The sequence below is a fragment of the Hemiscyllium ocellatum genome, chromosome 39, assembly GCF_020745735.1.
Source record: "Hemiscyllium ocellatum isolate sHemOce1 chromosome 39, sHemOce1.pat.X.cur, whole genome shotgun sequence".
Classification (NCBI taxonomy): Eukaryota; Metazoa; Chordata; class Chondrichthyes; order Orectolobiformes; family Hemiscylliidae; genus Hemiscyllium; species Hemiscyllium ocellatum.
The window spans coordinates 31,492,554-31,780,911 of NC_083439.1; the positions used below are offsets into that span (position 1 = coordinate 31,492,554).

The window sequence follows — 288,358 nt, forward strand, 5'->3', positions numbered from 1 at the left end:
TCGCCACTTCCTCTGGCAGGTCATTCCATACACGTACCACCCTCTGCATGAAAAAGTTGCCCCGTAGGTCTCTTTTATATCTTTCCCCTCTCACCCTAAACCTATGCCCTCTAGTTCTGGACTCCCTGAAACCAGGGAAAAGACTTTGCCTATTTACCCTATCCATGTCCCTCATAATTTTATAAACCTCTATAAGGTCACCGCTCAGCCTCCGATGCTCCAGGGAAAACAGCTCCAGCCTATTTCAGCCTCTCTCCTTCTGGAAGGAGACCAGAATTGCACGCAATACTCCAACAGTGGCCTAACCAATGTCCTGTACAGCTGCAACATGACCTCCCAACTCCTGTACTCAATACTCTGACCAATAAAGGAAAGCATATCAAATGCCTTCTTCACTATCCTATCTACCCGTGACTCCACTTTCAAGGAGCTATGAACCTGCACTCCAAGGTCTCCTTGTTCAGCAACACTTCCTAGGACCTTACCATTAAGTGTATAAGTCCTGCTAAGATTTGCTTTCCCAAAATGCAGCACCTCGTATTTATCTGAATTAAACTCCCATGGGGAACCTTGTTGAACGCCTTACTGAAGTCCATATAGATCACATCTATGACTCTGCCCTCATCAATCCTCTTTGTTACTTCCTCAAAAAACTCAATCAAGTTTGTAAGACATGATTTCCCATGCACAAAGCCGTGTTGACTATTCCTAATCAGTCCTTGCCTTTCCAAATACATGCACATCCTGTCCCTCAGGATTCCCTTCAACAATTTGCCCACCACCGAGGTCAGGCTCACTAATCTATAATTCCCCGGCTTATCCTTCCCACCCTTCTTAAACAGTGGCACCACGTTAGCCAACCTCCAGTCTTCCGGCACCTCACCTGTGACTATAGATGATACAAATATCTCAGCAAGAGGCCTAGCAATCACTTCTCTAGCTTCCCTCACAATTTTAGGGTACACCTGATCAGGTCCTGGGGATATATCCACTTTTATTATTTCAAGACATCCAGCACTTCCTCCTCTGTAATATGGACATTTTGCAAGATGTCACCATCTATTTCCCTACAGTCTATATCTTCCATATCCTATTCTACAGCAAATATTGATGCAAAATACTCATTTAATATCTCACCCATCTCTTGTGGCTCCACACAAAGGCAGCCTTACTGATCTTTGAGCGACCCTATTCTCTCCCTGTTTACCCTTTTGTCCTTAATGTATTTGTAAAAACTCTTTGGATTCTCCTTAATTCTATTTGCCAGAGTTATTTCATGTCCCCTTTTTGCCCTCCTGATTTCCCTCTTAAGTATACTTCTTTATACTCTTCTAAGGATTTACTCGATCTATTCCTGACATATGCTTCCTTCTTTTTCTTAACCAAACACTCAATTTCTTCAGTCATTCCCTATACCTACCAGCCTTCCCATTCACCCTGACAGGAATATACTTTCTCTGGATTCTTGTTATCTCATTTCTGATAGCTTCCCATTTTCCAGTAGTCCCTTTACCTGCGAACACCTGCCCCCATTCAGCTTTCAAAAGTTCTTGCCTAATACTGTCAAAATTGGCCTTTCTCCAATTTAGAACTTCAACTTTTAGATCTGGCCTATCCTTTTCCATCACTATTTTAAATCTAATAGAATTATGGTTGCTGGCCCCAAAGTGCTCCCCAACTGACACCTCAGTCACCTGCCCTGCCTTATTTCCCAAGAGTAGGTCAAGTTTTGCACCTTCTCTAATAGGTACATCCACATACTGAATCAGAAAATTGTCTTGTACACGCTTAACAAATTCCTCTCCATCTAAACCCTTAACACTGCAGCAGTCCCAGTCTACGTTTGGAAAGTTAAAATTCCCTACCATAACCATCTTATTATTCTTACAGATAGCTGAGATCTCCTTACAAGTTTGTTTCTCAATTTCCTCTGACTATTATGGGGTCTATAATACAATCCCAATAAGGTTATCATCTCTTCCTTATTTCTCAGTTCCACCCAAATAACTCCCCTGGATGTATTTCCGGGAATATCCTCCTTCAGCACAGCTGTAATGCTATCCCTTATCAAAAATGCCACCCACCCCCCCTCCTCTTTTGCCTCCCTTTCTATCCTTCCTGAAGCATTTGTACCCTGGAACATTAAGCTGCCAGTCCTGTCCATTCCTGAGCCATGTTTCTGTAATTGCTGTGATATCGCAGTCCCATGTTCCTCACCATGCCCTGAGTTCATCTGCCTTCCCCGTTAGGCCCCTTGTATTTAATTTATTAGTCCTACCTTGCCCCTTCCTGCCCTGACTGTTTGACTTGCTTCTGATCTCAACTGTACCCATCTCAGATCGTTCTCTTTCCTCACTACCTCCCTGGGTCCCACTCCCCATCTTACTTGTTCAAATCCTCCAGAGCAGCTCTAGTAAATTTCCCTGCCAGTATATTAGTCCCCTTCCGATTTAAGTGCAATCCGTCCTTCTTGTACAGGACACTTCTACCCCAAAAGAGATTCCAATGATCCAAAAATGTGAAAGCTTCTCTCATACACCAGCTCCTCAGCCATGAATTCATCTGCTCTATTCTCCTATTCCTGCCCTCACTAGCTCGTAGCGCTGGGAGTAATCCAGATATTACTACTCTCGAGGACCTCCTTTTTAAAATTTCTGCCTAGCTCTCTGTAATCTCCCTTTACAAGGAGATTTACAAGGATGTTGCCAGGGTTGGAGAGTTTCAGCAATAGGGAAAGACTGAATAGGCTGGGGTTATTTTCCCTGGAGCATCGGAGATTGAGGGGTGACCATATACAGGTTTACAAAATCATAAGGGGCATGAATAGGACAAGTAGACAAAGTATTTTCCATTAGGAGAAAGTGAGGACTGCAGATGCTGGGGATCAGAGCTTAAAAATGTGTTGCTGGAAAAGCTCAGCAGGTCAGGCAGCATTAAGTGAAAAGGAGCATTGACGTTTCGGGCATAAGCCCTTCTTCAGGAATGAGGAGGGTGTGCCAAGCAGGCTAAGATAAAAGGTAGGGAGGAGGGACTTGGGGGAGGGGCGTTGGGAATGAGATAGGTGGAGGGAGGTTAAGGTGAGGGTGATAGGCCAGAGTGGGGGTGGGGGCGGAGAGGTCGGGAAGAAGATTGCAGGTCAAGAAGGTGGTGCTGAGTTCGAGGGTTGGGATTGAGAAAAGGTGGGGGGAGGGGAAATGAGGAAGCTGGAGAAATCTGCATTCATCCCTTGTGGTTGGAGGGTTCCTAGGTGGAAGATGAGTTGCTCTTCCTCCAGGCGTCGTGTTGCCATCGTCTGGCGATGGAGGAGGCCAAGGATCTACACGTCCTTGACAGAGTGGGAGGAGGAGTTCAAGTGTTCAGCCACGGGGCGGTTGGATTGGTTGGTGCGGGTGTCCTAGAGGTGTTCTCTGAAACGTTCCGCAAGTAGGCAGCCTGTCTCCCCAATGTATAGGAGACCACATCGGGTGCAACGGATGCAGTAAATGATGTGTGTGGAGGTGCAGATGAATTTCTGATGGATATTGAAGGATCCCTTGGAGCCTTGGAGGGAAGTGAGGGGGGAGGTGTGGGCGCAAGTTTTGCATTTTTTCCGGTTGCAGGGGAAGATGCCGGGAGTGGAGGTTGGGTTGGTGGGGGGTGTGGATCTGACGAGGGAGTAGTGGAGGGAGTGGTCTTTCCGGAACCTGATAGGGGTGGGGAGGGAAATATATCCTTGGTGGTGGGGTCCGTTTGGAGATGGCGGAGATGACGAAGGATGATCTGATGTATCTGGAGGTTGGTGGGGTGGTAGGTAAGGAATAGTGGGGTTCTGTCCTGGTGGCGATTGGAGGGGCGGGGTTCAAGGACAGAGGAGCGGGAAATGGAGGAGATGCGGTGGAGAACATCGTCGATCACATCTGGGGGGAAATTGCGGTCTTTGAAGAAGGAGGCCATCTGGCTTGTTCAGTATTGGAATTGGTCCTCCTGGGAGCAGATGCGGCAAAGGCGAAGGAATTGGGAATATGGGATGGCATTTTTACAGGGGGCAGGGTGGGAGGAGGTGTAGTCCAGGTAGCTGTGGGAGTCAGTCGGTTTATAATAAACGTCCGTGTTGAGTCGGTCATCCGAGATAGAAATGGAGAGGTCTGGGAAGGGGAGGGAGGAGTCTGAGATGGTCCAGGTAAATTTGAGGTTGGGTTGGAAGGTGTTAATAAAGTGAATGAACTGTTCAACCTCCTCATGGGAGCACGAGGTAGTGCCGATACAGTCATCAATGTAGCGGAGGAAAAGGTGGGGGGTGGTGCCAGTGTAGCTGCGGAAGATGGACATATCTAACGAAGTGGCAGGCATAGCTGGGGCCCATGTGGGTACTCGTGGCTATTCCTTTGGTTTGGAGGAAGTGGGAGGATTGGAAGGAGAAGTTGTTAAGAGTGAGGACCAGTTCAGTCAGTCGAAAGAGAGTGTCAGTGGAAGGGTACTGGTTGGTTTGGCAGGAAAGGAAGAAGCGGAGGGCTTTGAGTCCTTCGTGATGGGGGATGGAGGTGTACAGGGACTGGATGTCCATCGTGAAGAAAAGTCATTGGGGGCTGGGGAAGCAAAAATCCTGGAGGAGGTGGAGGGCGTGGGTGGTGTCCCGAATGTAGGTGGGAGTTCTTGGACTAAGGGGAACAGGACAGTGTCAAGGTATGCAGAAACGAGTTTGGTACGGCAGGAGCAGGCTGAGACAATAGGTCGGCCGGGGCAGTCAGGTTTGTGGATTTTGGGCAGGAGGTAGAAATGGGCGGTGGGGGGTTGTGGGACTATGAGGTTGGAGGTGGTGGATGGGAGCTCCCCTGAGGTGAAGAGGTTATGGATGGTCTGGGAGATGATGGTTTTGGTGGTGGGAGGTGGGGTCATGGTCAAGGGGCAGTAGGAGGAGGTGGCCACGAGCTGGCATTAAGCCTCAGCAATATAAAGATCGGTGTGCAAAACTACCACCGTGCCTCCCTTGTCTGCCGGTTTGATGGTAAGGCTACAGGCGCCCCACCAATCGCCTGCAACTGCAGAAAATGCAAAACTTGCACCCACACCTCCCCCCTCACTTCCCTCCAAGGCCCCAAGGGATCCTTCAATATCCTTCAGAAATTCACCTGCACCTCCACACACATTATTTACTGCATCTGCTGCACCCAATGTGGCATCCTATACATTGGGCAGACAGGCTGCCTATTTGCGGAATGTTTCAGAGAACACCTCTGGGACACCCGCACCAACCAACCCAACCACCTGAACACTTTAACTCCCCCTCCCTCTCCGCCAAGGACATGCAGGTCCTTGGCCTCCTCCATCACCAGACGATGGCAACACGATGCCTGGAAGAAGAGCGACTCATCTTCCGCCTAGGAACCCTCCAACCACAAGGGATGAATGCAGATTTCTCCAGCTTCCTCATTTCCCCTCCCCCCACCTTTTCTCAGTCCCAACCCTCAGATTCAGCACTGCCTTCTTGACCTGCAATCTTCTTTCCGACCTCTCCGCCCCCACCCCCTCTCTGGCTTATCAACCTCACCTTAACCTCCTTCCACCTATCGCATTCCCAACGCCCCTCCCTCCTCCCTACCTTTTATCTTAGCCTACTTGGCACACCCTCCTCATTCCTGAAGAAGGGCTTATGCCCGAAACGTCGATTCTCCTTCTCCTTTGATGCTGCCTGACCTGCTGCGCTTTTCCAGCAACACATTTTAAAATGTTTTCCATGTGTTGTAGGAGTCCAGAAGTAGAGGGCGTGGGTTTAAGGTGAGGTGGGAAAGATATAAAAGGTACCTAAGGGGCAACTTTTACATGCAGAGGATGGGGCTTGTATGAAATGAGCTGCCAGAGGAAGTGGTGGAGGCTGGTACAATTACAACATTTAAAAGGCATCTGGATGGGTATATGAATAGGAAAGGTTGAGAGGGATATGGGCTAAGTGCTGGCAAATGGGACTAAATTAATTTGGGATATTTGGTTGGCATGGATAAGTTGGACTGAAGAGTCTGTTTCTGTGCTGGACATCTCTATGACTCTACGACTCAAAATTGCATTAGCTGTTGACATTTCCTGTGGCCATTTGATTGAACACCATGTACATTTACAATGAAATAAATAAATTAAACGCTATAATAATTGGACAGTAAATTTCATGGCACTCGAGGTATATATTTTTTTTGCCGATTTATCAAGAATAGCAGTTCATAAGGTGCCTGTTAAAACTAAGTTTGTTGTAATTGCTTTAAATAAAACTAGGCTGAGTCTTAAATGACAAATTAAAAGCCCCACTTATGATCCTAAAAACCATGTCACAATGCTCTGTTGCAGTTAACAGCTCACTTATCATTATGAGTAGGTGAAGAGGGATTGGCCTCTCTGTTTAATCTCCTGGGTGAGACGTTACAAATGTATTTTATTCTTTATTCCTGCAGCTGTATCACACTTCAATTAAAATGGGGTACTAGCCAAAATTAATTTATTAATTATAAGGAGCTAATTACATGGTTTTCTTGAATGAAAGAGAAAGGAATTTTATTGCTAACTAACCCCAAGAAAAGTAATAAAATGTATCAAATGCACACAAAAAGGGAACAGTTTCCAGTACAATAGGACCATAAAGATCTGCCATTTAATTAAGTCCTTAAAGAATGATTGAGTTGTTCGAGATGGAAGATAGTAAAGGGTTTTGCTGCAGTGGTTTATAGGTCTCCTGACAGCAACTAAACTGTAGGATGTAGTAAATGGACAGAAATAATAGACACTTGTTGGAAAAGTGTGGCAATAATTGAAGGTGATTTTAATCCATATTTAGATTGAATGAATCAGATTGGCAACCTTTTAGTATTTGTTCATGGGACATGGGCATCATTGGCCAACTAACCTTTCCTACCCGTCCCTCATTCCCCTCGAGAAGGTGGTGGTGAGCTGCCTTCTTGAACCACTGCAGACCAGATAAAGAATTAATGAAGTGTTTCTGGAAGGTTTATTAGAGTAGCACATTCTACAGCAAGCCAGAGCTCTATACTAGAGCTCATAATGTAGAATGAGACTGGATTAAGAAATGGCTTCATACTCAAGGTGCCCTGAGGTAGCAGAGACTGTAACATGACTAAATATCACATTCGGAGTGAGGGAGAGAAACATGGTTCTAAGACAGTATTTTAAACTTAAATAAGGGCAATAATGAGGCAGAACTTGGAAGAACAGAGGGGTCTGGTGGTCTTGGAATTTGAATCATAAAGTTAAAAAGGAGGAACATCAAGTGATTAGGAAGGCAAATGAAATGTTGCAAGGTGAATGGAATAAAGCAGGAGGTTTGTTTTGTTGCCTTGTAACATGGATGATTTTGGGATAGTGTAAGGGGACGAGCTGAGAATAGTTCACAGGTTGGTGCAACATCAAGGGCCGAAGGGCCTGTTCTGCGCTGTATTGTTCAATGTTCTATGTTCTAAAAGATATTAGGAATACAACACCTGGGAAGCCATGTACAGTTTTGGTTTTCTTGTTTTAAAAAAGTGTATTTTATTATATATATATATATTAGAATCAGTTCAGAGAAGGATTACTCGGTTGATTCCTGGAATGGGAAGGTTATGTTATGAAGAAAGTTTGCACACTATATCCATTGGAATTCAGAACGTGATCTAATGGAAACACATATGATTCTGAGGATAAAGGTTTGACAGGGTAAATGCTGAAAGAGCGATCCCTTGTGGAAGAACTGGAACTAGCAGACAAAGTTTAGAATAAGGGGCCACCTATTTAAGATGACTAAAGCCATAGGGCCATAGAGGTCTCCAGTACAGAGAAAGACCCTTCAGCCCATCAAGTCTGCACCAATCAAAAACAACTGACTAACTATTCTAATCCCATTTTCCAATACTTGGTGCATACCTTTCTATGCTTTGGCTTCAAAAGTGCACATCTAAATACTTCAATATTATGGAGGTTTCTGCAACATCCTTCCAAGCAGTGAGTTCCAGATTCTGGGACTTTGGGTGAGAATTATTTTCCTCACATACTCTTATAAACCTTCTGACTTAAATCTATGCCCCATGACCATTGAGCCTGGCCACCAAGGGGAAATATTTCTTCCTGTCTACTTTATCTATGCCCCTCATAATCTTACACATCTCAATCATGTTTCCCTCTCAATCTCCTCTGCTCTAAAGAAAACAACCCTAGTCTGTACAATCTCTCTTCATAACTAAACTCTCCGGTTCAGGCAACATCCTGGTAAATCTCCTTTACACCCTGTCCTGAGCTATCACATCTCTCGGCATGGTGGTACAGTGGTTAGCACTGCTGCCTCACAGTGCCAGAGACTCGAGTTCAATTCCCACCTCAGGCAACTGTCTGTGTGGAGTTTGCACATTCTCCCCGTGTCTGCATGGCTTTCCTCCGGGTGCTCCAGTTTCCTCCTACAGTCCAAAAATATGCAGGTTAGGTGAATTGGCCATGCTAAGTTGCACGTAGTGTTAGGTGAAGGGGTAAATGTAAGGGGGTGGGTTGCTCTTCGGAGGGTCGGTGTGGACTTGTTGGGCCGAAGGGCCTGTTTCCACACTGTAAGTAATCTATAATCTAATGTCTCCTATAATGTGGATTCCAGAACTGCACTCGCTGTGTCCTACCCAACATTTTATAGATTATCAGCATCACCTCCCTGCTCTTAAAACTCTATGCCTTGACAAATAAAGGCAAAAATATCACCCTCCTTCTCAATGGCTATGAGGAGAGTTTTATTTCTCTCAAAGGAAGGTGAGCCCTTGGAATTCTCTTCCCTAAAGACTGGTTGAGACAGGGCCACTGAATATTTTTATGTCAGAGGTAAATAGTTTCTTGATGAACAAGCGAATGAAATGTTAATGGGAGTGGGCAGAAAGAAAAGTTAAGGCCACAATCAGCTTAGCCATCAATGGTGCAGCATGGTTGAGGGGCTGAATGGTCTACATATAGAATGATAGGGATGTACAGCATGGAAGCAGACCCTTCGGTCCAACTCATCCGTGCCAACCAGATATCCTCACCTGATCTAGTCCCATTTGCCAGCATTTGGCCCATATCCCTCTAAACCCTTCCTATTCATATACCCATCCAGATGCCAATTAAATGTAATTGTATCAGCCTCCACCAATTCCTCTGGCAGCTCATTCCATTCATGTACCACTCTCTATATCAAAATGTTACCCCTTAGATCCCATTTAAATCTTTCCCCTCTCACCCTAAACTTATGCCCTCAAATTCTGGACTCCCCCAACCCAGGGAAAAGACCTTGTCTATTTATCCTATCCATGCCCCTTATGATTTCATAAACCTCTATAAGGAAATCCCTCAACCTCTGATGCTACACGGTAAACAGCCATCTGTTCAGCCTCTCCCTGTAGCTCAAATCTTCCACCCTGGCAACATCCTTGCAAATCTTTTCTGAACCCTTTCAAGTTTCACAACATCCTTCCAATAGGAGGGAGACCAGACTTGCACACTATATTCCAAAAGTGGCCTGGCCAATGTCCTGTTCAGGCACAACATGACCTCTGAACTCCTGTACTCAATGCTCTGAACAATAAAGGAAAGCATACCATGGAAAAGCTCCTTCACTATCTTACCTACCTGTGACTCCACTTTCTTCAATGATAGTAATGAAACTAGAATAAGGAACCAATGAAGATGGAGTAACCAACATAACCCTCCCCCCCAACTAATCAAAACCTACAAAAGTAACTTAACTAAATTGCTTGAAAAATAACATTTCATCTTTTTTTAAAATACATTGACTCACTCAATCATGTCTTAAATACTGCTATCTAATTAGTGTTAAATAAACACATGAAAAAGAAAGAGTTTACAAAGAAAAGTAACCATAAAACTATGTAAAGTTGGTTGTAAAACATCTTCAATTGTCCATTAAATTGTGAAAGGTATATTTTGAAAAATTCTGATAGAGATTTTTTTTTAAGTCGACACCACCAGGAGAGGTCAGTAGATCCTTATTTATTGCTGGATTGTCAATCTGAAATGTGGGAAGTTATTAAGTCGCCTGAGTTGACTAAACCTGAACTCAATATGATTTGTGTAACCAGCACATTTTATCATAGTTGCAAACTATAATATGTATTTTTAACATCTATATACTAAGCAAATCTGTCATAGGAACAAGAAATATTGAAAGCATTTTTAATTTATTCAGACAAAAAGCCAAGTATTATCCATTATTTCCCAAAATATTGGTGGAGAAGGAAAGGGAGGTTGTTGAGGACCTCTGTTCAATTCTAGGTGTTTAAGTCTAAGTTCCGTGCACTTGGTTAACAATCCATATTCACAAACCCATCAGCATCTTTCTTCCAAATACAAGATATCAAGCAGCTTCAGACTCACTTGCCGTGCCAACCTCAGTGAATGGTATGTGTGTTCCTGTCTTTCACTCTGATTATTGTCAATGTTACTACTTCAAACAATCTACGGTGATGGATATCAGGGGTTAGGTAACACCTACATTGCCAGAATGGTTCACTTCAAAACCTTGACAAACACTGGGCTATGGATTCAGGGACATGTTCCTTGTGCATCTTCCAAAAACTGTGGGGCCATTTGATATGTTAGAAGTGCTACATGAATGCAAGGCATTTTTGTTGGAGGTTTTTGACAGTAAAAATTGGAGGGAATGGTGTTTCTGGGCCAGGTGTCTTTGATCTGGATTTCTTCCCTGGTGCATTAGCTTGGCTAGCAGGCAATTGCATGACTTTATATTGTAGAAAAGAGTCTGCTCTGAACCTTCTGTTGAAATAAGGGTTGTTCTGAGTTATTGTTCACTAGTTCCACAACCAGGCTGATATGGAAGAACACCAGAAGCATCCTATATCCGCCAGTGCGTGGGTTGGCAACTGTTCTAATTATAAGGCCTGGTGCATTGGGTAGAGCTTCTTCCTATGCTTCTTTAGGGGCTTTCCATTGGTTTATAGGGAAGGATCAACCATAAATGAGTCTTAGCAGAAAAAAACACTTACTTTATGTAATAAGATACACTTTATTGGATCTTAGGAGCCATGTACAGGTAACATCACACTGAAGGTTAGATGATTAGAATGGACTCTCTGTAGTGTGGAAACAGGCCCTTCAGCCCAACAAGTCCACACTGACCCATCCCCCTCTGACTAATGCACCTGATGACTATGGACAATTCACTATTGGAATGTGGGAGGAAACCCAGACAGACACAGGGAGAATGTGCAGTCTCCACACAGCCAATCACCCACAGCTAGAATTGAACCTGGGACCCTGGTGCTGTGAGGTAGTAATGCTAACTCCTGAGCCACTGTGATTAATAGAAGAAACGTCTGTCTCCGACTTCAACTGCACAGAAGCCTAAAACTGCCCAGTGCTCCACCTAGTGGCTCTGTTATATATCAGAGTGGGTGAAGCTTCTGCACAACTCTGAGATGAACCCTCTCACGTCTATTAACATTGCTAACATCCCAGAAAGCTGAACAACTCATTAGAGAGAGAAGTGTTAGTGGTGTTTTAATCTGAAGGTTGGGGAGGTGGGACATTCAGGCTGACTTCAACTAGTACAATCATTGAACTGATACTATTGCTGGCCCCCTGCATTGCAAACCAATGACCTGAGCTAACCGAACCTTGTATTGTGTACCTTATATGAGGCTTACCAGAGGATACACATTTATGACAATTGGCATGGCAGCACTGAACTGAGGGTGAGGAAGATATTTTCTTTGCGCAGCAGGTCATTATGATTTGACTGAAAAGAGTCGGAAACAGTTTCAATTGTAATGTGGAAGGAGGCATAGATTTGAAAAGGAAACTTTGCAGAGCTGTGCGGAAGGAACATCAGAAATCAGTTTAATTCGATAACTGTGACAGAGCCAGCGCAGGTACAGTAGACTGAATGGCCTCCTGTGATGTAAATCGAGGTAGATCACACCGTCAGTAATCCATACACAAGACAATGAGCAAAGTTAAGATGAAATTGCAGTGTCTATGTGACAGGCTGTTATGATACACTAGGGACAATGTTTACATTCTTTCACAGTCTCATTACATTACCACACATCGGCATTTTGGCTTCTCTTCCAGACAAAAATAACATCCATTTTGATGCAGGGAAGAAGAGCTGTTTATTCCTTTTGTGGTTTGACAAACAATGACATGGTCAGAAAAATCAAATACAACTGTTCAGGAATGTAACACAAGCACTGTTAGAGAACCAAGGCAGTTAGTTAAGTTCCTGTTCACATCGTTAGCAACATGCATCTATGTTTCACCATTTTGTGCTCAAATCAATGTGATGGTAGGATAGCTATAAGAGCTGATTTCCCCAGCCACTGACAGCAGGGCAGAGCCTCACCAGTAGTGGGAGCAGATAGGAAAATTCTTGGGCACCTAATTTATCATATGCCCAGTTCTCCAGGGGCATGTTAAGGGGTATAGATCTCATGTTGAAGTTCATAATAAAAGAAGCTCCACACTCCAAAGGGCAGGACATCATCTCCAACCTCTTCCTCCATGCCCCCACTATGGATGCTCCCAGTGTCTTGAACATCCCTGACAGATCACCGAGTGTTGCATGGGCTCAGCCCTCTCCATCATTGACCCAATGCTCGAGGCTGGTCCCTTTCTCTCCTAACCTCAGCAATAATTCAAGCTCACCAATTTAGCCCTAAGAGTTGCTATTCTGGGTTAACACAAATAATCCCTTTAGAGATTTCAAAAGAAGGGAAAGTGAGCAAACTGGCTCTTTGATCAAAGTACTCTTCTCAGTGATGAAGATCCTACTCTGACATTTAATGTTGTTTATTCAGAAAGCACATTGTATTAGTGCCAGGCAGACTCTCAATAGAACTTTCGAAGCCTGCCTTGTGGATCTTTAGTATGGCCAGAGGTACCTCTGAAAATTCCCATTCCCTACACTGAATTTCCAGCCTAGAATTGGGTTTGTAAACAGAAAAGTGAATGCTTCATGTTGGTGATTTATTGTCAGTGCAACATAGCTCCCCCTTGGCTGTTCACATTCAGCTGTTGTGAATTTGCGCGGTAATTGTCTTCTGCAGTGTAAATGCTGCATTCTCAAATTGGAGAGTTCTAACAGATTGTGAGATTCCAATCAAGGGAATACATTGATGACCTAGTTTGAATAGATATATATCCCTAGCCCCCTCAGACAGATTTCTTCTGCTCAGTTTTCCAATCGTTGCCTGGAGAGCAATAATTTTTTAAGATCAGCTTGAAGATCAGCTTAGATCGGCGCAACATCGGGGGCCAAAGGACCTGTACTGCGCTGTATTTTTCTATGTTCTATGTTCTATCAAAGATTTTTAAGAAAGTAAATGTAGAAATATCTGGTCAGAACAACTCTTCCCTCTGTTAGGGAACAGTTGAAACATTCTCATTGATGATGATGTTTATCTGCCTTAACTTGCCAAAGCCATCAAGGCTATGGACTTTCCAAAGCAAATTGTTAATGGTAGAACTGATTTCCCAAAAAATTGTCAATATGTGTAAAGAGTTGTCTTGTGATCTAATGGCTGAGAAAGTTGATTGTGAGGGGTTTGTTTCTTAGACTTTGTTTTCTTCAAAATGTCAGATAGGAAATTTCCACCATTACAACCCAGATGTGTTAATGTGTTACAGTGGGGAAAGATAATAAGGTAGCTTAGAGTGAGATGTGTGTATGCCTTGGTGCATGTACATTAGTGGCTTAGCATCTATTTGAAGCCTTTGCTGTAACTTTGGTTGCTCTATAGTTTGTGGTGCCTATACATTGGGAAACAGGACTTAAATATGACCTGGTTGGGGCTCTCTGAAAGGAGCCATTGCAGGTTGCTACCCACAAGTGTAAGTGATTATAGTATAATTACATGAATAAGGAGCTGGAGGGCTACACTCAAAGAGCAGTGAACACTGCCAACTATTCCTTAACCTTCCAATCACCATCCCCTCATTTATGGCTGTGATTTCCTAATCACAGTATCCCTTCTCCCCTTCCAGACTGACACCCTCCCCCCCTCCCCCCCCACGATCATTATTTATGAATTGCACCCACCCCCCTCCAGCTGATTGCACTGCCCTTTATGGATTATATTGTTACACTGCCATATCAAAACACTTCATAACCAATTGATTATTTTCTGAAATGCAGTCATTGCTGTTCCGTCAGCAAACACAGCAGTCAATGCGTACTCAGCATGCGTCCCACAGACAGTGAATGGATGAATAACCAGGAAATCTGTTCTCCTTGATTTTGGTTTTGGCAAGGAAGAAAATTGAAGAAGAAATTGTACAGAAAATAGGCAGATAATGGAAAATGGCAAAAAGTAGGGCAAAATAATTAAGAATAAAATGAGTAAGTTTACAGGAAACAAACTACTGAGAGCTGACAAAAAAGGAAAACTCAACCAGATGGACTGTTGCAGCATGTTTAGTTTCTTTGAAGTGTACCTGGAAGGAGAAAGCTGTTGCCACAACTTTCTCTTTTAAAAGAAGTGGATTAAAGCTGTAATTTAAATAACCCACAGAGAATTTCACATGAATGCATCAATGGCCACTACTTGCTTTTTCTGCAGCACTGATTTCAAAGCACTTGTTAAAAACTTCATTGATTCCAAGAAGGTTTTTGATAGTGTCCATTGGCAGTCACTCCAGTTTATCACAAGACAGCATGGCATCCTGTAGCGGGATGCTTCAAAGCTTTATGCTAGAACTCCAACTGCTGTGTCCCGACCAGCACAAGTAGCAACAAACTTCTTCAATGTCAACACAGGAATACTATTGTGAAGGTTTTTCCTTTCATGATTTTTGTTTTGAGGAATCACATCTAAAGGATTTTGGAAATTGAGACATTTTGATTACTGAGAAGACAACTAGACCTGTTTCTTCTTCAAGTCACTAAATAGGTATTGTGCAACACTTGTCTTAAAAAAAGAGTCAAGTCTTCAGCTGACTGCTTGGGTTTACTGGAAGTCACATGTCTGCATTTACAGCCATCAGGAGAGTGGCATTTTGAAATTGTTCATTTAGGGAGTAGGGTGTAAATCCTTAAGGTACCTTTGCCACTTTCCTGAGAAATCTTTTTCCAGGAACCCAGGCAAGAGCTGATAAACCAAAGCTTCTGTACTTCTTGGAAGCCCTCTAGAAGCTGTCCTCTTAATCTGCTGAATGAACTGCATCTGAAGACATTCTAGAGGCACACTAACATGCAACTAGTGACAACTGTCTGTGTTCAGTGGTCCTGTCTACATTAACAAGGCCACAAGACTGAAAGCGATTGGAAACAATTGATATATTATCCATTTATTCTTTGATAATTGACAATTGTTTTAGTTAAAATAACATTTTCAAAGTTAATATTTGCAAAGAAAATAGGAGCGTTTGTATGTGTTTATGTATGGGTTTGAGTGTGTATGTTTGAGAGAGTGAGTGTGTGTGGGGGTGTGTGTGTATGTTTTTGAGTATTATGTTTTTATATGTGCTTTTTGTGTGTGAGTTTGAGTGTGTTTATGTATGTGTGCTGTATATGTGTTTGAGTGTACTTGTTTGTATGTGTGTGAGAGAGTATGTGTTTGGATGTGTTGATGTGTGTGTATGTGTACATATAAGTGTTTTTGTGTGTGTGCATACATTGAGGTTATTTAGAAAAGTAAATTCTCATGCCTTCATATTCCAAGCTATGTGTTAGTCAGTCTTGTTTCTTTGTTGAGTAAGTCTTGCTATAATAAATCAACAATTTTATTGCTTTTCAAAGAAATATGGTTAATGGATCATTTTATTCTGAATCTAATATATAGAACATATACAATTGGACACATTGATAACTGGGTAAATGGTTTACGTATATGTTGTGACCAATGGAGTGGTGCGACTAGATCAGTAGAGTACCTTGCTCCAATCTCAGTTGTAATAGCCTAGCAAGAGTACATACTCTACCAATTTCTTTTCCTCTTCATTACTGATTTTATGTTGAGGAAGGTGACGGTGGTGCAGACTTTGGCATCCCATGGCACTACCACCAGTCGACAGAGCTGGAATTTAGAGATGACATTGTCTTGCTGGCCAAAGAAGTTGCACCAAGACACGGTCAACAGCAGTGGCACCAAGGCTGGTCTCCACATTGGCTTCAAGAGGACCAAGATGATGATGGCTTGATGGCAACAAGGACCCCCCCCCCGACCCATCATGATTGGACATCAGAGCATTGAGCACCTCAATCACTTCCCTTGTGCAGGAAGCAACATCTCGAGTGATTTGGAGAATGGCATCTGTAAAAGAGGTAGCATCATTGCCAATGAAGGAACGCTACAGAGGACTAGCGAGGCATCTTTGGGACATCATGACAGAGTGATGACTGAGACAGGCAGGGCACACAGTTCTCCTCCCAATCCATACCTTGCCAATGTGGCAGTTGAATGGACACCACCAGATTCAACAAGAAGGTGAGACCTGAATAAAAGGGAGATCTTACATAGTGCAGTTAAGAAGCAAACCAGCAGCTGGCCTGGAGTGAAGGAGATTGTGAAAGACCAGTAGTAGAGTCTTGTTGTCCATTGGCCTGAACAAGGCCAGAGAAAGCAGATTGAAATATGACTGAGCCTCTCCTCCTGTTACACCCTGGATTAACTTCAGCTTAACCAAAATTCTGTTGTTCAAATCTCAACCTTGACCATCAACCTTGAACAATTGCTGACTTACATTGGCTTCTGGTTCATCAGATCTTGGTTTTGTCCATCCAAAGTTTGTGAGAAGATTCGTAGCTCAGGTGCTTGTTGTTGTGGTTCTGTTCGCCAAGCTGGGAATTTGTGTTGCAGACGTTTCGTCCCCTGTCTAGGTGACATCCTCAGTGCTTGGGAGCCTCCTGTACAGCGCTTCTGTGATCTTTCCTCCGGCATTTGTAGTGGTTTGAATCTGTGCGATTTCCCTCAGCACCTCAATCCTTGAAGATATTTGAGATTCTCCAATTCTGCACTAATGAGCATCCCTGATATAGCCTTTATAGAGACATATCTGAATAGTAAAGGTACAGGATATTTATGACAGACGGGATACCACCATGTGGCAGGGTTGGGTATAAAGGCAAAACTAATGATAGCTCTTCAGTAAGGCATGGCAATAATAATGGGAAATTTTGGGTGGCATGGTGGCACAGTGGTTAGCACTGTTGCCTCGCAGTGCCAGGAGCCCATGTTTGATTCTAGCACAGAGACTGAATAAATCAGATTGGCAAAGGTAGTCTAGATAAGGGGGTGCTTTTGGGATCGTTGCTAAGAGTAGCATGTTGTGGAGATGACCAGGGAACAGGCTATACTTGACCTGATATTGTGCAATGAACCAGGCTTAATTTTTGATGATCACATAATTATGATTAGATTCTTCTACACTGTGGAAACAGGCCCTTCGGCCCAACCCATTACCCTCTCACTAATGCACTTAACACTATGGGAAATTTAGCATAGCCAATTCACCTGACCTGCACATCTTTGTATTGTGGGAGGAAACTGGAGCAACCAGAGGAAACCCACACAGACACTGGGAGAATGTGCAAACTCCACACAGACAGTCACTTGAGGCAGGAATTGAACCCAGGCCCCTGGCACTGTGAGGCAGCAGTGCTAACCTCTGTGCCATCCTTACAAGCACTTGTACTTAGGGAAGCAATTCCATACAAAGATTTAAAATTTTAAGACTCGAGTTCTGAACATTTTCTGTACTTACAAGCTGCTTTCCATTCTCCTGAACTGTGCTTCAACCTGCCAATGGACTCCAGAATTGAACCAATTCATGACCCAGGAACTGCCTGTACAGCAGCTTTCTTTCCCTGAAGGATATTAGTAAACTAAATGGGTTTTTACAGCCATCGATGATGGTTTCATGGTAACCATTACTGAGACAAGCTTTCGATTCCAGATTTTATTAATTGAATTCTCATTCTACCAGCTGGAGTCACTTATAAGCTAAAACAGTTAAGATCAGAGGGCCCTTTCCTTCTAGGACATTTGTGAATCAGATGCCCTTTGCAATAATCTGGTAACTGTATGGTCACTACTTTTTAGATTCAGGTTTTCATTAGTGAAATAGTCCAAACTTCCCCGGTTGCTACTTGAACCCCTGACTCCAGATTAGTAGCTACTGGATTACTAACTCAGCGCTGTATCACTGCTACCATCCACCCTCAAAAAGGAAGCTTCTTAACTTCTCATAATAAAATGTTAGAATCCCAAGACATCATAAGCTATAATCCTCCTCACATTGGCCTTCACCTGTTGGGGAAAAGCTGTTATAGAGTCATAGAGCCAGACAGTATGGAAACAGACCCTTCAATCCAACCAGTCCGTGCTGACGATTATCCCAAACTAAACTGGTTCCAGCTGCCTGCACTTGGCCCATATCCCTCCAGACCTTTCCTATCTCTGTACTTATCCAAATGTCTTTTAAATGTTGTAACTGTATCCACATCCACCACTTCCTCAAGGAGTTCATTCCAGACGCTAACTACCCTCTGTGTAAAAATATTCGCCCCTCATGTCTTCTTTAAATCCCTCTCCTCTCACTTCAAAAATATGTCCCCTAGTTTTGAACTCCCCCACCTTAGGAAAAATATCTTAGCTTTTCACCTTATCTAGGTCTCCCATGATTTTATAAGGTCACCCCTCAGCCTCCTAAGGTCGGGTGAAAAAACGTTCCAACCTATGCCTTTCTTTATAACTCAATCCCTCCATACCCGGCAACATCCTGGTGAATCTCTTCTGAACCTTCTCCAGCATAATAATATCCTTTCCATAGCAGGGTGACCACAACTGGACACAGCATTCAGAAGAAGCCTCACCAATAACCTTAACATGACTTCCCAACCTCTATACTCAAAGGACTGAGCAATGAAAGCAAGTGCACTAAACACCTTTTTTAATCACCCTGCCTGCATATGACATAAACTTCAAAGAGTTATATACCTGAATCCTTAGGTCCCTCTATTCTAGACTTTTGTAGTCAGTCAAAATTGAAATTGTCATCAAAGTACAGTGGCATCATCAGATCCTGCCCCATCAGCATTTATAATTTAAGAGGATCTTAGCTTTGGGGGTGCAGGTTAAGAGAGCTTGAGGAGGAGAGCATTTTTAAATCAGAAAGAGAGGAAATGGGCAGCTTTCCATTGATTAATTAGCGTGAAGCATTTTAATTGCTTATCTGGTTGGTGTTTGCTGGGTCATTTGGGGCTAAAGTCCCATTTCTGAAGATTACTGCTGTTTGCAATGTGGCCACAGAAGTTACTTTCATTGGCAACAGTACAATTCCAGAGATGTGTCAGAATATTGAATAACATTTGTGGCTGCTTGGCCATTAGCATTTCCCTATGGTTAATATCAATGATTCAAAACATACTGAAAAAGTTTCACCATCCCACACTGCTAGTTCACACTCTGTGGAAGACGTTCGATACATTATCATTCATTCAAATCAAATGCAGAGCTATGTCTTTATTATCCTGACACTGATTTTCTATAGCTCAGCATATTATAAACAGCAGTGTGACCTGTCGATCTGGGTGTGTTGAGTTCTTATTTGAGACGAGGCAAGTTTTGCAACATCTCAAAGACCCAAAGGCACCACTGTAGGTTTGGGTTTTCTGATGAACTTGGTCTGGTTTGACTCCACGGAATCTATCTTTCCAACCCGTTGTAGGAATACTCAGTCTTCCTAATGCCAGCAAGCTATCAATTCTGTTCCATTGGGACAATTCCTGAATAGAGTCCTTCTAAGCCTGCTGAAGGTCATTATAACATTTCGGTCAATAAATATCATGGCCACAGCTTTCCTATTCAGTGCAAACTGGAGGTTATAAGCATGCTTCTTGCTGACCTCACTGGAGGTACTGGGGGTGGGAAAGTTGAAGGGCCGACCAGATGTCTGAAATTTGATCATTACATTAGATTAGATTAGACTCCCTACAGTGTGGAAACAGGCCCTTCGGCCCACCAAACCCACACCGACCCTCCGAAGAGCAACCTACCCAGACCCATTCCCCTACACCTAAAACTACGGCCAATTTAGCATGGCCAATTCACCCTAACCTGCACATCTTTAGACTGTGGGAGGAAACCGGAGCACCCGGAGGAAACCCACGCAGACACGGGGAGAACGTGCAAACTCCACACAGACAGTTGCCCGAGGCAGGAATTGAACCCGGGTCCCTAGCGCTGTGAGGCAGCAGTGCTAATCACTGAGCCACCATGCCGCCCATCATCATTCCTTTGTTCGGAGCTTTTGTGGAATTATTAATCACTTCAGCAAAGAAGAAACTGAAAAGACTCAAGTATAAAAAAGACTGCACAACCTGACCTCCATATAACATGTTAAATGGTTTGGAAAGGTTATCACCTGACACACTCTCCACAGCATACCATCAACTAGCTTCGTAGACTTTTCCAGTTATCCAAAGGAGAACTGAAATCCTCCCATCCCAGTCAAACAATTGTTCAGCTGATGAAGGCTTCAATTGGGTCTATCGAAAATCGCAATATTTGGAATTGTTTTTTAATGACTATGTTGGAAAACTCTGAGAAAGTGAGCACTGCAGGTGCTGGAGATCAGAGTCGAGAGCGTGGTGCTGGAAAAGCACAGCAGGTCAGGCAGCATCCTAGGGACAGGAGAATCGGCGTTTTGGGCAAAAGCCCTTCATCAGGAATGAAGCTGTGAGCCAAGGGATGGTGAGATGAATGGGAGAGGGTGGGGGGAAGGTAGCTTACAGTGTAATAGATGGATGGAGGTGGGGGTAAAGGTGATAGGTTGGAGAGGAGGGTGAAGCAGATAGGTGGGAAAGAAGATGGACAAGTAGGACAGGTCTTCAGCAGTGTGGAGGTCAGTGCGCCAAACTACCACAGTATTCCAAAGCCGGGACATTGACCACCTCAACCTGTCCACCCCTCATACCCATTCCAATCTCTCACCCTCACAACACACAGCCCTATACTCCCCTTGCTCCAAACCCAACCTTACTATCAAACTGGTGGACAAGGGGTGGAAGGGGAGCAGTGGTAGTCTGGCATACTGATGTCTACAGCACTGAACCCAGGCACTAACTCAAAGACACATCTTCCTCCTTGACCATGACCTCAACCCCCATCCCCAAACCATCATCTCCCAGACTGTACACAACCTCATCATCTTGGGGGATCTCCCACAAACAGCCTCCAACTTCGTTGTCCGGGAACCCCGCACCACCCGATTCTACCTCCTTCCCAAGACTCACAAGCCTGGCTACCCCGACCGACCCATCATCACAGCCTGCTCTTGCCCCACCGATCTCATCTCCGCCTACCTCGATACTGTCCTATCCCCTGGTCCAGGAGCTCCTCACAAACTTTCGGGACATCACCCACATCCTCTACCTCCTCCAAGAATTTCATTTCCCTGGCCATCAACACCTCAACCAGTCCCTATATACCTCTATCCATCATGACAAGGGCCTTCAAGCCCTCCGTGGTTTCCTCTACAGCACCGCCACCAGTACCCCTCCACTGACACTCTCATTCGTTTGGCTGAACTGGCCCTCACCCTCAACAATTTCTCCTTTAAATATTCCCATTTCCTCCAGACAAAAAGGGGTCGCCATGGGCACCCATATGGGCCCTAGCTATGCGTGTCTCTTTGTCAGCTACGTAGAGCAGTCCATCTTCCTTAGTTACACCGATACCACTCCCCACCAGTACCACTCTGTTACATCGATGACTGTATTGATGCCACCTTGTATTCCCATGAGGAGGTTGAACAGTTCATCTACTTCATAAACACATTCCATGCCAACCTTAAGTTCACCTGGACCATCTCAGATACCTCCCTCCCCATCCTGGACCTCTCCATCTTCATCAACGGTGACCAACTCAACATGGGCATCTTCTACAAACTCACCAACCCCCACAGCTATCTGGACTACACTCCCTCCCACCCTACCTCCTGTAAAAATGCTATCCCTTATTCCCAATTCCTCCGTCTCCGCTGCATCTGCTCCCTGGAAGAGCAATTCCACCACAGAACACACTAAGTGGCCTCCATCTGCAAAGACCCCAAATTCTCCTCCCACGTGGTTGATGATGACCTCCAGTGCATTTCATTCACTTCCCGCACCTTTGCCCCTGAACCCCACCCTCCCAACCACAACAAGGACAGAACCCCCAACCCTGCCCCTCCAGTCCTCATCTTCCACCCCACCAACCTCCAAATACATTGCATTGTCTTCCACCATTTCCGCCACCTACAAACGGACCCCACACCAGAGATATATTTCCCTCCCCATCCCTATCTGCTTTCCGTAAAGACCATTCCCTCCATGACTCTCTTGTCAGGTCCGTGCCCCCCAACAACCCACCCTCCCCTCCCAGACTTTCCCCTACCATCTCAGTAATTGCAAAACCTGCACCTACACCTCCCTCCAAGACCCCAAAGAAGCCTTCCACATCCATCAGAGTTTTATCTGCACTTTCACATATGTTATTTATTGTATCCATTGCTCCGATGCGGTCTCCTCTACATTGGGAAGACAGGATACCTACTTGCAGAACGTTTCAGGGAACATCTCCAGGACACCCACATCAATCAACCCCATTGCCCCATGGCTGAACACTTCAACTCCCCCTCCCACTCCACCAAGGACATGCAGGTCCAGGGTCCCCTCTAATGCTACACCCTAACCAAACGACACCTGGAGGAAGAACACCTCATCTTCCACCTTCCAACTCCAGAGCATCAATGTGGACTTCACCAATTTCCTCATTTCCCCTCCTCCCACGTTATCCCAGTTCCAACCTTCCAACTCAGCACCACCCTCTTGACCTGTCCTACCTGTTTATCTTCCTTCCTGCCTCTCTGACCTATCACCATTACCCCCACCTCCATCTCCCTATCACACTCTCAGCTACCTTCCCCCCAGCACCACCCTCCTCCCATTTATCTCTCCACCCCCTCGGCTCACACGCCTAATTTCTAATGATGGGCTCATGCCCTAAAAGTTAATTTTCCTGCTCCTCGGATGCTGCCTACCTGCTGTGCTTTGCCAGCACCACACTCTCAATTTGGAAAATACAATGCATAGCCAATCAAGGGTTAATCAACTTAAGTGTTCTGAGCAGGCATTTCAAAGTGATCAATGCTTCAAAGGGCTCAGCTCTCTTGTCTTAATTTAAATTAATAAGCCAACATCCCTTGAAAAGAAATGATTTGTTCTCAACACCGTGAAACCTGGAATTGTCTTAATAGTTCGCAAACGGATATGCCTGAAATTAAGTTTAAGAAACGTATTGTCTATTAATGTGTTAAATGTTGTGATAATCTAAGTTAATCTGGACAGAATTTTATTAAACTCTAAAATATTACCCAGAGTTCATTTGATTCTTAGATGAGAAAAGCAAGGTCCCAAGATCATGGATTTTTAACTCCACATGAACTGGTGAACATGAACATGAACGTGAACGTGAACATGAACATGAATGTGAACTTGAGCATGAACTGGTAAACATGAGCATGTACGTGACCATTAGGATGAACTGGTGAACATGAGCATGAACATGAACATGAACATGAACGTGAACATGAGTATGAACGTGATCATGCATTTATAAAGTGCCAGGAATGTAGTAAACAACACTAATCACTTCGCAAGGGTGTCATGAAATGCACTGGTGAATTGAGGTGGATGGTGCAAGTTACTCTCATGCTACTCATAGGGACATTTAAGCAACTCATAGCTGGGCACATGGAAGTTAGTACACTGAAGGATATGTAGGTTAACCTGATTTCAGAGTAGGATAAAAGGCCGGCACAACATCCAGGGCCAAAGGGCCTGTTCTGTGCTGTGCTGTTCTATGGTCTCTGTACTCTAAAGGACTCCATGGTAACTGATGTATTGGTCCAGTGTATTCCAAGTATCTGCATAGTGACAGCACGTACAGTCAGAAAAATTGCTTTGAAAAACAATCCCTCCCCTGGACATGTCCCTCACTCCTCAGTGTAAATGGTCAAAACCATCATAGCATAACTGAAGATGCTCTTTCCTCTATGCTTCTCCAGCTTGTCTTTCAGAGCCACATCGTGGGTTGATTCCCCCATTGGGAAAGAGAGAATCTAAGGCTAAAGTCCTTTTTAATTGCTTGCTCACTGACTACAATTGCCTTCCCACCTCGTGTCTAACCTAAGATGGAAGGACTTGGGATCCTGGCCTGCTGGCTGATAACTTTCCCCAGCCATCACACCTCCAAATCTCCCACCAGCGACCTCAGAAAATTATTATCCAAAAATGTTTTGTGCTGTCTGATGATGGTTCCACAGGTTCGTCGACAGGTGCTACGCCGAATGACAGAGACCTCAGCATTTTGGAGATATTGAAGCTAAAACAGGAAACTGCCATTCATTGCAGAAACCAAGCATTTTCAGAAAATAAAATACTGTTCTCTGTTCTCAACTGAAGATGAACAGAATATCTAATTATTGCCTTTATTGAGTTATTAGTGATGAGTAAGTTTGGATAGTTGGTTCAAATCAGAACTCACTTGAACTAAACAAGTTTCGGGCCATTAAACGTACATTCTGTCCAATGCAACACTTTCGGCTTTCTGAATGTATACCATTCCAAAATTGTTTGAAGATGTTTATCAGTTTTCTGAACCTTGCCAACAAAACAGCAATGAGCTCAACCAGATTGTGACTCCCTCAGAGATTGCAGTGAGCTTAGAGTTTGAGTGTACAATACTCCTCAGTCTGAAGCTTCAGGCTGCTGATTGTTGGAAAATAACACAAGAGTTCGCTGTAACTATTCCAAACATGTGCCATTGTTCTGTCACTGGGGCCAGCTTTCAGAAGTGGAGATAACATCACTAACTGTCAACATCAGGAAAAGAGAGGCACACTCACCTCTTTGATGTTCGCTGTCCTTGCCTTCAACTCCGGTGCTTCCCAGACATTTTCCAGCCCCTGAGGTAAGGGGTTGCGAGATTGATGTCCTCATTGGTGTCAACTGTTCCTCTCACATCAAAATGCCTGCACTGCCATTTTAATCTGTGCATTTATCTGACGTAACTTTCTCCACAGCTGCAGCCACTCATCCTAGTCTGTGATGTGCAATGTCGCTTTTGGGACATTCTCCTTCTGTGAGTTTCATTGTGTTATTTTGCGAAGTGGCATTTGAGTTCATTACTTATGGCACACTGCCCGAGAAATTCCCTTAGGTGTGCTTCCTTGTTGATTCTTGTTTTGTTCCATTTATCTATGAAGTTCTGACTGTGGTATTTATGAGTAGAAAGATGCTGACCCCAGCCCTCTGCCCCTTGTCTGGGTCTAGGGGCCCACTTGGTTCACGGTGGTACAGGAACAGTCTCACAGGGCGACATGGTGGCTCAGTGGTCAGCATGGCTGCCTCACGGCATCAGAGACCCAAGCCCAATCCTCAGGCTACTCTTTGTGTGGAGTTTACACATTCTCCCCATGTCAGTATGGGTTTACTTTGTGTGCTCAGGTTCCCTCCCACAGTCCAAAGATCTGCAAGTTAGGTGGATTGGCCATGCTAATTTACTCATAGTGTCCAGGCTAGGTAGGTTAGCCATGAGAAATGCAGGGGTAGGGTAAGGGGGTGGGATGTTCTTTGGAGAGGTGGTGTAGACTCAATGGGCTGAATGGCCTGCTCCACCCTGTGAGGATTCTATGAACCTCTCTGAGGAAAGGCTATTTTCTAAACAAGATGGAGCTCATTGTATGACAGCAATTGGGTACGATTTTGATACTAAGACAATGGGGAGAGTATTATAGTCATAGAGTCATAGAGATGTACAGATTGGAAACAGACCGTTCGGTCCAACCTGTCCATGCTAACCAGATATCCCAACCCAATCTAGTCCCACCTGCCAGCACCCGGCCCATATCCCTCCAAACCCTTCCTATTCGTATACCCATCCAAATGCCTCTTAAATGTTGCAATTGTACCAGCTTTCACCACTTCCTCTGGCAGCTCATTCCATACACGTACCACCCTCTGTGTGAAAACGTTGCCCCTTATATCTCTTTTATATCTTTCCCCTCTCACCCTGAACCTATGCCCTCTAGTTCTGGACTCCCCAACCTCAGGGAAAAGACTTCGTCTATTTATCCTATCCATGCCCCCTCATAATTTTGTATACCTCTATAAGGTCACCCCTCAGCCTCCGACGCTCCAGGGAAAACAGCCCCAGCCTGTTGAGCCTTTTCCCATAGCTCAAATCCTGCAACCCTGGCAACATCTTAGTGAATCTTTTCTGGATCCTTTCAAGTTTCACAACATCTTTCCAATAGGAAGGAGACCAGAATTGCATGCAATATTCCAACAGTGGCCTAACCAATGTCCTGTACAGCCGCAACATGACCTCCAAACTCCTGTACTCTATATTCTGACCAATAAAGGAAAGCATACCAAACGCCTTCTTCACTATCCTATCTACCTGCGACTCCACTTTCAAGGAGCTATGAACCCGCACTCCAAGGTCTCTTTGTTCAGCAACACTCCCTAGGGCCTTACTTTTCTGTGCTTCACTCAATTCTGATGCTAAGACAATGGGGAGAGTATTCTGTGCTTCACTCAATCTTAAGATTGTCCCTCTTACACTTACCCAGCAGTTATCAGATTGCAGTCATCAGAATTTAATGCAGTCTCCAACATGAACCCTTTCAGGACAATTACAGATGGAGACCCACCTGTAAAGGGTCCTTTATAATGCCTCATCCAAAGAATGGCACATCTGCTAGTGCAGTGCTCATTTAGTGCAATCTCCGTGCAAAACCTGCTACATGCTTCCTTAGAAGGAACTCTGGGATATGCTGTGCTTAAGAAAGGTGCTCTCTTATTTTCATTATTGCCAATATTTTGAAAACATTTTTATTGCATTATTAGGCACTTGGTACAATGTCAGTCCTTCCTTAGTAAACTCTTGCAATTGGTTTTTATTATTCAGCTCATGACCCAGACTCTTGTGTGCCCTGCCTGTGCTGTGTACCGTGTTCAGAGCTGTATTGAGAATGTGGTAGCTATTTGCTGTAGTAAGCACGGATCATTCTGTAATCTCAGCTCTGCACTGTCTGCAGGTGCAACTTCATCCTTCTTTCATTTGGCTCAACACGCTCTGAGGGTTTGATCCACCTCCTTTGCCTCTCCTCAGTGCTTTACCGTTTGCCAATTTGGCCTTTGAATAGAGAATTAAACGGCACCAATTGACAGGATGTGTAATCTCTGTTCATTCATGGGATCAGTACACTTCCATTCCTTTTCATTGCCATATGTGCTGCAATTAGTGTGACCCATCAATTTACATTTGTAAACACTTCAATATCTTACCCTCCATGAATGGCATATTGCAGCAAACTGGATTTACAGAGAGATTCAACACATAGACGTGTGGATACAGGTTCTGTATTTTAACTGATGTGGTAGCTTCCTCAGAACAATGTGCACTACCCTGTGCTACATTTCTCAAATTGTTAGAAACTCTTTCTTAAATCCCTCTCAAATCCACCCTCGTCCTCTCATTGGGCTTGAACCTGATTTATGTGGTTGTTGAACTGACTTTTTGTTTAATCAGTTTACCACCATCCTTCCTCCCTCCCTCTCCTACTTCTTCCCATGCCTACCCTCAAACCCTCCCCCCCAGTAACAATGCTTCTTTCTTTCTTTTCACAATCAACACTGGCTGAGACGATGAAATATGGGCTGCTTTACTGGGACATCCAGTGAGATCGCTGAGTCTCCTCAGTTTTAACACAAATGAGCAACTCAATCGTTGCTTCAGAACCACAAACATAAAGATCATTGCATCTGCCATTGTCACTGAGCATGACTGCATAAGTCAAACTACAAGTCGCAAGAGTTGAGAAGAGATACGATAGATTCATTTGAAAATGCAGAAAAATAACATATTCCCAACCAGAAGACACAAAGCTATCATGGATTGCCATGCTCATTTGTCTATTCCCTGGCATGTAGTGACCAGTTTTCTAGATATCATTCATTACCACTCAGCAACATCAGCATAGCTCCATCTTACAATTCACAATCAGAAACAAATTACAAATCAAAAACAATATTTTCGTTATACGGATGAAAGTGAAAACATATTTGTATCTCAATCTTTCGCTCCTTTAGTGGCAAGTTAATTCGTACTAGAAATTACAACAGAAACTGGCTTTCTTGCAAACTTGGTTCCTGAAGACATGGGCACAAGTTTAGTTTTTTGCTAAGCTGTGAGTGGGTAAGTCATTTTATCGTATGTCATTTCCAGAATTCCATGTATCAGTTGTAACGAGTTAGCTGAAAAGGTGGTACGTTGCCTTTTCCAAAGTCCCGCTTGAATTCGAATCTCTATGCTGTTGTCAATCAAAGGGCTGGCAGGTTATGAGGACAATCTGCCTCAGTGGGGACCTTAAGGTTCAGTCAATGCTGAAGAATGCAAAAATAGAAGCAAACATCTTCAATTCAGGCGGTCTGGCTCAGGGAACTTGAAAACATGAACACAAACTGCCCACGCAGTCTTTAGATCGAGCACTGTCTCACAGGTATTCAGTATGAAATCACACCTCACAATAAAGAATTCTGGGTAATCCAAGATGGAGGATGGCAACAATTTCTGGCTGTAACAGGCTGCTCCTTTTTTGAAGTATTTTAGGAGTTGGAAGTGATTTCCTCAAATTCCAGGAGCAGCAATTACTGTTTTATATGGTGTGGCATTGTTTTGGAACTTTGGAGAAAAAAAAGTGAAAAGAACATCACTTTTAAAAGGGAGAGGAACAGACAAAGGAAGCACATGGTCAGTTCGTGCAAGAGAGAGAGAGAGAGAGAGAGAAAGAAACCCACACTGCTCCCTGACACAGCAGGTTTTGCTGTTTGAATTCATGTATCGCTGAACATTGGAATATGCCTGGGAAAATTAACAAACAGTGAAATTCACAACTAATCTTGGAGGAACCTGTTTGGGAGAGGTCACAGCCCAGAAACAGATAAGTGAATATTTTTTAGTGTGGCCTGACAGTAAGTCTGCTATAGTGAGTAGAGTGGGTTCTTTCTTGATTATATGTTTAATTGAGATATTTCTCTTGATTAAACTTAAAAACATAAGCAAAAAGTATTACATTAGCCTGGAGCAGTGTTTTGTAGAGGAATAAGACTGTTATTTTCTGGGTCTGTAGATTGAAAGAAGCAAAAAATGGCCTTTAGTAGAGTGATATGCTCTTTTTGTTGGATGTGGGAGTTTAGGGAGAGTTTAAGGATTACTGAGGATTATATCTGCAATTAATGCCATTGGTTACAAATCCTATCAGATCGAATGGATCGGTTGGAGAGACAGTTGGAAGCAATGAGGAATTTACAAGACCTAGGAGGTGTGATGGATGGCAGTTACAGGAAGGGGGAAAAGTTGCAGATACAGTCACAAGGATGGGTTAACTCCAGGAAAGGTAAGAGAGATAGGCAGGTGGTACAGGAGTCTTCTGTGGCTATCCCTATTTCAAATAAGTGTGCACTTTTGGAAAGTGCAGGGGGTGATGGATTCTTAGGGGAATGTAGCACGAACAACCATGTTTCTGGTATTGAGACTGGCTCTAATGTAATGAAAAGTATTTTGGGTTCCAAGAGATCGATTGTGTTAGTGGACTCTCTAGTCTGAGGCACAGACAGATGTTTCTGTGGCCAGCAGCAAAAAAATCAGAATGGTGTGTTGCCTCCCTGGTTCCAGAGTCAAGGATGTCTCAGAGAGGGTGCAGAATGTTCTCAAGGGAGAGAGGGGACAGCAAAAGGTCATTGGACATGTTGGAACCAATGACATAGGAAGGGAAAAGGATGAGATTCTAAAGGGAAAATATAGAGAGTTAGGCAGGAATTTAAAAAGTTGGCCTGCAAGAGTAGTAATATCTGGATTACTCCCAGTGCTGCGAGCTAGTGAGAGTAGGAATAGGAGGATAAAGCAGGTGAATGCATGTCTGAGGAACTGGTGTATGGGCGAAGGATTCACATTTTTGGATCATTGGAATCTCTTCTGGGGTAGAAGTGACTTGTACAAGAAGGACAGATTGTACCTAAATTGGAACGGGACTAATATACTGGCAGGGAGATTTGCTAGAGCTGCTCGGTAGGATTTCATGAAACGTTGATTCTCCTGTTCCTTAGATGCTGCTTGGCCTGCTGCGCTTTTCCAGCAACATATTTTCAGCTCTGATCTCCAGCATCTGCAGTCCTCACTTTCCCTTCAAAGATCAGCAAGGTGGCCTTTGTCTGGAGCCGCAGGAGATGGGGGAGATACTCAACAAATATTTTGCATCAGTGATTACTGTGAAAAAAGATGTGGATGATATAGACTGTAAGGAAATAGATAGTGACATGTTGAAAAATGTCCATATTACAGAGGAGGAAGTGCTGGATGTCTTGAAATGCATAAAAGTGGATAAATCCCCAGAACGTGATCAGGTGTACCTTAGAACTCTGTACAAAGCTAGTGAAGTGATTGCTGGGCCTCTTGCTGAGATATTTGTATCATCGATAGTCACAGGTGAGGTGCTGGAAGACTGGAGGTTGGCTAATGTGGTGCCACTGTTTAAGAAGGGTGGTAAGGACAAGCCAGGGAACTATAGATCAGTGAGGCTGATGTTGGTGGTGGGCACGTTGTCGGAGGGAATCCTGAGGGACAAGATGTACATGTATTTGGAAAGGCAAGGACTGATTAGGGATTGTCAACATAGCTTTGTGCGTGGGAAATCATGTATCACAAACTTCATTGAGTTTTTTTTGAAGAAATAATAAAGAAGATTGATGAGGGCAGAGTGGTAGATGTGATCTATATGGACTTCAGTAAAGCGTTCGATAAGGTTCCCCATGGGAGACTGGTTAGCAAGGTTAGATGTCATGGAATACAGGAAGAACTAGCCATTTAGATAAAGAACTGGCTCAAAAGTAGAAGACAGAGGTGGTGGTGGAGGGTTGTTTTTCAGACTGGAGTCCTGTGACCAGTGGAATGCCACAAGGATCAGTGCTGAGTCCTCTACTTTTCATAATTTATATAAATGATTTAGATGTGAGCATAACAGGTATAGTTAGTAAGTTTGCAGATGACACCAAAATTGGAGGTGTAGTGGACAGTGAAGAGAGTTTCCTCAGATTACAACAGGATGGACCAGATGGGCCAATGGGCTGAGAAGTGGCAGATGGAGTTTAATTCAGATAAATGTGAGGTTCTGCATTTTGAGAATGCAGATCTTATATACTTAATGGTAAGGTCCTGGGGAGTGTTGCTGAACAAAGAGACCTTGGAGTGCAGGGTCATAGCTCCTTGAAAGTAGATAGGATAGTGAAGAGGGCATTTGGTATGCTTTCATTTATTAGTCAGTGTATTGAGTATAGGAGTTCGGAGGTCATGTTGCATCTGTACAGGATGTTGCTTAGGCCATTGTTGGAATATTGCATGCAATTCTGGTCTCCTTACTATCGGAAGGATGTTGTGAAACATGGAAGGGTTCAGAAAAGATTTACAAGGATGTTGCCAGGGTTGGAGGATTTGAGCTATAGGAGAAGGCTGAACAGGCTGGGGCTGTTTTCCCTGGAGCGTTGGAGGGTGAGGGGTGACCTTATAGAGGTTTATAAAATCATGAGGGGCATGGATAGGATAAATAGAAAAAGTCTCTTCCCTGCGGTGGGGGTGTCCAGAACTAGAGGGCATAGATTTAGGGCGAGAGGGGAAACATATAAAAAAGACCTAAGGAGCAACTTTTTCTCACAGAGGGTGGTACATGTATGGAATGAGCTGCCAGAGGAAGTGATGGAGGTTAGTACAATTGCAACATTTAAAAGGCATGTGGTTGGGTACATGAATAGGAAGGGTTTGAAGGGGATATGGGCCAGGTGCTGGCAGGTGGGACGAGGTTAGGATATCTGATTGACGTGGACGAGTTGGACCAAAGGGTGTGTTTCCGTGCTGCCCATCTCTATGACTCTAAAAATATTATCATTACAAAAAACTTGACTGCCCTGTATTCCACCATGACAGCATTGGCACTTCAGAACATATTTCATTGGCTTTTAAAGGATGCCCCAAGATTCTGAAAGGCACTATACAAATTTAGGCTTTTAACTGATAAGGTTTAAATTTTTATCCAGTGAGATTTTAATCCATTGGGACTTTTTCACTGTTACCATGATTTTTCCTATTCCCCATTTTGACTTCAAAGGGGAATTTTAAAAAGGATTGATGGGGCAAGTGAAATATTTTGCTTTGAATTTGGCCAGAATCCAATAAGGAACAGAAATATTTCATTGGTCTTTATATAGGATAACAAATGATTTCTGTAAACCAAATGAATGTTAAAACAAGGGGCAAAGCCTTCAAATCTAATTACAGCTTTAAAATGAACATATTCCAATTAGCTACTGTTATTTGATTTTCCTTTCAAACATGTTAATTTTTTAAAACAATGTTTCTTCATCACAGAGTGGTTAAGGATCTGAAGGGCAAATTTTAAAGTGTGGGTGTTTGGAACTCAAACCTAACTGTACCTCAAAATATTTGGAAATATTCAGCTATTTCCTCTCAGCTGCCTCAAGTTGTGCACTAAATGCAGCACAGTCACAGCAAACCAATCATAATCACAGTTTGGCACCTTAAAAATATGGATCTGTGCCAGTAGACCCCTTGTAGGGAACCAGATGGTCATTGACATAAATGAGTCAATTGGATGTTTCACAACCATGGATTGGAAGTCCAGGAAGAATGTGGTTTAATAGTGCTAAAGTCAAATTGTTTGCAGAAAAGATTCTAGCCAGTGGTGTAATAATTTTTACTTAAGGACAATTGGAGTTTAGCACAAATGCTGGCTCTGTCATTTATGCTTAAATTAATTAAAATAACTCCGCATTATCAGGTAGGGAGTCAAATAAAGTATTCAATTTCTATAAACTCAATGCTAAGTGATCATGCACAGTAAAAGAAAACCTCCACCAGGCAACAGAGAAAGATTGGGGAGCTGGACTAATGGCATATATTTGAAAGAAGGCATGCTGGGCTGAATGACCTCCCATCGCATCATGTGACTCTATATCACAGGACATCAATTTGCAAAGACCAGAAGAAGAATGTTTGGCCTAAAAGTTTGGAGCAGTCCCATGTTTGGCTTCATGAGTGGCAAGTAACACCCACATAATGAAGTGCCAGGCAATGACCATCTGTGACAAGATAGGAGGTAAAAACAATGACTGAAGATGCTGGAAACCAGATTCTGGATCAGTGGTGCTGGAGGAGCACAGCAGTTCAGGCAGCATCCAATAAGCAGCGAAATCACTGGGAGTTGCAGTGGGAGAGGGACTCACTGAGATCCTTGTAGAGAGAGGAGGAATCTGTACCACGAGACAACCTAACCTTGCTATTCAATAGCATTAACATCAATGTTTTCTCACTCTCACCATCCTGAGGGTTACCATTAATCAGAAACTAAACTGAATCCATCATCTTAATACTATGGCTACAACAGGGATGGTATGGTGGCTCAGTGGTTAGCACTTCTGCCTCACTGCGCCAGGGACCTGGGTTTGATTCCACCCTCAGGATTTCACTTTCATTGTCTGTGGGGAGTTTTGCACATTCCCTGTGGGGGTTTCCTCCGAGTGCTCTGGTTTCCTCCCACAGTCCAAAGATGTACAGGTTAGGTAAATTGGCTGTGCTAAATTGCCCATAGGGTCCAGGGGTATGTGGGTTAGCCACGAGTTATTGGGTGGGGGAATGGGTCTGGGTGGGATGCTCTTTGGATGATCAGTGATGGTTCAATGGGCCAAATGGCCGGTTTCCACATTGTAGGGATACTATTATTCTATAAAGAGCAGATCAGTGTCAGGGAATTCTGTGGTGAGTAAGTCACCTCCATTTACCCAATCTGTGTCCACCATCTACAAGGCACAAATCAGAAGTGTGTTGGAATGCTCTTCACTTGTCTGGATGAGAGCAGCGCCAACAACACTCAAGAAGCTTGATACCATTCTGCATAAAGCATCCAGTTTAATTGGCACCACATCTACCACCTATAACACTCCTTTCGCTACCAACCCACAGTAACGGTACTGTGTACCATCTACAAGATGTACTGCAGTAACTCCAAAGGCTCCTCTGACAGCACCTTCCAAATCCACAAATTCTACCAATCAGAAGGACAAGGGCAGAAGATATTTGGGAACACCACCACTGCATGTCCTTCTCCAAACCACACACCATACTAACTTGCAACTACATCACTATTCCTTCAGTGATGCTCTGTTAGAATTCTGCAACTGTTTCAAACAGCATTGTGGGTGTATATAGACCCTAAGGTCTGCAATGGTTCAAGAAGGCAGCTGACCACCATCTTCCCTAGAGCAATTAGCAATGGGCAAAAATTGTTAGTTTAGCCAGCAACACTCACATCTCATGAGTTAAGAATCAAAAACAGATTTTGTCTATCCAATACTTTGCTTGTAATGCATCATATTTAATATAAGGCCTTTAATAAAACCAGCTTGCTTTATCTAGCTTCCTTTACTAAAGTATCAGAAAGTCAACCATCTCAATTGCAACCTTAGAGGAAACAGTCCTTGTTGTTTTTTTTTCTGCAGAACTTGCCTGCATGATTTACTAGAGAGCAAGAAAGAGCTAGCCCACACTCTTACAAATTAGTCACGGACTCTGGAAGGCATGAAAATTCCAATGACTGAGACTGGTTTCTAGGAATTACATGCTAGCTAAGCCCAAAACAGAGGACAGCTTCAATAGAAACTTCAGTGAAAGAAGAAGGAGTAACAAGTCACAAGGTTTTGATTGTTGCACCCATTGTGGAAGAGTGGGTGGGGGTGGAGCTATCCATCTGAGAGATGAATACAATACCCTCTTTAGTTCCTGCTGGCTTTCAGTTGAACTGATCATTTAGGTGCTGGGCTTTAATGTCAACATTATGGTGCAATGAATGCTGTATTTTGACATCTCCTGCTGAAGTCTTGTACCAGTCAATTCAAAATTGGAGTCTGAAATGTTGATTAACCCTGAAGCTTAAAAGGTTTGACTTGCCTTACTGCTCAACCATCTAAAGCATGTCAATTACTCCATTACAACCTGGAATTCTCTTCAGACTGACATTATCTCTGTGCTGTTCTTTAGGACTGACTGACAGCAATTGCTTTGGAATTGGGGTAACCAACAGTTTTGGCTGGATTGATACAAGTGGACAGTAGCTGCCATGGAGCTTGGAAGACCTTAGCCACAATCATGCTCATTTTCACAATCATTGTTTTGGGGATGGTTCAAATGACTTTGGCTGTTGTGTTCGCTTAGTTATGGCATTGATTTTGGTTATTTGTCATTCAATGGCTTAATAATTGATTGTATTGCATGTCTATCTCATTATCCACTGTATGTTGGATCAATGGTTGGGTTGACTTCAGTGCAGCTTGGTACAATCCCAGTTGCTTATTGACCAAATCCCAGTTGTTGGTCGATTGAAGAATATGGTGCAGCTTTCCAGAATGTTCCATCTGCTGCTATGGTGGACAGGGTGAAATGAAGCTGGGAAGAATGCAATAAACTAGAAGAGATGGCATTACTAATCTCACTGATAATATGGCCATCTATCCTCAGAACAATGGGAGTCAAACCCAGGTACACAGAACATTACTTCTTTTTTATAGTCTGGGAACAAAGCTTTGTCAATCACATCTTCACCCTGAATCATTGAGAAGCTTATGTTAAAACAGGAATTATTACACTAAGCCAAAAATCTTAACTGAAAGTAACAAGTCCTCCAAATTCAATCAGTGGGAGTGGAAATGAAGTCAATCCATCCTTATGTACGGTGATACCATGATATTGCTATGAAAATACTAATTCTTCATCATCTCTTCAATTGTGGGTTTGCTGACACTTTCACCAACTTGGATCCAACAACAGAAATGGGCATCAATATAATGTGGCTTCCATCCAAACCAGCTAGTCAAGCACTGCTCTGATTATATTCCACTTGCAAAAAAAAGTATCAGTACGTGGGATTGATTTTTTTTTGTTTGTTTTCTCCTTTCAGTGCATAAGGAACTAAATTCAAAACAGTATTATATTGACATGTATTTCAATTCAGATCAAAAGGACTCTAGATAAAACTAGCAAAGCCCAGGCTGGTTGAAAATGGTGAAGACATCTTTTTCAAAAATAATTTACAAAGTAAATATTGCTCACTGCTCTCATAAAATACATTATCAAAGATATGCCTGTTTAGACACAAAAACAACAAAAAGGTATCTACCCTCCACATGGTATATCCATGAGTGACCCTTGCTAGCAAGCCAACTCGTAGAAATATGTAACAGATTGAGCTTCAAATAGTCAGGGAGAAAGAAGAGTTTTTTCAAGAGTTCAAACTGCTTTTAGATTCCTGATAATGTTTTTGGCCTTTTTTTTATATAAACCTGTTGGATACTTCTAATTGGAATATCATCACTGATCCAGATGAATAATTTTTCCTATAATTTGCAGGGACTATTGCTTTATGTCAGTGTGCGGACATTGTTAAGTCAAAATTTCTGCCAGGACATTCTATAATGTTTCAACTCTGTTGGTTTCCAAAGTTACGGATTTGATTAATTTTCTGTGACTACAATAGTTTGATTGCGTACCGTTTAATAATTCAGATTTCCTGTGAAGAGCAAAGGAATTCTTTCCGGATTTACCTCATGTATAGTTTCCCACAAGCATTTTGCTGAGCCATTAGCAGAGGTCGCAACCTCCCTAGTATCGTTTGAAAGCAGCATCTCCACGGGGCTCTGTCACTTCACCCGAAGAAGGAGCAGCGCTCCACAGGCTTGTGATTTCGAATAAACCTGTTGGACTATAATTTGGTGTCATCAGACTTCTAAATAAGTCGATTTCAGTCCAACACTGGCACCTCCACATAATGAGTACATGATTCTTCATTTATGACAGATATACAATTGTCAAGCTATCACTCTATTATTCCTGAGTAAAAAGGGAAATAACCTCAATTAAAAGACACTTAGATAAGTAAATGAATAAGAAAGTTTGGAGGGATAAGGGGCAGGACAGGTGGCACTAGTTTAATTTGGGATTATGATTGGCATGAACTGGTTGGACTGAATGGTTTGTTTCTGTGCTTTATGACTCAAGCATCATCAGCACCTACACAGCAAACCTCCCTAACTCTGAACAATCAATTTTACACAGGGAAAAACAAAGTTGTAGATTTAGTCTTAATGTAGTTTTTAATCATCCATATTTTACCTGAACACAATGTGCATATCCCAACGTTTATTTTGCTTTCTGTACAATATTTTACACTTGTTGGTTTTACTTTGTCCTTTGCAGATTGTGTGCCTCAATAAAGATTCTGCAACCTGATCAGCTGAGATGCCTCCCCGCTGCTCAAGGATATCACAGATGCTTGTGGAGATGTTACATTCCAACAGACACCAGCAGAGTAGAGATCTCTTATTGACAAACCTGTAGAAGGTCTGTGAGAAATTGCATATTAGCTCAATGGCCAAACTCAATCCTGAGCGAAATATAGCAAAGTCAATCCATTAAAATATTGTAGAATCATTATAGAATCCGTATAGTGTGGAAGCAGGCCATTGAGTCCACACCAACCCTCTGAACAGCATTGCTCCCAGACCCACCACCCCATCCTATCTGTATTCCCCATGGCTAATCCACTTAGCCTGCACATGTTTGGACCCTGAGAGGAAATCAGAGTACCCGGAGGAAACCCACACAGACACATGGAGAATGTGCAGACTCCTTGGACAGTTGCCTGAGGGTGGACTCAAATCCAGATCACTGGCCCTGAGCACTGAGCCACTGTGCCTCCCTCATTGTTGGACTCACAAAATGTTCAACAAATCCACAATTTTGGAACAAGCAGAGTTGGGACAGTGTGAAAAGTGTTCGAACAGAAATTATTTTGTGTTGACTGTGCCTGCATTTTGGCATAAGGAAGCAAGACCTATTTATTATAGAGTGTGTTATTCATTAGTATCATTGCTCATGCAGCAGGCATGCATCCAGTTAAAAATCTTACACGACAATTGATTAACTTTTAGACGGAATTCAGAGAACACTGTTAAACATATAGCATAGGGAGCTATTTTGCGTTGGTTGTAGAAATATCCCAGAGAAATACATTTTGGAAAGAGATGAATAATAACGATAGCGGTTACATCAGTTTCCCCAATGACCAATGACTTAACATGCTGAATTAACAACTCGATCCCAAAATATTACAAGTATTTTTATATCAGATCTTGTGCAAAGTTATTAATTCCAAAAGTTTAGAAAATTCACAAACCTGTTACATATCACAAGTGTCAAACTTTATTTTATTAATTAATAACATAAAACATTTGACTTTCAAAAGCCAAATTACACAGAATTAAACAGGAGCCACTTTCCACTGCTTCCCATATGTTTACAGCATCATGTGGCTGACAAAGAGATCAACTGGGAGAAATGAGGACTGCAGATGCTCGAGATCAGAGTCAAAAAATGTGGTGCTGGAAAAGCACAGCTGGTCAGGCAGCATCTGAGGAACAGGAGCAGCATTCCTGATGAAGAGCTTATGCTTGAAATGTCAACTTTCCTGCTCCTCGGATGTTGCCTGACTGGCTGTGCTTTTCCAGCGCCACACTTTTTGGCAAAGAGATCAGGAAAGTCCTTACTCTGTGCAACTACTTGGATATCCAATTTCTCTCAATTATTCAAAGATTCTGATGTTCAGTAGCTTCCCTGTCCCTTTCTGTACTCTGTCTCTGCCAATCCCTGAAAGCTGGAAGCTATGGTGCACATCCCATGGCAATCATTCATTGGCGGTCACTCACAGATGAGGATGACTCTCTCCCACTCTCAGGGCGAGTTGGTAGGTGGCTGTACAGATCAATGCGGCTTCCACTGGCTCTGGTACACTTGGAGCAGGTGGTGGTCATGGGAAGGGGGTGGGTGGGGCGTTGGTGTGGCAGCATGCTACTTTCCGCCAGCTTTCACTTTTTCCCAATGGCAAGTCTTAAGGTCCTTGATACCTTCCCGGATACTCCTTCTCCACTTTGGACAGACTTGGGCTGGTGATTCCCAGGTGTCTGTGGGAATGTTGCTCTTCACCAGTGAGGCCCTGAGGGTCTCTGTCCATCTGCTGTTTTGGAGCTGGGAATACTTCTTGGGGAGTCTTGTGTCAGTCATGCGGACGATGTGCTCAGTCAATTGCAGCTAATTGAGGATGGTCAGTGCCTCGATGCTGGGCATATTGGCCTGGTCAAGGACCCTGCTGGCAAGGCAATAACATACAAGTGGAGTCTTTTAATGTGCTCTGTTGTGCTGCAGCTACCCAAAGGCTCTGGCTGACCAGGAGACTCGGGGCTTACTGCCTGTCACAGGCATATTGGAGGATTTGCAGATTGATACCCTGTTTGGCCACATCCCGAATGCACCTTCAGTTTTTATCAGGTCCTGGAATGGGACTTGAACTTGAAGCTGCTAGCTCAATCCTGAAGAAGGGTTACATCCGAAATGTTGACCTCCTGATGCTGCCTGGTTTGCTGTGTTCTTCCAGCCTCCTGCCTGTCTACTTTGGATTCCAGCATCTGCCATTTCTTTTTGACTCAAGCTCAAAGGCAGGACTGATATCCACTGCATCTCGTGAACACCCTCTCCCTTTTTATTAAGTGTCTGGCAGTTGACAATGACAGAGAACATCACTCGTGATTTTTACTTGCTCCTGAATTATTTCTGTGGGAGGAATGGAAATCTAAGTGAGGCAACTCAGTTAAATGTTTTCCGGTAATTGTGGAAATCACAATGTGTTCAAGTACACTGGACAGGAAAGGAAAGCAGGAGATGGGTCTGTGGCTCATGAACAGAGGAGCTAAGAATAAGTAAGATTTTTGTTAGGAATTAATCACAATGTTCTCGGGTAGAACAGGTAGTCGCTGTCGAGAGACAAATCACTACCAATACAGCTGTGCAATGTATAAAACATTGACCCTTTGTTTCAGTGTCTGTAATACTCCATCTGAAGCTTGCTTTTGTTACTTTAGGCTGAAAGTTTCCAGTTCAGACTCAGGAGAAAGTGGCCCCGTCAGATCTTTGATTCAAGTAAAAAGTGAGGTCTGCAGATGCTGGAGATCAGAGCTGAAAATGTGCTGCTGGTTAAAGCGCAGCAGGTCAGGCAGCATCCAAGGAACAGGAAATTCGATGTTTCAGGTGAAACGTCGAATTTTCTGTTCCTTGGATGCTGCCTGACCTGCTGCGCTTTAACCAGCAACACATTTTCAGATCTTTGATTCAGCAGTGTGTCGTCATGGAGTGGATTTTAATGGGAGTGTGGCCCAATGCCCTGTGAAAGGATATGGAGACTGCCACAGTATCTGCTGGTGGCTGTTTAAAAGCTCTAGTCCGGTGTTCTGGGACATCATCCCAGCTGTCAACAAAATGTCCCACCAAAACCTCAAATAATTCGAGTCATAGAGTCATAAAGATGTACAGCACAGAATCAGACCCTTCGGTCCAATTCATCCATGCCAATCAGATATCCTAAATTAGTCCCATTAGCGAGCATACAGCAATGCCCTTCAAACCCTTCCTATTCATATACACACCCAGATGCCTTTTAAATGTTGTAATTGTACCTGCCTCCACCACTTCCTCTGGCAGCTCATTCCATTCCCTCTCTACGTGAAAGATTTGCTCCTTTGGCCCCTTTTGTATCTCTCCCCTCTCACCTTAAACCGATGCCCTCTAGTTTTGGACTCACTACTCTATGGAAAAGACCTTGACTATTCACCCTATCAATGGTCTTCATGTTGTTGTGGTTCTGTTCACCGAGCTGGGAACCACAACAACGAGCACCCGAGCTACAAATCTTCTCACAAACTTTGAATGATCCTCATGATTTTATAAACCCCTCAGCCTCCGATGCTCCAGGGAAAACAGCCCCAGCCTGTTCAGCCTCTCCCTATAGCTCAAACCTTCCAACACTGGTAACATCCTAGTAAATCTTTACTGAATCCTTTCAAGTTTCACAACATCTTCCTACAGCAGGGAGACCACAATTGATTAGTATTTGTGACTGATTCCATAACCTGGCATTATTGCAGTGTGAGGCCTGTACTTTCCAGTTTGACTGACAACTGTGAGCAGTTATAAAACTTTTTCTGTTTGTTCTGTATATAAATGTTTATCTTAAGAAGTATATAAATTGGCTGAGATTTTTAAATCAACTTGATCACTTCTTTTTAAAAAAATAGTGAATCCCTGCCATTCTAGTTTAAACCTTGCCCAGTAACATTAGCAAACAGTTTCCCAAGGACATTGATTCAGCCTTGACCAGGTGCAATCCCATCCTGTGTACACAGTGAGCCAACCTGCAACTCCAGCTCTGAGATATAGTCAATAACTGCAGCTGGACACATCTCCTGCACACACGGTCACTGGAGACACTGGAAGTGTCCATGACTTCCTACATAGAGCAGGAGGAATACATCATACTTACGAGGTCTGCTGTCCAGGTTTTTCCTTTGGCTAAGCTTTTTATTTACACCCTTTAAAGAATAATAAATATGCTAGTGACCTTGTCCCACTCCAGACATTCCCACTACCAGTCCAAAATCCCTCCCTTACTTTACAAAGCTAATGGACTGCAGGAGTTTAATCAGTACAAAACGTAGAAGCATTCACCTAACCATTCTCTGGATGCTTTTTAATGTAGAGCTATTTAAAGATGCACCCTACCAGCACTCTCTCTCCCTCTTCCCCACAGCACTCTCTCCCCCCCCCACAGCACTCTCTTCCCCTCCCCCCCGCAGCACTCTCTCCCCCCCCACAGCACTCTCTTCCCCTCCCCCCCGCAGCACTCTCTCCCTCTCCCCCCACAGCATTCTCTCCCCCTCCCCCCCACAGCAATCTCTCCTCTCTCTCCCCACAGCACTCTCTCCCCCCTCCCCAAAGCACTCTCTCCCACCTCCCCAACAGCACTCTCTCCCTCCCTCACTCCCACAGCACTCTCTCCTCCCTCCCCCCCTCACAGCTCTATCTCCCCCCCTCACCCCCCAGCTCTATCTCCTCCCTCCCCCCCACAGCAGCACTATCTCATCGTATTCACCACTCTCCATTTGCAATGCTTTTTACCAACTTCACTGCTCTACTCACATACTGGTTGATACGGAGCTCCTCCTGTCCACTTGACTGGAATATTAACTTGCTGCACACTCCTCCTCGTCTATTTCACAGCAATTTTGACTGTTATACAATCCTCCCTGGATTGCTGAATGATCAATCCAGAGATCCAGTCACGTTCTGGTGACCCAGGTTCGAATCCTACCATGGCAGATTTTTAAAAAAAATCTGGAATTACTAGTCTCATGATGACCATTTTCGATTATCAGGCAAAACCCATCTGGTTCCCCTAATCTCCTTCAGGGATGGAAACAGCCATTCTTACCTGGTTTGGCCTACAGGTGACTCCCGACCTGCAGCAATGAAGACTTGACTCTTAACAGAAGTTAGCGATGGGCAATAAATACTGACCTAGCCAGCAATGCCCTCATCCCATAAATAAATGGAATTAAAAACAAGTGCAGAGTGGCTACAAGGTAATTGACTTGAGAGATTGCATGGTCTCCTTCTTATCTGCCGTTGCTCTTTTGTATTTTCCACACCTTTAGACGGCAAGCATGATTACAAATCTCTGGGATTACAAACCCCTAGATCCCATTGAGTGTGCATTGACAATTGATTGCCAGTTATCCAGATAAACCACTATCAAGAGAGAGATTTTTGGTCTCACCATACTCCACAGCTCTTGCAACACAGTAGTGGTGCCTCTACTTCTAGGCTGGAAGGTCTACCAACCCTAACTGTGTGTCATACTGTACATTTCTGACTGCTTTTCAGTATTCATGGGTTTGTTCTGTCCGAAGATCTAAACCTCATTTAATGCAAACTATCCAAGCTCTGATGTACAAATTGTATTGAAACGGGTAACTTTTTCACAGAAAGAGGTACCTTTTTCATGCAGAGGGTAGTACGTGTATGGAATGTGCTGCCAGAGGAAGTGGTGGAGGCTGGTACAATTGTAACATTTGGATGGGAATATGAATTGGAAGGGTTTAAAAGGATATGGGCCAAGTGCTGGCAGGTGGTACTAGTTTGGGTTGAGATATCTGTTCAGCAGGGAAGGGTTGGACCGAAGGGTCTGTTTCTGTGCTGTACATCTCTATGTAGAGAGTTTTAGATGTATCTTTTTAACCTATTAGTTCATATCACACTATGAATGAGCTTGTTAAGCATATATTATTTTATTTTTGGCCTGCTGGAAATGTTGGTAGAACAGTCGAATGCACTAAGTTTGCTGACTTAATAAAATGTTATCCTTGTGTTGTGTCACAACAGCTTTCATATCTAAATGCAGTGCACAATATGCAATATTATTTTCTGCCAAGAGATCTGGACGTTTGTTCAGATCCTAAGTCAATTTGAATTTTCCTAACTCTGGTCAGTCAGTGAGGCTGAGATGTCTCAAAGTAGATTCTTGCAATATCCCTCTTAAACCTTGCTGATGTGTCCAAGTTATACTATTTAAACGTATATTCTGCAGTAATCATGTTCACAGACTTCAACCTGACAAACATTTAAATTTATGAAGGGAATAGATAAGACCGAAGCAGGGAGGCTGTTTAGACTGGCGTGTGAAACTAGATCTAGGGGGCATAGCCTTAAAGTAAGACTCAGGACTGGGCTGAGAAGGAACTTCTTCACCCAAAGGGCTGTGGATCTCTGGAATTCCCTGCCCAGTGATGCAATTGAGGCTACCTCATTGAATGTGCTTAAGGCAAAGCCACTTGGAGTTTTGAACAGTAAAAACATGGCGAGCGGATGGGTAAATGGAACTGAGTCCACAAAAAGATCAGCCATGTTCTTATTGAAAGGTGGAGCAGACTGAAGGGGCCAGATGGCCTACTCCGACTCCTGTTTTCTACGTACTTATGTTCTTATGTAAACTGCAAATGATTGAACAACTCTGTATCCAGTGCAGATTGAGTGTTCAACCAATCCAACCCAGTCTGACAATTGTGAAGCAAACCATTGACATAGACTGCAGGATATTCAACTTGAAACTTGGGCAATGAATAGAGTGAAATTGTGTTAACTGATGAACAATTAAAAGGTTTTAAATATTAACATGCAGAATTGTGCAAAATTTATGTGAAATAAGATGTGGTTGCTCAACAGCTTTTGTAACTTTCGTTTGTAAGAGGATTTCTGGTTTAGTAGCTGTACTACAGAACAAATTCTGCCCAGTGTTTTTATCTGAATGTTCTTAACTCAGGGGCAGAACACTACTTTCCCCAGCGACTGAGAAATTGATGTTCATTAACTGGAAGGACTGTCAGTTGAGGAATGTATGTATAGTTTATACAGGTGGTCTGCATTTATGGTAAAATGTTAATTGGGAACATTGCTTTGCGGGATTTTTCCATATGTATATCTGCAAGCCTATCACAAACATGAAAACCTTTTTACAGCTTTATTCCTCATGGGGAGTCAAGGTCAAGCCATTCACTGAAGCTATGCATAGTGTGTTCCATGGTTACTGGTGTCAGATGATGAGTGTACAAATAACATACACACGAGCCACATGTGTTATTTCTGGTCAGATACATGAGCTGTAAAAATATACCAGACTGGCCTATCGGTACTGAGATGCATCAATACTTACATTGTATAAAAAGTTTTCTTTTTCCTTAATTAATTCATCTGAGTGGTCCAGTTACTGATGTGATTATATTTGTGGTATCCAAGGGTAGTATTGCCACCATGATGCTATACTGTAAGATTCAATACATTTTATTAAGCAGGACAATTATGTTTATGTATAGTGCAATGTATTTTGCTAAGACATGGCTTTTGGGGTGAAGCAAAGACATCATGGAAGAAATAATATGATCTGTACACAAAAAATTCTTTAACAAAAAACAAATTCTAATATGCAATCACTTACAATTTGCTTATTAACTTATGTGCAAAAATGATATGTATAATCTTGGATAAAAAAAATGAAAGAACTACAGATGCTGTAAATCAGAAACAAGAACCAAAATTGCTGGAAAAGCTCAGTAGGTCTGGCAGAATCTGTGGAGAGAAAGCAAGGGTAGTGTTCTAGATCCAGTGACCCTTCCTCAGTTAAGCTGCAATGACTTTGACCATTTACACAGAGGAGTGAGAGACATGCCCAGGTGAGGGACTGCTTTGAAAAGCAATTTTTCTGTCTGTGCGTGCTGTCACTACGTGACTGATTTGCCAGATGCTTGGAATTCACTGGACCAACACTTCACCGAGCTATGGAGCCCTTCCCTGTTACTGGCCTTCAGAGTAGCATGAGAGTAACTTGCACCATCCACCTCAATGTAAGGTTGGTATTTAGCAGAAGATAGGATGGAGGGAGGGGATAAGGAGTAAATGATGGGTGGGGATAGAGCCTAAAGAGAGAGAAGAATAGTTGGACAGACAAAGGAATAGATAATGGTCAGTCAGCAGAATGAATAGTTACTAATGGGGACTATTAGTGGCTAACAATGGGTTGTGTATAATAGCAGACCATGTGATAACAAAGCCTGGTGCCCGGGGGTTGGGGTAGGAAGGAAAATGAGGAGTCAGAATTGGACCAGGTGATGGTGTGAGCAAGGTGGAAATTGGAAGCAAAATTGATAAACCTTTCCAATTTTGGATGAGAGGGGGAAGCAGCACCAATATATCATTTATATACTGGAGAAAGAGTAAAAGACTCAACAGCCTTCTGGACTCAATAGGAAGTTCAACAATTTTAGTGCTTTAGGTACATTGTTTGAAGATTGAGGATATTTGTTTGCTCAGGGGGAAATCTTATAACTTAAAAAGATTTTTGTTGCTGTTTAGACAAGTCCTGGTTGTAGTTAGGATTAAGAAACACTTTCTCCTGGAGAAAGAAATTTATTTAGAACAGTTAGGAAATAGGTTATCTGATGTAGGTGTTTAGGTTGAATGTTCAAGACCAAAGGTTTTTGGGTAGAACCATGAAGGGGCTATTTGAAGCTAAGAAAGTTTGAACTCAGTTGGGTAACTAATCAAGAAAAACGCAATCAAACACTCAAGAACAGGAACTTAGAGAAGCAGATAAGTTAAACCTATAGATGTGAGACAGAAAAGAATTCTCTCTAGTAGCACTTCTAAAGTGATGGTGTTGAAACAGATACAATTGTATTTTTATCGTCAAAAATCTTTCAAATTGTGTTATGTATAAATAGTTTGGTTTATTTTATTTTATCTCTTTTTCTTTTGTATAATAAACTTCTATTTCATTGTTAAAGCCAAATCTGCAGCATTATGTGCTTCTGTTTCAGTGAAAGACCACCTCTTAAATAAAAACAGGAACAAAATACAATCTATTAACAAGATTTCAGTCTGGGATCCAATTTGTCCAGTAGGAACATCACTCTGGGTCAGAAACTTGTGAGTTCAAGTCACCCTCTGCAGAGATGAGGACACAATTTCGTTTGAGATTTACACAGTGCATTACTAAGTGAATTCATCAGGACATCCCATAAGTTGTGCCTCTACCTGGTCTCTCAGGTAGATATAGAAGATCTCTGGCCAATATTCAATGTTCAACTGACGCATAAAACAGATAATTTGCTAATTTAGTTCAGTGTTGTTTTTGGGACCTGCCCTGTGCAAATTCCTTAATTATTTCATTATTTTGATGAGTTTAATATTTGACGAGATTTTATATTATCAAAAGTGTCAATGCAATCAATATATGCTGGATATTTGACCACTGACAATCATCTTCCATTCCTTCACTGCTACGTTAAAAAGATTTCAGATTATGTCTCCTTCAGAAATGCAGAGAATGATTTAATTCTGACAAATCGCTCATGGTGCAAGATACTCAGGAGGAAGACAAATCACATCCTCCTTTTCACAGCAGTCAGTTGCCATATTCTGTGAATTAAATGCCCAGAATCATAGCCACCTCCTGTGAAAGGGAAAGCATATTTAAAGTTTGTGAGAAGATTTGTAGCTCGGATGCTCGTTGTTGTGGTTCTGTTCGCCGAGCTGGGAATTTGTGTTGCAGACGTTTTGACCCTGTCTAGGTGACATCCTCAGTGCTGGGAGCCTCTTGTGAAACGCTTCTGTGATGTTTCCTCCGGCATTTATAGTGGTTTGAATTTGTCACTTCCGGTTGTCAGTTCCAGCTGTCCGTTGCAGTGGTCGGTATATTGGGCCCAGGTCGAGGTGTTTATTGATTGAATCTGTGGACACACGCAGATGTCAAGCAACATGAATTCGACTGGGACAACACTACTATTATAGGACAAGCCAAACAGAGAACAGCAAGGGAATTCCTAGAGACATGGCACTCATCCACAGATTCTATCAACAAACACATCAACCTGGACTCAATATACCGACCACTGCAGCGGACAGCTGGAACTGACAACCGGAAGCGGCAGATTCAAACCACTACAAATGCCGGAGGAAAGATCACAGAAGCGCTTCACAGGAGGCTCCCAAGCACTGAGGGTGTCACCTAGACAGGGGACGAAACGTCTGCAACACAAATTCCCAGCTCGGCGAACAGAACCACAACAACGGGAAAGCATATAAGAGGTTAGGGGGTTAGGAGAGTAGGCAACTAGGCTGGGGTGCCAGAGGCCATGAAAATAGCTTGCCAGGTGGATATGGTGCCAGGAGTGGAAAGTGGCAAGGTCAACGTTAGGTAAATGATAGGGTCTTTCTCATAGATCAGAGAAGGTAGGCTGTGAGGATGTTTTGGGGGATGGTGACTATTGGACGCTGTGGGACAAGGGCAGTGGGAGGTTGTCCGGTCTGAGGGGCACAGATTGTCATGTTTCAGGTGGGGTGGGGGTGGGATTGGAGTGGAGGCGTGTGTCAGGTCTCAGGGGAAACGGGGTTTAGGTTCTGGGTGAGTTAGGATCTGTGTTGGGTCCAGTGGTCCGTGGCAGTGGGGGGGTTGGTGGGAGAGGGTGGGGATTGTTCGATCCTGGGTTGAGGGGGAGAGGAGGGTTTTGAGTCCTGGGGAGATGAAGGGGATGTTGTGTTCTGGGCAGAGGGTAGGGACTTTGAATCTAGAGTGGGGGGGGGGTGTCAAGTCTTCAGGGAAGAGGGGTAGAGTCAGATCCAGTGAAGGGGGCTATGGCTTTGAGTCTTGGAGTTAGAAGAAGGTTTTGGATCAAGATCTGGAGGAGGGGCAGATGGTAGAAATGAGTCTGAAGGAAATGTAGTTGAAGGGCTGTGAAGTAATTTGGAATTCAGTTTAAAATTTTCCCAGTAATTAGACTAGGTTTATAACAGTCTAACTTTTCCTGAGTAACTACTTACTTAACTTTAATGAAACCATCCAATCCTCCAGTTAAAATGGAGACTTCCTTCAGCAACTCCTCTGCTGTTGGAATTATCTGAAAGTCTCCATTTTAACTGGAGAATTGGATGATTTCATTGAAGTTAAGTAGGTAGTTTCTGGGATAATTCCCTCAGATAATACCATTACGGAGATTCCTCAGGGTCCACATGCACATCTCTCATCCACATTGCAGAAATGATTGTCTGGACATTGGAAAATCAAGGCCTGTATTTGTTTCCCTGAAACCTTTGTAACTATTAGAATTATTCTGCCTTTTTGTAAGTCTGTAGTTGACCAGCCACTGTTTAATAAACGCTAAAGTACAGAATTTTGAGCTGAAGAGAAGGAAGGACAGGAAACTCCATCGAGGCCAAAGAGCCTGACTATCATTAATGCTCCTCCCCAATATTGATGGACCTCCCCTCTGAAAAGACAAAAAGCCAGAGAGGGAAAAACAAAATTAATACCAAATTTTTCACAAATTCCCAAAGGCAATCAGGCAAACGTCAGGAGTTTACAATAATTCATGTTAATAATCCTGGCTGTATCTCATCACCTAATATAACACAGGATGTCCACCACTCCCAACGATTGGTCCCAGCTTGCCATTTAAAGGCAAAACACAGGTTTTAATAATCTCTTCTGCAGAAGGTTGATTTTGCCAAGCAAAACACTTGATTGATTAGGACAAAAGGAAGAGGAGGTCCTTCAATCCCACACTACCATTCAGTAAGCTCATGGTTGTTCTGGTTCTGATCCCAGCTCCTCTTTTCCCTATGTGCCTTCCTCACCCCTCCGCCCCAAGCCCATAGCCCTCAACTCCCATGTCTATCAGAATGTATCGAAATCAACCTTCAATCAATTTGAAGACCCAAACACTACCAACATCTGGAGAAGATAATTCCACACTCTGAAGATCCTCTCTGAGAAGACGTTCTCACCTTTATCTTAAAAAAGATCTTGCTTGTTCTTGAACTATGCCCCATAGTTATAACTCCCCCACAAAAGGAAGTATAATTTATGCGTACACCTTTTCGTCAAGATGTTATATGTTTCAGTAAGGTTGCTTCTCATTCTTTTGAGCTCCACCAAGTATGGCTTCAATCTGTTCAATGTTTCTTTGTCAAATAAGCCATTCATCTTCGGAATGGTTCGAGTGAATCTTCTCTGAATTATTTCTACAACAATTATATCTTTTTTTTAAATTGAGAGACCAAAGCTCTATACAGTACTCCAGATGTGGTCTTACCAGTGATCGTACAGATACTGGAGAGGTGGTGATTCAATGAGATACTTTTACCTGTTAGGATACAGTGTCACACAACAACCGAAGATCTGAATCTGGCTGTGCACACGTCTTTCTCATACACAGCCAAACAAAAGATTATCAAAGGGTCCTTAAAAAAAATTACCTGTACATGCAACATAAAATCAAGGCTCTGATGCTTTTCTCCCATGTTTAGGCTAAACATATTGTTTGAATGTTTCATCATATGGAGACAGGGTGGTGAAGAAAGCATTTAGCACATTTGCCTTCATTGTTCAATCCTTTGAGTATAGGAGGTGGGGCATGATGTTAAGGTTGTATAAGACTTTGGTGAGGCCTCTTCTGGAGTACTGTGTCCAGTTCTGGTCGCCCTGTTATACAACAGATGTTATTAAACTGGAGCAGGTTCAGAAAAGATTTACCAGGGTGTTGCCTGGAATGGAGGATTTAAGTTATAAAGGTAGGCTGGGATGTTTTTCACTGGAGCACAGTAGGTTAAGGGGTGACCTTATTGAGGTTTATAAGATCATGAGGGACATGGATAAGGTGAATGACAAGGGTCTTTTCCCAAGGGTGGAGGAGTTCAAAAAGAGGGGGCATATTTTTAAGGCTAGAAGAGAAAGATTTAAAAAGGATATGAGGGGCAATGTTTTTACACACAGAGTGGTTCATGTGTGAAATGAATTCCCAAAGAAAATGGTGGATATATTTGGATAAGTTCATGAATAGGAATGGTTTTGAGGGATATGGTGGAAGTGGGTACTGCAGATGCTGGAGATTGGAGTCAAAATTAGAGTGGTGCTGGAAAAGCACAGCAGGTCAGGCAGCATCCAAGGAGTAGGAAAATCAACATTTCGGGCAAAAGCTCTTCATCAGGAATCCTGATGGAGGGATATGGGCCAAATTCAGGAAGGTGGGACTAGTTTAATATGGGAACATGGTCAATGTGGACTAGTTGGACCAAAGGGTCTGTTTCCATGCTGTATGACTCTATGACTCGATGCACCATACCTCTATGACACTACCCTTGTGCTATCTGAGATTTATCAACGGTAGAACTACTACAAATATTGACAGGTAGATGCAGAAAGATTGCTTTCCCTTGTGGGGCATCATCTCAGAGTTAGTGGCACTTTATTTATGAGGAGGAATTTCTTCTCTTGGAGAATAGTGAATCTGTGGAACTCTTTGTCAAAGCAGGCTGTTGAGGGTGGGCCATTATGTATATTCAAGGTTGAGATAGGTAGATTTTAATTAGTAAAGAATTCAAGGATTATGGGGAAAGGGCAGGAAAGTAGAGTTGAGGATCAGCCAAGATCTCATTGAATGGTAGAGCAGACTTGATGGGCTGAATGGAGGAGAAGAAGTCAACATTTCAGGTATAACCTTTTTTCAGGACTCTGAAACATTGACTTTTCCACCTCCTGAAGCTGCCTGGCTTGTTGTGTTCTTCCAGCCTCTTATTTGTCTACTTTGGATTCCAGCATCTGCTGTTTTTTTTGGATCTAACTTTGATGGGCTGAATGGTCTACTTCTACTCCAATGTCTTAGCGTCATGATTTATAACCTTACTTGCTAATGCCAGAATTGTTCAGATTCCTGCCACTGGGGCCAAATTTAAACAGCAGATGTGACCAGCTTGTTGGGGTGATTACACTACTAGGGTGTTTAATGTAGGGCTAGGGAGGGTAATACTATTACTGCAACAGACACTTCTAGTTCCAGCCCTGAAACGGTTAATAACAGCCATGCGGGCTGAAGCTGGCAACTGCATGACTACCTGTCTGGAGCTCGCAATTGATATACATTTTGTTAATTAAATCATGGAGCCTGTAACTGCCAGCCAGTGTCAATTGTTCCATCGAAACTCATGATTGATAAAGGAACCTGTAACTGTCAGACAGTGTGAATTGCTCTATCGGAACTCATAGTTGATAAAAGTACCTGTTAATTTACTTGCTGAAACTATTGATTAAATCACGGAAAACGACTAGCCTGTCAGACACATAGTAATGAGAGTTGATTCTCTAAACAATGAACTATTGATTACGGGATCGGAACCGCTGGCCCCAGGACGTCTGTGCCATTGTCAAGCACAGCAGGAGCTGGACAGGCACCTCGATGCGGCCAATGGGAAGACGGATCCCATCGCGTGCAGATGAACGGACCAATGAGGAAAGCGGACAAGGAAAATCTGACCGGGGACTCCAGGCAGCGCGAAGTATAACTGTGCCAAGTCTGAACGGGGGGGGTGCAGAATGCCTTCTCCAACGAATGCATGCTTGATAATTCGTTGTATCGTTTCCCAGTTAAGATTCTGTGAATAAACGACAGTCTGCGCCAAACTAAAGATGCCAGTGTGGGTCTCTCCTTCCAAAAGAACACGCAAAGACGGGACCTCGTGGGTCCGTCATAACAAGCTCAATGCATACAAACCAGGACCAGTTGCGATGTGGAAAGAATTGTCCTGAGAGTGGCCAACAGAGGCAAGTTGGCACTTTTTAAAATTCATACCTCTTTTTCAAGATGGCGGTGGCAGGAAAATAGAAGGTGTTTCGGCTCCTGACCCATCTGCTCCCTTTTGCATCACTTACCACATCCTTTTCTAAATTTTATTTTTCTTCGATTAACTTTTGAATCCAATTAATCTTTTCTTCTTCCTGCGGCTGTGGTGGTGGGGAGAGGATGTGGGGAGCTGTTGAGTGATGGATCTGGTCTATTCCTCATGGCGATTAAGGTCGCGGCTTGAACAACTGCTCCAGCGTCGATGGATTGGGGATCAGTTTCTTTTCCTGGTGTTTTGGCGACATCCGAAACCACGGCAGAGTGAATGATCCCTCGGGAGTTCATTTGGATGGCCCCTTTATCCTTGGAAGTTGAGAATGGACTCCAGTCCTCGAGAGTTGGGACACAGTCCAGGCTGTGTTGGGAGTTTGGACAATTGGGCAGCGCTGAGGCAGCTTTGGCAGAGGCGGTGCTCTGGGTCCAGTCAGCAGCAGTGGGGGGTTGCTTCAGCGTGCTTCCTCTTTGGTGTTACATCTTTGGCGGCTGCAGAGTAAGGAAGAGTCCTGCAGCTACTGAGGAAATCAAGGAGCCTTGGATGGACCAAAAAAATGAAATTTGTCTTAACATTGTTCTGCATTATTTCTTATTTATCACTCATGTAATTAGAATGGCGCTGGATTAATTACGCTGACTTCTATCCATTTTACTGTATTTAATAAATAAATTGCTAAACTAAATTGTTTGGGGTGGAATGGAAAGGGGTGATGGAGAGGAAGGTCACCTTATTTCCTGAAGATTATGGGAGGAGATCTGTTGGTCTGAAATTGGCAGCTGGGTAAGTGCAGGGCCCACACGCTGGAGGAATGCCCAGTCACTGCGGGAAGAAGCTAATTGCGCTCCTTACAGTAAGTGCATCATCTTCAATCTGCTGCCTCACCCTCACTCAATATCTGCTGTTGCACTTACTGCTCACCAAGGCTCAACATCTAACACTCCCACTATAACATGCAATGTCTTCCATCACTCACTCTCACCCACTTTAATCCCTAGACTGCTAGTCCTGAGTGTCATCTATGCACTCACACGGGGCACCTCAACACCTTTGTTCCATTTTTAGCAACACTGCGCCAGCCACTTCTGTCCCACTCAATCCTTCCCTTTATCTCATTCCAGCAGAAATAGGAGTGTGGGTAATATATATTCATCTCCTGACCTCCTACAAGGAGAAGACCCTTGCCTTAGCAGGAGAGATCGTGACTGCTCATCTGGTGATGGCAAAACCACCATGACCCAGCAGTGAAGTAAGCATCATTGTCCATTTCTGAGCTGCCTTCAAATTGCCTCCACTGTAAAGGTAGGCTCAACATGACCAAACCTCTACCTCGACTTTGTAGCCCATTCTCTTCTTCTCCAGCAGACACCAACAGCTGAAGACACAAGCCCCTCAAGACATCATCACCTCTGAGGAAGAAGCCACAGATTCTTCCCAGGATGCATCAGCATGGCTATCTCATCCGTCATTCACCCAGAGGATGTGTACACTGATTAGAATCAGGAGCATGTTTTGATGAACAGATCACTGCCATGTCTCCACAGCTGGTACAGGAGAAAATGCCTGAGTCGCTGGCACTTCAAGGTCTGCCAGAAACAGGCCCCATGGGGTTAGCCATTAATAATTTCATTCAAGTAGACCAGGAGCAGCAGGCAGGTTTGTCGAAGCACTGGACAAACTGAATTGAACGTTGGAAGAGTTCACTGTAGCTATCTGTACCATGCTGCCTCCAGCATATAAGTGTCTGATGTAGATAGGTTGGCATCTGACATGGAGAGCCAAGTTCAGCATCCTCATGATCTGCTCAATGTAAAGTGCACTGACCTGCACTCCATTCTTCCAGGCTTCACGGTTCAGAAAAGGTTTACAAGGATGTTGCCAGGTTTGAACTACAGGGAGAGGCTGGTTGGAGCTATTTTCCTTGGAGTGTTGGAAGTTGAGGGGCAACCTTATAGAAGTTTACATGATTGTGAGGGGCATGGATAGGGTGAATAGCCAAGCGTTTTCTCTCCAGGGTACAGGAGTCTAAAAGTAGAGGGCATAGGTTTAAGGTGAGAGAAGAAAGATTTAAAAAGGACCTAAGAGGTAACCTTTTCTGCTATAGAGGGTGGTGCATGCTTGGAAAGAGCTACCCGAGAAGATGGCAGAGGCTGTTACAATTGTTACATTTAAAAGGCATCTGGATTGGTATATGAATAGGACAAGTTGAGAGGGATATGGGCCAAGTGCTGGCAAATGGGATTACATTAATTTATAATATCTGGTCGGCATGGACAAGCTGGACTGAAGAGACTGCTTCTGTGTTGTAAAACTCTATGACTCTATGGCAAAGAGACAAGGGGCCGAGACCTCTTGACTTCACTTCAGCTGCTCCTTCCTCACAAGGAGACAGAACAATGCCAATGGGCATCCAGCCAGAGAAGGAACTACATTAAGCCCCCCCCCAAAGCCTCCTCTCAATACACTTCAGTGATGCTTGACTCCTCTACTTGCACCCTACCTGCCACACTCAACCCTGAGAGAGTTCAAGGCAAGGAGCATGAACCTACATCTGGGTAAGACCCTCTCAACTTGTCTTGACCCTTTGGCTACAAATGCCCCTGGGAATGTCCAGCAGAACTCCAAGGTTAACAGAAGGGTTAGTAATCAGGAGCAGATTGCTTTTTTTCCCTCTGTGATCTATCATGGTCTGGAATGTGAACCCCAAAAAGAATAGTGGAAGCAGATGTGATGGATAATTTCAAGGAGGAATTGAATATAGGGGAACTAAAGGTCATGGGAAAAAGGGCAGAAAAGTGGATATGTGGAATGTCAGAATAACCGTGATCCTATTGAATGGTGGAGTGGACTTCAGGGGCTGAAAGGCTTTCTCAAGCTCCTAATTTTTTTTATGGCAGTGTCATCAAGAGGTAACGGGACTAAATGTTTGGGTCTTCCATTGGCAGACATTGGCATGATGGGCCAAATGGTCTCTTTTGCTGACTGCTTGGATGTTGCCAATTTTGACCTTTGTGTTTTCTGATAAAATTTTACTCATTGATAGATTCCAGTGCAGATGTGAAAGTTAGAATTTACTCCGTCAATGTTCCAAATTCAATGGCAAATAATCATCAAACAAAAGTAGGTTGTCATTCAAGTAAGAAAAGAACAACTTACTTCCTCAATTCAAATGTTTGAGCTATATTTAATAAAATATTCCACAGCTGGATTGAACTTTTGCAGTTGTTCATTGACCTGAAAAACAAATCAAAAATGTTCATTCAGCAGGAACCTTATGTTTTAAAATTCATTTTTAACAGCTGAGAAGTATTGCAAGTTGATTGATCCAGCAAAAACACCACAACATGTCTTATGACCAACAAGCAGGAAAATCAGTCCCTCTAGTCAAGCTGTGCAATTGTGAGGAACATAAGAAAACGAAAATGGGATAATTGTTAGTAATTCCAGATTTTCTAATACACAGTATTTTCCACTCATGTCTACCTAGTTTTGCAGAAATCTCATAGAAAAATATCTTAATTTCTATACTCCTCTGTCAGTCTCCCTGCCTATGGGTTGCCTCCATAAGGAGAACAAAAGCCCACTAATTACATTTTTCTTTCGCCTTGTATGAGTGACGTCTCATTAGCCACAGGGCAGTGGGTTTTCTATCTGTAGCATTGCAGAGGTAGAAAGAGACAGAAATCTTTCCAACAGCTCCTCTCACTCCAGGCTATGTCTCATTCCATGCTTGACAACATTATTCAAGGCAAGTTTCCTGCTAATCTAACTTAACTGGATACGAATCTTGAAAGGTTGAGATATCTTCGAGACAGGATAATGAGTTGGGCATATGTTCATCGATTGGTTCTGTGATTACTGGATACCATATCCTTTTAGAGGGAAATTATGGAAATTATCTGACTATATGACTCTTTTACATATTTTATAGACTGTACTTGCCTAGATTCTAAATTTTATGATAAAATATTGGAGCTACATTATATTATTAATTTGTTAACTGCCGTTACAATACAACATAGTCGTAAATCCTGCAAGGAATTTGGGAGAAACCTCTTAATGCGGGATTGATTGGAAAGTTGATCTCAGTAGTGGTGAGAGGTTGAGGTGAATTGCATTTAAACGGAGGCCAGATAATCACACACGGATGAAATAAATAAGACGTTGTGATGCTAACGTGAGGTGAGGAAGTGTTGGACTAGGCTCCTGAATAACATTGACAGTAGCATCACTTGTTTGAGCCAATGGACTATTTGTAAATTTAATGGATGAAGGATATGCTGCCTCCTCAGCATTCCATGTGCTCTCTTTGAAAGCAGCTCCTTGGTTCAGTGCGATATTTCCATGTCTGAGCTTTCCTTTCATTTGCCACTAACTTAACATCAATTTTCAAGTTATCCAGCATTAACACTATCTCCTTCATCTTCCATGTTTTCCCTCAAATCTCCACTTCAGATTGTCTCTTACATATCCATTTTCTCTTAAAATGTGCCCTACCCAATTGGTCTGCCTTAGTGAGTTTTGAGAAGATTTGTAGCTCAGGTTCGAGGTTTTGGATGTAGGCTTGCTCGCTGAGCTGAAAGGTTCATTTCTAGATGTTTCGTTACCTTACTAGGTAACATCTTCAGTGGACCTCAGACGAAAGAATGCTGAAAATTCCTGCTTTCTATTTGTATGTTTGGGTTTCTGTGGGTTGGTGATGTTATTTCCTGTGGTGAAGTCACTTCCTGTTCCTCTTCTCAGAGGGTGGTAGATGGGGTCTAACTCGATGTGTTTGTTGATAGAGTTCTGGTTGGAATGCTCTTGGTCTGGCTTCCCCATATCAACAAATTTCCCGTGGCACTTTGTCATATTTGATTTGTTCAATTGATCCTTTTCAATCTCCTACAAATGCACATTTCAAAGCTCTTTAACAAGAGCTTTGAAATGGGCGGCACGGTGGCACAGTGGTTAGCACTGCTGCCTCACAGCGCCAGAGACCCGGGTTCAATTCCCGCCTCAGGCGACTGACTGTGTGGAGTTTGTTCTCCCCATGTCTGCTCAGGGGTGCTCCAGTTTCCTCCCACAGTCCAAAGATGTGCAGGTCAGGTGAATTGGCCATACTAAAATTGCCCGTAGTCTTAGGTTAGGGGTATGAGTGGGTTGCGGGTTGGTGTGGACTTGTCTCCACAGACCCAAAGGGCCTGTTTCCACACTGTAAGTAATCTAATCTAAAAGTGGGTCATCCCTTCCATAAGGACCAGGTACAAGCCACTATTCCAAATCAAAACTCCCTTTTTTGAGCTATTCCTTCAACTTATAGCTTTCCCCGCTGCTTTCTTCGTTCTATTGCTTTGCCACATCTTCAGCTATGCTTCCTAAGTATTTGAACTTTTGCACTTGATCTACTTCTCCTTCTTCTATGGATGTATGAATATTTCATGGTAATTTTGAAGTGTGCACGCTCTCATCAGATGCAGGATGTTTATCTTCCTGAACCTCCTTCTCCAGGATCCCCACTCCTGCATTCAGGGTCTAGTCCACATTCTTCCTCATTCAACAAGCTGCATTGAAATATTCCATTGTGTTTCATTCAATGCCTTCAGTAGAAGTGGCCATGTAGATGATGCATTGGGATGAAAACAGCTTCTAATCAACGCTCAGATGATAAAGTAGAACTGTTTGTTTGAGCACCTCCAGGCACGTTCAAATCATGGCAATGGTTTGAACCAGACTTATAAATGGGTGAATATTATTCACGCATCATCTATTGTCATTGTCATGCTGAAATAGACCCCGTTATCTGACACCAGCAGAAAGTGCTATCAGGCTCCCTGACCTGGTATGACCAGCCAATGCATCAGGTCTAGCCTTTTGAAAATAACTACTGCACTATCACATGAACTTATTTCATTTAAACTCCATCACTGCAGTCCCCTTTCTCTGTGCCTACCCAGAGATAACCAATGAACAGTGTAATGGAGAAAAACCTCAGTTTCTGTCTGACTCACTCCCTAGCTGCTGATTTTGTATTGTTTATGTAGTGTAACCATAAATCGATTTTTTGAAGAAGTCGCAAATTCTGGCCGACGTGAATTATTAACAAGGGACACTGACGCACAGCGAGAGGATAAAGAAGCAGTCTGTAATGGTCTGCCTGATGAATACTCTCGTGGCTTCATTAGGATTTGCTCCAAGGTATTTTTTTTTTACCTTTTTGTACATTAAGGAAAAGTAAAATTCACTTTAATATTTACTTTTCAGGGTTCAGCTGCCTCTTATAATGAAGGCCCAATCCATCAACACTGCATGCCTCACATATTGTTTCCCTTTCCCTTTCTGTATTATTGAACCTTTTTAACAATTAATAAGACTCACTGTATCACTTGGATTAAAAAGTAATCATTGCAGAATAGAACACCTTTGAAAGTAGTGGTTCAAAATTCATGAAGAAAGCTACAGGACTCCCAGTATAAATAATTTGTACTTACTGAGACTGTTAATTTTATTCCAACTTTTGCAAATTGACAATTAGGCCAGCAGTCAGAAAGGAATATCAAACATAAAACGTTGCACACCAAACCAAATGTTTTAAAGTTTTGTTACTTTAAGCTATTGTTGTTTTACTCACCAATGTTAAAACAAAATTGAAAGATGTGGACTCCATTGTCAAAGACAATGCTGATTTCTAGTTGCTCTTCAGAACGTGATAGCAGGTTTCATTTTCCATACCTTTCCAGTTCTCAATGTTCTGTTACTTTGGGGGTTCTGAGACTTTGATGAAGAGATGATGAGAACAATGTTAATGTGTGTGTAAATTGGGCTGTTGTAATAACTCGGAGAGGCTCGGAGTTGGTAGTGATGGTCGTCCCATGTACTCGACGTACTTGATGGTAGCTTGGGGTTCTGCTGTCAAAGGAGCATCGTTGCAGTTCCTCAGACAGCACTTTCCAAACCCAAAACCATGTTCATGTAGAAGGACAAGGGCAGCAGATATATGGGAACAACATCACCTTCAAATTCCCCTCCAAGCCACTCACCATCCTGACTTGTAAATATATCACCGCTTCTTCACTGTTGCTGAGTTAAAATCCTGGAATTTCTTTCCTGATGACATTGTGGGCAAACCCACAGCAGGTGCACTGCAGCAGTTCAAGAAGGCAGCTCACTGTCACCTTCTCAAGGGCAACACCTGCATCCCATAAATGAATATATAAAAAATGATATCAGCTGTGGGTAGTGCATGTACCTGTGTGGCTGGGGCTGAGTTACTTCACAGGCACCAGCCACCCTCTGATATTTCACTCAATGACCTATATTCATTATATGATATTGTACAGTGGGGATACTTGGCTGTGGAGACATTAAGGATCATGTCCTCATTTGAGATCTACATGTGTATGTTTCGATGTTTATCTGTTTCTGCATTTCTCTGTTTCATGTACAATTTCACCTGGATTGTTAGGATGGTGGACACTGATCTAACTAACTGTTGCATTCCTACTTTTGAACCTGTTTTCTTCAATCCACATTGAGGTTTCATTTTTCACTTGCTGCTGCTGCTGGCTTGAGTAGGACTTGAGGCACCTTTCGATACCATCTAAGACTTCACCAACTCTCTATTAACTCTCATCTAGAAACTAAAGTTTAAATTTTCTAGAGCCTGCCTATAAATACATGACACATTTTGAACAATCCCCAGCAGGCAAGACCCTTACATGACAAAGTTAAAAATCACACAACATCTAGTTATTTGGAAGCACTAGTTTTCAGAGTGCTGCTCCTTCATCAGGTGGTTGTGGAGTGTAAGATCATAAGACGCAGAAATTGTAGCAAAAGATGACAGTGTGATGTAACTGAATGATATATTGAACAAACTTGGATTGTTGTTAAGTTTGAATGGGTTGTTTAGAATCGGTTATAGGTTTTTGTTCATTAATATGTAAATCCCAGAACTTCTTTTAAGTCACCTTCTGGAGATAATTTAAGGTTTTCTAACAAAAGGTGACATCTCAGCTCAGACAATGCATTAAAGGTGTGAGGTTAGAGTCTGTCTGTGTCCCAATCTTGAGTTAGACTGGCTTTATTTCCAAAGTGAAATTTACAAAATATTACATGCATTGACTGCCTGCAGATTGTGCATTTATTGAGCAAAATAGAACATATCTGCAAATATAATTCTGCAAATACAACTTCACCCCATAGTCTATATGTGTGTGCATATGCATGAGAGAGAGAGAGAGTGAGTGTGTGCATGTGAGTATGAGTGCACGTGACAGAGAGTGTGTTTACATTTGTGAAAGCTGTGTGTGTGTGTGTGTGTGTGTGTGTGTGTGTGTGTGTGTGTGTGTGTGTGTGAGAAAGATGGAGTATAAGCCTGTGAGAAGGTGTGTGTGGGTGTGAGTGTGAGTGTGGGGGTTTATGTGGGTGTGTATGAGAGAGAGCATGTGTATGAGAGTGGATCTGCGTGAGTGTGTGAGCATGTAAGACTGTGTGTGTGTGTGCTTGTATGTACGTGTGTGAGACAGTGTATGGTGTATTGAGGATCACCTGTCGTGTGACATGAACCCAAGGTCCCGGTTGAGGCCATCCTCATGGGTACTGAACTTGGTTATCAGCCTCTGCTTGACCACTTTGCATTGTTACGCATTCCAAAGTCTGCCTTGGAGGATGGTCACCCAAAGATCCAAGGCCACTTGTCCTTGACCGCTGAAGTGTTCCCCAACTGGGAGGGAGCACCCCTGTCTGGTGATTTTTGTGCGGTGTCCGTTATAATGTTTGCTTGCTCTCGCCAGTATACCATGTCTCAGGTCTGAGCTGAGATGTCACCTTTTGGTATAAAACCTTATTTCAGGAAGGTGACTTAAAAAGAAGTTCTGAGATTTACATATTAATGAACCGAAACCCACAACGCATTCTAAAAGATGAAAGGCTTAACAACAACCCAAGTTTGTTCAATATATTATTTCAGTGTTGTGCCTTCAGTGAGACAGTTATTTGTATGTATTGTACAGTAAAAAAAAGTCACAGTCTAATAAGTCTGTGATATTCTAGAAATGTAAATAATTAGTGTTGGTCATAAACTTCAAGACATGTCTCACCAAGAACCTAGTCTCCATGCATTTTTTTTCATCTAATCACAGGATGAGGGCAGCACTGGCTGGGCCAGCATTTATTGCCCATCCTTAATTACCCAGAGGGCAGTTAAATGTCAAACACATTGGCTGTGGGTATGAAATCATTTGTAGACCAGATCAGGTTCAAGATGGCAGTTTCCTTCCCAGAAGACATTAGTAAACCAGATGAGTCCTTTTCCTGACAATCAGCAATGGCTTCATGGTCATCATTCAACTCTTAATTCCAGACTTTTATTGGATTCAAATTCTATCATCTGCTGTTGTGGAATTTGAACCCAGGTCCCCAGATTATTATCTGGGTGTCTGGATTAAGAGTCCACCAATAATACCGCTAGGCCATCGTGGTATTTATATGGACCAATTCATTACCATTTAGTGGCTCACATCATGTTGGCAGCAAATGCCCACTAAAAGCTAATGGTGAGAGCTAGTTGGTGGCAGCTAGCCATTACTAGGAGCTGAAAAGGTGATGGTAGCTGTGGTACTTTAACAATATCCCTCATCATCGACCATATAACTCCTGCACCAACAAGAGCAGGTTGGAACATCTCCTGACTCCCAAAAGCCTGTCTGCCATATACAAACCACAAGTCAGGACTGCAATTGAATACTGCCCACTTGCAGTAGCTCCAACAACAGCCAAGAAGCTTGGCACCATCCAGGACGAAGAAGCCTTGAACTTTTCACTTTTACTGTAGGGGCACATTCATAAAACACACTGCAGCAACTTGCCCTCCAAATCTGTGAACTCCACCACCTTGAAAGACAAGGGCAGTAGGAGCACAGCAACACGACCACTTGCAAGCTCCCCTCCAAGTCACATGGGATTCATCCAGCAATATCCCGAACTCAGGAACAAATGAAGAGAAAAATTATTTAGGATGTAAAGTTAGCATTCCATTCAATCCTACCAATTTCCTGATGAGTGTGTAATTAAAATTCCCTCCAACAAAACCTGCATAGGATAAGGCACCTAATGACATTGGACACTCCTCTTTAGAATCAGATGCTCTTCACTCTATCTCCTTACTTAAGTACAGCATATTTTTCACTGTCTCCACTAAAGAGGAGAAAATATATTAGAGCCCGTTGAATGTCTTTAATTTTTGGTGATTCCTTTAATCAGTGATTCCTGTGCATGGACTTTGTTGTATCAAGAACGGGCACAATTGAAGACATGGTGGCTCACTGGTTAGCATTGCTGCCTCACAGCACCAGGGACTCAGGTTCAATTCCAGCCTCGGGTGACTGTCTGTGTGGAGTTTGCGCATTTGCCCTGTGTCCACGTGGGTTTGCTCCGGTTTTGTCTCACAATCCAAAGATGGCAAGTTAGGTGAATTGACCATAGTGTTCAGGGATGTGTAGGTTATGTGTATTAGTCAGGAGTAAATGTAGTGGGAATGGATCTAAGTGGGTTACTTTTTGAAGGGTTGATGTGGACTTGTTGGGCTGAAGGGCTTGTTTCCACATTGTAGGGATTCTATTCCACAAGGAGAAGAACAATTAGTCCCTCAGAAAAGCAGGCAGAGGGAATTGCAAAATAAGGGAATAAGACAGTTTTGTCTGGTTCTGCCTGTGAAGCAAAGGTATATACAAGAAAATAAAGACTAAAATAGAATAAAATGCAAAATGACCTATCTTAAGACCATAAGGAATAGGATCGGGAATATGCTGTTCAGCCTCTTGACTCCACCATTCAATAGGATCATGGCTGATCCTATATTCCTCATGTCCACTTTCCTACCTTCTGCAAAGACAAAAAAAAGACTAGATTTAGGCTTTAAAAATTTGCAAAAAGGTGTAACTTGCCCCATCTGATGAATATGTGTGTCAACATCGATAAAATGATAATGTGTAAGTATGAAACTTTAAAATTAATGATACCAGAAGCAAGCCCAATGGTGGGCTGCAAGCCCAAAATGTGCAAATTAAAGTCGAGTTAAATCACTCGAGTTTATTTTATCCTGCAGCTTCGAGAGGTTACCTGGGCTTCAGCACATTGCCTGGATATACGTTTGTGAATCCTGCCAGGCACAGACAGTGCAATTTTGTTCGGGGCAGTTCCATAATCAGAAACAGCTTTTCGGTTACATTTTCACATGAAGTGAAATGTAAACTTTTCCATTGTATTTATCTGTTGAAAAGAAAATGGGGACTTTGAAGTGATTTTGACTGGTGGAAGTAAGCCACCTATGAGTAACTACCAGTTGTGGTCATGATTGCTTATAACTTTTCTATGTTACATAGCTACAGGCCAAGTTACGTTTCAAGATGTAAGTAATTGATTCTTCATGAAAATCAACTATCCTGGTTACAAGGCCAACCTTCTACATTTATGATGTAGCCTCCAGTGCTTAACCCCTAACCTTTGACTATCAATGTTCAACACTCATTACTACACAAGGAATGTTCAAAGTCTTTACTTGAGTATGATAGAATTGTACATTTCTTTTCCAGACAAAAGGGAGACCATTCAGTCATTGTACTTGGCAAGTCTAATGTCATTTAATCTCTTTCCAACAACAGCCCCCACCACACCCGCCCTACCTTAATGCATGTTATCTTCCCCTTTATTCATTCACGGGATGAGGTGGCGCTGGCTAGGCAGCAGTTTTTGCCCATCCCCAATCTGCCCAAAAGGCAGCTCAGAGTCAACCACGTTGCTGTGGGTCTGCAGTCACATGAAGGCTGGACCAGGTAAGAATGGAAGTTTCCTTCCACAAAGGACGTTAGTGAACCAGATGGGATTTTCTCAACAATTGATTCACAGTCAGCATTCGACCCCTAATTTCAGAATTATTTTTTATAGAATGTAGTGGGGTGGCACAATGGCTTAGTGGTTAGCACTACTGCCTCACAGCACCAGGGACCAAGGTTCGATTCCAGCCTTGGGTGACTGTCTGTGTGGATTTGCACATTCTCCCCGTGTCTGTGTGGGTTCCCACCGGGTGCTCTGGTTTCCTCCCACAGTCCAAAAATGTGCAGGTTAGGTAAATTGGCCATATTAAATCGCCAATAGCGTTAAGTGCATTAGTGAGGGGTAAATGGGTCTGGGTGGGTTACTCTTCGGAGGGTCGGTGTGGACTTGTTGGGCTGAAGGGCCTGTTTCCACAATCTAATCTAATCTAACCTAATTCAAATTCTACCACCTGCCATGGCAGGATTTCAAGCCAGGTTCTCCAGAACATTATCCGGGTCTCTGGATTAACAGTCTGGTGATAATACACTCGGCCATTGCCTCCCTCCGTGTATGCAACAGCCAGAGTTTAATAGAGCACCAGGTCCAATTGGACTGAAGTACATAACCAACATGACAAAGTGACCAGTGGGTTCCTGCCTGGTATACTCCCAGTTCATCGCCCTTTCCCAGGGTTTTTAGAAATGTACCGTCTATGAGGGGTGCACAATCAAACTACACTGGAATGAGATGAGTATTTGGAGAATTTGAATCAAACTGGGCATTCAGCATATAAAGTGAAAGTGTTTTAAATAAGGTTTATCACAAGAAGTTAAACTTGTTGAATGGGGACTGAAAACAAAAAGTGCTCGAGATCACAGAGGGTCCAGCTAACGTTTCGAGTCTAGACGATTCTTCATCAGAGCTGAGGTGAAGTGCGGAGGTGACAGCGTTTGTGCAATACAGTAGTGGGTTGGAGTGCTGGGGGAGAAAGGATGTTGACAGTTCAGATTAAGTGATTGAAATGTGAGAATGAAAGAACAAAAGTGTGTCTAACTGCCAGACCTGAATGGACAGACAGTCCCACTGGTGTGGGGGGAGGGGGAAGAGCAGGTGTTCCTTTTTGACTGCCGCTGTTCTGCACTGCCAAAACGTTTTAAAACAACCTAGCATAAGAAAGATAAATTTCTAGTGAACAGCACCCAAGTAAGATGCATAGAATAGAATAGTAATTTATTATCTCCTGTGCTTTTACATGAAATGTATCGTGGAAAATTTTATAATTCGCCCCACCATGGTGCCAACATCAATACAGAGAGGGTAGAAGGATCTCTGTTGAGGGCCCAGCTATGGTAGGGCAACCCGGTCAGGTGAAAGTCCCATCCTGCGGTATGTGGGGAGTTGTGGATCATTCATACAAATTACGCAAACAGATGTGTAGGAAGTGGTGCTGGCTGCACAAGCATAAAGCTATGGGTTTCAGAGTTACAGTGGCTGCTGGTGCATGCATGAGGCAGACAGCTACATGGATTGCACGTCCAGAGAGGTGTTTACACTGTGGGGTAGGGGCTTGCAGCCAGCTGGGTGACTAGCAGGCAAAGACAATCAGGCAGGTAATGCAGGAACCCCCTGAGGTCTGCACTCAGGATAGGGCAATAAATGCTGACCCAGCCAGCGATGCCCACATCCCATGAATGAATTAAAAAAAGGTTCCTTGGAGGAATGCAGCAAGACCCATGCCTCCACATGTGGCCCAGTTTCTCTAGAGGAAAGGAATATAAGTGACAGAGCAGTAATGAGAGGGATTATTCGATTAGGAGGATAGACATACAATTGTGTGACCAAAGATGTGACTCCAGGATAGTATGTTGACTCCCTACACAAGAGTCAAGGATGTCACAGAACAGTTGCAGGATGTTCTTCCAGGGGAAGGATAACCAGCCAGAGGTCTTGGCTCACATTGGTACCAACAGCACGGGTAAAAAGGGATCATGACCTTGTGTCAGAAATTAGGAGGTTTGGTCGAAAGTTAACAAGCAGGACCTCAAAAGTAGCACTCGCTGAAAGAGTCAAACAAGGAATAGTTAGTGCCACATGCAAGTGAGTATAAAAATAGAAGGACAAGACAGGTGGAATTTGGTGCAAGGAGGAGACCTTTTAATCGCTGAGACTGGCACTGGGGGAAATAACCCCCTTTAAGAGTGACACCTGAACAGAGCTGGGACTGAGTTCCTTGTGAGTGTTTCACTTATCCTGTTGGAGAGCTTTAAACTTAGAGACATAGAGTTGTAAGCACGGAAACAGAGCCTTTGGGCCAACTCATTTTTGTCAACCAGATATTCTAAATTAATCTAGTCCCATTTGCCAACATTTGGCCCTCTCAACCATTCCTATTTGTGTACATCTAGATGCCTTTTAAATGTTGCAATTGTACTAGTCTCCACTACTTCCTCTGGCAGCTTGTTCCATACACGCACCACCCTCCAAAAAATGTGTCCCTTAGATCCCTTTTAATTTTTTCCCCTCTCACCTTAAACCCTCTACTTTTGGACTCCCCTACCCCATGTGAAAAAGACCTTGGCTATTCACCCTATCCATAGCCCTCATGATTTTGTAAACCTCTATAAGGTCACCCCTCAGCCTCCAATGCTCCAGGGAAAACAGCCTCAACCTATTCAGCCTCTTCCTGTAGCTCAAACCCTCCAACCCCGGCAACATCATTGTAAATCATTTCTGCACCCTTTCAAATTTAACAACACCTTTTCTATAGTAGGGAGTCCAGAAACCAATGGAGTATTTTAGAGAGTAATACCAAGATGCACAAAATATTTGGAGAGAGAGAGAGAGAGAGAGAGAGAGAGAGAGAGAGAGAGACAGCATTGGAGAAAGAGAAGTGTAAATTAATGGGTAAAATTGAAGAAAAGAAGAAAGAAATTGAGTTTAAGTTAACATTACCATGCATGTATGTGAATACATAGGCTGTAGTCAATAAGACTGGTGAGCTACAGGTGCAGACGTCTGTGAGGAATTATGATGTTGTGTCAATAACAGTGACATAACTCAAGTGCAGATCTGGCTGTTAAATATTCCTGGTTGTAAGCTGCTCAGAAAAGATATGGAAGGACGAAATGAGGAGGAAATACCTGTCAGGAACAGGTTGAATCTCTTGGAAACTGTAGAGACAGACGTCACTGCCAGTCCGAGAGGCGGTCAGATCTGCCAATCAGACATTAGCGTGGAGGCAGAGCTGAGGAGTCAGACATCACACAGAGCCGTGGCTATAGGGGACTCCATAGTGAGAGGGACTGAAAGGGGTTTCTGCAGCAACAGGCGGGATTTGAGGATGTCAGGATTAAGGACATCACAGACAGAATGCAGGAAATCCTCAAGGCCAAAGGTGAAGAGCCAGACATGGTGGTGCATGTCGGCATGTTGGGAAGAAGAGGAGGGACATTCTACAGCGGGACTTTAGAGAACTAGGAAGAAGGCTGAAAAGCAGGACATCCAGGGTGGTTATCTCTGGTTTGCTTCCAGTTCCTCAGGCTGGAGAGGACAGGAACAGGGAGATAATGGACTTGAATGTGTGGCTGGGGAACTGGTGCAGGAAGCAAGGATTTAAATTCTTGGATCACTGGGGTATGTTTAGCGATAAGGATAAATTATACAAGAGGGACGGGTTGCACCTTAATAGGTGGGGGAACCAGCATTCTGGCAAGTAGGTTTGCCACTGCAACACAGCTGCGTTTAAACTAAATAGCTGGGGGGGGGGAGGGGGGGGACAAACTGGAAGTTTAAGAAGGAAGTTAAAGGGAAAGTTAGAACAAGAGAAGTCAAGAAAGACAACGGAATCAATGGAGCAGAAAACTCAAAAAAAGATCATGCCGTAAGGTCAAGTGAAATAGGGATTGATAGGAAGGGTGAGGGAAGTAGCAAATTAAAAATATTATATATGAATGCACGAAGCATCAGAAATAAGGTGGATGAGCTTGAGACTCATTGGAAATTGGCAGTAACGATGTGGGGATAACTGAGATGTGGCTTCAAGTGGACAGGGCCTGGGAAATGAATATTCAAGGCTATACGTGCTGTCGTAAGGACAGACTGACTGGCAGAGGGGGTGGGGTGGCCCTGTAGGTAAGGAATGATATTCAGTCCCTTGCACAGGGGGACCTAGAATCAGGGGATGTACAGTCAGTATGGATAGAGCTGAGAAATTCTAAGGGTAGAAGGACCCTAATGGGATTTATCTACAGGCCCCCAAACAGTAGCCTGGATGTAGTGTGTAAGTTGAATAAGGAGCTGAAATTGGCCTGTCGCGAAGATATTACTACAGTTGTTATGGGGGATTTCAATATGCAGGTAGACTGGGAGAATCAGGATGGTACTGGACCCCAAGAAAGGGAGTTTGTGGAGTGCATCCAAGATGGATTCTTAGAACAGCTGGTGCTGGAGCCAACCAGGGAGAAGGCAATTCTGGATCTGGTGTTGTGCAACGAATCGGATTTGAACAGGGACCTTGAAGAAAATGAGCCATTAGGAGGGAGTGACCACAATACAATAAGCTTTAATCTGCAGTTTGAAAGGGAGAGGGTTGAATCGGAAGTGACAATATTTCAGTTGAGTAAGAGGAACTATGGAGCTATGAGGGAGGAGCTGGCCAAAGTTCAATGGTGTAATACCTTAGCAGGGGTGACAGTGGAGGAACAATGGCAGATATTTCTAGGTATAATGCAGAAGATGCAGAATCAGTTCATTCCAAAAAGGAAGAAAGATCCTAAGGGGAGGCAGGGGTGGCCGTGGCTGACGAGGGAAGTTAAGGACCATATAAAGACAAAAGGGAAAAAATATAACGTAGCAAAGATGAGTGGGAAATCAAAGGACTGGGAAGCTTTTAAAGAACATCAGAGGACAACTAAAAAGGAAATACACAAAGGAAAAATAAGGTACGAATTGTAATCTGGCCAAAAATATAAAGGAGGGTAGTAAAGGCTCTGTTTAGGTATGTGAAAAGAAAAAACAATGGGTAAGACGAAAATTGGGCCCTTGAAGACAGAAACGGGTGAATTTATTGTGGGGAACAAAGAAATAACAGAAGAGTTGAATTGGTACTTTAGATCTGTCTTCACTGGGAAAGACACGAACAATCTCCCAGATGTAATAGTGGCTAAAGGACCTGAACTGAAGGGAATTTATATTAGGCAGGAAATGGTGTTTGAGAGACTGTTAGGTCTGAAGACTGATAAGTTCCCGGGACCTGATGGTCTGCATCCCAGGATACTGAAGGAGGTGGCTCTAGAAATCGTGGATGCATTGGTGTTCATTTTCCAATGTTCTATAGATTCAGGATCAGTTCCTGTAGATTGGAGGGTGACTAATGTTGTCCCACTTTTTAAGAAAGGAGAGAGAGAGAAAACAGAGAATTATAGACCAGTTAGTCTGACCTCAGTGGTGGGAAAAATGCTGGAGTCAATTATAAAGGATGAAATTACAACACATCTGGATAGTAGTAACAGGATAGGTCAGAGTCAGCATGGATTTATGAAGGGGAAATCACGCTTGACTAATCTTCTGGAATTTTTTGAGGATGCAACTCTGAAGATGGACAAGGGAGATCCAGTGGATGTAGTATACCTGGACTTTCAGAAAGTCATTGATAAAGTCCCACATAGGAAATTAGTGTGCAAAGTTAGGGCACATGGTATTGGGGCAAAACACTGACTTGGATTGAAAGTTGGTTGGCTGATAGGAAACAAAGTGTAGTGATAAATGGCTCCCTTTCGGAATGGCAGGCAGTGACCAGTGGGGTACCGCAGGGATCAGTGCTGAGACCACAGCTTTTTACAATATACATTAATGATATAGATGAAGGTATTAAAAGTAATATCAGCAAATTTGCTGATGACACAAAGCTGGGTGGCAGGGTGAAATGTGAGGAGGATGTTAGGAGATTACAGGGTGACCTGGACAGGCTAGGTGAGTGGACAGATACATGGCAGATGCAGTTTAATGTGGATAAATGTGTGGTTATTCACTTTGGTGGCAAGAACAGGAAGGCAGATTACTACCTCAATGGGGTCAAATTAAGTAAAGGGGCAGTACAACGAGATCTAGGTGTTCTTGTACACCAGTCAATGAAAGCAAGCATGCAGGTTCAGCAGGTAGTGAAGAAAGCTAATAGCATGCTGGCCTTCATAACAAGAGGAATTGAGTACAGAAGCAAAGAGGTTCTTCTGCAGCTGTACAGGGCCCTGGTGAGACCGTATCTGGAATATTGTGCGTAGTTTTGGTCGCCAAATTTGAGGAAAGACATTAAAGCTATTGAGGGAATGCAGCGTAGGTTCACGAGGTCAATTCCTGGAATGGCGGACTATCTTATGCTGAAAGATTGGAGTGACTGGGCTTATATACACTTGAGTTTAGAAGGCTGAGAGAGGATCTGATTGAGACATATAAGATTATTAAAGGATTGAACACAATGGAGGCAGGAAACATGTTTCTGCTGATGGGTGAATCCCGAACCAGATGACACAGCTTAAAAATAAGGAGTAAGTCAATGAGAACAGAGTTGAGGAGAAACTTCTTCATTCAGAGAGTGGTGGGTGTATGGAATGCTCTGCCCCAGAAGGCTGTGGAGGCCAAGTCTCTGGATACTTTCAAGAAAGAGTTGGATGGAGCACTTAAGGATAGTGGAATCAAAGGTTATGGGGATAAGGCAGGAACAGGATGCTGATTGAGGATGATCAGCCATGATCATAATAAATGATGGTGCTGGCTCAAAGGGCAGAATGGCCTACTCCTGCACCTATTGTCTATTGAGTTGCAGTATTGGTTAAGAAGTGTTGCAGAAAGAAGCTACCCCAAGTGGTTCAAGGACAAATTTGGTTTGGTTAGAATTAATGAACAAAAGTTGTGTAATTACCTTGTCTGGTGTCATCTGTAGACTGCCAGCAAATGGGAATAAGAGTAATGAGGACGAAATATGAGTAAAGCGAGAAGCTAGTTAAAAAGGTGAATGTCATGTGTAGGGATATGCATAGGGCCACAAACAGTGAATGTGTTATAAATGGGTGGTAAAAGGAAGAGTAGGGCCGAATGGAAACCAACAATGTAAATTACACTTGGAGGTATTGGCCTGGCTGATGTAGTAAATGAATACATTCTATCTGTCTTTATTAAGGAAGGAGATGCTTCCCAGTGTGTAGTGACAGAGGAGGAAACGGATAAAATTGTAGTGGAACTAGCAATAAATTTTCAGTCTTCCCCACACTCAGGGATAGTGCCAGAGAAATGAAGCATTGCAAGTGTAGCACCCTTGTTCAAAACAGCTTATAGGGATAAACCAAGCACACCAGTCAGTTTAACTTCAGTGGTGTACAAACTTCTTGGAGTAATGTTTTGGGTTAGAATTAATAGCCACATGGAAAAAGGTGGGTTGATTTGTAAGAGAGTGGATTTTTTAAGGGAAAGTTGTGACTAACTAACTAGGTGAAGCTTTTTGTATGATAACAATGAGAGTCGACAAAGGCAATGTAAATGGACTTCCAAATGTCACACAACAGATTTGAGATGGATTGCAGCTCATGGAATAAGTGGGACAGCAGAAATATACTTACAACATTGGCCGAGTGACAGGAGATGGGGGACACTGATTAATGGATATTTTTAGGGCTGAAGAAATGCTTGTAGTGGATTATACAGGGATCAGGATTGAGACCCTCGCTTTCCCAGATATATAATAATGATCTTGATCTTGGCATGCAGGAAATAATTTCCAAGCTTATATAGGTTCAAAGCTATGAGCATTTCAAACTACAGAAAGGATGTTATTAAACTATAGACGGTGCAGAAAAGATTTACTAAGATGCTACCTGGATTGGAAGGTTTGAGTCATAAGGAGACATTGGATAGGCCGGAACTTTTCTCCCCGGAGCATAGGAGTCCGAGGGGTGACCTTATAGAGTTATATAAATTCATGAGATACATACATAAGGTAGATAGCAGACAGCTTTTCCCCATGGAAGGGGAGTCTAAAACTCGAGGGTATAGGGTTTAAGGTGAGAAGGGAGAGGTACAAAAGGGTCCATAGGGACAATATTTTCACAGGGAGGGTGGTGAATGGTAGAGGTAGCGGTGGAAGCAAGTACAATTTTGGCATTTAAGAAACATTGAGATAGATACATGACTAGGATAGGTTTGGAAGGTTATGGACCAAACACAGGCAAATGAGACTAGTTTAATTGTGAAAACTGGGCAGCATGTTCAGGTTGGGCTGAAGGGTCTGTTTCCATGCTGTAGAACGCTATGATTCTATAACTCTAGGAAGACAGTATAAAACTGCATCAAAATACAATTTGGTGGAGTAGGCAAAGAGGTGACAAATGAAGTTCAGTGCAGGAAAGTGTGAAGTGATACAATTTGGTAGAAAGAACATGGGGGTACAATATTAAACACTAAGCTCAGGTTGTGCAGGCACAGAGGGGCCTGATTGTTTATGTGCATTCGTCACGAAATGTGGCGAGACAATTAAGGAGAGCAATTAATAAAACTGGCAGATTTAATTAGAATCTCTACAGCGAGAAAGCAGGCTGTTCAGCCCATCAGGTCCATACTTACCCTCTAAAGGGCATCCTTCCCGAACCCAACCCCCAACTCCCCACCATATCCCTGCATTTCCCATGGCCAATCCACCTAACCTGCACATAGATTAGATTCAATTACTTACAGTGTGGAAACAGGCCCTTTGGCCCAACAAGTCCACACCGACCCGCCGAAGTGCAACCCACCCATTCCTCTACATTTACCCTTTTTACCTAACACTACAGGCAATTAAGCATGGCCAATTCACCTAACCTGCACATTCTTGGACTGTGGGAGGAAACCGGAGCACCTGGAGGAAACCCACGCAGACACAGGGAGAATGTGCAAACTCCACACAGTCAGCCGCCTGAGTCAGGAATTGAACCCAGGTCTCTAGCACTGTGAGGCAGCAGTGCTAACCACTGTGCCACCGTGCCGCCCACATCTTTGGATTGTGGGAGGAAATCCACACAGACATGGGAGAATGTGCAAACTCCACACAGCCTGAGGCTGGGATTGAACCCACTTCCCTGACACTGTGAGGCAGCAGTGCTAACCATTGAACTGCCATACCACTGTAAAATTTGCCTCACTCCAGATTGGATTGTGAATCAACAGTCCCTGGCTCAGGAAGCCAGTGACTTATCCATTAGGCCACTGGGGCTGAATGAACAGGGGCAAGGGATTTATGCTGAAGTTGTTGAAGACTTGACTTTGGAGCATTATGTACAGTTCTGGATACCACACTATAGAAAGGTAATGCATACGTTGAAGAGGGAACAATGAGAATGATAAGAATGATACCAGGAAAGAGAAGCTTCAGTTATGAAGACAGCTTGAAGAAGTTGGGACTGTTACCTTGGAGAAAAGAAGGCTAAGAGGAGGAAGTTTTCAGCATCATGGGGAGTGGAGGTGGGGTACAATGCTAGACAGAGTAGATAGGGAGAAACTGTTCCGAATCGAAAGGATTAAGAACAATTTTGATCAGTTTCATTGATCCTGCAAACCCTAGTGAGGTTTCTCATGCTTTCTTCCCAAATGGCCTCATTACTTTTGTACTCTTCCCCCTTGCCAAGGCTGCTGCTCGGTTCTCCCAGGATTCCTGCAGTTGTGCCAGTCTTAAAGCCCTGTAGTGCACTGGGTACAAGTGCTGCCAGTTTGCAGCTATCTCATATGATTCCTGTCAATTGCCCCAAACACATTGGACAGAGGGAAACTGGAAGCCTGCGCTGCTGATGAGGACTTGTAAGGTTTGACAGATGTACAATGCATGTATTGGAACAAGCCAGGAACACAGCCTGGAACATGTGAGGAGATAGTGGAGCTGGTGTCCAAGATAGAAAGCCAGAGGAGCAAATGATGGGCTAGAGTCACCAGGAACTTGCTTAACTTTCAGGTTGGGAACTGTCAGTCCCATTCCTTTCCGATGGGTGGGAAAGTGGGAGCCTGTGGATCAACGGAGCAAGATAACTGAATAATGAGATGTTAATGCATGCTGATAGGTTTCTCACTGCTCACTAGCAAACATTTTATTTAGCCATTCACCACTTGATTGGAAAATCGGATGTTTTGCTCTTGAATCAGGCATCACCTTCTGTTGATCTCGTGCGACTTTCTACACAACATCCATGTTGCTTATTGGCTGAGAAGATTCTACCCTAAACGTAATGTGCAAAAGAAGCAAACATGACATGGAGAAAAACCTCTGTCATACAATTGCTGATTCGTGTTCGGAATGCTGTGCCTGGAAGTCAGGTTCATCTGAGGCTTTCTGGAAGGTGTTGGATGATTATTTAATAAGAAACAACACTCATGGCTATGGGGAAAATGCAGTAGAATGACACAAATTGATAATGCTCCTTAAGAACTGGTGCAGACAAGATGGGCTGAATGGCTGTTTTCTGCGACATAACATTTCTGTGATTCTTTTACCGAGAATAGTGAGGCCGGTGTTCAGAGAATGTGTTTGTTCAGCCCAGTAAACATTAGTAATATAAAGAAATAGCAAAGCACATGTTCAGCTCCTACATAGTGGAGAATTAATTAGAGTCGTAGAGTCATAGAGATGTACAACACGGAAACAGACCCTTTGGTCCAACTCACCCATGCCGACCAGATATCCCAACCCAATCTAGTCCCACCTGCCAGCACCCGGCCCATATCCCTCCAAACCCTTCCTATTCATATACCCATCCAAATGCCTCTTAAATGTTGCAATTGTACAATGTTGCAATTGTTGCAACAGTCTCCATCACTTCCTCAGGCAGCTCATTTTATACACGTACCACCCTCTGCATGAAAAAGTTGCCCTGTAGGTCTCTTTTATATCTTTCCTCTCTCCCCCTAAACCTATGCCCTGGAGTTCTGGACTCCCCCACCCCAGGGAAAAGACCTTGTCTATTTACCTTATCCACACCCCTTATGATTTTATAAACCTCTATAAGGTCACCCCTTAGCCTCCGGTGCTCCAGGGAAAACAGCCCCAGCCTATTCAACCTCTCCTGATAATCCTCCAACCCTGGCAATATCCTTGTAAATCCTTTCTGAACCCTTTCAAGTTTCACAACATCTTTTCAATAAGAAGGAGACCAGAACTGCACGCAATATTCCAACAGTGGCCTAACCAATGTCCTGTACGGCCGCAACATGACCTCCCAACTCCTGTACTCAATTCTCTGACCAATAAAGGAAAGCATACCAAATGCCTTCTTCACGATCCTATCTACCTGCGACTCCACTTTCAAGGAGCTATGGACCTGCACTCCAAGGTCTCTTTGTTCAGCACCACTCCCTAGGACCTTACCATTAAGTGTATAAGTCCTGCTAAGATTTGCTTTCTCAAAACATAGCACCTTGCATTTGTCTAAATTAAACTCCATCTGCCACTTCTCAACCCATTGGCTCATCTGGTCCAGATCCTGTTGTAATCTGAGATAACCCTCTTCGCTGTCCACTACATCTCCAATTTTGGTGTCATCAACAAACTTACTAACTATACCTCTTTTGCTCACATCCAAATCATTTATGTAAATGATGAAAAGTAGTGGACTCAGCACTGATCCTTGTGGCACTCCACTAGTCACAGGCCTCCAGTCTGAAAACAACCTTCCACCACTACCCTCTGTCTGCTACCTTTAAGCCAGTTCTGTATATAAATGGCTAGTTCTCCCTATATTCCGTGAGATCTAATCTTGCTCACAAGTTTGTCATGAGGAGCCTTACTGAAGTCCATATAGGTCTAGGATCTTCTTCACAACCCATCTCTCTGATCATCCTAATATTCCCACAATGTCTTGGCCAATTGTACTTTTTCTTAATTGTCTTTTACATTATAAACATTGTATCCAGCGACTTGCATCTCTGAAATAGTTCCATTCCACCTTTTCACTTCATTCACAGTTGAAGCCCTCCAGGCTTGACCATTTCAACTCATTCTTGGCTGTCTACCCATCTTCTACCCTCCAGCAATCTAAGCTCATCCAAAATCCTGCTGTCCATGTGCTAACATGTACCAAATCCCATTCACCCATTATGTGCTCACTCATCTATGGTGGCTCCCAGTTGAGTGATGCTTCAATCTGCAAACTTCTCAAGCATCTTTTCAATCTCTGCCATGGCTCACCCTCTGCGACATTTTCCAACACTATGAGATCTTTTCTCATGTTCACTCCCAATTCTTATCATTCCGCTATTGGTGATGTTTTTAGTTAAAGGTACCATGTTGGTACAACACACTATAGTTGTTGTAAATAACTGTTTTTCAAATAACTATACCAGCTTACCTTTGAACCATTAACCATTCTGGTTAAAAATCACACAACACCAGGTTATAGTCCAATAGGTTTAATTGGAAGCACTAGCATTCGGAGCGACGCTCCTTCATCAAGTGATTGTGGGACAACTACCTGATGAAGGAGCAATGCTCTGAAAGCTAGTACTTCCAATTAAACCTGTTGGACTATAACCTGGTGTTGTGTGATTTTTAACTTTGTACACCCCAGTCTAACACCAGCATCACCAAACCATTCTGGTTATATTGACATGGCATAAATCAAACCATCACCTCCTGCTTCAAATTCAATAAAATAGAAACCGAAAAACTGTGGATGCTGCAAATCAGAGACAAAAAAATGTTAACTTTCGCATTGTTGGCATATTCCAGTTATCCCTTCAATGTCCCCCAGGTTTGGCTTTTGTTTGCCTGCATGAGAACATTGACTGCAGGACATTTACAGGAGTTAGTCACAATCAAATCCTCATGAGGAAGCCTGAAACAGATGTTGGGCTTCGGATTTCCAATCACAGAAGTGACACATGGAGTACACCTGTCACAGACTGAGGACAAAAATGCTGTACCTCCATGTTGGACCCTCTGCATCCATTGTCAACTCGTGTTAAAGGCACTGCGCCATCAGTCTCTGAGCTATTGTGTGTTGAAGCCTCTGTTTCCTTCTGGCTGTGAGCAGTGATTAGCAACAGCACCAAAGATACAGGCGCATGGTCAGCTCCAGTCAAGCCTACAAAGTCAAGTCAGCCTTTCAAAAGAAAGTAACAAAGCACTCAAATAAAAGCAAAGTACGTGCAAATGCTTCAGATCTGAAATAAAAACACGAAAAATGGAGAAATGCAGCATCAGCAGAGAGAGAAACACCAGTTAAAAGTTTTGAGTCCCATGATTCTTCGGAATTTTTAGAAAGGGCATACAGGACTCAAAACATCAACTTTGTTTCTCTCTCCACGGACGGTGCCTGATCTGCTGAATTCTCCAGCATTTTCTGTTTGTATTTTTGAGTAAGCAGCTGACCAGTATTGTTAGATTAGTACGCAGAATGGGAGTTAGATGTTATTTTACTCAAAACGAATAAGATGATTCCCTAGTCTGTCAAAGTGCAGCATGTTGATTATTTTGTCTTGGTAGGCAAAACTGTCGTATGTTGTTTGAACAAAATGACTCTGATCCTATCTGTTGCTTTACATGCACCAGCTGTGAATAACTTCAAAATCTGGCGATGGCTCCCCAGCTGTTTGCTGGAGTTGAGAGTGAAGGAACAAACATGGGAAAATGTTCAGTTCAGATCACAAGGGAATATGACCCCGAGCTACATAATCAAACTGTTAAACGTTGGCAATTACATAAACACCCCTCACTGTGAGATGTTCAGGCTATGGCCATTTCCCAACTCACAGCTGCAGGGGAGAGGGTGCAGGATGTCAACAGCACTGTGTAGTTGCCTGTCGGACATGGGGAGATGAGGAAGCTATTTGGTGAAAGAATTATATGGCATGCAACTATTACTCATGTTGCAGCAAGTGAGGATAATCATTGCTTAATACAGTTTTGTCCTGATGGTTACAATTCATGTCTTTAATCTCCTGTGCGGCCATCAAAGGAGGGGTCTGAGAGGACAATAACGTATCCTCAAAGGAACTCACACACTCTGAATGCACCATATAAAAAACTGAAAGAAACTGAGGATGCTTTAAATCAGAGACAAACTAGTTCTGAGGAAGGGTCGCTCAGTCTGAAACGTTAACATTGATTTCTCTCCACTCATGCTGCCAGACCTATTGAGCTTTTTGTTTTAGCAATTATTGTTTTTGTTTCTGGATGCCCCACCTCATTTATTATTTCTTTCCTGCAAATAGCCTTTTCATGAAGAGGATGGTAAGAGAAGAATTGATGCCAAGCAGTGCAGGGGGTTGGTGGGAGGGGGGAGGGGGAGGCTGAAAGAGTTGCTTGGTTATTTGCAGGAGCGCTACACATTCAGAATGGGAATGAGTATGCTGGAAGAGATGACTTTTCATGTGTGGCTTCACTGGTGGAACCTAACTTCTTAACCTTTCATGGGATATGGGCATCACTGATGAGATGAGTGCTGCTGTCCATCCCTAATGGCCATTAAATGAAATGGGTTTTCACTCCATTCCAGTGGGAAGCCAAGAGTCAACAACATTGCTGTGGCCTTGAATGAGATGTAGGCCAGGCCGGATAAGGACAACAGATTTTCCTTCTCAGAAAAGACATTAGGGGACCAAATGTTTGTCTCCCTCCAATGAACGATAATGGGGTTATTTTGACGACAGGAACTAGCTTTTAATGACTGATTTTATTAAATGGATTCAAATTACATCTGCTGCGACAGGATTCAGAGCATTACCCCAGGCTTCTGGATTACTCATCCAGTGACAACGCCACAATACCATCTTTGCCCTTTATGAAACTCACTATAAAGGGGATATCTGGACCTTTGTAGAATTGGGTCTTGGATCTCTCTGCCAGTGTCTCGGCCATGTCATGCTCCATTTCCTTCTCCTATTAAGAGATTCTGTGCCCTTCATCTTGTTCCTCCTGTAGGTTTAAATGTCAGGATGATGTTGCGTGGAAGACTACACATTACAGTGATTCTGGAGACCCTCATCGGTGCATATTGAAAGACACGTCCAAGTCTACCAAGCATCTCACAGGCCTGTACACTGACATTGTTAGTTGTATATAGCTTTTCATCAGACCTCACTTATTGCAATCATCCCAGGGTGTCATCAGCCATGCTTAGAATAACTAGCTGGTAAACCTACTACAAGTTGTGAAGAGACTGAGGCTGATGAACTGCCACAGGATGAAAGCTTTCAAGGTATTTTGAGCATATTGTTCTCACTGAGACTGAAGAAGTGCACTATTGATCTAGTTCCACTTCTCCATTGGTCACAATATCATATAAACATCGGCTGTCCAGTTACTCAGAAGGTCCATTAAAGATACTAATTATATCAAATTCTAATTAAATACCTAACAACCAAATTTCTTAATGACTCAATTATTAGTTTATTGCTAAAACAAAACTTATTCATTGAGAAAGAAATCAGTTAACATACAGAATTGGCCATAAAGAAATATAAATGTTTATCCATTAAGTAACCCAAAGCTCACAGACATATGCTTCAGCAAAAAAAAAACGAAAATGGATTTCTCTGCAATGATTGGCTTTATGAAAAGGTTCTGAGACAACTTGGCCAATGGGTTATTCTGGAAGATAAAAGGATAAATGCTTCGAGAGCTGTTGCTACAATGTGGTACCACATGTGGTCAAGTCACTGATCACACACAGTTGTTCGTGGAGTCTTTCTCACACAGTCTGTACAGGAAACACAATATTGAAATGTTCCTTCAATCACTCTTCAAGAAGAATGGATTAGGTTTCACTTCGAACACAACACAAGAGTTTTCTTTATGGGAATGGGAGAGATCAGCTGGGCACCTCTTCCTTTCAGGCTTCATGGAACCCAGCTGACACCAGATAAAGTAATCCCAAGCAGGGAGTTGACAGCAGAACAAGTAGTCATAGAGTCATAGGGATGTACAATATGGAAACAGACTCTTCGGTCCAACTCATCCATGCCGACCAGATATCCCAACCCAATCTAGTCCCACCTGCCAGCGCCCAGCCCATATCTCTCCAAACCCTTCCTAATCATATACCCTTCCAGGTGCCTTTTAAATGTTACAATTGCACTAGCCTCCATCACTTCCTTTGGCAGCCCATTCCACACATGCACCATCCTCTGCGTGAAAACGTTGCCCCTTAGGTCTCTTTTATATCTTTCCCCTCTCACCCTAAACCGATGACCTCAAGTTCTGGACTCCCCCACCCAGGGAAAATACCTTGTCTATTTAGCCTATCCATGCCCCTCATGATTTTATAAACCACTATAAGGCCACCCCTCAGCCTCCAAACCTTCAGGGAAAACAGGCCTAGTGTATTCAACCTTTCCCTATAGCTTAAAACCTCCAGCCCTGGCAACGTTCTTGTAAATCTTTTCTGAACCCTTTCATGTTTCACAACACCCTTCCAATAGTAAGAAGACCAGAATTGCACACAGTATTCCAATCGGCCTAACCAACGTCATGTACAGCATAACATGACCTCCCAACTCTGAACCGCAATACTCTGACCAATAAAGGAAAGTGTACCAAATGCCGTCTTCACTATCCTATCTATCTGTGACTCTACTTTCAAGGAGCTATGAACCTGCACTCCAAGGTCTCTTTGTTCAGCAACACCCCTTAGCCCATTGGCTCATCTGATCAAGATCCCATTGTAATCTGAGGCAACCTTCTTTGCTGTCCACTATACCTTCAATTTTGGAGTCAACTGCAAACTTGTTAACCATTCCTCTTAAGCTCCCATCCATATCATTTATATAAATGATGAAAAGTAGTGGACCCAGCATCAATCCTTGAGGCACTCCACTTGTCACAAGCCTCCAGTCTGAAAAACAGCCCTACACCACCACTCTCTGTCTTCTACATTTGAGCCAGTCCTATATCCAAATGGCTAGTTCTCCCTGTATTCCATGAGATCTAACCTTGCTAACCAATCTCCCATGGGGAACCTTGTTGAACGCCTTACTGAAGTCCATATAGATCACACCTACCGCTCTCGCCTCATCAATCCTCTTTGTTACTTCTCCAAATAACTCAATCAAGTTTGTGAGACATGATTTCCCACACACAAAGCCATGTTGACTATCCCTAATTAGCCTTTGCCTTTCCAAATATATGTACATCCTGTCCCTCAGGATTCCCTCCAACAACTTACCCACCACTGAGATCAGGCTCACTGTTCTATAGTTCCCTGGCTTGTTCCTACCACCTTTCTTAAATAGTGGCACCACGTTAGCCAACCTCCAGTCTTCCAGCACATCATCTGTGACTATCGATGATACAAATATCTCAGCAAGAGACCCAGCAATCACTTCCCTAGCTTCCCACAGAGTTCTCGGGTACACCTGATCAGGTCCTGGGGATTTATTCACTTTTATGCGTTTCAAGACATCCAACACTTCCTCCTCTGTAATATGGACATTTTTCAAGATATCACCATCGATTTCCCAATTCTATATTTTCCATGTCCTTCTCCTCAGTAAACACTGATGCAAAATGCTTGTTTAGTAACGCTTCCAGCCCCTGCGGCTCCACACAAAGGCCACCTTGTTGATCTTTGAGGGGTCCCATTCTCTCCCTAGTTATCTTTTTGTCCTTAATGTATTTGTAAAAATCCTTTCCTTAACTTATTTGCCAAAAGTTCCTTATGTCCCATTTTTGCCCTCCTGATTTCCTCTTAAGTATACTCCTACTTCCTTTATACTCTTCTAACGATTCATTGATCTATCCTGTCTGTACCTAACATATGCTTCCTCCTGTTTCTTAACCAAACCCTCAATTTCTTTAGTCATCCAGCATTCCCTATACCTGCCAGCCTTCCCTTTCACCCTAAGAGGAATATACTGTCTTTGGATTCTGCTAACTCATTTCTGAAGGCTTCCTATTTTCCAGCCGTTCCTTTACCTGTGAACATCTGTCCCCAATCAGCTTTTGAAAGTTCTTGCCTAATACTGACAAAATTGGCCTTTCTCCAATTTAGAACTTCAACTTTTTGATCTGGTCTATCCTTTTCCATCACTGTTTTAAAACTAATAGAGTTTTGGTCACTGGCTTCAAAGTGCTCCCCCACTCCCCCACCTCAGCCACCTGCCTTGCCTTATTTCCTAAGAGTAGTCATGTGATTTCTTCATAACATTATTAAAAAGAGACCAATTCACAGTGAACTTACAATAAACTTTGCTTTCAAATAAACAATGTCAGACATTTCCACAAAACTTAAAATAAAACTATGATTCAAAACTTGAGTTCTTCAAAAAATGTTAGATCTGAAGTGTTGATGTAACAAATCTTCAGCAACCTTGCTTTGTGGTTGCACTCTCATTGCACGTTGATGAAGTAGAAGTCATTAAGGTTGGCAAATACTCCAAGGTGATCCGGGGATGCCTTAAGTGTAGCATTCAGCCAAATGATGACACCGTGGACCTATGGGAAACTATCAAACTACAGTGCTCTCTCATTCTGCCGGACATCAGCGCAGGCAACATTCACATAATTGCTGGTCTTGGCAAAACAAAAATCCCCACCTATCTTACAGACTTGTTGATAGTTGACTAGGGCACCCTCCCAGTGTCTCCAGAACATCCCTGGAAGGATCTAGTGACAAAGACATTGATGATAAGTTGTGACTTTGATGGGCATGATGTAGATGCCATTCTCATCAGCTGACTGAAAATGTCTACCACCACTTGACGTGAAACCCTGAGGTTCCTGATGAGGGAAGTTAGCTTTCTGTCTCTGTTCTTTCACATGTATGTATTGTATCCATATTTTCTATATATGAATTATGTATAAATTGGAAAATTAAAGTTTGTAATGCCTTGTTACAGGGAATGAACTATTTGTATGCTTTATTATACTATGAAGGAAAAGGGTAACTGTTGTCATTCATTGGTGATGCAAGGGCATGTATTTTTTAAAAAAGAAACTGGACTTGATAATTTTGTGAGGCTGACTTGCACCAGGTGCTTTGATTTAAAAAGAAAACAGGCCAGAAACAGCTTGTGGATTGGTTATAAATAGTAGTTTTGTCACAGAACTAAAAGTAGAGTTGGGCTCTCAGACCTCCAAAAGCCTACAAACAAGGGGATTCCTCTCCCTCCTTTGGTTAGTGGAAAAGACATAACACTCAAAGGTTTTGCAAAAAAATTTTCTAACTCAAGCCAAGATCTAGGTCTAACTGACCAGCTGTCAATTGAGAACTGCTGTGATTGACAACAATACAATCTCATTGCCAAAACCCAAAAGAATGGAGAAAGTCATCGCATTTACACTTCTTTTTTGGATTCACAGCTTTGGCTCCATTTTGTCTATATTTCTACCCACGATATTCATGTAAAACCATCAGTCTCATCTGTCTTGTCCATCCTATTTGCGAATGAATGTGCCCTTAAAAGGTGTATAGTTTCAGTTTGCATGATAGTAATTAATAATCAATTTTGTCACATTTAAAAGATGAGCTTGTTTTCATAAATAAATGTTTGTTTTCTTCTTCATTGATGGTAAGTACCGTGAGTTTATTTTCTCTTAGGTACTGGTCTCAGCAGATAATAACTATCCTTAAGGTTAAATTGGTCATCTCTCACATCTGTGATGATACATTGAATAATGGGTCTTGATTTCCAACACACCTTTCCCATCAGAGTCATGACACGTGGAACATGGGTGTCATGATTAAGGCCAGCACTTGTTGTTAACACAGCATTATCCTTCAGGAGAATGGCTTGCTGGGTAATTTCACAAGATAGTTAACGAACAATTGCACTATCAAGTCTGGAGCCACACATAGACCAGATAAAAATGGCAGATTTCTTCTTCTAATATGGAGGTGCCAGTGGTGGACTGGGGTGGACAAAGTTAAAAATCACACAACACCAGGTTATAGTCCAACAGGTTTAATTGGAAATACAATACTAGCTTTCAGCGCAATGCTACTTTATCAGGTAGCTAGTGGGGCAGAATCTTAAATTCTGTGTCTTATGATCCTGCCCTACTAGTTATCTGCCAGATGAGCAGCGCTCTGAAAGCTAGTACCTCCAAAGAAACCTCTTGGACTATAACCTGGTGTTGTGTGATTTTTAACTTTGTCTTCTCTATCGGCAATGTGAATCATGTGCTTGTTTTAATGATTAATAATCATTGTCTCAGTCCCTGTCATTAACTTTACATCCAGATTTATTCATTGAATTCAAAACCGCCAAGTACACATGGTGAGATTTGAACCCATGTGCCCAGAATATTAGTCTGGGCTTCTAAATTGCTAGTTTAGTAATATTAATATTATGGCATTGCTTCCACAAGTTTTATATCTTGTGTTGTGCTTATCAGTTTCTGTGAGTTCCACCTCTCTGTTGATCACCTCCCCCCCATACAGATGTGGATGAATGAGGAGCAGACTATGGCTGTTCCTGTGAATGCCCTGCTTGATAATTGACATTGTTGCTGATGACCATTCTTGGTGTCCATCTGAGGTCCCAAGCAATGCTGCGTCACTAACTCCCATGGATGGTCTGATTGAGCAGAGCTACAAAGTACAGATCAGATGTACAATGTCTCCAAAGTTGTAAAATAACCTCTCAGCAGAAGTACTGTGAAGTGTGCATACAAGCAAGCAAGAAAACAGCTTGAAGGTTTCTGTATTTATTGGTGTAGTTCCATGTCAGGTCTTTGGCTGTCTCAACTTGCCGCTGTGTTCTCGCCTTGTTTTACCTGGCCTTTTCCAGTAAACCCACGGACCCACAGTTAAAATGCAAAAGTCATGTTAATGTCAGTGCATCTGAACCACTTGATGTATTCACATTGACAATCTGGCCCTCTTGAGTGGGTTGGTCATGCACCATCCAGTCTGTTACGATTCATTGCTGAAATTGACATACTGGCTGTCAGTTTCTCTGGCTTTAGCCTCCCATCTACTGACAAACCCATGTGCTCCTGCAGGTTAGCATTCAGAGCTTAGTTAACCCAACTGGGTGATTTATGTTCCTCAGTCAAAATACCATCTGGCCAGTCAAAGAACATTGAACTCAATAGAATTTGATTTTGATGGAGGAGTGATTTGTCTTCTGGCTTGCTCACAACTGTGTCTGAGAGACTGATCACCAGTTCCTAGAGACTCCAGGAAGTCTTGGAAGGTAAAATACCCTCTACTGCACAAGGCACCAGGTACAGGAGGCAGAAAACAGCAACTTCCATTAGGAATGTAGAGGAGCTTTAGTTAATTTGTACTCCACTCAATGAATAATTCAATTTTATAAGGAGCACAGCAAGCAGGTCTTAAATTTCACATTTGAGTAGAGTAACCTCAGGGATGTTATAAATCACCTCAACATTTTCTCAGCCCACCCAAGTACCTGTAGTCCACTTAAATGTTAACAAAAGTAAAACTAATAGTTTTCACTTAAAGCTATGATTTAATGTCTAGTCCAAGCCACTTGACTCAGATGGTGAAACGAGATAGTTTGCTTGATTGTAGCCTGACCATACAGCAGATTTCAGTTCCCACCTAACAATAATCAGATGAGATTAGAAGAATGATTAGTTAATGAGGAGGACTGTTTCTCATTTCCCCCAGAGCTTTCTCTTCCCCTCTGGCAGTTGCTTGGTATTGCTGGCGCTGCCATTCCCGGGTATCTCCATGCTTGAGTCAAGTAAATGAATATTAGCATACAGCACCTTCCACAACTCAGGATCGTCCATCATGTTTTACAGCCTGTTGTGATGTAGTAAGCATGCTAGCCACTCCATGCACAGCAGGATCCCACAAACTCTGGTGCAGCCGCACTTAGAGTAATGCTTATAGTTCTGCACTGCATTATGGGAAGGACATGGAAGTATAGAAAGGGTGCAGAGGAGATTTACCAGGATGTTGCCTGGTGTGGATGGAGGGTCTTTTGAGGAAACATTGGGGGACTTGAGGCTGTTTTCATTAGAAAGAAAAGGTTAAGAGGTTACTTACTAGAGACATATAAGATGATTAGTGGATTAGATAGGGTGGACACTGAGAGCCTTTTTCCTTGGATGGTGATAGCTAGCACCAGGGGACATAGCTTTAAATAGAAGGGAGATAGATGTAGGACAGATGTCAGAGTAGGTTCTTTACTCAGAGAATAGTAAGGACACAGAAAGCCCTGATTGAAACAGTAGTGGACTTGCCAATTTTAAGGGCATTTAGGTGGTCATTGGATAAATGTGTGGATGATAATGAATTACTGTTAGATGGTTAGATGGGCTTTAGATTGGTTTCACAGGTCAGTGAAACATCGAGGGCCAGAGGGCCTGCACTGCACTGGATTGTTCTATGTTCTACGTTGTATATGCTATTTTTTAAGTGTGTACAAGAAAATGTTCTTATTCAGTATGTGAATGTACTTACTGGAGAAAGAGCAAAATTTGATCTTCTCTTGGGAAATAAGGCAGAGCAAGTGACTGAGATGTCAGTGGGGGAGCACTTTGGGGCCCGTGATCATAATTCTGTTAGTTCTAAATAGTTATGGAAAAAGATAGACCTGATCTAAAAGTTAAAGTTCTATCTTGGGGTAAGGTCAATTTTGATACTATTAGGCAAGAACTTTCAGAAGTTGATTGGGAAAGGTCATTCACAGGAAACGTTGGAAAGTGGGAGGCCTTTAAAAATGAGATAATGAGCATTCAGAGACAGTATGTGTATTAGTGGGAAGGGTAAGGCTGGTAAGGTGTAGGAAATGCTAGAGGCTCGAGAGAAAGGAAACATAAGTCAGGATATAGACAGCTAGGATTGAGTGAATCCCTTGAGGACTATAAGGGCAGTAGAAGTATCCTGAAGAGGGAAATAAGGAGGGCAAAAAGTGGACATGAGATATTTTTGGCAAATAGGATGAAGGAGAATCCAAAAAAAAATCTACATATACATTAAGGGAAAAAGAGTAACTAGGTAGAGAATAGGGCTCATTAAAGTTCAACAAGACGATCTATGTGTGGAACCACAGGAGATGGGTGACTAGTATTTTGCATCGGTATTTACTGTAGAGAAAGGTATGGAGACTAACAAACTTGGCAAAATAGACATATCTTGAAAAGTGTCAACATTACACAAGAGGAAGTGCTGAAGGTGGATAAATGCCCAGGCCCTGATCAGGTGTATCCCAGAACTTTGTGGGAAGTTAGGGAAGAGATTTGCAGGGCCCCTCCCTGAGATATTTGTATCATCCATAGCCATAGGTGAGGAAAATCGGAGGTTGGTTAATGTGGTGTCATTACTTAAGAAAGGTGGTGAGGAAAAGCTAGGGAACTATGGATTGGTGAGCCTGACATTGGTGGTAGGTAAGTTGTTGGGGGGGATTCTGATAGATAGAGTCTACGTGCATTCGGAAAGGCAAGGACCGATTAAGGGCATTCAACATGGCTTTGTGCATGGGAAATCATGCCTCACTAACTTGATTGAGTTTTTTGAAGAAGTGATAAACAAAATTGATGAGGGCAAAGCCATGGATGTTGTCTGTATGGATTTGACAAAGTTCCATATATTAGACTGGTTAACAAGGTTAAATCATATGGAATCCAAGGGAGCTATCAATTGGATACAAAATTAGTTTGAAGGTACAAGACAGAGGGTGGTGGTGGAGTGTTGTTTTGAACTGGAGGCCTGTGACCAGTGGTGTACTGCAAGGATCAGTGCTGAGTTCACTGCTTTTTGTCATTCATATAAATGATTTGAATGTTAATATAGGAGATATGGTTAGTAAGTTTATAGGTGACACCAAAATTGGTGGTGAGTGGACAACAAAGCAGGTTACCTCAGAATACAATGAGACCTTGATCAGATGAGCCAGTGGGCTGAGGAATGACAGACGGAGTTTAATTTTGATAAATGTGAGGTACTGCATTTTGGAAAGGCATATCAGAGCAGGACTTATACACTTAATGGTAGGGTCCTGAGGAGTGTTGCTGAACAAAGGGACCTAGAGATGAAGGTGCATTGTTCTTTGTGAGTGGAGTCATAGGTAGACAGGGTGGTGAAAAAGGTGTTTGGGACACATGCTTTCATTGGTCAGTGCAGTGAGTATATAAGTTGGGATGTCATGTTGTGGCTGTACAGGAACTTGGTTAGGCCACTTTTGGAATACTGCTTTCAATTCTGGTCTCCTGCTACAAGATAGATGTTGTTAAGCTTGAAAATGTGCAGAAGAAATTTACAGGGATGTTGGAGGGAGGGGCTGAACAGGCTGGGGCTATTTTCCTCGAATGTTGGAGACTGTGGGGTGACCCTATAGAGGCTTATAAAATCATGAGTGGCATGAATAGGGTGAATAGCCAAGGTCTTTTTCCCAGCTTCAGGGAATCTAAAACTAAAGGACATAGGTTTAGAGTGAGAGGGGAAAAATTTCAAAGGTACTAAGGAGCAACCTTTTCCCATAGAGGGTAGTGCATGTATGGAATGAGCTGCCAGAGGAAGTGGTGGAGGCTGGTATAATTACAGCATTTAAAAGGCATCTGGATGGGTATATGAATAGGAAGGATTTAGAGGGATATGGGCTAAGTGCTGGCAAACAGGACTAGATTAATTTAGGATATCTGATTGGTATGGACAAGTTGGACTGAAAAGTCTGTTTCCACATTGTATAACTCAATAACTCTCTGGGTCCAAGCAAATTTGCCCTACTCATTGAAATCGAGCTGTGGGATCTTTTACACCCACCCAAAAAGCCAGAAGAGGCCTTATTTTAAAGCGTCATCAGAAAAATGGCACCTCCCACAGCGTGGCCCTCTTTTGGCAATGCCAGAGTGCCAGTCTAATTATCATTCTCATGACTCTTGCCTGGAGCCAGAACTTTCTTTCATGGGAAGCGAGTGACACCGGAAAAGCTAACCCTTGTTGTCCAACCCAATCGGTCCTTGAGCTGGTGTTGATTTGCCTTCTCAAACTGCTGCAGCCCATCTCTCCAGCCCACAACTTTCTGGATCAGAGTCCAACCCCTTGTGTTGGAGTTGCTCAGAGAGACTAGAACAATGGAGCCAAGTCATTTCCTGAAGAAGGCCTCATGCCCGAAACGTCGACTCTCCTGCTCCTTGGATGCTGCCTGACCTGCTGCGCTTTTCCAGCAACACATTTTCAGCTCTGATCTCCAGCATCTGCAGTCCTCACTTTCTCCTATTTCGCTGACTCCCCCCTACACCCCCAATACATACACACTTATATGTAACAATCTTTACATACTGTTCAGGAGCAGGGAGCCAGACTGATTCTTCTCCTTCTGACAGCTCTGAAGAAAAATGGCACCACTCTGACCAGTAATCCAAACTAGGGCCTCTGACCCTGTATTATGCCAGTGCACTGTGTTTCAATCTCCATGCAACAAAATAACAATCACCACCAACGAGCCCACTATCCATTGTGTAAATCCCATCAAAGACAACAATGCAAACCTGCAATGGCTGAATTGAAACATCATTTTACACAATCCGTAGGTTAAGGATATTAAAAAAATCTACATGCTATAAGTCAGAAGGTGCTTTTAAAAGAGCAATGATTTTGCAAAGACAGTATCACTGTTGTGCATGATCTCACTTGAATACTTTTGCCTGGAGAGTTTTCTATGTACAATTCAAATCAGAGTCTAAATCACGCTGGTAATACATTTGTGCTGATTACATATTTGACCTGAAATGTGGGGGAGCAAAGGAACAAAGAAATCTTTGTTACTCAGCAAATTATATCCTCATATCTCAATCTATCTTCTGCAATCATGAGTTCTGTTAGCAATATATATTTGGATGACACATTGTGTGTTTAAAAAAAACGAACAGCTACTGTGGATAGACAGTTCACACGAACACAGGGCACAGAGTGAGTCTCTCCATTCCCTCAATGTGGAATGCTTGCTGTGCAGGTGGTTATAATTACAATCAGTTCTTGAAGCCACTCGAAAAGATTCATTTGGTTATTTTCATGCATTTCATTTCCACATTTATGTGCACTTTCTTGGCTGCAACACAGACTGTGGAATGCTAGTTCGATTTAACATGCCAGCACATTGGTGTTTGATGTCTTCATAAGAGGGTTTTGCGCGACTCCCTCCTCCCAGTATCTAGATGCTTTGGTTTGAGGGTTCCAATGCTTGCAGAGTTGAAACAAACCTCACTGGGAGAGGGACACATCAAAAGATGTCAAAAATGAATGGGCAGCTAATCACTTACAGGTATCACAGCTCTTATAAGACTGCTGCACTGATAACAGGAACAGGGGGCTCAAATCTTCACTTTTCACATAATCACACATCTTTTGAATTCTCCAAGTTTATGGCTTACTGCAAAACAGTGACCATGCTGTAACTAACCCTAAAAACAGCCTTTGCTATGGTAACCATGCAATTAAACTAGTAAACGTAAAGTTGTACAGACGGAAACAGTTGTAGAATAAGAATAGTTTGATAGTGTGCACTTAATGGCTTAATATAACAAAATATTTGGGAGACAAACTCAAAGACAATAATAACTTGAAATGCCAAATACTGTAGAGGTTGGGAGTCTGAACTAATACCAGAAAATGCTAAAATAAACCCAGCAGTTTAGACAGTATCTGTGGAGAGTGAGAATCCTTTAAAACAATAATAACTTGCTTTTATAAAGTACCTTTAGTGTGATGTCCAGGATGCTTCACAGGATCACAGTCAGTTAAAGACTGCCTACAAACCAAAACAAAAGGAGAAATTAAGAAAGGTGGCCAATGCTTGGGCTGTAGTGGTTGATTTTAAGGAATACCTCAAAGGAGATGAGGCAGAAAAGTTTGCAAAGGGAATTCCAGAATTCAGGCATTAGACTGCTTAAAGAATAGCTGCTAATAGTAGAATGAAGTAAGTAATGCATAAGAGACCAGAATTAGAAGACAAAGTGTTTTTGAAAGGGTTAGAGTTGAAAGAGGTTACAGAGCTAAAACTGTACAAAGCATTAATCGGATCACAGCTGGAATATATTGAACAATTGGGCCCCTTAACTAAGGAAAGATAGACTGACATTGGAGGCAGTCCAGAGAAGGTTCACTAGGCTAATACCAAGTACAAGGGGACTATCTTGTGAGGAGAGGTCGAGTAGATTGGACATGTACTTAGTGGAATACAGGTCATTCTCCTATGATGCATGTTTTGTCAACACGATTTGGCTGTAATGTGATTGGTGAATTGGGGAATGATTTTTTAAAACACTAACTCCCATTGGCTATTAAGCGATTCTATCCCCGGTTACCTTCAGTCCACTCTTGGTGTTTACTTCAGGTCAAGCAGGACAGGTTGGATGACGGGGCAATTTTTTTTCTGACCATATTGTTGATGTTTTCAAGAATGTTTTTAGAAATTATTGCAGAAGAAAAGATTTGGATTTCAAGATTCTCCTCATTCTGGACAATGTACCAAGCCAACCTCCCACCATTGGTGAGCTTTCAGAAAACATCAAACTGCCATTTCTACTTCTGAACACAACTTCGTCCATTCAACCCACGGACCAGGGTACAATAGCAGCTTTTAAAGCTTATTATTTAAGGCACACATTCAGGAAGCTGATTGCAGCTACTGACAGGGATAATGAGGACAGTGTTCTTCAATTTTGGAGGAGCTTTAACACTAAGAATCCTACTGACGTCATTGTAGAGGTCTGGGCGGATGTCAGTATGGATTGCTTGCATGCAGTTTAGCGGAAGCTGCTCTGAGATTTTCTTCATGATTCTAAAGGCATTGAACCATCAAAGGAGCTCCCAGCAATCAATGAACATTGTGTCGCTCTTGCAAAGCAAGTTGGATTTGAATAAGTAGAGACTGATCTACAACAACTTGTTACCGCGAGGGAAATTGATGCGCAAGATGAAGATGATGAAGACCTTGATGCAGCACCATGAGAGCTTTCCACTTGCCTTTTGTCTTCTATCCTGAGGGAAGCTGAGAAGCAGTTGCAGCTCTTAGAAGGCAATGACTACAATGCAGAAAGCTTCAGGACAGCAGTTTGTGGCATAAAGTCTTATCTGGCCCCCTCTGAGCAACTTCTTCATGAAAGAAGAAAGATGGCAAAGCAGCGAAAACAAGATGCCTTTTGTAAGCCAACCCTCAAGAAACAGTCTGACGACAATGAACGACAGCCATCCACTTCTGGACTAAATACTTTCTTTTGCACTAACCCTGCATCTGAAAGGAATGATGATGCTGATGATGACCCTCAGCCCCTGTCTTAATACAGTACTGTCACTCAGCAAACTCAGAAACCCCTTAAAGTGTTACATTTATTATACTATTTCATTAAAATATATGATTTTAACATTTACCTAGACTGTTCTATCATTTGTATTAAGCTAACTACTATTTTTGATTTGATATTTACTGATATTTTTGGTGGTTTGCCCCTAACCCTGATATATCCATAGACCCTGTTATTTTGATACTGCACTTTTCTCTAACAAAAGGCTGCAGAAGAACACAACTACCATGTTATAGCAGAACAGGCTGCGTAGAAAAGTCTTCGAGTAAAAAATGAGGTCTGCAGATGCTGGAGATCACAGCTGCAAATGTGTTGCTGGTCAAAGCACAGCAGGTTAGGCAGCATCTCAGGAATAGAGAATTCGACGTTTCGAGCATAAGCCCTTCATCAGGAATAAGAGAGAGAGAGCCAAGCCGGCTGAGATAAAAGGTAGGGAGCCTACCTTTTATCTCAGCCGGCTTGGCTCTCTCTCTCTTATTCCTGATGAAGGGCTTATGCTCGAAACGTCGAATTCTCTATTCCTGAGATGCTGCCTAACCTGCTGTGCTTTGACCAGCAACACATTTGCAGCTGCGTAGAAAAGTCGACTATATTGAAACATTAGGAGCCACACCTTATCAACAGATAAGCAAATCTTGCCATATATACATATGTCCTTTGTATTTGGGGTGCGGTATGCAGAAAGGCAGTCCAACCCTTCACTCTCACCATATTCCTCATTTGCCTGGATGTTCCCTGACTAACCTCAGCAATTCTGCCTCCCACTCCCCCCACCCCTCTCCTGTATTCCAATGCAACATTCCTCATCCTTCGACTTACTGCAGTACCACCTGTGGCCACTCACACTCAATGGCGCTGTTAGTAGTAGAGAGCTACCGGCCTCAAGTTGAATCTCAATTCTCAGAGGCAGACATCACCTCACAGGGAAGACTCATTCTGGGAGATGTCCCTTGGCAGGAGCCAAGAACCTCAACAGCAGCGCAGCGAGTTTCAGGATTGGGATTTAAGCCCAAAGAGACTCCTTGAATTGACAGCAATAGGATTGTCACCAACTCCACAGCTAGTGGACAGGCCAAGCGATTAACTATCAAACCTTGACTATACCTTAACTAATCCTCCTCACACCCTGCTTTCTGTAAGGACTCAATTCTATTTTCCCAGTTCATCCATCTCCACCTCATCTGTTCTGACTATGCCAATTTCGAAAAGGCGGTCTGAGACATGGAGACTCTCTTTCTCACCTGAGGGTTCCCCAGCTCCATAATTGACAGGGCCCTCAGTTAGGTATGACCCATCTCCTGCATTTCAACCCTCACCTCCTCTCATCCCTCCCACAACAGTGATGGGTAACCCCTTAACCTTACTATTCCACCAGCATCCACATTCAGAAGATTATTAGCTACCATTTCTACCACCTCCAGCAGTGTATTCCCCTCCCCTCCATTGTCAGCATTCCTCAGGGACTGTTCCCTCTGGGACACCCTGGTCTATTCTTCATTCACTCCCAACACCCCACCACAGCCCCACAGCATTTCCCCCCGCAATTGCTGAAGGTGTAATACCTGCCCATTTACCTCCTCTCTCCTCAGTATCCAAGGGCCCAAACATACCTTCCAGGTGAAGCAGCACTTTACCTGCACTTCTCACAATCCAGTCTACTGCACTCGCTGCTCACAATGTGGTCTCCTCTACATTGGGGAAACAAAGCAAAGACTGGTAACCACTTCATGGAACATCTACGTTCTGATTGCAAATAAAGACCCTGAGTTTCCAGTTGCCTGCAATTTCAACACCCCACCCTGTTGCCTGGCCAACATCTTTGTCTCAGGCTTGCTGCAGTGCTCCAGTGAAGCTCAGCACACGCTGGAAGAACAGTCCCTCGTTTTTTGCTTTGGAACTTTACAATCTTCAGGACTCAATACAGAATTCAACAAACTTAGGGTTTGAGGCACCTTCTCTCATGTCCTTATCTCAACACTCACACACCAGGCCTTATCATCACATGGTCTGTTATTATACACACCCCATTGTTAGCCCCTAATAGTCCCCATTAGCAGCCATTCATTTTCCTGGACAGACCATTATCCATTCCTTTCTCTGTCTAACTATTCTCTCTCCTTGGACTCTATGTCCATCTATCGTTTACTCCTTATCCTTTCCCCTTCTGCATAAATATCAACATTTTCCTAGCTATCATCAGTTCTGAGGAAGGGTTATTGGACCCAAAACATTAAGTCTGATTTCTCTCCACAGATCTGTCGAGCTTTTCCAGCAATTTCTGTTTTTGTTTCTGATTTCCAGCATCCACAGTTCTTTCAGTGTTTGTTTGGATTGGCTATTAATTTCGCTAACTATTTTTGTCTGGTTGGAGGGAGGAGGGGAGGTGGGTTAAACATAACTCCAAGTGCATAGCTACAGTAACATGTGCATTTCTGGAATCCACATTATAGGAGGGATGTGATTGCATTGGAGAGTGTGCAGAGGTGATTTACCAGAACATTGCCTCGGCTAGATCATTTCAGCTATGAAGGAAGAGTTGACAGGCTAGGGTTGTTTTCCATAGAGCAGAGGAGATTGAAAGGGGGCATAATGGAGGTGCATAAAATTATAATGTGCGTAGACAAAGCAGACAGGAAGAATCTTTTCCCATTGATGGAGGGATCGATGACCAGCGGCATAGATTTAAAGTGAGAAGCAAAAGGATTTGAGGAAAAACATTTTGACTCAGAGGGTGGTGGAATTATGGAACTCACTACCTCATATCATTGAAGAAGTATTTAGATGTGCACTTGTGAAGCCAAAGCATGCAAGTATATGGGCCAAGTGCTGGAAAATGGGACTTGAATAGTTAGGTGGTTGTTTTGGACTGTCACAGATGCAATGGACCAGTCTTTTTCTGTGCTCTTGATCTCTATGATTCTATGTGCAGAAACATTTGACTTTATGTTAAAAAGGGAAAGTTTGGGCTAAGTTTATTTTAATTACAACTGACTGAAAAAAAAGACTGGCTATTAAATTTCTGGTAATTGAAATTTACAGTTTCAATCAGGGCTCTAAAGCAACTTTAACTTAATTATTTTGAAATAAGATAGTCACAGTCAGGTTTTAATATTCCTCAGTAAAATATGGACTAAGTACTATTTTGCAGAAGTAATTTCATTTATGACTAGAGAAACATGGAAACACAGAAGGTAGGAGCAGGAGCATTGTCATATTAAGCTCGCTCCACCATTCAACATGATCATGGTTGATTGTCTATCTCAATGCCATACTCCCACTCTCTCCCAATACCCTTCAACACCTTTAACTTCTGGAAATCAATGTATTTCTTTCTTAAACATATTTGATATTTAGACCTTCCATGTCTTCACTAGCAGCCAATTCCTCAGGTTCACCACCCTCTCAATGAAGACATCTCAGTCCATATGGCTTAAGATTTATTCTGAGACCATGACACCTTGTTCTAAACAGAGGAGACATCATCCCAGCTCACTCTGTCCAATCCTGACAGAACTTGATACATTTCAATGAAATCAGCTTGTTCAAACACATTGGGAGTTCATGATCAATATGATTTGCACAATATGTTTGAAGCTTAATTCCAAAGGCTGTCCTGCTGTCTGTGGTTTAACTATGTTTAATTATTAATAACAGTATATTTTAAAATGACAAGGATTTAGAAATTCTTCACGTGAAATATATTTCCTGCCAATGTAAACAAATTAATTTAATCACGGTCAACCTAACTTATGGATGTAATGATGATGTAATGTGACTTTAAACAACCACAAGCAGCTTTATAGATCATTCCTTTAATTAAAAACAGCTAATTTCCGAAGAAAGGCTTGTTTTTCTTTCGGATTTAAAGTATCATTTTCTTTCTCCACTCCTTCTGCCAAACTGCATGATTGTAATCCTGAAGTGAGAGAAAAAAAAAACTGGAGCACTCAAATTCAATGTGAATGTTTAGAATTGGAGTACGACAGTGGATACAAAATAGTGAGGAACAAATGTTAGCAAGAATGATGTCTGGGGGTCTCACACCACTGTGAAAATTTTATTCAACTATTATAGTTCTTTGATTCGCTTGCTTTCATCAACCAGAACATCAAACCCAAACGTTGGCAAGTTATGTTACAACTGTACAAAACTTCAGTTAGGCCACATGTGGAATATTGTTTGCAGTTCTGGTCGCCACACTACCAGAAGGATGTTGTTGCATTAGAGAAAGTTTACCAGGATGTTGCCTGGTCTGGAGGGTTTCAGCTATGAGGAGAGGATGGGTAACCTCAGATTGCTTTCACTGGAAAGATGGAGGTTATGGGGGGGACCTGACAGAGGTCTACAAAATTATGAGAGGCATAAAGTTAAAAATCACACAACACCAGGTTATAGTCCAACAGGCTTATTTGGAAGCACTAGCTTTCAAAACACTGCTCCTTCACCAGGTGATTGGAAAAGGAGCAGCACTCCGAAAGCTAGTGCTTCCAAATAAACCTGTTTGTCTATAACCTAGTGTTGTGTGGTTTTTAACTTTGTCCACCCCAGTCCAACACCGGCATCTCCAAATCATGAGAGGCATAGATATGGTGGATATTTAGAGGTTTCTTTTCAGGGTGGTAAGTTCAACTACAAGAGGGACAGGCTCAAGGTGAGAGGGGCAAAGTCTAGGGGAGAAGTGAGGGGAAACCTTTTCAGACAGAGGGTAGTGGGTGCCTGTAGCATGCTGCCAGTGGAAGTGGTGGAAGCAGGCACATTAACAACATTTAAGGAGTATCTCGATAGACACATGAGTGGGAGATGAACATAGGAATAGAAATCACATATGGCAATAAGTAGCGGGTCTAAATAAGGATTAACAATTGGTGCAGGCTTGGTGGGCTGAAGGGCCTCTTCCTGTGCTGTAGTGTATTGTATTCCATTATTAACAAAATGGAAGCAGTGAGCTCCAACAAAGATGGCAGCTTAATTATAACTCTATGTATGTTTGAGAGAGCACTGAGGAATTTCTAGTTACGCTTACTTATCTAGAAGCTTGTGGTATTTAGAGTATACAGTCTGGTGACGCAATTGTCACATTTCTTGGCAACCTTTTCTAAACAGTAACAATAAGAAACGGTTTTTGTAATCTACCACAAACAGAAATGTGATCATGATTTAGATAATTTGTACCTAAAATGAGATTGTGTGGGGTTAAATATTGTCGAGGATGTCAGGAAAAGCTCCCCTGCTCTACTTGGAACAGTGCCGTGAAATCTTTCATCACCACCAGCAAGGTGAGCAGAAGGGGCCTTGGTAGTCTGAAAGATTACACCTCTGACAATGCAGCACTCCATCAATACTACACTGGAATGTTAGCCTGCACTTTTCTGCTTGTCTCTGAGCAGGACTTGAACTCATGACCTGCAGTCCCAGAATACTCTTGTGCATTGTGGTATTCATGCAATCTTTAATGCTAGAAACATGTAGAGCCAGAAACAAACTGTCAAGAGAAAGTGACTTTTCAACTCAGCTGTTATAATTAAGATTAGATTTTCCTTTTTTAAATAACTGGGTGCAACACATTTACATACATTAAATAGAAACACAGCACATTTTTAAATCATACATTGTTTAATCTCACAAAGTAATATTTGGAATTAACAAAAAAATGTTCATTGTCTTAAACAGAATTTGTTGCCAATACTATTTGTCAATGTATTTATTTACAGATTAGCACACTGGATACATCTTTGGCAAGCTGTGATTTTTTTTTAAGAGTCTTGTGAGCAGTAGGATACCCTAATTCCAAACCTATCTTTCCATATCATAAAAGCAAAAAGTTAAACATTTAGTGTATGGAATAAGTTAAAAGCCATTAAAAAAACCAGCATAACACACTACATTCTTAATTTCAGCATACCTCACAAAGCCTTACCACAACCTGGGGAAAAAGTTCCAATTCAGTTCTTCTGAAACTTTCAATTCTCATAAACACAACTGATTCAGATGGAGAAAACATCATTCGATAAAAAGAGCTTAATTAAATTACTTTTTTTTGGAATTACATTTACAGCAACAAAGTTGATGATATCACTGTGGAAGTAACTCTGAATCAGAGTTGCTGAAGACTCAAGGTATTAAAGAAGTAAAATACAAGGGTTGCATCTGGTCATGTTTTTTCTGCTTCACTTGCCAATCCATAAGTAAAGGTACTTTTTTAGTCAGGAAGCTGGAATTTGTAAAAGGTGGCATAAGTGCACATGAAAAGGCATCTTTAATCAAACAGAACGAGAGCCAAAAGCAAGTATTGAAAGTGCCTTTTGATCCAGATAATCAAAGAATTGCAACAAAGAGTCTTTCATGCTATAAAAAAACTCATAAAAATGAAGTTTTCGGGGACTATGAGGTCCTCTTGATTCCTATCTTCATCATCCATAAAACAGGAATGTTGGAAATATTTGGCTGCATTCCTTTATATTTGAGGACTGCAGAAGGTAGTAAAATGTGTCGCTATCACCACATAATAGAAAAGGTCCTGGCTGTTTCTCAGAGAGGGTCTGAAATCCTCCATCTGTCAGGACAACGGATTGACAAATCTGTAAGAAATTCGACATCCATCTTCTGAAGAGGCGTGCGAGACGTTTAGTGGCTTTCTTTGGAGCTGCAGAACGTGTCTTTGTGCAAGTTGGGGTTCTGACTATGCCTGTTTCGGCTACGAACAGAGGAGAACATGGTACTGCAACCAGGCACCTTGCATTTGTGCAACTGACGAAGGTGTACAGTTTTGTAATGAGCCCTAAACGTCCCTTTATTACTGTACATCTTCTGGCAGATGTTGCACATAATTGGTGAATGAGCAGAAGGGATTTGCATTAAGTGATCACTAGGTTCCTCGACCACAGCAGCTAGCTGGTATATTTTATCTTTCACCATTAAATCGGAATGCTCAAAAACATCCTCATCATTCACAGGAACTGCTTCATCACTCCCAGCATCTGAATCCCACGAATGGATACTGCTTCCTGACTTGACACTGGATGTAGTACTAAGATCCAGCACACTCCCATCATAAAGACCATCACCTCCTTGAGCATCGTTAGTCTGCTCCTGACCATTGCCGTGACAAACCACAAAATGTTCATTTTGGCTCTTTCCTTTCAGTATTACTGGAGTCTGTCCAATGTGAGTTCTTACCAAAACGTCTTTGTAAAGTTCCTTTGTTAGAGGGGGGCTGTTGTTGATGTTTTGGGTCTCACATGAACCTTTGGTCAGAAGTTTGTGATGAAGATTGATGTTCGCACTGTGTCTGCAGATGAGGAAAAGGAAACATCAAATAGATTAGTCCATTTGCTGGCAATGGGTGAAAATGCAATTGATATATCAAAAGGTGCAAATGTATTGGAAGCACAACATTCATTAATATTCTTCCGATGTGCAGTTCTCCACAGTATAATTAGAAAGGTGTTGCTAGGGTTGGAGGGTTTGAGCTGTCGGGAGAGGCTGAATAGGTTGGGGCTATTTTTCCTGGAGTGTTGGAAGCTAAAGGGAAGTTTATAAACTCATGAGGGGCATGGATTCAGTGAATAGTCAAGATCTTTTCCCCTGGGTAGTGAGGTCCAAAACTAGAGGGCATAAGTTTACGGTGAGAGGGGAAACATTTAAAAGGGATGTAAGAAGCGACTTTTTCACACAGAGGGTGGTGCATGTATGGAATGAGCTGCCAGAGGAAGTGGTGGAGGCTGGTACAACTATACCATTTAAAAGGCATCTGGATGGGTGTATGAATAGGAAAGGTTCAGAGCAATATGGGCCAAACGTTGGCAAATGAGACTCGATTAATTAAGGATATTTAGTCAGCATGGACGAGTTGAACCAAAGGATCTGTTTCAATTCTATGACTACAAGAAATTAATTATTGAATGGATCTCCTGTGTACTTCTCACTGATTGGAGAATGTGTTCTTGAAAAATACAGTACATTATGCAGTACTGTGTGCAATTTGGCCGTCATTTTTGACAAAAATGAATGTTAGCTATTTGTACGTGGAACCTCCCTGGCAGTGTACTTGGAAAACTGTATCAGGGATGCTATGATTGTAATGTATTCATCCATTGAAATGGTAATATGAATTTAATCGAAAGTGCTGCTGCTTAAACAGAGACTCAGGTTTATCAAAGGTTAATTGGTTTGTTCAGGGAACTTTGCAGAATGGAGTGTGATGCCCAATTTCAGGTTGTAGGTTAGCAGCCAACATCAAACATATTTTGTATTAAACAGTAAACAGTGATTTTTTAAACGATGTATTGGGAACTCCATTCTGTGAATGACCATTTTTTTCCATGGAATATTATAAACGGCCTTAATGAATTACTGTCAGTTCCTTTGGATTTAACTTTATTTTTTATCTTCCCTTTTGTTTTAAACTTCATGGTAGTAGACTGTGATTTACTGGAGCTGCACACATTAAAACACGGTCAAGAAAGGTAAAAAGCTTGCATTTGTATAGCAGCATATCAGATCCTCAGAGTTCTAAAGGGCTTTTCAACTAAACGATTGGCCTATCACAATGTAGGTAAATAGGGTTTATTGGAATTCTGGGAGAGCTCTTACTAAGTGTTATTAATAGGGAATGACTATTGCAGAAAAAGAAGATTATACAAGATGTTGGTGAGGTCTCTTAGAGACATAGAGATGTACAGCATGGTAACAGACCCTTCGGTCCAACCTGTCCATGCCAACCAGATATCCCAACCCAATCTAGTCCCACCTGCCAGCACCCGGCCCATATCCCTCCAAACCCTTCCTATTCATATACCCATCCAAATGTCTTTTAAATGTTGCAATTGCACCAGCCTCCATCACTTCCTTTGGCAGCTCATTCCATACACGTACCACCCTCCGTGTGAAAATGTTGCCCCTTATGTCTCTTTTATATCTTTCCCCTCTCATCCTAAACCTATGTCGTCTAGTTCGGGACTCCCCGACCCCAACTTTGTCTATTTATACTATTCATGCCCCTCATAATTTTGTAAACCTCTATAAGGTCACCCCTCAGCCTCCAGTACTCCAGGGAAAACAGCCCCAGCTTTTTCAGTCTCTCCCTATAGCTCAAATCCTCCAACCCTGGCAACATCTTTGTAAATTTTTTCTGAACCCTTTCAAGTTTAACAACATCTTTCTGATAGGAAGGAGACGAGAATTGCACACAATATTCCAACAGTGGCCTAACCAAAGTCCTGTACAGCCGCAACATGACCTCCCAACTCCTGTACTCAATACTCTGACCAATAAAGGAAAGCATACCAAACACCTTCTTCACTATCCTATCTACCTGCGACTCCACTTTCAAGGAGCTATGAACCTGTACTCCAAGGTCTCTTTAGATTAGATTACTTACAGTGTGGAAACAGGCCCTTCGGCCCAACAAGTCCACACTGACCCACTGAAGCGCAACCCTCCCATACATTTACCCTTTTACCTAACACTATGGGCAATTTAGCATGACCAATTGACCTGACCTGCACATCTTTGGACTGTGGGAGGAAACCGGAGCACCCGGAGGAAACCCACGCAGACACGGGGAGAATGTGCAAACTCCACACAGTCAGATGCCTGAGTCGGGAATTGAACCCAGGTCTCTGGCGCTGTGAGGCAGCAGTGCTAACCACTGTGCCACCGTGCCGCTCTTTGTTCAGCAACACTCCCTAGGACCTTACCATTAAGTGAATAAGTCCTGCTAAGATTTACTTTCTCTGGAGTACTGTTTCCAGTTCTAGTTGTCCTGTCATAGGAAGGATATTATTCAGCTAAAGAAGGTTCAGAAGAGATTTACCAGGATGTTGCTGGGAATGGAGGGTTTGCATTATAGGCTAGGATTTTTTTCACTGGACCATAGGAGGTTGGAGGGTGACCTTGTAGAGATTTATAAAATCATGAGGGGCATAGATAAGGTTCATGGCAAGTGTCTTTTCCTGAGGCTGGGGAATTTCAAGACTAGGGGGCATATTTTTAAGGAGAGAGAAGAAAGATTTTAAAAAGATATGAGGGGTAACTTTTTTACACAGTGTGTGGAATGAGCTGCCAGAGGAAGTGATGGATGCAGGTACAGTTACTTCTGGATACTTTTAAAAGATATTTGGATAAGTATATGAATAACAAATGTTTAGAGGGATGTGGGACAGGAGCAGGCAGGTGCAACGAGTTTAGTTTCGGATTATGGATGGCATGGACTGGTTGGACCAAAGGGTCTTTTTCTGTGCTGTAGGACTCTATGACTCTGAGAACCTGGAGTCTGATGGTGCTTGAAGATAGAACTTGAGATTTGATTTACTTGAGCCATGGAATTTGCTGGCACTGGGAAAGACGCTATGATTTTGCAAGGAGGCGGCATAATAAGGGATTCATGGGGTACGGAAATGCTGTGGGGTGCATTATCTTAGTGTCAGAGACCATTCTGGGGAAGTAGGGGACTGGCAGCTCTTAGGATGCTGTTAATGTCTTGAGCATTGAGGAAATATTTGTTTGTTCAGGAGTCAGAAGTGGGAACCTGGGTGAAGTGACTTTCTGAACTCGGTGAGGGAGAACCTTGTCCTCTTGCAACACTGAGGAGAGGGATTATAGCTTATGGCTTACTGGTGTCAGAAATATAGGGGAAGAGCAGTCCTGTGATTGGTTTTCATAGAATCATCTAATTTTACAGTATAGGAGGCAATTCAACCCATCATGTCTATACTGACTCCTGAAAGAGCTTCCCAGCTAATCCCATTCTCCAGCCCTATCTCCGTAGCCCTCGAACTTCATGACTTTTAAATATGTCTCCAGCTCTCTTTTGTAACCTCCTATGGAATCCACCTCCCCCACTCTCCCAGGAAGCACATTCCAAATCCAAACAACTCCCTCAGTCAGAAGTCTCTCCCATCTCACTCATCGTTATCTTGCTCACAAAATTGAAATTATACTCTATGCCTCTATTTATAAACCCAAGGATCCTATTAGCCTTCTTCACCCCATTCTCCCAGGAAGCACATTCCAAATCCAAACAACTCTCTTAGTAAGAAGTCTCTCCCATCTCACTCCTCACTATCTTGCTGACAAACTTGAAATTGTGACCCCTAGTTGCTGACATACCAACTAGTTGAAACTAAATATCCTTCTTTACGCTGTCAAAAGTGTTCTTCATTTTGAAAATCTCAGTAAAGTCACCTCTTAATCTTCTGTGCTCCTCAGAGAATAAGACCAATTTCTCTAATCTTTCCTTGTATCTAAAATCCCTCATTCCTGGTATTTTCTACTAAATCTCCTTTAATTCTGTCCTGGCATGAACAGCCTTTCTTAAATAGGAACTGAACACAATACTCCAAATTTAGTCTGACCAATAATTTGTAGTCATAGCATCACTTCCCCGCTTTTATACTCTATGCCTCTATTTATAAACCCAAGGATCCTATTAGCCTTCTTCACAACAGTTTCACCTTGTTGGCTCACCTTCAGAGTATCATGCACGTGAACCCCACGGTCCCTCTGCTCTGGTACTTCCCTCAATCCTGTGCCATTGGGCCTGTATTGTTTCTCTGTGTTTCTTCTGCCAAAATACATTACCTCACACTTCTCTACATTGAAATTCACCTGCAAGGTATTTTCCCATTTGGCCGACTTGTCAAAGTCCCTCTGAAATCACTCAGCATCATCCTCATAATTCACTATTCTCTCTAGCTTAGTATCATCCGTAAATTTAGAGAAATTGCCCTCAACACCCACCGCTAAACCATTTACATTAGTCAGAAAAAAGCAAGGGTTCCAACACTGATCTCTGGGGAATCACCATTTCCAACTCGTCTCAATTCTGAGAAATGTCCATCTATACTTATCTTCTGTTTCCTAACTTTCAGCCAACCTCTAATTCATGCTGCCAAAGGCCAATCAATTCCACAAATTCTAATTCAAACTGTTACGTAGCACCATAAAAGGCCAAAACTACAACATTCAGAGCACTACCCTCATCTGCTGCCTGTGTCACCTTGTCAAATAAATCAATTTAGATGCAAAGAGTGGGACGGTGGATTTACTTGGAGATTAATATATTTTGAAAAGATTGGTTTGATGGGGTTGCTTTGGAGATTGACAAACATTGAAGAGAGTGGGGCATTGGGATTGGTGTGGGGACTGATGAACGTTGAAGAGAGTGGCACATTGGGATTCGTTTGGGGATTGGTGCATATTGATGAAAGTGGGACATTGTTTTGGTTTGGGGACCAATACAAATTGAAGAGAATGGGACATTGGGGTTGGTTTGCGGACTGATACACATTGAAGAGAGTGGGGCAGAGTTTTGGTTGCATGTAGCAGGCTCCTTGTTTCAGGTTTCATGAGTTGGGGGTTCTGGGGAAGAGATAGCCTGACTAACCATGTCCTATCAATCTCCAGGCTTTATCCAAACTCATAAAGATAGGCTTCTTCTGTCCAGTCTTTGATTTATGATTCATGGTTTATATTTGGTCTTGACTCAGCCTGCAGTCCTTGTGTAACCTCTCTCTTCCTGTAAATTCTCCCATTTATATTCACTGTCATCCCATAGACTGTGTCAAAGCCTCACTACTCACGTGGTCTTGATTACTGGCTGCACTAATTCACGTATCTGTCATTACTGATGTCCCCCTATCTCCTTCTAACCCCACTTGCTTCTCCAACCTGCCCTGGGAAGAAAAACCTCACTCCTGGGCAGTAACAAATGCTTGGAGCCATTGCTTTGGATTATAATCTGCAGCTAGTTTTAATGCTCTTTCATGCCAATCCTCACATTGGTAATTGAGCACACAAAGTGGAGGATTGCAGGGACAGTGTCGGCATGTGCATCTGGTCAAAAAAAAACAGCAACAGTGGGTCAGTATGGACTCCTGCACAGACCTTGAGGTTGGTCTCAGACACATCATAGAAACACAGAAAACACAAGTAGGCCCTTCAGCCCTTCGAGATTGCTCTGCCATTCATTATGATCACAGCTGATCACCCAGTTCCATAGCTTATTCCTACCTCCCCCCACGCATGTCGTTTGATCCCTTTAGCCTCAAGGGCTATAACCAACTCCTTCTTAAAATTATCCATTTTTGCCTTAACTGCTCTCTGCGGTAGCAAATTCCACAGGTTCACCACTCTCTGGGTGAAGACATTTCTTTTCATTTCAGTCTTAAGTTGTTTACCCATATCCTTAGACTGTGACCCCTAGCTCCAGACTCCCCTGCCATTGGAAAACATCCTTCCCGCATTTCACCTGTCAAGTCCCATTAGAATTATATACGGTTCTCTGAGATTTCCCCACTTACTGTTCTCGTCTCTGACAGAGTTATACACGTTGTGTGGAAAATCATTTGAAAATTTTCTTCCGCTTTATAGTAAATTGCCTTTCTTTTCTGAGTGCAGCTGATTTTTATCTCTTTTAGAGATATTTAAATATGACGGAATGAAATATAATTATTTTGCATTTTTGGAAGACATTTGAGCTGAGGTTGAATGAATTGTAAACACAGGAGTTTGACACAGATTAAATTAGATTCCCTACTGTATGGAAACAGGCCCTTCAACCCAACAAGTCCACACCGACCCTCTGAAGAGCAACCCACCCAGACTCATTTCCCTCTGATGAATGCAACTAACACTATGGGCAACTTAGCACAGCCAATTCACCTAACCTGCATATCTTTAGATTCTGGGAGGAAACCCATGCAGACAAGGGGAGAATATACAAAACTCCACACGGACAATCACTCGAGGCTGGAATCGAACCTGGGTCACTGACGTTGTGAGGCAGTAGTACTAACCATTAAGCCACCGTGCCGCCCCAATGTATGAACATAACAGACACAAATGATGCGAAGTATGCAGAACCACCGGTCTAGTATTAAGCTTCAAGAAAGTGTGGAATTAAGTAATCTTCATTGCTGAATGCTAAAGAATGGCAGTGGGGTCACTAAAATTAGTGGCTCAGAAAATTGGGATGGAAGGAGAAACAAATGATTTTCAGACAGCCTACTGTACTGGTTCTTGACAGGATATTTGGAAGTGACAGTAAGATAGAGATAGACAGAGACAGATTTTGGCAAGATTTCCCAACCTCTTCTTTTTCCAATGGTGCAAGCGACTGAGGGCAATTCTTGTCCACCTGCTTTCCACCATGCCCAGCCCACCCTCTGCTGCCTCTGCGCAGTCTGTTGAATGGTCAACTATTGCCCTTCTCAGTATCTCCTTCAAAATGACCATCCACTTGGTCTTTGCAACCAGGACGAGTTTCAGCAAGTTTGCATTGGCATCATGGCATGAATTGAAACTTGGCTCACAGGAAATGGCCACCTTGTCTTCAGGGAATGAAATATTAGCACAGATCAGGAATTAGCTAATTAATAAGAAACAGAGGGTTGGGATAAATGGGACATTCTTGGCAAACTAAATAGTGGCACACCACAGGGATCAGTGCTATGACCTCAAATATTTATGATCTATAATAATGACTTGGATGATCTTTATTGTAGAGAGATTTGCCATTAGTACAAAGATACATAGGAAAGCAAGTTGTGACGAGCTTGCCAAGAATCTGCAATAGGATTTACAGAAGTAAAGTGAGTGGATACAAAATTGTCAGAATGAAGTATAATTTGGCTCAAGATGAGATTGTCCACTTTGTTAAGAAAAATAGAACAGTAGAACATTATTCAAGTGGAGAGAGACTGCAGAATACCATGGTGCACAAGGATATGGGTATACTTGTACATGAATCACAAAATGAGGGCACAGCAAAGAATTAGGAAGGGAAATAGAATCTTGCCCTTTATGGCAATGGGAACACAGGATTTACCAAAAATGTATACTGGTTAGACCACACTTGGACTGTTGGTTTCCAATTAAGGCGAAAAAAAATTTCAAATAAATCTTCTCAGAGATGTTATTATACACCACTGGAGAAGGTGAAACTTGAACCCAAGCCTTTTGATTTAGAGGAAGGGACACTACCAATGCACTACAAGAGTTCTCAATTAAGGAGGGGTTGGAAGCAGTTCACAGACGTTTCATTAGGCTGACTCAAAGAATGAAGGGATTGTCTTTCAAGGGAACGTTGAGTGTGTTGGGCCTGTACTCAGTGGAGTTTAGAGGAATGAAATGTGATCTTAGTGAAAGATATAAAATTCTGAGGGGAAATGACAAGCTCGATGATGAGAGAATATTTCCCCTGATGGGGAAATCTAAACTAGGGAGCTTAAAAGTTTAAAACAATATAAAAGTAAGAGGTCTCCCACTTAAGAAAGAGATGAAGAGGATTTGTTTCTTGCAGAGGATTCTTTGTCCTTGGAATTCTTTTGCACAGGCAATAGTGACAGCTGGGCCATTGTATACATTCAAGGTTGATCTAATCAGATTTTTGACTGACAATCAACGTAAGAATGATGGAGAGGGAGTTGCTTTGCAATGAATTAAGGCCAAAATCTGATCATCTATAAACTTACCTAATGGCAGAAAAGGTTCAATAGGTCAAATCCTTAAGGTTGAAGTGGCTTAATACAAACTGATGGAGGAAATGTATCTCAATGAGGAGTTTGGATTGAGCTTTGCTTCTGCACCTATGCTATTAAGTTCCTTCCTGTGTGTTTGCAATTTCATCAACTTCTCTGTGTGTACTATACAGTAGCACTATAAACATTCTCACAAAATCCTTGACCTCTCTCTACTCTTTTAGAAGCTGTCTCTCCTTTGACCACATTAAATCATTTTTGAGATTTGCCAACATTGGCAAAGTCTTGCATTCCATTCCATGTAGGAACATAGGAACAGCAGTAGGCCATTCAGCCCTTCAAACTTATTCCACCATTTAATGAGATGATGGCTGATCCGTGGGCTAACTCCATCTAACTGCTTTTGGCCCATATCCCTTCAATATCCTTGCTTAACAAAAATGCTTATCTTCACTTTTTGTTGTTACCAACTTTTTGAAAATAAAATGAATTCAAATATAAATGTAGATTACAGAGGTGGGATTTCAATTTATGCTTGTTGGATTTTTATCTGGGCCTTGGGATTGCTACTAATATACACACTATATGATTGTACTCTGTGTCACTCATTTAATCTCTCCTTCAAAATCTTCACCTTTTATTAACCCCGCAGGCTCAATCCAAACTCCTCATCAAGGTACATTTCCTTAGTCAGTTTGCATGAAGCCACTCTAACCTGTTTCATTCTAAATACAGATTTTAACCTCCCTAAGCCTTTCTGTTCACATACTCACCTGTTTATTCTCATGGTCACCCCACTGATCTTGTCAGTACCTGTGGCCTCTCCACTCTCTTGGTCTCACTCTTTAGCAAAACCACCACTGCCATTCTCCAATCAGCTTCCAGTCTCACTTCCTCCCCATCCCCTGGAAAAATGCAATTGTCTCTGAACAAATATAACTGCTTCTCCAAGCTCAGCCTCTGGCTTTCCATTCACCATAGCACTTCAGCAACTGTTTTTCCACTTAACCACTTCTCTATTAACGTTCTTGTCCCCAAGAAAATTGTCACTCAATTCCATCGTGGTTGGGGTCAAGGGAAAGCAGGATAATCACATAAGTGAGAAAGGAACAAAGGATCTGTTACTGAGTGGTTGGAGGTGGCTTACGTAGAATATAAACAGCAGCATTAAACATTTTCTATTGACTTTATGTCAATCATAGAATCCCTACAGTGTGGAAGTCAGCCATTCGGCCTATTAAGCCCACACTGTCTGAAGAACATCCCACCCAGACCCACGTCCCTACCTTATCCCTATAACCTTGTATAGTCCATGGCTAACGCAACTAACCTATATATCCCTGAACACTATGGGCAATTTCCCATGGCCAGCCCACCAAACCTGCACATCTTTGGACTGTGGGAGGAAACCGGAGCACCCGGAGAAAACCCACGCAGACACTGGGAGAATGTGCAAACTCCAGGCATACTGAGACCTGAATCAAACCCAGGTCTCTAACACTGTGAGGCAGCAATGTTAACCATTGAGCCATCGTGCTGCCCTGTCAAGTTATATGGAGTCCTCTGGTATAGAGTTCCTCTTCATGGGGTGGCACAGTGGCTCAGTGGTTAGCACTGCTGCCTCATAGCACCAGGGACCCAGGTTTGATCCTAGCCACTGGTGACTTTCTGGGGAGTTTGCACATTCTCCCCATGTCTGCATGGGTTTTGTTTAGGTGCTCCAGATTCCTCCCACAGTTCAAAGATGTGCAGGGTAGGTGAATTGGCCATGCTAAATTGCCAGGTGCATTAGCCAGAGGGAAATGGGTCTGGGTGGGTTACTCTTCGGAGGGTCGGTGTGGACTTGTTGGGCTGAAGGGCCTGTTTCCACACTGTAGGGAATCTAATGTAATCTAAAAAAGCTTGAATCAACTGGATGAACCATTCAGTCAGGCAGCCTTCCATCCAATCCACACCAAATGATTAAAGTTCTTCGGATCCTCCGTCAAAATAGCTCACTACTCTCGGATCAGCTTGCAATACAAAATTAACTTCCATCAGCAACTCCCTTGTTCATCCCCTCACCTTTTTCACCAACTCTAGCAAACAAGTGTGACAAATTCAGAAATATATTTTTCACTTGGTTTGTGCTAACCTGGTCCACTGTTCTTCCATCACCCGTCAACACCACCCTCTCGGCAACTCCTGGGCATTCTGCTTGAGCTTGTTTTCCACCTTACCTGAAACTTATCATATCCACCAGCTTCATCACTGCTCTCTCATCTCCATTCCCATGAAGCTGGTGTCCATCCTGCTTCCTGACCTGACCTGCATCTGACCCCACACGTTTCCCTTTGAGTTAATCTGCTCTTCAACAAAATCCACCACTGACTTCCTTGTCTTCACAAACTACCTTCCCATTTCTCCCATAAAAGCAAAATACTGTAGATGCTAGTAATTCGCAATAAAACAGAAAACTGTTCCATGCTGTAGCAGGTCTAGGGTTTCCTGGGCCCATCTTAGACTACAGTGTTCCATTGGAGCTCAAAGCAAGGTGGGGGGAGGCACCAGCACATTTGCTGGAAATTTCAGCTATTGCTTCTCTTCCATTTCATCCATCTACCCCAGCACAGAATTTCTTTTTGGGTTCCCTTCTTCCTTGTCATCTGCACGCTGGCTCCCTGGAGACATGATCTGAAGAGATGGGGTCTGTTTCCATATGTCCACTCTTACTCCTCACCCACCTGTCTAAACTCCTTCAGTGCTTCTCAGTTGTGTGTGATTTCTTAGCCAGCACTCAGGCTTGGATCAGTACCAAATTCCTCCATTTTGGGAGCTCCTATCCTTGACCCTGTTATCAATTCCACATCCTTGCCACTAATTCCATCCTTCTCTTTCCAGCCACGATCTACTAGAAGCTTCCATGTGACTTCCAATCTTGTATTGTGCCCATCACAAGGACTGCTAACTTTCCCTTCTGTCTTCCTCTGCTCAGACACTAAGCCAGATGTAACTGCCGCAAAACTCTCCTCGCCAACTCCCAATTCTCAATTCTTTGGACAACACAACCCCTCGTAGTCCGGACTTGTCTTTTCGTACTGTAATCACACCAAGCCTAGCACCCCCCCGCCCTGAACGACTGTTCTTCCACATGAACCACCTGTATTGAAGTCATTCCTTTTAAAATTCTCATCTTGAAATTTCTTTGTGGCTTTATCATCTCTAGCCTCGTCACATCTTGTAAACCCACAACCATCCCGTCCCTCGATTCTCTGCTCTGATTCTCTGCACCCTCCTCATTTCACTTCACGATATCTAAGCCTTCAGCCAATTTGATCACTCGCTCTGGGATTTGCTTCCTGAAACTATACATTCTCCATGTCTATCTCCTCAATTAAGATTCTTCTTACAACCTCTTTAGTCCCTGTCTTCTTTGGCTTACCATTCATTGAATCTGATTACATGTCGGCCTAGCACCCTGGGACATTTTTCTACATCAAAGGAAATTTACAAATGCATGTTGATATTGAGAGCGAGTGATTGAGAGACACATAAAATAAAAGATACAGACTTTCTCAGGCTTGACTGTAAAACCTTTTCACAGTTAGAAAGCTCAAACATTGCTCTCCAGGCATGGAAATGCAGGAGGTGGGAATGTGGCTGTGCCCAGCTCCAGCACATGATGGATAGCTGTTGACTGGGGAGATTAAGGAGACACAGCTGTTCAGGGGGTATGTCAGTGTTATTAATGTCACAAAGTGTGATGATGGAAAAGCACAGCAGGTCAGGCAGCATCCAAGGAGCAGGAGGGTCGATGTATTAGGAATGTGGGGGTGGGGGAGCAGTGCCCATGGGGGCTGAGAGATAAATGGGAGGGGAGTGGGGCTGGGGAGAAGGTAGCTGGGAAGGTGATAGGTAGATACAGGTGGGCAGTAATGGTGATAGGTTGGAGTGGAGGGTGGAGCAGATAGGTGGGAAGGAAGATGGACAGGTAGGACAGTTCAAGAGAGTGGTGCCAAGTTGGAGGCTTGGATCTTGATAAAGTGGGAAGAGGTGAGATGAGGAAACTTGTGAAAACAACGATGATGTGTCGTTAAAGGGTCCCTAGGTGGAAGATGAGGCATTCTTCCTCCAGGCAACGGGTGGCTAGGACTTGCGGTGGAGGAGGCCCTGGACTTGCATGTCTTTGGGCGAGTGGGATGGGGAGTTGAAGTGGTTGGCCACAGGGTGGTGGGGTTGTTGGGTACCTGTGTCTCTAAGATGTTCTACGAAACATTCCTCAAGTTGGCATCCTGTCTCCCTGACGTAGAGGAGCCTGCATTGAGAGCAACGGACACAGTAGATGAGTTGTTCAGGTGTGCAGGAAAATTCCTTCTAGATTTGGAAGGATCCTTTGGAGCCTTGGTTGGAGGTGAGGGGGGGGGGGGGAAGGGTGGGAGCAGGTATGACAGTGTTATTAATGTGACTAAAATAGGATAAAATCAGAAAATCATGGCTCCAGATAGACAGTAATTGGTGGGGGGAGCCTAATCTGGAGTACCAAAACAGAGTTAACCCTCTGTTGATGAGGCCTGCAGGAAGAAAATCTTTGAGTGCCCTTTCAACAGGGATTCCCAGCCTGGCGAATTTGGTTTCACTCATTTGTAAGATGTGGCATTGCCAGCTGGTCAGTATTTATTACCCATCCCTAGTTGCCCTTGAGAAGGTGGTGGTGAGCTGCCATCTTGAACCGCGGCAGTCTACCTGCTGTGGCTTGACCGATAATGCTATTAGAGAGGGAATTCCAGCATTTTACCCCAGTGACAAAGAAGGAACAGAATGAGGGACCAGCACAGAGGAGGTCCTGCACACCAAAGACCCCAGTTTGACAATTACCAGATAACCCTCTCCAAGTGTGAACGCTTGCTGCGATTCCATCCCACAGGAATGAGAACTCCCTCAGCACCTCATCCAAATGGCTATTCCTAATATAAAGTCAGACAGCATGGAAACAGACCCTTCAGTCCAACCAATCCATGTAGAATATAACCCCAAACTGAACTAGTCCCACCTGCCTGCTGCTGGCCCATATCCCTCCAAACATTTCTCATTTGTGTACTAATCCAAGTGTCTTTAAACGTTGTAATTGTACCCACATCCACATCCACCACACGTAAACCACTCTCTGTGTAAAAAAACTTCCTCCTCATATCTTGTTTAAATCTCTCCCCTTAATAATGTGACCATTGATCTTGAAAACCTCCATCCTAGGCAAAAGACAAGAACCACTGACTCTAGCCAGACTCATGATTTTATAAACTTCTATAAGGTCTCCTCTCACCCTCCTATGCTCCAGTCAAAAACATCCCAGCCTTTCTTTATAAACTCAAACTATCCATTCCTGTCAACATCCTGGTAAATGTCTCCCGAAACATCTCCAGCTTTTAATAATATCCTGGGCGACCAGAACTGGTTTCATTAATGTCCTCAACATGATTTCCCAACTCCTGTACTCAATGTGAGTCAATGCAGTGCATTTCTGTTGGTGAGTCAACAGGGAAGGGGACTGAACCCCCCCACACCTCCAACCCCACCCCCTTCCTTCCATTTCTCACAGAAGCTGTGACATCCGGTAACTCAGGGATCAGACTGGATCTTCGTTGAATCCTTACAGTGTGGAAACAGGCCATTTGGCCCAAGAAGTCCACACCGTCCCTCCCAGACCCATTCCCCTAACCTACACATCCCTGAACACGATGGGCAATTTAGCATGGCCAATTCACCCTAACCTGCACATCTTTGGACTGTGGGAGGAAACCTGGAGGGAACCTACGCAGACACAGGGAGAATGCGCAAACTCCACACAGACAGTCATCCAATGCTGGAATCGAACCTGGTGCTGTGAGGCAGCCGTGCTAATCACTGAGCCACTTCTCCTGGAAATTTGGGTTCAGCTCCTCACAGGTTAAATATGCCAGAACAGCAGTTCTCTTTTAAATTTAATCGGGAGCTGAAATTCTGACCTAAAGCCACCCATTGTATATTATTTTAAACAAGTCCTGCGCAAGCCATTTTATTTTGCACCTGAAAGCAATTGGGAGCTTCAATGTTTCTATTAAAACAACGAGGGGGCAAATTTAATGGTGAGCCACTTGAAATATTGATCTCTCTTCAGCCACTATCCTCGTCAACCACGCCCCACCCCCCGCAGTCCAATTTTATTTGCTTCCTGTTCCTCTGCACCTCAGTTACAGCTCGGACTCCCTGGGCTCGAAGCGGGTGGTGCAGCCAAAGTTCCATACAGCTCCGTCTCAGACACAGCCCTGCTTTCTGTACCTGGGCCAGGCACGAGTGCTGTTTGCCAACAGGGGGAATCCAGGCAAAAGGTTCTCAAAACATGCAACTGTGCGACTGCGAGACGACGTGAATCAGTACAGTATTGAACGGAATGCTTTTGGCTTTCGGGAAAAAAAAACAAGACAAAGCAAAAAAAAAGCAACTTTTCACTGACCTGTCCCTACTACGCCTTGAGGGGAAAGCTGCGTTGCAACCTCCAACTGTGCACAGGTGCATCTCCTTTAGATGCACATTTTTGTAATGTAACTTAACACTGTAAGAACTTTTAAACACCTTCTTGCAGACATAGCAATAGTTAGGATTAGAAGTACCCTGATTATCCCCCTTATCTGCGACTGGCTGCAGATATGTGCAGCCATTCACCGCTGGGCTCTCGGTACATGGTGAGCCAGACCTCTGAGGCAGTAATGCACTGCTAAAGCCTCCATTCAGCAGCCTGTACTGCACTTCTTTAGAATTGTTGGTGGGTTGTGACCAACCTTCTGATTTAAATACCAGGCCCTCGCTACTGTCAGGTTCAAACTCCATTCGTTCCTCCCCAGGAGACGAAATGATCACAGTTTTTGCCTGTACATAAGCATCTCCATTTTCCAAGTGGAGGGAGCTGTTGACTGATTTCCCCTCAGTATCTGCTCCAGTGTCGGTAGACATCAAATCAGGCCGCTGCTGCCCTTTGAGGCTTTGCTCATCCAAGTCAGACAAATAACTCAGCCCACTCTCTGTTCTTTCTAAACCATCCTTGCCATGCTGAAACTCACTGTCACTTCTCTGCTGTGCAGTTGCTGCACTGTCAGGAGCTCCCCCTTCGGAGTCCTCTAAGTCTTCCATACTTTCTTTCTCGATTTTAACCGGCATGCTCGATTTCCGGGATTTCTTTTTCGGCACAGGATCTCTTGCAGGAGGCTGCCCTGGGACTGAGGGAGCTGTGACTGGCAAATGTGGGAGGCCGCCTTGGGGGATGGCGAGTTCAGATGGTGGCACCAGGCTGCGATAGAATGGGAGAACCGGCTGAACGGTCTTCAGGTTTTGAAACATGTTGCTGTGCCCGGCATTGGGAATGCCAGTCTGAACGCTGTTCTGAGGGGCTGGCTCTGCACGGGGGTTATCAAACCCTGAAAGTGACCGGGCATCGGTGCCAAGGCAGTTGCTGATGTTGAGCTTCCTGTTATTGACTTGGATGACTGTTGTCAAGGAGCAGTTTCTCAGATCTTTGTCACGGGTGTTTTTCATGGTTGGCATGTGAAGCCTGGGGTTGGGATTGGAGCTGTGGCGATTACGGCTACGCAGGGAACTAAAGACCATATTGCAACCTTCCACTGTGCACCTGTGCTTAATCTTCAGGTGAACAGCATTGTAATGAATCTTTAATGTGCCTTTATCATAAAAAGTCTTTTCACATGCACTGCAGTAAACACGCCCCTTGCTTGTTAAGGAACCGGCTTTCTCTATGGATTTCACTCTGACATGAGAAGGCACATACAGTTGCTCGACATCGTGTTTCGGTGTTACACTGAGTGCAGGGGATGCCACGGCACTGGACTCATTGGTGGACTTATTCTTTGTATCGTGGTGAATACCATCTTGGGAGTTCTGGCTGGTTGCCTCAGGACTCGGGAAAGAGTCAGCTTGGGCGTTCGAAAGGAAACTCTTGCTGAGGGGAACGGGAATGTCTTGCTTGGTTTCTCGTGGCCTGTCTTGAGACTGATCAAGGAGGAAACTGTTGGGAGACGCCCCCAGCAGAGGCATTGGGATAGGATTAAAGAACTGGAATGGCAGCATAAACGCCAGATTGTTCACAATGTTCTCAAAGTGATGAGTGCTGCTGGCATTGATTTTCTCAGGCTGGGTGACGAGCGCAGGGTTTCGGGTTTGGTTGCTGCTTTCTATAAAGGTTCGGATGTCAGAGTTAGTTTTGGTCGGTGGGACGACAACAGCATGTCCCTCCTTCTCCTGAATTGCCATGAGTTCAACGATGGATTTGGTCTCTCCGAAACGAAGGAATTGGTTGAGGGAGACCATTTCTTCCTCGTAGGTCATTATGCTCCACCGATCAAGTACTTTTCCTGAGGCATCCTGCAACACAAGAATTGGCATGGAATAAAACTCTAAAGTAGTTTGGCATGATATACTTTATTGACAATGTCTGTTTCCTTACGGGTGATGGGCACCATCTCCATTGGCACACGGCAAAGTGCTGTGGGCAAAGACTCAAGATTTTCTAGTTTATGTGGGCACCTAGCAATCAGTACAGATTCAGAATGTCATCCCTATTACATCAGCTCCAGCAAACAATGGACTTGTTTTTAAACAAGCATTTCCTCTGGCTCCCATGTAATGTGACAATTGACAATTAGATTAGATTCCCTACAGTGTGGAAACAGGCCCTTTGGCCCAACAAGTCCACACCCAGACCCAATTCCCTCTGACTAATGCACCTAACACTATGAGTAAAAAATGAGGTCTGCAGATGCTGGAGATCACAGCTGCAAATGTGTTGCTGGTCAAAGCACAGCAGGTTAGGCAGCATCTCAGGAATAGAGAATTCGACGTTTCGAGCATAAGCCCTTCATCAGGAATACCTAACACTATGGGCAAAGTTTGAGAGAAGATTTGTAGCTCGGGTGCTCGTTGTTGTGGTTCTGTTCGCCGAGCTGGGAGTTTGTGTTGCAGACGTTTCGTCCCCTGTCTAGGTGACATCCTCAATGCTTGGGAGCCTCCTGTGAAGCGCTTCTGTGATCTTTCCTTTGGCGTTTATAGTGATTTGAATTTGCCGCTTCCAGTTGTCAGTTCCAGCTGTCCGCTGCAGTGGTTGGTATATTGGGTCCAGGTCGATGTGTTTATTGATTGAATCTGTGGATGAGTGCCATGCCTCTAGGAATTCCCTGGCTGTTCTCTCACATATGCACTCATCCACAGATTCAATCAATAAGCACATCAACCTGGACCCAATATACCGACCACTACAATGGACAGCTGGAAATGACAACCAGAAGCAGCAGATTCAAACCACTACAAATGCCGGAGGAAAGATCACAGAAGCGCTTCACAGGAGGCTCCCAAGCACTGAGGATGTCACCTAGACAGAGGACGAAACGTCTGCAACAGAAATTCCCAGCTCGGCGAACAGAACCACAACTATGGGCAATTTAACACGGCCACTTCACCTAACCTGCATATCTTTGGACTATGGGAGGAAACTGGAGCACCCGGAGGAAACCCACGCAGACATGGGGAGAATGTGCAAACTCCACACAGACAGTCGCTCAAGGCTGGAATCGAACCTGGGACCCTGGTGCTGTGAGGCAGCTGTGCTAACCAGAGCCACTGTGCCACCCCAAATTAACTCGAATGTTTCAAATACACAAAGAGCCAGTCAAACATTCTTGTTTCATTTGGATGAGCTTTAGCAAATTTCACTCAAGCTGCTGTAAGGAACAAATATTAATACATGGTGTGAGGTAGAGTATGACAAAGGCACAATTAAATCATAACAATCCCACGGGAATTATACATCTTTATCCCATCATCAATGCTGCGAGGTTAAGGATGGGGCTGGCTTTCTCTCTCAGCTCTCGCTCTTTGCCAGCTGAGGCAAGATGAACTATTCAGGATTGGAAAAATGGTGCGGAAAAATACTATCTTTCTTCGGGTCAACTTACCACTTCAAGAGGATGCTCCACCTTTAGAGAGGAAACTGAAAACTCAAAATAAGTGCTCACATGAGTTGAATGAACATTGATATAAATCACCTAGCTTGCTTAAAGTCCCAAGGTAACATGATTCAACATTTAACAACAGATATAACATCTACCTAAATAACTAACTAACCCAGTGAGTATTTATAACCAGCTGACAGGCTTTGAGGTGACTCCGAAAGCATTGAGACATATCGCAAACTGGATGAGTTTTGGAAGATAATTTAAGGATGCAGGTGTGACAACACTACGGCCTTAAGAGGTCGATATTGTCCTGTATTTGTTTATGAAGAGAGGTTGAGACAGAGGTACAGAGCAGCCTGCATCAAGCCAATAAAGTAAACAGCTTGTGAGACCGTGGTTCTTTTAAAAGTTGGAAGAATAGAAGCAGTGAATTGGGAGGGGGCGGGGGTGGGGGGGTGGGGAGGGGAGGGGATCAAGCTACCACAGAACCAGGATTTTACTTTAACTTTCAGTAGCAGTTGCTGGGGTCTTGAAGCTGATGTCCTCTTTCTATTACAGCCAAAAGTTGGGGGTTCTCTTCCTGCTGCTAGAATTGTATATAAGATAATCTATTTTACTGAATTTGCCTTTGCTAAGGGTGTGTTTATGGGATGCTACTATATTGGAACAGTTACTGCTTAGGAATTAACTAATCTATTATTCTATTAAGTTTTCCAGTAAAGTTAAGGTGAGACAATTCTTCTTCCTTTTATTTGGATTATAACTATAGTAAAGAATAAAGTGTGTTTTGCTTCAAGCTTGGTAGTTTGGCCAAACGAATTACATCTAGAACACGATGCCTTACACTTTCCCACTCAAAACAAGAAAAGGTTGGAGTCTAGGGTATCTTCTTAATATATTTTGAGGGGTTTGGTCTGGTCCATAACATAGGTTTGATGGTTTAGACTGCGTTACCAATGATGGGACTGAGATGAGGCTAGAGGGCAGGGAAAGGGGAGAGGGAGAGCATTGCAGCAGAGGTTTAGGTTACAACAAGCGGCTGGATAGGCCTGGTACTTCTTTTCGCTGGCACATAGAGGTTGAGGGCTGACCAGACGGAGGTTTAAAAAATCATGAGTGCTGTAGATTGGACTAATGATAAGTGTCTTTTCCCTCGGTTAGGGGATTTCAAGATTAAGGGGAGTATTTTAAAGGTGAGAGGAGAGAGATTTTAAAAAGACACGAGAGGTAAATTTTTACAGAGGGTGTGGAATGAATTACCTGAGGAAGTGGTGGATGCAGGCATAGTTACAACGTTTAAAAGACACTTAAATGAGTACATGAATAGGAAAAGTTTGGAGAGATTTGGGCCAGGAGCAGGCAGGTGGGACTAGTATAGTTTGGGATTATGGTTGGCATGGATTGGTTGGACCCAAGGGTCTGTTTCTGTGCTGTATGACCCTATGACCAGCCTCAGTGGAAGTTGTACACTGGGAATGTGTTGCTGGTTAAAGCACAGCAGGTTAGGCAGCATCCAAGGAATAGGAAATTCGACGTTTCGGGCATAAGCCCTTCATCAGGAAGCCCTGATGAAGGGCTCATGCCCGAAACGTCGAATTTCCTATTCCTTGGATGCTGCCTAACCTGCTGTGCTTTAACCAGCAACACATTTTCAGCTGTGATCTCCAGCATCTGCAGACCTCATTTTTTACCCGTTGTACACTGGGACACAGGGAGGAAGAAAGGCATGCCGACAGCATGAGAGAATATGTAAATAAGGATGAGGATCTGAAAAATGATGCACTGGAGCTAACTAACTCAGAGGTGATGGAAATCAGCAAATGGAAATGATGGAAAGATGTACAAAATAGATAGATAACAGAATTACATCAGCTGGAATCTGTGCGGAATCAGGTTTGGGAAGTAAAAAAAACTGTTTCTAGCAAAATAAAACCAAAACAGCTGAGGAGGTGTAATCTCGAGGGGGTAAATGACATCCATGAGAGTTTCAACACTGAGGGAAGAAATGTGATGTCGAGTTTCTGCCTGTGCTGTTTAAAGGGACTGTGTAATTAGAGTTCCACATGGACAGGGTTTGACATTCAATACTGGATCCTGAGAGATCTTGGTAGAGTGTCTGTGCAGAGCATGCTTCCTGTTACGGGTGACTCCAGAGCTAAGGGGCTACAGAGGGATCACCCATAGGGATGAGGTAAAATTGTTTTTCATAAGGGGTCTGAGAACTCTCTGAAATTCAGTGGAGAGGTGGACAGCTTCTTGGGAAGCAAAGATGGATGTTGAAAGGTTATTAGGAGTGGCTGGGAATCTGGATTTGAGGTTACAGTAAGATCAGACATACTCTTTTTTAATCAAGGGGCCAAAGTGCTTGCTTCCTTTCCTTGTTGGTGTTGCCTTCACCCTGCCCAAGGAGGGATTGCAAGCTGCAGTCTCTGGGTTCTGAATACTTCTTCTTGGGTAACAAGGGACACCAGCTGGGATGAATCCAAAACAGTTTCAGACTTCTCTATTCACTTGCAAGTCTTGTGGATATTGTTGTTGGCATCTATTTTACTGAATTTGCCTTTGCTAAGGGTGTGTTTATGGAATGCTACTATATCGGAACAGATACTGCTTAGGAATTAACTAATCTATTATTCTATTAAGTTTTCCAGTAGAGTTCAGGTGAGACAATTCTTCTTCCTTTTGTTTGGATTATAACTATAGTAAAGAATAAAATGTGTCTTGCTTCAAGCTTGGTAGTTTGGCCAAACGAATTACATCTAGAACACAATGCCTTACACTTTCCCACTCAAAATAAGAAAAGGTTGGAGTCTAGGGTATCTTCTTAATATATTTTGAGGGGTTTGGTCTGGTCCATAACATAGGTTTGATGGTTTAGACTACGTTACCAATGATGGGACTGAGATGTTGCTAGAGGGCAGGGAAAGGGGAGAGGGCAAAGGGAGGGACAGCAAAACAGGACAGTTCTACCTCAGGTTGGGCCACAGCTTTCAGTTACTGACATTAACAGAGCCAGCGAAACCAGGTAGGTTCTGACAAAGGAAAAGATTGTCTTCGGATATCAGATGAAGGAAAACGGAGGTGTGGTCCTCACTGTGACAATAATAATTGCACTCATATAGCACCTTTAACACAGTAAAGCATCACAAGGAGCTCCACATCAGACCAAACTTGGCCATTAATGAAAGCATGTCTTTCTCAAAACTGATGCAACAAATTCATTTTGCATCTCTCCATCTCCTGAGGATCAACAAATACATGAACTCATTGATCTTTAAGGGGGCTAATTCTCTCCTCCAGTTGTTCTTTTGCTCTTAATGTACTTGTGAAATCTCTTTGGATTAGCCTTGGCAGATCAGGTTAAGGTTACCTCATATCCCCTCTTTGTCTTCCTGATCTCCCTCTTAAGAATACCCCTTACAATCTTTATAATCTTCAGAGATTCATTTGATCACAGTTATCTATATTTAATATGTGATTCTTTCTTATTCTTGACTAGAATCTCAATATCTTTATTCATTCAATGTTTCCTACACTTATCAGCTTTAGCCTTCACTCTAACAGGAACATAATGCCTCCGAGCTCTCATTATCACACTTTTGAATGCCTCCCACTTGTCAGTCAAGAACTTTGGAAATTCTTGTCTCATATCTTTAAAGTTTGCTTTACTCCGAGTTAAGAAATTTAATTTTTTATCCTTTTCCATAAGTATTTTAAAATTAATAAAATTATGATCACTAGTCCCAAAGTGTTCCCCTACTCACATGTCAATCATTGGCCCAGTCTTATTTCCCAAGAGAAGGTCAAGTTTTGATCCTTTTCTAGTAGGTACATTTACAGTTTGATTAAAAAAAAATTTCTTGAACGCATTCAAACAAATTCATCACCGTCCAAGCCTTTAACACCAAGGCAGACCCAGTCAATGTTTGGAAAATTAAAATCCCCTACTATTACAACAGTATTATTCTTAGATATAGCTGAGATCTCTCCACATATTTGTTCCTCAATTTCCCTCTGACTACTGGGAGATCTATAGTACAATCCCATCAAGGTGATCATCCCTTTCTTAGTTCTAATTTCTACACATATAGCTTCACTTTATGATCCCTCAGAAATATTCTCTCCAATCAATTTTCCTTAATCAAAAACATCACATCCCTTCTCTCTTGCTTCCTTTTCTATCCTTCCTATAGCATTTAAAACCTAGCCCTCTCCATCCGTCAGCCACGTTTCTGTAATAGCTACGACGTCTCAGTTCCATGTTCCCAAACATGCCCTGAGTTCACCTGTAAGATCCTTTGTATTGAAATCAATCCCGTTTAATTCTTCAGAGTTACCTCATTCTCTGACTTGCTGTTGTCTGCCTTTGCAAATTGAATTGCCCTTTTCTGATTCAGAAGCACCCTCTTGTGTCTTTCTATTTGCACTGCTACAGAGGAACTTCCCCCCACCCCCCGCCATCCCAGTTGCTTTTAGGCTACTGCATGGCCTGCAATTTGGAGGCACCAATGTTGAAAAGGGCGAGAAAGTAGTAATGGAGTGAACATTTCAGCGTAGGATCAAGGCTGCTGAAAGCATGACCACCAAGAGTGCAGCAATTGAAAATGTGGATGCAGAAGAGGCCAGAATTGGAGATATCTCTATGGTTACAGAACCAGGGCAGGAAGTTACAGGGAGGGGCAAGAGCCTGGCCCATAACTCTCCCAATCTTTCCTATTTATGTACTTACCTACGTGCCTTTGAAACATTTTAACTGTACCCACATCCATCACTTCCTCAGGAAGTCCATTCCACACACAAATCACCCTCTGTGGAAAAGGTTTGTCCCTCATGTCTTCCTTAAATCTCTCTCCTCTATTCTTAAAATCATGCCCCCTAATCTTGAAACCCTCCATCCCTAGGCAAGAGACACCTACATTAACACTACCTATACACCACATGATTTTGTAAAACGCTATAAGGTTACCTCTCAACCTCCTCTGCAAAACAAATGTGAACATTTCCTGTCCCAGAGGATGGACCAAATTGAAAAATGAAGGATTCTCTGAGGATACCTCTTCATCCCCATTGGTTAATTGTATATTTCTTCCATTGCATTGAAGCTGTTGGACACAATTTTCACCAAGGTAGACGGAACCAGGCATGAGGGAGGAAACAGATGCTGATACATCCAGGTTGCAATTTAATGTTAGCCATCGACCGTTTTCCTTCTATGATTCATAACAACACGTTTTGAGGAAGTCAGTGGGACTTACTGCACGGTATAATGAACAGACTTCCTTAATGCTGAGAATCAGGGATTCATTGGATTTCATTCAGGATTTTCAAACTCAATATTACAACCTCACCAAAACAAAATTTGCTGAAAACCACATTCTATTATGAGCCTGTTTTCCTGCATCAAAGGCCATATGAAAGACATTATGACACATTTCATGCTAAATTCTTAGAAATCAGTTAAGTCATTTCAGCAATTATTTACAACACAGTTACTTCTCTCAGACAAGAGTTCCTGACTTAGCAGTTCTTAGCATCTTTGGGGAACAGCTTTTATTAACAATCAACTTTCTACCCTTTTCAAAAAAAGATACTAATCAATTAGATGAGTATTAATGACAGTGGTAACATGGTCACTATTAGACCAGCTTTTGATTCCAGATTATTATTGAATATGAATTTCACCATTAGAATTCTTGACTCCAGAACATTTTTGTGGGACTTGGGATTACGAGTGCCACCACTTCCACAAAATTCTGATGTTCTGCCAAATGAGCTAATCTATCACCTTATTGTAGAGTCCAGAGACATACTGCACAGAAACAGACCCTCTGGTCCAACCAGTCCCAAACGAAACTAGTCCCACCTGCCTGCTCCTGGCCCATACCCATACGTCTCCCAATCTTTCCTATTTATGTACTTATCGAAGTGCCTTTTAAACATTTTAACTGTACCCACATCCACCACTTCCTCAAGAAGTCCATTCCACACACAAACCACCCTCTGTGTAAAAGGTTTGTCCCTCACCTCTTCTTTAATCTCTCTCCTGTATTCTTAAAATCATGCCTCCTAATCTTGAAACCCTCCATCCTGGGCAAAAGACACCTCCCATTAACCCTATCTATACACCACATGATTTTCTAAACTGTTAAAAAGTTACCTCTCAACTTCCTACGCTCCAGTCTTTCTTAATAACTCAAATCTTCCACACCTGGCAACATCCTGGTAAATGTCTTCTGAACCCTCTTCAGCTTAATAATATCCTTCCTATAGCAGGACAACCAGAACTGGACACATCAGTGATGCTTGTTACCCAAAGTTATACATACATCGTTCATGAGTGATGCTTATTTTGAACCAACCATAAGCCACGTATTCCTTTGATGATACTTCAAAGCTTCAAATACTGAACTATTCAATAATTGAACATGACATGGCTCAACTCTCCAATATATCCGGGTCTTTCTATATTTGATCAGCCTTTTCCACTTTTGTTGCCATTTTGGTATTTTCTACTAGCCAAACTCTCTTCCCAACAACCAGGTGCCTATTGATGCAAGCAACTGCAGTCTTCATATCAGCTAAACAATGAAGGGAAATGTTAGTCAGCATTAAGGTCCAGCCATTTAAAACTAAACTTAGAATAATTTGAAGAAATAAAGAGAATTCTATGAATCATGGCTTAAAATGTGGAAACTACAATAACCTATGCCAAAAAGTGGTCATTATTTTCTCACAATCATTACTATTGTTTCAGAACAATAAGACCACCTCAGCTCCTTACAATAAAATGGGAGAATTCACTAAGCGTAAACTCTGTCTGAAAGAGAGTCATAAAGGGAGCTACTACCTGTTCAGACATTAGTGAAAGTATCTCACAACTGAACTCTGGGAGCAAGGAATTTTGATTTGTTCTTTTTTCATTGAACTGCCTTCTTGAACCACTGTAGTCTATTTCATATTGGTAGACCCACAATGCTTTATTCCTGTTTACCCTTCCTATTCACATGCCCGTCCAGATGTCTTTTAAATGTTGTAATTGTACCAGCCTCTTTACTTCCTCTGGCAGCTCATTCCATTCATGTACCACCCTCTGTGTGAAAAAGTAGCCCCTTAGGCCCCTTTTAAGTCTTTTCCCCTCTCACCTTAAACCTATGTGCTTAGACTTAGACTTACAGTGTGGAAACAGGCCCTTCGGCCCAACAAGTCCACACCGACCCGCCGAAGCGCAACCCACCCATACCCCTACATTTTACCGCTTACCTAACACTACGGGCAATTTAGCTTGGCCAATTCACCTGACCCGCACATCTTTGTGACTGTGGGAGGAAACCGGAGCACCCGGAGGAAACCCACGCAGACACGGGGAGAACGTGCAAACTCCACACAGTCAGTCGCCTGAGTCGGGAATTGAACCCGGGTCTACAGGCGCTGTGAGGCAGCAGTGCTAACCACTGTGCCACCGTGCCGCCCGTGCTCTAGCTGGGAGTGAAGGTAACCTATGAGAAGGACGCAGTGGTAGCTCAGTGTGATTTGGACAGGTTGAGTGAGAGGGTAAAAAGCATGCCAGATGAAGTAGATTACTGATAAATGAGAAGTTATCCAGAAACAGGAAGGCAAGTTATTGATTGTCCGAATGGTGATGGATGGGGAAAGGGGGTGGGGTTGCAATGGGACCTGGGTGCCCTTGTACACCAGTCACCGAAGGTAAGTATACAGGTGCAGCAGGTGGACAAGAAGGCAAATGGTGGCTTCCATACCGAGAGGATCTGAATACAGGAGCAGGGATGTCTTGCTGCAATTGTACAGGGCCTTGGTGAGACCACATCTGGAGAATTGTATGTGGTTTTGGTTTCCTTATCTGAGGAAGGATGTTCTAGCCACAGATGGAGTGCCGAGAAAGTTTACCAGTCTGATTAAAGGGATGGCAGGACTGTTGTATGAAGAGAGCCATTGAATCGGTTACGACTATACTCACTGGACCTCTCATAGGAATCCATTAACATTCTAATAGGACTCGACAGAGTCAATGCAGAAAGGATGTTCCTGATGACTGGGAGTCCAGAACCAGGGGGGTCACAGTCTAATGATATGGGGCGGGCCATTTGGGACTGAGATGAGGAGAAATGTCTTCACACAGAGAGTGGTGAGCCTCTGGAATTCTGTATTACAGAAAGCAGTTGAGGCTAAATTTTGAATGTTTTCAAGAAGAAGTCAGATATAGTTCTAAAGGGGTCAAAGAGAATGGGAAGAAAATGGGAACAGGGAACTGAGTTGGATGATCATATTGAATGGGAAAGCAGACTCAAAGAGCTGAATGGCCTAACCCCGCTCCTGTTTTCTATGTTTCCCATTTTCAGCTTCAATAAGCAATGGGTGACATTGATTAGGGAAGCAAATGCATGGGGTGGATTCCCACTTGCCTTCCTCATTACACTTTGTAGGAATCACTGGGCCATTTTCCAAAGTATCCTCCTGCTGCTGTAAGCAACTATTGTCTGTTAGAGTCACTAAAGGAGCATTTCTTGCTGTGTCCCTGCAGTAATGGGCCTGGAAGATTGCTGACAGCTCGGGAAAACAGCCTGCTCACAGCTAAACCCAGCATTCTTGGATAAAACAGAAACTATTGCCCATTTAAATAATGTAAATTCCTTCCTTGGAGGAGGGGGTTAGAGGGATCGATTGCCATGCTGACTGACAAACTCACCCAGGGTGAAATCTGGCAAAGGGTGACTGATATCAACATCTCCATCTGACATCACTCCCAGGAGATTTAACTCCCAGCTTGGACCCAAACCTGTCTAGAAAAGAAAATTTAGTCCCATAGACCCCCCCCCCCCCCATAGCCTATTTTCTCACTGAGCTCTATAACATCAGCAAATTGAACTGTTATGTGGTGAAGAAGTGACCTGAAGACCATAACCAAATAAAGTATCAGCTGCCTGAAAGTACACAAATATGTCCTGCAGGGAAATTTGCATTTGATTTCCGAGTAATATAGACACTGCAAATGCCTCTAAATTAAATCAACAAGAACTAATTCTGAGTTATTGATAGAAGAACACCCATAAAAGGAAGTTTACTGAAACACAATTTACAGCCAATATCTGGATAATGTTGGCAACATTCTGTTCCATTTATTATTTTGTCTTTCCAATCGGCAATATTTTGGATACCATGATGGCTTGGTGGTTAGCACTGCTGTCTCGCAACACCAGGGACTGGGTTCGATTTCACCCTCGGACAACCGTCTGTGTGGAATTTGCACATTGTCTGCATGGGCTTCCTCCAGGTGTTCTGGTTTTCTCCTGCAGTCCAAAGATGTGCCAGTTAGGTAGACATGGCCATGCTAAATTACCCATAGCATCCAGGGATGTGTAGGCTGGGTGGATTAGCCATAGGAAATACAGGGTTACTGGGATGGGATGCTCTTTGGAGGGTTAGTATGGGCCAAATGGCCTGCTTCCACACTGTAAGGATTCAATGGGAGTATTCACTCCTGAAAACTGGACATTGAATGTTTCTTTTTTCTCAGGAGATGAATGATTGTCCGTTTGGATGCTCATGAGAATAGGGGGCCAGTTAGCCCAGTTGGCTGCAAGGCACAGTGTCACCAACAGTGTAGGTTCAATTGCCAGGCTGGCTGAGGTTACCTCAAAGGTAGCTCTCTTTCCCAAACACACCCCTCACCTCAGCTGTGGTGACCCTAAGGCTACTCTCTAATGGGAGAGCAGCCCCATGGTTTGATAGGATTATGGTGACTTAACTCTTGACAGCAGTTGCAACAGGTTCAACCATGAGTTGAAATGGTGCTGCTAGTACATACGGAATAATTGGAAGTCAAAAAGTTGAGATCGAACAAATCAGGGACAAGGGTTTTTACTGCTGGAAGTAACATTGTGTATTCTTATCTGGGGAGTTCTTATCAGGCTGTCCTGAGAAAGTAGTCTTCTCCAGATAGACAATGGACTGGAGGAAGATGGAACGAAGAGTTTCATAATATCTCAGCTAGAGAGCAAGTTACAACCCTTTGTGTTTTAATGAGATGGACCCATTCTGTGCCAGCAGCCTTTCTGTCTTCTGGTATCAGTGAACCATCCCCAATTGTCACAGTAGTATACTTTTTATCTAAGTAATTAATGTACCAACCGCTGCTTCTGAACAAACTCCAGAAACGATCAGAAAATTGCTACAAATCATCGACTGCCTATATTAGGTAACTGTGATCACAAACATGCTAAAATCAACAGTATCAAAGGCAAGGTCAAATATTCAACTTCTGATGATTAGTTGGTGAAGGAGAAAACCAGAAGTCAATCTTTACTCCATTTTAGATTTATTCTTAAAGGATTGGCTTCTAACTCTCCCCAGTGTCAAAATGTCCCTCAAAATAAGGTCAGTTAATGGAATTAACTCAGGAACTGCTCCAATCAGGGGCAATATAACAGAAAGCAAAATTACAAAGGAAACTTGTCAAATTAGAATAGCTTTCCAGGGCTACTGATGCACTCCAGCTCCTGTGATGAAAGGCCTCAGCAGGCCCAAGAGAAGGTGGGAAAGTAGGAAAGTGGGCAGGCAGGAAGGGGGTGGGGTGGGGAGGGGACATCCAAGTGTTCCCAATCTCCCAATCATAAAGATTACTGCTGCAATGGGGTCTAGGCTCACTGGATAGATAGGCTGTCAATCTGAATGGCTTTTACCTAAAGGAGCCAATCAGATGTTTAGACCATCTTAATTGACAGGCAAATCAGCCAATGACAGCTACTTTTCTGAACAGCTCCATTCATTTGACCAGCTTTCCCTCCTGCTGTACTGACGTCATGTCACATCTGGGGGAGTGCAGTTTTTTTTTCATTTTGGATTTTGCTGGAGTATGAGGTGAGTAAAAGCAAAACCATGTACCTTAGCCCTATCTGGCCTCCTTTCTCTTGATGGTGTGTGGCTTGGGCTATGTCTTTCCTGATCAAACACCTGCAGGCCCCTGACAGAGAATGAGAGCATGTGGGAGAGAGTCAGGATTTGGGGGGGGGGATCAGAGTAGAGAAGGAAGCCTGTGTGTTGGAGAGAGAGTTAGTGGGGAAGAGAACTGGAATTAGAATTAGATTTTATTGTAGCCTATGTTGAAAAGTGTACAATGTTGCTATTTCTGGTGCCATCTTAGGTACATAGGTACATAGGTACATAGGTACCTAGGTATAAAATATTAGATAAAAGGAAAAGAAATAAGGAAATATAGTTAAAAGTTCAACATTAAAGTCCTTCTTGCTATAAAGTAGAAAAATAAAGAGAAAGTCAAAAATTCAATGTTTTGGTCCTTAAGTGCTTAGCTATGCTGGGATGTGAGAGTGGGAGAGGATAACTTGAGTAATGAATGGATGGAAGGAAGGCAGAACTTTTGATGGACTTTATAAAGGATATGGAAAATATAAACTGTAGGGAAATAGACGGTGACATCTTTCAAAATGTCCAGATTACAGAGGAGGAACTTCTGGATGTCTTGAAATGCGTAAAGGTGGATAAATCCCCAGGACCTGATTGGGTGTACTCTAGAACTCTGTGGAAAGCTAGAGAAGTGATTGCTGGGCCTCTTGCTGAGATACCTGTATCATTGATAATCATAGGTGAGGTTCTGGAAGACTGGAGGTTAGCTAATGTGGTGCCACTGTTTAAGAAAGGTAGTAAGGACAAGCCAGGGAACTATAGACCATTGAGCCTGATGTTGGTGGTGGGCACGTTGTTGTAGGGAATCCTGAGGAACAGGATGTACATGTATTTGGAAAGGCAAGGACTGATTAGGGATAGTCAACATGGCTTTGTGTGTGGGAGATTAGATTAGATTACTTACAGTGTGGAAACAGGCCCTACGGCCCAATAAGTCCACACCGACCCGCCGAAGCGCAACCCACCCATACCCCTACATTAACCCCTTACCTAACACTACGGGCAATTTAGCATGGCCAATTCACCTGACCCGCACATCTTTAGACTGTGGGAGGAAACCGGAGCACCCGGAGGAAACCCACGCAGACACAGGGAGAACGTGCAAACTCCGCACAGTCGCCTGAGTCGGGAATTGAACCCGACAGCAGTGCTAACCACTGTGCCACCATGTCTCTCAAACTTGATTGAGTTTTTTGAAGAAGTAACAAAGAGGATTGATGAGAGCAGATGGTAGCTGTGATCTATATGGAATTCAGTAAGGTGTTTGACAAGGTTCCCATGGGAGACTGATTAGCAAGGTTAGTTCTCCTGGAATACAGGGAGAACTAGTTATTTGGATACAGAACTGGCTCAAAGGTAGAAGACAGAGGGTGGTGGTGGAGGGTTGTTTTTCAGACTGGAGGCCTGTGACCAGTGGAGTGCCACAAGGATCAGTGCTGGGTCCTCTACTTGTCATTTATATAAATGATTTGGATGTGAGCACAAGAGGTACAGTTAATAAGTTTGCAGATGACACCAAAGTTGGAGGTATAGTGGACAGCGAAGAGGGTTACCTCAGATTACAACAGGATCTTGACCAGATGGGGCAATGGGCTGAGAAGTGGCAGATGGAGTTTAATTTAGATAAATGTGAGGTGCTGCATTTTGGGAAAGCAAATCTAGCAGGACTTATACACTTAATGGTAAACTCCTAGGAAGTGTTGCTGAACAAAGAGACCTTGGAGTGCAGGTTCATAGCTCATTGAAAGTGGAGTCACAGGCAGATATGCTTTCTTTTATTGGTCAAGGTATTGAGTACAGGAGTTGGGAGGTCATGTTGCAGCTGTACATGATATTGGTTAGGTCACTGTTGGAATATTGTGTGCAATTCTAGTCTCCTTCCTGTTGGAAAGATGTTGTGAAACTTGAAAGGGTTCAGAAAAGATTTATAAGGATGTTGCTAGGGTGGAGGATTTGAGCTATAGGCAGAGGCTGAACAGGCTGGGGCTGTTTTCCCTGGAGTGTCGGAGGCTGAAGGGTGACCTTTCAGAGATTTACAAAATTATGAGGGGCATGGATAGGGTAAATAGACAAAGTCTTTTCCCTGAAGTGGGGGAGTCCAGAAGTATAGCATAGGCTTATGGTGAGAGGGGAAAGATATTAAAGGGACCCAAGGGGCAGCTTTTCCACATAAAGGGTGGTACGTGTATGGAATGAGCTGCCAGAGGAAGTGGTGGAGGCTGGTACAATTGCAACATTTAAGAGGCATTTGGATGGGTATATGAATAGGAAGGGTTTGGAGGGATATGGGCCAGGTGCTGGCGGTTGGGATATCTGGTCAGCATGGACGGGTTGGACCGAAGGGTCGGTTTCCATGCTGTACGTCTCTATGATTCTAAATGAAGGCACAGAATAGAGAAGTCAAGATGTTCTGCAAAACTGATATAAAACTACTCCACTCTACTGTGGCACAGTTACCAATTTTTTACCACAATTTAGTATAAGGAGGAGGATTCCATAGGGAGGGAGGAAGAACTGGTGAGGCACAGAGATCCATGGCTTCTCTCCCTGGCTCTCAGGCTCCAAATGAACCATGGGCACAGTATGCTGCCTCTCCAGGGTCCTGCAGGTACAGCCATCACCAAGGAAGGGAAGCAGTTAATCACATTTAATGACTCTTGACCCTCAACTTCTTGTGCTGGGGTCTGTTAATGTGCACTTTAGTTTAAGCTTGGGAATGGTCTAGTGTTTACTGATACCTTGATTAGTTTAATTTGTTTTCTGCAAAAAAAATAATTGACAAGTTACCCATAATACTTAAAGAGACAGTGCAACAAAACAACTTTTAAAGCAAACTTGACTGAATTCTAGAAGATTTACCAAATTGGTTCCTGGGATGGCCTGGACTGATGTATGAGGAGAAATAGGACTGTCCTCTTGAGTCAGTTGGGACTACCTTCCCGAGTCAGTTGGGACTGTATTCACTGGAGTTAGAAGAATGAGGGAGGATCTCACAGAAACCCACAAAGTTCTAAAAGGATTAAACAGGTTAGATGCAGGATGGATGCCCCAATGGTGGGGGCGTCCAGAACCAAGGCTCCTAGTTTAAGGGCTGAAAAATGTGTTGCTGGAAAAGCGCAGCAGGTCAGGCAGCATCCAAGGAGCAGGAGAATCGACGTTTTGGGCATAAGCTGGAGAAATCTGCACTCATCCCTTGTGGTTGGAGGGTTCCTAGGCGACTTCTCCAGCTTCCTCATCCTCCCCCCGCCCCCCCCCCAACCTTGTGTCAGTCCCAACCCTCGGACTCAGCACCACCTTCTTGACCTGCAATCTTCTTCCTGACCTCTCCGCCCCCACCCCCTCCCCGGCCTATCACCCTCACCTTAACCTCCTTCCACCTATCGCATTCCCAATGTCCCTCACACAATTCCCTCCTCCCTACGTTTTATCTCAGCCCGCTTGGCACACCCTCCTCATTCCTGAAGAAGGGCTTATACCCAAAATGTCGATTCTCCTGCTCCTTTGATGCTGCCTGACCTGCTGCGCTTTTCCAGCAACACATTTTTCAGCTCTGATCTCCAGCATCTGCAGTCCTCACTTTCTCCTCACCCCTTAAGGGTAAGGGTAAACCTTTTAGGACTGGGATAAGGAGTAATTTGTTCACCCAGAGAGTCGGTCTGTGGAATTCACTACCACAGAAAGGGGGTGAGGCCAAAGCATTGCCTGTTTTCAAAAGTTAGGTAATTCTTAACTCTTGTGGCGAAAGGGATATGGGGGAAGGGTGGGATTAGAGTATGAAGCTCAATAATCAGCCATGATCATATTGAATGGTGGAACAGGTTTGAGGGGCTGAATAGTCTATGCCTGCTCCTATCTTCCACATGATCAGATTTGAATCAAAGCCCCTACAGCTATAGCCCTGACCTTCAAATTACTTGACTAGCATTACCACAATGCCAACAGCCTCCAGTAAGTCTTCAGGAGATATTTTTTGGGACTTGTAGCTGGATGTACTAGCTCAAATGTAGGATCTCTTAAACAAGACTGTAGATAATTTCCAAGTCAATATTATTTCCATACCTCTGGAGCAGGTTTGACTTGAATCCAGTTCTCCTGGCTCACAGGAACAATAAGTTCAATTTCTTTTTATTTTGGTAAACTACCATTAAATCACTTGGTCAATAATTAAAAAAAACAAATAATAACGTAGAAGCACTAAGGGCATTACTGCAATTACTAAAATTAGGGGAGGGTAGGACGAGCGATAAGTGTTGAAAATATTTCCTAATTAACGTGTTGAAAGATACTTCAACGTACACAACCACTGCACAAGAGCCCTATTCAACTTGTACTCATTGGGACAATTCCCAAGAATATGACTTCAAGGGAAAATCCAATGTTGAGATATTTTTAGGTTCGGATGTGTTAAAATACATCCCCAGTGAGAATCGAGCCCAGGTCTCCCACACCAAATGGAAGAGTTAATGCCTCTGAATGCACACTGCTGGGATACCTGGTTGTGGTGTGACTTAAACTCGTGCCTGAATCCAGCACCATTGACTACTCTGCAACATTATCCCAAGAGCATGGAGATATTTTTCATCAACTGTTTCAGGGATATTAGGACACCCCTCTGGAGCAGGTGGGACTTGAAACCAGAACTTCTAGCTCCGAGGTAGGGATATTACCGCTTCACCAGTCACCTAATAAAAGAACACTGCTTTTTTCCCTGTATGGCATCTGTAATTCAATTATCACTGACAGAAATAAGATAGTGAAAATGGAGAGAAATTCCCTCTGGGATTCTGTAACACGTACCCAATGAATATCCTCCCACTGTATATCTCTAACTTTCTTTGTTCATCATACAAAATAATAGAGACCAGTGAGTTCTGAGTTTGGCATGTTTATTATTTAAAAATGCATCTAGGTGCGCACCTGTCTCTAAGAGAACAGGATGTACTGAAGAACTTTAGCAGTGTGTAAAATGCTATCCAGGGATGGAACTGTGCTTAGATTTACAGAAATGTGGACTGTCCTGACAATGAATTCAGCTTATCATCATTCACTGGTGGATGAATATTATAGAACTGATCCAATTATGTCTCAACTCTTAATGTTAAATGTCCTTGGAGGTATGCTTGCCTGCCCTCGACATTCAAATGCCCCAGCACAAGAAGTTGAGGGTCAGGAGTCATTAAATGTGATTAACTGCTTCCCTTCCTTGGTGACGGCTGTACCTGCAGGACCCTGGAGAGGCAGCATAGTGTGTCCATGGTTCATTTGGAGCCTGAGAGCCAGGGAGAGAAGCCATGGATCTTTGTGCCTCACCAGTTCTTCCTCCCTCCATATGGAATCCTCCTCCTTACACTAAGGAGGTTCTTTGAAAAGTGAGGTTCTTCCCTGTATGTCACCTGCAAAATTTACTTATCACTGACAAAAACCAAGATAGTGAAAATTAGGGGAAAATGTAGCAGTGGAATTCAATCCATAGAGAAAATCAGAACCAGATTAGGGCACACAATTGTTTGTTTTGCAGTTTACACTGATTTATTTTTCCAAACCTTCAAAATTGTCAGCCACCTTCCCACCGTGACTAAAATCCATTGTCTCCACCCCCAATCAGACTCCCATTAAGTTAAAGCCTGTCAGAATAAAGACATAGAACAATACAGCACAGAACAGGCCATTTGGCCCTCGATGTTGCACGGACCTGTGAACTATTTTCAGCTCGACCCCCTACACTATCCCATCATCCTCCACGAGCTTATTTAAGGATTTTTAAATCTCTCTAATGTGGCTGAGTTGACTACATTAGCAGGTAGGGCATTCTGCACCCTTACCACTCTCTGCATAAAGATAAGCTGGACCTCTCTAGGAATAAGTGTTTCTCTGCACATTCTTCTTTAGGCTGTCAGTGGTGGATTTTGGAAGCAGAAAACTTCTATTGTGATAGTGGTGGATTCAGTAAAGATGATTCCACTGAATGAAAAGAGATGTTGGGGAGATTGGCATTTATATGGTGCCAGGCAATGTTACTTGAGAATGCTACTTGTCACTTTTTGATAACAACACATACATATGTTATTCCAGTTCAAAGATCCACTTGGAGCTACAATTACAGTCAGAATAATTATCGCCTCAAGGACAGAAGTTCCCAATCTCTCGACCAGAATAATGAGCTAGATCGTCCAGTCACTGGACTAATGAAGACCAGTTGTAAGACACTGAGACACTGTCGAAGTCCTAATGTGTTCACAAATGTGGCAATTGCTTGGGAAGACCAACTTCCCCAATCCAAGATTCGGAAACCTGGGACACCTCCATGATTAACCTGCATAGTTACCCTGGAAATATTAGTCAGGTTAAAACCTAACCAAAGTCCTGGAGGCTGTCAAACTTTCCCCAATTGCACATATAATCACCCTTGACCACACAACAACCTCACAGATCTGCCTACCATCTCACTCACCTGCTGCCTTAGTCACCTGCCCATCCAGCCAAGTGGCACCATGCTCACCTGCAGCTCCACCCATCTATTACCAACCTCCGATGGGGAGCCAATGGCTTAGTGGTATCATCACTGAACCCTTAATCCAGGGATTTAGGGAATGGTTCTGGAAACCTGGATTTGAATCCTGTCATGGTAGATGGTGGGATTGAATTCAATAAAAATCTAGAATTAGAAGTCTAATGGTAACCATGTTGGAAAAACCCAGTTGGTTCACTAATATCCTTTAGAGAAGGAAACTGCCATTCCTCACCTAGTCTCAACAACCCCCTCATCCCATGAATGAATTTAAAAAAAACTCTACCCATTTACCCATGCAGCTCACTGACTTACCCATTTACCTGCCTGTCCATTTCACTCAATTATCTATGAGTTGGCATTCAAACAGGAACTTATCATTTGACATCTGGTGCTGTTTAAAAATGGCCCAGTCTGGACTCTGGTGTGAGTATTTAATGATTGGTGTTTTCGTGTACTATACCAAGTATACAAATGGGAGGCTGGAAGAGCACAGCAAGCCAGGCAGCATCAGGAGGTGGAGAAGTCTGATGTTTCAGGTATAATCCTTCATCAAGAATGGAGGTGGGGATAGGGGGAGTTACAGATAAAGTGGGGGTGAGGGGGTGGGAGGTAGGGTTATGGACGGGGAGAGGGGCGGAGTGCTGAGGTGGTGATAGGTGAGTACAGGTGGTAGGTATGACCTGGTAGGTTGATAGGAGCAATGAACCAGGTTGGTAGCTGGAAGGAGAGGTCGGTCAGAGGAATGGAAGGGAGGAGGTGCAAGTGGAAAGGGAGTCGGAATGGCTGGGAAGGTTATTTTAAATTGGAGAACTCCATGTTGAGTCCTCCGGTCTGTAGACTGTCCAGTGTGATTTTGCATTGGATGCAGAATACTTTACCAAAGCTGTTTCCCCTTCTATTCAATTGAGAAGGGGGTGTTTTGGAATTAATGAGACTCTACACTTTTACTGTACGTATGAAAATATTTGAATTTGTGTTAAGTAGATAGTTTATTTTATTTTGTCCTTGTATCTTTTGTTAATAAACTTCTGTTTTCTTGAAAAAGCAATATATGCAACATTGCATGTTTATGTTTCAATGAGAGGCTACTTTATTAAAAGCAAACAAATAAAAATATGATATATCAAGGCCAGGTTTCAGTCTGGGATCTGACACTTCTGGTAATAACATCAGCTGGACAGTAAAAGCAAAACAACAAGAAAGTAATGGATAGGTGGGAAGCACATTCAATCCATCTCCGATTTCCATCCAGAATGAGTGAACAGTTTCCTCAATGTAGTATGTAACTTTTTCCTAGCAATCCGTTTTGCAATTCCATTATATGAGCTGACCACTTTCTGTGTGAGCAGTAATTTCCTGATATCAGTATTAAATCTAACATTTTGTTCCTTTTAAATCAGTGTCTCCTTCATCTATGCCCTCAATTTAATTTGAAGTATCATTATTGATTTAAACTTTCCAGGCCTTGAATTACTGTGCACACATTCATAAAATTACTGAATGGATATTTCCTCTCCAGACTGAAAAAAATCAACTTTTTCTTGTCTTCTGCTGCTTAAATGCTTCCCTTGTTTCACAAGGAACAGAAGTGGACAAAGTATTCAAGTGTTGGTCTCATGAGATATTGTACAATTTGATCATTGTTTCCTCTAGCCTAATTGCTGAAGTTTCAGCATTATAATCCAACACTCTCTTGCTTCTGTAAACTGTATTTGTAGGGCATGTTTTGCCATCTGCCCACAGACTTGCTCCATGCCCCACAATTGATCTACCCTCTTCTTTTGTGGCTATCAATCTTATCCGAGTTTTGTGAATACTGTGAGAACATGTGTAACACGTGCCATCTACTTTGTTTAATTTGGCAGCATCACATTCATTACCCTGTCTGCTCGTGATGTTCTATGAGGCCTCTTTTTATCATATTCCCTGCACTGGGAATTAATTTCAATGGTTTTTACGAGCTGACCATGCACTCCAGATTTTCCGCATACCATCTTTTCAAAGACTTTTTGTTTCAACTGAACAAGTGACTGGAATGCCATCATTGCTGTTGACGAAGGAAATCAAACTGTGAAGCAGTACGAGACAATGGGGAAAATGTATTCTATGACCAGGCTTCCCTTATGGGGAAACTCGGACCCCAAGTGAAGACACCAGCAGCCATTTTGGATCCACAAGCTTTAAGTAACAATGGCTGCTGTGGATCTCCAACTGAAGTAATAATAGCTGCCCTCTCCTCTTAATGGGTTTCTTCAATAGCCTACTTTCTCAGACCTCACCATTACCCTATCCTTGTAGTTCTCACTGAGCGGTCATGACAACTTTCAGCCTCACAGCAAGAAAAGTTTGGGAAGCATTGTTCTATGACATGAGGTCCCAAGAAATCTTGAGAAGGGACTAATCTTGTTTATTTTCCACAACTGCATCTTGGGCCATTCACTGGTACTTGAAGAATAAAAAAAAAGTCATAGGGTCACACAGCATGGAAATAGATCTTCAGTCTAACCAGTCCATGCCGACCATAATCCCAAACTAAACCACCTGCCTGGTCTTGGCCCATATTGCTCCAACTATTTCTTATTCATGTACTTATCCAAATGTCTTTTAAACATTGTAATTGCATCCACCACTTCCACTGGAAGTTCATTCCATACACAAACCACTGTGTGTAATAAAAAAAATCCCTCGTCTTTTTTTAAATCTTTCTCCTCTCACCTTAGAAATAATCCCCCACCTTAAGGAAAAGACACTGTCATTAACCCTATCGATATCCCTCATGATTTTACAAGCCTGTATAAGGTCACCACTCAATCTTCCACTCACCAGTGAAAAATGTCCCAGCTTATCCAGCCTCTCCTTATAAGTGAAACCTTCCATTCCCAACAACAAGATAGTAAATCTGCTCTGAACCCTCTCCAGCTTAATAATATCCTTACTATAACTGGGCAACCAGAACTGGCCACATTACTCCAGAAGAGGCTTCACCAATGTCCTATACAATGTCAACATAATGTCTCAACTCCTATACTGCACTCAAAGGTCTGAGCAGTGAAGGCAAGTGTGCTAAATGCCTTCTTTTAACCACCCCATCTATATGTGATGCAAATTTCAAAGAATTATCTAACTGAACCCTTAGTATATCACCAATCCTGGTGTCATCTGTAAACCTGCTAACCATGCTCCCTCTCTTCTCATCCAAATCATTAATCGAAATGGCAAAGAATATCTAGTTAAGAAGAATACTGAATCCAACAGAACTTGTGATCATTAAATATGGTGAAAAGACAAAGGAAATAGTTCACCACAGTGAGCATGTCACCATTGTTTATGTAAAAAACAGTACTTATCATTGGAAATGACAGAAAAATGATTTGGCAATCTGCCTCTCATGATACTACTTCCTTAAGATACCTTCATTGATTAAGAAAATTTTCAGGCCAAATTGATGTAACCTCCCCCTAAAAGCCCATTGAGACTTTAGATAAATTGTAAATTTCAAAGCTGAAATCAATAGATTCTCTTCCAAAGAGGGATATAAATAGATATGGAACTAGAGCAGGTAAATGGTGTTGAGGTTAAGGTAGTTCATGAAGGAGCTGAATGGCAGAACCTAATAAAGAGGTGCATTCCTGTTCCTAGATTGACAACATCAATGATCCAAAATTCTTTTACACTGCTGCCTGGGCCAGCGTTTATTACTGATCCCTAAATGCTCTTGAGAAAATGTAGTGAGCCAACTTTGTTACTGCTCTGGTTCATCCACTATTGGTACATCCACTACACTGTTGGGGAGAATACCCTGGAGGTTTGACTCGTCAGTGCAGAGACACCAATATCATTCCATGTCAGAATGATGTTTGGCTCGGAAGGTCTCAAGGTGTTCCCATGCATCTGCTGCCTTTGTTTGTTGAGGTGGTAGAGGCCATGGGTTTGGTTGTTGAAGGAGCCATGGTGAGGTGCATCTTGTAGATGTTACACACTGCTGTCCATGTGCATGGGTGATGGAAGGAGTGAACATTTAATGGAGGGATAAATTAATTTATAGATGTGATAATACCTAAAAGGCCCATGAGCAATCGCTCATTGTGGAACTTGTTGAGAATGAGTTTCCCTGGTAGGATGCAATCCCCTACCCAGCTGGAACTCCTCACCACAGCCCTTAAGACCGAGGGGTGTGGGGCACTCCTGTGGCGCATTTGTAGTATTCCTAACTCTGGACTCGGAGGCTCAGGTTCAAGACCTATCTGCTCCAGAGGTGCACAATAGCATCCCTGAACAGGTCAATTAGAAAAATAAGTTTTAAAAAAAAAGCAAATCCAGGGGGCTTTTGTGGTGCAGTGGTAGCATATCTCTCCATGGACCAGGATTCCCTGGTTAAAGTCCCAGGGCATGCAGTAATATCTCTGAATAGGTTGATTAAAAGAAATAGGTTAAATTTAAAAAATATATATAAAGCTGGTTAATAGTTATAAAGGTGGATAGTAGTTAAATAAATGCAGAAAAAAATTGTCATTGCGATTATTGGTCCTGGGAAGGTTGCTCAGTAATACCACTTCCAGTTAGAATAAAGAAAGCAGATAAAGCAGACCTGGTAATGGTGGTGGTTAGTACGTTTTTAAAAAAAATGCCTAAAGTAGACCCAGGGATAGGTTTGCAGCACTGTAAATCCAGCTCTGAGAGTAGCCTCTGTACACTACAAGTGGTGACTCTATTTTGTTGATCAACAATTAATGATATTCCTTTCCAGTTGGACTTCCTGAATTATTCTAAAATGTTTAACACAGTAAAATGTCCAAAAAACACTTTTCAGGAATTTGAAATTTGATACGAGTTATATAAGATGTTATTATGTAATGTTAAAGGACTAAATGGGACTATCTCTCTGGACATTAACATTATATTAAAGGGTTAAACTGCATTGTCGTTGGGTGGGAACAAAAGCCATGAAAGACTGCGGATGACTATCCATTGTAATTTACATTTCAGTTAAACATTACTTCCCTGCTATTGTCAAGTTAAATTATCAATTCAGTCTCTTCCATTCAGAAATGCTTTCTGGCCAGAGGTATGTCACACCTGTATTGTCTTAGGAAAGCACTGAGTCAGGAAACTGTCTGTCTGCATAAGGATTCCCAGGATTCGGGCATTAGCATTTGCATTATCTCCGAGGTTGATCTCATCCTGCCATTGTACCTGGGGTACCATGTGACTGTGAGTAACTGGGGGTTGTCTTGAGTGGCATGTGATTGTGGGGGAGCTGCCAGTGTATCTGTAAGCATTGTCACTGACCTGTATAAAGGGATATGCTTTCTTTGTTCAGGGCCTCACTTTGACCTGACTTTGCACACTTGTGAAGAAGGTCAAAGGGGGTCACCTCGGTTGGACTGTACTGTGTTTAATAAATTTGGTTGCTTGTTCACAGAAGTTGGTATGTTGTAGTTGCATCAAGTGTGTAAGAACCTCAGGAGTAAAAGAACTTAACAATTCGGTCATGCTTACATTTATAACGAATCAGAAAGGTCCAGAACAACAGGATTGATCAAATGCAACCAATGTATCAGTGAATTAATCCACAAAATGAATAAGCTTTTTAAAGCTATTATTCTTTTCAGGTTATGGCATTTCTGGTAAGAATGGTACACTTTGTTCAGTTGTCCTGAGAAGGTAGTGGTCATAAAGTAATCGTCATAGAGTCACACAGTACGGAAACAGACCCTTCAATTCAACCAGTCCATGCCAACCATGATCCCAAACTCAACTAGTCCCACCTGTCTGCACTTGGCCCATATCCCTCCAAATATTTTTTATTCATGTACTTATCTTTTAAATGTTATAACTGCACCAGCATCCACCACTTCCGCTGGAAGTTCATTCCACAAACACTTCACTCCAAGTGTAAAAAAAATTGCCCCTCATATTTTAAAAATATCTTTCTTCCTCACCTTAAAATGATGCCCTCTAGCCTTGAAATCCCTCACCTAGGAACTGTAGTTCCAAAGGACATTAGTGAACCATTTGAGTTTTATGACCATCTAACAGCGTCACAATCGCTTCTACCCTAAGCAATTTTATTTTGAAATGTTTCAGCCTGTTTTCAAATTCTTAAGTTTTATGACAGATACAATGTCATCTGAATTATTAGTTCAGTCTTTTAAAATCATAAGGTAAAAACAATGACTGCAGATGCTGGAAACCAGATTCTGGATTAGTGGTGCTGGAAGAGCACAGCAGTTCAGGCAGCAACCAAAGTGCAGCGAAATCGACGTTTCGGGCAAAAGCCCTTCAAGTACTGCAAGAGAAACGCTATACTTTGGAGCTCTGATAAATTAGAACTTGTTTGTCATTGTTAATTGCAAGGAATTTGTGAACTATTGCAACATGTTTTAGGATAATCATGTAATGGAGTGAACTGTTATTGCATATTTTGTGTGAAATACGTTCATTTCCCTTTGCACGGCATCTGTTACACAGTCGGAAAAGGCAGTAAATTGGCTTGATTCAACTAACTAACATGTTTGCAAGTCAATCGACATGTCAGGCACACCCAGCACTTAACCTGAGCAGAAGTTCCAAAGTAGAGCAACTTTCAGCGGATGGGTTAACTATGCAATTTTGAATTAGACATTGCAAATGCCAATGCAATTAGCAAACGTAATTTTTCATCACCATAAAAAAAAGGCTGTAATCACTAGAGTCAAGGCCAAAGACCTCCACTTTTACCTTTTTTTAAAAATTCCTGATGAATAAGGTCTGTAGCAAATATTGTTCATTGGTCCAAGTCTTTATTTTCAGTTCTACTTGGTCAAAGCAATGCAGATTGTGCGGAGTTCCATCTGCCAATTAGACCCAACCTCAAGATAGGTTGGGTCTATCTTGAGTTTTCAAGGAAATTTTGTGGTAGTTTAAATAAAAAACATTGAACTGGGTCTGCTAATTGTGCAATAATCAGAATTTCCAAAAACTAGTGTCTTTACACCTAACACAGTAGAAATGGCAGAAACATTAATTATGACCACTGCTATATCTGCGCACACAGTTGTACTGGTGATGTCTTACCTTAACATGATGGAATATGAACACATTTAAAGTTGCAATCCTTGGAATAATTGTTGACTCAATCAAATCCAGCATCCAGTTACATGTTTTTTTTCCTATCCACTGTGACTAAAATTTAAATGTCTCTTCAAGCAAAATAATTTGGATCGTAAATGGGCATTATCGTAGTTAGAGGTTCATTCAATAGTTTACCAGTATCCACTGCAACTCAAGTGTCTTTGTCTGTCAACAGAACTTAAAATACATTTAGTCTCCTCAATTTGGATTAAAGGTTTATATTTTTAAAATATTCTGTATAATCAGGTTGTACAATACCTGGAGGGAGAATTGTACTTTAACCTATTGGTTAAAACCTATTGAGCTAAAAAGCTCTTTGTGTTAGATTTTTCTCCCAAGACCCATTCAGATAAAATGTCTGTGTTGACCATATTTGCTCACTGCTGGCTTGCTATGATTGCTTTTTAAAAGCAATGCTTTAACTTTGTGTGTGCACCTTCAGTGCTCCACTTGGCAGTGTCATTGGTCATTCCAATAATTGTGTAGATTATGGGCCTCTAAGGAAGGTCTTTAAATTCAGCTGATCTTTTTTGGTCACAAAGACTCTGATATATGTTGTAAAAACTGCTTTTTGAGAAAATAATTCATGGGATGTGAGTGCTGCTGGCCAATTGTTGCTCCTCCTCCCATTGAGTAGACCATTGGGTTCTGCCTTCTTGAACTGTTGTAACTAGGGACGGAGTTCCAGAACTTTGAACCTGTGACACTATTGGGAGAGTGATATATTTCCAAGTCAAGATGGCAAGTGGCTTGGAGGAAACCTTGCAGGGATGGTGTTCCCAGGTATCCTGCCCTTGTCCTTTGAGATGGAAGTGGTCATGAGTTTGGAAGGTGCTGTTTAAGGAGCCTTGGTGAATTCCTGCAGTGCATCTTTAGATGTTACACAATGTTGCTCTTGAGCATCAGTGGTGGAGGGAGTGAGTGTTTTTGGATGTGTTGCCAATTAAGTGGGCTGCTTTGACCTGGATGATGTCTAGCTTCTTGAGTGTTGTTGGAGCTGCACTCATCCAGGCAAGTGGGTAGTATTCCATCACACTCCTGACTTGTGCCTTGTAGACTGGAGGACTTGGGGAGTCAGAAGGTTGAATGACTTGCTGTAGGATTCTTGGCCTCTGACCTACTATTGTAGCTATAGTATTTATATGGCAAGTCCAGTTTAGCTTCTGGCCATTGTAACTCAAGGAGGTTATCAGTGTTGAATATATTTAGTCTAACTTACTAAGAAACTGAATCCATTGCACCAATATAATTATCAAAAGATTCTGGACAGTTTTTTTTTAAAGTCATTTTCACACGTTTAAAATGAGGTTACTAACACATGGTGAAAGAACATTCTGATTAAAAATGCTTGTGTTAAACCCAATTCCCATAGGCGGAGTAAAACTCCATCAGGTAGGCACACTCAAATTCAGCTCTGTAAGGAAGATATAGTGTTTGGATGAAGGTGAGATTTTTGTGAGATGCTTCATGTATGCCTGGTCTTTCTGCACCATAGAATATTGCCCTCGAAGCTGCTACAGGTGTGTTCAGACTGTCACACATCTGCTGGAATGTGCCTTTGCAAAGCAAGTTAAGAGAAAGATGGCGTAGTTCTTGTCGAGGTTTGACCGGGACAGCTTCGTGACACAGGACTCTGTGCCCTACGGTCTGTTTCCTGGGACGCATACTGAGACAAACATGGACTACGCCTGCAGGACCATCAACTCGGTGAAAGAAGCTCTTTGGTCTGCCCGAAACCTTTTGGTCTTCCAGAACAAGGAATCACCCTCGACCGAGTGTTGCAGCCTGGCACATTCTGACTAGGTGCTGAGAGGTATACTAAAGCCTAGGGCAGCTGCCACCAATGTGCAGTGGGAAAGACTAATTACAGCAGCTCTTCTTCGCTGACGCTTTGTAAAATTCCAAAAGTCACTTCTTCCAGCCCCAGAAAATATTTAGTAACTGAAATGCAATTCCTCTCTTTTTAATCTAACTAGCTACAAGTTCCCGAAATTAAACAGATTTTCTCACCTAAGTTTTTTATTTAAACGTCTGGGATCCAAACCCCAAGTCTATTTGAATCTATCCAAATCCGTTCAGATCTGATCAGATTCCGTACACGAACTGGCCAGATCTCTGAGTCTACCTCTTACCTGTCCAAATCTGGCAGCTGAACCCCCAATCTGTTCAAATCCCGGATGACAAGCCCCCAGTTTGTTACGATGTGGAAGTCTAACTCCTCTGCTAATTAAAAATAACAACCCAGAAAAGCTCACCTCCTAATTTATTTTCCTAACTCTAACAGTGAACACTAAACAAATACTATTAACAAACCTGAGCCTCCTTTTTCTTAACTAAACACTGTCTGACCTGAACTCTATAAAAGTGCTGCTCCAATAACACAATTATTGAACATTAAATTAACTTAATCCTTTAAATTCCACACAGTCTCATATGCTGTATTCCTTCTGATCTTCTGAGTCTGGGTCATCTTCTTGCTTTTTACTGCGAGTGTCCTTGTATACAGTTTCTTGGTACCTTTTTAATAGACGATGCGTTCTGGGAGATTTCTTTTGAGAGCCCCTTTCACTCACTTTTTACAAAAAAAAGCTGAAGGTAACCGATCCAAAATACTTCCTAATTGTGCTAGTCCTTTACATCAGTGATATGTAACTGTTTGAGCAGAAACTTGAAGGAACAAAATCTCTTTGCATATAAACATTGTCACAAATGTGGTTCAATTCTGCACAGTAGCATATCAAGTAAATAAACAAACATTGGAATTTGTCTCTATCCTGGCAAACTAAAGACATCACTTACACATAGAAGTCTATATTTACATGCAGTGAGGCACTAGGAGTTCCAATAACTGAACAGATCCCCAATTAATTCAGTAGGAAGAAAGTAATGTTTCGAAACTAATGCCTTTAAGAGGGCAGTTGACATTGCTGTCAACCAATGGCATCTGAGACAAATGCTCTACCACAATAAGCTTCTGTAAAAATGATTTCAAATGTGTTAGAATAAAACATGCTAAAATGACCACTTGTCAATAAGTTTTTTTTGTGAAAAGTAGCATTTAAATGCAACATGTTATTGACATAGAGAATTATGAAATAGGAAGGAGACAGGTAATCTCCATCGTCTACAAAATAAGTCATAGCTTGTCAAGCAGTTAATCTTTTTTCTTAATCGATCCTTTGTTAAATAATTAAAGAACTTGTTGATGCAATGAGGAAATGATACACGTTAGTAGCTGTAATATGCATTAAAGTGCAATTATAGAGGATGAGGGAGTTGGGGAGAATTTCTTAACTTTTGACGAAAGGTCACTTGACCTGGAATAGCGACTGTTTTCTCTCCTTAGAGTCCTAGAGATGCTCAGCATGGAAACAAACCCTTTGGTCCAACCCATCCATGCCAACCAGATATCCCAACCCAATCTAGTCCCACCTGCCAGCACCTGGCCCATATCCCTCTAAACCCTTCCTATTCATATACCCATCCAAATGCCTTTTGAATGTTGCAATTGGACTAACCTCCACCACTTCCTCTGGCTCATTCCATACATGTACCACCCTCTGTGTGAAAAAGTTGCCCCCAGGTCTCTTTCCCCTCTCACCCTAAACTTATGCCCTCTAGTTCTGGACTCCCCAACGCCAGGGAAAATACTTTGTCTATTTATCATATCCATGCCCCTCAAAATTTTGTAAACAATGCTGCCAGTCCTGCTGGGTCTCTCCCACAACTTCTATTTATGTTTTGGGGAGAATTTGTCCCTCACTCTGCCAAGGACATAATTCCAGCTGTCTACTGAAAGCGCAAGTATCAAAAGTGGGAAATAGTTCTGTCACATTCTCAAAGCATTAATGTGAAGTTTAACTCCGCTTAAGGCACACTTCAAATTGGTCCAACACACAGAAATTTTTAATATTGTGTTACCTGTAGAATGTAGCCACGGATATAGTCTTGAAGTGTCCATCCCAGAGAATGTAAGATCTGGAGTACTTCTTCTTGCTTGAGAACGCTAAACAGACGGTCCAGCAGGATTTTGAGTCGGATGGGAATAGCCTGGGTACCATACAGCATTAGGCTACTAATGTCAAACACAACGTTAGATTGGACAATCTCCACCTGACTCTGTTGATAAAGGTGATTCACTCGCAGTTTGTCTAGGGCTGCAAGAAGAAAACCACAAATTGGTATACTATGAAAAGAATCAAAAGAGAAAAAAACCTGAGATTTTGAAATGTGCAGTCATGCATTATTTTAGAAAACAGTTTTCAATATGGGCGGCATGGTACTACTGCCTCACAGCACCAAGGACCGGAGTTCGATTCCAGCCTCGAGTGACCGTCTGCGTGGAGTTTACACATTCTCCCTGGGTCTGTTTGGGATTTTTTCCGGGTGCTCAGGTTTCCTCCCACAATCCAAAGGGGTGCAGATTAGGTGAATTGGCCATGCTTAAATTGCCCATAGTGTTCAGGGATGTGAAGGTTAAATGCATTAGTCAGGAGTAAATGTGGAGTAATAGGGTAGGGGAATGGGTCTGGGTGGGTTACTCTTTGGAGGGTCAGTGTGGACTTGTTGGGCCAAATGACCTGTTTCCACATTGTAGGGGTTCTATATTGCAATATATCTTCCTTTAACTTGAGATAAAATTTTTAAAAAATGAGAATGGCACCTACGCACAGACAATTTTCTCTGTATTTATATTGAATACACGTGATAATAAATGATTCAATCTATTGAACACAATACTCCATCAATATTATGTCTTGCTTTTAAAAAGCCAAATCCCCACCTCTATAGTTAATATTTCTATTATACAGTTTACTTGCTGAAACTTATTAAGTATCGATGTTGAAAGAAACATTGAATCTTCATTTTCTACAGATTTTTCAGAGACCAAATTCCCATGGCTACTGCAATCATCCGTCACCATGTTCTGCAGATTCCTGAGAAATGGCATGGATGACATTTACACTCTCTTCCCAGGGATTCTGCGAATGTTTTACCAAAGAAACAGGAAGCTAGGTGAGTCACTACCAAAACTCGATCACTCAGTGTCTGTTTTAGAAGTGTGTTAGACAGCTATGGGCAGGAATTCATGATTGTGCCTTTTAAGCAGATTATTCTTGGCTTCTGCCAATAACTGAATGAACTATGAAGTTATTCAAATCCACCACACTAAAAAACAAAAAATAAGCTACTTGATTTGTCCACATTAATGTGACTTGCTGCAAGCAGTCTGAAAATTGTGACAAATTTGAAGGCCAAAAACGACCACTTCTCCGTAAAAGAGGTTTTCCTCTGTAAAGCAATGTATAAATATAATACCTTATTGACAAGGAGTATTATACTCTCAGGAGTCAGGCAGCCTGGGTAAAATGAACCATAGCTTGGCAAGTTCTGAAAAATTCTAAAGGATTACAGGAAATATACTGATGACTTAAATTATTAATTGCTTGAGCAATGGATTGAAATTTAAATCAACATGTCTCATAATTAGTCAAAAACTTTCCTTGAGGGGCTACGTGCTTTGCTCCATACAAGGTAGGAGAAAAAAAATATAGATTTTATAGTGTATATTGCATTCAGAAGTCAGGAATGTTCTCAAAATGAGTTGATTCATATTTATGTCAATCTTTAACTGATGAATGTGAAATAGTTCCAATGACAATCTGTGGCATCATATCCTGTGCCGTGTTTGAAGTAAATACGTTTTTGGCGTTCTCGTTTATTCTCTTAGAATCTCATGAAATCATCACCTTCTTGAACCAAGCCCTTAGGATTTTTAAAAAAATTCATTGAGAGGATGTGGGTATCATTGGCTAGGCCAGTATTTATTGCCTAGATGGTAGTTAAAAGTCTCAAACACATTGCTATGGGTCTGGAATCACATGTTGGCCACACAAGGTAAGGATGGCAGTTTCCTTCCTTAAAGATGTTCGAGAACCACTTGGATTTTTCCTGACAATTGATATCATTAAGGAAAAGCACAGCCAGTCGGGCAGCATCCAAGGAGCAGGAAGGTGAATGTTTCAGGCATAAGCTCTTCATCAGGAATGTGGGGGGGGGGGCACAAGGGGGCTGAGAGATAAATAGGGAGGGGGATGGGGCTGGGAGGAAGGTAGCTTGGAATGCGATATAAAGATAGATGAAGGTGATACTGATAGGTCAGAGTGGATAGGTGGGAAGGAAGGTGGACAGGTAGGACAGTTCAAGAGAGTGGAGCTGAGTTGGAGGGTTGGGTCTGGGATAAGATGGAGGAAGGGTAGATGAGGAAACTGGTGAAATCACCATTGATGCAGTCTGGTTGGAGAGTCCCAAGGTGGAAGATGAGACGTTCTTCCTCCAGGCATAGAGTTCAACTTCTGCCATGATGGGATTTTAACCTGGCATCCCAGAACATTATCTGGATCTCCTGGATTAATAGTATCCTCACTGTTGGCCATTACTTTCCACATCTACCCCAAATCTGATGATGATATTCATGTCAATCGTCAAACAAATGTTAAGGCCTCAAAACAAAGGATACACATACAAATCTTGGGGAACACTGGCTGTATAATTCAGTTCACTTAAAACAGCAGAAGGCCATGTCTTTTTCAGTCAAACACAAACTGCTGTCCTACTCATTGCACCAAATTGTTGCTGGTGTTTTACTACAAATGATCTGCCAAGTAACAAAAGATGTGACTTTATATTGAACCCTGTTAATTGCAGGAGGGGGAGGATATTCCGGAAACTATGCCTGTGCTGCAACTAGGTAAGGAGTATTTTCTAAAATTTGCACAAGACGCTTACAAGTTCAGTTTTGCTTGGGGCCTTGCTAACATGTTTCTGCCTAATTGCTGCAGTGTATCACCTTAATCATGCTACTTTTCCTATTTCCATTTAAAAACACAACATTGTCTGTTCACCTTGGTCCAGCTCTTGCTGTTTCTGGAATCTACCATCTATACACAATCTTTCTCCTGTGTTAAGCTTTCATGTAAAGATTTTCTGATGCCAGTTGACAATTTAATTTTTATGTCGCAATCATAAAGCTTGGAGCAATAAACGGGCCATCCAAAATAATCAGATCCCATGCTCGCTCTTTAATTGAATTCCAGTCCAACTCCATATCCATGCCTTTTCCATACAGCTTTATTTCATTTCCTTACCAAGTCCTAGAGATATACAGCACAGAAACAGACCCTTTGGTCCAACTCAGCCAAGCTGACCAGATATCCAAAATTAATCCAGCCCCATTTGTCAGTATTTGGCCTATATCCCTCTAAAGGAGAAAGTGAGGTCTGCAGATGCTGGAGATCAGAGCTGAAAATGTGTTGCTGGAAAAGCGCAGCAGGTCAGGCAGCATCCAAGGAGCAGGAGATTCGACGTTTCAGGCATAAGCCCTTCTTCAAGAATCCTGAAGAATCATTCCTGAAGAAGGGCTTATCCAGCAACACATTTTCAGCTATATCCCTCTAAACCCTTCCTATTCATATAACTGTGCAGATGCTTTTTAAATGTTGTACAGGTCATTCTGCTATAACGTGCGTTTTGTTAATGCAAATTTGCTCCAAACAATTGACGAACTGGGGACACTATTTCTAAAGTGCGAACGTTTAAGGCGTGCATTGATTATAATGCGATTCCTGCCCCATTAGTTTAAATGGTGCTATTATATGATTTTCTTGTAACATGGGATTGCATGAGAACGGAGCTACTGCATTATAGCAGAGCTGACTATAGTTTGTATGAGCCTTCACCACTTCCTCTGGCAGCTCATTCCACACACGCTCCATCTTCTGCATGAAAAAGTTGCCCCTTGCATCTATTTTTATATCTTTCCCCTGTCACCCTAAACCCATGCCTTCTAGTTCTGGACTCCCCTACCCCAGGGAAAAGCCCTTGTCTATTTATCTTATCCATGCCCCTCATGATTATGTAAGGTCACCCCTCAGCCCCTGACATTCCTGAGAAAACAGCCCCAGTTTATTCAGCCTCTCCCTGTAGCTCAAATCCTCCAATCCTGGCAACATTCTTGTAAATCTTTCTGAATCTTTTCAAGTTTCACAACATTCTTCTTATAGATAGGGAGACCAGAATTGCGCACAATATTCCAAAAGTGGCCTAACCAATGACCTGTACAGCCGCAACATGACCTCCCAACTCCTACACTCAATGCAGTGACCAATATAGAAAAGCATACCAAACACCACCTGCACTATCCTACCTACCCACGACACCACTTTCAAGGATCTATGAGCCTGCACTCCAGCGACACTTCCCAGGACCTTGCCATTAAGTCTATAAGTCCTGTCCTGATTTGCCTTTCCAAAATGCAGCACCTCACATTTATCTAAATTAAACTTCAACTGCCACCCACTGGCCCATCTGATCAAGATTCCATTGTACTCCAAGTGATTTGGCTGTCCAGTACACCTCCAATTTTGGTGTCATCGGTAAATCCCATCTATGCAGTGTAAACATGTGCACCTTAATAGTTACTTGTGGGAAAGCATTCTATCTTCCTCTGTGTAAAACAACACCTATTCAAATTCCCTAACCATTCTTCCAATAATAATTCCAAATTCCCTTATATACTTGTGCATCAGGAAAAATGTTGTGGTGAATCTTATATGATGGGGATTGCTTGTTGGCCGTACAGACGCTGGTCACCAACAATAGACTGACAGTAAGGGTCATCCCACAGAAATAAGGCACTGCTTGTGGCTAAAATAAGCAGAGAATGTGTCCTCTGCCAACGAGAGGGAGGATGGCCTACCCTCTGACCCAGGAGGCTTACAACCAATGGGGGATACCACTGGGACTGCAAGGAGGCGACAGTAAATGGAACGGTGGATCCTGAACTAAGGTAAATTCTGAACATTTAGGGTAGGAACCGACTGGGCGCCTTAAGAAAGGGCTCTGAAGGCCAAGTGGGAAGCCACCAAAAGGGAAGCCACCAGCAGATGTGGAGTTGCCCCTCATGCACATAGGGAAGGAAGTACAACCTTTCTTCACCTCAGATGGTGACAGCAGGCTCCCCAATCTCTCCAACTCTGAAAAGGAGAAAGTGAGGACTGCAGATGCTGGGGATGAGAGCTTAAAAATGTGGTGCTGGAAAAGCGCAGCAGGTCAGGCAGCATCAAAGGAAAAGGAGAATCGACGTTTCAGGCATAAGCCTGACATGAAGAAGGGCTTATGTCCGAAACGTCAATTCTCCTTCTCCTTTGCTGCCTGACCTGCTGTGCTTTTCCAGCAACACATTTTAAAAATCTCTCCAACTCTGTCCAGGTCAAATGTGCTATGATGGGCAGGGAGCTGAATGTGGTGCCTGCCTGTTAACCATATTCCAGATCCTTAAGCGCTCCTTAATGGATATAACCTTGCATTCTTGATATGGTTCAGTAAACATTGTTATTTTCATGTTTCTAACGTCCTTCCTTTTAATGAAGTGCCCAGACTATCTGCAATACTGAAACAGTCGTTTTAGCAATGGTGAGTATAACTTCAACATAACCTCTTGCATCCATATTCAATATTTCTAATCTACCACCATTCCCACCATTAACTATCTACTTGTTTGTGCCTGTGGTTTCTCTATTTCAGCTAGGAGATATGTACAAAGGGAACTGATAATAAAAGCCTGGATTCCAACTCCAACTTAATGATTTAAAATACATTCGAGTGGGCCTAAATGTTAGTGCTGCAAAGGAATGGGAGAGGGAAGATGAGAAATTGGTGTCTATAATAGTTTTTCAGATGAACATGTGTCTTTCTAGCCACCACCAGGACATGGTGGAAAAAACAGTGGGTGGGCACAGTGGTTAGCACTGCTGCCTCACAGCGCCAGAGACCTGGATTCAATTCCCACCTCAGGCGACTGACTGACTGTCAGAGTTTGCACATTCTCCCCGTGTCTGCATGGGTTTCCTCCGGGTGCTCCGGTTTCCTCCCACAGTCCAAAAATGTGCAGGTTAGGTGAATTAGCCATGCTAAATTGCCCGTAGTGTCAGGTGAAGGGGTAAATGTAGGGGGATGGGTCTGGGTGGGTGCGCTTCGGCGGGTCGGTGTGGACTTGTTGGGCCAAAGGGCCTGTTTCCACACTGTAAGTAATCTAATCATTACAATGCATAACATCGGAAAATTGCCAACAGGATGGGTGGCACAGTGGTTAGCACTGCTGCCTCTCAGCGCCACGACCTGGGTTTGATTCTGTCTGTGAGGAGTTTGCATGTTCTTCTCATGTCTGCGTGCTCCGGTTTCCTCCCACAGTCCAAAGCTGTGCAGGTTACGTGGGCTGACAATGATAAATTGCAAGGCTAGGTAGGTTTGAGATGGGCAGGGTTACAGGGTTAGGGTAGGGGTTTGAGTCTGGGTGAGATGCTGTTCGGATGCTGAGTGTAGAAGTTAGATTAAATTACCTATAGTATGGAACACTTCAGCCCAACAAGTCCACACCGACCCTCCAAAGAGCAACCCACCCAGACTCATTCCCCTACATATAGCCCTGACTAATGCACCTAACACTATGGGCCATTTCACCTAACCTGCACATCTTTGGAGTGTGGGAGGAAACCGGAGCACCCGAAGGAAACCCACGCAGACACGGGGAGAATATGCAAACTCCACACAGACAGTTGCCCGAGGTGGGAATTGAACCCAGATCCCTGGTGCTGTGAGGCAGCAGGGCTAACCACTGTGCCACCCTCGATGGGCCAAATGCTTTCACACTGTACAGACTCTATGGAAATCATTCAGTTGGCTCCCCAGTATTGCCTTGGCATGTCATTGTCAAATCTCAATTAGTCCTTACCATGTACCACCCATCCATGCTTACAGTGGTCACATTGACGAATGTTTATCTTCCCGGCTTGAAAGCACTCACAGTTACAGTTCACCAGTGTGCAGCGAATGGACTGGAAATAGAGAGAGAATGAAATATCACCACACATTAACACAACACAGTTTTCACCAAATGTGTAACATTGATTTTAATGTATTCCAAGCATTAAATAATGGAAAATGTGCTTATTCAACTACCAGGCCAAGTCAGCCATTACAACTCATTAGATTGTCCAGAGTGGCAATTGGTGCTCTCGCAGTTAAGATACCAGTCAAAACATAACAGGGGTTGATGCAGATTGCGGAATTCATTGCCATCTTTTCTAAAAATATTTTCTTATGTCATGATACAAGGAACCACTGAGTATGCATCACGTTTCCTATTATGAGGAAACTCTTCAGGTTTTATAGAGCAAAATTGTTGGAAAGATCACTGTATTTCACCCTCGCACTGAAACTTGTATTTTGGCAAACGTTGTAGCTCTGAATCCAAGTATCTTTCAACTGCTGGCTTATGGATGTTGCTTATATGATCTAGGGATTAAATGTGTGCAGTTTTTCTCAGCACATTTTAGGAAAATGTTTCACTTTCAATAATCATGCCACTAACATTAAGTCAGTCTAGCAGTCACATTTGAAATTTCCTGTAGATAGTCAGCAACACATTGCAATCCATCAACACTTAATCAAGAGTGATGGGTACATGAAGGGTTTAGAGGTATATGAGCCAAATGCTGGCAAATGGGACAAGACTTAATTTTGGATATCTAGTCAGCATGAACAGGTTGGACCAAAGGGTCTGTTTCTGTTCTGTACAATTCTATGACACCTGGATGTTGGTTTGCTCACAGAGCTGGAAAGTTCATTTTCAGATGTTTCGTCACCATACTAGGTAAATCTTCAGTGAGCCTCCAGACGAAGCACTGCTGATGTTTTGTGCTTTCTATTTATATGTTTGGGTTTCTTTGGGTTGGTGATTTTCTCTCCAGTACGTCCAGAATCTCAACCTGAGCTACAAATCTTCTCAAAACTCGCTAACGTCTATGACTCCTGCTGAAGTAACGTGACCAAAACCTTACTGACATCAATTTTCCTGCCATGCATTGGATTTTCATTTGAAATGATTAAAAAAATGTGTAAAATTGAGTCTAAAGTGGTCATTATTAATTGGTAGTTGAAGCAGGTGGCTAACGGCTGGTGTAGAAGTGTTGTTTTTTTAAAAACAACTACGCCTAATCTAGTGGTGTTTCCTGTGCAGAAAATTCAATGGAATAAAGTGATCCTACTTCAGTGAATATAATCCCATTCCATATGCTAGTTCTATTGCTGTTGCTCCTCTATAACAAAGCAACCAGTCAGTATTCAAAACTCAGCACGTTGAGGCTGGTGTTTGATTGCTTCTGATCATATTAATCATTTTGCAAACAATAGAGAGTGAGTGCAACAAGGAATCTAGGAATACGAGTAGCCCATTCAACCCTTTGAATCTGGTCCATCATTCCCTGGGACTATGAATAATCTAAACCTAACTCCACATTGCCACCCACACACTCGTATCTCTTAACTAAAGTGTTTCAATGTAGTTATGTGATTTACATTTAATATAATATCAGTTTTGGAAGTGAGTTCCAAATTCTACTATCATTCATGTGTAGAAATGAGTCATCACTTCCTGAAAGATCTGGCTTGGACTTTAGATCTTTAGATTTAGCACCTTCCTGTGTGGCCCTTTGTCAAAGGCCTTCTGGAAATCCAAATAGATCACACTCACTGGATCTTCTTTGTCTAACTGGCTTGTTGCCACCAGAAAAAATTCTAACAGATTTTTGTCAGGCACAACTTTTCCTTGATGAAGTCACGCTGACTCAGTCCAATTTTACTACGCATTTCCAAGTACTCTGTACTCTCGTACTTAATAATGGACTCTGACATCTTACCAATGACAGAGGTCATGCTAACCAGCCTATTATTTCCTGTCTTCTACCTCCCTCCCTTCTTAAGCAGGAATTTTAATTTGCCACTTTTCTAGTCCTCTGTGACCCTCACTGACTCCAGTGATTCCTGAAGGATCACCACCAATGCCTCCACAATCTCCTCAGTGAGCTACTTCAGAACCCTGGGGTGTAGTCCGTCTGATCTTTGTGATTTATCCACCTTCAGACGTTTCAGCTTCCCCAGCACCTTCTCCTTAGTGATGACCACTAAACTCATCTCTGCCCCTAGACTCTCTTGAAGTTTTGGTATGCTGCTGGTGTCTTCCATTGTGAAAACTAATGCAAGTTACCAATTCAGTCCCTCTATCATTTCTATGTACCTCATTACCACTTCTCCAGCCTCATTTTTCCAGTGGTCCTATGTCTACTCTTTTTTTTTATACATCAGTATATCCTTTATGTATCTAAAGATCTCTTGCAATCTTCTTTTACATTACTAGCTAGCTTACCCTCATATTTCATCTTCTCCCCTTTGTTGCTTTTTTTAGTGGTGTTTTGCTGTTTTTTAAAGGCTTTGCAATCCTCTGGCTTCCCACTAATCTTCAACACAGTGTGCTTTTTCTTTTTACGCTGATTCCCCCCTTCCCTTGTCATTCATAACTGTCTCATCCTTCCCTGAGAATGTTCCTTCTTCCTTGAGATGAATTTCTGCTGTGCCTCCTGAATTATCCCAGAAATTCCAGCCATTGCTGCTCTGCCATCTTCCCCACTCAGCTCCTCTTCAATCAACTCTGGCTAGCTCCTCCCTCATGTCTACATAATCACCTCTACTCAATTTTAATACCATTACATGTGATTCCAGCTTCTTCCTGTCAAACATCAGGTGAATTCTACCATATTATGGTCACAGTCTCCTCAGGGTTCCTTTATCTTACATTCCCTAATCAAATCTGCCTTGTTACACATCACCTAATCCAGAATTGCCTGTTCCAATACTGGGTTCAATCTGCTCCAAAAAAACAAAATTTCCATCATCCTTAAAATTTCTTTTCTTGGGATCCACTACCAACCTCATTTTCCCAGTCCATCTGCATGTTGAAAACTCCCCATGATTATCGTAATCATGCCTTTCTTCCACGCCTTTTCTATTTCCTGGTTTATTTTCTGCCCCCACCTCCTGACTACTGCTCGGATTATTGTACACAACTCCCATCAGGGTCTTTTTTTCCTTTGTGGTTTCTCTACCCACCCAGATTCTACACCTTCCAACCCTATATCAATTCTTATGGTCAATTTAATTTCTTACTAGCAAGGCAATCTCTCTTCCTCTAGCCATCTACCTGTCCTTGCTCTAGAACACCTTTCCTTGAGTATTTGGTTTCTCGACCTGATCCCATTGTTAATAACATGGTGCCTGCCGATTTCAGCCTGTACTACAAGGTCATTTACCTTCTTTCCTCTACCGTGTACAACACCCTCAGTCCTGCATTGATTACCCTGCCCTCTTCTCATGTTGTCTCCTTATCTGCTGGGCCTAAAGTTAGGTTTCTGACCCTTTCAATACTCTCTGTCCTATTACTTGTTCTGGAAACTTTTAATAACCTCTCCCGAGTCCTCCCTCCCTTTAATTAGCTTAAAGTCCTTGTGACCATTCTGACTAGCCTTTCCGCTAGGACCTTGGTCCCAGATCAGTTCCGGTGGACCCTGCCCCAATGGTACCCAAAAATGAAACCCCTTTATCGTGCATCACTTCTTTAGCCACATGTTTATTTCCTTAAATTTCTTATTGCCAGAATAATTTATACATGGCTCAGGTAACAATCTATAATTCATCATTTTGAACAAAAAACACCTGAAACTTAAAAAATTGACAGGAGGTGGAAGGCCTGGAAAAATGGTGCACTGCGAACAATACTGACAAAACCAAGGAACTCATAATTGACTTTTGGCAGGATGTTACTAATGACCACACACACACACACACACACACACACATTAACAGCACAGAGGTGGAAAGAGTCAAGAGTGTTAAACTCCTGGGAGTGGTCAGCTTTCTTAGACTCTTCATTTGGACACACTGGTTACAAAGGACCAACAACGTCTCTTTTTACTGTGAAGCTGAGGAAATTTGGCATGACGGTGACTTGCCAATTCTCATATGTGCGCCAATGAGGGCATTCTGTCTGGATGTATCACTACCTGGAATGGCAACTGTACCATTCAAGATCGGAGACGTTACAGAGAGTGGTGAACTCAGCCCGGACAATCACAAAGGCCAACCTCCCATCTATAGAATCCATCTACCAGGCCCACTGTCAAGGAAAGGTCACCAGCATTCTCAAAGATCCATCCTACCCTGGTAATGTTTTTCTACAATCTCTACCATTGGGGAGAAGGTACAGAAGCCTGAACACTCGCACCAGCCAGTTTTGAAACAGTTTCTACCCTACTGTTGTTCGAATACTGAATGGACTCTCAAACTCTTAACATTTGCCTGTACCTGTGTTTTTGTTTTTGTCACTGTTTACCTATTATTTACTTATTAATGCTACCTAACTCTCTGCTCTGCCTGTATTGCTCGCAAGACAAAGGTTTTCGCTGTGCCTCGGTACACATGGCAATAAATTCAATTCAATTCAATTCAATTCAACTCCTGTGGTTGCTTTGAATAATCTACTAATGAGTGTTTGTAACATGTAAACCTCTGCATTGATTCCTCATTTGTCCCTTGTGGGATCATGAGAAAGGGGCAGTTACTTAAATGCCTCTTATATGGGTCAGACCAATGTCAACAGAATGGGGCCCAATGCCAAATTTGCCCAGTGTAGACTCAGGGGCTTTCCTCTGTAGGAAGTCTGACCACTTGGCTGTGGTTTGAGAAATGATTACCAGGATCCTGCCATCACACAAAGAAGTAATAAAGAAGGAGAATGAGGCTGTTTTTCAGCTGCTGTATGCCTCCAACTGTTCTGTGAGGAAAAGGAAGCCAAATTGGGAAATTGGTTATAAGGGACTTGATTCAAATATGCGTGATATCTCTTTGTGCTGGGGAGTCTGAGAGCTGGAGATTTCACTGAAGGTGGGCGAACAGGTGCTGTGGGCAAAATATTACTTCCCATGTTGTCATGCTGGCAGGTATATGGAGTCTATAAAATGCTATGACTACCTTTTCTGATGTCAATCCTTCTGCCCAGCCACAACTATACAAACGCTGAGCAGCGCCCAGCTGTTTTAATGCCAATTGCAACATTTCAGTGGTCTATTATTGTTCATTTATAGGTTATTTGGTGACTCTGCTGCTCTCTCTCACAGGCAGTGGATTCCTGATGAAGGGCTTTTGCCCGAAACGTCAATTTTACTGCTCCTCGGATGCTGCCTGAACTGCTGTGCTCTTCCAGCACCACTAATCCGGGAGGTGGAAGTGAGCATATCGTCCCCAGGTGGGGACCCCAGCACGTGGTGGGCATCCGGAAGAGGGGGCAGAGCATACGGTGTGAGGTAGCTGCATCCTTTATGGGCCACCAGTTCCACTGAAGGACCTTCCCATTAACGTGCTTTGATGTTCTCTGTCCAACCTCTTTTCTGCTTGCCTCAGCCTAGTCTCTGTGACGTTCCCCCTAAGCCCTCCACCCCACACCAGTATTTCTCTCTTTGGGTATGTAAATGTGGTCAATTCTCATCATTGATAAACAACTAATTTGAAGCAGACTGAGAGGTGGCTGGTGTAGAGCACAGAAAACCAGTGGGGCTGACCTGCCTGTTTCTGTGAGGAAATTGCAGTTTAATTCCATGTCAGTCACCAGTGGGGACAGGCTGCAGTTCCAGTATCGGTGACTGCTCTGGTGGTCCAGCCCAGACCAGAAAGCTCCTGAATACGGACATCCTCCCCACACACTGGCGGAAATATTATCAAAAATGACGGATCTGGGTGGGAGCAACGATATGCCCACTTCCACTTCTGCCCACGCCAGCTGCTTGCATGTGGTTTTCAGACACATTCTACTGTCTGCTTTATTTGCTGAAATCTACATGTTCCTCTCCAACATTGTCAAATGCAACTTCTCGGGCAGGAGTCCTAATTAAATTTATTCATGTGCACAAGATTAGAATGACTGTAATCTAGCTCTAAAATGCGCTTTGTAGATTAATAAACCAGCAAAAACTCAGACTTACAAAGATCTACGTATTAGAACTGTCATTTAACTCAAGTCAAAATCCTGATGAATTTCTGCAACATATATGAAATACCAAGCTATACCTTTACATGAAAATGGGTTTATTGAAGTTCTGTGCTTAATCCTGATTGCAGAATTTCTGGGTATTTCTTGATAAACTTTAGAATGGATGCAATTGCCAATGAGAATACCACTTCAGAAAGCAGTCCATAATATGAAGGTAGGAAACCCTCCAATAATTTTACTTGGAATAGTAATTAACAGCAGCATGCACACCATCTTTCAATTTAATTTAATGGACATTAGCTGTCAAGTCTGCAAGTAGCCTATTTAGATCTAAGAATGATGCAACATTAATTCGATAGCATCACCAAGCACAGCTCCCACTTATTCTACTGAACCTTCGCATTGTGGAAGCTCCCATTCCCATGGATTTATTTGTTGTACAATGTGAATTGCATTACCTCAATAAAGCAAGCCTAAAAATCTGTGTCTATATGTGCCTAGTTCACAGGGATGGAAACAGCTTCGAGCTGAGCAGCAACTACAGATTCATCCCAAAAGAGACAATGAAACCAACAACAACTCAGAGTCACAAATGAAGGAAGCAACCTTCTGTCTTCTGTCTCAGGCTTGCCGCAGTGCTCCAGTGAAGCTCAGCACAAGCTGGGAGAACAGCGCTCATTTTCCACTTGGGAACTCTACAGCATTCTGGATTCAATATTGAGTGCAACAACTTTAGGGCTTAAGGCACCTTCTCCCATGTCCTTATTCCAACCCCCACACCGGGCCTTGTTACCACACAGTCTGCTATTACACACTGCTCATTGTTAGCCATTCACGGTCCCCGTTAACAGCCATTCGTTCTCCTAGATTGACTGTTGTCCACTCCTTTGTCAGTCCAACTGCTCTTCTCTCTCTTTGAGCTCTATTGTTTACTCCTTATGCCCTCCCACCACCTTAATTTCTGCATAAAAAACAAATTTGTCCTCGTTACAGAAACAGAAATTGCAGGAAAAGCTCAGCAGGTCTAGCAGCATCAGGAGAAAAATCAGTGTTAATGTTTCAGAAACTGTGGAAGGGTCACTGGACATGAAACGTTAACTCTGCTTTCTCTCCACAGATGCTGCCAGACCTGCTGAGCTTTTCCAGCAACTCTTGTTTCAGATATACAACTGCAGTTTTTTGGGGTTTTTTTCCCCTTAGCTAACATCGGATCTGAAGAAGGGCCAATGGATCGGAAACGTTAACTCGGATTTCTCACCACAGATGTTGCCAGTGCCACTGAGATTTTCCAACAATTTCTGTTTTTGTGTTTGTCATGAGTAAAGTAGCGCCCAGTATTCCCAGACCCACAGGCTGGACTTCCAGTATTTCCAGACCCACAGGCTGGACATCCAGTATTCCCAGACCCACAGGCTGGATTTCCAGTATTTCCAGACCCACAGGCTGGATTTCCAGTATTTCCAGACCCACAGGCTGGACATCCAGTATTCCCAGACCCACAGGCTGGATTTCTAGTATTTCCAGACCCACAGGCTGGACATCCAGTATTCCCAGACCCACAGGCTGGATTTCCAGTATTCCCAGACCCACAGGCTGGATTTCTAGTATTTCCAGACCCACAGGCTGGACATCCAGTATTCCCAGACCCACAGGCTGGATTTTCATTATTTCCAGACCCACAGGCTGGACTTCCAGTATTTCCAGACCCACAGGCTGGATTTCCAGTATTCCCAGACCCACAGGCTGGATTTCCAGTATTTCCAGACCCACAGGCTGGACATCCAGTATTCCCAGACCCACAGGCTGGATTTCCAGTATTCCCAGACCCACAGGCTGGATTTCTAGTATTTCCAGACCCACAGGCTGGACATCCAGTATTCCCAGACCCACAGGCTGGATTTTCATTATTTCCAGACCCACAGGCTGGACTTCCAGTATTTCCAGACCCACAGGCTGGACATCCAGTATTCCCAGACCCACAGGCTGGATTTTCATTATTTCCAGACCCACAGGCTGGACATCCAGTATTCCCAGGCCCACAGGCTGGATTTCCAGTATTCCCAGACCCACAGGCTGGACATCCAGTATTCCCAGGCCCACGGCTGGACATTCAGTATTCCCAGGCCCATGGCTGGACATCCGGTATTCCCAGACCCACAGGCTGGCTACCAGTATTTGCACATTGCTGTTGTATGACAAGCTAACACAGCATAGAGAGCTGTTGAACGGACAGCTTCGCAATTCCAATTAGTAACGTCAAGGGTGAAGATTGAAAATGCAGATTGATGCAGGGAGGCAGCAACAACGCAGTGGTTAATGCTGTGCTGCACTTTGAGTTGTTAGACGATTTGTAATGTAGAACATTGTGTATTATGTAAAAGTATGCTTTGTGTATTAGGCAGCTAATTTCTTGTCATGCCTAAATGGAACTGGTGATAGGAACAGCTCTACAATTGCGAACGTACATTACCACACCTCTGCATTCAACCAGAAGTCATTGTGCACGTTGGCACAAATGTCACCGGTAGAAATAAGGATGACGTCCTGTGGAGTGATTATAGAGAACTTGGAAAAAAGTTAGAGACCAGGAGCTCATTGGTGGCAATCTCTGGACTGCTTCCAGTGCCATGTGGTAGTGCAGCTAAGAGCAGGAGGATGTGGCAGATGAATGCATGGCTAAAACATCGTTGCAAATGGAAGGGCTTTTTAGATCATTGGGATCTTTTCTGGGTCCGAGGTGGTCTGTTCAAGAGGGATGGGTTGCCCATGAACTGGAGAGGGGTAGGATCCTCAACAGCAGGGAGGCAGGTACAAGGCAGGAAGGAGATACAGTAATCAGAAAGAGTAAACTGAAGAGACAGGTCAGGCTGGAACATGACAAGGAGAAAGGAATGCCTGTTGGATTAAATTCCATCTATTTCAATGCAAGAGGGCTGACAGGTAAGGCCGATGAACTCAGGGTGTGGATAAGTACGTGGGACTGGGATATTATAGCCATTACAGAAACACGGTTAAGGAAGGGACAGGACTGGCAGTTTATTGTGCCAGAGTATAGGAGCTTTAGGTGGGACAGAGATGGTGGAAAGAGGGGAGGTAGGGTTGCAATTTTCATTAAAGTGAGTATCATAGCAGTGATCAGCAATGAAATAACTGAGTGAGGCTTTGTGGGTGCAGCTAAGAAATAAGAAGGGGATGGTGATGTTATTGGGGTTGTACTATAGGCCTCCAAACAGTCATTGGAAATTAAAGGAACAAAATGCAGAGAGACTGAGGTGACTTGCAGGAGCAATAGGGTTGTCATAGTTTAATTTTCCAAACATAGACTGGGATGCCGGAGTGTGAAGGGTTTAGATGGGGTGGAATTTGTTAAGTGCATTTAGGGAAGTTTCCTCAAGCAGTATATCGAGAGTCCTACTCTTGGGAAGTAGGGCAGGACAGGTGACGGGGGTGACAATGGGGGAGCACTTTGGGACCAATGACCATAGTTCCATTAATTTTAAAATAGTTATGGAGAGGGACAGAACTCATCCACATGTTCAAGTTCTAAATTGGGGCAAGGAATGTTGATGGAATTAGACAGGAGCTTGCAGGGTTCATTGGAGTAGTTTATTTGCAGGCAAAGGGATCTCCAGCAAGTGGGAGGCTTTCAAAGTGAGATAGCTAGAGGTCAAAGTCTGTATGTTCCTGTGAAGGTGAAGGGCAAGGCTGGCAGGAATAGGGAACCCTGGGAAACAAGAGATATTGAGGTTTTGACCAGCAAAAAGGAGGTGTGGCTCATGTACAAGCAGCTGGGATCAAAGGAATCCTTGGAGGTATACAGGGAATATAGGAGTTTACTGAAGGAGGAAGTCATGAGGGTGAAAAGTGGGCAAAAGATAGCCATGGCTGAGAAGATTAGGGTGAATCCAAAGAGATTCTTTAAGTGTATTAAAGTAACAAGAATAACTAGAGAGAGAATAGGACCCCTCAAGGACCAAAGTGGACATGTAGGTGTAGAACCGCAGGAAGTGGGCAGGGTCCTCAATGGATATGTGTTTACAATGGAGAAAAACACGAAGACTTGGGAACTTGGGGAAGTTTGTGGTGATATCTTGGAGACAGTTCATATTATACTAGAGGAGGTGTTGGATGTATTAGAATGTATGAAGGTGGATAAATCTCTGATCCTGACCATATATATCCAAGAACACTGCAAGAGGCTAGAGAAGAAATTGTGGGGGCCCTGTCTGATATTTTGCATCATCGTTAGCCACAGATGTTGTGCCATTATTCAAGAAGGGCTGCAAAGAAAAACCTGGGAACTATACACCAGTAGGCTTAACATCTGTGGTAGGTAAGTTACTTGAGAAGATTCTGAGACATAAGGTACACATGCATTTAGAAAGACAGGGTTTGATTAGGAAGAGTCAGCATGGCTTTGTGCAAGGGAGATCATAGTCGAAAAGTGTGGCGCTGGAAAAGCGCAGCAGGTTAGGCAGCATCCGAGGAGCAGGAGAATCAATGTCTGGGCATAAGCACTTCATCAGGAATGCCCAAATGTCGATTTTCCTGCTTCTCAGATGCTGCCTGACCTGCTGTGTTTTTCCAGTGCCACACGTTTCGACTCTGATCTCCTCCAGCATCTACAGTCCTCACTTTCTCCTTCCCTGTATGGGAGATTATGCCTCACACATTTGTTAGAGTTCTTTGTTGAAGTGACCAAGAAGGTTGACATGGGCAGGGCGGTAGATGTTGTCTATATGGATTTCACTAAGGCTTTTGATAAGCTTCCACATGGTAGGCTGCTCTGGAAGGTTAGATTACATGGAATCCAGGGAGAGCTGACAAATTGGATAGGAGAAAGTGAGGACTGCAGATGCTGGAGATCAGAGTCGAGAGTGTGGTGCTGGAACGACACAGCAGGTCAGGCAGCAAACAAGGAGCAAGAGAATTGATGTTTCGGGCATAAGATTCCTGAGCCCGAAACGTCATTTCTCTTGTTCCTCAGATGCTGCCTGAACTGCTTTCCAGCACCACACTCTTGACTCTGGAAAATTGGATACACAATTGGCTTGATGGTAGGAAGCAGAGGGTAATAGTGGAAGGATAGTTGCCGGTCTGGAAGCCTGTGACTAGTGGAGTGCCTCAGGTCGGCGCTGGGGCCATTGCTGTTTATTATCGATATCAATGATTTGGGTGAGAATGTACAGGCATGATTAGTAGGTTTGCTGATGGTATTAAAATTGGCAATATCGTGGACAGTGAGGAAGGTTGTCAGAAATTGCAGCAGGACCTTGATCAGCTGGGGAAATGGGGCAAGAGCTGTCAAATGGAGTTTAATATAGATAAGTGTGAGGTCTTGCATTTTGGAAAGTCAAATCAAAGTAGGAGTTTCATGATGAATGGTTGGACCTTAAGGAGTGTAGTGGAACAGAGGCATCTTGGAGTTCAGGTGTATGGTTCTCTGAAAGTGGAGGCTTTTGGCACACTGGCCTTCATCAGTCAGGGCACTGGGTATAGAGATTGGGAAGTTATATTGCACTTATACAGTACTTTGGTGAGGCCACACTTAAGAGTATTGTGTTCAGTTTTGGTCACCTTGCTAGAGGAAGGATGTTATTAAACTGGAAAGAATGCAGAAGAAATTTATAAGGATGTTGCCAGAACTCAATGGTCTGAGTTATAGGGAGAGGTTGGACAAGCTCAGACTTTTTTCTTTAGAGCACGCAAAACTGAGGCGGGGAAATCTTATGGACATGTACAAGACCGTGAGAGGCATGGATAGGGTGAATGCACTCAGGCTTTTTCTGAGGGTTGGGGAATCAAGGACCAGAGGGCATCAGTTGAAGGTTAGAGGGGAAAGAATAAATGGGAACCTGAGAGGCAACTTTTTTACACAGAGGATGGTACGGATCTGGAATGAGCTGCCAGCAGAACTGGTTAAGGCAGGTTCATTAGCAACATTTAAAAGGCATTTGGACAAATACATGGATAGGATTTAGAAGAATATGGGCCAAGTGCACAGAAATGGGGTTTGCGAGGATGGGCATTTTGGTCGGCATGGAGAAATTTGGGCCAAAGGGCCTGTCTCTGTGCTGTAGGTCTCCATGACTCTATCTTATAAACTTGCTAAAGTAGAGGTCAGTCTGTATGATAAATGATATTTCTGGTGTTTGATTCTGTTGTAAAGGAACAAGTCTTTTCCACTTAAATAAAGGTTTTTACAGAGATATGAAGTCAAAATTGGCTGAAGAAGACTGAGAAAATTGATAAAAATGCAGGACAGTAAGCAATTCCAGACATTTATGAAACTATTTCAGAACTCTCAACTAAGATACATTCCATTGAGAAAGACAGATTCTACAGTAACCTTATATAACAGCTTTTATACCCAGCTGACAACACTCTGCTTGCCACCATCCCTCTCAATTCCTACAAATTACAAGACTGTGTCCAATATCTAGTATCGAATGAGCAAACATTTCCTTAATTAGATGCTGAGAAGCTCAAAGGCATTTTCTTTGATGCCCACTATAAATACTACTGCCTCACTTCCAACTTCCTGTACATTGCTCTGACAACTGTCAAAAGTTAAAATAAAAACCTCTCATGACTTTGGTGTCTTTGGACAAAAGCTTATGTTTCATTTATTGTTTAGTGGAACTTGCAAAGCGCCAAACGGCTGCCATATTTTGCAACCTGCATAACAGCAGTAGCAATCATTAAAATGCAGTACATCAGTGCATTTTATTTATATTGTATAATAATATATATTATCATAATATAATATATAATTATATAAAGAAATAGATGAGCAGAGAGAGTGAAAGAGCTCAGATTTCTTTAATGGGACAAGGTGCTAACGTTGTCATAAAATACAAGGGGGACAAGAGAAGAATAGCAGAAATAAAACTAGATCCATAGAAAGCATGGGGTCTCACCACTGTTTCAGAGTTAATGGACATAATCCAGCAAGCACTGTCATAACACCACCCCTGGATTGTATATCCAGTTATTCAGGGATGTTCCTCCTCAGATAGGCACATTTTCCACATGCTCCACATCTGCTTTGGTGTGAAAGCCTGAGGGTCAGTCATCTGAGAGACAGCTGAATGTGTCTCACTCCCTCATGCCAGAGAGAGGCAGCCAAAGCAAACATCAGGTGTCATGTGGTAGCCAAGCCTCCTGATAACTCCAACTGCAAATCCATCTCTTTGAGAATGTACATGTCGACTCTGAGATGTGCCACAAACAAAATGAATTCCATTCTCTCAACATCTATTTTCATGTGTGACACAATGAAGCAGGTCAATACCCAGCATCCTAAAGCCAGTCACGGTTAGATTCAGTCATCACCATGACAAGTCAGAGGGTGGCTCTAGAGCTATCCTTTGATGACATGGCTCTGGACTCTAGTGCCTATGATGAAAGCAGTGTTGCCACATGAAATGATGGTGAGATAGAGGCAGATCATGGGCTGCATAACCCATGCTGGAAAAACACAGCTGATCAAGCAGCAGGATGAAAAGTTTATGCTCAAAACGTTGACCCTCCTGTTCCTCAGATACTGCCTGACTGGCTGTATTTTTCTAGCGCCACACCTTTTGGCTCTGATCTCCAACATCTTTCTCCCTGCATAACCCATGTTTCCACTGTGACAGCCTGGGAGGATTCTGGCAGATACTCAATGGAGCACATGACAAGATTTGTGGTGTTGTGCTGCAGGCTGCACCCATCTCTTGGGCAGCATGGTTGCTCAGTGGTTAGCACTACTGTTTCACAGCACTAGGGAACTGGGTTCAATTCCAGCCTCCAGCGACTGTCCATGTGGAGTTTGTACATTCTCCCTGCATCTGTGTGAGTGTTCTCCCACAGTCCAGATGTATAGGCTAGTTAGATTGGTCATGCTAAATTTCCCATTGTCTCCAGGGATATGTTGGCTTGGTGGATTAGCCATGGGAAACAGGATGATAGGGCTGGGCAGTGGGTCTGGGCGGGATATTCTTTCGAGAATTGGTGTGGACTCAATGGATCGAATGGCCTGCCTCCACACTGGAGTGATTCAACGATTCTACCTCACCATCGTAAGTGTACAGTTCATACCTCCAGCTATACAGAGCAAGGAGGTGATGCTGAAAATGTATAAGTCACTGGAGTATTGTGTCCATTTCTTGACACCACATTATAGGAAGGAAGTGAACACATTGGGAGAGAATGTACAATGGGTTTACTGGAATGGTGTCAGGGATGATGAACTTCAGAGTCAGGCAGCCTCCCATAGCCACTTAAGAAATCAAGAAGCCATAGATGGAACAAAGAATATCTGTCTCAACTTTGTGTGAATTATTTCTTCTTATAATTTGTGTAACTAAAATGCTCCACCGAGGACATGCAGGTCCTTGGACTCCTCCACCGGCAGAACACAACAACACGACGGCTGGAGGAGGAGCGCCTCATCTTCCGCCTGGGAACCCTCCAACCACAAGGTATGAATTCAGATTTCTCCAGTTTCCTCATTTCCCCTCCCCCCACCTTGTCTCAGTCGGTTCCCTCAACTCAGCACCGCCCTCCTAACCTGCAATCCTCTTCCTGACCTCTCCGCCCCCACCCCACTCCGGCCTATCACCCTCACCTTGACCTCCTTCCACCTATCCCACCTCCATCGCCCCTCCCCCTAGTCCCTCCTCCCTACCTTTTATCTTAGCCTGCTTGGCTCTCTCTCTTATTCCTGATGAAGGGCTTATGCTCGAAACGTCGAATTCTCTATTCCTGAGATGCTGCCTGACCTGCTGTGCTTTGACCAGCAACACATTTGCAGCTGTGATCTCCAGCATCTGCAGACCTCATTTTTTACTTTTGGCTCCAATTTCTGGTGACTTATACACATTTTACTGTATTTTCAGAAACACAAGTAACACTAAGTTACCATATATTAGGTTGAAGGAGCTGGGACTGTTCTTGTTGGAGAGGAGAAGGCAAAGTGAAGATCTGATAGAAATTCTCAAAATCATGAGCAGGGTGGGCAGAGCCGTGTGAGTCAACGTGCTCCCATTCGTAAAAGGAACAAGAACAAGAGGGCATGGATTTAAAGTGATCTGCAAAAGAAGCAAGGCTAAAGGGAGGATTAACATTTTCCCGCAGCGAGCTGTTAGGATATGGAATGCACTGCCTGAAAGTGTGATGGAGGCAGATTGAATTGAGCCATTCTAGAGGGCATTGGATAATGAATTGGTTAAAAATAATGTGTAAGGATATGGAAAAAGCAGGAGATTGGCACTGGGCGTTGGTGCTCATTTAATGGGGGCACGATGGACCTCCTTCTGCACTGTAACACTCATAATAATACTCTGTAATTAGACTGTATATGGTAGACTCACCTAACAGCAACACCAGTCAATGTGACCCCAATTTCCCATTCATCCACAGTCCCAGATATTAGCTTTGCTCTGTTACTGATCAACACTTGGCCCTCAGTGATAAAATTAAAGCCACAACAAAACAAACAATCCAAAACCAAAGCCACAACAAAACCAAACAATCCAAGTACCAAAGCTGACGAGTTGCTCTCACCCATTGCCTCAGCACCTGTTTCCACGTGTCTTTTCCTGACCCAGAGCTGATGCGGCCCCAGTGGTTGCTTCTTGCCTGGTAACTGGTTGCCAACTGACAGTGAGGGAAACTGCAGATGGCCTTGCAAAGTGACCTCTGACCTTGACGGCCGGATGAGGTTGTTGAACTTTATGTGGCACTAAATCCAGATCTTGGCTAGACTCTGAGTACAGACAACCATGGCTTCTTGACCCTGTTACATTTGCAGTGGTTGTCTGGAGTTTGTTTGAAGTTGACAGGTGACATTATTTCCTTCAACTAATGAGCTGAGACCTCCAGTGCAATGTCAGAAAGCTTGTGACTCTGCCTTCTGTCATAGTGTACCATCACTGGCCGCTCCTTGGATCAAACTTTATTTTGGAATGACTTACAACAAAACCTTTATCTCATGGATACCTTTACACTTCCCTGCTCAGACATGCAGAAAAGGCCACAGTAAACCCAATTAAATGATCAGGCAGCATCATGACTGTGGGCTGTGGACTCTGCCCAATTGCAATGTCCAATCAGAAACAGTGGCTAGTCTGGCTTCAATGGGCTGAATGACATGTATCAGTGCTGTGGAGATTTATGTTGTATAAAATGTATATACTCTCACAAATGTATAAAAAAAAGCACGTGCTTAGAAGTTGTAACCTAATGTAAAATTTGTACTATCGCTAATTTGCATTAAATGAAAATTACTAGTTCTCCTCCCCAGATGGCCCTGCACAGTCATAAAACCACAACCAGCACAACACATCTGTTTTCAAATGGTCTGGGCTATTATGTTCTGCGCCGTTATTTACTTCCCTGCAAAGCTGCCGACTTGCTCCAGAACAGTTGAGGTTTCGATCTGTTCTGGTTTGCAGCTGTAGAACATTTTGCTATAGCACTCTGAGCTGATTTGCTGGTGAGAAGGATTCGATGTGATTACAAAAGTGTAATCCCTTGGTATCTCTGTTTGGCAAGATTGGCTATTTTTCCTTCCCCTCCAAGTGCACAGTGCTGTTTTATCTCATCGACTCCGGTAAGGGGGAATGCTTAAGACACATTGCTGCAGCCAATGACATGAACACTAACGATGCCTGCAAACCAGGAACGACTTAAGTGCAGATTCCTACCCCAATTGTAGTCAGTTTTGTAGCACAATGAAAGCGTTACCACTTTATTTGAATTGAGAGAGCACTGTTTTCCATGTTTTAAAATAATGCTCCTGGGTCACAGTATGGCTTTTAAAATAAGCCAATGTCTGCTAACTCTACTCAGTTTGCCAGCTGAATATGCAAACCATTGTTCAATGGGGGTTCAGGAGGCTTTGATTGTTGCGCTTAAGAAAATCCGAGGCTGAGTATAATCAAGGAAATGGACCATTCAGGAAGGATAACCACCATATGACCCCTCTCCTGGCTACAATTTCTTGCCTCCAACAGAAATAATGCCCTATACATAATTATATGACTGTCACATTAAACAGAAATGTGTTTCCCTTATAAAACAGTGACAAGTGATCTTGCCACGTACTGCAGCTGACTAAATAGTCCCACATATGGACAAACTCCATACAGGGCTCAGGAACTGGTTTTGAAAATTTGAACCCTCATGTCTAATCATTCTCATCAGGCTTTGCAGGAATTAGAGCATCTTCAAGGAAAACGTTGCTTGTTTAGCCAACTCGGTTGTAGAGTGCAATCATGCACTCGAAGAAGGCAGCCTCAAAGTCAATGATATTTTTTAACTGACTAGGTGCTGCAAATCTCACATGTTCTGAGTTTCATAATTTTTAGACTATGCTTTAATTCCTGCAAACTCCAGGGTAGCCATAGACCTTTGACATCACTGTTTAGCTTCAGCTGGCGTGTTATGCATCATTCTGGGCCTAAAGCAGATACAGAGGAGATTTACCCGGATAATTCCTGGGGATGAGAAAATTCAGCAAAGTGGAGATACTGGAGAAGTGGGCAGAGCTATCCTCAGAGCACAGAAAGTTAAGGGAAGGCGTATCAAATTTGTTCAAATTTTGAGCAGCTTGGATAGAATAAATAGGAAGACCTGTGTCCTCTAGCACTGGATCTTTGCCGTCACTGGGTCAAAATCCTGGAACTCCCTCCGAAGGGCATTGTGAGTCTACTTACACCAAATGGACTGCAGTAGTTCAACAAGGCAGCTCATCACCACCTTCCCAAAGGTAACTATGGATGAGGGACAAATGCATCCCCTCAACGAATTACTTTTTTAAAAAAAATAGAACAAAGGAAGACTAGAGGAGAAATGTTTTCACACAGATGGTTGCTAAGAGTGAAAATAGACGATTTGAAACAGTGGTGAAATCAGATTCCATCAGCAGTTTGGAAAGGCAGTTGTAGTTAAAGAGGCTTAATGTGCAAGGTTCTGATGGTAAAGCTTGGCTATATGACTAAACCAGATGGCTGGGGCAATCACAAATATCCTCCCTGTCTGCTATAAGATTCTTCTTCTATGATTGTCTGAGAGACAGATAGTAACTTGCGGTGGTTATTCTGAGCAAATTACTCTGTGGCTGAAGCTGAGAATCAAACTCCAAAACACTAGGAAGAACAAGATGGCAAAGTGTAATCACTACAGCGAAGGTCATAAATGTGTGTGTTGGATGTTGTCACTGTAAAATAATGTACAAACATTCCAGAACTGAAACCGACCTGTTGGTTGCTTGCACCTCAACTTTACATAATGGCTAATTTAAGTTAAATTATACATGTTTTTTCTGGTAGAAAAAGTATGTGCAACTGGAAGCAATTTCCATGGCCAAACTATTGTATCCAATACCTTCAAAAGAAAACTTCAGTAACAACTGGAGGACACAAGTTGGGAAAAAAACAGCCAAAACAGCCTATCACTCACAATGCGCAGGTATATGATGGTTAATTTGTGTGGTAGGAAAGGTAAAGGATCTAAATCCAGAAGGCAGTATGGTAGTTGTGGTGTGTCCCACATTATTCATATTCTATATGATTTTCATATATGTAATGGTGTACTTACTTACACCATTCTTCAGTCAACCCAGAAACTGTTATCCACTGAAGGGTAGTTTCTGGAAAGTCACACGCACATAGAGTCATAAGTCATAGAGATGTACAGCATGGAAACAGACCCTTCAGTCCAACCTGTCCATGCCGACCAGATATCCCAACCCAATCAAATCCCACCTGCCAGCACCTGGCCCATATCTCTCCAAACCCTTCCTATTCATATAGGCATTCAAATGCCTCTTAAATGTTGCAACTGTACCAGCCTCCACCACATCCTCTGGCAGCTCATTCCATACAAGTACCACCCTCTGCGTGAAAAAGTTGCCCCTTAGGTCTCTTTTATATCTTTCCCCTCTCACCCTACACCTATGCCCTCTAGTTCTGGACTCCAGTGATATTCAAAAAAATGCCTTGATGAATCACCAAGCACTGGTGAGGAAGGAATATCAATGGTTTTCTGATAAGACGCCAGCTGGTACTGAGCAGAAGCTGAGCATTACTGAGTGCTCCTTCTGATTTGGATATAGATAAAGACTCCATTGGCCCTGCTTTTAAACAGTATCTGACATAGCAGCTGAACCACAAAGAACAGTGCAAAAGGGGTCTGGCTATAATGAGAGAATCCATCATTTTAACATGTACTGTCTTCTCTCACATGGAATACCACTGATGTCTGCAATGGAGCATATGGAAAACCTGCAGTGAAAATCTTGGCTACTCCCCAATCCAATTGCAAAATTAAGAATGAAAAGTAGTGGTTAGAGTTTCTAAGTTTTAACATCCCAGATGCAGCCATCAGATGCTGGTGATTTATCTTCTGTGGGTTCTTCGAATTTTAGAACCAATCTTCTTTCGGTCATTACCTCTAACAATTCCTCTACATCTTATTTCAGTTCTTCCAGTTACATCCTCACTTCCATCAATGTAAAAATTGGTGTCATGTATTTGGTATCACTGCCACAATTCTCATTCAGTCTCCAGTAGTAATCACCTCCACCGGTTCTTATCCCTTTCGCAACTGATTATAAAAAAATGTTACCATTTCATTCAAAAGGAGGCACAGCCAATAACAAAACATGTCACAAATATCCAGAATGGGAATCTATAGAATAACTGCCCAAATCAAAAGATATAGTGGGGCAGAGAGAGGTTTAGACAAGAGAGTGCAGTGTTAGCTGATGGAGTGATAGAAAGTAGGAGACACAAGAGGTACAATTTTAGGAGTGCACAAAAGGGATACTTGGTGATTTGGGATGGAGTTGGCTATAGAGTGAAGCTCTATACTGTCCAATCTGTACTGACTCTAAGGCTCAGTTTGCCCCTATCTATATAGTGTTGAGCTGATAGGTTTTTCTTATCTGCTATCCTCAACCAGTAATCTACATGAAGTCATTGTAAAGTAATTCCAACTCTCTATCAATGCTATAAACACAGCTATGATCTGTTACAGAGTGCTGCCCACCATATCAGACTCTCTCTTTGTGGGCGGCACGGTGGCACAGTGGTTAGCACTGCTGCCTCATAGCGCCAGAGACCCGGGTTCAATTCTCGACTCAGGTGACAGACTGTGTGGAGTTTGCACGTTCTCCCCATGTCTGCGTGGGTTTCCTCCGAGTGCTCCGGTTTCCTCCCACAGTCCAAAGATGTGCAGGTTAGGTGAATTGGCCATGCTAAATTGCCCACAGTGTTAGATAAGGGGTAAATGTAGGGGTATGGGTGGGTTGCGCTTCGGCGGGTTGGTGTGGACTTGTTGGGCTGAAGGGCCTGTTTCCACACTGTAAGTAATCTAAAATTTCTTACACCACTGATTGATTTGCATTAACTCCTTGCTCCACACTGGGCAGCATGTAGCATATAATTACAATTTTGCAAATCTTGCCCAAGATTGCTTCCCCCCAACCTAAACATTTAAGGTATTGCTTTAATAGCCCAAATTCACCCCAGTGCCTGGCCCTATTTCCAGGGAACCTTGGTATATTGGCTGCTGAGATATCAATGGTGATGGTTGTTCTTATAATGTCAGGGCTCTGAGCTGTTCCTGAAAAGCTGTGGGTAGATTCACTTTGCCAATTCCTCTTGGTGGTATTAGTCTGAGCTAATCATACAAATGGGGAAGGATTCCCATGCAAAATCCCCAGCAGGAAGGAGATTAAATCTCGATGAATAACCAATGGTTTCAGTATATCATACTTAATAACTAGTTGTATTACACCTGAGATACTTGACGGTCTCTTGTGAGATTTGAAAATGTGTTGCTGGAAAACATTTTCAGCTCTGATCTCCAGCATCTGCAGTCCTCACTTTCTCCTCGGTCTCTTGTGAGATATCAGCTTGAGATTAAATGCACTATCGGCTATTTTGACATAAGAAGTTTAAAGGGCACTTGAAAGCATTGGGAGAGATACTTTTAACACCCCAGATCTCCCAGGATCAGTTTATCTTCTGACAGATACAGCCTGATGGTGTCATTTAACCCCTTCAAGTGCTAACAGCAGCCAGCTCATTGGCTGGATGATTGGTTCACAATGTAGAGTGATGCTAACAGTGTGGGTTCAATTCCTGCCTGAGTTTCCCATGACGGACCCTCCCCTCAGCCTCTCACCTTGCCTGACATGTGGTTAACCCACCACCAGTCATGGCTCTCTTTGACAGAGCAGCCCTGTGCTCTGGTAAGACTATGGTGACTTCATGCTCACCACAAATACGACATATTTCCTCAAGAGTCAGAGGCTCTGTCTGTCATCAACACACTGTGTCAGTCTGATTTCCTCGGTATGAAGATGTCACTCTTCCCCTGGGACAGGCACATAACTGAGGTCAGTACCACTGGCACATTAATGGAACAAGAGTCACTTCCTATCTAGATGTGCAAATGGATGGATGGGAATATGACTGTCCATTTACATACAGTGAATAATCCCTTGTTACCTTCGGACAGTCTGCAATTCGAAAGACCAATTGCTGTTGAAGTATATGTATACTGAGATGAGCAACAATACAGGGCATCAGGTTCCTTCTTGTTGAGGGGGTCCACAAAAAATCATGGTGTAAGGCATCCTCTGGCATTTACATTTTCCAAAATGTTTGTGAACAGAGTTGGTCTGGACTGCCACTGCTAAGTCTCACAACATAGATCTCCATGGGTCAGCTCTGCAGTGGTGCATCTTACAACACATGGTCCCCTTCTGCTCAGTCATTTTCCTGTACATAGACATAATTGTGGATAACGGTCACAGACAGCTTTGACACTCATAGCAACACATAAATGACTGCTTCTGGGAGCAATGAGCCAATTGAATGTGGTTCACTTGGTCATATTCCTGCCCTTCCATTGGGCCATATCCAACACTTGGACACAAAAACCATCAGCTGACATCTCAATGGCACACTGTTGGTGGTGCCATCTTTTGGATATGAGTTTAAAAGGAGGCTTCGCCTATCCTCTCAGATTGACGTCAGAAATTCCATGGCGCAGTTTCAAAGAAGTACAAGAGAATTCACCTTGGTGTCCTAGTTAATAGCCACCAACCAGATATACCAGATCACCCCCACACCAGGCAGCATGGTGGCACAGTGATTTGCACTGCTGCCTCACAGCACCAGAGACCTGGGTTCAATTCCCGCCTCGGGCAACTGTCTGTGTGGAGTTTGCACATTCTCCTCCAGGGTTTGCTCCGGTTTCCTCCCACAGTCCAAAGATGTGCGGGTCAGGTGAACTGGCCATGCCAAATGGCCCGTGGTGTTAGGTGAAGGGAAAAATGTAGGGGAAAGGGTCTGGGGTTGGTTGCTCTTCGGCGGGTCGGTGTGGACTTGTTGGGCCGAAGGGCTTGTTTCCACACTGTAAGTAATCTAATCTCTAATCTAATCAAATTATCTGGCCATTGTGTTCAGATACATTTTTTTCTGCTCTGCATTAATACCCAAAAACATCAAAGCTCAAATAAAAATTATGTCCTATTTCACTTTTAATACATCTTATATCCTGCCATTCTTTTCTAGTGCAGTCAGCTGCCCTAAAAGGAGAGCATGCTCAACAGATTCAATCTATGTTTAGTACTTCCCTGATGATTAACAAACTTCAATCCAAAACCATTAAGCGCTATTTTAGCACTTTAAAGAGAGGTTAGGAAACTCTTCTCTTGCTCTACAGTCAAATGAAGGAGTATTTTCTTTAAGCACTTGACCAATGCTCCTGAGCTGAATAAACAGGAACTTTTCAAAGTACAGTCTCCTCCTTACAAATGACTCAAGGTCATTTTTTTTCGCAATAAAGTAGATTTTTTTTAGATTACTTACAGTGTGGAAACAGGCCCTTCGGCCCAACAAGTCCACACCGACCCGCCGAAGCGCAACCCACCCATACCCCTACATTTACCCCTTACCTAACACTATGGGCAATTTAGCATGGCCAATTCACCTGACCCGCACATCTTTGGACTGTGGGAGGAAACCGGAGCACCCGGAGGAAACCCACGCAGACACGGGGAGAACGTGCAAACTCCACACAGTCAGTCGCCTGAGTCGGGAATTGAACCCGGGTCTCAGGCGCTGTGACACAGTAGTGCTAACCACTGTGCCACCGTGCTGCCCACAAAGTAAGTGAATAATCTAGAGATAATTGATTTAAACAACATAAAAACACAGAATAAATGTAGAGACTTGGTCATTAAAATGACCAATTCTCAGGTAATTTTATTCAAAGGCTTTATACAATCCTTACAGACTGGAACCAGGCCAATTGGCCCATCAGATCCACACCAGCTCTCCAAAGAACATCTCACCCAGACCCACACCCCTGCCTATCCCTGTAACCCTGCATTTCCCATGGACAATCCACCTCGCCTGCATATCCCTGGACACTATTAGTAATTTAGTATGGCCAATCCATCTAACCTGCACATCTTTGGATTGTGGGAGGAGACCAGAGTACCTGGAGGAACCCTCACAGACACGGGGAGAATGTGCAAACTCCACACAGACAGTCACCCGAGGGTGGTAACGAGCCTGGGTCCCTGGCGCTATGAGGCAGCAGTGCTAACCACTGAGCCACTGAACAACTACTGCCCCACTATGGACACAGGTATGATCACATGTGTGAAACTGGATACTTGGTTGAGCTCCTTGAAATATCTTCCATGCAGGCTCCCAGGCTATGATTAATCTTTTACTCTATTCTGCGTGCATTTGGATGGTAGAATCATTTTATAAACTTCAATGCAGGTAGTGTTGTGGAAAACTGCAAAAGGTTTAACTGATTTCCTTCACAGTGTAGTTCTTAATATGAATTTATAGACCTTAATGAATATGTTGTTGGCTCACTGTATTTAGCTTGGGGGTTAAGTATTTCAGGAATGGTGACCAAACACATGATAACATGATCACTTGAGTTTGTTGTGTTAGTCTTAGATGCTGCATTGCCCATTGCTGGAGATAAGGGGAGGGAAGAATGTGAAATGAAAAGAACCATAAATTCTTGCAAATTAGCTTTTGTATTCAAGTTTGAATACAAGCAAGGAGGTATGGTGGATTTATGTGTCTCAAGGAGCAGGGAAGCCCTTTCAGAAGCATTCCTTTTAAATTGAGGAAAAGGAGGAGTGAAACCAAGGAACAATTCTTCAAAAGCTGTGATTTTTGACACTTTAATCATAGAGTTTGGCAACCCTTCAGACAAACAGCCAATTACCCTGTCTCATTCATTCTCAGCTGTGCTTTCCAGGGCACAGCTATTATTATAATACTCTGCATGCACTGTGCCTTTAAAAAAAGCAACATGCCTCATACCACTTTAAGGACACATTATTTTGACAAATAGATATTGTAATGTTCTGTGGAGAAAACTTCAGTCCACTTCAGCTTCAGCTTCTCAATTTATCATGTCAAATCTGATTTATTGATTATATTTGATGCATCCTTGGTTTTAATAAAACTGGACACTTTAAATTAGATACTACGTCTTTAAGTTATGAGTCAGAGTGACATACACAAAAAAACTAATCACATTTGCAAGCAAAGTGACAAAGTTACCAAATCTGTGTCTTTGACAGTGATGTTGTACCTACATGTTGCTGGATAACCATTCCTGAAATACTTACCACACCCATACTAAATATAGTGAACCAACAGCTTATTAATTAGATTCTGTAAATTCATATTAAGAACTACACTGCGAATTAAATCAGTTAAACCTTTTGCACTTTTCCACTGCACTACAGGCAATGATGTTCATAAAACTATTTTACCATTCAAATGTATGCAGAATAGACTAAAAGATTAATCATAGTCTGGGAGGCTGCACAGAATAGACTTTGAGTAGCTCAGCTGAACATCCACTTTTACACAATTTCTATTCACAAACCTCCAGTTAACACTAATGTTCTACATAAGTGATTGAAGGGTTCAGTAGAGTTGATGAGTCAGCAATGAGGCCAACTAGTTAACAAACCAACCAATAGAAGCTTAGATATACTGCATAATCAAACAGAGTTTAATAACGCATTTGTCACCTAATCAACAATTGCGTCTTTTAAAATAACCCATCACTGATTAGGTAATAAAGTGAATTCTCATTTGAACCCCACTCTAAATCAATGATCATTCAGAAAGTTCTAGAAAGTGTGTCCAATTCGATTCGCCAGATTGTGATCCTCACAATTAAGTGGAAAATCTACACTGTGAAACTAAAGGATGATGCACCTTGTAATTCAATTTATAAAGTGGAATCAGAACAGGTTGACTCTGCATAAACATCAAGCAATGTTAAAACTCGACCTGTCTTTCAAAGCGTTCTAGAAGATTGAAGGATTCTGTCAATTGGGGCTTAATAGTTCCCTGTGGGTAAAATAAGACCTTACTCCTGGAGTTCTCTCACTTGTACACAATGATATGCTTCACAGCAGCATCAATTTTGAATGAGTTGCCAATTAAGAGGGATTATAAGTGGTCAAATGCCTCATTAATGTCGCAACACATCTCACCAATATTGAGCTTCCAAACCAAATAAGAACTCTCAATATTCCCAGAGAGGATACTTTGCAATATTTGCTGCCTTTTCCAAAGAGCCTCTATGTTGGGCACTGGGCATGAACATCTGTAGGAATGTCCCATGGGCACCAGCCACATGTCCATAGACATTGGTACCTGACATATGCCAGCCTCTAACAACCAGGCAAAAGTGAGGACTGCAGATGCTGGATGAAGGGCTTATGCCCGAAACATCGATTCCCCTGTTCCTCGGATGTTGCCTGACCTGCTGTGCTTTTCCAGCGCCACACTCTCGACTCTGAACTCCAGCATCTGCAGTCCTCACTTTCTTCTAGAGAACTTACTATGCTTTGTAACCAAAAAAAACGCTTTAAAAAATTCTTAGGTAATTTAAAAAAATGTTATTAATTCACAGGAAGTGGGAGGCTCTGGCTTGGCCAGCATTTATTGTCCATTTCCTATTTGCCCTAGAGGGCAGTTAAGAGTCAACCATATTGCTGTGGGTCTGGAGTCACATGTAGGCCAGACTAGGTAAGGATGGCTGATTTCCTTCTCTAAAGGACATTTGTGAACCAGACGGGTTTTTCTGACAATTGACAATGGATTCATGGTCACCATTAGACTCTTCATTCCAGATTTGTTTTGTTGAATTCAAATTCTATCATCTACCATGGCAGGATTTGAACCCAGGTTCCCAGAACATTAGCTGAGTTTCAGGATTAATCCTGTAATGATTGTACCACTAGGCCATTGCCTCCCAAACTGGCACTTAACAAAAGGAGTGGAAGTTGTAGGTGCCTCACAATGCAAGCCACATGCTGGCATGGTGACCAACGATGATCTACCGCACTCAGTTCTCATTGACTGGAGCTGGGCTTCAGTCAGTTCTTGCCTGGTTTGTAATACTTGACACCCTCAAAGCGAGCTTCCTCCAAATCAATGTCCTCATTCTCCTCCTTGGAGAACCATTCCCATTCCCCCGTTCCTCAGCATCAATCCCATCACCTTGCTGCCTACTCCAATTGTGCAGTACACCAGGATGTTGTAGCACACTCTGTCGGGACTATACCTGAGACTGGTCCAAGTAGCAGAGCCACATCTCCAGCAGCCCCATTGCCTGCTCCACCACTGCCCTGGCCAGGATTGTATCTGTGCTCTGGATCAGTCAGGGGATTGGACAGCGGTGTCATGAGCCTTGGTCACAGTGGGTAGCCCGGGTCCCACAATAACCAGCCTAGTGAGGTACCTCAAAAACACCAGAGTGCTCCAGGGTATGGTTGTCATAGTACCTGCCAGAGTAGCGGGCAGACATCTTCCAGGAAGTGGGAATGGTGATCATTGTTGATGAATAAAAGTGCAGTGTGTTTACACGCAGGCAACTGGCGCACACTGTCGTTGTTAGACTAGACTAGATTAGATTACCTACAGTGTGGAAACAGGCCCTTCGGCCCAACCAGTCCACATCGATCCTCCGAAGAGTAACCCAACCAGAGCCATTTCCCTTCCACTAACGCACCTGACACTATGGGCAATTTAGCACGGCCAATTCACCTGACGTCTCAGTCTGCTGCACAACAGCATGTTGCTCCCTTTGTTCGATTTATTATCTGATTCTGCCATGAATCTCGCCACATTGTTCAGACACCTGTATGATTCCACCCTTCTTCTTTATTGTCTCAGAAACATACTGTCCAGACTTTTTTCCTGGATTTTCAGAATCTCTGCCATCGGCTTGTTGGTTTGCAATCCCCCTTTCTTGTAAGGATTGACGCATTCTCATAAGGAGCAAGTGGTACACAGCTCCACCTAGATGTAGAGATTAGGTTAGATTACTTACAGAGTGGAAACAGGCCCTTCGGCCCAACAAGTCCACACCGACCTGCCGAAGCACAACCCAACCAGACCCATTCCCCTACATTTACCCCTGCCCCGAACACGGCGGTCATTTTAGCATGGCCAATTCATCTAACCTGCACATTTTTGGACTGTGGGAGGAAACCGGAGCACCTGGAGGAAACCCACGCAGACACGGGGAGAATGTGCAAACTCGACACAGTCAGTCGCCTGAGGCGGGAATTGAACCCGGGTCTCTGGCGCTGTGAGGCAGCAGTGCTAACCACTGTGCCACCGTAGAGATATAAAATACAGCTTGGGCTCTGTTCCTCACAACACAAGCGGTGCCATATCTCATGCTCTCTCAACTACCTGACCTCTCTTGTGATCTGCCACCATAGACCTTCTTCAAACAGAGTACAATCAGGTTAGAGGTTAGGAATCCTTCAGTGAGTAACTCACCTCCTGACTAGCCAAATCTGTTACAATCTACAGGGCACAAGTCTTGCTGGTGATGGAATATTCCCCACATGTCTGGATGGGTGCAGCTCCAACAACACTCAAAGTGCTCAGCTCTAGCAACCCATTCCCTTCAGCACTGACGTACAGTGACAGCAGTGTATACTATCTACAAGATACACAGCATTAACTTATCAATGTTCCATCAACAAAACCTTCTAATTCTTTGCTACCTAGATAGACAAGGGCAGTTGATGCACACTATCACCTGCATGTTTCCTTCTAAGCTACTCACCACCTTGACTTGGAACTATATTGCCATTTATTTTCACTGTTGTCAGGTCAAAATTCTAGAATTCCATTCCTCAAAGCACAGTCTCTAAACCTCAAGAACTGCAGCAGTTCAAGAAGGCAGCTCACCACCAGCATCTCAGAGGCAATTAGGGATAGGCAATAAATGTTGACCTCAAAAACAACACCACATCCTAAGAATAAAAATAAAGGATTTCTTCATTGGAGTTATGCCATTGAGCAGTAAGGTCAGGCATCATTTTCCCGTAGGAAGGTTATTGAAACTTTTCCTTCAAAAAGGATAGAGCTGTTGGTGGTCAATGGCAACTTTCAAGTTTGAGATGGATAGATTTCGGTAGGGAAGGATATCAAGGAATACAGTAACACACGGAAATGACAGTGAGGTTTGCATTAGCCATGGTATAACTGAACGCCAAGGCAGGAAATTGGGGCCAAATAACCTGGCCCTGCATCTTTATCCAGAAGGAGAAAGCAGATCAGCTGCACTAACTTACTCTCAAACAGACCAGGGCAATATTCCCAAGCAATATGACAAATTCTTCTTAAAACTCTCTCCTGTTCCAGCTCAACTAAGTCCCCATGATTGAGATCAAATTGCTTCAATCCCAAAACCATCCCTGCTTCCAAATTAAGCACAGCCAAGCCAAGAAAATGTAACATATCACTTCACTCTTCCCACAAGTGTATAATCAAAATGTACAGCTGCCTCATAAAATAGTGTGTCGGCTTGATTTTAAAGTTTATTCTAATGTTGTGGGCATTATAGGCAAGTCAGAATTTATTACCTATCACCAGTTGCTCTTGAGAAGACATCGTGATAAACCGCTGTGGTACACATGGTGAGTGTTTTTCCCAGAGTGACATTAGACAATGGGTTTGCCCCAGTGCTGATGAGGCAATATTAAGAAACATTCAAATCTTAGAGAGCACCACAAATGGGATGGTGTTTCCTTGTGTCTGCTGCTCTGGATGTTCTAGAATACCACCATTACCTACACTTGAATGACCAATATATAAGAACTTTTCCACGCTTTATTTGCCCGAACATATATAACTCTGAACAATTTTTGTTCCAAGTAAAGAGAATCAATATGAATCAATGAAACATTTTATACTTTCAGATGCTATATGTTAGTAAATGCATCACCCATGAAATTCCAAAAGCAGTCAGAGACAGGAGTAATTCTAGCTCGATGTGACACTGGGAGTAATTGGTGCCCCCAGTCTTTTTCATTAGAGCAATAAAACTTCAGAGGACTGATAGACATGATCACAACAATGAGGCCTGTTTATATGTAGAGAAAATCATTGCCACTGGTCAGTATCAAGATAGCATTTATTCCAGAATGTCAGCAGAAGCACAATGGGAGAGACCAGCACTGTTGTTTGCACTCATGATCTTTCATGACATAAAACACCTGACCAAGTACAAAGGTTCCCTTAAACCTTTCCATTGTGAACTCAATCATGGTTCAGTGGTGGGTAGTATGGTGGCTCAATGGTTAGCACTACTGCCTCACAGTGCCAGGGACCTGGGTTCGATTCCGCCCTTGGGTGACTGTCTGTGTGGAGTTAGCACATTCTCCGTATGTGTGGGTTTCTTCTGGGTGCTCCAGTTTCTTCCCACAATCCAAAGATGTGTGGATTAGGTGAACTAGCCAAAGCTAAAATGCTCATAGTGTTCAGGGATGTGTAGGCTAGATTCATTAGTCAGGGGTAAATGTAGACTAATGGGAAATGGATCTGGGTGGGATACTCTTTGGAGGGTTGGTGTGGATTTGTTGGGCCATAGGGCCTGTTTCCACACTGTACAGATTCTCTGAAATAGTTAATAAAGTTAGCTAGAGTATGGCATGGAGTGACATTAAAGGGTATGGGTTTAACCCCTGTACTGGCTCTGGCAGGTTACAGGTGCCTGCCTCTTTGTCTTGCCCTGTCCTTGCTGTCAAGTGGAGCCTCCTATGTTAAATAACCATTTGACAGGTCTATAATACCTATCAGCTTTAGTTAATTACCTTGCCTATTCCATTTTTTTTCGCCCACACCCAATATACTTTCCATGGTTTTTTTTTTGTTTCTCTTTTTTTTCTACACTACCGCCTAACTGCGGTAGTGCTTATTTTTTTTTCCCCCAGCACCCATAGTGTGTGTGTGCAGGTGTGAGGCACAGTGACAGATACAAAGTGTACAAATCTTTATTCAATATCCACCACCAGGAAAAATAGGAAAACACCTGAGTGGCCTGTGACAAGCAGTGCCCTTCACATCAAAGAGGACAATGCTGTGTGAAACCTTGCCTATTTCATTCAAAAGGGAAGTGCTTTATAATTGGATAACTAATTGGAGAGAACAGAGAAATGGCATTTGGTTAAAAGTTTTTTCAAAGAATTATCCACAGACCGAGTAGCCTCCTTCTATTTTTGCAAAACTCTATGTATCGACATACACTGAACTACAGAAATAACTGCAAGTTCTAAACACACACCACAATAGTGTTTTTGACAAGGTTTAATGAAAAACCAAATCATCAAATATCTGGATTAAAGGAAATTGAACATTTCTGCACTCAGCCAAAGCTCAGGGAGATAAATGGGTGGGTTTGAAATGTTATAGAATTCCATTGGCAAGGGGAGTTTTAGACTCAGAATCTGGACTGTGCCAATCAACCTTGACTGGGATAGCATCACAATGAGCCTGCTTCACATGGTTTAGAAAGGGGGACTAATCCTCTCTGGATCTCTATCCTTGCTGGAAACTGCACATGGATGGACATCTTGCTCATTGCAAGGGAATAATGGTGAGAGCTGGGAACAGGACCAGTATTAGTGCAAGGGGCTCCAGTTTCATGTTTCTGGCTCACCATGAGAAATGGCCACTTGATTAAAGGTGCTACTTAAAGAATTATAAATTCTCACGAGCTGTTTGGGAATGTCAGGCTATGACCTGTCACCTTCAGGTTGGGAAGAGAGAGATTAAATCATCTATCTATAAAGTGCTAAAAATCACTGATTTTTTTATTTGAAGTTAGTCTTTGATTACAATGCTTTTCTTTTTTCAGAATTAAAAGCCGTGAGGTGCTTTCTTGGCTGACTCTTCATTTAACACACTTTTAAATTTGGTTTTATTTTGTTTCAACAGACATGGACTAATTCCCGACTGCACAATCAATGGAAAGAAACCCATAGCAACATTCTGGCATTGCAGTGTAAATGACAGTGAAATTTCCATTAGCATGGTTGCTCCTTGTAGATTTCAGGAGTTGTCAGCCAAATCTAGAACACCTGAGGCATGGCCTCTCTCTCCAACCAGGGTTTCATGGGAACCTTGTAAATTAGTTTGACTATTTTCCTTCATCTCTTGGGAAGATCACTCTGTTCTTCCTACTCTACAACTTCTGCTGTGTCACTGATTTCCATTAGGTATGTTCCTGTGACATTTATATCCATTGTAATTTGGCAGTACTAAATCGACACTTGGACTATGCATTGACTGAGTAGCAAAATTAGCTGGAAAGCGTAAGTAATCTCCATGTGCCAGTCTGCAAAATCACTGAAGTATAAGTATTCACAAAGTTCTTTGTTCTCAGTTTACCAATGCAGGTAAGCAGCACACATTCATTTACAATAGAAATACTTAACACAGACTACAAAGTTGCCACCCTCACTAATCCAGTTTTCCCCTCACATCTGGTCTGGGGGAAAGCGTATATGTCCAATATGGTTTGTTAATACTGCGTATTGTCTACTTTTAGAATTGTTCTTCAACAGGTCTGTCCAGTGACTGAGCAGGGATAACCTGATTGACAAGGCTGAGGGACTCCCAGTTTCTTTTTGAACTCAGGCCTCCTGGCTCAGAAACAGGGACACCATCATTGCACCATAAGAGCCCTAGCTCCCAGTTGCTATCCCCCACTGCTTTTCCCTTGAGCCAATTCACTGGTTGCTAGTGTGCTCTCTGAAGTCATCCCTTTCCAACAAAGCAATTACTCATGACAAAACAAAGATCAGTTCAAAATATGCCAGGGGAAAACATGCGGAGTCATTTTGGAGAAGTGAAAGATGATATTGAGCAGGAAGAGCGGTGGAATTGTGGTAAGATAATCGTGTGTTCAGAAATGGCATAAACAACACAACTGAGAGAGCAAGGGTGAAGAAAGATTAACTGGAGTGTGGAGTTGTAACCAGTTTTGGCAGCTCACCACCTACTTTAGGTTCATCCCTTTAGGCTATGACACTCACCATAATGTTTTACTATGATTTTGGAGGTCACCTTGCAGAGTTCAAACAAGTTCCTGCTTGAAATTGCACTCCCTAATCAAAGATTGATGAGACTGTGCCTGCATTTCATCTCCAGTTGCTGCGTTTTACTTCTTTATGCAAAGTAAGTCACTGATTAAGTGTGATTTCAGCTGAATGCATCAATGAAACTTTCTAGAAAGTGCCACGGTACCTATTGGAGGTGCCACCCTCAGAAGTGGCTATGTCAAGATAATTTACCCATCAGTAAAAACATGATTTATAGACTAAACCTGTGTCAGATCATGAAAACTTCCTCATATTTCACTCAATAAAAAAACTTCCAATCTAAATAGCAATTATGTGATATCAACTGAAGCTGAGTCGATAGTCCTCTTATATCTAAATCAGAAGGTTGTGTGTTCAAGTCCTACTCCAAGATTCAAATTCAAAAACCTACATTAAATTCTTGTGCAGTATTGATAAAATACAACATTGTCATAAGGCACTAGACTTTGGATGGGACGATAAACTGAGATCACATCTACATTCTTGGGTGGACATAATGGGTCCCCATGATACTGTTTGGAAGATCAAAGCAGAGGAATTCTCACAGGTTTTCTTTACAACCTGTCTCCATCAAGCAACATCAACAAGACAGATTTTCTGTTCATTATCATTTCACTGCCTGTCAGCAATGGCCTACTGGTATTATCACTCGACCTATTAATCCAGGAAACCCACAAATTGTTCTGGTTTGAATCCCAGCATAATAGATGGAAGTTGAATTCAATTTAAAACAAAAGTCTGGAATTAAGACCAGACTTAATTAAGTCGAAAGATGGCCATGAAACGATTGCCAAGAAAAACCCATTTGGTTCACTTGTTTCCTTTAAGGATGGAAATTCGCTATCCTCATCTGGTCTGGCCTACATATGATTCCAAACCCACTGCAATGTGACTGACTCTCAACTGCCCTCTGGGCAATTAGGGATGAGCAATAAATACCAGCCTGGCAGCGACATCCACATCCTGTGAATGTTTCAAAACAATGAATGCATTTGATATATTTTATGGATTGTAAAACACTTTGGGATGTCTGGTGGTTAATTTGAGGACAAGGTTAAGTATTTAAGCACAAATCTGTCTATCATCCTTGTCTCAACTGTTTTCCTCATCATATTACATACAGAATATAGAAGCTCTGGGGTAATTGCAAGGGGTTTCACAAGGAAAACACCAGAAATGAAGTCTGTCTTATTCAGTCAGCTTTAGCATTCTTGACCTTGGTTGCATTTATTGCCCATCCCTAATTGCCCTTGAGAAGGCGATGGTGTTGTGCTGTAGTCCTTAGGGTGTAGGGACACCCACAATGCTGTTAGGGAAGGAGTTGCAGGATTTTGACCCAGTGACACTGAAAGGACAACAATATATTTCCAAGTCAGAATGGTGAGTGGCTTGAAGGGTAACTTGAAAATGGTGGTGTTCCTATGTATCTGTCACTCTTGTCCTTCTAATTAGTAGAGGCCATGGGTTTGGAAAATGCTGTCAAAAGAAATAGGGACATAGAGTTGTACAGCAAGGAAACAAATCCACATCTACGCCGATGTGATATTCTAAATAAATCTAGTGCCATTTGCTACCATTTGGCCCATATCCTTCTAAGCCCTTCCTATTCATATACCCGTCCAGGTGCCCATTAAATGTTGTAACTGTACCAGCCTCCACCACTTGCTCTGGTAGCACATTCCATTCGATACCACTACCATGTGAAAAAGTTGCCCCTTAGCTCTCTTTTAAATCTTTACCCTCTCACCTTAACTCTATGCCCTCACAGTTTTGGGCTCCCCTACACTAGGTAAAAGACCTTGACTTTTCACCTCATCCATGTACAAAGAGCAAAGAAGAACAAAGAAAATTTACAGCCCAGGAACAGACCCTTCGGCCCTCCAAGCCTGAGCCGATCCAAATCTACTGTCTAAATCTGTCACCTAATTCCTAAGCATCTGTATCCCTCTGCTCCCCACCTACTCATGTATCTATCCAGACGCATCTTAAATGAATCTACCGTGCCTGCCTCTACTACCTCTGCTGGCAACGTGTTCCAGGTACCTACCACCCTCTGTGTTAAGTACTTGCCACGTGTATCCCCCTTAAACATTTCACCTCTCACCTTGAAAGCGTGACCTCTCATTATTGAATCCTACACCCTGGGAAAAAGCTTATCTCTATCCACCTGTCTATACCTTTCATGATTTTGTAAACCTCAATCAGGTCCCCCTTCAATCTCCTTTTTTCTAATGAAAACAAACTTAACCTACTTAACCTCTCTTCATCACTAGCACCTTCTATACCAGGCAACATCCTTGTAAACCTTCTCTCCAAAGTGTCCTTATCCTTTGGGTAATGTGGCGCCCAGAACTGTACACAGTATTCTAAATGCAGCCGAACCAATGTCTTGTACAACTTTAACAAGACCTGCCAGCTCTTATACTCAATACCCCGTCCAATGAAGTCAAGCATACCATATTCCTTCTTGACCATTCTATCCACCTGTGCAGCAACCTTCAGGTTACAATGGACCTGAACTCCCAGATCTCTCTGCCCATCAACTTTTTCCAAGGTTCTCCTGTTCATTGTATAATTTGCTTTAGAATTAGACTTGCCCAATGCATCACCTCACATTTGCCTGGATTGAACTCCATCTGGCACTTTTCCGCCCAACTCTCCAGTCTATCTATATCCTCCTGTATTTTTTGACAGTCCCTTATGCTTTCTGCTACTCCACCAATCTTCATGTCATCTGCAAACTTGCTGATCATACCAACAGTAAAAAGTGAGGTCTGCAGATGCTGGAGATCAGAGCTGAAAAGGAATCTGATGAAGGGCTCTGGCCCGAAACGTCGAATTTCCTGTTCCTTGGATGCTGCCTAACCTGCTGTGCTTTAGCCAGCAACACATTTTCAGATCATACCAACAGTGCCCTCTTTCAGATCATTTATGGATATCACAAACAGTGGCCCCAACACTGATCCCTGTGGAACACCACTGGTCACCTTTCTCCGTCACCCCTCAGCCTCCGACGCTCCAGGTAAAATAGTCCCAGCCTATTCAGTCTTTCCCTATAGTTCAAACCCTCCAACACCCTTATAAATCTTTTCTGAACCCTTTCACATTTCACTTTACGACAAGAGGGAGACCAGAATTACTACGGTACATCTTGTAGATAGCATGTATTGGTGGTGAAGGGAATGAGTGTTGATTGCAATAGATGTGGTACCAAACACATGGGCTGCTTTGTCCAGGATGGTGTTGAACTTCTTAAGAGTTGTTGGAGCTGTACACATCCATGCAAAGGCAGAGTTTTCCACCCCACTCCTGAACTGTGCTTTGTGTATGGGAGGTAACCTCTGGGGAGTCAGGAGTTGAGTTACTTGCTGCAGGATTCCTCGCCTGTATTCCAGTTTTCCTAATCCATGCAGAAAAATGAGCTCTATTCTCTAAAATAACCATTGGAGACCATAACACAGTGTCAGGTGGATCTTATTATGACAGATATGGAATGGTTTGACCAGGTGGATATAGAAAAAGCATTTGCAGAAAACACCAAAGTTGGACCCATCAATATAAGGTAGTCATTAATAATTCCAATGGGGAATTTAGGAGAATAGACTTTAATCCAGTGACTGATAAAATCATAGAATCCCGACAGTGGGGAAACAGGTGCTTCAGCTCAACAAGTCCACACTGACCCTCTGAAGAGTAACCCACCCCAAACCCATTCCCCATTACTCTACATTTATCCCTGACTAATGCACCTAACCTACATATCCCTGAACACTGTGGACAGTTTAGCATGGTCAATTCACCTAACCTGCACATCTTTGGATTCTCCAAGCCTCTCTGCATAGTCATAATGATTTTTTTTATATTCACATGTGGGGTTGCGGCATCGCTGGCTGGGCCAACATCTGTCGTCTGTTCCTGGTGATTCTTGAGAAGGTGATGGTGAGCTGCCTTCTTGAACCGCTGCAGTCCATGCGCTGTGGGTTGACCCACAATGCCCTTAGGGAAGGAATTCCAGGATTCTGACCCAGCGACAGTGAAGCGACAAATTATAAAACGATATAGCAGCCGGGAGTGTGGTGCTGGAAAAGCACAGCAAGTCAGGCAGCATCCGAGGAGCAGGAGAATTGACGTTTCGAGTATAAGCCCGAGATCTGTGGTCTCCAGCATCTGCAGTCCTCACTTTCTCCATAAGATATAGCAGCAGAATTAGGCCATTTGGCCCATCAATCTGCTCCACTATCCAATCATAACTGATATGTTTCTCAACATTATTCTCCTGCCTTCTCCATGACAGTGATATATATTATCAGGGTGATGTGTGGCCTGGAGGAGAACCTGAAGGTGGTGGTTTTCCCAGGTATCTGCTAACCTTTTCCTTCTGGTTGGAAACAATCATGCGTTTGGAAGGTGCTGTCCAAACATCTTCCACGAAATTCTGCAATGCATTGTGTACACAATGCTGGTATTGAGCGTTGGTGGTGGAGGTACTGGATACTTGTGGATGTGGTGCCAAATAAGTGGGCTGCTTTGCCCTGTATGCTGTCAAGCTTCTTAAGCATTGTTGGAGCTGCACCCATCCGGGCAAGGGACAGGTATTCCATCACACTCTTGGTTTCTGCCCTGTGACCCGTGGGAGGCCTTGGGGAGTCAGGAGGTGATTTACTCCCTGCAGTATTCCTCTACTCTGATATGCTGTTGTAGCTTTTGTATTTATAAGGTGAATCCAGTCGAGTTTCTTGTCAATGGTAACAGCACAATGTTGATATTGGAGTGGATTCAATGATGGCAACACCAAATTGTGGCATCTCTCACAGTAACCCTACTGTCAGCGTCATTCATTAAACACCAATCCTAACCACTGATCGGGGCACCTTCTCTCTCATGTCTCCAACACCCAACGTCTCCACCACCTCCGTGAAGAAATGCCCATCCCCCCCCCAGAGGCACCTCCTCAATCTCTGAGCATCTCTCTTCCTCAGAGGCAGCACAGGCCATTCTGCCTCCTGCAGCATCCACCAGCTCAGATACTGACACCTCATTGGGAACATCTGGAATGAACAGTGTCAGAATGTAAGCTGGTGGGTACCTCAGTGCGAGAGCTCCAGAGCTGGCAGAGGGAGATACAATCCAGGGCCTGGCTCTCGGAGACGCGCTGGAGAGTAGGTTCCTGCTCAGCCTCAGCCAGGAATGCAACCTGTGGACTGGGTAATCAGGGACCTTGTTTATACACACAGGGAGGGCCAGGAGCAACAGGCAGGGATGTGGGCACAATGGCCCCCATTGTTCAAAGGCTGCAGCAATGCAGTGAGTAATGCTGCCTCCATGGACAGATTGGCAGTGCCATGGAGATATAGGCACAGCACCCTCAGGGGCTGCTGGAAAGGGGCACCCCTCTGCAAGTCATCGCCCCAGTCAATAGTCCTCAGGACTGAAGGCAGTGTGATGAGGGAATGAAGAGCCTGGTGCTCACAAGGAGACAGGGTAGTGCCAGGAGGCACCCAGCTGGATGAGGAACTTCAGAGGTCACCTCTCAGGACAGCTGGGTCCTCCACCTTGCCAGCCCCTTTTCAATTCTCAGAGATTCACAGAAAGGAGGGTCCACTTGCCTCTGGCAGGTCTAGGCCAGGCAGACACAAACACCTCAACGTCGCCTCATGGAGCTTCCAGAGCCAATGGGCTCCCTGGCTGAGCAGCCTCTCACCAAGTATAGCTGCAGAGTCATGGAGGGCACAAAGCTGTAGTGGGAGGGAGGGGAAGAGGAACATTTATTGATGGCACTTGGGTGGCACAGGTGACAAAGTACTTTACCTTATTTGCACTTTATGAAAAATGGCATTGTTTTACCTCACATCTGGCTGCATGTCTCTCTCCTGTTCTCTCTCTGTAGCCCTGAATGTAACTGGTACAGCATAATGCCTAATGTCATGTCAAGACAGGATGTACTATGGATCTGTGTTGAGAGGCTGCTGCAGAACGTGGAACACAGTGCACACAGGGCAATGGGTCCTGCCATTACCCCTCGGCCTACAACATCCCTAGTCTGTCGAAAGGTATCGGCTTGAATGAGATAATCAGTAATACCAAGGACTGAGATGTGTACAGCAAACAGGGAGCTGAAGCATTCATATTGGTAGGTATCAGGGAGCCCTCAGGACGGTGTCCTGCACAGCGCAGGGATGTGGGCACAATGTAATCCTGTGTGTCATCTTTGAAAGTTCTCAAATCACTGGCTGCCCCCTCCCTCACAGGCTGAAACACTTCTGCCCATTGCCTATTCTCCCCCATGTTGAGAGGTGTCAGTGAGCACTCCTCATGCACCCACCCTCTAATGAATTGGTGAGGTCCAGAACATCCAGGTGCCCACCCTTATAGCCCTTCAGGGCTTTGCATCTCCACAGGTCCCCTCCCCCCCACCCCCACTGTTCTCACCAGCTTCTGCCTGCCCACCTTTCACCCCAGTCCTTAGCATATAAGCTGACCATGCCCGGTGTGGTCAAACACTGTCCCTCATACTCTCACCTCCCGTCCCCCAAGAGCTAGATTCCACACTGTGGAAGTGACCCTCTTCCCATCATCCATGCTTCGCAAAACAGCTACCCCACTCTCCTGACTTGAAGTTAATTCACACTTATCATTCGCCCTTCTCACAGCCTGAAGTCCTTAAAAGCAAAGAATAAGTCCCGGATTCTCCTTCCCAAAGTGGAGTCCCCTCTTTCCTGCTGACAGGCATTACTGACTGATTGTGGCCCACCCCCTAACTGGATAGGCCCTGTTAACCAGATTTTAAACAGGTGCCTGTGAGCGTGGTCCACTCCCAGGACTGCAAAGGACTGGACCCCCTGTCTGAGAGCAACCCCCTACTGAGATCACCCCCTGACTGAGAGCAATCCCCTGACTGAGAGCCCCCCACTGACTGACAGTACCCCCGCAACCGAGTGTACACCAGTGATTAAGAGCACACCCGTAACTAAGAGCACCCCTGTGACTGAGAGTACTCCTCCCGACTGAGAGTACTCCTCCCGACTGAGAGTACTTTCCCTTGACTGAGAGTACTCCCCCCTGACTGAGAGTATTTTCCCTTGACTGAGAGCACTCCCCCCTGACTGAGAGTACTCCCCCCGACTGAGAGCACTCCCCCCTGACTGAGAGTACTCCCCCCTGACTGAGAGTACTTTCCCTTGATTGAGAGCACTCCCCCCTGACTGAGAGTACTCCCCCCGACTGAGAGCACTCCCCCCTGACTGAGAGTACTTCCCCCCCTGACTGAGAGTACTCCCCCCTGACTGAGTACTCCCCCTTGACTGAGAGTACTCCCCCTGACTGAGAGTACTCCCCCTTGACTGAGAGCACTCCCCCCTGACTGAGAGTACTCCCCCTTGACTGAGAGCACTCCCCCTTGACTGAGACTACTCCCCCCTGACTGAGAGCATGCCCCTGACTGAGAATACATCCCTCACTGAGAGCACTCCCCTGACTGAGAGTACCCCCATGACTGAGAGTATCCCCCCTGACTGAGAGTACTTCCCCCTGACTGAGGGTAGCCCCTTCACTGAGAGTACCCCCGAGAGTACTCCCCCTGACTGAAAGTATATCCTCCACTGAGAGCACTCCCCTCACTGAGAGCAACCCCCGACTCAGAACACCCCCCTGACTGAGTACCCCCACAACTGAGAAAACTCCCCCCTGAGAGGACCCCCTTCATTGACAGCACTCCCCTGACTGAGAGTACTTCCCCTGACTGAGAGCAGCCCCTTCACTGAGAGTACCCCCCTGACTGAGAGTAGTCCCCTGACTGAGAGTACCCCCATGACTGAGAGTACTCCCCCCGACTGAGAATACCCCCCTCACTGAGAGTACTCACCCTGACTTTGACAGCAACTCCCTCATTAAGAACACACCCCTGACTGAGAATACACACCTGACTGAGAATATACACCTGACTGAGAACACATCCCTGACTGAGTGTACCCCCCTGACTGAGAGCACCCTGACTGGCCACCTCACCATATTCTGGATTAGTGGTGCTGAAAAAGCACAGCACTTCAGGTAGCATCCGAGGAGCAGTAAAATCGACGTTTCGGCCACCTCACCATGACCAATCTCCTGGACTGGAATCGGAGGCTGACTCTAAGATGACCACTCACAGAATGATTTGGAGATGCCGGTGTTGGACTGGAACACCCTGGCAGTGCTTCGGAGAGGTTTCATGATGGTACATGTGAGGTTGGCAAATGCCAGATGCCTATGGACTAGGCGTATCTGTGGATTGTGTCCTGAGTTCTCAGCAGCATGGAGATCCTTCGGAGAAAGCAGTAAGTCCCTGCCCTGGTTTCCATATTGCGTCTGCTGAAGCTGATTGCTAATGAAGTGTGTTGTTCTGTTAACAAGGCACTCGTCAAACAACAAAGCCCCTTAATTGGCAATGTATCGCTGCCTAGCAACGAACCCACCTCATCACTGACCAAAAACTTCAAAGATGGAGCAAGATGCTTCCAATATCGAGATGGACCTTGACTTCCTGTTCAATTCTACCACAAATCTCACCACAGCACACGTCACTCAGGCCAACATGCTGAGTTCATAATTGACTTTGGTATCAGTTTGTACATTACCAATTGGAAAGGTTGGACAGGCCACTGGACTTCAGAAGAATAAGAGGTAATTTGATTGAATCAACAGTAGGCCTTGACAAGGTGGATATGAAGAAGATGTTTCCTCATGATCCTAGAACTTGGCATCATTGTTTAAAATAAGGGTTGCACATTTAAGACAGATGAGGAGTATTTTTTTCTTAGTCTTCGTAACTCCCTCAAAAGGCAGCAGAAATTGTGTTTTTGACCACTTTTACGGTAAAGATAGATAGGTTCTTGATAAGCAAAGGGGTGAAAGCTTATTGGGAGTAGACAGAAATGTGGACTACAGAGGAACCATGATTATCCGAATATCAATTATCCGAAAATCGGATTTTCCGAAGAAGATCTCTCGGTCCCAATAGAAGCATTACATCATCAAAGAGGTGTTACCAACACTGGTGATGTCTTTTGTTTACAGTGATTTAAAGTGAACTCGGCTTACTGAAATGCTACTGAGAACAGTCCTGGACATCGATGGGAGCCCAGGCACCATCTCCAAATGACTGACCTCCCACCGTCTCTCACTCTCTCTCTCTCTTTCCCCACACTTTTCCTGGAGTTCTAGACAGGGGTGTACCCTAAATCCCACTTCCTCAGATGATCTCTCCAACATTGTCCTGTACCGGGCAAAGGTGGAACTTGTCAAAACTGTGTGTGTGTGTGTGTGTGTGTGTGTGTGTGTGTGTGTGTGTGTGTCGGTCGACCCCCCCCCCCCCAAAGGCAGCATCAGATTTGCTGTCGGTGTCCAGTCCAGCTGCTGTCTCCATTCCGGGGGCTGGGGCAGGGGCAGGGGCGTGGTGGGGCTGGGGCGCTCAGTGCAGGGGGGCAGGGCAGGGAGGTGTTACGCGGTATGCTGCTGCCTGGTCTCCTGAACAGGGAGTGGACACAGCAGGTGCTCACTCTGTCAATCCCATTGAAGTGAAGCAGAGGCAGGGAGAGGCTACAGCAATGCTGCAGTTACCTTACACACAGAAATGTGTGTCTGCTCAGAAACAAACCCTGAGACAGAGAGGGGGAAAAAGGCAGGCAGAGCAAGGAAAAAAGAAGCTTCAGAAAACTCCGAGTCCCAGAGGAGAAGCATTGAATCAGTTATCTGAACAAAATATTGCCCGCCCATCTCATTCAGATAATCGGGGTTCCTCTGTAATTGAATCATTTTTATTGAATGGTGGAGCAGGCTCACAGAGTAAAGTGGCCTACCTCTGCTCTTAATTTGTCTGGCCATAGAATCCCTACAGTATAGATAATAGGTGCAGGAGTAGGCCATTCTGCCCTTCGAGCCTGCATCGCCATTCAATATGATCATGGCTGATCATTCCTAATCAGTATCCGCTTCCTGCCTTATCTCCATAACCCTTGATTCCACTATCCTTGAGAGCTCTATCCAACTCTTTCTTAAATGAATTCAGAGACTGGGCCTCCACTGCTCTCTGGGGCAGAGCATTCCACACAGCCACCACTCTCTGGGTGAAGAAGTTTCTCCTCATCTCTGTCCTAAATGGTCTACCCCGTATTTTTAAGCTGTGTCCTCTGGTTCGGCACTCACCCATCAGCGGAAACATGTTTCCTGCCTCCAGAGTGTCCAATCCTTTAATAATCTTATATGTCTCAATCAGATCCCCTCTCAGTCTTCTAAACTCAAGGGTATACAAGCCCAGTCGCTCCAGTCTTTCAGTGTAAGGTAATCCCGCCATTCCAGGAATTGCCCTCGTGAACGTATGCTGCACTCCCTCAATAGCCAGAATGTCTTTCCTCAAATTTGGAGACCAGAACTGCACACAGTACTCCAGGTGTGGTCTCACCAGGGCCCTGTACAGCTGCAGAAGCACCTCTTTGCTTCTATACTCAATCCCTCTTGTTATGAAGGCCAGCATGCTATTAGCCTTCTTCACTACCTGCTGTACCTGCATGCTTACCTTCATTGACTGGTGTACAAGACCACCCAGATCTCTCTGTACTGCCCCTTTATCTAAACTGATTCCATTTCAGTAGTAATCTGCCTTCCTGTTCTTGCCACCAAAGTGGATAACCATACATTTATCCACATTAAACTGCATCTGCCATGCATCTGACCACTCACCTAACTTGTCCAGGTCACCCTGTAATCTCCTAACATCCTCACCACATTTTACCCTGCCACCCAGCTTAGTATCATCAGCAAATTTGCTAATGTTATTACTAATACCATCTTCTATATCATTAACAAAAATTGTAAAAAGCTGTGGTCCCAGTACTGATCCCTGCGGTACCCCACTGGTCACTGCCTGCCATTCCGAAATGGAGCCGTTTATCACTACTCTTTGTTTCCTATCAGCCAACCAACTTTCAATCCAAGTGTTGGAGCAGGCCTTTCAGCCCATCGACACCAACCCTCCAAAGGGCATCCCATACTAACTTCTCTCTAGCCCTATATTTTTCATGGCCAATCCACCTAATCTACACATCTTTGGACTGTAGGAGGAAACCAGAGCACCCAGAGGAAGCTCACACAGACACAGGGAGAATGGACACATTCCACACAGACAGTCACCCGAGGCTGTAATTGAACTAGGATCTCTGGCACTGTGAGGCAGCCGTGCTAACCACTGAGCCACAGTGCCACTCTATTGAAAATGCACAGAGCAGTCAAGAATATTGGCAATTCAGGAGATCCATGATTTCAACATAAAGTTTGAATTCATGATTTTTAGTCAAAGAATGTAAAACAGAGCATCCATGCAAAATGTGGGAAGTTTCCTGGCCTCAGCGCTCTGTGAAGCAGTGACACCTCTTCACATCATCCAAACCACGCAGTTCAGGCTTTTACTTATTATTCCATTCAGCATTCTTCAACTAGTTTCAGATGACCACACATTACAACCCAGAGAGCAGCGAAAGCTCCTAAAACTGATACAATGACAGAGCAAGGTGACCATGTAAAACCAGCCCTGAGCACAGCCTTTGAAGACCAACATCTGTGGCATGCGCAACATTTCTATAATGTTGAAAGAAACCCCTAAACATCCCAGCAGCAGTGGTGATTCTTACTTTACCTAGAATTATATAGGATATATGGAGCGGAAACAGGCCTTTTCTCTAAACAGCAAATTTTAGCATCTATCCTCGATTCAAGCCTCCATCCAATTTTCCTCATTGGAAGTCTCTTTTCCCTTTTTACTCATTTGCTTGTCTAGATTTTCCTTAACCACGTCTATAATCTTCATCTATTTTCAGTTCCCACCACTAAATTTTCTTTAGAATTCCCCTTAGTGACCATCTTAAACTGATGGTCTCTTGCTTCCCCTCAAGAGAAAACACTTTTTCAATATCCACTTGATCAAAACCTTTCATACTTATGAAGACCTCCATTTGGGTCATTCCTTCTATTTTCAAGAGAGATCAGCATTCGCCAGTGCCTCAATATCCTTTCTCTAAATTGGCGACTGGAACTTCACGTAGTGCTCTCAGTGTACATCAACCAATGTTCAATGTCGATTCAGCATAATTTTCTTACTATTCAATTCTGTAATAAAACTCAGTGTTTGTTTGTTTCTTAATGGTCTTACCAATCTATGGTGCAACCTAAGTCTCAGAATAAGGGGTAGGCCTGACATGAGAAAGAATTCTGTCACCCACAGAGTTGTGAACCTGTGGAATTCTCTCCCACAGGAAGCTGTTGGGGCTAGTTCATTAGATATAGTCAAGAGGGAGCTGGACGTGACCCTTGCAGCTAAAGGGATCAAGGGGTATGGAGTGAAGGTGGAAATGGGATACTGAAATTGCATGATCAGCCATGAATGGAAGTGCAGGCTTGAATGGCCAAATGGCCCACTCCTGCACCTATTTTTTAAAAATTTCTATGTTTTAATTGTGGTCATTTCTTTACTTTTAAGATTCATCTGTTCATCTCCCTTGTTCAGACTTGCACTTTTTGTGTTTTTGAAACAATCAAAAAAGGTTTATTTTCTTTTAATAAATGTATAAATACATGTTCATCAATGAAAAAAAAAACTGAAAAGCTGGGCCTGGCACTGAAACTAATTTCTGTGCTTTCAAGTTACCCTGGTTACCTGCCTCTGATCTGGGGAGGGGTTTGTAATCTAATTTATCGATTACTCAAATCACTCTGTCCTATTTTTTGTCTGCTTGACCATGGACAGGGAAGGCTCTCTTAGTTTCAGGAGTAATGATAATTGGATCAACCATCTTGCTCTTGTAAAAAGGTTTTTTATAATCATTGACCATATTCAGACACTGAAGGACATATAAGAAAATGGTTGCGTAATAAAAAGGACACATCAGTGTTCTGTGTTACAAATAGTTTATTATTAAATATGGAACCCCTGTGCTTTAAAAAAAATGGGAAAACTCCAACTTCCTCAATTTCTTTCCAAAGCTCAATTCCAAAATTGTCATGATAACAATGTTCAAATAAACATTACGAAAGGCTGTTATCTCAAACTAAAAGGAAATGGAAACATATTTTATGAAGATGGGACAAGTACATCTCTAAAAGGTTTGTTTTAAGAAAAGTGAGTTTAAAAAACTCCACTTTAACAGCTTCTTTTGCACATAACCTTGGGACTAAAGGGAGGAGAGTGACGACCATCATGGACATAATGGGCAGAGTGTTCTCCTTCTGTGCTGTAAACATTCTGTGATTCCATTAAGGCACAATGGACTGTAATGTGCAAGTCCTCAGCTCATCCAAAAACTGCTCTGGCTCAAATTCTCAGGCCAAAAAAAAGAGTTGCAGAAACCATTGTCCAATCGATTGGAGTGCAGTTTGATTATGTCTTTTGGCAACATTAATTGCTGTATGTTGGTAAGCTCCGACCCCAGGGGAAGTAAAGTTGGCCTGTCATGGAGAAGAGTTTAAAATGCTGGCTCTCAGTTAAAAGGATTGATGTTTGTAGTTCTCAAACTGACACAGCCAGTGAATATAACTCCTGGTCACTTTGCAATGCAATCTTAATGTTCCACAAGCACCACTCCACCTCCCAGAACTTGCACCAACCACCGCCACCGCTCCACCAACTCACCCCCCCCCCCCCCCCCCCCCCACACACACACAAATTTTGTTTCTTTCAAATTCTTCATGTTTCACAAGCATTTTAATGTTCGTGCTACTCAACCTTTATGCACTTGCTCTGCTTCTATAGATCCTGAGCTGGGATCCACGAAAGGGAGGTTGAGTTTTAACCCTTTACAGGATGGGTCAGAGTGTTGTGTCAAGGTTTAAATGACTGCAAATGGAAAAGTTAACTCCAATCCACCCTGAACACGGTGGCACAGTGGCTTAGTAGTTAGCACTACTGCCTTACAGTGCCAGGGTTCGATTCCAGTCTCAGGTGACTGTCTGTGTGGGGTCTGCATGTTCTCCCCATGTTTGCATGGGTTTCCTCCTATAGTCCAAAGATGTGCAGGTTAGGTGGATTGGCCAGGCTATATTGCCATACTGTTCAGGGATGTATTGGTTAGGTTCATTAGTCAGGGGGACATATTGAAAAATAGGATAGGGGAATGGGTCTGGGTGAGTTACTGTTTGGTTGGTCAGTGTGGACTTGTTGGACCAAATGGCCTGTTTCCACACTGTAGGGATTCTATGATTCCCACTCCTAGTTTTACAGTGTTGTGTGAGCAATGTGAGTTGGAGAAGTGGGTTAGTAATTTGAATATGATAATGGGGCTCTGTCTCAGACTTTGCCAATTACATGTATTTACTTCCCCCAAGATGGATTTCCCAGAATTCAGAAACTCTGTCCTGCTAAAGAGAAGTCAAAACTGTTGATCCAGTCAGTAAAGTTTGTTGTAGCACTGCTTGTGGATCAAGAGCAGCAGAAATGTTTCCTGAAACTTCAAAAAAAGCTGTGATTTTCAGAATGTTTCCCCTTCCCCAGAATTCCAATTCCTCCCAGCTACTCTCTGTCCAGTTATTCATTGGGATCCTGCTCAGCACCAACAATTCCATCAATAAACACATTCTGATGAGCTCCTTCCATTTAATTCAGTAGGAATTCTGCTCTCCTCAGGTGCCTAGATTTCCTTGTTCCCTCTCCATCAATATCGGGGCCACACTCTCTACTTACTATGATTTCAACTGGAACTCCAAAAACTCTCTCATTCAAGAATTTGCTGCTAAGGAATTTGGTTTCCGCTTGGTTTCCATGCCAAACATTTTCCTCTTGAAGATTCTGACTTTCTATTGAGCCCCGAGAGTGGTGGGCCTGTGGAATTCATTGCCGCAGAATGCAGTGGAGGCCGGGACACTAAATGTCTTCAAGGCAGAGATTGATAGATTCTTGATGTCACAAGGAATTAAGGGCTACGGGGAGAATGCTGGTAAGTGGAGTTGAAATGCCCATCAGCCATGATTGAATGGCGGAGTGGACTCAATGGGCCGAATGGCCTTACTTCCACCCCTATGTCTTATGGTCTTAATATGCAAACTCCACACTGACAGTCACCCAATGTTGGAATCGACCCTGGGTCCCTGGCACTGTGAGGCAGCAGTGCTAACCACTTAGACACCATGCTGCCCTGTATTCCTTTTCTCTTTGACCGTGTTATGCTGAGCTTAAACCTCATCCTTTCAGGATCTCAAGATCAACAAGCTATTAATCCTCCTCACTTCTGTGATGATCTTCAGCTTATCCGAATCCAATCTTTGCATCTCTTAGCCATCAGTTTGTGATTAATTGTCTCCATTCCCCATATCGAACGTTCCGTAGTGTAAATGTGACAGCAAAGGAAAGAGATTTTCACTGGAGGAACCAAACCTGTCAAAATGTGTGCTGTACATATTTTATATTTATTGTTGGTTTTTTTTGGATTAATACATTTTTCAGTTTGGATTAATGCTTGCAATCCTATGTTTCTGACAAACCTCATACTTCAATGATGAATTTTACTGAAAGATGGATTCTGTCTCAGGACACTGAGAATGGTTTTAAACAGTTTGAAGAACATCAGACTTCCAACCCAAAATCGCATTCATCAAGTTACAGGCATTTGGTGTGGGATGGTTTATCAAAGATCAGCAAACGGTTCCATATTGATAAGAAATTAAAACTTGACTAATTGTTTGTGGTGTTCTTATGTAAGCGCACTTTAAAGAGTTAAAGGATTCCACATCTTTATTGTCTTTTATAAATGTTTTAGTGTATTTTACAAGAACCTCAAAGTACTTTAGAAGTAAGTACTTCTGAAGTGTATTCGCTGTTGCGATTTGTGGTGAGTCAATAACATGATAAATTATTTGGATAATATTGGTTTTGGGATAAATCTGGGAGAATTTCTCAATTCTGCAATGACATATACCATAGGATCTGTTTATTCCAGTTGAGACTTTGTACATCTCTCCTCAAGCAATCTACTGAAGGTTGTGGGTTCAATTCCTCTCCAGAGATATGAGCCAACAACACCTCAGATGATTCAGTGCACTCCTGAGGGAGTGTTGTGTCATTGAGCCACTGTGTTGCAGTGTTGCTTGGAGCATACCTTCAATCTTGAAACCTATACATCCTGGGTTGTGTCATTTAACTGTTGGTTCACATGTAGTATCTGATCTTACAACATAGTGACACTTGCCCCATCTCAGAGATACCTATTAACAAAACTGCTTCTTGCCAAAATCAAATTTATTAGATCACCAATTTCCCCGAAGAACACATTAGGTGTCACTTCTTTTGCAGGTTGCTCTACCTCCCTGCCATTTGTATGGAGTACTATTTGACTTCCTACTGCTTTAGAACGACCCTTCTTCTACATATCTTACAGGAGTGACCTAATGTTTTACAGATAGAAGCATATTTTTCCCCCAATTGCTGGGTACTCCTTGTGCCTTTTAAGTTATCCAGCTGGAGGAGAAAGTGAGGACTGCAGATGTTGGAGTATCAGAGCTGAAAATGTGTTGCTGGAAAAGCGCAGCAGGTCAGGCAGCATCCAAGGAACAGGAAATTCGACATTTCGGGCATAAGACCTTCATCAGGGGCTTATGCCCGAAATGTCGAATTTCCTGTTCCTTGGATGCTGCCTGACCTGCTGTGCTTTTCCAGCAACACATTTTCAACTCAAGTTATCCAGCTGTACAGCATTAACACAGACTCTTTGTGTCTGCTGTCTGGCTAACTTTCTGCATTTGCTTCTCATGTGTGCTTAGAGCTACTATATATTAAGAACTGAACAGATTCTGCAGATCTCCTGAGATAAGGTTGATCCTTTCCTTTTAGGATTAATCTGTGATATTTCTGGACTTCTGCTCCACACACCATCTAAATAGCTTTCTCTGGAACCAAATTTTCTTTGGATTTTAATAAATCTGTTAACGATTCTTCAGCATTTCCGACAACAATCCTGTCTCTTTTCAAATCTGATTTCAAAGCTCCATATTCATATTGTTCCACTAATCTGTGGAGATCATTAATGAAATTATCTATGAATTCTACCTGATGATGAACACTTCTGCTAAATGCTGTTCTTCTACAATTTAATTTGTCCGCCGACCAAATTAATTGCCAAAATTGCATAGAACTTTTATCAAAGGAATCTGTGACTTCCCTTGTGGCTTGCTAAAATTACAACATCTTCATTCATGGTCCCAATCAAACATAAAAGTCTGCTTACTTGTTCAGCATCTGATTTAGCTTCTAGTTTAGAGGCAATTAATATTGTAAAAAGTGTTTTCTCTATGATACCTGACTCTAGGTTCTATTTGACCCATGTCTGAACCTATTTCCTTCTGGCAATATAATTTATCTTACTCTTTCTATTTATTCTTCTTACCTTAAAGTTTCTAATTATATAGTACCTCAATACTGCTGTACATTCATTTCCCCTGACTCTCCCCAATTAAATCTTGCTGCCTGTACCTTGAAAGTGAATCCCATGTGCTTAACAGCTTTTCCTAGCTGTCTCACATTGTCTGTGGTATTTCTAATAGTTTATTTTGCCGTACAATTTTAATAAAAGGTTCCCATTTGCTTTAACAGCTTCTTCAAATGAATCCGGGCTTCTTCAGCTTTAATAAGTTCTTTCCACTCTAGCGGCAACTTCAGCTACACAGCTCCCGCTCTTATTGTGGTCTCAATAGTGTCTTTATGTTTTTCTTGCGTTAGACTCTGTCTTGCCTTAGACATCTAAATAGCCCCATTATCACTTTAACTCTGGCTGCATGACATTCCTGCTTGAATTACTTTTGTGCCCATTGATTTCTCGTACTGTAGCTGTGACTGCAGCCTCTGCTCACTGTGCTAGCAAAGTTCGCACTGAGCTATGAGTATTCCTATTTTATTTCTAGTCTTTGTAACTGCATAATTTGCTTTTTAAAAGTGTACCCTGTACCCACCAGTAATGTTAATTCTATTCATAGATTTGCCTTCAGTTGCTGATCCTCTATTTGGGAGTGCCCCTACCCACCACTGCCACCCAATGACTGCCAGTAGTGATTAGCGTGCCAGCTCCAGGAGCTACTAGCTCACACTTGCTTCTTGTCCGAGCTCTGCTGATTTTTCCCTTGACTACAGATTGCATCTTGTGGCACCTTGCCACAGGTTTGTTTGCTGCAGGCAACTTGTTCATTCTGCTCCTTCCCTTATCAACTGTCTGTCCAAGTTATACTTAAAGCTGCACCTGGAAATATCTTGCTGGTTGGACTTTGTTCTGTCCAGGTAGACTGCAAATCCCAGTCTGTTACTGCTGCTGAACACATTACAGAAAAATGTGATACCAACCAGCAGCTGAGTAAACAGCTGCCATCTCCTTCTTTTCTGACTGGGTCCACAGGACAGAGGGAACCCCACCAGTTATTCGAACAAGAGGAGACCCTTGTCTTAAACAAAAGTGCAGTTTATCTCAAGGTAACTGACACTGTTAATTAGACTGTTGGGATATCAACAATATCACAGTCTGATACCTGCAGGATCCTAAAATGTTCTGCCTTCCTTCATAATCAGATTGGGTGAAGCTTAACGTAATCGTCAGCATTAACCCTTTCAGAACCATGACCTTATACAGCAACCTACATTGTCAGAGGTACATTTTTCAAATACCATATTAAGGCCATATTGTCTACCTCCTCAAAGAGATATAAATGATCCAATAGCTCTACTCATAAAAGCAGAGGGGGTTCCAAAGACTTCTGCACAATATTCTCCTCAATCAACATCGCTACAATACACCAGCTGGTCATTGTCACTTTGCTGTTTGTGGGTGTTGCTGCCTGCATTTCTTGTGATGCAAGAGTGACCACATTTCCAATGGATTTTATTGGCTGTGTAGTATTTTGTGATGTCCTACGCTCATTAAATGGCTGAAAGGTTTTGTTTTGATTAAACTAAGTTGATTCATTATAAAGATAGGAGGAAGTGAGGACTGCAAATGCTGGAGATCAGAGTCAAAAAGAGTGGTGCTGGAAAAGCACAGCCGGTCAGGCAGCATCTGAGGAACAGGAATGAAGGGCTTATGCCCGAAACATTGACTCCCCTGCTTCTTGGATGCTGCCTGACGTGCTGTGCTTTTCCAGCGCCAATCTTTTTGATTCATTATAAAGTTAGCAAAACAAAACCACAACTTCAACTAACTGGAGTTTACAACATTGCAACTTGCAAAATAAAACAGAGAAATGATTTTTATGGCAGAACTATTCTTTGAATTTTGAAAGCACTATATCCTTAAAGGAATAAGGAAAAGGACAATCCTCAGGCGCACAGACTTCACAAAACTTCAGCGAATCAAATTAGTTTCTTGAAAGTAATAAACCTGTTGGAATGACAGCATTGAGGGTGGGGAACGTCGTGGTCCAATAAATCAGAACTGGGGTCATGAGTTTGATTCCCATCCCACATTACAAGATGAAATTTTAATTCAATAAAAAGAACCTAGTCTACTGGACACAACTATTAATTGTCATAAAAATCCATCTGGTTCACTCATGTTAGTCAGGGAAGGAAATCTGCCACCCTTATCTGGTCAGGCCGATGTGTGACTCCAGACTCACAGCAATGTGGTTGGCTCTTAACTGCATTCTGGGTAATTAGAAGTGGGCAATGAATGCTGGCCTAGCCAGTGATACCCACAGCCCTCCAGTGAGTGAAATAAAAACTTTCTGCGCTAAACTGCTCATCATCGAAAATTACTCCTACAACTCAACAGTAGGCCAAGTTAAGGATCGAGGCTTTAATGGAGAGCAAGAGGTCATGTGCTGCAGTGGTACTATCCCTGCCTCTGAGCCAGTAGCTCCATGTTCAAAACCCACTCCAGGATTTGTTGAGGAAGTTGTGTTAAGAGCACAGCCAAACAGGTTAATTATCAACCTGTTATCCGTCTAATGCATCAGTGGGAGGTGGGAAGAATGAGAGAGTTTCTGGTTCATCCGGGTTTAACGTGGTGTGGTGTCCCTCAAGCTATAGGGTAGAAACGTAACGTCTCTTTGTGGAACTACATGAAGGGTTTCTCTCTGAGATGCCTTGTTAGTTTTGTCTCTGCATCTTACCAAGTTTGTCTTATTAACAAACCAACCTATTCCATTTTGCCTCTCTCATCTGGTCTTAGCTCTATTCCACCACGCAATGTTGCCTAGCAATTCACCACTGCAGGACACCCCAGAATGCAACATCTTTAACAGGCCGAGGATCACGAGCACTGCTCTGTGGAGTTCCCTGCACAGCTCCTGACATTTGTCTCAGGCATGGCAGAGAAGGAAAGGTTGGTGCACCGCTTTGTGACTAGAGACCAGGAGATTGTGGTTGACAGGGTGTTACAGTGAGGGGCATCCTCATCGCTTCAGGCCATGATACCAGGTTATGCCAGGCTGGTTTAAGATTGCTAACCAGATCAGTGCGCTCTCAGCCATCTGGAGGAATGCTCTGCTGGCATATGTATCAGCATTTTCTCTCTGATAACTCACCCTCACTTTATCTCTGTCTCTGCACCCACTTCCCATCAAAGCTCATGCTCTCTCACTCTCACTATTGCCTGAAATATCTTCCCTTAGTCGCCCTCACCCACCCTGACACCACTAACCCTGTGTGCCCTCTGTGCTGCCAATCCACCCACTCAGGATTCCACTCCACCTGCACCAAATGTAACCCGCTTTCATCTCATAATACTGCGTGTCTCTAATTTTCGGTGAGTGGTGAGTTGCCTTGCAGTCAGCTCCTCACATTTTACATCCTGACCCTGAGCAGCTGACTGACCACACCCAAGCCCCTGGGCTGGTATCAGAGGCTGCCCTTGACTCTCCTGAACAGAGGCCGTCTCCCTTGTCTTGACTGAGGCCTGCTGACAAACATTAACAGACCATCCTGGCTTTGTGTCTGCACTAAGTGGCAAGGCAAGCCAGAAATACTGTGAGCCTCGTATTTCTGACTGAGGAGCAAGGAACTAAGAGGTAATACACATGCCTGAGGGGGTGCGATGTCACTGAACAGCGACTCTAGGATTACAGCCTAGACCAGTCCATGTCCCTGAATGCACGGTATCCTCACTGCAACATTACAATACTAGCTGCCAGTGTATACCAAGTGTCAGCCTCGTAGTGCAGAACTGCATCAGAGTTCTTTTATTCATTCGCAGGATGAGGGTGTCACTGGCTAGGCCTGCATTTATTTCCCATCCATAATTGCTCACAGGCGGTTAAGAGTCAACTACATTGCTGTGTGTCTGGAGACACATGTAGGCCACACCAGGTAAAGGTGGCAGATTTCCTTCCCTAAAGGACATTAGTAAACCAGATGGGCTTTTCCAATGATTGACAATGGATTCATCATCACCTTTAGACTCATAATTCTCATTTTTTTAATTGAATTCAAATTCCACCATCTGCTGTGGCAGGATTCGAACTCAGTACCTGGAAGATGCTTCAATCTCTGGTTTAACAGTCTAGCAATAATACCATTAGACCGTCACCTCACACTACATACTAAGAATATTTACATGTTGGATGTCAATGTCCATGAATGTGGCATGCATTTATACAGTCATAGAGATGTATAGCACAGAATCAAATCCTCCAGGCTACTTGTCTATGCCAACCAGATTTCTTAAATTAATGCATTCATATTTGCCAGCATTTGGCCCATATCCCTCTAAACCTTTCCTATTCACATTCCCTTCCAATTGCCTTTTAAATGTTATAATTGTACCAGCCTCCACCACTTCCTCAGGCAACACATTCCATACACACACCACTCTGTGTGAAAAATGTTGCCCCTTAGGTCCCTTTTCAACCTTTCCCCTCTCACCTTAAGTCTATGCCCTTTAGTTTTGGACTCTCCTACTCTGGGGGAAAGGCTACTCACCCTATCCATGCCCCAGGACAGTGCACAGGGATCATGCCCTGAGATACTGCTGCATGGCGACCACTGTAGGCAATGTGCAATCAGCAATGAGCTAAAGTATCCAGGTACCCTGGCTTCCGGGTTGGGAATTCTTGGCATCTAGGTGGGTGGTACGAAATATTAATAAGGTGAGATTTGCAATGATGAAGGTCAATAATTCCCCTAATGCCCAGTGAGAATCTGCCCAACCACCCAGAACTTAGTTAAAAGATACAGCGAGTCCTGCCACATTCGATCTGACTGGCCATTCTTCCACATTTTTCACCACAGTCCTCAGCGCTCAGGCCCCTATCAAATTCCATCCATTTTCTCTGGTGACTAGTTCCAGTTCCAGGAATGCAGATAAATCCATGCCTTGTCAGCCTCATGCAGCACCAAGTAGAGGAAGCTTCCAAATTGACTTACTACTGAGGTCAGAAAATTGGGACACTCTGGATTGACAATTCACCTATTGTACAGCGGCTGTTCATTAGGATTTCTCAAAAAATAGAACACCCAGCAGAATTGAAACCACATTAATGTACTTGCGGTTTTAACATTTAGCCATGCCCCCCAAAGTGTTGCAAATACACAATTGGGCTATTTTGATCAAAACATTTCCCATTAAGTTATAAAGCTAAGTACGGGCATTCAGAGCAGTAAACATGGATTTCTGGTAAAGGATGTAAAGCTTCTCTCAGCCGCTGTATGAAGTATTTTCAGCTGCAGTGTACGAACACAGGGATCAATGATCTAAGGGAACCCCAGCTTTGAGCATTTCCAGCAGTCCCTCTCTCTAGAGACTTTTCTGAAAACACTTTGCAGTTCAGGAAGACCAATACATCACTGTTGATTCTATTCTGGTGTGGAAGCCTCCAGAAAGAAAATGTGTGGACCATTGTAAAAATCGACTCAGAACATGTGGTAACATTTTTAATGCCTACTGTATTTGTCAAGCCAACGTCAACCACCAGAACCTAACACTGTGCAAAAAAAAGTAACCCTTACTGAGCACCATGACTCCAACTTGTACTTTCAAAACAAAATTTGCACAAGATTTATTTTCCCTAAATGCATGTCGGAAGATGACACAGAAATAAACTTGTACCTGATGGCAAACAGATTTTTAGCGCCTTCTGGTCAGGGACATTTCAATAAAACTCAGAGGATAGCAGATTATCTCTAAGGTTAGTAAATACAAACACCACCAACAACCTGTATTTATACAGTGCCTTTAACCTAATAAGACATCCCTAACACTCCAAAGCATCTGTTAGAAAACAAAAACAGGAAATGTTGGGGAATACTTGGCAGGTGTGGACAGAGAAACAGAGTTAACATTTCGAGTCCAAAAACTTTGATTAGATTACTTACAGTGTGGAAACAGGCCCTTCAGCCCAACAAGTCCACACCGACCCACCAAAGCGCAACCCACCCATACCCCTACACCTAACACTACAGGCAATTTAGCATGGCCAATTCACCTGACCCGCACATCTTTGGACTGTGGGAGGAAACCGGAGCACCCGGAGGAAACCCACGCAGACACAGGGAGAATGTGCAAACTCCACACAGTCAGTCACCTGAGGTGGGAATTGAACCCAGGTCTCTGGCGCTGTGAGGCAGCAGTGCTAACCACTGTGCCACCGTGCCGCCCATAACTCTTCCTCTCCACAGATGCTGTCAGTCCTCTTAGGAGTTCTCTGGCATTTTCTGTTTTCTGTTTCAGATTTCCAGCATCAACAGTATTTTGCTTATAGAATCATAGAATGTAGAAGCAGGCCATTCGGTCCATCAAGGCATCTGGACGGGTATATGAATAGGAAGGGTTTAGAAGAATAAGGACTAGGTGCTGGCAAGTGGGACTAGATTAGGTTGGGGTATCTGGTTGGCATGGATGAGTTGGACCAAAGGGTTGGTTTCCATGTTGTATATCTCTATGACTCTATGACCCTAAGTTCACACCAACCCTCCGAAGAGCATCCCATCTACACTATGCCTGTAAACCCACATTCCACATGGCTAATCCACATGGCCTGCACATCCTTGGAAAATGGATTGCCATTTCCTTGTTCTCTTACCTTCCACTGTTTGTACTTCCTTCCTTCCTGACTGCCAATTTGGCATTTCTGATTATTTCAGTCATTGTAATTTCTTTGGGCAATTGTTTTACTTTAACAGCTATTTGTGGATTTTCCCTGATCACACAGAGAGAAAGGGAGCAGTAAAAAGCTCATGAATGTGTTTATGGATTTTTTCAATTCATTCACTGGTTGAGGGTCTCACTGACTAGGCCAGCATCCTTTGTTTTAAATTACCCAGAGGGCGATTAAGAGTCAACCACATTGCCATGGGTTGAAGTCAGGTGCAGGCCAGACCAGGGAAGGATGGCAGTTCGGGAGAAAATTACTCCAGAAGCTGGAATTTGTACTGAAAACAAAAAATGCTGGGGATTGCACTAGGTCAGGCAGCATCCATGGAGAGAAAGGAAGCTAACATTTCGGGTCTGGATGATTCTTCATCAGAGCTTCATCAAGACCCAAAATGTTAGTTTGCTCCCTCTATGGGTGCTGGGAGAAAGTGAGGACTGCAGATGCTGGAGAGTCAAAAAGTTGGAAAAGCACAGCAGGTCACGCAGCATCTGAGGTGCGGGAGAGTCAACGTTTCAGGCATAAGCCCTTCATCAGGAATGGTGGGGGGCAAGAGAACTGAGAAATAAGGGGGTGGGGGGTGGGTCTGGGGAGCAGGTAGGTGGGACGGTGGACCCAGGTGGGAAGTAATTGTGATAGGTCGGTGGGGAGGGTGGACCGGATAGGTGAGAGGGATGATGGACAAGTAGGGCAGGTCAAGAGCACAAGAGACAGGAGCTAAGTTGGAGGGTTGCATCTGGGATGAGGTGGGGGGAGGGAGGGGAGATTTGGAAACTGGTGATGTCGATGTCGATGTTGTGCGGTTGGAGGGCCCCAAGGTGGAAGATGAGGTGTTCTTCCTCCAGACGTCAAATGGCTTCGATTTGGCAGTGGAGGAGGCCCCAGATTTGGATGGCCTTGGGGAAGTGGGAAGGGGAGTTAAAGTGGTTGGCCGCAGGCCAGCGGCGTTGTTTGGTGTTTACAGACCAGACATGTTCCCTGAACCGCTCCACGAGTTGGCGTCTTGTCTCCCCAGCGGAGAGGAAACACATCAAGAGTAATGGATGCAGTGGATGAGGTGGGTGGATGTGCAGGAAAATCTCTGACCTATTGTGATCTCCAGTAGTTTTTGTTTTCAGTAAGGACGGTAATTTCCCTCCCTGAAGGAACTTAGTGAATCAGATGGGCTTTCCTCAATTTATGAGTCGAGGAATAGGGAGAGAGAGCAGTTAAATGCGTGGCTACAGGGAAGGTGCAGGAGGGAGGGATTCCGGTTTCTGGACAACTGGGGTTCTTTCTGGGGAAGGTGGGACCTCTATAAAAAGGACGGTCTACACCTGAACCTGAGGGGCACCAGTATCCTTGGGGGGAGGTTTGCTAGTGCTCTTTGGGAGGGTTTAAACTAACTCCGCCGGGGCATGGGAACCTGGACTGTAGCTTTAGGGTACAGGACCTTGAGTGTAGGGAGGTTATGAATAATGCAGCGATCTCGAAGGAGGGTGCCTGTAAACAGAAGGGTGGACTGAAGTGTGTATACTTCAATGCCAGAAGTATAAGAAATAAGGTAGGTGAACTTGCAGCGTGGGTTGGTACCTGGGACTTCGATGTTGTGGCCATTACAGAGACGTGGGTAGAACAGGGACAAGAATGGCTGTTGCAGGTTCCAGGGTTTAAATGTTTTAGTAGGATCAGACATGGGGGTAAAAAAGGGGGAGGTGTGGCATTACTTGTCAAAGATAGTATTACAGCAGTGGAATGGACGATGGAAGAGGACTTGCCATCTGAGGTAGTTTGGGCTGAGGTTAGAAATAGGAAAGGTGAGGTCACCCTGTTAGGTGTTTTCTACAGGCCTCCTAATAGTCCTAGAGAAGTAGAGGATAATATTGCGAGGATGATTCAGGAAAAGAGTGAAGGTAGCAGGGTGGTTGTTATGGGGGACTTTAACTTCCCAGATATTGACTGGGAGAGCTATAGCTCGAGTTCATTAGATGGGTCGGTGTTTGTCCAATGTGTGCAGGAGGGTTTCCTGACACAATATGTAGACAGGCCAACAAGAGGTGAGGCTATACTGGATTTGGTTCTAGGTAATGAACCAGGCCAGGTGTTAGACTTGGAGGTAGGTGAGCACTTTGGGGACAGTGACCACAACTCGGTGACTTTTACTTTAGTGATGGAGAGGGATAAGTGTGCGCCGCAGGGCAAGAGTTATAGCTGGGGGCAGGGAAATTATGATGCGGTGAGGCATGACTTAGGATGTGTGGATTGGAAAAACAGGCTTCAAGAGAAGAACACTAATGAGATGTGGGGATTGTTCAAGGAGCAGCTACTACGTGTCCTCGATAAGTATGTACCGGTCAGGCATGGTGTAAAGGGCCTTGTGAGGCAGCCGTGGTTTAGTAAGGAATTGGAATCCCTTGTGAAAGGGAAGAAGGCGGCATATGTAAAGATGAGGCGTGAAGGTTCAGTTGGGACGATAGAGAGTTATAAGGTAGCCAGGAAGGATCTAAAGAGAGAGCTAAGAGAAGCGAGAAGGGGACATGAAAAGTCTTTAGCTGGTAGGATTAGGGAAAACCCAAAGGCTTTCTATAGGTATGTCAGGAATAAAAGGATGACTAGGGTAGGTATCGGTCCAGTCAAGGATAGTAGTGGGAAGTTGTGTGTGGAGGCGGAGGAGATTGGAGAGACACTAAATCAATACTTTTCATCAGTATTCACTCAGGAACAGGACACTGTTGCTGATGTGAATATGGAGTCACAAATGATTAGAATGGATGGCCTGGAAATATGCAGGGAAGAGGTTCTGGGAATATTGGAGAGGATGAAAATAGATAAGTCTCCTGGGCCTGATGGCATTTACCCTAGGATCCTATGGGAAGCTAGGGAGGAGATAGCAGAGCCATTGGCCTGGATTTTTATGTCGTCATTGTCAACGGGAATAGTACCAGAGGACTGGAGGATAGCGAATGTGGTCCCCTTGTTCAAGAAAGGGAGTAGGGATAGCCCTAGTAACTATAGGCCAGTGAGTCTGACTTCAGTGGTAGGCAAAGTCTTAGAGAGAATGGTAAGGGATAAGATTTATGAACATCTGGATAGGAATAACGTGATCAAGGATAGCCAGCATGGTTTTGTGAAGGGCAGGTCATGCCTCACAAACCTTATTGAGTTCTTTGAGAAGGTGACCAAGGAAGTGGATGAGGGTAAAGCAGTAGATGTTGTGTATATGGATTTTAGTAAGGCGTTCGATAAGGTTCCCCATGGTAGGCTAATGCTAAAACTACGGATGTATGGCATTGAGGATACATTAGAGGTTTGGATTATGAATTGGCTGGCTGGAAGGAGACAGAGGGTAGTAGTTGATGGACTATGTTCATCTTGGAGTGCAGTTACTAGCGGTGTACCACAAGGATCTGTTTTGGGACCATTGCTTTTTGTTATCTTTATAAATGATCTAGAGGAAGGGCTTGAAAGCTGGGTAAGCAAGTTTGCGGATGACACAAAAGTCGGTGGAGTTGTGGATAGTGAGGAAGGAAGTGGTAGGTTACAGCGGGATATAGATAAGTTGCAGAGCTGGGCAGAAAGGTGGCAAATGGAATTCAATGTAGCTAAGTGTGAAGTCATTCACTTTGGTAGGAGTAACAAGAAGATGGATTACTGGACTAATGGTAGGCTACTTGGTAGTGTGGATGAGCAGAGGGATCTTGGTGTCCATGTACACAGATCTCTGAAAGTTGCCACCCAGGTAAATAGTGCTGTGAGGAAGGCATATGGTGTACTGGGCTTTATTGGTAGAGGAATTGAGTTCCGGAGTCCTGAGGTCATGTTGCAACTGTATAAGACTCTGGTGCGGCCTCATCTGGAGTATTGTGTGCAGTTTTGGTCGCCATACTATAGGAAGGATGTGGAGGCATTGGAACGAGTGCAGAGGAGGTTTACCAGGATGTTGCCTGGAATGGTAGGAAAATCTTATGAGGAAAGGCTGAGGCACTTGGGGCTGTTCTCATTGGAGAAGAGAAGGTTTAGGGGAGATTTGATAGAGGTGTATAAGATGATTAGGGGTTTAGATAGGGTCGACACTGAGAACCTTTTACCGCTAATGGAGTCAGGTGTTACTAGGGGACACAGCTTTAAATTAAGGGGTGGTAGGTATAGGACAGATGTTAGGGGTAGATTCTTTACACAGCGGGTTGTGAGTTCATGGAATGCCCTGCCAGTAGCAGTGGTGAACTCTCCTTCTTTATGGTCATTTAAGCGGGCATTGGATAGGCATTTGGAAGTTATTGGGCTAGTGTAGGTTAGGTAGGATTCGGTCGGTGCAACATCGAGGGCCGAAGGGCCTGTACTGCGCTGTATCTTTCTATGTTCTATGTTCTATGTTCTATTAGACTCTTACTTCCAAATTTTTATTGAATTCAAATTCCACCATGGACAGGATTTGAACCCAGGTCCCCCCAAATATCACCTGGGTCTCTGGAACAACAGTCCAGTGATAATACCAGTACGACATCATTGCTCAGAATATTTGGTAAGAACATAATTCCTTGGTTAAAATTGGAGAGTCTGATGTGGAAGTTGATCCTGATGCCTAGAATCTAAGGGATGGCACAGATTTGATGTTTTGCTCATTGGGGCATGCAAATCAACAATTTTATACATCAGCCTGGGACACACAATGAGCTGCAGTTATCTCTAGGGAAAATCTAAAAGAATGAAGCTTTTCCCTTCATTCATCTGGGTGGGAAGTTAATGCCAAATTTTTTCTAATATAGAGTTGATTTAAAGTCCCATTTTTGACAATGCAAGATCACAGTTTAAGCACCTTAAGAAATCATTGTATAAGCTTTATTCTAGCATGTACATATTATGAATACTTTTGGGAATATTTTTCCTCTGAAAAGGCACGATTGAAATGTGTGGAGCAGTTATTGCTCAAATTGAACAATTTAATCAACATTGTTATTGAAATGTTATCACTTTACTGCTTTCTAGTAAGCTAGTGATTTTTTTGTTGTCCTATTTGGAAACCCAGACGAATTTACACTTGCAGTTAAATCTGCACTATTCCTTTAATACTTTCAGCACCATTGACCTAACATGAAAAAATGCACCCGTCGCCAGACTACAGATGTTGATGCACATTAGGCATTTGAAGGATCAGTCCTTGATATTTTTCAAAGCTCTTGTAAGACAATTGAGTCTATTAAAAGGCAGCAGTATGGTGTAGGAATGAAAATTCCTTGTGGGCATTTAGAGTAAGAGTTTAAAGCCTCTAGAATGATGGATTACCTAAATTGCTCATATTAATAAGTGTCAGCACAAGAAGGCTTCATTTACAGTACACATAGACATTTACAATATAAAGTTTTCACCATGCATCAAACCATAAGAACACCATCAAAGGCACACTTCTTAAGCATTCTAAACAATATTTCCCTACACTCACAAGGTAATAATCGTGACAATTTGTTTCCAAAACAAAAGATCATTCCTAACAGCCTCCTGGAATTTGAAAAGTGCTTAACACGGAGCTCAAACAAAATGCTTAACGGCAAGGGAGGTAAGAACAATAGGAGTTTGATTCAGGAAATGTTCAAAACAAAAACAAATCAAATCATTCAGCACAAAGTATTCAGCAACAACCTTTGCAATGATCAATCTAATAGTTAAAAGCAATGACGAATTTGTGACTGATATCCTTAAACACAGAGAATTGTGGAGAAACTCAGCAGGTCTGGCAGCACCTGTGGAGAGAGAAACAGAATTAACATTACATGTCAAGTACGACTCCTCATATGAATGGGAATCAAAAATGAGCATTTTCTGTGTTTGTTTCCAATTTCCAGCATCTGCAGTATTTTATTTTTATTTAAGTGACTAATTTCTTTAGAGGGTTGTGGAAGAGGTTGAATGAGAACAATATTTTTTGTTCTCCTAGATATATTTAGCATCACTAGCAATATTGATATTTCATATGTTTGCGTATTGCATCAATATATACTCAGGGACACCTTTTAGGACTGTGAATTCCTTAATAGCAAAATGAATTTGTAAAAATCTGATCCAAATCTGAAATGGCTACACTGGGCTCAAACTTTCATTCACCTTGTCCACATCAGGAGGAAGGTCCAGGGGGAGGGGGGGGTCGGCGGGGATTAAACATTTTGGATGAGGACCTGATCCTGGGATTCTTGCCCACATTCCTGCCTTGTGGGATTTGAAGAACCCAGGGTAAGGATGAGGACAATATACCTGCACACCCGTGCTTGCCTGCTCAAAGCTTTTCAGAGCCCCTGCTATTTTCATGGAGTCACATGCAATTTGATATGAAATTCACGCCATCTCTGAGGAGTTGCAAACTATGAAGTAATCTGATCTGACGCAGGAAGCAAAAAAAGAGCAGCGACCTGCTCCTGGAATTCTTTCGTTGACATGTTTCAAAATACAAAAACAAAATTGTTCCTTTGGTTTAAATGGTGTGGATGCTGTACTGTAAGTTAAATGTATTTTTACTGCATTGATTGAATATAGGGGTCTGGAATAAAAAGGCCATTTTGTATGTGTTGACATTAATTTTTGCAAATGAGAAAATGCTGCAGTACTTTCAATATTATACAAAACTGTGCTGAGAAACTCTTGTCATATTTTGACTGAGATTTCAATGCCCAGCAATATTTAGGCTTGAACAACTGCAACTCAATTTTAACAATTCTACTGCTGACATTTCTAGAAATTGTATTGATAGCTAGGGTTATTATGAATGCCTGGCAGAACTAATAAAGATCCAGTACCTTACCTCAGCAAAAGGTATGTGTTCACATTTTAATTGACTGTTTAAAGAGTTGACTAAAGGATTACCTGTCTTTGATTTTGCAGAGGATACGTGTTTGTTTTACAAAGTCACAGAGCCATGCAGTATGGAAACAGACCCTTTGGTCCAACCAGTCCACATTAACCATGTTCCCAAACTAAAGTAGTCCTACCCGTCTGCATTTGGCCCATATTCCTCCAAACCCTTCCTATTCATGAACTTATCCAAATATCTTTTAAATGTTATAACTGTATCTGCATCCACCACTATCTCTGACAGTTCATTTCACACACAAACCACTCTTTGTGTAAAAAAGTTGCTTTTCGTGTTCTTTTTAAATCTTTCTCCTCTCTCCTTAATGATATGCCCCCTAGTCTTGAACTCCCCCACCCTAGGGAAAAAAACCCTTGACATCCACTTTATCTGTGCCCCTCATAATTTTATAAACCTCAATAAGGTCACCCCTCAACCTTCTACACTCCACAGAAACAGTCCCAGCTTTTCCAAACTATTTTTATTACTCAAACCCTCCATTCAGGGCAACATCCTGGTAAATCTTTTTTGAACTCACTTCAGTTTTTAATAATATCCTTCCCATAACAGGGCGACCAGAGCCACACACTGTACTCCCAGATGGGGGTCTCACCAACATCCAGTACAACCTCAACATGACAGCCCAACTCCTACATCAACGAAGGGAATTTACATTTCTTGAATGTGTTTTCGGAATGAAAGTTTATTTTCAGCATGAATGATTTAGAGTATTGTACCTCTATTTTTAATGTCCTTTTCAATAATATCGTGAAGTCTGTCCACATACTGAGTGAGTGACTGGGAAGGATTCAAAGAGGGGGTAGGGGAATATGAAAGGTATGGGAGGTATATAAGCGGGTTTGGCTCAGGGTGAGGGAATCAGTGTCTGACATTCACCTGTAAAACTGGGTCAACATCTCCGCAAACAGGAGAGAGTATTCCAGCCGGCTGGTTCACTACCTGCCTGTCTTGGTTTTTTTCCTCAATCTCATTCTGTCCAGGAAGGCCACTTCTAATCAAGATGGTTCTGCCAGGTTGGTAGGTTTCCTAACTTGGTCTTCTTAACTCCTTTACAGAAATAATGCTCCACTTGGTCTAAATGAGAGCTGAGGAACATCTTTAGTTCTGAGGAGATGGTTTCATCAGGCAGTACAGAGAGAAAAGTATAGCTTTTGATTATTCATTTAGTTATTGATGTCATAGGATTGTTATGGGGGTGGGGTGAAGGAAACAATCCTGCTACAAAATTTTGATTCACTGTATTCTAAAGACTGAGCATTTTGGTTGCTTATTTATCTTTTAAAGAAATTGTTTAAATTTCAAAAGGAGAAGGTTGTCTTTATTTAAATGCGGGCACAATCCAAATTATTTCTTCAGTGCAAAGACACACATTCTCAGCCAGCTTCATCATCCATGGAATCCAAAAGCTGATCAAATGGAAACCAAAGGAAGCTGTAACAATGGATCATTGGGCAACGGCAAGGCATAAACTGGACGTGATGTGGACTGCCACCAAAACTTCCGAAGGGCATTCTGTTCATTGTCTGATCAATTAGATATCTGCAGCCAAGATGTCATTGGTAGCAATATGGGAGCAATAAAGCCCCTGCGTATCTAGTTTGTGGCCAGGATTAATTTTCTGAAATGTAACTAAAGACATCAAAAATAAAAAGGGACCCAAAGATCAAAGTTTGTGCGAAGATTTGTAGCTCGGGTGCTTGTTGTAGTGGTTCTGTTCGCCGAGCTGGAAGTTTTTGTTGCAAACGTTTCGTCCCCTGGCTAGGAGATATCATCAGTGCTGTGGAGCCTCCTGCGAAGCGCTTCTTTGATGTTTCTTCCGGCATTTATAGTGGTCTACAGCGGACAGCTGAAACTGACACCCGGAAGCGGCAAGGACAGACCACTATAAATGCCAGAAGAAACATCAAAGAAGCGCTTCGCAGGAGGCTCCACAGCACTGATGATGTCTCCTAGCCAGGGGACGAAACGTTTGCAACAAAAACTTCCAGCTCAGCGAACAGAACCACTACAGGACCCAAAGATGCCCAATGTTCCCAACAATCAGGCTTGGATATGGGAGCCTGAGTTCACATAATGGCCATATGCCATCTGGACTGGCTCTTTCTAGCCATGTTGTAGCAATTTTAAAGTAATCATTTGGCTAGCCAGACATAAATTCCCATAAAAATTATTTAAATTTTAGCCTTTATTGGTTTAAATAATGTTGGCCTTCAATCCGTCACTGTGCATTTAATTCAAGAATCTTCTTGCATTCCTGAATTGTAGTCCATTTCTGACACTGTTTTATAGCATTGTCTTAAAGCTCTATAAAGGAACATTTAACATCTTCATATGAAAACTTCCGAAGAGGGCCTCAAAACGGTCAATTCTCTTAATAAGCCAAGATGGTTATTTTTAACATAAAGCATCAACTGTACTATAGACTATTTTGTCTATTCTTTTGTTTCTGTGCCTCATTTCCATTTGTACGCAACTTATTAGAGTTTCTTGACCTGGTAATAGTCTGTGACTGAGAATACTCACTATCACAATTGATGTGGCGAGGATCTTACATATTTTCCAAGAAGCAATGAAACAATGTGATTGATCTTCGATGATCAATTTATTGGTCATAGTTACACCTGGGGTGTTTTAGCTCAGCAGAAAAGGTTTTGCCTGTTACCATGACTGGTTAAACCATTCATTTGGTTACAAATCCAACTAGTAGCAGTAAGTAGGACCTCTTCAGAGTTGAGTTGATTTCATGATGACAATGGGTAACTGGAATCAATTTTTTAGTCTCGTTATTAGATTCTTAGGTCAGGCAGTTCTGAGGTACCCCAAGGTGCATTGATAATTGGATGGTCAAATTAATTGAACCTTGGAAGAGTAACTACAAACTCACCACAAACTAAATTTCTGCTGCTTAAGGTACTTCTGATGAATTGGACTTGAAATGTTCTGTGCTGGATGCATACTTACGCAACTGGTTAAACCCACACACTTGGCACTCACTGTGTTGTAGTATGATAAGCCATTCCTAGTTTGCTGGGACAAGAGGCGTTATGTGAACTTTGTATCAGATGTAACTAGACTGTACTTATCACTGCTTTCACAGGAGTGTGATTTAGAGATTGGGATTATCACATGTATCAGATCCCTAGGTAGATACAAGTTAGCTGGTATTTAACATACTTAAGCAAGGAAAAGTTATTTAACACCAAAGCCTATTTTTCCTCCTTGGATGCCCACTCATGACGCTGAACTATAAGATGTCCCAGTTATGCAGATTGTTTCCATCACCCAGGCATGTACCTGACCCAAAGCCATCTCCTGCTGGGCCCTGCACAGGCTTAAAAACGCGGCTTGAACATATTCCTGAAGCTTTCATCAGATCAGCTTCCAATCCCTGTCCAATTATAATAGCTTTCCCTCAATCTCCAAATTGCACCATGCAATCTTGACCAACACATGCACAAGCAACAGAAACAGGCAAAACACCACTCTAATATGGTTAACAAGGACTCTCTGTTTATAGACCTACTACAGTAACAGACCTATTAACCTCAAAATAGGGGGGTTCCAGAAAATCCCAGCTGCATGGTGAGGGCAAGACCTGGTTTCATCTTCTTGCTGTGTCTGAGGAATGTCACAATGCAAGGCAAATTCCCCACCCTCCCAGCCTAACCTCTTCCGTGACATATCTATGGAGCCAATGCAAAGGGAACTTGAAGCTAATTATTCTCTCAAGTTAAAACCAACAGATAAATAACACCATAATAATGTTATTATTGGAAATGTAGCACATCCCAGCCAATATTGCCAACACATTTTACATGAATTAAAGACATGCCCTAATATTGATTAATGCATTTATGTGCTTTCAGAAAAAGATAGTTCTCATGAGAAAACTTAAGTGCATGTAATGGGTTTCAAATGTTTACATGGTAAATATTTATTCAATTTGGCATTTAAATTTGCTTTGAAACCAAAGATTCTGATTGCAGGTTGTAATATTAGCTTTTTTTTGTAAAATTAGCTAATAATTGATTAACTCTGGTTGATATATATTCACATTGCTACCACCACAAATAAATCTGGGACTCACCCACACAAATAGTTGACAAAAGATAATTTGTTGTGTCTCATGCAGATGTACAAATACTGTGACAACTGAGTAGTACACAATATGGTCATATGGTCAAGTCAATCAGCAGAGTGTTTTTAAAAAAGCTGGCTTTGTAAACATTGATAACAACTTGAATAAACCTTGTCTGACAAACTACTTTAAGAGAATACTTCAGCAACTTGACAGCAAAGCCACTCCAGCTGTCTCAGTGTTGACTTCAGTTGAAGACAATATTACCTCACAATTCAAACGAGGATGGTTGGAAGGTTTAGAATGGACAACAAAATTAAAGTTTCAAGTTTAAAAAACTGGGCTGTACATGCCAACTATTCACGTGATGTAATTCTGGGAACAGAGTGTTTAAAAATAACAGCAGCTCTGCACAAATTACAGAAGCTGATGCCAGCCTCAAATGTCAGGCCATGGAGCAATGACTTCATGTTAGATAGAAGCAGAATGGAGGGCAGAAGGGAATGGATTTAAAGTGAAGGTACAGAGTTTGGCGTTAGATACCTTTTGACTTTTGGACCAGCAGATAGGGTGCCTAACATTAACAGACAATCACAACACAGGTCCCCGACAAACAAGGCAATGCAATTCCTGGTAGCATCTCTGAGAATCACACCAACATGTCAAACTCTCAACTGATCAGTATCATTGAGAACCTGGCCAAGACAAAGCCTCAATAGGTGAAGAGGTATATAATAGCATTATTAGAGTAGCTGGCAGTGTTAAATGTTACAAAACAAAGGGCATCAATATGCATCATTTGCCATTCACCAGATATTCTATAACCATTCAGGAAGTAGGGTGCCAATGAGTGATAGCATATAAAAGTCAAAGGCAGCTACTGGAAATAAAAGGGATGTTAATCCCAGTCCAATTCAGGGTCCTCGTGATTGTACAATACTGGGGTAGAAATGTTCACTGACTTAGACGTACGAATGGACCTAAGAAGATAATTTGGAAAGATATACAAAGGAAAATACTGAAAATGAAGGGAAGACAAGCTCCAGTGAAAAATATAGTTATCACTTGATTGAGTTTTTTGAAGAAGTAACAAAGAAGATTGATGAGGGCAGAACAGTAGATGTGATCTATATAGACTTCAGTAAGGCGTTCGACAAGGTTCCCCATGGGAGACTGATTAGCAAGGTTAGACCTCCTGGAATACAGGGAGAACTAGTTATTTGGATACAGAACTGGCTCAAAGTAGAAGATGGAGGGTGGTGGTCGAGGGTTGTTTTTCAGACTGGAGGCCTGTGACCAGTGGAGTGCCAGAAGGATCGGTGCTGGGCCCTCTACTTTTTGTCATTTACATAAATGATTTGGATGCGAGCATAAGAGGTACAGTTAGTAAGTTTGCAGATGACACCAAAATTGGAGGTGTAGTGGACAGCAAAGAGGGTTACCTCAGATTACAACAGGATCTGGACCAGATGGGCCAATGGGCTGTGAAGTGGCAGATGGAGTTTAATTCAGATAAATACGAGGTGCTGCATTTTGGGAAAGCAAATCTTAGCAGGACTTATACACTTAATGGTAAGGTCCTAGGGAGTGTTGCTGAACAAAGAGACCTTGGAGTGCAGGTTCATAGCTCCTTGAAAGTGGAATCGCAGGTAGATAGGATAGTGAAGAAGGCATTTGGTATGCTTTCCTTTATTGGTCAGAGTATTGAGTACAGGAGTTGGGAGGTCATGTTGCAGCTGTACAGGACATTGGTTAGGCCACTATTGGAATATTGCGTGCAATTCTGGTCTCCTTCCTATTGGAAAGATGTTGTGAAACTTGAAAGGGTTCAGAAAGGATTTACAAGGATATTGCCAGGGTTGGAGGATCTGAGCTACAGGGAGAGGCTGAACAGGCTGTGGCTGTTTTCCCTGGAGTGTTGGAGGCTGAGGGGTGACCTAATAGAGGTTTACAAAATTATGAGGGGCATGGCTAGGATAAATAGGCAAAGTCTTTTCCCTGGGTTTGGGGAGTCCAGAACTAGAGGGCATAGGTTTAGGGTGAGAGGGGAAAGATATAAAAGCGACCTAAGGGGCATCTTTTTCACGCAGAGGGTGGTATGTGTATGGAATGAGCTGCCAGAGGATGTGGTGGAGGCTGGTACAATTGCAACATTTAAGAGGCATTTGGATGGGTATATGAATAGGAAGGGTTTGGAGAGATATGGGCCGGGTGGGACTAGATTGGGTTGGGATATCTGGTCAGCATGGATGGGTTGGACTGAAGGGTCTGTTTCCATGCTGTACATCTCTATGACTCTATGAGTTATAAGAAGAGATTGATCAGGGGATGGGACATACAGACTCCTCTGTCAGGTATTACCTGAAATTAAGGTGATTACTAAACAAGGCAGTGGGTTCATTGACACCTCTCCAGTAGTGACTCAACCACCGGGCCCATAAATAATACTCGGTAAAGCCAGAGATCATGATGCCTGTGGAGGCAATTGTATAAGGACCCACAGGTCATGGGATCCTGAGGCTAACTGCCTCAATCACCAATTCCTGAAGATGATCAGTCAAAAAGCCCAACAGATCCTATCCATTAATGATGCGACTCTATGGCACTCAACATGATAACACTGTGAGAACACCCGCAGTAGTGGTAAGTCCCACAATCATCCTTAACGGGTTGAAACCAGAAAGTAAAATATTTACAAATTTAGGTCAAGCTAATGGGTTCTGGTTGGTACCGTGGGACCAAGAATCCGAAGATAAATTTACTTTTACAGGAGGATGGAGGTAGGAGATTTGGACAATTCCACAACAGCCTGCACACCATGCACTGGGTCATGAGTGAGCAAAGGCTAAGTTAGTGCGATGTTCAGCCACATAATGGTACAACCTTACAGTATGTGAATGGCTATCCTAACAGTAACAGTGTGGGGTAGCGACAGGGACCTGGGTTCAATTCCAGCCTCAGGTGACTCTCTGTGTGGAGTCTGTACATTCTCTATCTGCGTGGGTTTCCTCCAGGTGCTCCAGTTTCCTCCCACAGTCCAAAAATGTGCGGGTCAGGTGGAAATGCAGGGTTACAGGGATGGGATGTGGTCCTGTGGGATGTTCTTTGGAGGGTCTAGGTGAACCCGATGGGTCAAATGGCTTGCTTCCATACTGTAGGAATTCTATGTCTGGGTCAGAGAGAGTTCACAACAGAACTCTCTTTATAGTTTTACAATTCATAAAGGGAATGGGCTTTTGCCCGAAACGTTGATTTTACTGCTCCTTGGATGCTGCCTGAACTGCTGTGCTCTTCCAGCACCACTGATCCAGAATTCATAAAGGGATACTCGATTCAAGATGAACCCCAAAAACAAGCAAGTAGTACAGACGGGGGTTAGATACTTGGGACGCGAGATTAGTCAGGGAACAAGATCCTGCCACAGGACAGGAAAATGGTGACAATGGACCTGCCTCGCCCCATCACAGTCAAGTCCAAAATATCATGGAACTGTTTAACTACTGCCGCAGCCCCCAGCCCAGTCTGCAGCGCCCATGCCGAGGTCAGTGAGGGGAGGAAAACCTGGATCGAAAGACAGGGTTTGGGGACCAGAGCAGATGACAGCTTAAATACAGTTGAGGGCTGATCTCATGTCAGCACCAGTTGTCAGCTAATATGTCATGGCCTTCCCACATTTTCCCCAGTATTGATGGGGGTTTTTATAACGCCTGTAGAATGAGGAGACAATATGAGACGCGTAGCATAGTATTCCACACTGTAGTCCCCTGTAGTGAAGGGACTGGCCAGGTGTGTGGCAAGACTGTGCTACATGGACAGCCTAGGTGTATGAACATCTCAGCGTGTCCGGATAAATAATACTCCACTCTCAGCATACGTAGGTGTTAAACACTGGGAAATTGAAAACAGCATCTGACTCCAGATGGACAGCATGGGAAACTGTGTCACTATTGACAAACAAGGCAGTGCATATCATAAGTGATACTAAAGGTAATCTAGCAGATGGAAAAACATCCAAAGGGGAACCACAACAGTGGCAGACAAGATTAGACCACCAAGTAGAGAGAGGAATCTCAGATGAACCACTTGAGAATCCAGAATTGACCCTCTTATGCAATGGATCTATGTATAAATAAACATTTTTGGACAGTGGGGTGGGTATGATAACAACTTTAATAAATCTTTCCCTTATCTGACAAACTACTTCAAGAGAATACTTCAGCAACTTGACAGCTAAACCACTTCAGTTCCTTCATTTGAAGACAATATCACCTCACGGTTCAAACAAGGATGACTGGAGAGTTTAGAATGGATAGTGAAAGTTACAAAGCAAGTAAAGAAACTGGGCTCTACAGTCCAACAATTACCTGGAATAATTCAAGGAACATAGTGCTTAAAAATAATAGTGGCTCTGCACAAATTATAGGTGAAGCTGGTGCCAGCCTTGAATGTCAGGTCATGCAGAAACGAGGGCAGAAAGGACTGGATTTGAAGATTGCACCAAAACTAGTGGAATTATCTCCAATTAAAATAAGCTTTTCTCATATATAAACGAACCCACTGAGATAGTTCACCCATTTATATTAACTAAATGTTTGCTCAAATGATGTTTAATCCCTTTGTGTTGCTAGAAGATTTACAAAATAATTTCACGACAGGCTCTGAAAAATTGAAGATTTGATTCTAAGCGAAAACAAAGATTATTCAAAACAGAGCATCTCCAAACTCGACAATACCTAATAACAAGGTATATGTCATGATTAATTTAATAAGCCGACTATTGTATCTGTTTCCAAAGTAGCCAAATGTTGCAGATTAAGAAGGCTGCAAGGAGTTCAGGCATTACAATTAACTAGATACACAGCTTAAGTATCCATGAACTACATTAAACTGCAGATTGATGGCATGAGTGCCTTGTATTCAGGAGTTTGCACATTCCCCGTGTCACGTAGGTTTGGGCAGCTTCAGTCACTGTGGGTCACAATCCCAAAACTGGTTGGTATAGAGAATCTGAAAGCAGAGATCTAAAAGCATAGCTGATGACAGCATCCATGAGGATGGGTGGAAGCCACATGGTGGTTGCAATGAGGTTTCAACCATGAGCTGGAGCTTAGCTATGTTATGGAACAGTTTGAACTCTACTTCTGAAGCAAACAGCTCAATCTAAGCTGTTCCATGCTGCAGAAATTCTGCTACCTTAAATACAAAGTTATGAGAAAAATACCTGATGGCACTAGTATGGGCACACGAAGAAATGGGAAGGAAAAAAATCTCATTCAAGCCAAGCAGAAAAAAGCCCAGTCACTGACTACTATTAATCTTATTTATGTCGACCAGTGTCCAGTTTTGAGCAGGAAGATCTGTGCAAATTTTATTACAATCTTATCCCAACCATGTTCGGCAAAGTAAAATATGATCTAACTACTGGCCCCAGATGTAGGAAAGGAGATTTCACAGGATACGTTTGACAAGCATCGCAGTTCACCATAACTGGAGCAAGGTCACCCAGTTATTAAAATTAAAAGGAGCAATTCACAAAACAAAGAAACATATCCTTCCCTCAAATATAATGCATTTAAATTTGGTTTGCAAGATGTTTTAAACTCCAGTAAGTGGCAGCTGGGGAACACTGTCAAATTTACTATAGGTCATAACAGGCAGGAACGAGTCAGTTAGTTAGGGCTGTTTCACACAGGAAGATAATTGTGTGTAAAAGGAACAGAAGCAACTCATACAGATAGGGAGAAGATACCTGCAATATGTAAATACCCAAACACGGTATAGGAGACTGGTCCAAACAGCATGCTAAACTTGTAAAGGAAGTTCTGTCTCTAACCATAATAAATACTACGCCAACAGATTTGGGACACATGTTTGGCCATACACAATATATTCCTATAGGCAAAAGTGAGGACTGCAGATGCTGGAGATTAGAGTTACGAGTGTGGTGCTGGCAAAGCACAACAGGTCGGGCAGCATCCGAGGAGCAGGAGAATCGACGTTTTGGGCAAAAGCCCTTCGGCAGGGGTGAGGTTCACTCCTGATGAAGGGTTTTTGGCCGAAGTATCGATTTTCCTGGTTCTCGGATGCTGCCTGACCTGCTGTGCTTTTCCAGCACCACATTGTCGACTATATTCTGATACTCTACAAATATAGAATGACTCTACACTTCTTGTTTACTGTAATAAAATATAAAACTTAAAATATAAATTGCCATTTACAGAGGAAAGGATTCAAAAGTATTTACTGGGAACTCTGGATTTTAAAATGAATAATAAGCACAGTACATGTCTCTCCATTTCAAGACTTGCACTCCCCACTGAAACTACTGGCTTTTGACTCTGTGTCTAAACGGTTTCTTACAGGCCGTTATGAATTTTCTTCAATTATAAATAGTGGGGTTTACACACTGAGGTGAAACTGGCAAAGAAATGGAACTGATTCCAAATTATTTGCACCTTTTTAATGCTCTCTATATTCACTCATTAGTCTCCTGTTCTGCGCATCAGAATTTTAATGCGGCTATTTAAATTTTACTAGGGCCAATAATTGACATTTTTAGTTGCAGCTGATTGGAGAAACTACACTAAGTATTTCATCCTTTCATTAGACTTGCAGTCTGTTTAAAATAAGTGTGATCCTGGTTCGAACTGGAGTCTATGGCCCACTTCAGTCAACAGCTTGTGTGTTAGCCTTTGATATTCAGCCATTTATCAGTTAACATTTTTTGGCACATTGATAATTCAGAAAGGGAAAAGAAATCAAATGCATCTTAGGAAACATTTGATTTGTGAACCCTTTTATTTTAACCTATACTGTTAAAGATGCATTTTATGGATTTGCATTAAAACAAACCTCATTTCAGCTTCGTCCCTGGCATTAATGCCTTGAACAAGTTACCTATCTATGCAAAATTGATTCCAAGTTGGACTAAGTTGTTTATGCCACTTGAATTGCAGATTGATCTTGGGATAAATGTACTGTGGACATTGATACTTGGGACTTTCTAATTCAATCTGCCTTAATGTAGCATATGCACAGCAATATTCAATTGTTCCAGTATCACAATTTCAAACACGCTAACTGCCTTACAAAACACAAGTACAGAAGACGACAGAACTGCAAGTATTAAAAGCGACTAAGCCACAGCAACTCTCAGCGTCAGAAAATTCCCGGCAACAAAGTGGACAATAACATACACCCACAGGGCTTCTTCCATCCAAACATTCAGAAACAACAGGAATGACACATTTTGGCATTGCGAAGATTCATTCATTTAAACAGGCCATAAAACAATACATATTAAACTGCATTAGAACTGCAGGTACAACAGATGCATTTGTTTTGACTGACAGATGGCAATTCATAGTTTGTGTATAAAGAGGTTTAAGTCCTGGATCCCAGTTTGGGAATTTTTTTATGTTTAAAAAAAAGAGGTGGGTGGGGGGGAGCAATAAAAAGCTTTTCAACTCAACTAAAACTTCACCTGTCAACCAGGAATGTGTCACTCTATTCAACTTCAGGAATTGAGGGGTGTAATGGCAGTTAAGTGTGGATGGTTAATCTGATAATTTAATTGGTAAATGCTGGTTTAGAGGGTGTGATTCTTAGACCAAGAGAGTAAAAGGAAATGAAACACACTGAGAATAAAGTGATTACCTCAGGTAATGAAAAACTGAGATAGTTGCATAGGATCAAAGCCCTTTGTAAATTCACTGCAGAATCAATGTACCTAACAGCAAGTTGTCACCTGCACACTGCAGTCAGCTTGCCTCTGCCACTATGGAGCTTTGTAAGCTAACACCCAGGAACAGGCAATCACACTGTGGCAATGTTGTGGTCACAAAGCTAAGTACGAAATGAGAAAAACATGTTACTACACTGCACATCAGAAAGTTTAGCTGAGAGCTATGTGCTGATTAATATCATACCCCCCCCCCCCCCCCCCCCACCTCTTCCCAGCCTCTTGATGATCTTGTCACATCTGGCTGACAAATCCTTACAAGCTCATCCAAAACGCGCTGTGCTGCAGGACAGGCTCAAGGAGTTGGAGGCAGCGAGCACACTCGAGATTATGGAACTAATGAAGCTGACTGCTTCAGCAATCTGAGAGAGAGAGAAACACACATACAGACACAGACACAAAGAAAACACATCCTGCCCCAAGGATTGTCGACATAATTTACAAACAATAAAGTCAGGACGTGCAGCTAATTAGCTTCACTTGAAACGCAGATCGTTTCCAGCTCAGAGACGAGGCAGCAAATTCTCGATGACACTGCCCACCCCTTGGATTTGTTTCGTCCCTCAGAATTCACTCCGTCCAGCACATTTCCCGGCACTGAGTGACCTGATGTCCAGATATCTTCCACACTGACGCGAATTTACATGAAGTTCTTTGGAAAGATCAAATCGAAAACTTTCAGTGCCGTCCCGATGCTGCTGCAGGCAGTTACTTAAAAAAAACACCAAAGAAACAAAATAAATTAAAGCCCTCACCTCAGACATTGTCAGCACTGACCGGTCCGCACCGTTACCCGGCACTTTGCCATTCCTCGCCGGTGCAGAAAGGTTCGCATCAAGGTCCTGTCTGGAAGAGCCAGCGTGTCTGAATCCCAGTTTTTTTGGGGGGTTGTGGTTCCAACACTGGCTGCACAGGAGATCCTCCCACTCGGTGTTCCTCGGGAGTTTTTTTTTCGTTGTGTGTTTGAAGGGAGGGGGTGGGGGGTGTGGTGGGGAGAGGGGAGGGAGACTACAATTCGCTGTCTACCTCAGTGGCCCAGGCTGGTGCGTTCTGACCCTGCTCCCGGAGTCACAGGGCAGTCTCTGTGCTCTCTCGGGCCCTGACACTTACCTTTCGGCACAGACTTGATCAAAAGGAATTGCAAGAGGGCTGCCTCGGCATCCCAATGAAATGCAGTCAGAACGGATTGTACCTCAGTCCTGTCGACTGGAATGACACATCAATGCAACTACTTATATTAAAAAAACACTGAAACAGATACTATTGATTCATTGCTGCATTAATCCAGAATGCCTAAGAACTTTTTAAAAAAAAATGATACATTTTATTAGGTGAACTTTTTAGAAAGTAAAACATAGAGATAAGTTAAATATTTGGACTATTTCATTCTAGGAATGCAGGGGGATAAAACAGATTGATGAAATGAAAAAAAAGTCATTTATCATGCACAGTCTGTGCCAGGCATAGGGAGATGTGCCAGGGGTAATGATGGATTAGTGAGTCTTGCCTGTGCTGTACGGACAGAGTAAAGGATTTACAGGCCATATGTAGCACAGGTGAAGGTTTTAACGACCATTAACGTCAGGATGAATGCATAGGCATGCAACGATAGTGCCGCACAGAAAGTCTGTTTAGCACTGACCTCAGCAACGGCAGCTTATCTGACTTACTCGTCAGTGTCAGGATCTGACAGTTCTCTGTAAATACAAACAGCTCTGAGACGAATAGATCGAACAGCAAACTAGTCACTGACTCTTGGGGTGTGTTAGCGTGTCCCTGCTTTCAGAAGATCGTGTGTATACAGCAGAGAGAGCACACACATGCTCTATGTGTTTTGTTTGGATTCTGTCGCCCTGTATAGAACTAATCTCTTAGTAGAAGGAACGGGTGAAGCGGCAGTGGGAAGGAAGCAACGTTTTCTCAACCTCCTTTTGAAGTTGGATAATGGTAGCATTTTTACAATGTCGGCTGAGTTTACCTCCTGCACATAAAGGCAACCCCCTTCCAAGCTCCCCAGCCGGCACCTCACTCAAGTTGGTTCTGGGTGAGTGAATGGCCGCCTTTCAAAGCAACTTTCTTTTTAATTAAACTGGATCACCAAACACATCTTTTTACAATCTGAGACTGTCCAAAAATTATTCAAAGCCAATAAAAGTACTCTTTAAAGTGTAGTCACTGTTAATGTGGGAAATACGGCAACCAATTTGCACATAGCAAACTCTCAGGAGCATAAAATGAACATGCACATAACATGGTGGCTCAGTGGTTAGCACTACTGCCTCACAGCACCTGGGTACAATACAGCCTCAGGTAACTGTGCGGAGTTTGCACATTCTCCCCGTGTCCTGGTCTCCTCCCACGACCAGGACAGGTTAGGTGGATTGTTCATGCCCACAGTGTCCAGTGATGCGGAGGTCAGATGGATTAGCCATGGGCAATACAAAGTGACATGGTTGGGGAGTGGGTCTGGGTGGGATGCTTTTTGGAGGGTTCGTGTATATTCAATGGGCCAAATGGCATGCTCCTCCACTGGAGGTTTTCTGATTCTGTATAAGTGACAATCATTAGGTCATTATTTAGTAATTCCGGTTGATGCATAAAGACAACAGAGAGCGTGCCCATTTCTTTTCTTGCTCCCTGCTCCACAGGACTTTTTTTATGTTCACTTGATAGAACAGGTTAAGTATTGAAAAGCAGCACTTCAACAATGCAACACGCCCTTGGTACTGTAATGGAGGCTGGATTGTGTACTGGATCACTGGATGGAGTTACATCCCTCTTGACTCAGCCACGAGTGTGACTCACTGAATCAAGGCTAACACACACATTCATGTGTATTGATATGAACTGCATGTTTACCACACTTCAAATGTCTCATACACAAACACACAAAAAAATTGTTTGTTTTTCTAATCTTGGAAATGAATCTCGTCTCAAAGTCAGAATTCATGACATTAAAAGCAGCTGCAATTCTATCAACATAAATTTGGAATTAAAAGCTAGTTAAATGGTAACCATGAAATTATCATTGATTGTTGCAAAACTCATCTATTTCACTAATGTCCTTTATGTAAGGAAATCTGCCAATCATATCTGACTTGACCCGTCCTATATGTGACTCCAGACCCACAGTAATACGATGGACTCTCAACTGTTCTCTGAAATGGCTGAGTAAATCATTCAGCTGGATCAAGCCCTTATGAAGTCTAAAAAGATTGAAACTAAACGGACCACACAGCACCAAAACTGGAAAATACGACAACACTTGTCCTGTGTGGACAGCAGTGGTTCAGAATGGCAAACCACCTTCTCTTGGGCAAATTAGAATAAGCCGTACATGCTGCCCTGGGTAGTGATTGCCACATCCCATGAATCAATACTTTAAAAAAAACTCATTAGCAAACAAGCTCAAAATTGTTGTTGGATGCAAATATTCAGACTGAACCATATACCACAAAGAGTGACATACCTCCTAGACACATGTCAGATTGAATACAGCTGCACCTTAGCAGCCAGGCATCACAGGTTACTCATTGCCAATGTGAAAGAAAATTAACAAGCAAATTAAATTGGAGTCATGTCATATGGACTCGAAAGATTAATTGTCTAGGGCCTGTTAGCCAATCTCAACTCACACTGTGGCAACAAAGATTTGCGTTCATGTCATATTTTTCATAACCTCAAGACATCTGAAATCACCTTACGGCTAATGACATACTTTTGAAATGCAGTCACTTTTGAATTGTGAGATACATCACAGTCAGTTTGCGCACAGGAAGTTCTCATAAGCAAGAATGTGATGATTCGATAATCTTTTTTTAAAAAATGACAAGCATTAGCCAGGACCCCTGTCAGATCTCTGTTGCTGTTTTGCGAAATAGTGCCTTGGAAGTTTTATGACCACCCATGGGGGGCAGTCAGGGGCACATCTCATCTGGTATTGCAGCACTTCCTCAATAACGCACTTGAGGGTCAACTCAGATTAGATGCTCAAGCCTCAAGTGACTCAGACAGCATGACCAACTGGGCTGACAGCTTACAGCTGACGCCATTGTCTAAGAGAGGTCCTGATGATCTATCCAGGTTAATTCCTTCTCCTGACTGCTGTCTGTTGAAGCCTGGTGCAAAAACATGGTGACTGGTGAGTATATAAATAGGCCTGATTGCAATTGACATGCTGGTATCATTTTCAGGGCTCATTGAGAACAAAGAATAGTACAGGCCCTTCAGCTATTGATGTTGTGCTGACCTTTTATCCTACTCTAAGATCAAACTATCTTCCATGTGCCTATCCAAGAGCTGCTTATATTTCCTTCCTGTAATTGACTTTACTACTACTGATGGCAGTGCATTCCATGCACCCACCACTCTGTGTAAAGAACCTCCCTCTGACATCTCCCCTAATCCTGCCTCCAATTACCTTAAAATTATGCCCCCTCATGATAGCCATTTGCACCCTGGGAAAAAGTCTCTGACTATCCATTCTATCCATGCCTCACACCATCTTGTATACCTCTATCACTTGGTCACTTAGTGCGAGTTACTGTCATAGGAACGGGGAAACATAGAAAATCTGAGCAGGAGTAGGCCAATCAGCCCTTTGAGCCTGCTACCCCATTCAATATGATCATGGCTGATCAGCCAACTCAGTACCTTGGTCCCCTTCCCACTTTCTCCCCATACCCTAAGACCCCTTCAGCCCTAAGAATCTACCTAACTCCATCTTGAAAACATTCAATGGTTTGACCTTAGCCACTATCTGGGACAGAGAACTCCACAGGCTCACCACTCTCCATCTCAGTCCTGAATGGCCTACACTGTATGCCTGGCATGTGATCCCTGGTTCTGGACTCTCTAGTCATTGCCAACAACCCTCCCGCATTTACTCTGTCTAGTCTTGTTCGAAGTTTGTAGGTTTTTATCAGATTGCCTCCATTCTTCCCTGGGTTAACAGTTTCAGTATTAGCCACAAACTCCTGTCAGTGCAGTGTGACTGGGCCTACTAACTGCCTAGAACTCAAAATCAGATTGGTAGCTGCAGGCGAAGTGCTTCCCAATGCCTTGCATTTATTAGAAAACCCATTCTTCAGCACAGTTCCACAGGTTGCAGACCTGCCGAGAGCTTCAGTGCATTTCAAAACACTAAACAAACCCAGTAGAAAGACTTTCACTATTTTCAGGAACCAAAAAAACTTCACAAAAAGACCAACTCTGAGTTAATGCAGGAATAAGCTTGGTGTGGGAAGTAAAGAGTTAACAGAGTTCGTAGTGTTAAATAAAAACAAAATATCGCTGATGCTGGTAATCTGAAATAAAATCAGAAAACTCTGGAAAAATACTCAGCCGGTCTGGGATGATCTGTGGAGAGAGGAAAAGAGTTAAGGTTCTGAGGCTGACATATGACTCTTCAGAACCATGATTTTTCTCATTCGTGGTGTTCAAGTTATATTTATCTCTGGTTACTGAAGTTTAGAGCAATTAAGTTGCTCTTCTCTCTCTCTTTATTGTGTCATTTATGTGTACCGGAAAAAGAAGTGATTATAGAAGGGTTGCAAAATATAATTATAGGAAGAGGTACAAAACGTGATCAAATGGGGAGAGACTGCCTGCTGAAACTGTTGTATCACCTGGAAGTGCAGTCACCTTTGAATTGTGGGACAGCTGGAACTAAAATTTGCAAAAGATTTCTCTTCATTGAAGAGTCTTCCCTGCAGATACTTGAGTAAACTTTGATATTCTATATATCTTTACCTCCCAAGCGAAGCTTGAAATCCCCAAAAAATGCTCAAAGAAAGAACTATTTTGATAACACTTAGCGTTACAGAACTCAACTGAATTTAATCGTAGGTCAAAAGCCAGCCTAAGACATTCCAGGAGAAGGGTTTATGCCCGAAACGTCGAATCTCCTGTTCCTTGGATGCTGCCTGACCTGCTGCGCTTTTCCAGCAACACATTTTCAGCTAAGACATTCAATTGCCACTCACCCTCCATCCTATCCTTTCAACATTTACTTGTAATGCAACAGTCAAATGCACACGGCAAAATACAGAGCTATTATATTTTGGTTGAAAGAGAGTTAAAATACAGTGAGTTCGACAGTCTGATTCTCTGCACTGCACCTACAGGTTCAAGGAAATCCCAGCTGTGATAAAGTCAATATAGTGAACTGCATGCTGAGCAAGACAATTATCAGTGGATGGGAATCTGTTGGAACACAGACCGAGATATCACATGGTATCCGTAACTAGCAGAGTTTGTTGGGTTTTGGTGGTCACTCGATCCAGGCCATGAGGAGTATTGACTGAAATGCTTTTGCTGTGTTTTTAAAGGCGAGGAGTTGAACAAGAGCTGAACGTGCTGATTCAATGAAGTGCATCTGAGATACAGCAGCTAGTTCATTTGGTCATGAAGTTGTCTGCAATGGAAAAAAAAATAATCAATGCCTTTCATTTTGACAGCTCCTCAAGGGGCAACTGGTACAGTCAAGGGTAATGAGTACAACAGAATAGGCCATAAAAAGGAAGACTCCAAGGTGCACCAGGTTGAAGCTTAATAATTCTCATCACGTAATGTTTTTTGGTTTGTGTGGTTCTGCGCTGTGCTATATTCTCGAAGAAGAGCAAATACCCACCACACAAGGGGACAGCTAGCTCACCTGATGTGGTCCAATTCAGGAAATCATAAACTAAGCTACAATAATAAACTCGCTCTGTTGTAATAATAAGCCCCTAACACAAGACAAAAGGATTTCACCAGAGCTTATGTTATGGAACAGCAAAAAAACAAGTCAGTTCAGAAAGCTGGTGCAGTGTTTGTTATTTCTTGTCAAATATGTCAGAAATCATGGGGCCAACTTGCACTCAGATGCACAGCTCATGTTCTTTTTACACTGTACATCAATACAAAAATGTGACTGGTTCCACAAAGCAGATCAGAATCGAGGGGACGGGAAGGGAAAAGGAAGTAAAACAAATGAAATTGGTGATTAATTGACATTCTGTGTCCAAATCTGCCACCTTTTTTCTCCCTGACAAGCGCAATACATGCACAGTATCCTTCTGGCTGCCAGTCGGGAAATAAATAACTTAGACTGCAATTCAATCGATGTTGACAATGATGTCCCATCAATACCTCATTCCCAACACACTTTTTTTTAAAAAAGAAATGTTTCTCCACCCAACTCAGGAAATGAAACAAAACAGGAGAGGAGGCCAGTGAGTGCAGTACATTCCCCAGTCAATCCTCCTACTGCAAAAGCAAAACATCTGAAAGACTGAGGGTCAACGGTGCATCGATGTGTTGCGAAAAGGAGAGGGGGATGGGGAGAAAGGATAAGATATGCCTACAGCACAAACAACTTCATGACAGTATCCCATTCTCCCAGCTAAAGGAGTGGTGCCTCTTTTGAAAAGTCAGTGCAAGAAGCAAAACACAAGTAAATTCCACCTTCGTAATTGTTTGTGCGAATTGTAAATGCGTGGAACAAATGGACATTTTTTGGCATCATGTTTCTTTGAATGGATTGTCACCGTGAGGCATAGTGAGATTTCTCAAGTGAGTCTTACCAAAGTGGCCTCATTAGCCACCTACTCCATGCCTATGGTGACTCTCACATCTATTTCTGACCTTATCTTACCACATGGCATTCCCAGGACAGCTTGCCACTTGGTGTTATTCACTGAAAGACAGACCTTCTTTGTACCCAGAGTCCAGATTAGAGTGGTGCTGGAAAAACACAGCAGGTCAGGCAGCATCCGAGGAGCAGGAAAATCGACGTTTTGGGCAAAAGCCCTTCATCAGGAATGAGCTTTTGCCTGAAACATCGATTTTCATGCTCCTCAGATGCTGTCTGACCTGCTGTGCTTTTCCAGCACCACTCTAATCTAGACTCTGGTCTCCAGCAGCTCACTTTTGCCTAGCGTCTTTGTAGCTAAGCCGTCTGTAAAAGCCCATTGTGCACCTGGAAAGCACTGTCAGTCCGGAGCTGCCCTGCACACACAGCAGGCAGGTGGATGGCAACCTAGAAATCCTGCTGGATTGGGAGATGTAAATGCAGCTCTTCATCATTACCCCAGACCCAGCCTTGGAGGCCACGATGCCAGACCTTGTCAGTCTGCTTGGAGGTTGCCACAGATCTCAGTGGGTTTACAGCTCTCTGGAGGAATCTGCATCATTGTGGGAAGGAGGTCAATGATCTTCACACACTTGTGTAAATGCCAACACCTTCGGACTGATGTCTCATTCTCGCTCTCCTCTGTTCTCCTGTAAGCAACTCTCACCAAGGCTGATACTCTAATAATCGCCCTAGCACCTGCCTCACTGGCTGTTGCCCATCCCAAACTCTAGAGCCCTTAACCCTCCTGGGTGCCCTCTGCAGTGCCCACTTACTAACTGAGGACACCTCTCCACCTGAAACTAAAGTAACAGCTGTGCCATCCACCTTGGACTCCCTTAATACGTGCCAGCCTCTCATTGCAGGACATAAAGAGCCTCCAAATTGTCAGAAAGAGCAAAGATGGCTGGTGGGCTGCCTAACAATTGCCTCTTCACCCTTTCTGTAGAGAACATTCTGACCGTAAGTGCCAATACCTGGACCCTCTGATACCCGGGCTGGTATCAGACTCGCTCCACTGGAGCTCCATGAGTGAATGCTATTACACCACACCCCTCCCCAACCCCACGTCTTGACTGAGGTCTGTTGATAGTCATGACCAGCTTCCTACCCACGTTTGTGACTGAACTAAATGGTTAGGCAAGACACCGGTATTATGTGGTAGCCCTGGCTGAGGGAGTGAAGGGTATAAAGTCAAGGCAAGGCAAGGCAGGGATGCTGTGAGTGTCTAGCTGGACTCAGAACAAGTGAGCGCTATAGCAATTTGTGAAGAACCCAGACATTCAGTCTATGGGCCAGTTCATTGATGTATGTCCCTGAGTGCACTCTGTCTTTGCTGAAGAAGCACAATGGCAGCCACCAGTTCAGACTGAAGTATAGAAGTACAGAGGTGTCCAGTGAGTGCATCGGAGATGGGCCATGAGGTTAGCGTGTGTTGAGCCAATATTTGTGGATTTGGGGTGTGTGTGTGTGCGTGTGTGTGTGTGTGTATGTGTGTATGTGTGTGTGTGAGACCAGTACCATGAGTGCACTCTGATGTACTGGTGACCATGGAGTGTGCCCTGAGATACTGGTGTCCATGGAGTGTGCCCTGACATGTTGGCGACCATCGAGGATGCCCTGACATATTGGTGATCATGGAGTGTACCCTGAAATACGGAGACCATGGACTGTGCCCTGAGATACTGGTGTCCATGGAGTGTGCCCTGATATACTGGTCTCCATGGTGTGTGCCCTGAGATGTTGGTGATCATGGAGCACGCCCAGAGGTATTGATGTCCATGGAGTGTGCCCTGAGATATTGGTGACCATGGAGTGTTCCTTGAGATACTGGTGTCCATGGAGTTTGCCTCAAGATATTGGTGTCCATGGAGTGTGCCCTGAGATACTGGTGTCCATGGGGTGTGCCTGGAGATACCAGTGACAATGGAGTTTGCCCAGAGATACTGGTCTTCATGGAGTGTGCCCTGAGATACTGGTGTCCATCGGGTGTGCCTGGAGATACCGGTGACAATGGAGCTTGCCTGGAGATACTGGTCTTCATGGATTGTGGCCTGAGATATTAGTCACCATGGAGTGTGCCTTGAGATACTGGTGTCCATGGAGTGTGCCCCGAGCTATTGGTGTCCATAGAGTGTGCCCTGAGATATTGGTGAACATGGAGAGTGCCTTGAGATACTGGTGTTCTTGGAGTGTGGCCTGTGATATTCGTCACCATGGAGTGTGCCTTGGGATACTAGTGTCCATGGAGTTTGCCCTGAGATACTGGTGTCCATGGAATGTGCCCTGAGATATTGGTGGCCATGGAGAATACCTTAAGATACTGGTGTCTATGGCATGCGAGCTGAGATGCAGGTGTCCATGGAGTGTGTCCTGAGATATTGGTGTCCATGAATTGTGTCCTGAGATATTGATGTCCATAGAGTGTGCCTTGAGATATGGTGTCTATGGAGAGTGCCTTGAGATATTGGTGTCCATGGGGTGTGCCCTGAGATACTGGTGTCTGTGGAGTGTGACCTGTGATACTGGTGACCATGGAATGTGCCCTGAGATACTGATGTCCATGGAGTGTACCCTGAGATACTGGTGTCTGTGGAGTGTGCCAAGATGTTGGTGACCGTGGAGCGTACCCTGAGATACTGGTGTCCATGGAGTGTGCCCATAGATGTTGGTGACCGTGGAGCGTGCCCTGAGATATTGGCTACCATAGAGTATGCCCTGAGATACTGGTGTCCATGGAGTGTGCCCGGAGATACTGGTCTCGGTGAAGATTGGTCTGACATATTGGTGTCCATGGAGTGTGCCCTGAGATGTTGGTGAACGTGGAGAGTGCCTTGAGATACTGATGTTCTTGGAGTGTGGCCTGAGATATTGGTGACCGTGGAGCGTACCATGAGATACTGGTGTCCATGGAATGTGCCCATAGATGTTGGTGACCATGGAGCGTACCCTGAGATACTGGTGTCCATTGAGTGTTCCCTGAGATGTTGCTGCCCAGTATCAAACATTGAGATTCATGAGAGCGAGCAGTGTGCTGAAGTCACTGGGTACTTCTTCTGGTTTTCATGTCAAGGTTTCTCCGCATCAAATGTCTTCAACTAATTTGTTAAGATGGAAAGTTGAATATTGATCGCTGATTTGGTCTGTCAACAAGCAATAATCCTCCTTTAACTAGTAACTTGCTATTGTCTGTTGAGAATCTCACCTCACCAATTGTCAAAATCATGAAAGCAAAGGAGAGAGATGTTCCCGATGCTGAAGTGGGTTCCATTGGAATTCTTGCAAGATTCTGCTACAGATCTTGATGTAATTTTTAAATTTTTATTTGTTTGATAAGGCTGTCAGTGGCTGGGTTAGCATTTATTATCCATTCCTAAATACCCAGAGAGTGCTTAAGAATCAGTCACGTTGCTGTGTGTCTGGAGTCACGTTTAGGCCAGACCAGATAAGGAAGGCAGATTTTATTCCCTGAAGGACATTAGTGAAGCAGATGGGCTTTTAATAATAATCAACAATGGTCACAGACTCTTTACACAGAATAATAGCTCAGGTCTCTGGTTTACTGGTTCAGTGACAATTTCACGACACTATCACCCCCCAGGCAGATGAAGGGGTTATTCATGTGTTTCTGCCCAACCCCAGCACATGGAGAACACAGAAAACATGATGAACAGCCTCAGGAATTGACCTCAAATCTCACCTGCCGTTTAATCAGAACTTGTTGACCTTTGCTCTCTCTATTTTCTTGCATTAGCTCTGTTAACACTCCAAAACCCAATTGATTTCAGCCATAAATATATCAACAATTGAACATCTAGTGTCCCCTACGGTAGAAAATATGAAAAATTCACCATGTTTTGAACAGAGAAATTTCACCTTAGCTCACTCCTGAAACAGCCAACTCTGGAAAAGGGTAGCATGGGTTAAGATAACTGAGTGATGCCTGGCTGCCCAGCCAATCATTGAAATGGAAGGAAAATTCTGTTTGTTCCTTGAATCTACATTACCCTCCATGTCCCTCTGTAGATGTTCATGCGAATAATTCAATACGACCTGAGGCAGGAATAAAACATGCAAATCTGTACACAATACCAAAGCTTACATGTTTATAAATTCAGAGGATCAGTTCCCAAAACTAACTTACTCTGTTCTCAGCTAGTAAAGCAATTCTACGTGCAATATGGTTCAGTATTGTGGAAACAGCAATCCACTGAGTGGCCAATTCAATTAATCTTAACTAATTTCATGTCAGGATCTACATTAATGAACTACATTTGTAAGCCATCCCAGTAAAAGGATAATGACAAGCATTTTTGTCTGTTGCGTTTTCCATCATCATGAGGTTAACCTGATGTTCGGGAGGAATTCAGTCAATTCAGATCCAAACACAACAAAGAGAGGGATGTCGGTGAAAATGAGGACTGCAGATGCTGGAGATTAGAGTCAAGAGTGTGGTGATGGAAAAGCACAGCAGGTCAGGCAGCATCCGAAGAACAGGAAAATCGACATTTCGGGCAAAAGCCCTTCATCAGGAATGTCCTTCATCAGGAAGAGAGAAATGTCTTTTGTTTGTCAAGTTGACGTCAAATGCACAGTGATGAATTATCACACAACCTTCCAACCATTGAAGTAATTCCATTTGGGTATAGCCAATTATTGCAGCACGAACTAATCTGTCATTTGTTACACCCAACCACTGCCATTACTCAAGCACACTTTCGCTGCCATGTTCCTGTCAGAGGTGCAGGTAACGGAGGGACACATTGTGCAAAAAATAGTTAAATGTGCTCTGAATGCAGCTCTTCCATATATTGCGTGGTCTTCCTCATGACAGTTAGATACACCACACAGTGGTTATGATTCTAATGTGAAATCACATGGGACTCTCAGTCATTACAATGCCTGAGCTGGGCTCTCAGTTTGCTGTCTGTCATTCACGCAGACGTCACTTGGCTGGGGGCACTGCCTGTGAGATTGTACATGTCCACTTGATCTGTCTGCTCCACCACACAATGCCCTTGAAACAGCTAAGGAAGGGTGGAGGTTGGGGGGGGGGGGGGGGGGGGGGTGTGGTGAAACTGTCAGACATTTCCTTCTGGAATGTGCCTTTGCAAAGGAAGTCTGGAGAAAGATGCAGTGGCTCTTGTCAAGGTTGGTCCTGAGCAACCCCGTGATGCAGGACTCTGTGCTCTGTGGTCTGTTCCCTGGGATGCACACCGAAACAAACATTGACAGTGTCTGGAGAACCATCAACTCAGTGAAAGGCGGCCTTTGGTCTGCCCAAAACTTGTTGGTCTTCCAAAGCAAGGAGTTGACTTTGACTGAGTGTTGCAGACTGGCACATTCCTACGTCTAGAACTATGTGCTGAGGGACGCACTAAAGCAAGGCACTGTGGGTACAGAGCATTGTCTGAGGTCTTCCTGCCAAAAGCAAATGGAGGTCTATTCAAACCCTCTTAGTGCCTCACAAATATGTAAATATAGACTTGTACAAGTAAGAGATGCCTTAGGTTTGTTTGGATAGAGTCATCTCCACTTGATTATGTATATAAAAAGATTTTTTTTCATGAATGAAAGTACATTCTAAAATATAAAAACAGTTGTTTACACAGAAAGAGTCATTTTGGAAGCCATCTGAGCTCATGAGCCACCAATACTGATTGCAGTTCCCAAAGTTAGTATCCTCTGATATTACATCAACACCACAACCGCAGGCATGGCAAGGTAAATATCAAATTCAGCAAACAATATAGAGGGCTTGCTTGGATCAGAGGTTACAAAAGCACAAACAAAAGCAGCAATCGCTGCATCAACACAGCAGGTCTGATAGCATCTGTAGAAAGGAAGCAGAATTAACATTTTGGGTCAAGTGACCCTTCTTCAGAACTCTCTAGTGATGCTGCCAGACCTGCTGAGATTTTCCAGAAATTTCTGTTTTCGTTTCTGATTTCCAGCGTCTGCAGTTCTTTGGTTTGTTTTGTAGAATATAACACAGTGGGCTCCTTGCATCCAACATCAACAGAATCCACCACATTAGTGGCTGCAGTGGTTCAAGAAGATGACCTTCCCACTACTTTCTCAAGGAAATCAGGGACGGCGAATCACTGCTGTGTTGCTGACCTCACCCATATTTTGAGAACAAACGAAGTTAATCATGCTGACCCAATAGTCTCATTTTAAAGCTGACTCAGTTGGAAAGTAGGAGCAGCAGTCGGTCAATCATCCCTTCAAGCCTGCTCCACCATTCAATGCGATCATACCTGACCCTCTATCTCAATGTCATATTCCCACTTTCTTCCCAGTGACTTGACCTCAACAGCATTCTGTGGTAGAGAATTCCACAGATTCATTCCCTTCTGAATGAAGAAATTTTCCCGAAAGGTTATCCTGATACTTTGGTTCCTGATTGTAGACTCCTCAATCTCCTTGCATCTAGTCTACCTGCCTCTTCTAGAATTTGATGGGTTTTATTTAGATCCTATCTCATCCTTCTACTATAGTGAGCACAGGCCCAATCAAACCCAATTGCCCCTCACTGAGGATTCCTGTCATCCCTGATTATAGCCGAGTGAACCTCTGCTACTTTCCTTCTATATGCTCTCTTGGATAGGAAATATCCTTTCTTAAGCAAGGATTTCTAATAAAAACTCACTACACTTTCTGGAATCCAGCTTGACCTCAACGAGTCAACTAGCTAACTGAAAGGTTAGACTGGGAACTTTTCACGAGATTGTGAGCATTTGCTGGCTAGGCCGTCATTTATGCCCATCCCTAATTGCCTTGAGGGCATTTGAGAGTTAACCACATTGCTGTGAGTGTGGAATCACATTGTAGTCCAGACCAAGGAAGCACAGCGGTTTCCTTCCCTAAAGGACATTAGTGAACCATATGTTTTTTTTCCAATTGGCAGTAGTTTCATGGTCATCATTAGACTCACAATTCCAGATTTTTATTGATTCCATCTGCCACTGATGAGGTTTGAACTGAGGTCCCCAGAGCATTTCTTGGATTAATAGTCCAGTGATAATACCACTAGGCCATTGCCTCCTCTGTTTGATGTTTCTCTTGATTTTTATCCCCACAGCTAATTCACTATTGTCCATTTATATGCAATTAGACAACTTAAAAACCTATCCTGGATCCTTCTTACATTTTCTATCAACAGGATGTTACTATATACCTTCAGCGCGGTTGGACTTGAATTGGGTGCCCTGGGACCAAAGGTAGGACACTGCCAGGTAGGGCACACCATAGGAACCCATACCCTGAACCTTGGTCCCCTGGGCCAAGGTTAGGACAGGACCAATACACCACACAAATTCATATCCTGAACCTAGGTCCCCTGAGCCAAAAGTAGGACACAACCAATATACCATAAGAATCCATACCCTGAACCTGGGTCCCCTGGACCAAAGGTAGGACACTACCACTACATTATAAGAACCATACCCTGGATCTTTAAATGTGGGTTTCAGTGCAGGATGCTACATCCAGAGACCCTGGTAAAGACCCCTTCCTCTGAACCACCCCCTTACTTCCAATCATGTACTGCACATCCTGGCCCTAAAGGAAACCTAACATTACATTTTAACACTTGCCTGCCATGTTCTTTTCTATCCAATTAACCCTCTTCCTAGCAGATCTGTCCAGATCACTCCCCCATTTCAGGCTTCCATTGCAACCACAATTGAGTCCAATCTGGTCCCAATCTGCATGTTCACGGAAGGACTCTGTTTTCTTCCCTTTGCTGCTTTGCCATGATTCTCCCTTAACTGCTACCATTCGCCTTCTGGTTCCCTATAAAATAGTGACAACACCTCTGTGTTTGTAGATTACTAAGCCCACCTACAAACGTTGCTCTACTTTCCCAGAACTTGAGGGCTTGTGAGACATGAGATGTGCCACAATTAATCTGGATGTTTAAAACTTTAGAGATGGCAAAGTAAGCGTTTCAACTTGGAAAAGACTTGATGGCATGCAATTGTAAAGTTTTTGACCAACTTTTTAACGAAAACAAAATAGAAATGAAAATTATGTTCCTTGGGAGAGCTGCACTTTCATCTATTTTTAGTGATCAGTGCTCCCCCAGATCATGGTTGATTTGGTGAATGATCTGACCCATTGGTACGGAAATATCAGCTCATGATGCTTTTACTTTATTACTAACGGAATTACGATATTGATTAGTACATTAGCAAATTATAATGCTTTTAGGACAATCTGATAACACACATCATAATGGACACATTTGCACAGCTTACTTACAGCTGTCAAATGAATCATGAGACACAGAGGCAGGTTCAGGCATTAATTTTTAAAAGTCGCAGAGTCAATTTTAAAATTGTTCAAAATATATTTACCTGCATACTTTCTGCCTTGCTAACTAGGATATATTTGTTAAGGTTAATTGCACAGTTAAATAATAGATTGTTCATAGATCAGATGATTGAAAATACGTTGGACCTCCCCAGAATATGGCAGGAGATTGTGATGGCTTCATGTTCAGGTGACCATTCCAGAGTAAAGCCTGAGCTTATTGACCACAAGTTTCACTCCCACCAGTCACATACTTGTTCCAGTTGAAGAATGAAGTTAATTAACAACTATACCATAAGTTTGAATTCAAAAGAGTGCGCACAAGAATTAATTACATTGAGCAAGCACAGAAGATCACAAACAAAATGATACACATAATCCTACTTTAAAATAAGAGCTAATTGTATACTGACTAGTTTTGCTTTAGTGTAAAAACCTTTTCACATATACAAGTAACAGACTCATAACATCTGGAAAAGTCCATCCTCAAACATCACAATTCATTAGCCCTGACTGTAAGTGAGCATGTTGGTTTGAAAAGCATACCTTTTCTGAGAGTCAAAATGCCATCTCTCTAATAGTGCTGTCACATCAGTCCAGCACTTGGAGATACAACAGATGCATCTCACATACCATTCCATGTCTGGACAGATAGCCTCTTAATAATTAGGCTTGGGCACATTAATCTTCTGCTTTCACATATAATATTCATCAAGAAGCAGCTTAATGCTGTTACCTTGAGACCTTTAGTGACACAGTAATCGAAAGGAGATCTTGTATCTCAACTTCTGTGGACATTTTCCATTAAGTATTTCCAATGTTACTACAGAAGGCTATAAACAGCCATCAACATCCCAGTCCTATCTCCAGCACATGGCAGAGGATGGAATGCCAAACAGAACCATCTGGTGATGATTACACATTCTAGTGAGGACCTGAAATGCAACAGTCTGAGGTACAGATTAGATATAATCCTTTACTCATAACACTTTGAACATATCTCCAAAATTCACAGGACAGCCATCTCTTCAAATCTTTTCTCTGACGAGTTTTCGTTTTGGGATTTAAGCATCTTCCTTAAAGCTGGATTATTCAAGTTGCTCAACTCTCAAGTCATTTTGGATGACTGAGTCTGGTCATTCCAAACATAGTTTCAGCTGCTCCTCATCTGATGTAAATGAACAAAATAAAACTTAGAGAGGACACTATATGTTGATAATTCAACAACAGTGCTTCCCTAAAAGAGGATCTTGTAAGTATAACTATTGCCATGTTAAATTGTGAGATGACATCTACATGCAGAAGGATATAGTTCCTCTTGGACACGAGGACACGAGGACACAGGTGACAACTGCTGTCCATGATGCCACAAAGGAAAAATGCACCACAGAACAAACTTCCCATTGGATTTTTCTTTGAGGACAAAGCAGCCCCACTTAGGGTCATAGTCATAGAGATGTACAGCATGGAAACAGATCCTTCAGTCCAATTTGTCCACGCCGACCAGATATCCCAACCCAATCTACTCGCACCTGCCTGCACCCAGCCCATATCCCTCCAAACCCTTCCTATTCATAGACCCATCTTTTTAAATGTTGCAATTGTACCAGCCTCCACCACTTCCTCTGGCAGTCCATTCCATACACATACCACCCTCTACACAAAAGAGTTGCCACTTAAGTCTTTTTTATATCTTTCCCTTCTCACCCTAAACGTATGACCTCTAGTTCTAGACTCCCCACCCCAGGGGAAGAAACTTCGTCTATTTATCCTATCCATGCCCCTCATGGTTTTATAAACCTCTTTAAGGTCACCCCTCAGCCTCCAACACTCCAGGGAAAACAGCCCCAGCCTATTCAACCTCTCCCTATAGCTCAAATCCTCCAACCCTGGCAACACCCTTGTGAATCTTTTTCTGAACCCATCCACTTGATCAACACACCATCCACCCCCTTCTACTTTCACTCCCTCCACCACTGATGTTCAATGGCAGCAATGCACAAATCTACAAGACGCACTGCAGGGGAAAGGGTGGTGCAGTGATAATGTCACTGGACTGGTCACCCAGACCTAGTTCTAATATTCTGAGGATGTGAGTTCAAGTCCTATCACGGCAGATGGTGAAACTTGAATTCAACAAAACTGGAATTTGGAAAATTCAGACTAAAAGCAGCCATCGCTAATTGTTGTCTGGTTCTCTCATGCCCTTTAAAGAAGGAAAATTGTTGTCCTTATCTGAACTGGAAACCAGCATTGAGATTAACTCTGAAATGGACGAGCAAACTGTTCAGTTCCACTAAATTAGGGATGGATAATAAATGCTGGCCTGGTAGATGATGGTAAAATCCATGAATGCATTCAAGAAAATCTCACCACGGTCCTTTGACAACACCTTCCAAATTTGAGACCTCTCTGATCAAGAAGAGCAAAGATAGCAGATACAAGGGAATGTCTGCAAGTTTCCACGAAGATAAATAATCTTGACTTGGAAATATATCACTGTTCCTTCACTGTTGCTGGGTCAAAATCCTGGAACTCTCTCCTAATAACACTATGGGCACATTTGCACCACATTGACTGCAATGTTTTGACAGCTAATACTTGTCCAGCAAATGCAGCTCCAATTTACAGGAAGGATAGTTGAGATAACTTAGGGAATTATAGACGACTGAAGTTTGAAGGAGAGAATTAATCTCCACTTGAAGGGCAAAGTTTGCTCAAGGATAGGCAGCTGAAAATGTGTTGCTAGAAAAGCGCAGCAGGTCAGGCAGCATCCAAGGAGCAGGAGAATCGACGTTTCGGGCATGAGCCCTTCTTCAGGAATGCAGAGAGTGTGCCAAGATAAAAGGTAGGGAGGAGGGACTTGGGGGAGGGGCGTTGGAAATGCGATAGGTGGAAGGAGGTTAAGGTGACGGTGATAGGCTGGAGTGGGGGTGGGGGTGGAGAGGTCAGGAAGAAGATTGCAGGTTAGGAAGGTGGTGCTGAGTTTGAGGGTTGGGACTGAGACAAGGTGGGGGGAGGGGAAATGAGGAAACTGGAGAAATCTGAGTTCATCCCTTGTGGTTGGAGGGTTCCTAGGCGGAAGATGAGGCACTCTTCCTCTAGGCATTATGTTGCTATGGTCTGGTGATGGAAGAGTCCAAGGACTTGCATGTCCTTGGTGGAGTGGGAGGGGGAGTTGAGCCAAGGGGTGGTTGGGTTGGTTAGTCCGGGTGTCCCAGAGGTGTTCTCTGAAACGTTCCGCAAGTAGGCGGCCTGTCTCCCCAATATAGAGGAGCAAGGATAGGCAGCATTACTTTGTTGGAGGGATAACATGCCTAAGACATTTGATTGAATTTTTTGAGGAGGTGACTCCAAGTGTGTAGATGAGGGTAGTGCATTTGATAAAAAAAAAGTTATGAAGTAGCTATAGTCCCAATAGACCATAGGGCTGATTTCTCATTAGAAAGGTGGTGTTTTAACCCGAAGGTCATCACTCCTCAGATGAGGAGATAGGGAGAGTCCTTCATGTTTATCTCAGCAGTATGGGAACTGAACCCATATTTCTGTTGGCATCACTCCGCATCACAAAGACAATTTATGTACTTGATATGGATTTCAGCAAGGTCTTTGACAACATCCCATATGGGAAATTGATAAAGAAGATAAAAGCACATGGGTAACTTGGGTAATTTGGCAAGTTGGATCCAAAATTGGCTTAGCAGCAGGAGACCGAGGTGGTAGAAAGTTACTTGTGTGACTGGAGGCTGGTGTCCATTGGCAAACCATATGAGTCAGCGCTGGCTTACTTACTGTTTGTGATATAGTTATATATATATATATAAAATATATAGATATAGATATAACTAATATAGGAGAGAATGTGAGGGGGATGATAAGTAAGTTAGCAAATGACATAAAGATTATCAGAGAGTTGACAGTGAGGAAGAGGTTTTTAGGTTGTAGGTTACAGTAGGATATAAATGGATGGTCAGACAGGCAGATGAAATTTAACCTGAGAAAGTGTGAGGTGATGCACTTTGGAAAAAGTAACTAGACAAGGAAGTACTTAATAATGGCAGTACATCATGAAGTTCAAAGGAATAGAGGAATCTTAGGGTGCTTGTCAACAGATCCCTGAAGGTGACAGGTAATGGGGTAGTTAAGAAGGCATGTAGGACACTTGGATTTATCAGTCATGGCATAGATCATAAGGGCATGGAGATTATCTTGGAGGTTTAGTTGGGCCACGGCTGGAGTACTGTTTGCAGTTATGGTTTCCGGACTATGGGAAGGGCGTGACTGGATTGCAGGTACAGAGAGATTAGTCAGAATGTTGCCTGGGATGGAACAAAAATCTGATTGAAGATTTGTAGCTCGGGTGTCCGTTGTTGTGGTTCTGCTCGCCGAGCTGGAAGTTTTTGCTGCAAACGTTTCGTTCCCTGGCTAGGGAACATCATCAGTGCTGTTGGAGCCTCGTGTGAAGCGCTGCTTTGATGTTTCTTCCGGTATTTATATTGGTTTGTTCTTGCCGCTTCCGGGTGTCAGTTTCAGCAGTGATTTGTATGTGGGGTCCAGGTCGATGTGTCTGTTGATGGATGTTCTTAAGAACTACAACAAAAACTGAAACACCTAGTCAGCGGATCCAAACACTCCATACAATCAACACAGGAATTCTTGGACGTCATCAGGAATACACACATAGACAAAGAAGAAACCATGGTATCATTCGATGTGACGGCACTGTTCACTTCAATTGACAAAACCCTAGCCAGAGAAACAATAGCCAACCTACTGGACATACATAACAGAACACGGGAGGCCGAACCTATCAACAAGGACGGCATACTTAAACTACTGGACCTGTGCCTCACCACACACTTTACATTCAACAATCAGATATACGAACAAATCAACGGAACACCCATGGGATCACCAATCTCGGGACTCATAGCAGAGGCAGTTATGCAAAGGTTAGAACATACAGCCATACCACAAATCCAACCCAAACTCTGGATCAGATATGTTGATGACACCTTTGTAATCATCAAAAACACAGATATAGAAAAAACACACCGAATCATCAACGCCACACTCACAGGAATCCGATTCACACGAGAAGAGGAAAAAGATAGCCAACTCCCATTCCTAGACGTGTTAGTAGAGAGAACACCGAACGGAGAATTCACCACAAGGGTACACAGGAAACCAACACACACAGACCAAGTCTTAAACTATGAAAGTAACCACCCCAACACACACAAACGAAGCTGCATCAGGACACTATTCAAAAGGGCACAACACACTGCAGTACACCAGAACTGCGAAAAGAGGAAGAGGAACATCTATACAAGGTATTCGCCAAAAACGGATACCCACGCAACTTTATCACCAGATGCCTAAGAGATAGACCGAGGAACGAGGACATGCCACAACCAAAAGGACTAGCCACTCTACCATACGTCAGGAGCGTCTCAGAACTGACAGCCAGACTACTGCGACCCTTAGGACTCATAACAGCACACAAGCCAACATCCACGCTCAGACAACAACTCACTAGAACAAAGGACCCAATACCCAGCATGAGCCAAACTAACGTAGTTTATAAAATACTATGCAAGGACTGCACAAAACACTATATAGGACAAACAGGAAGACAGCTAACAATCCGCATCCATGAACATCAGCTAGCCACAAAACGACACGACCAGCTATCTCTAGTAGCCATACACTCAGACAACCAGCAACATGAATTTGACTGGGAAAACACCACTATCATAGGACAAGCCAGACAGAGAACAGCCAGAGAATTCCTAGAAGCATGGCATTCATCCCCAAACTCCATCAACAGACACATTGACCTGGACACCATATACAAACCACTACAGCTGAAACTGACACCCAAAAACGGCAAGAACATCCATCAACAGACACATCGACCTGGACCCCACATACAAATCACTGCAGCTGAAACTGACACCCGGAAGCGGCAAGAACAAACCAATATAAATACCGGAAGAAACATCAAAGCAGCGCTTCACACGAGGCTCCAACAGCACTGATGATGTTCCCTAGCCAGGGAACGAAACGTTTGCAGCAAAAACTTCCAGCTCGGTGAGCAGAACCACAACAATGGGATGGAACATTTTAACTATGAAGATAGGCCGGATAAGCTTGGGTTGTTTTCTTTAGAGCAGAGAAGGATAGATGGGACCTGTCTGAGTTTATGAGGAACATGGACAGGGCAAATATAATGCAACTGTTCTCCTTAGATGATGGGTCGTTCAGAAAGGGGCATAATTTTAAGACGAAACTTAGAGAGGATTTGGGGAAACTTTTTTTAACCCAGAGGGTGGTGGGAATCTGGAATCCTGTTGAAGTGGGAAACCTCACAACGTTTAGGAAATATTTGGATGAGCACTTAAAACTGAATAATATTCAAGGCTACGGGCCTATTGCAGGAAAATGGGACAATTGTAGATTTAGAGTAGTTTTTGTCAGTGCAGGTTTGATGAGTCAAAGGACTGTATGATAGTACCAACGTAGTCTGGCATCACCTTTTCAAGGGTAATTAAGGACAGGTAACAAATGCTGCCCTCGCATCCATGAAGGAATTTTATAAAGGATATGTTCACTTCCTTCTTTGAGGGTAATAATTATTCTCAACAAGTGAAATGCAATAGAGCAAAAGAGATCAACAATTAAAGATGAATATTTTCAACATTTCAATATGTCAGCAACATGGAGACTATTATTTAAAGGCATAATTTAAGTGTGAAGTACCGAGATGATTGCAAGTTACAATCTCAATTTCTCACCAAATTTGGCAAATTGTACAACCCAATATCTCTCGTGTTCATGACCTAATATATTAAATGCCAAAATAATGTTTCTTGACAAAGAACTGAAAATCTGAAAGAAATGAATTAAGTTTGAAAGGGTCACATGTGGCGTGAGAGAAAGGTTTCTGTGGGAAGTCTTCTGCATCAATAATGAGAAACTGGAAAAGGTGTGAATTTTTTTTCAAGCTGGTAAGCCAGCAAGATAATTGTACTGACAGGTTTTGGAAGGAACAAAAATAATATCCAACTCCTTTCACTCAAACTCAAAACGCATCTAACTTCCAAAAACAGTGCTGTCATTATGTGGGATGAGGGAAAATGCTATTTAAATTTGCAATATTTCCATTCCAACAATGTCGCTCATATAAAATAATACTGGAAAACAGCATTAATAGCTTGTATCCTGGCAGTTAGATTTCTTTCCTCGCCCTTCATTTTGTACATGGTTTGTGCTGCAAATTGTTGGAAGTGAAAGATGCTAATAGAGAATCATAGAGTTGTACAACATGGAAACAAACCCTTCAATCCAACTCTTCTATGCTAACCAGGTATCCCAAATTAATCTAGTCCCAATTGCCAGCATTTGGCCCATGTCCCTCTAAACCCTTCCTATTCATATACCTATCCAGATGCCTTTTACACTTTGTAGTTGTACCAGCCTCCACCACTTCCTTTGGCAGCTCATTCCATAGACACATCACCCTTTGTGTCCTTTAGATCCTTTTTGAATCTTTCCCCTTTCACCATAAACCTATGCAAGGAAAGGAACTTGTCTATTTACCCTATATATGCACCTTATGATTTTATATAGCTGTATAAGGTGACCCCTCAGCTTCCAGGGAAAACAGCCCCAGCCTATTCAGCCTCTCTCTACAACTCAAACTCTCCAAACCTGGCAACATCCTTATAGATCTTTTCTGAACCTTTTCAGGTTTCACAACATCCTTCCTGTAGCAGGGAGACCAGAACTCACACAGTATCCCAAAAGTCTCCCAAAATCAGTGTCCAGTACAGCAGCCTTATGACCTTCCAACTCCTATACTCAATAAAGGATTGAGGAATAAAGGAAAGCAGACCAAATGCCTTCTTCACTATCCTGCCTATGTGCGACTCCACTTTCAAGAAACTATGAACCTGCACTCCAAGGTTTGTTCAGCAACATTGCCCAGGATCTTACCATTAAATGATTAAATCCTCCCTTGATTTGCCTTTCCAAAATGCAGCACCTCTCACTTATCTAAATTAAACTCCATTTGCCATTCCTCATTTGTTACTTAGTATGGTGACGCAACGTCTGGAAATGTACCTTCCAGCTCAGCGAGCAAACCTCCATCCAAAACGTCAACCTGAGCTACAAATCTTCTCAATACTCGCTAACTCCTAAACTCATTGGCCCCTCTGATCAACGTCCCTTTGTACTCTGAGATAATCTTCTTCGCTGCCCGCTATACCTCCAATTTTGGTGTCACCTTCAAACTTACTCACCATACCTCCTATGTTCACAACCAAATCATTTCACTGATGCTGAACAACAGTGTTGGAGTCAACAGATCTCAAGGACACTAGTGTGCTGAAAGCAACAGGGTATTGAGGGCAACAGTGTGTCAAAGACAGTAAATGCTGAGGACACATCATATTGAGAAAAATAGAAATTGGGGACAGCAGAGTGTTGAGGACAAGAAGATGTCAGGCTCGTTGGTGAACAACGTGTCTATTTCAACACTCCTATCACCGGAACTAATGCAAATTAGGGATTGAGAACAATAAGAAAAACTGAACAATAGGGTAAGAAACAGGATGAATTCTAGTCTGAGCAGTGACGTTGGACTCGAATATCAACACTGGTTTCTCTCCACAGATGACAGCAGACCAGCTGAGTTTCTCCAGCAATTTCTGTTTTAGTTTCAGATCTTCAGCACCCACAGTCCTTTGTTTAATTGAATTCAAGTTCATGTTAGATAAAGAATGGAAAATAAAGGGAATGGGAAAGAAAAATAAGGATTTTTAAAGAGTTACAATTTACCTCCAACAGGATAGAGGCATCATCGTTTCAGTGTTCTCTTTCTTGGCTGAAGGGTAAATATGAATCTTCACATTAAGAGGTCCTGAAAAAGACCACCCTGAAATGTCTGCACTGCATTTGATTTCTTTTAACTATTTGAATGTCAGTAATTCGGCAAAATTCATAAAGAGAGGGATGAGCTGCTGATTTTGGTGACGTTACTAGAAACTAACAGGAGAGTTGCACAAATCCATCATCAGTTTGTAATGATTTGACATTTTCAGTGCATTTCTTCCTTATCCCAAACTCACCTCCAATAAGAGACAATCTAGCAATGCACGCCCCACCCACCCCTTGACATTCAATGGCATTGTCATTTAGTGAATCACCTACTGTCAACATTGTGGGGTTTCAATTGACCAGAAATTCACTTGGACTCGCCACATTAGTACAATGGCAACGAAAGTAGGTCAGAGGCTAAGGCTACCATGGTGAGTAACTCCTGACTCCTCTAAGCCTGTCCACCATCTACAAGGCATAAGTCAGGGGTGCGATGGAATACTGCCCACTTGCCTAGATGGGTGCAACTCCAAGAACACTCAAGAAGTTTGACATCATCCAGGACAAAGCAGCCCGCTTGATTGCCACCATGTCCATAAACATCAACCCCCTCCATCACTGACGCTCAGTAGCAGTAAAGTGTACTATTTACAAGATGCATTACAGAAATTTGCTAAAGCTCTTTTGATTGCACCTTCCAACACATGACCACTTGCATCTAGAAGGACAGGGACGGCAGATACATGGCAGCACCACCACCTACAAGTTTCCCTTCAAGCCACTCACCATCCTCATTTGGAAATATATTGATGTTTCTTCACTGTTGCTGGACCAACATTCTGGAATTCCCTCCTTAACACATCAGATACATAAGTGACTCTTGGATAGGCGCATGGAACTTAGTAAAATGAAGGGTATGTAGATTAGTTTGATCTTAGAGTAGGATAAAAGGCTGGCACAACATTAAGGGCCAAAGGACCTGTATTATGCTGTACTATTCTCTGTCCTTTGTTCTAAGACCATTGTGGGTCAACCACAGCACATGAACTGCAACAGATCAAGAAGGCAGCTCAACACCGCCATCTTAACAGCAACTCGGGACGGGCAATAAATGCTGGCCAGCCAGCAATGCAGGCATTGGACACGTAAATGTAAAAAAAAATGCTGTTTTGTAACAGATTAAAAACAGTGTGCACATTTCTGTAACTTTCTCAGCACAGTCTAGACCATTCATATTGCAATGTAGTTCAAACCATTGTTCTGATTCTCAGGCCTTTTTGTTTCAGAGATTTATTTAAAAATGCTTTGGACATGTTTTTCTTTCAAATCAAACAATTTGATACACAAACCTTAGTTAGTTCCATATCAAAGTAAAACAATACAATCTGTAGTGAGTGGAGGAGAGAGAAATCTATCAAGCTTAGTTCAGTCACTGGAGAGCCAGTCTGTCCAAACTACCTGATTTCAAAATAGATACTTTATTATCGAGTCATAGAGCTGTACAGCACAGAAGCAGACTCTTTGGTACAACTTGTCCATGCTGACCAGATATCCAAAATGAATGTAGTCCCATTTGCCAACATTTGGCCCATATCTCTCTAAACCATCACTGCAGTCTACTCATGATAATATAGTCATATTTTGCACTGAAAAACTGAATAAAGTTGCATGTGTATAACACAAATTAGGAATTAAGCACTAAAATTATTAATCATCTCATTTATATTAAGTTACTTTATGCAATTATCCAAACGCAAGTAAGCCTTAATGCCATTAAACATTGAGTAATTCATAAAAGATTTGAAAATGTGTTCCCAGCTAACCTACTATGCAGTGATTTATGGATATTTACATTGAGATCGTAGGTTCTAAGCTCTCCCTGAAAGAATTATATTAGGAGTATGACATGTATTGCAAATTTGGTTCTACCTTTCTTAGAGCAATGACTGTCCAATACTGTAAACCAGGAAGGGGAATTCTCAACAAAGGGAGAAACAACCAAGGAGAGGGGAGGGTGTCAGTGGAAAGTCAGCCAGTCTGAATGTGTTATTGTGCAGGAAAGGACCTCATTTCAGAGCAAGACATTGAGGTGAAGGCAATGATCATTCTTTTCCAATTTTATGTTCAAATATGGACACATACACTTTAAGGTTCTCTGAAACTGCACACTGAAGACCTCAAACTGTGAAGAGAGACGGCGTCCTGAACCTTGAGGCAACTTGGCAGCCCCCCGAGTTACATTACTAAGTTAAAAATCCCACAGCACCAGGTTATAGTCCAACAGGTTTATTTGGGAGCACTAGCTTTCGAAACGCCGCTCCTTCATCAGGTGGTTGTGGAGTATAAGATTGTAAGACACAGAATTTATAGCAAAAGTCAAAATCATCTCCAAATCATGAGTTACATTGCAATTTTGATGTGGATATGAATCTGTGACCTCTTGCGTGGATACAGATATATGAGAATGAAAACATCCTGACATTGAAGTATAGGACTGTAGAATGGTTACAGCGCAGAAGGAGGATGTTCAGCCCCTTGTGTCCATGCTAGGTCTCTACGCGAGCAACCCAGTTAGCCTAATCCCTGCCTTTACTGCAACCCAGCAATATGTTCCCTTTAACTTGACGGCTAATTACCTTTTGGAAACTGTGGCTATCCTTTTAGATGTAGTATTCTAGATCACAATCACTCACTGTAATTTATTTTGGTCGCATTTTGTTCTTTTGCCAATTTTCTCAAAACCGCGCCCTCTGGTTTCAACTCTTCTGCCAAACGGAATACTTCTGAACTCCCCTTGCAACTGGATTACATAGCCTTGTCCATCCAGAACCCGAAACCCATCTCTCTGCCCAGGAGACAAAGCCTCCCTCATCCCCTGAAGAACCGTAAATTGTCCAATTCCACCCTTCTCTGCCCGGACTCAACAGCCTCTACCCATGAGACATGATACTCTATCGTCATCCGATCTGAGTCTGCCCTGCTTCTTTCAGGGTCAGACCCTCATACTCCACTACCACCAGAGAGACATGCCCTCTCTCTCTCTCTCTATATATATGACCTGAAACTTATCCCATCTTCAAAGACCCTATCCACCCCATGCCCCAGTACATTCCTCCCTTACTCCTGCCCAACTTGATCTCTCCCATCTAGCTTGACCTATCCTCAGTCCTCCATCACTTACTGGTCTCCTTTCCAACTTTGCACCCAGGCTCCTAACCCATCTTGCACCCTATTTGTCTGGCATGCTACCTCCCTAGCACCCTACCCTGCACACTCGGCACAAGACCCATGTGGCAGTCAATTTATCTTGCACAACTCTTACCTGGCACTCCACTTAGCTCACACAGCTGCACCTGGCATCCTGCAGGAGCCTTAATCTCACCCTCATGTGAGGTACTCACCTTCCCAGAAGCTGTCAAAATGGCTGACTGTGACTCTGGGCTGTGAAATTATAGATTCCAGCAACTGACTGCTGTGAAAATGGGGCATGGTTGGCTTTCCCTTGACTATCTTGCAGTATGAGTGCCTTGGCAGATTTAAAATGCACTCTTAACCTCGAAATGAGCCCTGCTCATACTCTCCTGTCAAAAATGTGGAGCTCTACTTCAGAGTAAAAAATGGAGTGGAATAGCACTCTGAGTCTGTCTGCCACTCCTCACAAAATCCAGCACCTAAAAATATCCTGAGCTCTTCCTCATGCTCCAACCAATCGTCATGAATCAAAACACCCTTGCTGAGGGAGAGATGGCTTCTTGCCACATTATCATAGCGTTTCATGTATTTATGGAAAAGCAATAAATTATTTTGCATTGAATTATTTTCACCTTTAAACCACTATTAACAGGTTTTCCAAGGCTCAGGAAACTCAATTGTTAAAAGGAGGCAAATAAGTCAGATTTGGCAGGTGAGTCACTGTCCAATGTTGCATATGTGTCTAGAGGAGCAATAGTGCTTCCCAGTCCCTCATGCTTTCCTCTCCAAGATCTACTCTCCCACCACTCCACTGAATAATCTGACCCCCTTGATGATCTATCCACAGTATCTCACAACCTAAGATTCTTCAGCTAACTTTCAATCTCTCATCTCCCCATCCCCCCAGAACTGACGGTGCATCTAAGATCTCCCCAGATGAAGCATGCAATACTAGCTTTCAGCTCCAACAGTTCACCTCACCTCTCTCATTGCCAGCTGGGGGACAGAGAAGAAATTAACTAAGGTCCTGCCATTAAATTTGGTTTTGTTGTAAACACTGGAACCGAGATATATACATAGGTGCTATTTTGATTTAAATTTACTCTGCAACATTTTAACTGTCAATCTGTCAACATATGCAACTTCTAATGTGGATTGGCAGCTTTAACATTAAAAGACAGAATGCAGTTCTCTTTGATCCTTTGGCAGAGTTGGCAAAAATGCTTTCTTCAGTTTTCAGACATCATCTTGTTTATGTCTCTGACCTATTCTAAATTGTAATGTGCAGAATACCACACAAGACACCAGAGCAAAAAGCATCTTCCTGTCAAAATGGAAAACATATAATCTTGACAATTTCACTATTTTCTTTAATTTTCCGTAAATTTTAAACAGACCGTTGTAACATTTGCTTCCAATTTATTCAACAAGCCATTGCAAAATATAAATTTAAGGAAATGCATGTATGCACTTTTTCTATTTTGTAAATGGAAGTAATGTCTTGAGAGAATCACTGCTAGAATATTTGAGAGTCTCATAATGAGTGCACACATAACTGTGGGCAATAGTACCAAGGCACGACACAGTTAGGTTAGAGGTCAAACACAGCTGGTCAATAACACTGTACTGAAGGGAGGCCACCTGGATGTCATCAGTCTCCTGCAGCATAAACAGCCCTGACATCTACCATGGCAAGCTAACCAGCTTAGGTTAGAGGTCAGGACACTAGGACTGGCTTAACAGCCCTAGAGGTGGAGATGGTTCTGGAATCTTTCACTGAAGGATGACACTTGCAACTTCAGAAGGAATAAAAATGAAGTATGACATCTCAGTATTTTACACTGGTCTGTCAAGGGTTGAATGGGAATTGTTGAACTAATCATTAGTGTTTGTTCACTGTACAACTTTTACGAGAATATGTAGGCTTTTTATCATTCCAGAAAATCAGAATCTATCATTCCATATCTAAATTATGATTCTAGATGTGTAGTTCTGCTATTTCATATGTATGCCACAAATCCATATGTGTAACTTCTATACATTCATGCTTATGTTGTTATTTTAGAAAATATCTTGAAAAGCAATTCGCATTGTTTTATAATTGTTCTATGTTTTATAAAATAATGACCAATCACTGAAAAAAAAGTGTTTTCCGTCCTTAAACTACAATATCTGCTGTTAATTCCTGAAACAATAATGGGAATAACTGCTAAACATTACAAATGTTGCCCATGAAAGCACAGACACATTCTGGTCTGGTTTCCTCTGCAGACATGCTATAGAGTAGGGGCTAAGCCCAGTTTCATTTGGAATACATCACATTCTAATTTTAAATGAGCAGATTTTGATAATTTCTTATTTTTAAGGAATCTTGGATAAAGGATTGATAGATTCTGTCAATGCTGTGACTTCCTACTCACAAGACTATTTCCATCTATGTTAAACTCTGCAAAAACAGAACTGGAAAGTCAGTGGGGCGTAAGGTGGCAGTGAGGGGCGGGGAGTCAGATATACATCATTTACAAACTGAATTCGCATTTTGCTGGATTGAGTTGATCTAATTGAAACATTTTAACAACAAGTGTGCACAATCACTGAATGGGACTGACATCCGGGACGAAAAGCAACCTTTATGTATTTGAATCTACTATTCAGCTATAAATGTTTTTTCACTGATGTTTGCTACATATAGAGTCATAGCATGACACACATATAATAGTCCCTTCATCTGCCCAACTAAACAACTGTACACCAAGAACATGTAGTGGCAATCAAGTTGAAGCAAGGAAGTTAACCAACTAAAACTCAAAAACATTTTGTTAAGTCAACACAAAATAGTTATTTCTCTTCATTTCACTCCTCCAGTAAAATTTAGATGAAAAAAAAATCAAATTGAGCTCATTACATCAGGTCATTGTCCCTCCCCCAACTAAATCTGTGCTGCTCACCTTTTTCCCAGGTATTGAAACTGGGTCTATATCTGTTGTATGCTCAGGCCAAGCCTTCCTATAGATTATGAAGTAGAAATGGTGTTCCTGACCTCCTACCTCAGTCTGATGAATTTATAAACTAAGGGAACAGCAGTAGAAAATACTTTTGAGGCAATTTCTGCTGTAGGACTCATTCAAAATGGTTGAATACTTTGGAGGCAGGAATTAACTGCTCTGCCATCTCCTCCGTATTGCAGATGAACTTAAGATTTTGGTATTTCTGGCTGGTTGGACTTCCAGTGAATGGAGTGTTGGAGGGCCTTCACTGAAAGTGACTCTTCAACCTTTAGGTTCATGTGCCTGAAATGTACTTGATCCATGCAATAATCCTTGATCCAAGGCAAGGAAGTCTACACTTTGATTTGGAGTGAATTCATTTTTTCTTAAGATTTGTTTAAAAGCCTCACAGTGGCTCAGTGGTTAGCACTGCTGCCTCACAGTACCAGGTCCCATGTTCAATTCTGGCCTCAGACAGCTGTCTGTGTGGAGTTTGCACATTCTCCCTGTGTCTGGGTGTTCTGTTTTCCTCCCACAGTCCAAACATGTGCAGGTAGGTAAATTAGCCATGTTAAATTGCCCATAGTGTTAGGTGCATTAGTCAGAGGGAAATGGGTCTGGGTGGGTTACTCTTTGGAGGGTCAGTGAGGACTTGTTGGGTCGTAGGGCCTGTTCCCACACTGTAGGAAATCTAATCTAAAATCTATAGCAGCGAGTATTAGTTTCCATAAATGTTTTTGGAAGCCAATTGCATTTGGCATCCATTTTCTTGTGCATATGATTTCACTGTAATTCATCATTGCACGAATAACCCAAGACCTACTTGAACCAGAGACCCCTGGAGCAATGATCATTCACTGGAAGGTACAAGTCAGATGGGACATTCTTTCGGCTATTCAGCCATTGCATAGCCTCATGCCTTGTATAAATTGTAAAAGCAGTGCAGAATTGTAATTCCCATTTGCTAATCTGTACTTAGTTTGCGATGTTATTTATATCAATACTGTCAGCATAAACAGATAGTAACATCAGGTACATTGCTGAAGCAATGTGGGTTGTTAACCATGCATAATTTATCCCCCTTTTTGATATGTTTTCAACTTGTTCTGTGTTATTTTCATGGCTGCTCATACTCATGTAGTGATTGAGACAGATTGGAATAACATGGATTAAACTTCACAGGCTGAAACAGCAACCTGACTGAGAACGAGCAGAACAAAATACTCTCAGTAAAAAGTGTGTGTGTGTGTTTACCAAGGATTGAGCCCAAAGATCCTGAGGCTAAAGTGAGCATGGGAACACTACCTTCTCCAGGTCCCTCTCCCAGCTTGGAAACATACCACTATTCCTTCATTGTGGCTGGGCCAAGCTCATAAAACTTGCACTGTAGCAGCACTATACATCTCCGTAACATGGAGAATCATCACATTTTCTCAAATACAATTCGACGAGCAGTAAATTGCTCCTCATGCCAACAATATCCATCAAAAAAAAACTTGATAAGAATAGTGCTGTAAAATTACACGCTTTCGATATCTGAAAAGAAACGTTAGCTACAGTTAGTTTACAAAACACCAATGTATTGTTCAAAGCTGCTACAAATACTTGCTCTGGTGGCAACTGAAATCTGGCCATTACAGATTGACTGTGGAACAAAATTCAATGCATTTTCAATGTGGCACAAAGGAAAAGAAAACGAAATATGGACACATTTGATCTAAGCCGTTAGGCATTAAATTGCGTGTCATTGCTCAGGAATGTGGCCGGTTGTATGTGACAGCTAGTAGGAGGTTTTATTCAAGTGCAATCCTGCCATTATGACATAACTAAAGAACAAAGTCCGTCTCAATTTCTGTCTGCGTTGGTCACAATTCTCTACAGAGGCTGCATGTTTCACCCCGGGGAAAAATAGCTCATCAATATCACCTTACAGTCGCCTTCTGTCATCTTAAAAGGAATGCTAACGCATCGTGCTATGTATTATTGAAGGGGAAGCTGCCTGCAAGCATTTTTCTCCTACACTTTCAAACATAATGCTCTTAAATTGCTCATCAGACAGTGGAGGATTGAGTCCGTGGCTCTTTGCATACCACAGTTCCCGGAATCGTCCAGAACTTTGTCTCAGCTGCTTGTCTGGGGTTTGGTGAACGTAAGCACACCATTTTCCAGGGAGGAAGGGTTCAGAAAGAAATGACCGAGTTAAAAATGAATGAGATTGAATCAACGCGCGCACGCAGATGGGTGGAATCAGGCCATTTGCCTTCAATATGGTTCAAAAAGCAATGGTCTAATCAAAGATATCTTAAAATGGGACAGAAAATAATTTGCACTAATCTTGAAGGAGAAAAAAGGAGAGAAATAGAAATTTAAATTAGTTTAATTGTTATATATTGAGAACAGAAAGTTCTTCTGTCATAGGATCATTTATCATAGAATAAGGACCTTGTGATGGCGATGGCTGAGTGGTGTTATCGCTGGACTTTTAATCCAGAGACCCAGGTAACATTTTGGGGACCTGGACTTGAATCTTACCACAGCAGATGGTGGAATTCAAATTCAATTTTTAAAAATCTGTAATTAAGAGATGACCAGGAATCGATTGTCTGGGGAAAAAAAAGCTATCTGGTTCAATAATCCCTTTCAGGGAAGGAAACTACCATCCTAACCTGGTGTGGCCTACATGTGACTCCAGACCCACACCAATGTGGTGGACTCTTCTGGGCAACTAGGGATGGACAATAAATGCTGACCCTAATCAGCAAAGCCGTCATCCTGTGAATGAATAAAAAATGTCCTTTTTACTTGTGTCAGCTGTTTGAAAGATTGATCCAGTCAGTGCCAATCTCCCTGTTCTTTCTCCATAGATCCTTCCTATCCCCACTTCCGGTATTTATCCAGTTTCCTTTTAAAGTTGTTAACTCTGTGTCCTAGCACCCTTTCAGGCAGTGGATTCCAAATTGTATCAAAAGTATGATTTACACACAGAATTACACACATACAATATGTTGAAATGAGTTCACCAAAGCTTTTGTTGCTCACTTTGGTGTTTACTGGATTCCTGAGAGAGACTAAAACCAATGATCGTTTCAGGTGGCAGCATCTCTAACATGTTGGCAACACTGGCAAAGAAAGCAGCGTTCAGGCTCCTAGGCCCATCCACTCCAGACTGGCCGCTTCCTCCCTTCTTTCCTTACCCTCTTTGTCTTCTTTCCTTTTCTTTTATTTCATCTTCGTCCTGTCAGCAGCGGCGAAGGTGACATCATGGAAGAGGCCAGCCAGCACAGTATTCTTGGCAAGGCAGCACCCTGGTCTGGTAGCAGAGTCAGCGACTCCTGGTTCTGGTAGGCCCAGTGAGGGGACTTCTGGTTCCGGTAGGCTCAGACCAGGAACTCCTTGTTCCAGTAGGCCCTGTGCGGGGATTCCTTGTTGTGGTAGGCCCGAAGGAGGTCTTCTGATTGCAGTAGGCCTAGGGCTGGAACTTCAGGCCACGGTAGGCCTGAAGCAGTGACTCCTGATGGTGGCAGGTCCACAGTGGAGACCCTTGGCTCCAGTAGGCCCAGAGTAGGGACTCTTAGTTCTGGCAGGTCCAGAGTGGGAATGCTGTGTTCTGGTAGGCGCAGACCAAGGACTCCTTGTTCCGGTAGGCCCAGCATGGGGATTCCTGGTTGTGGTAGGCCGGAAGGGCATCTTCTAATGTGATAGGCCCAGAGCAGAAACTCCTAGTTGTGGTAGTCTTGAAACAGGGACTCTTGGTTGCGGTAGGCCCACAGCGGAGACTCCTGTTTGCACTAGGCTGGAGCAGAGACCTCTGGTTGTGGTAAGCCCAGTGAGGGTTTCCTGATTGTGATAGGTCTGGATCAGGGACTCCTGGTTGCGGTAGGCCTGATGCTGGGAGTCCTGATTGTGGTAGGCCTGGAGTGGGGATTCCTGGTTATCGGTGTGGCTTCAACAGCAACAGAGCCAGTAACTCCTAGTGTGTGTCCAGGATGGGACCAGGCATTAGATTCCCTACAGTGTGAAAACAGGCCCTTCGGCCCAACCAGTCCATACCAACCCTCCGAAGAGCAACCTACTCGGACCCATTCCCCTATATTTACCCCTGATTAATGCACCTAACACTATGGGCAATTTAGCATGGCCAACTCACCTGACCTGCACATCTTTGGACTGTGGGAGGAAACCGGAGCATCCGGAGGAAACCCACGCAGACACGGGGAGAATGTACAAACTCCCCACAGACAGTTGCCCGAGACGGGAATTGAACCCAGGTCTCTGGCACTGTGAGGCAGCAGTGCTAACCACTGAGCCACTGTGCTGCCCATTGGTGGTCCGTTGTCAGGGTAGACCCAGCGACGAGGGGATGGTGTCTGAAGAGTGGCGACTCTGACATTGGTGGGCCCGGTACACAGGTGGTGACCGTTGGTTGTCCAGTTCAGGGCTTGGGACTCATGGTGGAGGTGGTGGAACGAAGACGGGCTGTCTTTCAGCAGTTTTTTTTTGTTCTTGGACTATTCAAAATGGCTCTGGCTTGTGGTGACAGTTGAAGCTTTTCAAGTGCATTTTACTGTGTTGCTTATTGTAAAGTACAAGTGACAATAAATCAGCATTCATTCACGTCTTTACCAACCTCGAATTCAGCCAAGTCTAAGCAGGACAAACCAGCTTCGCAGAAATATAAACAGAAATAAGGCTTGCATTTTCAAGATGCCATTTGGACACCATTACATTAATCTTATTGTTTCCCATTTAATGCATAAGTTGTAAGATAAATAATATCGCTCCAACTGCCATGAATATTTACTACAGTACACAGTCTCCCAATTTTCTGATGTGAAGTAAGCTAGTTGTATGAAAGCAGGCAAAATAGCTATGCAAATAACAACAGTCAGTGCTGGGGAGACTCAACAGGTCTGGCAGCATCTGTGCTGAGAGAAGCAGAGTTAACAGTTCAAGTCCAGTCTGACTATTCTTCAGGATTGAAAAGCAATGGAAATCATAGTCTGACATCACACACCCACACCGCACCCCCCCCACCACACACACACGCATGCAGATATATACACGCAGACAGACACAGACACACACAAACGCATGCAGATATATACATGCACACACGCGCAGATACATACACACACACAGACACACGCATGCAGATATATACATGCACACACGCGCAGACACACACAGATGCGCGCGCACACACACGCACAAACACTTGCAGGTACACACACACACACACTCTCTCTCTCTCTCTCTTAAGAGAGAGCCTAAATGTCAGTTTCTTTTAAGCACATTAATGCTCCTTAAGATTATCTGATAGAAATTTCATATGAACCTTAGTGTTTTTACCATCAACACATTGTCACAGTATAACTTCAGGTTATGTTATGTGAAATTATAGGACTCAATTTACCTTGTGTAAATATTATTCCACCTAACTTTAATGTGATTCTTTTGTCTGTTAGATTTCAATGGAGGCATTTCAGATAAAACACGTGGTAGTATTTCCAAATTAAGGAATTGTGTAATTAAGAGTTTACTGCCTAATATTTATATACAATAATCTTAAACTCAGTGGTTTGCTAATAAACTTTGACCATGAAAAGAGGAAAATAATCAAAAGCAAATTTAAGCATGTTTCGTATTCATCTGGTTAGCAGCTTCTCCAAAACAGGTTATCTCTGCCAGTGTAATACTCATGATGTGGAGTTGCCAGTATTGGATTATGGTGGACAAAGTTAAAAATCACACAACACCAGGTTATCGTCCAATAGGTTTATTTGGAAGTACCAGCTTTCGGTGCGCTGCTCCTTCATCAGGTAGCTAGTGGGGAAGGATCATATGACACAGAATGTATAGCAAAAGACCATAGTGTCATACACTGATGCGATATATTGAACAAGCCTAGATTGCTGTTAAGTCTTTCATCTTTTAGAATGGGTTGCAGGTTTCAATTCATTGATATGTATATCCCAGAACTTCTTTCAAGTCACATTCCCAAGATAACATAAAGTTTTACTTAAAAAAAGGTGATATCTCAGCCCAGCTGCAAATGTGTTGCTGGTCAAAGCACAGCAGGCCAGGCAGCATCTCAGGAATAGAGAATTCGACGTTTCGAGCATAAGCCCTTCATCAGGATGCTGCCTGGCCTGCTGTGCTTTGACCAGCAACACATTTGCAGCTGTGATCTCCAGCATCTGCAGACCTCATTTTTTACTCGAAGATATCTCAGCCCAGACAATGCACTAAAGGTGTGAGGTTAGAGTGTGTATGTATACCAATCTTGACTCAGACTGATTCTATATCCAAAGTGGGAATTTATAAAATGTCACATGCGTTATAAAAACTATATTGACTGCCACAGTTATATGCTTTTTGAACAAAATAGAATGGATCTGCAAATACAATTCTGCAAATGCAAATTCACTGCATATGTGTGTGCGTGCATGCATATGAGGGAGAGAGAGAGTGTGTGGCGTTTGCATGTTTTTCCTATGTCTTCCTCAGTGTGCTTTGGTTTCCTTCTGCAGTCCAGAGATGTGCAAGCCAGGTGGATTAACTATGGGTGTGAGATACTCTTCGAAAGGTTGGTGCTGACTTGATGAGTTGAATGGCCTCTATCTGCACTGTAGGGATGCTATAATTCACATACCATGGACCCAGGGTGATCCTAGGTGTGTTGTAGGCAGCTGGATTAGTTGAGCAGGAAATGGACCTCATTTACTTCTACACTGAGAATTTGAGGCCTTGCCTTTACTAATCCATACATCACATGGTGCTACTTGCTGACAGCCCTGCTGGGGCAGTGATGGGGCAGTGCTGGGGCAGTGATGGGGCAGTACTGGGGCAGTGCTGGGGCAGTGATGGGGCAGTACTAGGGCAGTGATGGGGCAGTACTGGGGCAGTGCTGGGGCAGTACTAGGGCAGTACTGGGGCAGACTGGGACAGTGGTGAGGCGGTGATGGGGCAGTACTGGGGCAGTGATGGGGCAGTGATGGGGCAGTGATGGGGCAGTACTGGGGCAGTGATGGGGCAGTGATGGGGCAGTACTGGGGCAGTGATGGGGCAGTGATGGGGCAGTGATGGGGCAGTGATGGGGCAGTACTAGGGCAGACTGGGACAGTGCTGGGGCGGTGATGGGGCAGTGATGGGGCAGTGATGGGGCAGTGATGGGGCAGTGATGGGGCAGACTGGGGCAGTGATGGGGCAGTGATGGGGCAGTGATGGGGCAGTGATGGGGCAGACTGGGGCAGTGATGGAGCAGTGATGGGGCAGTACTGAGGCAGTGATGGGGCAGTGATGGGGCAGTGATGGGGCAGTACTGGGACAGTGATGGGGCAGTGATGGGGCAGTACTGGGGCAGTGATGGGGCAGTACTAGGGCAGTGATGGGGCAGTGCTGGGGCAGTGATGGGGCAGTACTGGGGCAGTGCTGGGGCAGTGATGGGGCAGACTGGGACAGTGGTGAGGCGGTGATGGGGCAGTACTGGGGCAGTGATGGGGCAGTGATGGGGCAGTACTGGGGCAGTGATGGGGCAGTGATGGGGCAGTGATGGGGCAGTACTAGGGCAGACTGGGACAGTGCTGGGGCGGTGATGGGGCAGTGATGGGGCAGTGATGGGGCAGTGATGGGGCAGTGATGGGGCAGTGATGGGGCAGACTGGGGCAGACTGGGGCAGTGATGGAGCAGTGATGGGGCAGTACTGGGGCAGTGATGGGGCAGTGATGGGGCAGTGATGGGGCAGTACTGGGGCAGTGATGGGGCAGTGATGGGGCAGACTGGGGCAGTGATGGAGCAGTGATGGGGCAGTACTGGGGCAGTGATGGGGCAGTACTGGGGCAGCACTGCGGCAGTGATGGGGCAGTGATGGGGCAGTGATGGGGCAGTACTGGGGCAGTGATGGGGCAGTGATGGGGCAGACTGGGGCAGTGATGGGGCAGTGATGGGGCAGTGATGGGGCAGTACTGGGGCAGTGATGGGGCAGTGATGGGGCAGACTGGGGCAGTGATGGAGCAGTGATGGGGCAGTACTGGGGCAGTGATGGGGCAGTACTGGGGCAGCACTGCGGCAGTGATGGGGCAGGGAAACGGCAGGATTTCTGTTGTTGCAGTCCTTGATCTTGGGAAAAATCCCACTGCTGTGCCTGAGAGGCACAATTCCCTGATGGACCCTGTCTAGCTGCTTGGTTACATAGCCATCACCTCCACTACGTACTGCCCATTGTTTCTACTTCCACCACCACCAGGCCCTTACCACTCTCTGTGTAAAAAAACATTATTCTTCATATTCCCCCACATCATTCAGCAAAAACCTTAAATCCGTGTCTTCCGCCTCTTGCACCATCAGTGAGTGAGAATAGCATTTCCTTTATTGAACTTGAATATACCTGCTACCTTCCTGTAAGACACTGCTGAATCTCCCGTCAACGAGGGGACAAATTAGTAGCCATCAATCATCATGCGCTGAACTGATGTGTGTGGGGTACAACCCGGAGAAAGAAAGAATGAAGAAAACGCCTTGTCCCTCACAAAACCGAAGCAGACGATAACCCAACATAGAGTCGTAGAGTCATGCAGCATGGAAACAGACCCTCTGGTCCAACCAGTCCATGTCGGCCATGTTCCCAAACTAAATAATTCCCACCTGCAGTGCTCCTGGCCCATATCCCTTCAAACATTTCTTGTTCACATACTTATCTGAATGTCTTTTAAACATCTTAACTGTATCCGCATTCACCACTTCCTCTGGAAGTTTATTCCGTACACCAACCACACTCTCTTTGTAAAATGGTTGCTCCAAGCCTTCTGTAAATCTTTCTCATCTGTCTTAAAAATATGTCCTCTAGTCTTGAAAGACCCCATGCTAGGGAAAAGAAACCTCTCATTCACTCTATCCAAATCCCTCATTATTTTATAAACCTCCATGCGGTCACCTCTCAACCTCCTACACTACAGTGAAAAATGTCCCAGGTTATCCAGCTTATTTTCATAACTCAAACCTTTCATTTCCCGGCAACACTCCGGTAAATATTTTTCTGAACCCTCTCCAATTTAGTAATATCCTTCCTATAGCAGGGTAGCCATGTACAGCCTCAACATAACATTCCATCTCCTATACACAAAGGTCTTAGCAATGAAATCAAAAAGTGTGACACTGGAAAGACACCAGTTCAGGCAGCATCCAAAGAGCAGGAGGGTCAGCGTTTTGGGCATAAGCCCTTCAATAGGAATGCGGTGGGAAGGTTGGGGGGAGGGTGCTGAGAGATAAATAGGAGGGTGGAGGGGAGGGTAGCTGAGAAGGTGACAGGTAAATGCAGGTGGGAGGTGATTGTGATAGGTCAGAGAGGAGGGTAGAGCAGATAGGTGAAAGGAAGATGGACAGGTAGGACTGTTCAAGAGGGAGAGGCGGAGGATTGGATCTGGGATGAGGTGGGGGAAGGGAGATAAGGAAACTAGTGAACTCAAAGTTGACGCCATGTGGTTGATGGGTTCTGAGGCAGAGGATGAGGCATTCTTCCTCCAGTCATCAGGTGGTTAGGATTTGGTGGTGGAGGAGGCCCAGGACTTGCATACCCTTGGCAGAGTGAGAAGGGGAGTTGAAGCCGTTGGCCACAGGGGTTGTTTGGTGCATGTGTTCCAGAGAAGTTGGCGTCCTGTCCCCCCCAGTATAGAGGAGACCACATTGAGAGAAATGGACACAGTAGATGTGATGTTTGGATGTGCAGGAAAGTCTCTGCTGAATGTGGAAGGATCCTTCGGGGCCTTGGATGGAGGTGAGGGAAGTGAAGCGGGCACAGGTTTTACCCCTCTTGCAGTGGCAAGACAAGGTGCTGGGAGGGGAAGGTGGGTTTGTGGAGGGTGTTGACCTAATGAGGGAGTCATGGAGGGAATGGTCTCTGTGGAACGCAGATAGGGGTGGGAAGGGAAATATATCCCTGGTGATGGGGTCTGACTGCAGGTGGTGGAAATGGCGGAGGATAATGCACTATATCCTGAGATTAGTGGAGTGGAAGGTGAGGATTGGGGGGGGTGGGTGTCTATCCATTTTGTGTTTGGAGGTGTGGGGGTTCAAGGGTGGAGGTGCTGGAAGTGGAGGAGATGCACTGGAGGGCATTGTTAGCCACGTGGGAGGGGAAATTGCGGTCCCTGAAATAGGAGGCCATCTGGGATGTTCTGTGGTAGAATTGCTCCTCTTGTGAGCAGATATGGCAGAGGCGGAGGATCTGGGAATAACGGATTTCATTTTTATAGGAGGCAAGGTGGAAGGAGGTGTAGTCCAGGTAGCTGTGGGAGTCGGTGGGTTTGAAGTAGATGTCCATGTTGACTCGGTCCCCGGCAATGGAGATGGAGAGGTCCAGGAAAGGGAGGGAGGTGACCAAGATGGTTCAGGTGAACTTGAGATCAGAGTGAAAGGTATTAGTAAAGTTGATGAACTGTTCAACTTCCTCATGGGAGCACGGGGTCATGTCAATACAGTCATCGAGGTAGTGGAGGAAAAGGTGGGGGATAATGCCAGTGTAACTATGGAAGATGGTCTGTTCTATGTAACCAACAATGAGACAGGCACAGCTGGGGGCCATGCAGGTGTCCATGGTTACTCCTTTGGTCTGAAGCAATTGAGAGGATTCGAAGGAGAGGTTGTTGAGGGTGAGGACCAGTTCCACCAATTGAATGAGTGTGTCGGTGGAGGAGTACTGGTTGGGTTGGCGGGACAGGAAGAAACGGAGGGCTTGGAAGCCTTCATCATGGCAGATGGACTTGTATGTGGACTGGATGTCCATGGTGAAGATGAAAGCAAGTGTGCTGAATATCTGAGGTTCCCCATTTTTCGCTATCATGAAAGGGTACTATGTTCAAATAGAGTGTGCCAGTCAAAAGAAAAGGCTGCTGCCAGGCTTGTTGCTCCCCAGGATTGTTGGCTTGTGAAATCTAAGGAGAAAAAACAGAGAAAAATATACAGGATAGGTGAAAACTGGGAAGAAAGTACATTCTCTGGGTCAGACACAGCATTTGCAATCCTAACAAAAGCATGACAACAACAATGACAAGCAAATATAGTCCACACCTGATAAGTCGAAGTAAATGGTCATCTTCTGATAAAGTTGTCCACTTGTGATAAGGCAAGTATACAATGCAGATAATTCAAAGGACTGACTACCCTGGCCATTCAGTCATGTTATGCATTTAAAATGGAACAACTCAGTTATTCAGTTAACTAACATGAATAAAACACAAACTGGCATTTTATGCTTAAAAGTTTCAGATCTGATAATTTGAAAGAAGCGATTTTGAACTAAGAAAAATGAATCATCAACTTAAAGGATGAAAACCTGCAAATAAAGGAAGATTTGCATTTAGTTGGTGCTTTTCACTGCCTCTGTCATGCTCCAATGATTATACAGCAAACTATGGAACAATAATGAAACACCCACAGAGAATCCATATCCAGACAAGAGACGAGTGGATGAGCACCATTTTGCTCAATTCTTACAATGAACTTTGAAAGTATTGAATTGCTATCTGTTTTATCTCTGTATGTGCAGAGAATTGTGTCAGATCTGTTAGTTTCGATATTGGACAAAGATATATGAATTGAAATAATGACAGTCTATAAGATAAATTACTGATAAACCTCTGCAAGTATGTGTATGTGTGTGTAGAATGTGTTGCCTGAGCATATTTGCTATTAACTTTGATGTGCAGCTTGCTGATGTGACACATTATAATGTGCTTCTGACTATGCACTCACTCAGTTAAGGAATTGAATGGAAAGCTTCAAAATGAGACAACTACAAGGGCTATAAAGCAGGCCATCCCAAACTGTGTATTATAGAAACATGAATATAGGAGAAGGAGTAGGCCATTCGGCCCTTCCAACTTGCTCTGCCATTCATAATATCAAGGATGATCAGGGGTGGCAAAGTGGCTAGCACTGCTGCCTTGTAGTGCCAAGGGCCTGGGTTCAATTCTAGCCTTGAGTGAGATTATCTGTGTGGAGTTTGCACATTCACCCTGTGTCTGTGTGGGTTTCCAGTCCAATGATGTGCAGGTCAGGTGTATTGGCCATGCTAAATTGCCCATAGTGATAGATGCATTAGTAGGAAGTAGGTGAATTGGGTCTGGGTGGATTACTTTTCAGAGGGTCGGTGTGGACTTGTTGGGCTGAAGGGCCTGCTTCCACACTGTAGGGAATCTAATCTAATTCAACGCAGTCCCCTGTTTGTACTTTCTCCCCATACCCTTTAGATCCAAGCACTGTATCAAATTCCTTCTTGGAACCATTTAATGTTTTGACCTCAACTGCTCTCTCTGTGACAGAGAATTCCACAGGCTCACCACTCTCTGGGTGAAGCCATTTTTCTCATATCAATCCCAAATGGGCTACCTCAATCCTTAGATTGTGACCCCTGGGTCTGGACTCCCTGGTCACTGGGAACATCCATCTTGCATTTATCTGGTCTAAGTTAAAAATCACACAACATCGCTCCGAAAGCTAGTGTGCTTCCAATTAAACCTGTTGGACTATAACCTGGTGTTGTGTGATTTTTAACTTTGTACACCCCAGTCCAACACCGGCATCTCCAAATCATTATCTGGTCTAGAACTATTAGAATTCTTAACTTTATTTCAGATTCTCCCTCATTCTTCTAAACTTCTAACCGATCCAGTCAGTCTTCCATGTCAGTCCTACTGTCCCAGGAATCAGTCTGGTAAGATTTTGTCACAATCTATCTGTAGCCAGAGCATCTTTCCTCAGATAAGGAGACCACAACTGCACACAATACTCCAGGTATGGTCTCGCCAAAGCCCTGTACAATTTGATCAAGAATCCTCTTGCTATGAAGTCCAACCTAGCATTTGTTTTCTTCACTGCCTGCCTACCTGCATGTGTACTTTCAATGAGTGATGTATGAGGACACCCAAGTCTAGTTGCACCTTCCATTTTTCACCATTCAGATAATAATCTGCCTTCCTCCTTTTTCCACTAAAGTGGATAACCTCCCATTTATCCACATTGCACTTCAGCTGCTGTGTATTTGCTCACTCAATCAACTTATCCAAATCACACTGAAGCATCTCTGCATCAGAGTTACAGGCAGCATGATGGCACAGTGGTTAACACTGTTGCCTCACAGTACTTGGGACCTGGGTTCGATTCCAGCCTTGGGTGACCGTCTTTGTGGAGTTTGCACATTCTCCCTGTGTCTGCGTGGGTTTCCTCTAGATAATCTGGTTTCCTGTCATGGTCCAAAGATGTGCAGGTCAGGTGAATTGGTCAAAGCTAAATTGTGCATCATTTAGGGAAATGAGACTTGTTGGGCCGAAGGGTCTGTTTCCATACTGGAGGGAATCTAATCTTCCTCACAGTTCACCCTCCCATCTAGCTCAGTGTCATCTCCAAATGTATTATGTGCTGTGAGCCAAGAATTTGAGGTCACAAGTTCAGAAGCAACAGTGGCTATCATGGAGTTCAGGCTGATTTCTGACAGTCACAACGTCCCTTCAAATCCTTTTTTATTCATTTGATTTATTATTGTCAGGTATACCGAGATAGAGTGAAGAGTGTTATTTTGCGTGCTATCCAGCCAAATTATAGCTTACATAAAAACATCAGGGTGTGTCAGAGATTGTGGAGAATGGATTGTTCACTGATGAACAATGCTAGAATGATTTTCAATCAATGTTAGAACGGATTGTTCACTGGCTGCAAGGTGGAAAGCACAAAGTGGGAGTAAAGGTTATTTCTGCAGAGCGATTGAAGGTGCCAGTGGTGTTCCACAAGGATCACTATTGAAAACACAACAGTTCGCAATTTACATGAACCATTTGGCCTTTAGAATAAACAAATAGCTCAAGTTCAATATTTACTGGTGACACCAAATTTTGTGCGGGGGACTGAAAGGAGATGTCAACCTTGAGGCAGATTCAAGAATAACATTGACAGACTTGCAGAACAGGTGAGTGATTGGCAAAGTGAGGTCCAGTACAGATATGAATGGGGGTACATTTTGGTCAGAAGAACATGGTGATCCTGTATTATCTGGAACATGCAAATCTGGGTGGGGGAGAGGCTACAAATATACATTAATCACCATGATTCCTGATGAAGGGCTTTTGCCCGAAATGTCAATTTCGCTGCACTTTGGATGCTGCCTGAACTGCTGTGCTCTTCCAGCACCACTAATCCAGAATCTGGTTTCCAGCATCTGCAGTCATTGTTTTTACCTCATTAATCACCAATGCCTACGCCAACAAGACAATAGGGAAAATAAACCAAGCACTGAGTTTTATTTCTAAGTGAATGGAAAGCTGTGCTGAACCTCTATGGAACCCCTTTGCATTTCTGGTTGAAATGTTATGAAAATGACATTGAGGTCCTGATGAGGGTGCGAAGAAAACTTACAAGGATAATACAAGTGGGTTTACACATCAGGAAAGAACTGACACATTAGATCTCTTTTGTCTTGGTTAAAGAAGGCTGAGGGGGGTGAGCCAATATTAGTCTTCGAAATGAGAGGAAGTTCTGATAGCTTGGTTACAGAGAGAATGTTTCCACTTGAACAAAAGTTCTAGAAGCCAGCAATACAATGTAGATGCAAACAGTTTCTAGAATGCAGTTCCATGAATTGTATAGATGCTTTTAAGGAGAAAATAGATAAGCATATGAGACATATGAGACGGAGAGTCATGATGATATAGTTAGATAAGAAAAAGATGGGAGGAAGCTTAGGTGGATCATAGACAGCCAGCATGGATTGGTGGGCTAATTTGGTCTTTTCTTGTGTCCTATATCCTATACATACAATCCTATGTATTGCATAGCTTAAAACTCATACAAAGACTGGCACATATCAATAGATGAAATATCCCTCATTATGGGGTTGTAAAGGTTGTCAACTCCACCTGCCCTAACAATTGGAGGACAATGATAGAGCATTTGACATGAATGCTGACATCGATGCTGTTCCCATAGGACAGGGTAGCTAAAACACGCTGCCATTTGAATTAACATAATTCCCAACCACTTGAGGGACTTCAAAGGAAATTTCAACATTTTGAAATGACTACTCAGCTCCTTCACTAAGTATATTGCACGCTCCACTCCTGAATACTCCCATTTATTACCGTTCAAGGTTCATTAACTCCTTGAGATGTGTTAAAGGTACATTACTGTAACAGTCATTGTTGACTGGGCTTTTACTGTTGGTAATAAAATTACATTTAATGAAATCACTTGTATTAAAACCACAGATTCCTGTCATTTTGTCTGTTGGTCATAAACAATGAGAAAAGGTTATTTAACTTTTATGAATATAATGGGAGCATTTTCTATTGGCTCTTCTTCTGTTCTTAAATAAACATTTTGCTTGATAGTTTGAATAAGGTGACCTTAATAAAACTGTGCAACAGCCACTGTTTACAGAGTGCCAGTTCAAATTTTTGTATAAATTGGGCATTTCCTCTGAGCTGTCCCTACTTCGATGAATCTCCTCCAGGTTTGTGTTTGTAAATAAGGTGCTCGATGAAGATCTGGCAGGACAGCATCAGAGTGAGTGATTCCCAGCCATAATTCAAACCAAGGCCAGACTGAAATAATTCCACTGAGGCTGCTAGCCTACCACCAATCCCCCCGTTATCTACACATGATGGAGAGTCCTTGATACTGATCCAGCTCCTTCAGAGTCAGCTTTCAGAGTGAACAGGATATCTGTCAGCCAGGGACCCCTAAATGGACCAGATTAACAGCCCCAATCAGGTAACTTATATTCTATGAGGTCCATCTGGCTGACCTCATTACAATCACTGCATCCCTCCCACTCTGAGGTCATAGCCCAATGTCTTTTCTGGTAGCTCCTCCTGGGGTGTTTTAGCTCCTGGGGTCAGGAACTGTCCTGTGATATAGACGGTGTGTAACGCACAGTAGCTTGTCTCTTGCACCCAGAGCATCTCGGAAGAAATTCATTCTCTTCTTCAGGCGGCAAAGGCATTGAGGAGGCAACATCCGCTGGGTCCATCTCAGATTCTGAAGTTATCTTCGATGCTTGACAGAGAGGGAGAACCCACAGGTTCCAGACCAATCAGAATGGCTGTCAAGGAGCCGGGCACTTTAGGCTCCCACATTGTTTGCGAATTTGCATCTTTCATACGGTCCATGTTCTAGTTCAGGACCATCGCAGCTACCTGAACATTAATGTCACTGGGCTTGACAATGGGTTGACCATACCCCTTAGCCATGCAGGGTGCTCCTGTGGTTCCTACACCAAACATCATCCCCTGAAGTAAACTGCCACTCTCGTGTAGTGGAGTCTTGTGTCTGGTTTTGGCATTTCTGATACTATTTCACCCTACCTCCCAGGTCTAGGAAGATCAGATTTATCCTGGTGTGGAGCCTTCTCCCCATTAGCAACTTTGCTGGAGATATCCCTGTCATTGCATGAAGAGTGGTCCTGTAGTGAAATTAGAATCAGGGCAGTTTGATATCTAGGTAAGCTGTAGGCTGTTTCTTTAAGCCTGCTTTCAAAGTTTGGACGACTCTTTCTGCCAGACCATTGGATGATGGATGGTACGGAGCTGTCCTTATATGTCAATTACCATTCGATTCTAGGAAATATTCAAATTCCCTACTGGCAAACAATGGCCCACTATCTATGACCAACACATTTGGGAGTTCATATATTGCAAAAGATGCACTCAATTTTACTATTGCTGTACCCATACTTGACAAATGAACTCTACGCACATCAAGTCACTTTGAGTGGGCTCCCAAAAAGATAAAGAATATCGAGCCCATGAAAGGACCTGCAGAGTCAACGTGTAACCAAATCACCTTGTTACACTCACTACCAGACCATAGTGTCAGATGTCACAATGTGACACTCTTTAAAAGCACTAATTGCCATGAATTAAGACAATCATCCACTTTAAGACAGCCATTTTGAAGTGATAACCATCACTTGATGCTGAAAATCAAACTCAATGGGCAGAATTCCCATAAGGGCTTGACCAACATGAACAATGGCAATATTTGTGTGAATAGAATAGAACTGAATAGAGTATCAATTTATTGTCACTTGTTTTTTATGAAACTGCTGTGAAAAGTCTATCAGTTGCCATTATCTGGTCCCATTTTAGTTATAATAAGTTACAAAGAGAAATTCCTGATGAAGGGCTTATGCCCGAAACGTCGAATTTCCTATTCCTTGGATGCTGCCTGACCTGCTGTGCTTTAACCAGCAACAGTTATTTTCAACTACAAAGAGAAATAATTGAGATAAACTTAATGCAATGTTTTGTTCCCTCCATGGCTCCTGGGTTTCTGAGGTGACTACGGGATGCTGCCACTGAAGCTGCCCCTCAGGCTGCCAAAGCAGACCCACTACTCTACCTCCACCAAAGCCACCATAGCCTGATGTGGCAGAACAGATCAGACCCATCAAGTCACTGATGCTGAAGCCGCCATATTGCCGCCATAGCGAGGAGAAATAAACTGAAATCACCATGCCACCATCAGGAAGAATGGACCAGACCCACCATGTTCCTGACGATGAAGCCTTCACTCAAGCTGCTGCCACCATGGCCACGAGCAATGTGAGAAGTTTGCCGAAGCCGACCATAGCCGAGAGTATGGTTCTGGAAAAGCACAGCAGATCAGGCAGCACCCGAGGAGCAGGAGAATCAACATTTCAGGCATAAAGAATCAGGAATCACAGGCTTATGCTCGAAATTTCGATTTTCCTGCTCCTCAGATGCTGCCTGACCTGTTGTGCTTTTCCAGCACTACACTCGCGACTCTGATCTCCAGCATCCACAGTTCTCACTTTATACGAGGCCTATCATAGAATCAAAGAATCTCTACAATGTGGAAACAGGCCATTGAGCCCAACTGGTCCACATTGACCCTCCAAAGAGCATCCCACCCAGAACCATTCACCTACCCTATACCTGTAACTCTGCTAGTTCACCCCATGGCTAGTCCATCTAGCCTATCACAATGTTGGGATTAACCCGTGCATGTTGTATGCATTTGCTGAGCAGTGAGGTGAGTATCTCACTAGGCAGCAGTGAGTTGCCTATTAAGGGGGATTATTGCTTGTTAAACACTATAACGCATCTCATTAACACTCACTTCCCAAGTTACCAAACACCACCAACCAAGCAGACATTGAGAATTCCTGATGTGGGCACCAGAGTGGGTACAGCTCACTGCTGGCTGCAGGGAACCTCCAATGTGGCTCACCATCAAATAGCGTCTCAGGGCACAATCTATGGGCACCAGTGCCCTTATCCATGGACATTGGCATCTGTAACTTACCAACCTCTCAAGACATTCCTGCCTTTCATTGCCTTGCTATTTGGTGCTTTTCTGAGACAGAGACACGAGGCTCCCCTTACTGAGACCATTAGACCATCAGAAATAGAAACAGGAGTAGGCGATTCGGCCCCTCGAGCATGCTCCATCGTTCAATAGGGCCATGGCTAATATGGCATTCCTCAAGTGTACTTTTCGGCTGTTTCCCTGTAACCCTTGATTTCTCCAATTGATCAAGAGCCTATCAATCTCAGCCTTAAATAAACACAAGGACTTTGCCCCACGGCTCTCTGTGGCAAGGAGTTCCAAAGACTCTCAACTTTCTGAAAGAAGAAATTCCTCCTAATCTCAGCCTTAAATTACTGCCTCTTTATTCTGAGACTTTACTCTATGGCCCTAAACTCTCCCATGAGGGGAAAGCATCCTCTCAACATTTAATCTGTCAATCCCCTTAAGAATCCCATAGATTTCAATGAGATCACCTTTCATTCTCTTAAACTCCATTGAATGGGGTCCCAACCTCTTTAATCTTTGCTCACACGACAAACCCACCACATCAGGGATCATCCTAGTGAACCTCCTCCGGACTGCCTTCAATCAAATGATATTTTCTTAAATAACGGAACCAAAACTGCTCACCGTATTCCAGACGAGGTCTCACCAGCACCACGTACAGTTGCAGTAAGACTTCGCTGCGACTATATTCCAACCCCCTTGAATTAAGGGTCAACATTCCATTAGTCATCCTGATTACTTGCTGCATCGGTGTGCTAGCTTTCTGTATTTCATGCACAAGTCCCCCTCAGTCCCTTTGTACTGCAGTTTTCTGCAGTATTTCTCTATTTAAATAATAGTCAATTCTTTCATTCTCCCTTCCAAAGTGAACAACTTTGTGTTTTCCCACATTATCCTCCAGTTGCCACTTTTTGTCCATATACTTAACCGATGGATATCTCGTTGCAAACTGTTTGTATCCTTCTCATAGTCTGCCTTTCTGTCAACTGCAAATTTAGCTACAGCACGTTCACGTCATTAATATGTATAGCAGACAATTGTGTTTCCACCCCTGACCCCTGTGGAACCCTGCTGGTTCTGGGCTGCCAACCTGAAAAAAAACTCCTTATCCCCACTCACTGTTTGACCAGGTTGGCATGGACTGGCATCGTGACCTCCACAGCTGGACTGGGGAGAAGACAGTGACTTGTGTCTGCCCCACCCCATCCAACAGTACCGTCAGGTCCATGCCTACAACGAGGGGCAAATATCAAGATAGTGCAGGGCAGCTCCAGACTGACAGTGACTGTTTTGTAACTTGAAAGGGTTCAGAAAAGATTTACAAGGATGTTGCCAGGGTTGGAGGGTTTGAGCTAAAGGGAGAGGCTGAACAGGCTTGGGCTGTTTTCCCTGGAACATCGGAGGCTGAGGGATGACCTTATAGAGGTTTATAAAATTATGAGGGGCATGGATAGGGTAAATAGACAAGATCTTTTCCCTGAAGTGGGGAAGTCCAGACCTAGAGGGCATAGGTTTAGGGTGAGAGGGGAAAGATATAAAAGAGCCCTAAGGGGCAATGTTTTCACACACAGCGTGGTGCGTGAATGGAATCAGCTGCCAGATAAAGTGGTGGAGGCTGGTACAATTACAGCATTTAAGCAGCATCTGGATGGGTACATAAATAGGAAGGGTTTGAGGGGATATGGGCCAAGTGCCAGCAAATGGGCCTAGATTAGATTAGGATGTCTGATTGGCATTGAGGAGTTGGACGGAAGGGTCTGTATTCATGCTGTACATCTCTATGACTCTATGATTGTCTGGATGCAGAACAGGCATTGGGGCCAGGTATGCCAGTCAATTCTGGGACATCTGGTGAGCAGCAAGTTGTTCCAGGGATGGTGCATGGTAAGTGGGGCTGGAATTGGATGAAAGGAATGAGATAGAGGTAGTTTAGATACTTAATGAGGTGCATTTGATAAGATACAGTGAGAAGGTAATAAACCCTCCAAAAAAACTCAATGTAACTTGCACTAAGCCAAAAGGAACATACGTTTCAGCTGCCATTGCTTTATATTGGTAGCTTTCCTTCAAACAGAGAAACTAATAGGTTGAGGGGTGACCTTATAGAGATTTATAAAATCATACGGGGCATAGATAAGGTGAATTGCAAGGGTTTCCCTACACTGGGGAATGCAAAACCAGTGGATCTATTTTAAGGTGAGAGGAGAAAGATTTAAAAAGGACATGAGGATCAATGTCTTTACACAGAGAGTGGCTCGTGTATGGAATAAACTGCCAGAGGCAGTGGTGGATGCAGGTACCAACACAACACTTGAAAGGCATTTGGATGATGACATGAATAAAAAAGATTTGGAGGGATATGTGCCAATGCAGGCAGGCAGCACTAGTTTAGTTTGGGAATATGGACAATGTGGACTAATTGGATTGAAGGGTCTGTTTCGGTGCTGTAAGACATTTTGATTCGATCTGACTCTATGATTCTAAACAGAAGGAGACCAATCAGTCCCATGAATTTCTACTGCCATTCAATCAAATGAAAGGCTGATCTGCCAATTTTTTTCCTTTATTATCTTTGATTCACAAAAATCTATCAATCTCAGATTTAAAGCTAACAACTGACCCAGCATCAACTGCTGCCAAGAGAGAGTTCCAATCATTATCCACACTCTGTCTGTTTAAAAGGGTTTCTAACATGTATTCCCAAAAGACTGAGCTCTAAATTTTAAAGTCAGAAGTCACATGACAACAGGTTATAGTCCAACAGATTTGTTTGGAATCACGAGCTTTCAGAGTGCTGCTCCTTCATTAGGTGAAGCTTTTGATTTCAAATAAACCTGTTGGGACTATAACCTGGCGTCATGTGACCTCTGACTTTGTCCACCCCAGTCCAACACTGGCACCTCCAAATCAAGGCTACCATCTAAGTTGTAAGGCAGGGTTTTTATCAAAGTGGGGAATCAGTGAGCTAAACATTTGGGATCACAGGATCTGTGGCATAATGGCTGTGGTGGAGCTCCTATTAAGTTACTGCAGACTCACAGGATTTTCGCTAGTGGGTCGTAACAATATTCGAACCTTGAAATGGGAACCAAAATGGGGAAGAGTTTGAGTAGCATCACCTTTAAGGTATGCTTACCAGCTCTAGATTCGGCACAAATTGTCTCTTTCTCTACCCTGCCTGTCCCCCTTAATATATTGAAATTCTCTGCTTCATAACACTCAACTCAGTTACTGTGAACGTTCCTCAATAGTTCTGCATTTCTAGATTGTCTCACTTACTTAGATCATGTGAGTCACAGGGATTTGTTAGCCTAAGAATTCCACCCTGGAATCTTGCTGCAGATTCAAGCTCTGTACCAAAATCCATCTGTTCATGTTCTGCTTATTGAAATACCAGGAAGAGGTCACAGGGAATGTTTCGACAAAAGACTAGGGGCTCTCTGTAAAGAACTCAAGATAATTTAAAGTCTGCACACACACACTTACATCCAAAATTATCGAATGAGATCCAACGCCCAGTGGAGCATATGCACAGTACAAAGAAACAGCAGTAAAAGTGAATAGGTTATAGAGCAATAAGAAAATTAAAACCTGATCAAATAGATTTCTTGCAGGTCGTGAGAGAGGGAATTCTGACAAATAAAGTGACCAAAAAATGCTGTCATCACAAGGTGAATAGCATTCAATGCAATTAAACAGAAAGCAGACTTACCATTGAGAATGACAGGGGGGAGATTCTCTTAATGCCAAGGCATGTGCTTTATACCCAACGTATTAATTTTTTATTGTATGCAGCTATTTGAAGTCAAATTAAGTGTTAGGAATTTTCCTGGCACTGGAATTTCTGCGATTGTTTTTTTTAAAGAAACAAATCTGTATAAGGTTTGAAAGGTGCATTCTATTTGGTTGTATTTCCCTTGTCTAATCCCGTGTGTTGCGATTTGCAGCGATTGAAATGTTTTCAAACCGTGCCATTTTCTTTTTGATCAGCCTATCCATCAGCGATGTAAGGAAACCAGGAGGGAAGTAAAACTCACAACAGCCTCACGTCGTAACTGAATGTCGAGTGTGTCACTCATTAAGTGCTTAACATGTGCAACAACAATAATTTCTGTGCTAATCTAACATTATTACTCGCACATAAGTTGATGTGCGCAATGCATCAGATTTATTTTTGTGATTGATGATTAATTATTGTAACCCACTTTCATGTTCTCTGATGTTACTCTGTAAGCCCCCTGGACAAACCTGTCACAGGGTTTGTCAAGCCTCCATTCTTACATCAAAGGGCTGGAGCAAGCTCTGTGCACTGGGAGCCCAGCTCAGTCTTCTGCCAAACCAGGTGGATTGTCTGTGTGCTATGGGCTTTACAGCTGCCAAGTGACAGCTCCCATCAACAGTGTTCTAATGAAGGGGCGAAAAGAAGGGATCTTAATAGGACTGTAGTACGAACATCTCCAGTTTATTATGGCTCATTACCACTGCAAATAAAAAAAGCCCTTCCAAAGAACTTGGTCTGTTCAACTACCTGCAAATCTTAATGCTTGTTGAAGCATTGAGAATTAATTTTAACTGAGAACTACATTAATAGATTTGCCTGACAATTAATATACAGTGTTTAAGTGGTTTATTCAGAACCATGGACTAATATTCACTGCTGGGACTTAGAAATCATGTTTGCATTTTCCAAATCATAAAATATTTACCAAATGTTTGAAAGGTTAAATCTATGCATCTGGAAACAGTGTGCCATTCAGATTTATCCTTCGATGTTTATATAAGGTATATGGAAGGGGGAAAGCAGTTGATTACAGAACGTAGGCAGCCTTGTCTGAAATCTCTTGCTCGAGTCTCCTTTTAGACAGTTACCAGATTTCTCAATCTACTTAACCCTTTGTCTGCAGCAGACTACCTTCACATGAAGACAACAAAGCCGCTCAGAACAGGGAGTCAAGGTTAAGCAAACTTTACCTCGTTAGTAAGTCCTTTGTCAGACAGATGTCCCACAAGTGAATGAGCTCCGGTTTCAGTGAGAAAATGAATTATTCATATTCCATTTCTTTGTTGCCAACAAGTTTATGAGGCTGTTCACAAGACAGAGGACATTGTACATTTTACTCAGACATCAGACACTGTTGAATGCCCAGTACATGTGCACCTCAGTTCCGATGAGGAAATCCACATTATTATGTAAGTACCAATTCTTTGTCCCTACCTCTGAGCCAAGGGTGAGTTTTCAAGTCCCACATGCCCCACAGGTGTGTCATAACACATCTGAACAGATTGTTTAGATAATATCCAAACCAACTCTCAATTCTCTCAATGCCCACATTTAAATTTAATTTCATTTAGATTATCAGAGAACTATTTTTGAGCATTAAATTTTGACTTTGCTCAGGGTAAACAATAACTCTGAATTCAGGAGGAGAGTGACAGTGAAGGAACAATGATATATTTCCAATTCAGAATGGTGTGTGACATGGAGGGGAACACATGGTGGTGTTCCCAAGTAGCTGCTGTCTCTGTGCTTTGAGATAGTGAAGACTCCGTGTTTGAAAGTTCTATCTAAGAAGCTTTGGTGGGTCATAGTAAAAGTTAAAACAACAATGATAATCAGTTATTAATTGAATAGACCTTTTTAAATTCATTCATGGGAATGAGGGTGTCGCTATCTATTATTGCCCATCCCTAAAGCTCAGATGACAATTAAGAGTCAACCATACTGCTGTGGATCTGCATTCACGTGTAGGCCAGACCAGGTAAGGATGGCAGATTTCCTACCCTACAGGACATTGAGTGCTTTCCACTAGAAATACATGCAGAATTCACTATACTGGACTCCCACATGTATCAAAGTGTCTTGACTGATATTTTGTGTTTAACAAAACAACTTCATTAGAAAAATTAACGTATTTCAAAGCAGTTCTGTATTTTTGTGATTGGATTCCTTAATTTTTCCAGCAGTTTCAGCATTAAACTCACAATCCAGAAAGAAAATAGGAGATGAAATTCTAGTCTAAACAGGCATTTACATTTGATTGATCCTGGAATTATTGCTGGTTCTCTCTTGCCTTTGAGTTAAACACAGTTCATGAGCAAAACACTCCAGGTGTTGGAAAGGAACAGGTTAGCTTTTTCTTTCATGGGTTTTTCATGTCCTCTGGGCACCCAAAACATTTCACAGCTGATTGGTAACTTTGAAATGGAGGCGATGTTGTTACAAACCCAAATTCAACACATTCCACTCTCCAGTAATGCACCTGATCAGGAGTGGGAATTTGAGGTAAAGACATTGCAATCAGTTGAGGTGTAGTTGGAGGCCAAACTGGGACATCACAGAATCCCGACAGCATGGGAGCAGGCCATTGGCCCAGACCAACTCTCTGAACAGCATGCCATCCTATCATTGCAACCTTCACTTCCCATGGCTAATCCACTTAGCCTGAACATCCCTGGACACTATGGGAAATTTAGCATGGCCAATCCACCTAGCCTGCACATCTTTGGATTATGGGAGGAACGTGCAAGCTCCACACAGTCACCCAAGGTTGGAATCGAACCCAGATGCCTGGCATTGTGAGGCAGCAGTGCTAACCACTGAGACACCGCGCCACCCCAAAAGGATCGTCAGGAACACCCCTGCTCTTTAGGGTCCACAACGCAACATAAAATTAAATGTTAATTTTGTTAAATGTTAATGTTAATGTTATTCTGGCCCGTGATCTGTTGCCTAGCAGACCTGACCCAACATTTCTGCTGTTCCCAGTAGCTGTTTAATTGCAGCTGGGGCATGTTGATACCATTGGACCACAGTCTGCAATTTTCACATGGAATGCGGCTGTCTCGAAAGGTGTGGGTTAATACCACAAAAGGACAGCGGGGTAGTGGGACATGAGAGGGTCCTCGCTTTATTGCTCCTGTTTCCTGGCCCAGGAAAGGGGGGTTAAAATCAGGGCCAGTGCTTTCACACACTGTCCCTGACTTGTTGCAGTTCATCCCAGAGGAAATGAAAAGTTAAAGGTGTGACACCAATTTTATGATATGAAATTTAGTAAGGTCAATAATATTCCAATATTATTCCTGGCCAATGACATGTAGTATTCTACTTACAAGTAAACATATAGAATTGCCAGAGACATAAATAAAGCACAAAAAAGTTCTGATGATGAGTCTTTGAACTCGGAACATTAACTCTGTTTCTCTCTCCACAGATGCTGCCAGACCTGCTGAGATTCTCTTGCATTCTCTGCTTTCATTTGAGATTTCCAGCATCCACAGTATTTTGCTTTTATTTGTCAGAGACAGGTTTGTTTTCCAGCACCATGTTAGGACAAAGTTATCAGGAAGCTGAAAATATCTCCAGCGCTTACCTTTTAATTAAAAGGAAATGAAACCAAACTGAGCTCGGTAATTATAGGATTCTTTTCCTTTTAAGGCTGTGGGTGGCTACATGTTCAGCCACAGGCCCAATGCGAATGAAGAATTGCTAGATGAGGTTCATAATTTTAATGGTGGCCTTGCAAATGCATTCTCAATGACCAGGTCAGATTGCTGTACTCTGGTCATATCATTGAGATCCTGCTTGGACCCATTTACAACAGCCCTGACCATTTCAAATCCCACAACAACTAGGAATCTTGTCCTCTTGGATTTAAAAAAGATTGGATAGCCTGGACGTTTCTCACTGTAGTGTAGGAGGCTGAGAGGTGACCTTATAGAAGTTTACAAAATAATGATGGGTATAGATAGAGTTAATGGTAGGTGTCTTTTCCCTAGGATGTGGAATTTCAAGACTAAGGGGCACATTATTAAAGTGACAGATTTTAAAAAGACATGAGGGGCAATGTTTTTACACAGAGGGCATTTGTGGATGGAATGAACTTTCTGAGGAAGTGGTGGATGTGGGTACAATTGCAACATTTAAAAGACACTTAGATAAATATATGAATCGGAAAGGTCTGGAGGGGTATGGGCCAGGAGGAGGTAGCTGGGATTAGTTTAGTTTGGGATTATGTTCGACATTGACTGGTTTGACCAAAGGGTCGGTTTTTGTGTTGCATGGCTCTGTGGATGAGATCTGCCAAATTATCAGCAATTTTTCGTGCGGTGCCCATCTGTGTGTCTGCAACTGCATTAGACATCAGCAAAACTAAATTAATTTCACCTGTAACTTCAAATCTTTGGTAGGGAAGGCTTTGATCCAAGCAGAGCTACCTGGATTTGTCTCAAAATATTGCTTCTTCTTGACCCTGCCAATTAAGCTGGCAATGAGAACTTTATTTTTCCTTGAATTTTTGGAATTCTCCTCAGTACAGGAATAATACAGAACAGATAATTCAGCCCATCAAGCCTCCTCCACCCTTTAATACACTCTTGGCTGATCAAACACTTCTATGCCTTTTGCCCAGACAAACCCATAAGGTTTCATGCTATTAATAAGCAAACAGTTATCAACCTGTACTTTAAACATACTCAAGGCCTGAGCTTCCACAACTTTCTGGGCTAGAGAATTCCAAAGATTCAAGTTAAAAAAAATGTCTTTAATGGTATTCCCCCTTCTTTTAAAGTTGTTTCCCCGGTTCTAGGCAGCCCTATTCAGGGGAATAATCTTATGTCTAACATGTCTAACCCTTTTCAGCTTCATCCTGAATCCCCAGACATGAGCTGCTTGTAGACATGGTACTAGTGTTTAGTTGGGAATGGGTTATAAGATCCGAGATATAGAGATGTACAGCACGGAAACAGAGCCTTCGGTCCAACTTGTCCATACCAATCAGATATCCCAACCCAATCTAGTCCCACCTGCCAGCACCCGGCCCATAACCCTCCAAACCCTTCCTATTCATATACCCATCCAAATGTCTTTTAAATGTTGCAATTGTAACAGTCTCCACCACTTCCTCTGGCAGCTCATTCCATGCACACACCACTCTCTGGGTGAAAGAGTTGCCCCTTGGGTCCCTTTTAAATCTTACCCCTCTCACTCTAAACCTATGCTCTCTAGTTCTGGACTCCCCACCCAGGGAAAAGCCCTTGTTTATTTACCCTATCCATGCCCATGCTTGAATGTGACTGCAGACACTGGACCCACAGTGAAACCATGTGTGGTTCGCTCCAACTCCTACTCTAAAATGACCTGTAAATGTTAGTAGTGGTGCCAACACACACAGAACTATTCACAGCTGTAACCAAAGTCAATTAAAAATAAAGCTACATAGGAACTATTCATGAACACCTTGTGCTGTGATTTACTCTCACTATTTCTGCCGAAAAAAATTAGTTTCTGACCCTAAAACGTAAAGTCCATCAGCACCTCACTTACCAATTAAAGATTGGTTTCAAGTGTATGCAAATTAATATTCAAAGGTTTGCATGAGATGCTGACATCTGGATTGAGAACTGTCTCCTCCAGACAGATGTAGTTCTTTGAAGCCTTGCTATAATGAACCTTTCTTGTATCCACTCAACTTGGTGCTGTTACTTAAGTGTTGGATATTTTTCACAGTAGTAGCTGGGTTGGTATTGTAGCTGAGTGGTCTAAGTACATTCCACCCTTAGTTAAGGCATACGTTTGAATCCCACCCCTGCCAGTGATCTGATTGTTCTAGCAGCCCATCCCTTCGCTGCTTTGGGTTTTTCTTGGTGCCTGAATCAAGCGCCGCTATGCAAAATGTTGCCAAAGATGTTTCCAAATTGCTGGGGCGGCACGGTGGCTCAGTGGTTAGCACTGCTGCCTCACAGCATCAGGGTCCCAGATTTGATTCCAGCCTTGGGTGAATGTCTGTGAGGAGTTTGCACATTCTCCCTGTGTCTGTGTGGGTTTCCTCCCACAGTCCAAAGGTGTGCAGGTCGGGTGAATTGGCCACGCTTAAATTGCCCAAAGTATAAGGTGCATTAGTCAGAGGGAAATGGGTCTGGGTGGGTTACTCTTCGGAGGGTCGGTGTGAACTGGTTGGGCCGAAGGGCCTGTTTCCACACTGTGGGGGATCTACTCTAACCTTTTCAAAACCTTGTTGACAGAAAATGTTTGCTTTCCAAGAGCACAAGAGAAAACAAATTTCTTGATTCTTGAATTGTTTGACCGGCTTTTTTTCTGCCAGTTAACATCCACGCTTTGCCACAGTTTGAGACTACTGAAGCAAAACTTGGTCTGGAATCCTAATTGCCTTTTTTGTGCCCATGACATGAAGCTTTAAGGGTCAGAGGCGATTTCTATCAATCGGGCCTCTAGCTTGCTTATGGCTGATTAAACCGTGTCACTTAGAATGTACTGTGAATGTCTGATGAAATTGGAAAAGCATGTATAGACAAAAAAAAATCGCCCTTGGAGGGGGCTCAGACACTTCCTGCCACTCACACCATTCCCTGCAGATGCCACAGAGCTACAAGTCACCCTCCCAGGAGAAATGATTCACCTGGAAGCAAGGCCAAGCACTGCCAGATGTGTAGGAAACTGCGGAGGACCGGCACACTAACACTGTCTCAATTGTGTCGAGCATATGCTTTCAGTCAAGGGTGAAAAATGCAGGCACCAGCACATGCCAAAAGTCTTTTAAGCATGGCCCACCAGTCAGCCTGAAGCTTAACATGCTGATCCTTCGA

The 288,358-nt window shown here is 43.1% G+C and overlaps 1 protein-coding gene across 1 annotated transcript; it reads right to left on the reverse strand.

The window, feature by feature from the left end:
* Window positions 1-97,972: 97,972 nt before the first annotated feature.
* On the reverse strand, window positions 97,973-229,360 carry bnc1 (basonuclin zinc finger protein 1). Its single transcript, XM_060852784.1, has 5 exons — window positions 229,198-229,360; window positions 153,100-153,202; window positions 146,229-146,464; window positions 114,241-116,159; window positions 97,973-99,580 (listed from the first exon to the last, which is right to left on the reverse strand). Exons 1-5 carry the CDS (start codon window positions 229,204-229,206, stop codon window positions 98,917-98,919), a joined length of 2,931 nt encoding a protein of 976 aa, XP_060708767.1. The 5' UTR covers window positions 229,207-229,360; the 3' UTR covers window positions 97,973-98,916.
* Window positions 229,361-288,358: the final 58,998 nt, after the last annotated feature.

Bases quoted from the DNA above. Each gene is read 5' to 3' on its own strand.
- bnc1 (XM_060852784.1), bottom strand. The intron at 116,160-146,228 runs GTAACACAATAT...CTTGTGTTGCAG, and splicing joins TCCGTGGCTACATTCTACAG to GATGCCTCAGGAAAAGTACT. The intron at 99,581-114,240 runs GTCAGTGAAAAG...CCTCATCTGCAG, and splicing joins TCAAGGCGTAGTAGGGACAG to ACACAGTGCGAACATCAATC.